Source organism: Dryobates pubescens, chromosome 14 (assembly GCF_014839835.1).
Source record: "Dryobates pubescens isolate bDryPub1 chromosome 14, bDryPub1.pri, whole genome shotgun sequence".
NCBI lineage: Eukaryota > Metazoa > Chordata > Aves > Piciformes > Picidae > Dryobates > Dryobates pubescens.
In genome coordinates this window covers 16,330,632-16,618,369 of record NC_071625.1, presented here as the reverse complement: position 1 = coordinate 16,618,369, position 287,738 = coordinate 16,330,632, and the positions used below count along the sequence as shown (strand labels likewise).

General features: G+C 43.4%; 3 protein-coding genes across 7 annotated transcripts; 1 reads left to right on the top strand and 2 right to left on the bottom strand.

Moving 5' to 3' along the window:
- The first annotated feature begins 45,899 nt into the window (after positions 1-45,899).
- Positions 45,900-83,010, top strand: DENND3 (DENN domain containing 3). Its single transcript, XM_009901283.2, has 23 exons — positions 45,900-46,023; positions 51,803-52,076; positions 52,801-52,916; positions 53,413-53,552; positions 58,130-58,241; positions 59,776-59,895; positions 61,263-61,481; positions 62,904-63,025; positions 63,476-63,631; positions 66,248-66,344; positions 68,401-68,504; positions 68,803-68,981; positions 69,733-70,254; positions 70,417-70,679; positions 71,145-71,315; positions 72,187-72,316; positions 72,775-72,882; positions 74,748-74,887; positions 76,018-76,178; positions 77,742-77,875; positions 78,859-78,974; positions 79,101-79,238; positions 81,787-83,010. The coding sequence occupies exons 1-23, from the start codon at positions 45,940-45,942 to the stop codon at positions 81,985-81,987; spliced, it is 3,807 nt and encodes a 1,268-aa protein (XP_009899585.2). The 5' UTR covers positions 45,900-45,939; the 3' UTR covers positions 81,988-83,010.
- Positions 83,011-92,755: 9,745 nt separating this feature from the next.
- On the bottom strand, positions 92,756-176,842 carry SLC45A4 (solute carrier family 45 member 4). 5 transcript variants are annotated; one of them, XM_054167136.1, is made up of 9 exons: positions 176,070-176,550; positions 154,926-155,186; positions 126,591-127,204; positions 101,870-102,058; positions 98,876-99,055; positions 97,690-98,765; positions 97,128-97,227; positions 95,952-96,163; positions 92,756-95,103 (listed from the first exon to the last, which is right to left on the bottom strand). In XM_054167136.1, exons 3-9 carry the CDS (start codon positions 126,832-126,834, stop codon positions 94,741-94,743), a joined length of 2,364 nt encoding a protein of 787 aa, XP_054023111.1. In that variant the 5' UTR covers positions 126,835-127,204; positions 154,926-155,186; positions 176,070-176,550; the 3' UTR covers positions 92,756-94,740. The 5 variants fall into 5 exon arrangements, with proteins under 5 accessions (XP_054023111.1, XP_054023110.1, XP_054023109.1 ...); XM_054167135.1 differs by lacking the exons at positions 154,926-155,186; positions 176,070-176,550 and adding an exon at positions 176,693-176,842; XM_054167134.1 differs by lacking the exon at positions 154,926-155,186 and having other exon boundaries at positions 176,043-176,550.
- Positions 176,843-225,356: 48,514 nt separating this feature from the next.
- Positions 225,357-235,303, bottom strand: GPR20 (G protein-coupled receptor 20). The gene is made up of 2 exons (XM_009901284.2): positions 235,232-235,303; positions 225,357-226,620 (listed from the first exon to the last, which is right to left on the bottom strand). Exon 2 carries the CDS (start codon positions 226,597-226,599, stop codon positions 225,538-225,540), a length of 1,062 nt encoding a protein of 353 aa, XP_009899586.1. The 5' UTR covers positions 226,600-226,620; positions 235,232-235,303; the 3' UTR covers positions 225,357-225,537.
- Positions 235,304-287,738: the final 52,435 nt, after the last annotated feature.

The following is a 287,738-nucleotide window of genomic DNA, read 5'->3' as shown; positions in this document are numbered from 1 at the left end:
AGGGCATGCCAAAGGGCAGCATGAGGGTGGGCTTGTGCCTTCGGGGGCTGAAATGCCGCATCCAGTTTGCATGCTCGGATATAGAAAGTGTTGAAGACTGCTGAGCTGGTGTTGGTGGGAGGGAGAAGCTAGAGACAGTCTGAGGCCCACTGAAAATGCTTCATAGCTAGAATTAGGAGCTCCATCTGTTTAGTTCATCCAAAAGAAGACCAAGGGATGAGTTGGCATCTATGCTTATGTACTTTGTAGGGGAAGCACCAGATAACTGGGGGCCTTTTAATCTTGAGCAAAAAGGCATGACAACAGTCAGTGCTGGGAGGTTAAAGCTGGACATATTGAAATGAGAAATAAGAGTGTCATTAAACACAGGAACACAATAGCTGGACAGTGATGAACTATCCATCTCTTGATAGCTATGGATTAACATGCAACACCATTCTGCACAGTGTAGTGATTATAGAGTAGATTCCTGGGCTGAGAACAGGGCTAGAAGAAGAGACTCTGCTGCATGCTCTTGGGAGGTGAGCCAATGGTTCTTCCTGCCTTTAAAAAACTCTGACTCTGTGGGAAGCTGGTGAGGACATTGGTGATATTGGTGATATTTTATTATACAAAGCCTATTCAGTGTTCCATGCAGCTTTCTGGGATGATGCAGCATTGTCTTTCACAGGCAACAGACTTGGTAGGGTGCTGGGAGAGACTGGTTCCAGCAAGATATGCTTGGAAAACATCATTTAAAAGCACTGTGCTTTTGTATTGAGCCTCGTGGTTTATCAAAACCCAGGTTGGAGCCAGTAGATGAAATTTGGAGTCCTGGAGGCCTGTCATGCTACTAGGGAAAGAAAACAGATGTAATGAGGATGTTGGGCAGAGAGAGCATTGCTTTGGTTCCTGTAGCTTCCTGATTGCTGGTTTCTAGATAGATGGGGACCACATGCTGACTGGCCCTAGCAGCTGTGTGTCCTTGCATTCCTCCTCTGCCTGGAGAGCACAAAAGCATCCTGGCAGGAAGAGAGAATACAGCCACTTGTGCCCAAGTTCACCAGACACCTGAGGACAAGGTGGAGCATGTTTAGCTCTACCCTAATATATGGCATAAAGTGGAAGTAAATTAGATGAAACTACTTGGTGAAGGAGTGACAGGGGAGGAAGATAGGAGGAAGGCCAGGAGAATGGGGAAAAAAATAAATTCAACATCAGAAATACTGTGAAATGACACAATATTGTGGAAAGGCTGGAGGTTCCACGTGAAGCTGACTCTAGCTATGTCACCACATCCCACTTGGGGGAACTTTATCCTTGTCTCTGCTCTTCAGAATGGCGGCAAGCAAGTCACTACTTTCCTAGGTCTCCATTGCCCTGGCTGTAAAACAGTATTTTGCAGAGCACATTGGTATTTTGTCTGAAGAATAGGTTTTTTAAGTGCTTGCTGCTATGTTTGTATTATTTTTGCAAAGCAGGAAAAGTATTTTCTTTCCCTTTGCACCAATAATTGAATTTACCCAAGAATGACACATTGATGGGCTCTGGAAAGGGAGCAGGAGTGATGTCTAAACTGGCCTGAAACTCAGCTGACAGCTTGTCACATCTCTGAGAAGCCTTCTAACTATTTATTACTGTGCCTTCTGTCTTTGAAATTCTGAAAGAAATCAAAGAGAGAAATCTGTGAAGTTTTTGCAAGTGGTCAAATGTATTTTTTAGGAGTTCTCAGGTAGCCAAAGTCTTCTTATCTTTCTTCCCCAGAAATGTATCCCTTTTCTTGATCTCACATATAATACTGGATAATCTGTCACTTATTATAGTGCTTCTCTGGGGAAGAAAGTGATAAAAATACATTTAGGATCTATCTAGCATTGCAGAAGGACCATTTCCAAATAGATTGATAGGTCTTTTTCAGTGGAAAATTGGAAGAAAGAAGTTTGATCTTGCTAAAACTCATCCATTTACATAGCTCTTTTTCTGTAGGTGTAGAAATGAGACCCAGGGTAAGACTTTGTGTGCTCGCAAATCCCTCCTGGACATCATGCAGAAGAGCCACTGCCGTGAGGAGCAGTGAAATTTCTTACAAGCTATTTTGCAGCTGCCCTGGACTTGAGAGAGAGAAGAGCCCCAAATGACTGAAAGCACCATGAAGTGCAGCATGGAAATAGCTCGCACAATAATCTTGGCTGTGGCTGTGTGAATTGGTTCATTTGAACTGCCAAACGTATCCAAGCTCACTTACTCTGGCCTCTCACCACTTGTTGTATTTCCAACATGGAAACAGCATGGGTGCTCTTTGTCTGTAGTAAGCATTACTACAGAAATCAAAATAAAAAGGGAAAGAAAAACCCCTCCAGCTCCCCGTAGCTAATCAGGTATTCACCTTGCACGAGTACTAATGAAACTAGCACCACATCAAAGGGGAAGCTGGCTCTAGCCAGGAAGGTTATTAAAAAATTTAACAGTACCAGACGGCTCCCAACCAGCATAAGTGACTGCATTTTACATTCTATTTGTAAAAAGAAATGAAGCCCTGTGCTTGCCCTCCCAGCTGCCACCTGCTTTGGGGCCATCACAATCAAAAAAAGGCATTGGGGGAGCCATCCTTGCAGGGAAAGATGAGTTTTCTGCTCACTGACTTAGTATTTCTCATCCACTCTCCAGACTCAAGTTACCAGTGTGCACTAATGAGGGCCAAACCCACCAGGTGCCTATGTGCTTTTTGACATAACAACAGTGAGCTACTTTCTGTCATCAGACTGAAAAACATGTTAAATATCCTGAATTAGGAAAGAAACAAAACATCCCACTTGCAAACACAGTGGAAATTAAATAAACATGGGGTTGTGGTGGCAATTCACTGGGAGCAGGATACATACAGCTTAGTCTCCAGCTGTATACAAGTGTAAGAGGCCAGGAGGGAGTCCTAAGCTGGGACAGAACCATTCCCACTTCTGTAGGTGGCTTCTGCTGCCTCACAATAAAAAATTATAGCAAATATTGCTGCAGGTGAGGAGCACAACCTGCCTTTTTGCCACGAGCAAAGACACAAGCATCTCCACATCCCTCCCAGCTTAAATTTCAGGAGGACGCTCCAGAGATGCTCTTTTCCACAACAAGTGTGCTTACATTTCTGGATGTATCGGCATGAAGGAGTCTTCTAATAAAGGGGGGAATTTTCACTGGGGAATTTTCCAGTGGACTTTCAGTGTGCTTGCACACATGGAGACTGGGGTAAAAATTATTCTCATATTAAAGTCTTAAAATCCTTAATTTTTCCCCCATTTTGGACTCCTGTTATCTGATATGGTTCCCTCTCAGTGTAAACTGAATGCAACCAGTGTTCTACAAATAATGGCATAGCACCCCCCACCTAAAATAATGTCTAATGTGGGGCCATTGTTTTAGCCAGAAACTCCTCTATAGGTCACCAACATCCAGATTTCAGAGTAAACTGGTGCCAAGTTAATGCACAAGAATCTGTTCCACATCTGAACCACATGCTCTTACAAAATGAGAGAACTGAAGTAGCCAGATACCTCTCAACTCCTAAACAAACTCTCTTCTGTTGCTGTTTTAAAGGTACAAATTGGTTGTAAAAGATGGGGAAGTGAAAACACTGTATTTTATCTCAACAAACACAACAACTCAACAGCAAAAAGCCAAATCCATTAAAAAGCCACCATTGTGGAAGATGCATGTTGCCATGTGAGTTCAAAAATTGTAATTTTACCAATATCAGGTCTTAGATCTAGAAATGTCCTAAGACTGTTTCAAGCAAGACTGTACCATGAATAAGCTGCAAATAGTGTTTGGGTGCAGTTTTTCTTGTAAGGGCTGTAGATATGCAAAAGGAGGGTGTAAAAAGATTGTGGAAAGAAAAAGTGGGAGCTCTGCTGTAAATACAGGAGCAAAGAGAAATGCCTGCAGCTCTTCACCTTTTCTACTGTATCACCTTATTGCCGTAAGTGCCTCAGAGTGCAGAACGGTGACTATGTAAACTGCAACTTCTTGTTCAGCGTCTCTGGTCCTGTGCCAGGTCTGGTGGCTTTTCTGAGTGAAAGCGTGTTTCACCACACAGCAGATACTGCCAGGTTCTTGGCTGCTGGCTGGTCCACAAGGCTGTCTGCAGAGTATTGACTTCAGGGGTTTTGCTGCTGGTGATGATGTGAGAAGCAGAAGAAACAGCTGGATCCCTTAGTTTTCAGGCTGTGTTTACATTACACACAGGGAAGAGAAACATCTTTTCATTTAGAAGTGTTTGAACATTCAAAGTGTTCAATGCCAGGTTGGACAGGGTTCTCAACTACCTGGTCTAGTGGAAGGTGTTCTTGCCCATGTCAGGGGGCTTGGAACTCGATGGTCTTTAAAGGTTCCTGCCAACTCAAATCATGACTTAATGCTCCGAAGAAAACAGATGTGCAAGTCAGTCCCACCATGTCAATTGTGCTGGGATTGAAAGAAAAGATCCTCTATAATTAACTCAAACCTAGATCCAAGGGAAGGCATCTCTCTTGGTTTGACAAATATGTATCACTGCTGAGGACAGGCAAAGCACACAGGATGGAAGCTGAGCAAATCAGCCTTGGGGGACAAGGTTTGCAAAAGGTTTGCACATACAAGTTAGATGGCAGAAGAAGTCTCTGCTTGAGGTGGCTATTTGAGGGTTTTGCTTCTTGCTATTTTATGAAAATGTCTGCACCTATGAAATGGAGGCAGAAAGGCTCCAGAGAAGCTCAAGGAGACAGCATGAAAGCACTGAGCACCACCTCTGGGGCAAACACCACAGTATTTCCAGCAAAAATAAGGCATTTTGTCACTGCACTGAGTGGCAGGGAGTGCGATAAAACCAGAAAGCAAAGAGAGTCCTTGCCGTTAGTGTCTTGCCTTGCCAGGGACCTTAGAGTCTAAATACACTGGGTTGTGCCACTTTTACCTGGCTCTCTTATCAACTCCTTTCCCATCTGAGTTTTGAACAACCATGTGTTTTGTATGACCTGAGCATTAGGTTAGCTCGGCCTCCCAATGGTGTTGTGGTTTACACGGTTGACTGGTTTCCCTCAGTTGAGCTGTGGTGCAGATATGTTGCTGCCCTGACTAGGAGAAAGCCAGGCCAATGTGCTTCAAAGTATTTAATGTATTAATCCAGTCAGCATCCTGCGAGGTAGACAAATGGATTTTCTGAGTTACAGAGGTGCATTGGGTTCAAAGGGCAAAAGAAAGAAAAAAGTGTTATTAAGTGGTATATAGCTGCACACAAAATGTATGTTTGTGGAACTCTCTGTGTGTGTTTTCCACAATGGATAGAGCAGATGTAGAAAATGTTGTTAGAAAACTCACAGAAAGAAAGTCTAAAGTTGTGGCTTAAAAATGACTACATCTGACCAAAAGAAAAAAAAAGAGGGAGCTAAGAGGGATGGAGGAATCGGCATCAGTACAGACCTTGGTGGAGACAGCCTCTCTGCAGCACAAGGAGATGAGCCCCAAAAGTCTAAGAGCACTGCAAACCCTGTCTTGCAGGACACCCTACATTTCTTTTACCTCCTGGGCCTGGCAAAGCAGCTCCCATGGGCTGCAGCGAGCCTCACCCAGGAAAGTGGGATCACCACAACCAATTTAACTGACCTTACTGAAGGTTAAGAAAGGAGCCCTGACCTCAAGCATCCCCTCTTCTCCAGCTGTATGACCAGCCTTTGTTTGAAATCGTTATTGTTCAAGTCCTGGAGAAGAATAGGCTGTCGCTGGGAGCAGATCTCAAGGAGAAAATTGCCACACAGGCAAAAACTGTCCTTATGTCCTGTTTCCAATAGAAACACATTTTTTTACTGCCTGGTTTCAATAAAAAGTCCAGAACGAACGGATTGAAGGGGGCTTTGCTTTTCATGGAGTGCCAGTAAGTAAATGCAAGAATTTATTTGTTTTTAAAGAATTGCATGACTAGGGACAACACAGGGTGCTTGGGGCTGCACAGACATGCCAGATTCTGCACCAGTTCTGAAATGAATTCTGCTTCTTGCTCTTCTTCTTGAAAACATCTGGCCTGGACATTTTATCTTCATCTTCTAAAGCCTCTCCTGATGCTGGCTACAGCAAAGACACGGTCAGTGGAAGCACTTACTGCAACTCAGCTGCTTGACAGGAGTGGTCAGTCGCAGCAGTATTTCTTTATGAAGATATTGATCCTGGCGCTTCACAGACTGCACAGAGGCACTGGGGCTGGTGCCACTTCCCTTTGGTCACTGCAAGGTGACAGGGTGGTTGGGGTGGAATTGCACCAGAAACTCTGTGTCTTCCACTTCAAATTTCACTGAACTTTGGCACACTCTGTGTCTTCTAATACCCTCAAAATAACCCTGAGACAAAACATTGCCAGAACATTATAGAAAGTCTTGTAGGATTTATGACTGTAAAAACACCAAGGGCATGGATCTATGATATATATATATAAATCATGGTGGTTTTTTTTTTAAACTCATCTATTAGCCTTTTTTCCAGTGCATGCTGTTTGCTTTGCATTTAACTGCTGAATTTGTAAAGCACTTCTGGGTTTTGTACTCGCTACCACAGTGAGTCCCCCAAACATTTCTGCTTTGCACCTTGTAGGAGCTCCTACCAAATTCCCCTTCCACGTCTGTTCATGCCACAGAAAGTATCACACCTGCTGGCATTGTGAAGTCAAGGAGCACAGACTCCACAATTTAGGAGATTTTTGCATTTCAAATGCCACTCTTATTTGGAGCTTTTATCCCAGACTATACAAGCTGCTGACAATGTGTTGACCAGAAGCATAGGTGGGGAGATGTTTTGCCTCTGTTGGGGAGACAGGAGGCTCTTCTGGCAGACAAAAAGTCCCTGCTGGTTTCCTTCATGTCTCAGCAGGTCCCACAGACATAGACAGTGTCCCCAGTGACATAGACAGCAAGCCAGGCTACTGGACCCCACATCCCACAGTATGTCCTACAGGATGCTTTTCCTCCATATAAAGATACAATAAAACTTTGGAGGAAATTTTCATCAAATCTCACAGTTTCATCCTAGAGCAGCTGTATTTTGGTGCTGTTCTGACAGTTTGTTACAGAGGAATGCATGTGGAGTAATCATCAGAACAGTCTTCTGCATGACAAGCACAGGACAACACAATTTTTTGTCTATGAGATGGGTGGGAGGCTTCTGAGGGCAATTCTAGGAGAGGCTATAAATACTGCAGACATTTGCCTCAGCTTGGGGCCAGATAGAGTAATGCAGCCCCCTCAGTGCCAGAGTGGCTCTTGTCCCTTCAAGTGAAAATTTTGCATAAAGCCCTGGAAAAACTTTGCAGAAGCAGAAGATCAGAGAGCAGAGAGATTGCTGCTGGGGACCCTTTAAAACCACTGGTCCCACTTGGTGGGTAATTGCAACAAAACACACCAAAGTTGTTTGGAGAAATCTGTAGCCATACGTGCCTCCCAGTCTTTTAGCTCCCTTGGCTTGTGGTTTCCCATCCTCCACAGCCCATCTTGAACAATGTAAAACATTCCCCCTCTCTAGTGCGTTGAACAGCATGAATGGAGTGTGAGGAAGACTCCTGCAGCGTACTCTGGACCACAGCTGAATACAAAGATAACAAAAGTGATAAAGAGTGGTAACAATAATAGTAAATGGCAAAGAAATATGGGCATGGGTAGGTGGGAACAGGCAGCAGAAGATAACTGTGCTTTTTTTCCCTCAGTTCAGGTTACAGAGCGATGTGGAGACCCTCAGAGGCAGTTAACATGGTGCCTCTGGATGTTTTTATCCTCTCTGGTCATGAAGAGGAGGGCAGAGTATGGGAATTCAGGCCAAACTGTATTGGAATGACTTGTCTGGGGAGGTGGTGGAGTCCCCATCCCTGGAGGTATTTGAGTCATGTAAATGTAATGCTTAGGAACAGGGTTTAGTCAAGGACTTGTCAGTGTCAGGCTAACGATTGGACTATAGGATCCTAAAGGTGTTTTCCAATCTAGGCAATTCTGTGATTCTCTGAAATATTCAGGATGGCAAATTGCCAAACTTGTTAAAGGCAATCACAATCCTTAGGGATAGTGAGGCTCTTAGAAAAAGAGAAGATGCATGAGGGAGGTCTTGATTGGCTGGACTTCATCTTGCCATGCTCACAAAAATTCTGACTTCAGGGAGTGGCGTGGGAAGGTGTCCTGCCACAATGGGAGAAATAAGACAGCTCTGCCTTGAGATGTCTGGGCAAAGATTACATGCTACTTGCTGAGAAAAAGAATGCTGTGATATTGTGCCAGCAGGCCACATAGCTGCTCTTGTTAAGATTAATTCTTCTCTCTGTAAGTGGTGCAGAGCCCTACGCCCACCAGTTAGCAAGTCTGGGGAATGCATCTCATGCTGCCTCTCCCGTCCTGCAGCCATGCAGGCGCTTGCTGTGCTGCTACCTCTCGTTGGGCCGGAGCATGTTCTTCTCAAGAGGCTGAGAACTCATTGCTCCAGCTTTTTAAATGTGATTTTATTAGTTCAAAGCAAGCAATGCTTTTTTAAATTAATGAATATATTTCTCTCTTTTTTTTGCTTCTTGGCTTACTGCCTTGTACTGCTGTTTCATGTCATGTGAATAAAATGTCTCATTCAAAACAAAATTGTCTTTGTCTCTTTATGTGGCTGCTGCTTGGAGAGGTGAGAGAGCTGGGGAGGCAGCAGCAGACTTGATTTTGGGTTGGAAGAGGAAAAGGCAAGTTTTGCAGCACTCATTGCACTTAATCCTTCCAATAGTCCAGGATCCTAAATCCTATTTATGCAAATCCTCACCTCAGCGTCTTTTGAATATTCTCAGAGCCACCGGTGTGAACAGAAGCGGAAATTGGCAGGTATACAATCCTAGTCAAATGCCCCTGCCCATGGCAGAGGGGTTGGAACTAGATGATCCTTGTGGTCCCTTCTAACCCTGACTGATTCTACGATTCTACATACCTATGGAGCTCACTGCAAATGTTTTGAGTGATGCTGTGGCACATTTAACTTGTTTGCTGACCACTGCCCCCCAGCATCAGCTGGTTTTCACAGTTCTTACTTAGCTTATCAGCCCTCCTCAATATTTGGCTACATTCCAAATAAAGCAGGGAAATCAGCTGGCAATTCATTTGATGTGATATGTTATTTTTTTCCCTCCACAGTTAATTGAGCATTCCACTTCAAATAATCCTCAGCGTTAGATTAAATCTCTATTGATCTCATTTTAATGAGCTCACCACAGTGACCAACAGCCCTTTCTCCTGTAGCAGATGGAGATGTGACCATCCAAACGTGTGGCCAAAACACTTTTGTTTCAGCGGACTGACACCTCCTCTGTATGACTGTCCTTGGCACCCCATTACCTCTGAGCCTCAAAGCCAGCAGGTATGTCCCATTCTTTGTGAGGTGCTGTTGTCAGATTGCTATCACAGTGAATTTCTGTTTAAACCACTGCCAGTAACTTCCTGCTTGGAGATTTATTTCTGAGCAGGTAGTGTCCGTGTTCATCAGTGTGAAGGCAGATAGGTGAAGGTTGTATGTGAGGTCTCTCCTGTGCTGCAGGGAAAGCAGGTGTGCTGGAGTGCTTGCAGTTCCTGACTGCCTGCTTAAGGGGATATATTACAAATTCAGGTCTGGGGCAAATCAATTTTGTGAGCTACTGAATTGATTCCACTCTTGCATTTCACCTTCTGACACCACATTTAAATTTCCACTTGAGATTAAAACATACAAATGGAGGAAGTCTTCCTTTCCCTCTTTATAAGGGAAAAAAAAAAGTGATTAATGAGAGTTTTAATCCTAATGACAAATGAATCCTTATGACCCAGCACTTCTGAGGTCAAATAATATGCTATGCGATAGCATTTTGTAGACTTCATGGACCAAAGGATCTTCAGGGTCAGTTAATCACACCTTCTACCTAACAAAGGTCATGGCCATTCTTAGTGATTTTTGCATACAGCCCAAGAGCAGCAGGCATTCCAACTGAACAGCCTAACTCTGTTTGAAAAGGCCTCGATGTAAAGATAGCAGCCTGGGAGTGTTCTTGGTTGAGGGGGAGCAGTGTAGTGCTATGGAAGAGATAATTAGTTTAATTAGATCTCATTTCCACATGGTTAAGAGCTTATATTATCAAAAGATGTCATATTGTATTATCAAAAGATGTCATATACTAATTAATACATTAAAGCTGTATGCCCAGTTTGGTGATGTGTGGGTTTGTGACACGTGGCATTGCTTAAACACAACTGATACGCAGCTACTGAGACTAACTTCTAGCATAAAGTTTGCAGTGTGAATTTGCAGATGCTGCCCATCATAATTTTCAGGTTAGGTGATTGCCTGCTTGCTTTTTCCCTCTTTCTTATCTATGAAAGACGACATATCTTGCATCAGCAGATTATGACTAATAGTCATAATAGACATTAATTAGCAATAGCTGTTGCTAATGATTAATAACAGCAGCTAAGTGAAACCTCTTCTGCAGGTTCACTTCTGATTTATTTCAGTACTTTTATTGAGCTGTGCATCTGATAGTATTGTGGTGCTCTAAGATCTTCAGGGAGGAATGTCTGTGTGGGGAAGTGAGGACCTGAGGAATGCTTTGAGTGAAGCAGGTGTGTGGACTTGCCCTTCCTTATTGGTGCCTGCAGTGACCTACTGGAAAATCTGTTTGCTTCAGTGAGATGCAAGCTGGGAGGTCATCACATAATGTGTCCACTATTGACTGTGAGCTTCAGAGGGGTTTGAGAAGGTAGCTGTAATGACTTACGTGGGAATGAGACATGGGATCTCCTCCTGTGAGGTGTCATAAGGTTCATACCACATAGAAAACCTCTCTGGAGCACAGGAGCTTTTGTCATAGTGTGTCTACCTGGAGAGGAATTGCTCTTTCCATCCATAGGACATTGAGAACTCACTTCAGAAATGGTGAACTGAAGCTATGTTTAGATGACCAGTGAAGCCCTGTCTTAGAGGTGAAAACCTAAGTTGTGTTATGTAGGTTTTATATAGCTCCTTCACAAGGAAACATGGGTTTAATGTCTGCAATGTGTTTTGACATCAGATGGGAGACAAGCCAGAAGCATGAAGCAATAATCTCCAACGTTGCTAGGAAGGACCTGAAACAAATTTTAGCTCTGAACATCCCTGCATTTTGGTAAAACTCATCTCAGATAGGAAATGAGGACTTGCAATATGGGCACATAATTGTTGTTCATTACCCAGCTGAACGGAACGGAAAGGGACCCTCTTTATCATGGCCTTAGTGCTGGTTCCACCTTCTGGGAGAACTGAACTTGCATATAGATTAAAGTACAATTATTCCTTTTTCCTTCTGCTTCCTATTAATTATATGCAATTTACTCTGAAAAGATCTGTTACTGTGCTAATCTTAGCAATCACCACACTGCAGCAAAACCACCGCAAAACACTCTGTGTCTGTAAACGCTTGCAGAGATGACATTTCAAATTAAAAAGCAGCAACAAAAATGTCCTGGACTAGTTTTACAGTTTCCTTCTGTGGAACAAAGGTTTCTAAGAGAAACATTTTCCTTTCCTTATTTATAGTCACTTCTCCTACCACTGCAGTTGTTCTTGTGGTCTATTCTTTCTAATTTAAGTTGCAGGCAGCATGAGGCAGTACCCAGTTATTTGATTTGTCTTGAATGAGCCAAGCAAACGAATGATGCAGGCTGTGTAATAATAGTCAACTTGTTCTGGGCAGGGACTTGCAGTCTGGTTTATACGGAAATGTCCAACTAGTTTTAGGGAAGCTTTGGACAACAGAAAGCTGACTGGATGGAAACCTTTCAGTTAGAGCAGGTAGTTGGAGTGCAGCTCCAGGTAATTGTGATGGAAAGACCTAAGTGTTGGGAGATCCTGTAGTGTTTTAAATGGTACAGATGAGAAAATTAGTATATAAGGAGATGTGAAAAGATGAAAACCACAGAGAGCACCACTGCCAAAGTTTGGCTGACATGAGTCAGAAGTCTCTCCAGCACCACAGGCTCTTTCTCTGCAGGCTTTGTAGAAGCTCGCAGGAGAGGTTACGAAAAGGAGCTCTCACCTCCTGTAGACAACATCATAGATTTTGGAGGGGTTATTTGGATGATAGCAGTCAGTAACAGCCAACAATCGTAAAGGACCAAAATGATATCCAAGGAGCAAAAGCCTCAGAGTGTCTTACTTGACCAGTAACTTGCAAACCAATTCAATCAACTGTTACAACAAGGCACTGTCTCTTCAGTGATCTTCGTCAAGTGCTTTGAAGACCAGTGCAAGAACCATCCATTTTTATTGTCTTCACAGATGGTGATAGTCTGTGGACTGAAAGGGCCAAAGGATAGAGCCAACAAATTCTTCTTGGTTAAAGAATTGATCCTGCTCCAGTTGCAGTCCAGCCAACTCTGCCTAAGCAGCTACCACATCCTGTAAACTCCCAGGCACAGGATTTATTTGGCAATACAAGGATCTACATCATGGGTCCTGAGAACTCTCTCAGGTCACCTTTGTAATCGGTAGGATAACAGACATCAGTCAGAAGGACTTCAGCATCCCTCACTGGGCCTTTGAATCCACAGTGGGACCAATTTTGCTGAAAGTTCTGTGAGTCTTTGCTCTGATACATACAAATAATCGTTTTGTGCCTGCAACATAGCTACAACTACAAAGTGAGAATTTGTGAGGCTGTGCATTCTCTGATCTGAGCTTGATGATAAATGAGTACATTAGACTCTGCACTGAATTTCCATACAGCAATCTGGCTGGTTGACTTGCAAAAGTAATTTTTGCTTTTGCTGCAGTCTGGTGTACAATTTTTCAGTGGTACCACTGAGCTAGGAAGACTTAACAAGAGTTAAGGGCCTTATGAATTAAAGGGAGTCATGCTTGGTCAGGTTATTTTTATCCCTGTTCAATCCCTGATTTATTGGACAGCACACAAAAAGTTGTACTGGGACAACTAAGTGGGCAGCATGAGATGTGTGGATTGCTTGAACTGTCATAGTAGCTAGATAAAGTGTTTGCTGGCCTATGGCATAAAGGGAAAGTATTCCTTTAAAGTGAAACCCAGTGGAGTGACTTATTACACACTGTGTGTAGATATCTACACATCTACTACTGACTTATCCACCCAGCACACCATCCCCAGTGCAGACAAAAAGACAAAAGATAGCAGAAGGTCAGGGCTTTTGTATGTTCTGTTAAAAAGAACCTGATACACAGAGAAGATGTTCATGGAAATGTGTTCAAGATGTTTTGGTAGATAGTATGGCTAACTATTAGGAAACTCCTCAGAATAATTCAAGTGCATAGAGTCAGAAATGAAAGTGAGGAGAAGTAAGACAAAACTCAATGCCTTAATGATTAGCAAAGCTTCAGTACCAGAAAGACTATTGTAGCCTTAAAGCTAGTGACTAATATAGTAACTTTCACCTGAATGTCCAAAAATGCCCACAGATTTTGTATGTGTGGATTGTTAGATTCTCACTCTAAGATCACTACATGAGCTTGATCTTTAGAGAGAGCCTAAGACTCGACTTCTTAGTACTGAGTCCTTTCCTATCATCTGAAGGGGGTGATCTCTTATCACTGGGAACTTAGGAGTTCATGGCTGTGACTCTCAGGTGAACTAAGGTACCCTGCCATCTCCTTTTCCACTGTGCAAAGCACTGAGCTCCACTAGCTGCCTTTGAAATCTCAGCCTGTGTTTCTTATTACCACTATATGTGGAGTCTAGCCCCAGTTTAAGTGTAATACGTTGAGCTTATTATCCTCATTTTCCAGCATGGCAGAACTGAATGCAATTACAAAGCCTCTTAGAGGTGATTTAACTATGCAGACACTCTACAGCCTGCTGATTTTTCAGCAACATTTAGCGCCTGCTGAAGAACAGAAATCCTTCTAGGCTGATACTGGAGCCATCTGGTGATGTCTTTTTCAGTCCAGTAAACACTTCTGGGTTCAGTTTAGAGGATGTCAGCATATAACAGCTTGTTTAAGAGCCCAAATGGATGAACATAGATGGGGTGACTACGAGAAACACATAGATACTGGGAAAGCTGTCTGAGTGGAGAGATGCGAGTGTGAAGCAATGATCATTCCTAACACTGATCTCTAACAGTAGGCAGGGGAAACCTGAATAGTTTCTCTTTGAACACAGGTTGGGTGGTTTCATGGAATTTCAGTGTCATCTCTAGAAATGATAGCAAGCCTTCTATCTGTGGGATGACTTAGAGGTAAAAGTGTACCTGCATCGAGTGGTGTCCTGCTGCACCCCTTGGAGCGGCATAACACCACTGATCTACCAGGCTGCAGAGGGAGATGCAGCATTTAAAGGATGTGGAATATCCGTTCCATACACAATCAGGCCACATTGCTCCCTCAGGGGTGTTCTTTATCACAATGAAAAGCCCCTGGCTCAGCACTGTGTCTGATGGAAGCAGGTTACCCACATACCTCCTTCCCACACCCTGGCTTTTCTTTAGACCTCTCCCATCTATGATGGGACCAGCCTAACTCCATGGGATTGGCAACCTTCCATGAGCTTGTACCCATGGCTGGATTTGCCATTGGCAGCTCCTGAACTTTCTGTTTCAGGTCCAGCTAATTTACATGAACAATATGACTTGGTGTGGGCAGCAATTTAGAAACAACCATCTCCTGCCAGTTTCTTTAAAGAACAGAAAGATCTTTTTGCTACTGCTTCCTTTTTTTTTTTTTCCTCAACTGAAGTCCCCCTTATAACTTGTATTGACACCACATACAACTGTGACAGTTTTAGGAGCCTGTTTAGTGATTGATATGATACATGCTTACAGGTCCAGCAATTCATACCTCTCCCTGTCCCTCCAGGTCAGTTTTTCAGGCAGCAGATGTGTCCCTGCCACCCCATACTTCCACAGTAGTTCGGTACACTTTCTTTCTGCATCAGTGCCTGCAGCAGTGCAAGAACATGCTGAGAGCAGCGAAAGTGCTGCAGCCTCTTTTCTGTCAGATTCCCCCCAAACAACTGCCCCTTTCCTAACATACACCATGGGGTGAATCGATAGGAAAATGTCCAGGAAACTTTACAATAGCATGTCAGATATTCCCCCAGTCGCTTCACTGCCAGACACTGGAGGCTCTCCATCCTTCCTGTCTAGTAAATCACTACATTGTGCCCATGACTAAGCCATGTGCTGGTACTTGTTGCAGTCAGGAGCTTCACCTAGTGCCCTTCCATTTCTCTTTTATCTATGGTGGCCCCTGTGCTGTCAAGCATTAATTAGATTGCAAGTTCCCCAGGTCTGCAGCCCTGTCTGTCACTCTGTGCTGCGAGGCATTCATGTACTTTCAGGTCATGTTAAGCCATAACTAATACTTTTAAAATTAACTGCTAGAGGACAAGGTTTCAAGATGCTTCTCAGAAATGTCATATTATGAGCCATATTTTATGGCAGAAATTAATTCTCATGGCCATTCATGACTGCATGTTTCTTCCCCTTACAGCACTTTGCTTCTTCCCTGGCAGCCACCGTTGCTCTTTGCATGGCATGGTGCTATTAGGAGGCTGAGAATGGGATTTTTTTTTTTCTGTATTTTTGATCCTAATGAATGTGTAGCTGTTGTTGGAAAAGATGGTCAGGCTCACCAGGCTGCACATCTCCACTGCATCCATTGTGCTTATCCTGCTGCACGCTGGCACTGGGAACTACACCAGCAAAAAAAACCCACTCCAGTGGCATAATGTCTGGAGGGCTTCATGCTAGTTAAGATCCCTGGACTGGCAGTGTAGGTCAGGGATGTAGTATTGCGGTGAAATGGAAGCTGAAGGCATGCTGGGGTCAAGGACAGCATCAGGGAGCCGGACATCCTTCTTGGCAGTGTTTAAAGGTAGATTGGCTCTGGTGTTTAATAAAATCACAGTTACCCAGACCCCTGTGGAGCTGTGTATCCTGTAACAGCTGCCCTTCAGTACCAGTGTGAGAAGGGATGTACTGAAATTTGTTCAACAAATGCAATCTCTTTCCTTCTTCAGGAGCTAACAGCAGGTGGTTGTTGTTGTTATTATTATTATTACATTTATTTCATGTTTATCACAAAATATTTTTTCAGTAAGTCATGGCTTATCAATTAGCCATTGGCAGTTCATGGCAGATACGTTAAATTGGACTGTGCTGTCAGTTTTGACTGGACACATGAATCACAGGTCAAGTTTATCTTCTTTGGCTGGAGAAGTTAATCCAGAACAAGCTCTTCTTTGCAGATATTCACAAATGACCTCCACATGGATTTCCATAGCAGGCAGCTACTCCCTAGACATTTCCTACAAATTTGTGTTTGTAAGAACATTCCTCACTGTGAGCTGAGCAAACAGCAAAAAAGTAGTGAACATGAGCTGGAAGCAAATGGAGGGGGTGTGATTTCAGCTCTGGTGTTCTTTATTGTGTACAGCTGTATGAGGTTTGGAGCTCAGTATACTCCAGATTTTCCTACAGCAAACCCGGTGTAACTGAGATGAATCACAGTTTGATTACACAGGGATGTAAGTGACAGCTCCAGGATTTTCCATCCATCCTCTGCTACTGTTGCTTGTTTTTATAGGGCTGCTTATTTTCATCTCTGCATTGCTCTCTTAGATGTGCAACAATCCCTGCAGCTGGACAGAAGATGGAATCTTAAAACAACACTGAGTTTTCCATAGGAGAACTTCCTTTGCAGCCTCTAGCTTTCAGGGTAGATTTCCATGCCTGAGTGAACAGGGACAGCTCTTTGCACTGCAAAGCAGAGAGACTGTTCTGCATACTGGAATTTATCTCATTAGATACCCAGAAGAACAGAGCAGGCTAGGCACAGGAGATCATTGTAGCAGCTGTATTTTAAATTCTCCTTTCTCCTTTGCTGTCAGCTATGGTGGTGTGTACAACATACACGTCCAGCAACTGAGGAACACAGGAGTAGAAAAGTCTAAAATGAGACACCAAATGAATCCAATACTCTCCTAAGTAGAGCAGTCCTGATTTACAAGACAATATCCTTGTCAAAAATACCTCAGTTTTAAAGTTCTTTTAGGACATTTTGGGGGAAGTTGTCCTGCATGGGCATCTTCTGGAAGAAATGGGCAAGGCAGCACTTTCTTTGAAGTGTCACTTATGTAACTGGTAGTTTTATATTTATATTTGGGATGATTGCTTGAGAAAAGTGCCTAGAAGAGACTAGAGACTTTGTACTGCTCCTACTTCTATGGAGGCAGAGTACAAATAAGCTAGCAAAGATATTTTGTTCTATTTTTTTCACTGCAGGTACAATTTTGTTTACAACTCACATTTCAGATTTCATGAACATTCATTGTGGCATTTTCATAGCAGTTGTTCTGTGGCTGTACTGGTATTTTAGACTGTAGTCCATACTGTTTTAATGGTTCTTCCATTTATAAAATAAAATGGATGGCAATTACTTATTTTATTCTCATCATTGTTTACCTACAGTCAAAGGTGGATTTGGATCTTGGTCTTCTGAATTCGTAAGGCTTGAATTTTTGGTGAAGATTTTCCTAAGCCCTTTTTATTTACCTTGTCAGTTGGTTACTTGATGTATTGGGAAGGGGTTGAATCAAAACGAGTCAGAACTTTGTGATTTGAACATCAAAGGATATGGATACCCCTTACTGAAGGTAACAGGAGTGAAATGTATGAAGTCCTGGTAAATCAGATGGGATTTAGACTACCTCTGCCCTCCCTAAGGGAATGAGATAAGCAGCAGAGTAAACCGAATCCTGAGGTTTGCCAGCCTTACAGATTCCATCTTCACTCACATCAAGTGATCTCAGGAACCTTCTAAACAAAACCATAGGCTTCTTTATTTGGTAATCTGAGAGCATGGGAGGGGTGCAGGGAGCATGCTATGCTTCCCTTGGGCAGGCAAGTGGAAGCTCATCTCCATGACAGGGGACAGTGTGGTTCATGTTCAAACTATACTATAGACCTCTGAAGGTCATCTATATAAGGACACACTGGGTTACACAACCTTATGCATCACGGCCAGCATGTACGTGCCTTCAGGTGTCACACTTGTGCTCACCTGAATTACTCAGTCTGATGAAGGTTTGTTTCCTGCACATCTGTGCTCCTTCCAGCAGCACTCAGCAACATGAGTCACTCTGCAGTGTGTCTGCTAAAATCTTTACAGCTCTTGGAGCTTCCCAGAGAGGTCAGCTTAGTGCTGTGAGTCCAGTGCAATATATGGGAATGGGTTTTGTGCAAAAAGTCATAGCAATGCATTCCTCGGGATAGCTCAGGGCTTCAGAAAGACCTCTGCAGTCCATGCAAGTCTCAAAAGTGCTTGTGATTTACTTCATCCAAAGGCTGTTGAAACCTATAAAGGGATGAAGCGTAGTCCTCATGAGAGGGAAGCATGCTTGTTTACCTTTTGGTGGTTTATTTTTGAGGAAATGACCACAAGGCCCTTCTTGATCTGTTTAGCAGCTGCTCTGTTTCCATCATTTATTTTGCTTTCAATATTTTCCAAGATTAAAGAAGAAGTCCTAACCCCACTACCCCAAGAAGAGCAGTATGAGACTGGTTAGATGATGTAGCTAGTCCTCTGCTTTCCCAGTCAGTGGATGGATGAATCTCAACCCCAAAAATAATCATTGAACCGATCAGGAAATAATTCATGTTGGCTTATTTGATGAACTTTCCACTTAAAAGGGAGGGGAAGTTTTGACTTACTTGAGTTATACAGGTGTTCCTGATTCACCACAAAGTATCATTTCAGCACACCCTAAATAACCGCTTTCCCTTGGGGTCTGACTGCAACTGGCAGCTGGCAGCAACTAACTTGTCTGGTGCTTCCTCTCCTCCTTTGGCAGGACTCCCAACCACTGTTTTTTAGGAGAAAGAGGCATTTCCTGCCCCTTGTTGGTGTAACTGAAGGGAGGTGAGTGCTCATCTTGCAGTTCTGACACCATAGAAAGGACTGACTGCAGCAAGGAATTTAGCTTGTAACATTTTGGGGTAGGTGGAGAAAACAATGCTGCTCCATGAATGTGTGCACTTGCTTGTATAGCTGATCCCAAACAACAATAAACACTAGGAGGAAATACTGGGAAAAATATCCTAGTTCCTGCTCTTCCGGCACCTGAGAGTTGCAATCTGCAAAATACAGATCCAATGGGAGCACCTTTGTCCCAGCCTTTCAGATTAATGTGAGGCCTCAGCTCTTCCAGCAGTGTAAGAAGCTAAGTACAGGTTGGTATTGTACTGCTGCTTCATAGGAACTAGCAAAAAGAAATTGAATTAGCAAACATGTGAGTAAATGTGATATGCTGTGGAAGAGTCAGCATGGCTTTTATAAAGGGAAGTCCTGCCATATGGTCCCAGTGGGCTTCTCTGAAGGTGTCAACAAGCCTTTGGATAGAGGATATCCTGTTGATATAACCATTTTTTTTTTCCTGAGAGCTGTGGACAGTATCTCTCACCAAAGGCTTTTAAGGAAAGTCAAGGCATAAGTGGGAAGGTCCCTGGATGAATAAAAAAGCAATGCATAAAAACCCCTAGGAAACAGAAAGTGGGAGCTCACGGTCAGGTCTTGTGGTGTCACCTGGCAATATGTGCTGTTTATCCAGCAAACTCATAGATGAGCTGGAAAGGAGTAAAGAGTGACGTGATGAAGTTTAGTCATGATACAAAACTACACTGAATATTAAAGATGAAAATAGCCTGTGAAGAATTGCAGAATCTGAGTGACTAGACAGTGAAATGATTCACAAGGGGAAAAGCAGCCCTCAGCTCACATGTGGCCCAGAGCTGGCCATTATTGGCCAGAAGTGAAAAATCTGGGCTGTAATAGTTTGTTCCATGAAAACCTCAGCTAAGCATTTAGTGGGAGTCAATAAAGCAAATAAAATATTAGGAATTGCCAGGAGAGGGGCAGAGAACAAAACAGAGAACATTACACATCTTCACAAATCTATGGCTCTTCCAGCTTGAATCTTGCGTGCAGCTCTGGTCCTCTCACTTAAAAATGAAACAACAGAACTAAAAAGATTCAGTTGAGAATGACAAGGTTAGCAGGAGTACAGAACCCTCAATATGAGGAAAATCTAAACAGGTTACTTATTCAGTCTAAGAGATGAGCATCATGAACATCATGGAGAAGGTAAGATTGATTTGTCTTGTCCTATGAGGAGCAGCTAAGGGAGGCTTATTGTTCAGTCTGGAGAAGATGAGGCTGAAGGGAGACCTCATTTCTCTCTACAAATACCTGTAAGGAGGTCATAGCAAGGCAGGGGCTGGCCTCTTCTCCCACCTAACAAGCAACAGGACAAGAAGAAATGGACTCAAGTTGCATAGGGGAGATTTAAATTGGATATTAGGAAAATTTTCTTCACTGAGAAGGTCATCAGGCACTGAAACAGGCTGCCCAGCGAAGTGCTGAAGTTACCATCCCTGGAGGTGTTCAAAAGATGAGGAGCTTAGGGACATGGTCTAACAGTTGTGTACAGGGAGATGCTAGGTTATGTTGGACTCAATGATCTAAAGGTCTTTTCCAAACAGGCAATTCTACGATTCCATGATTTTTTCATTGCATTTTCCAATAAAAGAATAAGGAAGCAGCAATTTTAAGTAGGAGAGGACAAAGCAAACAGAAGGAAATGACTCTTCACGCTTGTAGTTAAACTTTGGAGCTTCCTGCCACAGTGTACTGTGGAAACTAAAAGCTGATGTGGCTTCAAAAGCATCCCTTCAAGTAGCCTCTTCAAGGAAGAGAGAGAGCAAGGGTTATTAGTACACAGAGGCCACCTTTCCAGAAGGCAAATAACTGCAAAGTGGGAGTCTGTCTTGTACAATTTTTACCCTCTTCCTGAGGCATCTACTTTGACTGATGTCAGAGAATTCCCAGAGACATCAGAGATTGGTCCTTTGGCTGCACTAAATCAGGGAATAAGCTCATGCACTGGTCATCAACAAGTTCCCAGTGGTTAGAGCATCACACATTTTTCTAGCATTGCTGTGCATTTAAGACCTCAAGGATGTGGCCTAGAAAGCAGACAAAGCAATGATCTCAGACTTTCAGGTGCTTTTTTCCATTTTATCCTGTTTTCTCAAGCCTGTGCTTGCCTCATTGTCCTCCAGCCTGCTATCTCCAAATTTTTGTTCCTTCTCTTACATGAATGAGCAGTTTGAGGATTGTACTATTATCCTCTGCATAGGAAAGGTAGAATGACCACAAAAAATGTGAATTCTTAGTATATTATTTCAAGTGCTATATTTAACTAAATTAGCCTCTCTTTTGGAATTGTTTATTATTCCTTTGGTGATAGAACAGCATCCTGTTTGCCTGCACACATTGCAGCTGCAGTTTAGTGAAATCCTCATGGGTTTCTTGAAATAGCTTTATAACCGAAACCTCCAAAACACTGCACTGTGCTTCTAATTTATTTAACCAGATCCAGCATGAACCAAGACCGTTCCTCTCACGTTGCTGTTCTTCAGAACACACGACCATAGTATTTAGTGCAAGTGCATAAAAATACCCCATAATTATGCAGCTTTATCTTTACCAAACGATGTGACTCAGATTGCGCAAATTCCAGGAGGTGTGTGTTCCATAACCTTAATTAAATTATGTCGCACATCCTATGTGAATAACCCATTGTCAGACACAGGAAATGTGGACCTCCTTGAACTACCACAACCTGATTACAAACAACGATCCACAAACTGGTAATTCTGATTAATTTTAATCACTTTCCTGACCATGTGAGTTTAGATACATGGCTAGGTAATTAATTCAGCACGAATAAATCTGGAGAGTTTGTGAGTGTTAATTTGTGCTAGTGCCACGGCAAACAGCTACGTGTTCTACCAAAATTCCTCCTTTGCTATATTCTACGAGGATTTCTTTACCCCACCAGGAGACCCTGGGAGCTAGGACTGCTTCTTGCTTTTCAAAGAGGTCATCTTCACACACAGGTTTTATTTTGTAAACATGGAACAGGACTGGGTCTAACGTCAAGCAGACTTATGAATTAAGGATTCTGGTGTTAATTATACCTAATAATAATTGAGTAGCTTTGGAAAATATTCAGAAGCTGAACATCTGCTACTACACAGCAGCAGAAGGCAGAGCTGAAAAACTGGCTGGTAAAAAGTCCAGAGGAGCTAGCCCCAAACTAATACCTCGGAGGTGGGAAACAGATTGGACAGCCTGCCAGTGCTAGAGGTTTCACAGTGTTCCTAGGCTTCTATCCACCGTCCTCTCCTCTATCAAACAAGTTTCTGTCATCTCTAACTTTTGTGTTTCAGTTTAAACTCATTACACCTAGTCTACTCCCAGAAGACATGGAAAGCAATTTACATTCTCCCTTTTGGCAGCTACTTTGCCCACCGTCATATAAGGTTCTCTGAGGAACTCTGGGCATGAGAACTTGCCTTCCTTCCAAAAGAGAATTGAGGATGACAACTGCAATAGACGATTGTCCATCACGTTACACAGAAACACAGAGTGGGAGCTTTTTGCTCTTGAGTTAATGGTGTAAGCTTAAAATTAAAAGCATAGGTATTCAGGCTACTGTCCTCAACCACAATGATGTTTCTCAAGGCTATCTTCATGCAATTGTATAAAGAATAAAATTAATAAGATGCTGACATTATTTGTCTGCAGTTCAATGAAAAATGAGCAGGGGCATTGTAATTTTCAAAGTTACCAAAGAAGAACCCGTTCCACACTGACACCAACATGGCAAGTCAACATGCTAGGGTAAGTGACACTGTATTCCATCTAGGAGAGCATAAGGTCTTAGGGAGCTAACGATGATGCCTTCTGCATGACAGATGATCTCACATATGGAATCCATTTGGCCACAGGCAGAACCACCACCCATCGAGCTGATTACAATGAGCCTCAGCTTTGCGGCTCTGTGCAGCTCCAGCCGCTCTGTCAGGACAGATGGGCCTACACCAGCACTTAAATGTTCATTACCCTGTCCAGAAGATTGAAGAACAAAAAAGAAGTGCAAATTGTGGAGATACAAGACTCTCAAGTATGGCACAGCTGACATTAGGGAAGATGCTTAGGTTTGTTTGGTACATCTATTGCACGAGCACAGTGAGCAGCAGAAGGAGAAAAAGGAATCGCTTCCCAGATTATTAATTGTACTTTGGATTTCATTGTTTCAATGTACAAAGATGCAGGCCCCAGCACTCATCTGCATGAAAGCACAGGAAGCCACTGTGTCAGCATAAAGTTCTGGACCTGCACCAAGATCAATAAGAGCACAAACACTCAAAAACTGCCATCTTAAGGGACTGCTTGTGGATTGTAAACCAGAAATTAGATTGTGATACTTCATCAGAAGAGATCCTGACCAAGACTGGGGCAAGAACCTTGGAGATTCTTGAAGTACTGTAACAGTAGAAGAGAACACAGGCAAATACAATGCAGAAGTCTCTGACCATATGGACTGAGGAAAGCAGAGGTTATGGATAAAGAGATGCACTGCTGAGCCATAACTTTCCTAGAAATTCTGTGTTGAAGGACATTTCCCATGTGACAGTCTCAAATCCTGCATCTATTTCAGAGCATGTGGGAGCTTCCCCTATTCCTTCTGGTATCCTGTTGAGCCTCCTTGCAGTGCTTAAAGGTGCTGCTTGGGGAACAACAGAGGAAGCCAGAAAGGCTGGGTGTTAGGTTTCTGCTTGGAGTTTCACTGCATTGTATAAACAAATAGGACACTGTAACCCACATAGATGGGCTTCCCTGTGCTTTTAAGTAGAAGCCTCTTCCACTCTTCTTCCCCAGCCCAACTGTAGGATTAGGAGTGTGGTCTATGCTCTAAGAGAAGAGGGGCACAGTCTTAGACCTGCAGGCCCCCTGGCATTGAAAAATTCATGGATCAGAGAAGTAGAGCATTGGGAATCATCACCTTTGTTGAGTTAAATCCAGTTGGTGGCCCATCACAAGTGGTGACCTCCAGGGCTCAGTATTTGGCCCAGTTCTGTTTAACGTCTTTATCAGACATCTGGATGAGGGGATGGAGGGCACCATCAGCAAGTCTGCAGATGACACTAAACTGAGCAGGGGTGTTGATCTGCTTCAGGGTAGGAACACACTACAGAGAGATCTGGACAGATTAGATTGATGGGCTGAGGTCAACCGGATGAGGTTTAACAAGACCAAGTGCTGGATCTTGCACTTTGGTCACAACAACCCCAAGCAACCCTACAGGCTTGGGGAAAGGCAGCCCAGTGGAAAAGGATCTGGGGGTGATGGTGGATGGCCAGCTGAACATGAGCTAGCAATGTGCCCAGGTGGCCAAGGCGGCCAACAGCATCCTGGCCTGTATCAAGAACAGTGTGTTCAGCAGGAGTAGGGAAGTGACTGTGCCCCTGGTGAGGCAACAGCTTGAGTACTGTGTTGACTTCTGGGTGCCACAGTATCAGAAAGACATTGAGGTCCTGGAACGTGTCCAGAGAAGAGCAAAAAGGCTGGTGAGGGGTTTGGAGGGCATGTCATATGAGGAGCAGCTGAGAGAGCCAGGGTTGTTTAGTCTGGAGAAGAGAAGGGTAAGTGGAGATCGTATTGTTCTCTACAACTACCTGAAAGAAGATTGTAGTGAGGCTGGTATTGGTCTCTTCTACCAGGTAACTAGTGACAGAATGAGAGAAAATTGGCGTAAGTTGTATCAGAGGAGGTTTAAATTGAACATTAGGAAAAAATTCCTTACTGAGACAGTGGTGAGGTGTTGGCACAGGCTGCCCAGGGAGGTGGTGGAATCACCAAGTCTGGAGGTGTTCAACAAGCATATAGATGTGGCACATCAGGTTATAGTTTAGTGCTCATGGTAGTTTGATTATGGTTGGACTTCATGATCCTAAGGGTCTGTTCCAACCTTAGTGATTTTACAATCCCAATGCACCCTTGTCTTGTTCCTGCTTCATTTTATCCTGCCCTTTGTTTTTCTCAGTGATACAATTGTAACTTTGTGCTTTTCCTGCAGCTGTTACTTAGTGGGTTTCCCCATTTTGATGGTTTTCAACACTGACACTGGAATGGAAGAGAAAGAAAACCAGTGAGTGCTGGATGATTAGGATGAGGTGGCACCTATAAGTGGCTGGCAGAGACAAGGCTCAGATCAAACACATCTGCTCAACAATCTACCCTGCACATAAGTGCTGCCCTTGCCTCCAACTGAATTTCTAATGAACTGCAAATTGCAAAGAAGACCAGCAGCTTATCACTTGCTTAAATTGCTGAGGACAAAGAAAGGTTGCAAGGAGTTGCTAAACAATACAGGAAGAGGCAGAAAAAGTGTGGCATTACAACAAATTAAGGGCAAGGGGAGAGTGGTGGTTTTTAGGGTTTATACTAAAGGGCTTCAATGAATAGCAGCTCTCAAAGAATGGGCAAACTGGTTGCTGTGTCAGCATCAATGCACAGATAGTTTTTTGGGATGTCATCCTAATTCACAATCCTTCTCTCCTCTCTACCTCATTTCTCCCCTCCTCTCACCAGCATGAAGCTTTATTTACTTCCTCATCTTTTAACATGTGTATCTTTTCTGATCCTTCCCTCCCATAACCTCTGTATACGCTTACTCCTTCTAACCATCTTCCTCCTGTCCTTCTCTTTTTGTTGTGCTGTCCCTGGACTCCGTTCTCTATCAGCGACAAGATCATGGACAGCTATCCAAGATCACTTTGCAACTCTTCCAAGTCTTTAGTGCAGAATAAAGTAAGGTCCTGGTCTGAAAGGCAGAGAGCACACCTAACTCCCAGTGAAATCTGTAAATGCTGTAGTTTCTCAGCTTCATGTAGCACAGATGCTAGGCAGATGAGAAGATAGTTGAAAACTGGTAACGGAGCTGAAAAGAATAGTTAGTCTGCCTCCATCTCGCAATGAAACTAGAGAACAGCTGTGTGTTTGGTAGCGAACCGTCACACAGTGGCCAGACTTCTGTTCAATTTCTTCTAGGATACGTTTGAACTGCCTGAGCTCCCTCTGCCGCTTTGTCAGGGCAAATCACTGTCTGTACCCACACGGGGAATGAGTAACTCAAAGCCAAGAGCAGCTGCCATATGGCACAGATGTGCATTTGAATTAAGACAACTCAGCTCTAAAAGTTTAGGCTGGATGTGAAGCAATATTAATTCCAGGAAGGCGCAATCTGACCCACCCTGCAGTTGCTGAGTGAAATCGATGCTCTCATTGGTGTCTCTGCAAGTGCTGCAGCGGCTGAGGCACTGTGCAACCCCCTCAGACAAAGCTGCCCCAAGATGAGGTGTCGTCAGCATCACAGTGTCCCAGGGCAACCAGAACTGGAATTCAGATCTGATGAAAGTTCACCAAATCTGAGCTCTTTCAGACATAATATTTTTCACTAGCTGAACCGGCATTCAAAAAGTTGTTTCCAAACAGTGACTCCAATGTGTGCAGCCATGCTAAGCATCAGCAAGGGCACAACAGGCAGACGTTACACATTTCTGGAAATAAGAGGCAGCTCCTTTGCCATCAGTGCTGTTATTGTTCCACAGGAACACAGACATCACTGTCCTGTGGATGCATGGCCATTTGGTGGGATAGCTTGCTTCTGAGAGGGTTTACTAATGGAGCTATCAGCAGAGGGTGGAAACAAGCTCTGACATCTCTTTTTCCTTGATGGAGTAAAATCAATACCCTACATATAATAGGTACCAAAGCATTTATCTACCTTCGGGGTTTTTTTAGCTTTCAGTGTTGCAGCTGGGTATGTTCTTGTTACTACATCAAGAATTCTCACGTTTTGTGTTTTACATCAATTCCAGTTTGCAAATATGTTGGACAAGGGCTTCTGCTGGAAAATTGTAATTTGCTATTTCTTATCTCTTTCAGTGACACTTTGCTTTTTTATTATATGAAAGGGAAAACAAGCACTCTTAATCCACACACCCTAAATTGTTCATTATTTGATTCATCACATCTTATCTTTCCCAGATAAATGGCTCCAATCTTTAAGTTTTGCTAATTGCCATGAGAATGTTGCTTGTCCCTGAACTCCCCAGTCCTATTGTTTATTTTTGAAACAGTAACAAGCACTAAAGACAGTTTTCTGATGACAGCAATCACATACATTGTGTAACTGAGTTATATAACCCTTCATCCCATCCTTTATATAGCCTCATACGTGTTTGCCTTTTGGATGCAGCCACACAGTGGATGCAGCTCTTAACTGACCTTTCTCCAGTATTGGCCAAGGACTTTTCCCGAGTTAGTGCTTGTACCAATTTATTGTGGCACAAAGGCACAGTGAACTGTGACAGCTCACTGGTATAAGTCCCAGCCATGCACACGTATGCCACAGCAAGTCTTTCTACAGAGAGGAGTTATCTCAATATGCCTGGTAAAGTCTCCCATGTAGGTAAGTCCTAATTTAGGGCTACATTGCAGTCTCTAGAGTCAGTTTGGGAAGAATCATGGAGATGCATAAAAAGAAAAATAGACTTATGAGCCATGAAGGTTGCTATGGATAGTGGAGCAGGGAGTACCCAAGGCTGGTATGACTGGGTAGCTACATAAAGTGAAAGTGACACAAAGACCTTGAAACATACAGCACAAAATAAAATATTTCCCCAAAAGACAGATTGCTCAATTAAAAAGGAAAAAAGCCCCATTTCTAGGTAGAATGAGCTGTAAATCTCTGTAAGAATAGAGACAGAAACATTCTTCTCAAGTTATGTTGAAGGGCAATAAATCTGCAGGTAATTCTCAGAGCAACTGTTCAGCACGATGACAGACAAAGGTCTGCAGGGCTCCACAGCGTGGCTTGCAGCTTCTGCTTGAAGCACAGAGATGTAGCTTGGGGAAGTGTACACCAAGTCAGACTACTGAGATTGCTTTTAGGTACAGCACGTGAGAGGCTGCTGCAGGTGGGATCTGTGTACTGAAGATGCAGGTGATGACAAATGTATGTGGTCAATCAGTCCCAAAAGACTGCTCATGAGAAAATTTACAAACTGAAGGTTTCTGCTGAAACAGCTCTGGTGAGACCCAGCAGAGCCTTGACAGGCACTGTAGCTGCTCAAACAGTATGTTTAATTATGTGACATCATTCAAATGGCTGGGGAGCTGCAGCTGGAGGGGGAACCGCTGAATCTCAGGCAGACGAGGTGGTGTGATTTCCTTGGGAGCTGCTCAGGTCTGAGTTTTTCTTAGTAGTATTGCTAAACATGCCCAGGACTGTCTGTTACTATGGTCCTTTGTGCTGCTCTCAGACTGACAGCAGGACAATCCTTTCTTTCTGCTGCATTTGGGAACTTGTGTGGAACTCATTATTCCTCCAGGAAGGTGTGATTGGTGGGGTTACTCCCTTACAGTGCTGTAAACCAGTGATGGTCCCTGTAGCTGAGGAAACTCTGCTACCAATTCTGAGTCCAGAGGTGATGCCAAAGAGGGAGGAGAGAAACAGTTGTAGGGTTTCTTCATGTGATGTCTATCACCTTCCTTATTGAGAAGCTTTGAATACAACAGCATTTCCTTTACCAGATGGAGCAACCCTTTCCCAGCCTATATCTCCAGCACAATCTGCTCCTAAAATAGCCTGTTCTTGTGCACACAAGTAGGATATCTCATTTTTAAAGCATTTCCTCTGCTGGTAGTCTCCCAGCTTTTACTCACAGTGTTGGTATCCAGTACTGCTGCAGTGAATGGGCAGCAACACCCATGCAGAAGGAGAAAGGAAAGATACCTAAGGAAAGCAGAAAAAATTGTCCCCTGCCACAGTGCAGGAAGACATGGAGAGGCTGCACACCAATATGCCACCACACAAAAGGCTGCCTGAAGAAGGATGGCAGGTGAGGGCAGGTGGTCTGACAGGTAGCTTGGTACAGCCTGTATAGAGGGTGCTGCTGCATGTTGTTCATCAGTCCACAACCAGAAGCATCAAGTGCTGTGTCTTCCAGTGCCTGGCCAAAAGCCTTGTGAGAAGTGACACAGGGTGTTGCCAGCAGGGAAGTCTTCATGGTGAGCAGAAAGAAACACATCTGCAAAATAGAAATCAGCCACCATGCTTAGGGCAACAACTCAGATAGGAGACTGCCATCTCAGCTGTAAAGGATAGTTATGCTCAGCCATATATGGAGAGAGGCAATCTCTCAGGTATTGTCCTGTTCCAGTGTCTTTTCAGGATCTGTAGCTCAAATCCTTACTTTTCAGTCATCCTACTCAGACCCTTTGGTCCATTCATCCTTGTCCAGCCCATTTGCCTTACCTTGTATTTTCAATCTACTTCACAATAAAGTTTAAGCAACTTAAAGCTATTACAGGCATTGGTTGCCACCTCTCAAAAGTGTAAAACTTTGTGTATGTATGGCTGTAGATTCTCCTGGTTATAACCAGTTTATGATTTCAGCCCTGAATTTTGGGAGGACCGCACAAGACTCTGGTAGATGCTCCCCAAATGGGATCTATTTCAAACTTCTAAAGAACATGCACAGAGAAAGTAACATTAATTTCTAAATTAATATTCATGCTCTTCCTTTGTAGTGATTTATCTTCATAGAACTGATTTGGGCACTGTTTCTTTCACTCTCAGATCTGTATCTTGCTCTCCTCCTGATTAATGCGTTGATATGAGGCTTCAAGTAAATGGCCAAACTTTCATTTATCCATCCTTCAAACTAACTGTTTCTTCATGGCTAATCAGCTCTGGTTTCATTATGAAAATCTGGTGGTATTTTGTGTCGTTGGGACATTGCTGCTAGCTAAGTATTGCCTCTGTATACCATAACACCAAAGAACAAGCCATCTTCTTTCTGAGTCTGAACTGCTGTGTCCTGATCCATCAGGAGTTCACCTCCCCCATTCTCATCCACCTGCACTACATGAGACAGACAGTAATGGATTATTCACCATGGAGAAGACAACATGAAACTCTGAGTTTGCATTTTCTCTCACTTTCTCTGCTAAAAAAAGTCTACTTTCCTTTGTTTTGTTTTTGTTTGTTTGTTTGTTGTTGGTTTAAGCAGAAATTGCTCTGTAATAAAGCACATCTTTAAAATGATGTAAGGTTTTGCCAGGCTATTTAAATGCAGTCCAGCTGTCAGAGAACAAATTTCTACCTTTTCTAAAAAGAAAATTAATCCACCACCTTTTTTGTCTTTCAGAGTCCCACTCTGGGCAACATATGGAAACAGTCTAATTACTGGTCCTGAACATAACTCAGCAAAATCTTTCCTTGGAAGAATATTTCAGCTGTACCATAAACCAAAGGCCCTACAGTCTCCTTGTGGTAGCCAGATCCTTGCTTATCTCAGAGGTGCGGCTGCCTGGGCAGGGCTGACACAGCTGCCCAGCACCTTTTGCTCTATCTCCATTTAAAACCCGAGAGCCGCATCAGCAGTGAGGTAGCAGCTGCTGATAGTGCAGGAGCAGGATGAGGAACTGCCTAGGAAGTTCACACCAGAGCCATCTGCATAGTAGGGGAAATCCCACTGGGGGTGAGGAGGTGATTTCCTTCCTGGAAAAATATCCTGCTCCAGCTGGACTGTGCAGCACGGGTGGTGAAAGGTGGACAAGTCTGGCCCTTGTGTGTGTCCTTTTGACCTCATCTGTATTTTGGCTCACACGGCCTCCCCACAACCTGCACAAGGGACATCTCCCTTTAGGTTTCCTTCTCTATTATACTTCAGAAGGTAAGAGCTTCACAGCAAGGATTTGCTGCCCACCCACACAGCAGGAAAACATTTGTGGTGATACAAAAATAGACTGATGCAAAAAGAACATACTTCAGATTCTGGGAGCTTCTCTACATTAAAGGTAGATTTGGGCTTGAATTAAATTTTACAGAAGATAAGGGATTAGAGCAAAAATCATGGGAAACAATAGATGTGTGATGCGATCAAAAGGTCCAGGTTGAAGGGAATATCCAGCAACTGTGGTTTTCAAAATGTAAATAGGAAACAGTCACAAAATCTTATCTGCATTTTGCAGCTAATGAAAACACTAGTCTCTCCTGGGAGACAAGTCTTTGCTCTAATTTTAATGCCTTCTTAGCTTTTTCCTTAGCTGTGACTAATGTGCACTGTCAGGTGTTCCTTTTTTGAAGTTAAAAAAGCATAGCTGAAGTGCTACAACCTCTAGCCAGATTATTTGAATTAGTGAGTACCCACTGAAACCACCCCTCACAACACCTGTCAAGTGAGGGGATGGCACTCACATAACCTCATGATCCACTGAGTGATGAGTACAGGCAACCTCTATTTCCATGGGAGCCTGAAGGTAATTCCTCCTGGATGAACTGTTTGTTGTGCTGGCTCCTTGCACTATTCGAGCTGTGCACTGTGACTATAAAGCACAAAACATTTCAAAGCCATACCTCAGCAGCCTGTTTTATAGTGTTTTGGGGTTTTTTTGGCTGGTGTTTGTTTTTTGTTGTTTTTTTTTTTTTAGGCTATATCCTGAAATAGGTCTAAATATATATAATGATATATATTTAACTGTAATTTACTTATATACTTTAAGGACTTCACCTACCTGTTTACTACATATGTGGTCACACCATGTACTGAATGTGGGCCTGCTGATCCCACTGTAAAACCTCTGTCCCCAGACCATGCTACCCTTTAGCCAAGGGCTGAAGACTTTAGGAGACCTTAGATAGAGAACTTTGCAGGGTGGGCTGGGATAGCATTAGGCTGCTCCTAGTTGCTGTTCAGCTGCTACTTCCTCTAGTTGAGCTGGAATCTGAGCTCAGCTCTGCTCAGTGATCCACGAGTCAGAGAATTGAGAAGGCTGGAGAAACTCACAAGCAGTTACCAATCTCAGCTGGGCAGCTAACCCTGTATGACAGGCTTAATGTATAGGGTGGACTTACCTTATGGGGCCTGTGGCAGATGAAATAACATGGCATACTGAGTTCATGAGAGCAATTCAGACCACCTGCTACCCAGAACTACTAGGCCAGAGAGCCAAGCTCTGCCAAGACTGGGTAGGAGGTTTCTGAACTGTCGTTAGAAGTCATTTAAGATGTTGTAGTAATGTAAAATGCTTGTGTCCTGCCTTCTGAATTTAATCTGGCACAGAGATGGTTGTTCCTACATGTGTGCTGGCAAAGACCAAAAGGAGCTGAGTTTGTTACTTCAACAAAACTAAGGAGAGTTTTTATTGCCAATTAATGTTGTGTATTCCCATATGCAAGGGCAAGCAGGGATTTGAACCCAGGCCAGAGATGAGTTTACACATGACTTACATTTAACATTAGGCATGTGACTTGCTGCCTACAAGGCAGGTGTTGTTTGCACATAACTGTCTCTGTATTGTCCATGCAGCTGAGCATAAACAAATGATTGTGCATTTGTTTGCAAACATTAACTCTACAGAGTAGGAAGGCTATTTCCATGAGAGCTGGGACCATGGCAGCAACTGCTAACTCCCTGAAAAGCACGAAACTTACAGATGTCTGTGACATAATTAACACCACAACAATGAATGTTTTTCTACTGACAACATAGCTAAAGCAGGTTTCTTGCTGTCTCTAGAAAGTTGTCAGTTCTTCTTTATGTGCCCCCTCAACAGAATTTATTTTCTCTGAGCTGGGAAATACAAAAACAGATTTTGCAAATTTACCTATCTGTTCTTGCTGTTTGCCATGGAGATCAGATACAGAACTTGGTGCTTCCTGACTACAGCAATGTGTACAAGCTGAGCAAAAAAATCCAGTCAGAGCTGGATTCCAGAGCAAAAGGTTGTTTGGATCTTCTGTGCTGCCTAGAAAGAGTGAAACAGTTGTTATTGTTTACTGTCAGAGCATTTGCTTTCTGTCTGATGAGACCTTCATCCTCTTGTCTTTCTCTGATGCTGGCTGAAGCTTAACTGCTTATTTTCTGACTGGTTTCCTACATGAACCTGCAGAACCATGGCACCTGATGGATTTCCCTAATCCTTTTTTTTCTTGCTAGTAACATTTAAATTTGTTTTCAGTCACATGTGACAGAAGAGTGAAGTGTTGAACAGAAATTCATGCTACCTTGGTGAAAACAGGCAGATGGGTAGAAAGTCTTCTCTGTGTAGCTATTTTAAAATAACACTGCTCCACAGCCATGGCTCTGCTTCCTTTTGGAAAAGGCTGTCAGTGTGTCCATGCCACATGCTGCAAATGCAGTTTGATCTTTCACATAATTAATTGTAATCCTTTACTGAGAAGTTCTCCAAGCACTTTGCATATGTTAAGAAGTGATCCCCATGGATGAGGGAAGCCTTCTCATTCTCATTTTACAGAGGATAAATGAGTGGCACAGGTAGAATGCTTGTTCAGTTACACTACAGCCTAGGAAAGACTCCAGCCTGAAGATGCACGAAGACCATCCAATAGACAGAGATGTTTGGCTAGTGTGTGTCCATTGAATTGCTGCCACACATGGTGGCCTGGTCACACCTATTCAGTTCTCATGGTTTGGTTGCTCAGCACAACAGTTCCAAGAGATATTTCAAGCACTGCAAGAACAAATATTTTAAACCCAATCAAACACCCAAAGGCATTAGGTTTTCAGGCAAACTTAAGGCAAAAGAGTGGATTAATGCTTTGCAATTAGCAATCCTAGCCAAACCACATTTTCCCCTTTTCCAGACCTTTGTGGAGACCAGAGCTTTGTGAAAACAGAATGAGTTATTAATGAGAACAGGCCCTTTAGCTGAAGTGATTTCCTGAGAAGTAGGAAATACAGCTGCAAACCCCCCTGGAAGCAAAAAAGCCTGCAACCCTCCCTGCAAATTTTGCCCAAAGTTTTTTTGTAAGATTCATTAGAGTCACTTCCCCTCCCTCCAGCTCTCTTAACGTTGTGCTGGGTGTGATGGGATCACACGGGGACAGTGAAGAAATCTAGACTGGAAGTAGGTGCCTCTTCATGACTTGGGTCTATAATGGAGGTTATGTTTCAGCTCAGGCTGGGGACATGTCGAGCATCTGTGGGAGGCTTGGAAGCCTGGCAATCCCAAACACAAGGATGGTTGAGGTGCAGCCCCGGATGCCGTAAGATTGTAACTATTCCCCGACTTAAATGCTAAAATTTGCCTGGCCCGTTATAGGCGGGAGATGGTCTGAATGCGGCTCCTAGTGGTTAAAAGCACCCATGACATGTTTCAGATGAGGTTTGCTAGACCTTTGAAGCTCTTGGAAAACTGGATGAGTAGGTCGTCCCTTTCCCTAGAATCACCCATTGTAATCTTCCTTCCTTTTTTAAATTGCTTTTTCATCCTTGCTAGAACTCTTGGATTTCCTGTGTAATGAGTAGGATGACAACTGTGAGAAAAAAAGATGCAAACACAGGAAGATGGATACTGCTGTGATTCCTGTCCATCACAGGATATTTTAGGCAAGTAATTTTCCTTTTCTTATGTGTTTTCCCATTTGTTCAGTATTGTGCATGTTGGAATTTCAGTCACAGAAAATGATCCCATTGTGACTGAAGCAATACAAATCTGAAATGAAAAGGTAATCCTGCCCCAAATTGCTTTTGAGGTTTAAGACAAGAAACAACAGATGGATACAGTCACGGAGGGGAATCTAAGACAACAGAGAAGCAATACTGATCAGTGTGAGAGGCAGCCAGCACAGGGTATAAGCTGTTGCCAAGGCTTCTGTACTGTGAATTTAAAAAAAAAAAAAGAAAAAAAAAGATGGATTTGAGACAAGCTAATGAGAGAGGTCAGTAAATATTTTTGTAAGCCCAAAGCACGAGAGATGGCATGAAATTGACTGTTTGAACATCTAACAGTAACTAATTTGTGTTGTAAGTATGATACCCGTGAATGGAGGTTATGAAGGTTAATTCATGAGCATGGCTAAGTGTGTTTAAATACCATTGAAGAGCAGGGTATTGTTAAATTAATCATTCTAGGGAAAAGTATTAGAGTAATTTTAAAGAAAGGCAGCATGATTTGATACAGGCAATGAGTGAAGAAATTGGAAGCCGCTAGGCCATAACCTTCTGATACGAGCAGAGGAAGTCATTAAGATGAAAGCTGCTGAAGGGATTTTTCAGCAATTGCCAACTCTGCCATATCAGATTGGTTTTTATTTTCATTTGAAGTGGCCAAAAATACTGGTTGTCATTGCTGAGTTCAATACTAGTGTGTGTGTGTTCTTTTCAGGAAGTAGAAGACATTTCACTGGGAGCAAGAGAACTAAAATACCCAGCAAGACTTCCAGCCAGCATGTTACTGTCAAAGCAGTTAGCCTATCTTGGCACAAGTGATCTAACTATAATGAAGGAAGCGTCATATATAAACCCAGTATTTGTCTTAAGTATGTCTCAGTGCCATATAAAATTCAAATTTTTAAACTATTATTTGGAACAAAAAATTACTCATGAAGGACTTCAACTCAAAGTCAATTCCTGACACAGCCCACTGATCCTGAATACTTTTGGTCTGCCGTCTGCTGTGAAGACAACTGGGAGGATCACTGTGAACAAGACTTTGTCTGAAGTTAGAGTTATTTGTGACATGCAACAGCAGCTAAAATGCATTTCCTGAAAAAATGGATGCTCCAGTTTTGTATCCTTTTGAATTACTGCAAAGATTTGTTTATTACTATTTTTTAAACTGACAATATTTGCTTTGCCCTAGTTTTAAGAGTGGAATTTGAGGTTGTCAAATCTGATCTTTTTCAAGATGCCTTTAGAAAGATCTTTCTAGTATGATTTGTGCAAGATGATTCAGACCCAAGCAAATGTGACCCCTCTGTGCCCTATTCCTGCCTAGACAAAAGCAGTTGCCTGCAGCTGTGTCCATCTTGCCCTCAAAGGATTTTTAAACTGCCACTTGATAACGCTGAATGTACTTGAATGAGTGTTTTCTGTCATTACCTATTTAAATAACTCCTCACCTTCTACTCATGACCTTCAGAGTGGGAGCCCCATAGGAGATCAGCATTTTTGCTCTTTCAGACAATTATAGGTCTGATCACCCCATACCAAAAAGGAAGTTTATGACATGGTAAGTATTTCCTTGTTCTTGAAGAGAGGTGGTGGATTAGAAGATCTGTGTAGACATCATAGGGAAAATTTAGCAAGTCCTAAGCTCCAGTTTCAGGTTAGTTTAGCTCAATCTCTGGCTGCAGGGGTATTTCATTAAGTTCAAATATTTCAAGCTCCTGTGAAATCTAAAACAGGATTGTTGAGTCTTGGCGAAAATCAAATAGATTATCCAGAGAATCTGCAGCTAGGTCTACTAAGAGTTAAGTGGTGGACAAAAGGAGCAGGGGTTTCCTCAGCTGGAAGATGCCACATACAAAAAGGAAGATTGTGGTGGGGGAAACCCTGATCTCAGTTCACTCCAAATAAACTTGTCCTTTTGGGGAAGACAAGGCTTTGATTTCAGTGTGTACAGATGCCGACAATGAACAAATAGTAGTATTTTTTCTCCTCTGTTATCAGCTGTACTAGGGAAGGGAAGTCCACAGTTCACCAGCATTTTATCTGACATCTGTTTTTCAGAGAAAGGGTAAGTAATTTTCCCCCAAACTTCCTCAGAGATGTCTTTGGCTGCCAAGAAGCCATGATAGCCATACATCCCCAGCTTATATATACATAACCAGTCAGGAGACAGCATACCTGAAAATTTCTTTTAAGCTACTTCAAACTCAACATATAAGAACACAGTCAAAATAAGTAACTACACTGGAAATTCTCTGAAAAGTCTCCGTTTAGGATGTGCTCGCAAAGAAAGAATGAATGAAGAAAGTACACTCTTCCTTTGTGCTAAGTCAGCTGGTGTTTTAACAGAGGGAAGGGGATTGGGTTTATCCTCAAGTTTCCTTTTCAAGTACTTATTTACTGCTAACCCGAGTTAGAAACCTCAGTTGCCAAATTCCTGACAGTTTTAGTTCCAGTTACCTAGCCCAAGTTAAGAACTCACATTTTTTCCCTCCAGAGCTGACATATTTTGAGTTGCCTTATTTGTGAAGTGGTTGCTTCTTACTTGTTCCTTCACACATATGTTTGTGAGTTAATGCTTGCACAGAGCTTGAAAGAAATCCTTGTTTACTAAATTTGAAGATCAGAAGTTGCGTAAAATAGAACAGAGGTAACCACCTCTTCTTATCTGCCCTGTGCACAGTACCTATTTGCTTTGAACAGATGGAGCAAGGTAAATAATCTGATTAAAAATAAATCTTGTGGAGCTACTGTACCTGTTTTCCTGCATAGAAGGTGAAACAAACAAGCAGACAGCTCAGGTTTTGAATGCTAAGGCATGGCAGCAACCAACACTGCCTGACAGGGAGGAAAGCAGTGAACTGATTTTCCCCATCTTTTGATTGTTTTTGGGGTTGCACTACATGATCTTTAAAGGTCCCTTCCATCCCAAAGCACTCTATGATCTTGGTCACTCAACGTTGATCACTCTGTGATCTTACAGAGGTGAATCATGGTAAAAAGAGGTGCAGATACTATTTTATTTGTAAACCAGAGTAAGCAAATCACAGCATTAATGTGTATCATATGGGAAATGCTGTCAGTACTACTCAACACAAAACGGCTGGCAGGGAAGGGAAACCCAATTTGTTATTTTTTGCCTGAAAAATTCATCCAAAGTTCAGATGACCAGAGTCATTTACTAGTTTTAGTAACTTGCTGTTAGCAGTTGAAAACATGTAAAAAAACCCTATATAATCTAGCATCTTTTTTACCATTCCAAAGAGAGTCTCAGCACTGAATGCATAGATGCCATCAAGTGTGGCATTTTTTTCCCTCCTCAATTGTAAGTGCACACAGATGTGCAAATGTTTCTTGAGAAACTTGTGACTTCCTACATGTATCTATTAGCTATACCCCTATCTCTATACTCTTATTAGAACAATTAAGCTGAGGTTTATCACACATGTCTTTAGGTACCAACTGAAGTACCTAAGCCAAAATCCACTCTAAGCTCCTTCTGTTCTTGGTAATGTCTTTATCCCACTGCCAGTTTGAACCCTGGCCTAAGTTGCTCCACAGCAGTTAGGTGCATGAAGTACGTTTTCAAAACCAACTGATCATCTTTATATCCTGCTGTGTATAAACAGCATCTACAAGCCTGAAGCACAATAGAGTAGAGGAACAGACTTGCTTTGGTCTGCTAACATAAAAAGTTAGTGGCAGCAATGCTCAGAAATTCAAATGCTTGCGGGGCATCCTAACTATCACCAGCTTTTGCAGAGCTGGTTACTTGTGCATGGTCTCAGGAGACAGGGAAATCCTGGTTACAGAGCTGCAATTATGTTCTCATGCCACATTTTCACACATCACTCATAGTCAAAAGCAGACCTTTCCACCTATGTTTACAGTTTCATGGTCTCATCCAGGATGTTTGCACACACTTACAAAGACAGGTTCCTCCCAGTAGAACCTCACATGTCTATGATGTGTCACAAGTGGGTGTCATATCTGATATATTAGCTACATCAATAATAACAGAGCATTTTCCTTCTCTTCCCCAGAAAAAGTCATGTTTCCATCCAAGCATTTTTATCTACTCACCTCCTGGGTTTTTTTCCTATCTTTCACGTGCAGCTAGTGCTGGTATGGTTTCAAGCAGGGTTGATTAAATTTGATGTTGTGAATCTGATGTGACATTCTTCATCTGGCATTGCTAATTCCTTAGCTATCATCTGGGCCTGTAACTCTGTTCTGCAGCTGCCAATTTTTCAGAGCTTTCCTTTAATATGATCTGCAGGTGCTCAGTTTTGAAACACTCACAGCAGGTTTCATCAACACACACAGGATAAATGCTACACAGTACTCAGTAGTAAAGGTGTGCAGCATTTTGTTGTATTTTCTCTCCCCTGTCCATCTGTGGACAGGGAGTGATAGAGCTGCAACTGGTGCCCAGCTCTTCCACTGCTGCAGTACTGGCTCCCTCCCATAGGATACAGTCGTCCATGCACTTCTACAGTGTAGGTCCTTCCTGCAGGCTGTAGTTCTCCATGAACTGCTCTATCATGGTTCTTTCCATGGGGCACAGTCTTTCAGGAACAGACTGTCACAGTCTCCATGGGCTGCAAGTCCTGCCAACAAGCCTGCTCCTGTGTGGGCTCCTCTCCATGACTCACAGGTCCTGTCAGGAGCCTGCTATAGTATGGGCTCTCTAGGGGCTATAGCTTCTTTCAGGGTACAACCACCTATTCTGATGCCTGGGCCACCTCATCCCCCTTCTTCTTCAGTGACCTTGGTGTTTACAGCATTGTTTCTTACATTTTTCTGACTCCTCTCAGCTGCTGTGCAGCCTTTTTGTCTTTTCTTAACTGTATTTTCCCAGAGGTGCCACCAGTGCTGCTGAAGGCAGCTGTATCCTGTGGTGGATCCATTTTGGAGCTGGCTGGAGCTGGCTGTCCTCCTCTCTCTGAGAACACCCCTGAACATGGACACCCAATACACCTGTTTTGATAAAACATAGAATCAGAGAAAAACACAAGTTAGAAAAGATCTCTGGAGGGCTCTAGCCCAACCCCCTACTCAAAGCAGGACTAATACAAATTACATTAGGCTGGGAAATTCACCACCTCTCTGTCAATTCAAGGAAGAAAAATTGGATGGGAAGATGATGGCAAAAGTGAAGAGAAATCAGTACTGGTACCCACACAGCTTGCGGTGGAAAGTGTTCAATTAACAGCAGTCACCATTACAGCTAACACTAACTGCTTCCTTTCTACACTGGGGCAGAATTTGTAATGAGGGTGAGGAAAGCGAGAATGAATGTTCCCTAGGGCAAAGACTACTGCATTTATATTGCATTTAGCAGTCTGGATTCTGATGGCTTTAGGTACCATTGGAGTACAAGTCCCAGTGACTTCTGTAGGAACCATTATAAGCTCCATTGCCAAAGGTAAGGGCCCCTCTGTAGTGTAAAAGCTGATGACCTCAGCTTCCTTCCTGACTCTCTTCTTTCAAAGAAACCTTGTATGCTACTTTTTGCAAATCAGAAAGTGTCTTGTAACATGACAAAGAGGAAAAAAAAAAAAAAAAGATTCATTGGGTATTTCCACGATGCTTTTGAGTGGGGCTGCAGCTAGAGGGTGAAAGCAACATTAATAAATGTTACGCACTGAAAGCAGTGCTTAACATGCACTGAAAACATCCCATTTTCCAGGTACAGATAGTTCAGGGTTGCCATCATTGCAGGCAATCTGAATATAGTCATCCTGAGGAGTGAGGACAGATGCCTGGCTCAGCATTTGCTTCCTTGCAAGGGAAATAGGTGAAGAGGTGAAGGTGAAGATCTGGGCTAGAAAATGTATGGGAAGACCATGAAGAATTGGGATTGCCCTTTCTGCCTTAAACAGAACAAGAAAGTAGAAAGCAGCAGCTGTTGCTTATGCACTGGCAACCTCTGAATCTTCTTGCACACCTTTTCCCTATTCGTTGATGGCAGCTGGAGGGGTAAGCAGAGCTTTTCAGAACTCTGTCATGGACTATGGATGTTTTTTTTCATTACAGAGGTGGCATGTGCCTGAAGCTGGTTTTGCTGCCTGAATAAGACCAGTAGTGAAAGATAAGGGAAAACATGGCCTGATGATGTAAATGAGATACTGTTAGAATTAATACAAAAGCAAAGCTGTGAACTCTGCATATTTATGCAACCACTTGTCTAGAGGATGTAGCTGTTATATGTAAGTTCTAATATGTATCAGAACTGAATGCCATGTATATACAGAGAATAAAGACAAAACAAGCCCATGCTGCTCAGCTGTTGGTACTGTAAGCTCTATGCCACAGGTCTGTATGGCGTCAAGCACCAATGGCGTTTCAGTCCCCACAGGGTATCTAGGTATTAGGAAAAACAGAGTGCAAAAATATTGTATGGGTGATCCAATAGCTGGTTCAGTGCTGAATTACAGATTCTGCTTAGTGCCAAAGCTTTTGCACTGTTTATGTTTAAGGCTTGCATTTTGTCCTCCTGAAAAACAGGAAGGGCTGGCTGTTGCTATTTCACAAGATTTAGCTAGGTCCAGATCAGTTGCCAACTCAATTTCTCCCAAACAAAATTTGTCTTTTAAAGATGTTAATTTTGAAGTGCAGCCTTTAAAATATAGTGTAAATATGTACTGCAGCACAGTGCCCTGTAACACTTTCCTTGGCACTGCTTCATTAATAGGCTCCTCAGTTCCTTCCTGGTTAATTCAGATTGGTCTTCTTGTAGTAACACTAAAGATTTCCATGCTGAGATTCTGCTCCTCATCAAGAGACTGAATGTTTCTGAATGGTATATAAATAAACTGCCTTCTCTCCTTCGAAATCTCTATTATAATTACATGATGTGCAGGGCTAATCATGTATGTCATTATGAAGAGGTGATCATATCTTGTTCAAGTCAGTCAGCCCCTACTGGTGCTGTAATATATTGGCAGCAAAAGGCTGTAAGAAAGCTTCTGTGAAAACTCTTGTTAAACCCAAGAGAAAACCCAGGGAAGTATGAACTAAAGAATACACTTGGCAGGAAAAATTCATTTATGAACTCCATTAATGTACTGTCTTAATTAAATGATGATGCTTTCTTCTAATTATATGCAAGGAAAGCCAGGAAAAACACTACAAATTTTCTTGTACCAGCTTCTCCTATAAGCACGTACACTGGTCATTAAAGACACATGCGTTCTAATGTACAACCAACTTTCTGACCTGTAAATAACTTGCAATGCTTGAATAAAGGCCTGAATGGGAATGTCTCACAAGGTTGTGCCAAAACACACATTCCTAGCATGCTTTAACAATCCCTTCACTTTTGGTGCAATATAGGATGGTGTAGAATTTATATTTATGTCGCCTCTAACCACATTGGGTGAAGGGGCCAAAACGCAATCTGCTGAAAGATGTAAAGCAGCTTTCCTTTAAAACAATGGTAGAACGAAGAAATACCAGAAAGCATTGAGTTATTGTTGCCATGCCGTTAGCCACGTGCCTTGGATCAGTGCCCTGCACTGTAAGGTAAGTGTTCTGCACTCAGAGAAATGCCTCCTACCCTCAGGGAGGTTGCAATGCAATCATGAGTTGTGTGGGTTTGATCCTGAAGGGAAAAAAAATTGAGGGTTGAAAGCTGAGATGCAGCAAGTGAACTCATCAATATAGTCCTCTGTGGAAGTACTAACAAATTTGTTTCCAACTGTAGTTTAGGCTATTATCTCATTTTAGTTTTCCATACAAATGTACTTATATAAAAACACAGAAAATTTTCAGAGTTTATATTGACATAATATCCCCTCAGCTTTGGTGAAAAGATTAGAGACTATGAGCAATACTTTCCGAGTCACTGCTTCTTTTAAAAGGAAGCTTTGCAAACTCTTTTGCCACTCCAGAATTGAGTAACTGCCTTTGCATTCACAACATCCCAATAAAATAACAAACTCTCACAATTGGTGTCAGTACTCCTGTAACACTGTAATAGTACTTGGCAACCAACCTAACTGGGGCCCTGATGTTGTGTATGATCTACAAACACAGAAAACTACGAGCCACCTTTCAGAAGGATCATCTTACACTAGGAAGTCCAGAGTGGTCATAAAGAGTTTGCTCTTTCTGACACTTAAAATTTTGGCATAAGGTCAATTTTTATGGAACATGAACCTACTTTCATAATTTTGACATATCCATTTATGTCAGCTTGTGTTAGTTCACCACTTTGAAATGTTGTATTTTGGTGGTTTTCTCTTATTAAAAGGTTTAAAGATTTGCTCTAAATAGCACGCTGATAAGTTCTCCAAACACAAAAGATACACTGAAATAAGGAAAGATGGCACAAGAAAGCCAGAAAAGAAAGCCAAAATTGCTCTAAAAATGATTTCTTATAATACCTTTGATGAGTAATTCACCTCTGTAGAGGAGATATTCCCAACCTCAAATTTATTTATTTACTCACCCCCCCCTTCCTCCCCTACCCCCGCAATATTAGGAGAAGTACAATGTGGAAAACAAGCACAGACTATTGGGTGATGTTTCTGCTACTGCAATTTGTCTTTATAAAAAGTCAGCTATGCTGAATCCTCCTTGGCCATGTGACAGCACAGCACGCCTGACTTGACAGCAGAAGTTGCAGCATGACACCCTCATGCAAATCAGCTCTTGAAGCAGTACCCAGGAGTTAATGGTTTACAAGAAGTTACATCCCGTCTAGCTTGTCATAGGTGACACAACGACATGTGCCTAACTGCTGTATTTGCCCTGTCAGGCTATATATAAATATACTCCCTTTTAGAGTGATACAGAACACCTTAAAATCTGTGATATCCTAATATTTTGAAACTCCCTATGTCACTTAGGAATTTTCCCTCTAGAAGCTCAAGGAGTGTAAAATGTAAAATGCCTTTCTCAGCTTTACTGCAGAGCTGTTGTTATCAGGTGGTTAACACTTAATAAAGGACCAAATTCTTAACCCTTAAGGGTACCAAAGATAAAAGAATGTAAGATGCTATCATGAAGACACGTTTAATAGCTTGATATCTACTACACTACCTTACTTATATCTATTCCAGTATCTTATCTTTATCTTACAATATAGTTTTTATCTTCTTAACAGAGGCAGTCTGCCTAAAACATAAAGATGGTATTTGGAAGCTGAATTAGATTTCCATCTCAACAGAATCTTTAATTATTCAGATATGACCCTCAGGTATGATAGGGCCTTACCCATGCTGAGGAAACATCAAAACAAACAGTTTTTTCTGCATATAGCTCTAAGCAGCTGAGTACCGCATGAGATAGTTAACACAAACATTTACTGTGTTTATGATCTTACAAAAATCAAACATAATAAATGTGGCATTCCTTCCTCTGATGACAATTTTTAGGAGAAAACTGATTTAACTACATAAATCTTTTCATAGCACGAAGATTCTTTACGTTATCCCATATAGCAGGTTTCCTATTTCCAGAGTTCTGGAGATTTCATCAGATTCACATGAATACCTTTCATCTTGTAGTTCTGTTGTGGTAACAACTTCACCATACCCTTGCTTTGAGGGATATGTTAATTATGAAAAAGATGCATCTAGTATTTATCATTTCAGATAGAGAATCAGAAGCTAATCATCATACAAATTAATTAACTACAGGGTGACCTGGATTGGGTAATAGCCTCAGCTCATTTGCTGTTTTCTTTTAATGTGGTCAAACACTAGGTCATAGCTATAGGTCAATGAATGCAAGACACAGGGTTGTCATGCTGGAAGTAACAACCTTAAGAAAACCATACAGGGTTACAGTGGATTACCAATTAACACTACAACCTTTCTGAATGATTCATACATCAGTCTTCCTCTGCTTTAACTAGGTGAGGTTAACAATTATAAATAGCAATGCGACTTACCACTGTATATTCAGCAACAGTAAAGGTTATTTTTGGTGTTGACAATTTAAAAAGAATATGGGGGAAAAAAAGTTGAGAAATGATGCACACAAGTGATTAGAAAAGAGCTAAAATGCATGAACTGTATAATAAGTTAAAATACACTAATAATCTTGAACTCTGCAAGGAGAAATCTTTTCATAGTGAAGATTCTGTTCAAACAGCAGGCAAACTGTAACATGATCCAGTGGCAAAAAAAGCAAGTTAAATGCTGAAGCGAAAAATGAGATGCCAAACTTCTAACAGTAACTGATAGTAATCCCTCTTGTAGGAACTCATGGTGCCAGCCAGAAGCTACAAATTTCATACAGGAATTGCTCTTATTCTGTGGCCTAGGCTACACAAGCTAAACAGGATGATTTAATAATTCCTTACGACCTTAAAAGTTAATTAACATAAATCTTCTCTCACTTTGAAGAAGCAATCTCTTAACTTCCAGATTTTCAGGAATTTCCTTCTTTCAGTCAATGCTATATAATTTCCTATATTCTGTGTTTGTGACTTCCTTTATATTTGAGAACACTGGAGGCCATGTGATCCTGAGCTTTAACACCACAAAAGTTCAGGTAATCCCCATGAAGACCACCACCTCTTGTGTTTCTAACGTTCATTGTACTTATTGAAGAAATCTGTTCACAACTCTAGACTGACAACAAAATCATGAGAGCCTGGAGCAATTTATTTTTGCTGTTTGAAGTACGTGAACACTAGCCCACAAAAAGTTCGTGGCTGTGTTGAAATGATTGCTCATCCTTTCAGTTTCAGAGAGACGGCTCTCTGCAGTTTCGCGTACTTCAGGCATCGGTCCCATAAGGAAACATTTCCCTCAGTGAAGATCTACACAGAGCCAATACATACAGAGTGACTCACAGTCAGTTTAAAAAGCTCAAAACCAAATCCCGGAGTCCCCTGTGTTGTTTCTGTGAAGGCAGCTCCACCGAGAGCTCTGCTGCTCCTGAGGCAAAGCACTACGCAGTCTGCAATCAGCTATGTGCTTGTAGGTCATTGAAACTATGACCCATAATAAATATAAGACTCTTAGTGGCATACCCCTACTGACTCACCTGGAGCAAACAGGCGCTAATGGCACCACTTGTCATAACACCAGGCCATGATTTCATCTACCTCTCCGACACGCCGGCGACGGGCAACCCTGAGGCACCTCAACCCCTCCGGCCCAACAGACCCGCTGGGAAACCAGCCAGGAGAAAACAGTGGCCTCCCCTTTGGGTGGGGAGTGTCTTCCGCGGGAACTCGCCTAGCAGGGAAAGGAGATGGAGATAGGGTAGACGAGGAGATGCGGCGAGGCGAGATGGGGCGGGGTGGGGACACACGCAGAGCGGGATTCGGCCAGCGGTACTACAGCCTCACGCCCGCCCCTATATCGGGCGGTAAGGGGCGACGTCCCGCCCCCATCCGGACTGCGAGGCCGCCGCAGGCAGGCTGTACTTTTCACACTGGTCATAGGTCCTCAGAGCGACGGGAGATATAACCAATCAAAACACGCATTTCCGGGAGGGGAGGTCAGCGGTGCAGTGCGACGCAGTCTGAGGGAGAGAGTGTTCCCGCCTCTGCCCGCCCCGCGGGAAGGAGTTCTCGCAGCCCGCCGTGCCCGCCGCCACTGCCCACTGTACCATGGAGGACGTGCTGCCCCCGGGCCTGCTGGAGATCTGCCTGCTGGTCGGCGTGCCCAGGGAGCGCGTCAGGGCACTGGTCCAGGTGAGCGGGGACTTGCTGAGGGGAGGGAGCGCAGGACGGGCAGGCTCGGCGGGACTCGGTGGTCCAGTGCCTCGGCTGGTCTGTGGAGCAGTGCAATTGGAGTCTAACCAAGAGTCTGAGCCGGGTCAGCTCCTCCTTAGCCGGGCCTCTCTTCCCAGTACGGACTTGAATAAGACTGGGGGGTTGTCTTGTTTTTGTTGTCATGGGATAAAGATGGAATACTTCAAAGAAAACTTATTTTGTCAGAGGATCATCAACGGAGTAGGACTAGGTTGGTAGTGTTGTTAAGTAATTACATTTTTTGGGTAGTCTGAGCTCAGATGAAGACTCCAGTGTAGCTTTATACGATCAGGAGCAGAAAGACACTTGAACAATAGTGGTAGTTTACTGGATGATATCCCATGTCCCGTTTTCCGGTGGAGATAAAAGCTAACGACAGGGGAATAAAGCCTGGTAACTTGCATCCTTAGGACAACGTGAGGTGTAACTGTCTCCCTGTGAGCTTAGTGCTCTGAACTTGGCACAACCCGAGCAATTCAGATACAGCAGGAGTTGATGGGTTGGTTTCCGCTTTGAGTATGTGGTTTTTAATTTGTTTATGACTGTAGGCACTTCACACACGAATTAACAATTAAAATCCTCTTCTTGATTGTGCTTTGTTGAAATGTGCTGATGGTTTTCTTAGGTGGGAGTGTCCGTGGTGCCAGTACGTGCTTCAGAGCCAAGCTGTTCTCAGGGGTCTCGAGTTGTCTTGCTTCAACTTGAATTTGATTGTGTGCTCTAATAGCATTAGATAGAGAAGTCTTTGTTAAACTTGTTGCTGCTTGCTGCTCAGGAGACAGCTTTTACTGATGTCAGCTTTTTAAGTGGTATCAGGTAAAGTAGAGGTTCAAATTCCAGGATCTCACTAATGTGTACATTCAAATTGGGAAAATAGTTGTGCCATAAATGTCAACACCAGGCTTTTGAAATGGATGTGCATATGTTATTCTGGCATCTGTGTGAGAAGTGTGACCCACCACAAGAAGTAAATCCAAAAGAAAGGGAATTGGTTTTTCATTCCAGTCTGCTTGTTTGATTGCATTGCTTCCAAAAAGCGTGTAGAACAACAAATAAGAGATAGGCTGCAAAAAGTGGGAGCCACATAGACTGCAAGTTTTGAATTACTTCTTTGCTCAAGTAGTGAAGTTGAGTGTCAGATAAAAAAGGAGTCTCTAGCCTTGTCAGTATTTAACTACAGTAATGTCCCTGCAAGCTGTTACACCACAGTTATTGTCTTAGGGCAAGTTTATAGATTTACTCCACATCCTTTTCCTTCTGCCGGAAGGAAATGGTGGGATAGGTTTTGTGTCTGATTTCAGTGAATGTAGAAAGGAAAGACTTCACTGACAGAAAATAAAAACATTTAAATGCAAAGTAATGGCCCACTGATTATATTTACAGATTAAACAGCAGGGGAAAATTTTTGCAGGTGCTTCAGATCTTGGTCCTGAAAGTATGCGTGTGCATTCTTAACTTTATTGTAATATGGGGTAGTAAAGTCAATGAGGTCAGCAGGAATGATATAACACACTTCCAAAGAAAAACATAATCTCATATGATTGACTTGTTTTCAGTGCAGATTCCAGGAAAAAAAAGATAACAGATTTGCACTGAAACTCATTAAACTGAAGTTTCTGGGCTGTCATCCATCAGTTGCCCTTATTACTAAGATAATTATTACTCTAAGATTTCAATTTGAAGAGATCAGAGGCTGCTATTTTCAGACAGAGATTGCTTCTTTAGTGTTGGAAATGTGTATTTTGTAAGAATGAGAAGTACAATAGTGAAGATCATATGGCCATCTTTAATAAGACTTCTTTCCCCAAAGTTTTCTTCAGCTATAAAGCTAGATTTTAATATGGCAAGGATGATGTACAAGCTGTCTGAGATGTCTCAGATCTTCCTATCAGCTCCATTGCTAGGTTCTGTACCTACTTACCACAGTTAGTGGTACAGATCTTGTTTCTTACAATATGTGTGTCATGTTTGGTTTGCTGGTTACATTTGCATCAGCAGGGCCAACATTTTTTTCATTCTTCTGTAATGCATCCTAGGTGTCAAGTTGTGCGAAAGATACGTGATCAAGTAGCAGCCTTCCAGCACCTACAAGAAAGCTGGAGAAGAACCTTTTACAAGGGCATGTAGTGATAGGACAGAAATAATGGCTTTAAACTGAAAGCTGTAGATTTAGATTAGATCTAAGGAAGAAATTCTTCCCTGTGAAGGTGTTGAGGCACTGGAACAAGCTGCCTAGAGAGGTTGTGGATAGTCCATCCCTGGAAGTGTTCACCACCACTTTGGACAGGATTCTGGGCAACCTGGTCTATCATGAGGTGTCCCCGCCCAAACTATTCTACAATTCTCTGAAGTTGAGCATTAATCAGCAGTGTGCAGCTGTAGCAGTGAAGAGTATCTGTGTAATGGCCTGCATCACTGGGACGGTAGCTCACAGGTGAAGGGAAGGGATTATTGCTGTTACTGTTATTACTCAGTGCTCTTGAGGTCACATCTGGAATACTGTCCCATTGGGATTATCTGCATGAGGGCTGGGGTACAAGGCAGGGAGAATCTCCTTCATAAGTGATTTCTGAAATTTGATGGGATAAGACCCAGAGCAACCTGATGGAAAGTAAAAGTTATCATTGCTTTGAGCAGAGGATTGCACTGGAACCTTCAAAGATCCCTTTCAACCTCATTTTTCTAAGACTTCATACTTTTCCCTGCCCAGTTATTCCTTAGAGAAGCCAGTTCTTCCATGACATTCAAAATTACATTAACTTTTTCAGTGATGGGAATAGGAGGCTGAGGTGAAGGAAACACCAGAGAGATGAGATCACACTTGAATCTGTGGTTTCAACACACTACTTCTTGTTTGTGTCTAAAATAGCTCAGTCATTGTAAATACCCTGTCTGTTATCTGTGTTGCATACAGTGCCACTATTACAGGAACATAAACATTTAATAGGGAGGGAATACACCCCCCTGGCTTCTGGAGTCTTGGAGAATTACAGGAAAGAAACTGGTGTTTATAAGAAGCTATGTTTCATGAAAGAACAATAACCTCCCATGTATCACTGTGGGTTGGGGGTTGACCTGCTGGAAAGCAGCGCTGCGAAGAAGGGCCTGGGAGTGCTGGTGAACAAGTTCACCATGAGCCAGCAATGTGCCCTTGTAGCCAAGAAAGTGTTCTGGGGTGTGTTAAGAGTGTGGCCAGCAGATCAAGAAAAGTTCTTTCCTCCCTCTACTCTGCCCTGGTGAGGCTGTACCTGGAGTGTTGTGTCCAGTTATCGGCTCTCCAGTTCAGGAGAGACAGGCAGCTACTGGAGAAAGTTCAGCGGTGGGCCATGAGGATTATTAGGAGGATAGAGCATCTCTTGTGAGGAGAGGCTGTTTAGCCTGGAGAAGGTATGATTGAAAGGGGATCCTCTCATTGCATATAAGTATCTAAAGGGTGGTCATGAGAGTCGAGCTGGGCTGGTCTTAGTGCGAGGGACAACAGGTACAATTTAGAACACAGGAGGTTTCACTTGAGCTTGAGAAGAAACTTCTTTCCTTTGGACATGACAGAGCACTGGAACAGCTGCCCAGAGAGGTTGTGGGGTCTCCCTCACTGGAGACTTTCAAAACCCACTTGGATGCATTCTAAAATAAAGAAGTAACAGTAGAAGCAGAGAATAAAAAATGTTCAAAGAATGGTAGAAACAAGTGAGTATTGTTCTGTTGCTGCCTATTCACTGCTGTTGAAATGAAAAGGTAAGAAAAGATGTCTTTGGCCATAGACGTTAGTAAGAGCAGATTTGAATGCTGACGACTGAGTCACTGGGTCAGTGACAGGGCCGACAGTGCTGTTCTGTGGGGAAAAGAGTGGTGTTTAGTGCCTTTCCTGTAGTTCAAGATGTCAAGGACCTGCTACACTGTGAGGCTGCTAAATTGCTGGCTGTTATCCAGCACTTTGTAGTGCAGAGATGCTTTCAGTGTAAGTCAGAATTGTCTTGTCAAAGCAACTTTGGTTGAAAACAACCTCTGCAGGGCAAATCTGCCAAGACTGCAACTGTTTGAGTAGGTCTGTGTTTTTCTTGCATAATAGCCTCGGGGATGAGCCTTAATTCTTAATTTCCTTCTGAAATGTTTAGCTGCATGTTATTTTGAAAATGGTCATGTTGGATTTATCTCCATTTCCAGTTTCGTCACTTGAAATGAATGTTAGCTGCCAGTTAAGGAAAATGACACTTGGAGATTTTAGCATGGCAGTATATGGCATTCTGTACCACATTTTTTCATGTGATTTTTGAAGTAATTGCTATTTTTTGGGTATCCCAGTGGATACTTACCTGAAATATTAATCTTTTCTCCTCTTCTTTCTAGTTCAGACTCTGTGTGTTCATTAAAAACAGTGTTTTTTCACTTCTTATTTTTATTGAAGTATTTTCAAGTATCTCATTTTAGAGTATGGTGGAGCTTAAGATGCAGTAACTCATATATCATTAATGTAGTATCTTGTCTTATTTTTCCTATGATGCTTAAAAGTGAAGAAGATTGCTGGTGGATTCATCTACCAGGACAAATAAGCTGAGATTTTCTGTTCCAAAACTAAAGTGGTCAAAGATTGGCTCCAGTGAATCAAGAGCTTTGTATATTGTAGGTATTTTTAAAAGTAGGGAAGTAATGAGAGAGGCCATCTTAAATGTGAGTTATACCCATGTCTCATGTCTGAAGGTAAAAGCAGCATCTTTCTTTCATCTGTCTTTGTACCACTTAGGAAAAGTTGAAAATGAAACAAATTTTAGCCACAGTGAGGCTTGCCTTTCCTGTTTCCAAATATCCATTGACTAAACAAAGCTTTTGCTTGCTGTTTTGGCCTTGCAGGAAGAATGAAGATCACAGTGAATGCAGCTACTTATCTCCTATTTATATGGTCAAGAGTACAAAAAATGCTCCCGAGTACAAGGAAATCTCTTGTCACTTCCACCACAGGTTTTCCATAACAGGGCAGCAAGGGCATTCAGTGCAGTAGTGCTTTGCATAGCTGCCTACTAAACCCCATAATTTCATACATGCTCTTGGGATGCCTGTTCCACTTACTCCTCAGTATATGGAGAAATTTTCATGGCTTCAGGTTGAACAGTGCCTTAAAATTGTGTTTATTGTAACAGTGATTGTCATTTTTAGTTGTACTTTCTTGATTGCTTTATAAAAGTGAAATGTTGTGAAAGCTTATGTAGTTTTTTGGGAAGTATTTTTGGTTTTTTCATTGATTTTGTTTGTTTGTCTTCATGTAGAGGCTATTCATAGTTAAAATGTGGCTTTTCCTAAAGCTGAAAAAAACCCATTTATCTAGGGAGTTCAGCTGGTTTTCTTTATTTTCATTCTTTTTTTGCCTGGTTTCTCTCACTGCCAGCGTTATTTTTAGTATAGCTTAAGTATATCCTAACACTTCAAATGAAGGAATAGCATATTTGATACTTGTTAGTTTTCTTATGCCAGCGGCACAACACTGATACTGTTCATTTTCAGTGGTGAAGAGAGATTATTTGCCTACTGAAAATGCCCAGATTATTTCCCTTGCATTAACATGTGTGAAGCAAGAAATCAGAAGGAAAAAATAATTAAGGAGAAGGAAAAATGTATTCTAAACCCACTATTTTAGGGGTAGACAGCAGACAGGGATAAAAATGGTCTAAAAGAAAATCTATCAAGATGTCTGTCAATTTAGTGGCTGTGTTTGGTTTTTTTATAGGGGACACAAAGGAAACTTAAAAGCCTCCCTCCCCTTGATCCAGAAGTTCTTTCTGTATTTGTGCCTCCATTTGTCAGCAGAGATGATGCTCAGATGATTAATGCTGGTAATAGCTTGAACAGAAATAAACGCCGGTCTTTCCGAAAGAAAAAAGAGAAACCAAAGACTGAAAATGTCAAGAGTCTCAATGGGGAGCAGAAAGCACCTGACACTGAAGATGTGACCGTTCCAAAGGACATTGATCTTATTGGTTTGCCACAGTTGTGCTTCCCAGGTATGGCGACTTCTCACTTCATGAGAATTTTGAATATCTATTTGTTGACCCATAGTACAGCCATATTTGTTTATTTATTAGAATTGTTATCTCTTTGTATTTCACAGTTTAAATAATGTGTCTGCTTGTGAGCAGGCAGTAATGAAAGCAGCTGTTACCCTGATGAGGGTACCCTTACTCTATATGTCTCTGTGGTGGGAAACAGATTTGTTAGCAGTAGTAACTGCACCACCTGCAAGGGAGGGAAGCTGAAAGAAAGTTCCTTTACCCTTATTGGTAAATCTTGGTCTGAGTGAGCTGCACACACTGCTAAAATTCCCTTTTTCCCCCCAAATGGCTGAGTAGTCTTTCACTTTTTATTTGGTATTAAGATATACCTGAAGTAGTGACCGCTTCCTCCAGGTTTAATTGCAGAAATACTCACATGCATGTCACTACTGCAGACCATATAAATGGCTTGAAAGGACAAAAAAAAAAGGGGAACTAACACCATCTATTGTATTTTACCACTTAAAATGCAGAATAGTAATATTTTTGCTTCTTTAGTAAGGTGCAGCTTACAGCTTTTGTAACAATCCTTAGGTTAAACTGACTGTATATATGCATTTTAACTCCTCAAAATGAGATGCTTCTCTTGAAATTAAGTGCAAATGTGAAGTATTTGTCATGAATTGGGTTTCAGGCAGCTGTAGTTAAAAAAAAAAATGTTCTGTCTTCATTGCAGGAGGACTTCATTTAACTTCTGAATCAAAAGACGACCACATTCATTTCCTGGTCTTCACAGATGTCTGTGGTAACAGAACATATGGTGTTGTAGCTCAGTACTACCAGCCTATGCAAGTATGTTATTTAAGTCATACTTTCATTAAAACAGAGTAAAAGATACAAATTAAAACACTTTGAGAATTATTTCAGGTTTAATTATTGAAATAAGTCAATAGGTTTTTATGTTAGTAGGAATACAGAACAAATCATACTTTATATTGCCATTGTAAATTAAATATATTGGAACAGCATTGCATTAGGAAAAACTGTTAGGAATTTCATCTGGGTGTTTTAAATATTTGGGAGCAGACTTTGTGCTTTGGACACTGGTTTTGGTAATAACTGTATCCTGTGTCCTTTCTTAATTCCTTTTGTGCAGAAATTCTCTTTAATACGTCTATCTAAGTCTTGTAGGCTGACATTTTTTTCTGAAGAACCTAAGGGACATCAATATCCAAATCTCTTTTAAATTTAGAAGGAATTGGGTATCGTATCTCTAGGCGTCTCAAAAAAATATCAGGTGTAAATTTATGTTTACCCATAAACACATTAATCTGTGGTTGTCTTGCAGGATGGCTGCATTTCCTCGAACAGGCAGGCCCACTGGGAATCCGTGCAGACTGGGAAGATGCCTGTCTGTTTTGTACCATTTGCTATTTGTGTTATATCCAGATATCCTTATTTCAATGCCCTCAAGGATTGTCTGTCTTGGTAAGACTTGATATCCTGTGTGTTTCTTCTGGAATAACAGTGTGCAGGTTTTAATACTTGAATTTGCATAATGTGCTCAGGATAGCTGCAGAATGCTAAAACAGGCATTAGTTTAAGTGACAGTAGTGGGAGATGGAAGTGTGTGGAAGAGGAAAAGAATAAATGTAATGTGAATATGAGCACAAGTTCTAAATATCACAGAAATTAGTTCTCATTTTGTCTTCATTGTCTTTGAGGTTTTTGGTAAGTCTAGAAATTACTCAATTGCAGGGAGCAGATTTCTAAGTTGTTGCTTATTTTTTCTCTTCTTCCCTTTTTTTTTCCTTTGAAGAGAGTTAACAATAATTGTGCTACACACTAGCTTTCCAGTGGGTGGGTGATAGCATAGATTCAGCTTTACAGTATTCTTGTTCATCAGTGGTTTGTATAGTATATTCATAGGCTTGTAGTGTGGTTTGGGTTAGAAAGGGCCTTTAAACGTCATCTAGTTCAATTCTCCTGCAGTGAGCAAGGACATTCTAAAGTAGATGAAGTTGCTCAGAGCACCATCCAGCCTGACCTTGAGTATTCATTAATGAGTCATTTCTTCTCTGAAGTGAGACATCTCTGAGCTAGCAGAAGTAACCAATTTATGAAGGAAGTTTTAAAGAGCCCACTAAGGTAGAAGTGAGATAATATTCAGGAAAACCATGGAAAATTCTAGAGGTTACAAAAAATGTGTCTATGTCTTGTATTTTTTTTAAAGTAGATGGGAACTGAGTGGAGTTCACTCTCTCTGGATTCAAACTTCTACTTCTGGGTGGCCATTTTAAACATTATAATTAAACATCTTGGCCTTGATTTGCACCTGTTTAAAGTGTTATTACCCAAAGTAGCTGCTGTGGATGCCTTTTCCCTTTAAGCTGAGTCTGCACTGGTTTCTAAGTAGAGTTCAGATTTGTCAGTAACCTACCATCTAAGCTCTACATGATTTGTAGACACTTGAATAACCTTCCATGCTAGTCTGTGTGTTGTCCCAGTCATTTAACAGAGGAATTAGTCATACAGTTGCAGAGCTCCTCTGTCCCCTTTTTGTTGCTGCATCTGGATCTAAGATGTCACTGTGTGTACCTGACAGGGGAATGGAAGTGACCAAGCTGCTTTTGGTGCTGACCTTTCTCAGTGTACTGGAAACTCAACTGATTAAGCTCCCATTATTTTTTTTAATTATTATTTTTTTTTTTAATAATCTCATAAATGTCTGCCTGACTCTATTTTGATTTTATAAAAGATACTTTACTGTGCCAGAGTGCACTTGAGTGGGAGGAAAGGAAGGGGTGGAGAGGTACCATTTGTCCTTATTTCAGTTGCGTTACGAAAATTTTTCCATATGGCATGAAACAGCTGCTGGGGTGTGTGGCTGTTCTGAATGGAATATAAAGTATTACAGTGATGAATTCTATGATATATTTTGAATGTTGTGTGCAGCAGGGGATTTTTTTCAGCTTTTTCTGACTTAGAAAACATTGACATTATTTTCCTGTAAATTAGAAAGGGAGTTATTCTCGGTTTGGATGCTGCAACTTTTATCAGGTGGCTAATGAGTTGAAAATGTAATTAAATGTTTCTAATTTAGCAAACGCACTCAACTAGCAGTGCCTTGTAGACTTGAAAAATAATAACACATTCAACAGTGCATTTGTATCCTTGGCATGTTTCAGTGGTGTTTTGCAGGATGCTTCAATTGATAAATCATTCTCTGAGTCTGGGGATTTGAAAACTCTTGCTGGTGGATCTCAACCCCCCTGTTTTTAGTGTGTAGTCCTTTCCTCATGAGAACTGGCAGAAAACTGTATTTGTTTTTATTAACAAAGGCTTGATCTTGAAAAGGCCTTCCAGTACCTGAAGGGGGCCTACAGGAAAGCTGGGGAGAAATTTTTTACTAGGGGTTGTAGTGATAGGATGAAGGGGAAGTGGCTTTGAGCTGGAAGAGGGAAGATTTAGACTGGATGTTAAGATGAAATTCTTTACTGTAAGATTGGTGAGGCACTAGAACAGGTTGCCCAGTGAGGTTGTAGATGCGCCTTCCCTAGAGGTGTTCAAGACCAGATGGGATGAGGCTTTGAGCACCCTGGTCTAGTGGAAGTTGCCCAAGCTCATGGCTGGTGGGGTTGAAACTAGATGATATTTAAGGTCCCTTCCCACGTAAACCATTCTGTGAACCTATAAAATAGCATCTTAACGGGTTCTGGTTCCATTCGGGACCTTTTTGCAGCAAAAGATTTTTCCTCAAGTTTCTGCTGTGTCTAGAACCTGTAGTGTACAGGGTTGCTAACAGGTGGGGTGGTGCTTGATTTAATTCAGAACTGTCCTCAAAAGTATTTTATCATCATAAGCATTCCCAGATAAACCATGGTTCTCTAACTTATTTATTTTTTCAAATAGCAAGAGTAGAAATCATGACTGAAAATTGTCACTAAACTGATGTACAAAGGCAATATCAAACAATAATATCTGTGTGGGTACTTCAAACCACAAGGGGAACTCACAGACTTTCATCATAGTAACAAAGGCCTTCATATTCTGTGCCATCAATTTTGTAAACGTTTCAGGGATTAAAAGTGCACAGTGCTTGGAAATCTGGAACAATTTGAATGGGGTGTGTCTGTCTCCCTCCAAAGCAAGCAGATGTTCACCTAGCCCATTTTACAGCACTGTGGCTGTTGGATTATTCTCCATCATTGTTTGAAAAGTTGCAGTTTTCAATTGAGAGGTTTTTGGCATTTTGCTCAGGTAGTTTTACCTCAGTCTGTTAGACTACATGAAAAGTTAAATATTCCTGGCAGGGATCTCCTTCTGGGTGAACTCCCATCCTGCATGGATGAATAGGCTCCATTCAAACTGCAAATCTTCCACCTTGTGTATTAGTCCTTTCAGCTGCTTTGAGAAAAGGTGGAAGTGTGCAAATAGCTCCCAGTGTTGCAGCAGCACAAAGGACCTATTCTTAGATGTTCTTGCTTTCTGAAACATCTGTCTGTGGACAGTTAATAGAGGTAATGGAAGATTCATAAACTCCTTAGCTCGCCACTTTAATGTTTCAGAGATGACTTCATTTATTTCATCAGACTTTTGCAGTGCAGAGCTGTCAGCTGCTATTATGTGGCATTAGTAGGCACAGTGTGCTGATTAAGGAGCTCTTACTGTCCTTTCAGTACATTTGCTGCTTTTTCAGTGTCAGGGTCAGGTTGTTTTTGTTGTAACATTTACAGGATGTGTTAGTATGTGCTTTTTATCTCAGGAAAAAAGACAAAGGCAGGTCTATTCCCTTAGGCCACATCTAAGGCACTACTAAGTTTGAGAGCATTTTTGTTTACATTGATGACTCTGGTTTTCTTTGATAATTCTTGAAATCCCCTCCCTCTGCCTCTGCACTCCTGAATAGCTCATGGGTTTTTTGGGAGCACATTCAGCAGCCTAGTACTCAGCCCAGGGCAGTTTCCAAATGCTAATTTAGTGAATTTATATGTCTTATTAATCCAATTAGAAGCTCTATATAACAGAATATTTTTCTTCAGGAATCTAAATGCCATACACAAATATGATGTCCTGGATTCTTATATATCGCTGGACTTAGCTGCTTTCTAGACCACTTTCTTCCTGAAGAGCAAGTAGTCTTCTGAAGGAAATCAGTAAAGCTGCAAAGGGAAATAAAACCTCAAGGGAGAATATAACCATATTAAGTTCCTAGTTCCTGTATATATAAATTTCAGGATTAAATTTCTGATTTTTGTAAAGGTTTGGATTTTTTCTTTTTCTTTTCCCCCCCACCCCCTTCTATAAACATGCAAATGAATCTTCTATGGAAGAAAATGCCCTTTTTGACTACAAATGCTGTTGGACTTTACAATTTGCAGTTTTAATAGTGTGTATGTTTAAATATTCATGAATTGATATGGCATGTAATAAAAGCCATGGGTAACAGAGTCATAAACCAGAAACATTTGGCAGGTGTGCCTAACTGTATTTGTTCTTTGTCTGTGCGAAGAAGGAACAAGAGCAAAGAGCAGTATTCATGTAGGCCTAGGCCTTAACCTAAGTATGGCTGTTGTTTCACATTTCTCTGCAGTTAAGCCCATGTCTACAACTTCTCTTGTCCTCTGATGCCGTTTTCCTTCCAAAGCTGATGTCTGATGTTTGGGGTAGAAGAAACATGATGCCACTATGTTGCAGCTGTGGGTGTTTTGTTCCTCATGCAGTCTCTAGTAGAAGACGCTTCTTTAGCTGCATCTCGCCCCTGGGTTTTCTTAGCATCACGAGAGCCAGTGTGCTATCTGCATCTTCTGATATATGTGATGCAGCAGTATTTTATGCATGGAAATTAAGAAATCCTGCTTCTTACACAGCAGCATCATTAGAATTAAATGGAGCTACTAAAGTATCTAATAAATTAGAATTTAATTAGCTGGGATAATAACTTCCTTGCTCCTAATAATTTTTATTATTTTTTTTTTTTTTTTAGTTCTAGGTTATCAGCAAAAAGCCTTCTTTTCTGTTTGCATGTAATTATTTATGAGTAATTTTCTATAATTTAATTACAGCTTACTGGTGCAACTGCGACCTTTCAGGGATTTAGATGTCGAGGAACATATAAAAGAGTTTGCAGCAAAGTTATTTTTAATACCCAGCCCGCCACCAGGACCACTCCACTTGGTAATTACCAACAGTGAATTTAATAATTGCTTTACCATTGTGTTTCATAAAGCACTAAGATACAGTTTTCTGTAAATTGGGGGATGCTCTTCACCGTCAGGTTAGAAATTGCACTTGCTGATATAAAACTGATGTCAATAGCTGTGCTTTGAAAAGAAGGCTCTACCTTATTAGTATGTAACAGTGTGACCAGGGCGCAGGCTGCAGCACTGGCATACCAGTTGGTCGTGCTATTTAATTTTTAATACTCTTCTGATAAGGATTTGGCTCATGTTGGCTATTACTCTCCAAGATGCCTGAGTAAGTATGGAAACAGCATAATCTACCTTTTGGTTTCCAGAGGGGCAGCCTAGTAGGCTAGTAGGAGTAATGGGAAACTCCGGTCTGTAACTGCTCTTTAAGAACAGAAGCTGAGCTTTTATCTGAATGCTACGGCATTGCCATCTCGTTGATTACACGTCTAAACACCAGTAAATCATGCAACTATCACTCAAAGAAAGTGGGGGAGTGTTCTATCTTGTGTCTGATACCTAGGCGTGCTGCCATATGTGGATGCTTATGGCTGTCATCCTGATTGTGTGATGACGTGCAGTGGTGTGACTGAGAAGTAGAGCAGTCCATGTGAAAGAAAGGAGGCCACAGAAATCTGTTGCTGGAACAACATGCACAGCTCTGGACTTGTTCTTTTCTTCTGTCTAAATGACTCTGCAGAAGCAGAACTGTGTGTAGTGGATTAAATGTCCTGGATTGGCTGCTGCCTCACTAAGACCTATCTGGGAGGAGAAACTCACATAAACGTTTGTATTCAGTGCAGAAGCTGAGAATTCTGAGCTCTGTTTTCTTCTTCATAACCCTTCCCAAATCAAGTTGGCTGTTAGCCGAGTTGGTAATTTGAGCACACTTTCTTTTGTCTATTGAAGTAGTGCTTCAGTCATGGGCCTCTCCTTAGCAGCTTTCTTTGACTCTGGGATGAGGGGTTAGGAGCAGAGGAGAAAAATAGCACAGCTGGAAAATTGTCTGAATGGTTGACTAACCCAGATGCTAAGTGCTGAAATATGCAGCACGTGCAGGGGCTGTCCTCCAGAGATTTGAGCTGGAGAATTTGAAAACACCAAAAGAGCACATTTGGTTTGGTTTGTTCTATCTTCTTCATGTGAGCACCTCTGCTCATATATATATAAATTTCCTGTATGAGTTTTATCAATATTTTTGAATTTGCTGTTGTATCTACAAAGTCCATTATTTCATTTTGCGTATAGTAAAATTCTGCTTTAAAAAAATAAATATATATTAAAAGTTTTATTGGCTAAACAACCTATGAAGATGAAAGGACACAAAGTCCATGATAATCTTTCAAACTAGCCTCTTAAGATTTCCCTCATGTTTCTGTTTCACTTTTCTGCAGTATGCAAATATCCGTCTTCTCGCTCTCAGTTAATGTTGGCATTTTTGTTGTTGCAACTAAAATGCTAAATTAAATGTGTTGTGGGAATGTTTTCATTAGGAGGTAAATGGGAAACATCTGTTATTGCAGGTATTTAATATGAAACCGCTTCAAATAATAATTCCTTCACGAGAGGATCCAGACAGCCCAATTATTGACTTGGATCTTCACCTTCCGTTGCTGTGTTTCAAGCCAGAGCAGGTGTTGCAGGTAAAGCTAACAGATTTTTTTTTAAACTGTATTAGAGATTGACAGTGAGAGTAATTTCTGGTTTGAAAAAACAAAACCAAACCAAAAAACACCCAAGATGTTTTAGTTCTCCAAAAAACCAGAACACTGTTAGTTCTGCGTAACAGAGAAAAGGCACAATAAAATCCACTAAGATACTTTGTTATTTTCAGAGTAGGTTAGATTATGGCATATTTGTTTTATTTCACCTGCTAAATTTCTTGAACACGTATTTGAAAATGTAAATGCCCAAGGTGATTGCCAGCTTTTAGTTTGAATTCTCATAAAAATAACTTTCCTGTGTAAGAGAGGGACCTGTAGGATGGATTGGTAGCACTGGTGGAAATGGTGTAGACAAGAAAATATCAAAAGCTATTTGCAAAATTCTTTTTGGTGTTTCATAGAATAGTACAATAATTTATTTTGTTTTGGAACATTCTTTGTAGGTTTCCTGATCCAATTCTCTGCTCAGATGCCACCTGTGAAGTTAAAATACTTTGCTGGCTGTCATAAGTATTACTGCTGCCTCCTCCTCTAAAAAGAGCAGATTGGAGGAGGCCACTGTCCATAGTTGCTTGTAAACTTCCTTGGTCCTGAAAGCAGGCAGTAGTGGGTTGTTTTTTGGATATACCAGCATGGGCTTCTGCCCCTGTCTACATGTTACAAATAAAACTATCTCAGATCCTAAATGGTCCTCTCAACTGGTGCATCTTGAGTATGGCATTTTATATGTTGGCACCTCTGCAAGATGTCTTACATGTGCCATTACTCTTCTTGGCTTGAATTCACCCTCCCCCTAACCTGAGGCATCTGAGTTTGGTGCTTAGATGCCCTGTGTGTCAGTGGAAAAAGATGGATATGCCCAGATAGCTTCCTGAAGTGCTCTGTGAAAGCACTACTATCCAGTGCCACTGTAAGAAATGTTACTAGTTAGTCTTGAACAGGTATTTGTTTGAGATACCTAAAAACCTAGATCATCTTTGTGTTCATCATCAAAGACAGGTTTGCTTACCCAGATGAAGTCTATGATTTCTACAACCAGCTTACAATCTACTACTGTGAGAGAAAGGTGACAGGTCTTCTCAGTAATTCCAGCTAAATCCTAGCCTTGTGATACTAGTGGCAAAACTCATTGACTCCCGTTGACAAATTATTTTCTTCTTTTCTGTTTTCTGTACTAGTTTGATGTCCTTAAGTGGATATTATGTCATGTTGGATATGTGTAAGGTAGCTATTGAAAAACACAACTTGGGAGGCTGAGTTTTGCAAGCAGACAAAGTATATGCTCATATCTTTTATGCTGTAAATATAACTTCTCATAAACATTCAGTTTTCTTGGTCTTTTCCAGGTTATGACGTGTATCTTGACTGAGCAGAGAATAGTTTTCTTCTCTTCTGATTGGGCTTTGCTGACACTCGTTGCTGAATGCTTTATGTTGTACCTTCATCCTCTTCAGTGGCAGCACACTTTTGTGCCCATTCTGTCTCGTCAAATGCTGGATTTTGTAATGGCCCCAACATCATTTCTAATGGGATGTCATATCGATCATTTTGAAGAAGTCAGCAAGGTATGGTTTTGACTGCTACCATTCTTATTATTCATTTTCAGTGCATTTGTTCCCTCAACTTCTTTCAGATGCATCTAGAAACTTGCTTTTGCTATTTGTAGGTGTGGGGAGTGAAGAAATTAAAAGTAATGGAGCTGTACTGATGTCACCAGTGCCGTATTGGAAAAAGCTTATAATTGTATCCCTTACTTTGCAGGATAATATGATTTTTTTGCGAGTTCAAGTTCCATTTGGGGAAAATATTCTACTTGCACATCTCTTGTATCTTATAAATAGTTTCTCTTCAGATCTGTGAGGTCATTTTTTGCTCAGAGTTGTGTGGGATTAAGTAGTTGAATTTCCCAGGAATCTGGGTGAAGAATTGAGCGCACATCTGAAAGTACTCTTAATGATGCTGCTGTTCCTTGTGGTGGGGTTATATACTTTATAAAAAAGAAAAAGCAATGTAAAGGATATAATCTCACAGTTTTCCTGAGGGCTGTTTTTGTTGTCTTTTTTTCCCCAGAATCTTAGTTAACTAAGCCTCTTTCAGGGGTTAACATTAATGTTGGTTACTCTTAGATTTAAGAAAAAACTCAGCTTCATAGGGCAGCACTGATGTGAATATACTTTTTGAGAATAGCACTTAGGTTTTCTGTGGGTGTTTGAAGCCAAACACAGAGGAAAAATGTGTAAGTTTGTATTAGATAAATCCATCTGATTATTAGACAAAGTGAAACTGGTCCATCTAGTCCAGTCTAAAATGAGCAAAGAATTAAGATTTTTAAAAAATAATTTAAAAACATTAAAGAAAAAGAAGATGATGTCACTATCAAAAACAGGTACAGATGAGAAACCACCCTTTGATACAATTGCAAAGCTTTTGTGTTTGTTAATATAGACTGTGTCACAGTCTGATCTTTGAGGTTATTAAGATTGCAGAGTGAGAGGTCAGCATGGGCCTTATCTCCATGTGAAGAGAGAAGGTGCTACTATTCGTCCGTAGCATATTTCTGTGTTTGAGTCTAATACCTAAACACTTCTCCCAGTCACCCCACAGGGTAAGGACAGGAGTAAATCTTGTAAATCAGCTTTTAGGGAGCTTCTTCTCCTACATACTTCCATGGTTTTGTGCATATGCTCCAACATACACCTTTTCAAGGATAAGCTTAGAGATCCAGTATTAATTTAATACTGTAGGAAAAGCATATCGGGTTACCAAACGTTTGTGTGCAAAGATCAATATCTGTTCATTTAATGACATTTTATTTTTCTTGAAAGTAATTTTCTAATTATCCATGAGATAATTCTGGTTGGGAGCGAAAAAAGTCAGTCATTTCCTGGGTTATCTTCTTGCTGAAATAATTCATTTCATGAGGACTATATAAAGAAGTAACTCTTTTTTAATGTACTTACTGTTACTCTATTTCCTTGTGTTAAAAGGAAACTGAAGACTTAATACTAATTAATATAGATAATGGAGATATTACACATTCAAAAACAGCTGAAGAGAAGCCTGAAATTCCAGATGTTCCAGCACAAGCAGCAGAAACATTCATCAAAAGGTGAAAAGACATTGAAGTTGTGTTTATTGTAGCACACAAACCGTGCTCAACCCTCTTTCTGAGTTTGTCTTTTGTATTACTTATTATATTATTTAATTTATATGAAGCCCACTATTTAACAAAGGCAAGCGGAAAACATCAGTTACTAAATGCACAGGTAATTTTAAGAAGTCATTAATGTATTATTTTGCAACACCTGGAATGCTTGTTTCTTCTTTTTATTACTGCTACGGATTATTCCCTGAACTTCACTGTTCTTTACAAAGTAGGCTGACAAAGTGCCCTCTGGGGTACTGGTAGGACTTTGAGGATTCCTCTTCGCTTGCTAGTGCTTGTGACTCAATCTTGCACTTTCCGTCTAAGACACATGGGGCCTAAATGACCTTTTCTTTCAAAGGTATGAAAAACTCTGCATTAGGATGTAACTTGTTAATTTTCTTCTTTGTGTAGAGTGGAGAGCCTTCAGCTGCATTATGACCTGGAGCTCTGCCATCTCCGAGCCGGCACAGATCTTGGTGAGCTCCAAATGCGTAGAAGGGCTTGGCAACAGAAACTGAATACGGAAGTTCAGCAAATGACTTTGCAGTTAATTGTTAATATCTTCAGGTGAGTAGTATTTTTATCTGCAGGATGTAGTTTGGCTTTTGGTTGTTTTTTTTTAATATGAGCATATGGCACTATCATTGAAACTACTCTTATTTTCCTTACTTTATAGATATTTTGTGAAGCTCTGAAGTCTTGTAAGGGAATTGGAAAAGGATGTCCTACTAGCTTGCTGAACTGTCAATAATTTATGTATTTGGGTACACATGCATTGCTATGACATTGTAGATAAAACTTCTAATTTGAATTTGTCTGTCTTTTGTCTGAAGATTCCAGGAATAGAAGTGCAGTCCTTGTATTTTGTAATTAGGAAAGGCTTAAGGCTCAGTAGAGATACCAGTTTGTAACTGGACACAGTCTTGGTCACTCTTCTTAGGGGAAAATGAATTAAAAACCAGTACAGGGTAGAAAAACTGAAAGCAGGCTCAGGAGTTAGAACACCTGGGCTTGTTTGGCTAACTGACCAAGTGCTGAGAATGGACCAAGGTATCTGGAGAGTGCAACCACATGAGAGTGAAGCAGGGAGAGAAGCTGTTTAAGCTCAAGCATACAGTGTTGGCCAAAGAAATGCTGGGTATTGAGTGTGGTTGGGATTGATGTTTTAAATAATGATGTGGAGTGGTAGTTGGTTGGGTTTTTTTCCCCCTTTTATGTTGTTTGGTTGGGTGTTTTTTTCTTTTCTCTAGAAGGTCCAGCTATGCTAAATTTCCTTGTTCTTATGTGAGATGTTTATACCTACAGTTGCTTTATCTTATCAAGCCAGCGTTCTGGCCATAAATACTGCTATTGTTTGCTTGTATTTGGGGAGAGGATGGAAATATGATAGGCAACTTGTACAAAACAGTGCAGCAAATGGGTGGCTGCTTTGCATATGCTTCATTTCTTTCTACATAGCTGTGAACATGAAACTGTGACTGTGAAAATGAAACTGCCTACCTGGCATTTCTAAAGAATCTGATTATATGGACAGAGGTCTGCAGATGGCTGTGGAGACAGACATCCCCAGCTAATTGTTGCAGCCTCTTGCTGGAGATTGTGCTTCTCTTTGGATCAGATGGATTAAATACCAGATCTCCCTTAACCAGCTCACTTTTGTTGGGTCCTCTTAGGAAGAGCCATACAGGTGACTGGACCCCCCAGGAGGACAGTCTTTACTGCTAGCTGGATGTGGAAACTGAAATGCATTTACAACCTGATGTGCTGCCACTGGGATTTGGGGAATTTCAGTGTTTGACAACAATATGTTCCAGATAAAGATGAGGAGAAATGCATTTTACAGCTAATAGCTTGAACTCCTTAATGCACTAAACACTTGGGTATAAAAAATGAGCAGATGCTCTGTACCAGATAATGTTTTGCAAAGACGTTGATTCTTCTCTTGCTTTCTTTCTCCTTTCCTTCAAACTTTTTTCCCCTCAGCCCTGTTTCTTCTGTCTTCTAGTGCTCTATCTACCAGTGTCAAGGAGTGAAGGAAAGTAAATCGCTGATACAGTTGAGCTGCCAGTTGTTACTGTCTTCAGTGAAGCACTGCAGTATTTGTACGTGTGTGGGAGGCTCCATGTTTAAGGCAAACAGTGCTAAGTTATGTTGAATTACTTCTGCTAACCATCTTTTTTTCTAAACTCAAAATGGCTTGATAAATTGTTAATGGGCTTTTATCACCATTCTGTGAAAGACAAGTGATGTATAGACCTGCCCTCTGTATGGGTATGAGACCATTTTTGTTCTTGCACTCAAGTTTTGCCTTACCAACTTCTTTTTCTTAATTTATTTTCATGGGAATTTTTTATTTGTCAATACCCAGTATGAGTAGATGAAGTAAGAGGTAATAATAAAAGAGCCCTGATCTAAGCCACTTGCACATATCTGTCCTAAATAATTTAGAATTTCCTACTCACAGGCTTCAGGTTACAGCTTTTTTTTCTCGAAAAACTCCCACTTTCTGCTTCTCCTTTAGGGCACAGGAATTTCTGGTGATGTCTGGTTTTCCAGGGGTAGTGCTTCTGCTGCCTGCTGTGACTATACATATACTAAAACATGCATCAGTTCTTTATCTTGCTTTCTCTTATATTTCTGTACTTCTGTCTCTTTAACACAGTTGTCAGGTTTTGCTGCTTTATGAGCAGAGTTTGAGAGTGCAGCAAAAAAATTGCATGTTACAGACATGGGACAATGTGAGGTCAGATCTCATCTTTGTATCTGCTTGTGTGGATAGGGATACTTACTTTTTAGTGCTCCAGGTGGGTTGTATGACATTCAGGAGCTGTGTATGTAAATGTAATTCCAGGATTGGAGCCAAAGTTATGATTTTAAACAGAGATTCTCATCAGTGAGTTACTAAAATTGTTCTCTCAGACTCTAGGTGAATTAGCTGATTTGAAGTGGCAATGGCAGCAGGTAGCTGTCTTCTTGTACGAGTCTGCATTCTTTTTCTGTGATTCAGTAACTCAGACTTGTTCATTAAAACTGAGTTTGTCTTCTGATACCGCAGCTTCTTTCTATTTTACCGTTTTATGCTGCAGCATTTTTTTAGTAATACCAGTGGACTGCTACTGCAAAAGTGCAACTTGCTTAGAAGTCTGCAAGCATATTTACCTATTTATTTATTTTTGTCTCCAGGGAGGTAAAAGACCATCTAAATTATGAACATAGAGTGTTTAACAGTGAAGAATTTCTGAAGACAAGGGCGATTGGAGACCAGCCATTTTACAAAAAGGTGAATTCTGTGTGAAATAGGTTGTGATTCTCTGTTGTTAATCTTAGCCTTGTACAGCGTTCTAGAAGAACTTGCTCTTGACACAGGAAGCTAAAAACCAAAGTTACAAACTCTTGTGTTTTGTTTTTGGTTTTGTTTTTTTTAAGTGTCATGATGATTAAGCAAATGGAACAGTATAGTTAAATGAGAAAACAATTGTTTGGGAAACAGTTTCCCTGGACTGGGAGTGTCTGTGGTCAAAACCTAGTTTCTGATGGAATGTGAGATATTTTCTCCTGCGCCCTACGATGCAATCTGTGTAGTTGTTTCTGACAGATACTTGGTTAGAATAATTAAGAAGCTACTTAATAAACCGTAGCATGTGCTGTTATTTAAGCTTTTCAAAAGCAAAATAGTATTGTGTCTTCGCTTCTTCTGGTGATGCTATAGCTTGTTTAGCAAACCTGCGGGTACAAACAAAGGTTGAACAGAGAAGAGAGAGTGCATCTGCTGTTTTACATTTGCTTTTAATTATGCTCCAGGGATCCATTTATAGGAAATGTTCAGATCAGGATTTCAAAAGAGCAGAATTAATTAAAAAAACCTTTCAGTAACCATTTCTAATACTGTAAATGAAACAGTGGCAATTTTATTAATTGAAATGTAAAAATAGTGTAAAATTTGGATGCGCACATTTAAGAGTTTTGAGCAGTTGACTCAAATACTAAACGACAATGAGAGGTTTGCTTTCAAGTAAATCTTATAAGGTAACACAATATGGAATAGTTACCAGTGGTAACTGGAATTACATGAAGAGGAGTCTAAAACCCCTTAGAAAGGACTGTCAGTTCCTGGAGCTTGTCATCCCCTGTGTACACAATTGTCAACTAAACGTGCCACCTACTGGTCAAATGTAATCAGAAATCTTAGTGCTTCTGTAGATGCCATTTTATGGGTTGTACTACAAATGGATTGCTAAGAGGCATCTTAAATGAGAATGACCTGTTTGTCGGTGAAATATTTCCATTAATTTGAAAGCTTAACTTAAATTAGTTATGAATCTTTCTCATTTGCCTTTAAAAAGTATCATAGAAATACACTGATGTCTGATCAGTGCCGTTTTGAGTTCTTGGGTTGTTGTTTGTGGTTTGTTTTTTTTTTTTCCTATTATAAACTCCAAGACTAACAACTCTGGGATAGATTATAAATCAAAGTAATTTTTCATAGTTACATTGAAAGATACCATTGCCTTTAAGTTTGTACAGGCTGGAAGTTGTATAAACATAAAGACAGGATTCCTGGTTATTACAATACTGTTTCTTGATGAAGTTTGCATTTGATTCAATGAACAGATTAGTTTCCTGAGTTATTTCAATGATTAGTTTTCTGAATGGTTTATTTTAAACAGTGCTAAAAGCTCTGTGCTAGAACTAACACTTTTATAGTACATATGTATTGCCTCAAATCCTGGTTTTCATCTTGTTTTAATCTGCAGTGGTGGGAGATGGTAGCTTTCCACTCTTTTTAGTTCACATGTGGCATTTTTTATGGAGTCCTTTGTCCTGAAAGTAGCATTTTGACCTTTTGGAAGTCATTTGATGACACCATGATAATGACACGAGCAGGAAACAATAGGGGGGGGTGTGTGTGTTTACCAGAAGATCACTCAGTTGCCTTTGCATTTTGATGGTATACTGTGAATTCGGAATGCCACAAACTTCTTACTGCAAGCCATAGACAATATTGTCAGCGCTTAGTTATAGGCAGAAAGCACACTGTTAAACTTGTAGCTACAGCTCTGTTTTGCTCAGTATTTCTGTTTTTCGGTTTGGTTTCCTCATTTGGAGGGTGGGCTGAGGTTACTGTTTGCCACTAAGCAGATACCATCAAAGTTCAGAAGGTGAAGGGAAATTGATTTGATTTTCTGCTGTTGAAGCTTTCAAGTATTTTTCCTTATATGATTGCTAAATTGGAAGTTCTCAGCTTTGCATGTATAAAGGTGATAAAAATGAGCAAATCTTGCTAATAAAAACGTAATTTGTAAGTGACCCACAGTTAACCAGTTTGTGTCTCACAGGTTTTAGAGACCTACATGTTTCACTCTTTTCTTAAAGCCCGTCTGAACAGAAAGATGGATGCCTTTGCTCGGCTTGAGCTGAGTACCCAGTCTGAAGAGGATAGGTAAAGTTTTGTCATTTCTTATTCTGATTTTGAGTCTTCTGTGATAAAAGCCCTTTTGACTCTGTTGCTATGAGATTAGGTCGACGTAAGTAAGATTAGGACTAACCGAGAAGCCACATTACTAAGGTTACTGCAGAAGGGTGATATGAACACATCCGGCCATGGCTGTTGAAATTGCAAGCGGGTTCTGTAATTGTGATTTAATACTACTGTATACAAAAAGATAAAACCAAGTGGTAATTTAGTGTGTGTGCAAACTGAATTTTAAAACTAGTTATATTATTTTTATTTTTCTCAGATTAAACTTGATGTTCCATACCCCAAGAAGACTGACCATAGAGAAAATGGCTTCTAAACGATTTAATCACCAGTACATTAACAGGAGGATGGTGATCAGCATGCCCAATCTGCAAGATATCAAACTGCCGGAGGGCCCAGTGAGGAATTCCTCCCTTCGAAGGACAGAAACAAGCATTGGTAAGGGAGAGGTGTACTGAGCAAATGCTGGGTCTTTTGGCTTTATGGCTGAAATCACTGAATGATTTTCACAGAAACAGTCAGATGCTGGAAAGAAATGATGAGCAGAGTCATTGTGAGCTCGGACCTGTCCGTGTTTCTCCGTGCATGTGAAATCAGTCTGAAGCCTGCTGCAAGTTTTGCTGTACCACAGAAGACTGATTAGTCATAATAGAATTGATACTGGAGAATTGCTTCCTTTACCATGTTGAGTCCTCACAGAATCATCTAGAATCATCTAGACCAGACAAGACCTCAGAATTCATCAAGTCCTGCCAAGTGTCACCCACCTTATGCCCAGTTCTCTGCAACCCTTAAACAGTGGCTTAGGCTTACCAGTCTTTAACAAAGACACTAAAGAAACTGCACATATGGTTTATTTTTTCCTTTGTTTGTTGTTGTTTTGGGTTTTGTTGTTTTATTTCAGCATTGGTTTGGGGGGTTTGTTGTTTGTTGTTCTTTCCTATAATTGATACTATCACGTTAGGGAGTATTCTGATAAAGATAATGGATACAGAAATACATTTATGTCTCTAGCACAGATGTAATCTCAGCTGAATTTCATGTGATACAATTATTTGTTTCTGTGATGGGAATTCTCTTTGGTTTGTGTAGTACAGTAGTGTTGTGTGTAGGCTGGAAAGGTACTTGCACTTTTTACTCACTGTTTATGCTAATCGATCTACTTTTCTTTTGTATTTATTATTTTTAGCTGTGAAAATGCCCTCCAAATCAATCAGTACATTCAAAATCCCAGAAATACACTTTCCTCTGATCTTCCAGTGTGTTCATTCCTACTATACAGACTTCTTCAACCATCTCAGCAAAGCTATAAATACTTTACCACCTGATAACTCAGCATTGCTGGCAAGGTACTTCTACCTCCGGGGACTTATTAGCTTGATGCAAGGGAAGCTCCTAAATGCACTTTCTGACTTTCAGAACCTAGATAAAACAGACTTAAGAATTTTCCCTACTGATCTTGTAAGAAAAATTGTGGAAACCATGCCTCCTTCTGAGCGTTTGCAAGCAGACCGCAAACCTGAGCTGAAGAAGTTGATAAGTCGAGTGATGGAAAAACAAAGAGAAGTCTTGAAAACAGATGACCATGTGAAGAATTTTGAATTGCCAAAAACACACATGCAGCTGGAAGATTTTGTGAAGAGAATCCAGGAATCTGGGATTGTCAGAGATATAGACACTATACATCGGTTGTTTGATGCCCTGACAGTAGGTGAGTATACGATATGTTTCAAGCCACCTTCTGCATTGTGCAATCACAATTGCAAACTGTTTTCTTTTAATGAACAAAAATGAAAATATTTGTCTCTGGTTTTGGTTTTTTTTTCCCCCCTTTCTTTTTTTTTTTTCCCTTCTTTTTTTTTTTCCTTTTTAGGACATCAGAAACAAATTGATCCTGAAACGTTCAGAGATTTCTACAACTACTGGAAAGAAACCGAAGCAGAAGCTCAAGAGGTGAATCTGCCTCCAGCAGTCATAGAGCATCTGGATAAAAATGAATGTGTCTACAAGTTATCCTGCTCAGTTAAAACTAATTATGGTGTGGGAAAAATAGCTCTGACCCAAAAACGCTTGTTCCTTTTGACTGAAGGAGGACGTCCTGGCTATGTCCAGATCGCTGCCTTCAGGGATATAGAGGTGAGCATCCAGGCTCTTCTTGTTCTCTTGCATACCTACAAGTATAGGCCCTGTTCCAGTTTGCAAAAAGATCTGTCTGTCAAAGTGTCAGTAGGGACATCAGGAAGCACCTCTGAAGTCAGCAATTTATGAGTGATTAGATAACATTCTGGGTCTTTGTCGAGAAATACGGGAAGTGCAGCACATGGGATATAGAGCTAGAGGAGTTTAATTATGTGAGTATTAAGTGGGCTTATTTGACTGTGGTGTCAGTAAGCCAGCTTGTATCCACTGTAGAGTGAAGTCTGTAGGATGTTATTTGGAACTTACATTTTCATAAACCAATCTCTGCTTAATGCTGTGTATGAACAACTGGAATAATTAGCAGTGGTTAGAGAATGTTGCCCTCTAGGGTGAGTGGTGCTGCACCTTATCTGTGATTACAGGGCACATCCTCCTTGTTTTCTTTTTTTCATACCTTTCCAGGATGTTAAGAGCACAACTGTAGCTTTCCTGCTTTTGAGAATACCTACTCTGAGGATTAAAACATTATCTAAAAAAGAAGTCTTTGAAGCTAACCTCAAAACTGAGTGTGATCTCTGGTACCTGATAGTGAAAGAAATGTGGGCTGGAAAGAAAATGGCTGATGATCACAAGGTATAAACATGGGAATTTCTGACCCAAAAAATGTATGAAATGCATGCTTTCTGTCTGTCCTGAATAATTTCATGCATCAGTCTTAGAATTTCTGTGTTTCAGCAAACAATGGCTAAGTAGTAATAAAGTAATAAACTTCTTTTGTTACTGTTATTTCTAAATGTAATACTTCTGGAATAATTAGCATGGAACTTTTAATTTAGTCACCAGTTCTGTGAAACAGTTTCTGAAGTTTACAACAGATGAGAATAGCAAGCCAGACTAACAGAAAATTTTCTCCACCTTGCTTCAAAAAATGTTGTGTAGAAAGAGTTTTGTTGTGCTGGAACCCCAGTGACTATAGATCCTTTCAAAGAATAGGAAAAATGTTTTCTGCCAGAGAAACCTTGAGGAAAAAGAATCATACAAGCAGAGTTTCATTTTTCATGACTGCTGAATGTAATAGAGCAGTAGCTTGATGATCCTTCATGTGGCATTTGAATTATTTTAGCCAAGATCAGGCACAATGTGTACTTTCCTCCTGTGAAGATGAAGCCAACCTGAAAATGGGTATCCATCCTGTGTCAGATGCAGGTTTTCTAGCAGTGCTGTTCATGTGGTTTCATTAGCACATCCTGTATCAACAAATCTGAAGTATTCTTTCAGTGTAATGAATTAACACTGGCTCCTGGCTCCCTGCTCCATGGCCTTGCTTGGGAGCGGAACGTATGATGTGGGAGTGGGGTCTGATTGCAGGAAGCATGAATTATGCTGCAGAGCAGTAGCTGACTACTGTGTGTGTGAAGCATGACATGTGCAGTGATTGTTGAACATGGGGACTTGTAAGAGTAATAAGCATTAGATAAAACTACAGTAAAACCTTTGTGTTTAGGATCCTCAGTATATTCAGCAAGCACTGACAAATGTTCTCCTGATGGATGCTGTGGTTGGCGCCCTGCAGTCCTCCAAAGCCATATATGCAGCCTCTAAACTGTCTTATTTTGACAGGATGAAAAATGAAGGTCAGTCACATAGCAAGGCTGCGAAGCCTGCTGTTCTTGTATCATCTGTCTTGGTTCTTTCTGTGTATCTTCTGATTTTCAAACTGATTATCTCTGGAAACAAAAAAGAGGTGGTAGACTGATTTCACTTTCACAGGCATAGTTTATTAAGCAGTATTAACAGAAAACTTTGGGTTGTGGGGTTTTTACTTCTGTGCACCAGAACCTTGGCTGGTGTGTCTGTCACCATGTTGGGTGCTGTGTTTTTGTTGTGCTTTTTTGACTTCTTGGCTGCTGTATGCATGCTTCTGCTACCAGAATTCATACAAATGGTGTTTGAGCTCTTGCATTCAGCTAAGGTTAAAGGGAAAGAAGTGAAAAATGTGAATTAATGGTGCAGAACAATTATTTCATAAGAAATATAGACCTAGTTTAGACTGATGTGTGCACTTCATGACCTTTTTCAAAATCTATCTTAGTGCCAATGATGGTCCCCAAAACAACTTCAGAAACATTAAAGCACAAGATCAACCCCTCAGCTGGTGAGACATTTCCACAGGCAGTAAATGTCTTGCTTTATACACCAGGTAAGGTGATGCATTGCTCTCTCTATATTAGCTCAGCCTTAATTAGCCCATAAAGCATGTTATCTCACAACACCTGGCGTTATGACTGCCTGATTTTCTTCACTTTCTGACATGCTTTTGTTGTGAGTTGAATGCTAAAATAGGAGATCATTAAAGCAGAACAGTAATATTGCCTATTAAGATACTCCAAGGCGTAGCTTTCACAGTCTTTATTTGTCTTCCTCTGTGTATGTGCTTTATAATAGACTTCAATTATATGTAAATGTGCTGACTTCCCATTAAGACTTCTACCTCGTTTATTGAGCAGAGTGGATGAATCATGCTCCACCATGAATCAACCTTCTTTTTTTTTCCTTTTTTTTTTTCTTTCTTTTTTTTTCTTCATTTTGTTTTTCAGTAGAGTCATACTGAGGTGTTTGAACCACAGTGCAGGGAAGGGTACCACCCCTTGAAATCCCAGCCAGACCTATATGCCTGTGGCTCTCACTGTATAGTATGTGATCTATTATACTACTCATCAGGTGTGATTTAAATCCGTCCCTGAAGAGAGCTTTTGTGAGCTTTTCTGTGGTACGTGGCACGCTTACACCTGATGAGTTTAAAAGCATTTGAGGGAGAGGAAAAAGGTTAAGAACTTTGTACAATAAGAGTGAATTTAGGTAGCAGATACGATAGTTCTGGAAGTTCCTAACTCAGCTGCATAGCCTTACTAGTCACAGAATGGTATCACAGAATGGTAGGAGTCAGAAGGGACCTCTGAACATCATCTGATATAAATTCATACAAGATTCCTACTGTTTGGACAGTTTGAGACAGAATTTGTGGAATTTGTGGAATTCTGAAGTTAAAGTGAGTGGGAGCAGCTCCATGGGTGGTGGTGGTGGTGGTGGGTTCAGTGGTGGTTTTCACAGATTCAAAGAATGATAGGAGCTGGAAGGGACTTATGGAGGTCATCTAAGTCCAACCTCCCCACCAGAGCAGGTTCACCTGCAGCAGGTTGCACAGGATGGTGTCTAGGTGGGTTTTGAATAACTCCAGAGACTGAGACTCTACCACCTGCCTGGCCAGCCTGTTCCAGTGTTCTACCACCCTCAAAGTAAAGAAGCTCCTCCTCATGCTTAGATGGAACTTTCTGTGTTCAATTTTGTGCCCTTTACTTCTTGTCCTGTCACTGGGCACTACTGAAAACAGACTGGCACTATCTCCTGACACCTGTTTATATAAGCATCAGTAAGGTCCCTGCTCAGTCTTCTCTTTTCCAGGCTAAAAAGCCCCAAGTCTCTCAGTCTTTCTTCAAAAGAGAGGTGTTCTAGTTCCCTAATCATCTGTATAGCCCTTTGCTGTACTCTCTCAAGCAGTTTCCCATCCTCCATGAAATGGGAAGCCCTGAACTGGAAACAGTGCTCAAGATGAGGCCTCACTAGGGGAGAATAGAAGGGAAGGAGAACCTCCCTCGACCTGCTTGCCACAGTCTTCTCTTCTTCTTTTATAGTATGAGGCTTGTGAGTGGAGCTCTAATGGAGCAAATACAATAAATGGATTTATTAGTTGTACTTTATAGGGCTTAAAAGCCTTCCTGCAATCCCAGTTAGCTAATTACTTAGCCATCAATGAAAAAGATTATCTATGCTCTGAATTACTTTGAAGTGTAAAATTAAGTCATCAGGTGAGCTCAACAAATAGATGAGACAGAGTTCAAATTTGTTGTGAAAACTGTGTCCTCCTTTAACTGGTGATGTAAGCTTCAGAACTGAGATGTTTTGTTGGAAAGCTGCTTTGCCTAATCATGGTTTTCCTACACATCTCCAAAAGTGATTTATTTTTTTCCCCTTTTATCTCTCTCATCTTCTGTTCTTCATTTCTAGGGCATCTTGACCCTTCAGAAAGACCTGGCAATGCTCATCCAAAACTGTGGTGTGCTTTAAATGAGGGGAGAGTAGTGGTCTTTGATGCTTCTACCTGGTCTATACAGCAACACTGCTTCAGAATAGGCTGCTCTAAACTGGTAAGACTGACACACACGTCACAAATGCTGCTTCAGTTTGGTGGTTTCGTTGCTACGGCCTCTATGACCCTGAATTAGTTGTTCCTCAAAAGTTGTAGTAAGACTCTTGAGTTATTTGGAGATTTTAGAGAAAGGGAAAGGAGTGAGAAGGATTCATAATGAAACAAGTAAAATCATGAGAGGTGGTGGAGTGGATATTGGGAGGGCCTGCTGGCCTAGGTTCTTGGGGCAGGAGGATAGGTTGGAAATAAGAGGATCAATATAAAGAGAAGTTGAGAAGGGAAGCTCTAAGAATAGGTGAAAAGTCATCTGTGCTGAAGAAAGGTGTGAGGAAACCAGGTGGATGATACTGAAGAGAAGTAATGCTTTAAAAGATCACTCAACCATCAGGGTAAAGAGAGTTGCTTGTGAAAGGCCACCAGAAAAGAGTAGGTCTCTCAGTGAAAGAGGCAGCTGAACTAGAGCTGCAGGCTGAGTGAGAAACTCACAGGAAAGGGGATTGGATGGGCTGCGTGTGTGAAAGCTGAGAAACACTGTTGTGGGTGAGTGTGGGAGAGAGTCAGAAAGGGAGGAGTAAAGCTGGTGGTGAAGAGCTGGATGGAGGGAAGATAGACATCCAGGAGAAGAGCTGGTTGTTGAACTGTTCGAAAGAGGAGAAAGAAAAGAGGAAGAAAGTTTGAAACTGATAGAACTCATGAGGGAAAGAATACTGGGTTTCTGATTGAGGGAAGGACTTTCCAGAGGTGGTAGAGGAGAAGGCAGTGTTTTCTGACTCTACCAACTGAAGCAGGAAGTGTGTTTTTATCAGACTGTTAGGGTGGTTTCCAATCCAGAAGAGATTTGCCCTGATGCCCTTGGTAACCTTTACATGTTTTGGGCCAGGAAGCACAAGTTAAAGTCCATTACCCAGATACATCATTAATCCTATTGACCGAAGAATGAACTTGGCAGAGAGATCTGGCCTCTCATTACTTCCAGAGCAGATCAAAGGACAGAATACTGTAGTGCTGAGTCTTGATCTCTTACTGGAATCACCAGAAAACCGGCATCTTCACAGAGCCTCTTTCCATGTTACATTGAAGAGTGGCTTTTTCTTCTAGATTTTAAGTAATCCTGCCTTTTCTCCCCAGATGTGTATGGTCATGGTAGAACTGAGTCAAGTGTGGATCGGTTCTCAAGACTCCATTATTTATATAATCAACACCCACAGTATGTCTTGTAATAAGCAACTGAATGATCATCGTTCTGAGGTTACAGACATCATTGTGGAGAAGAAGAATGGAATACCCAGGTATATTTAATTACAGTCTTTTGTTCTGGAAAATAAATAAGCCAATGTGAAGGATGTCTGTACTACCAGAAGAGTCATGTGGAGAATCTTCCTGTTCAATGTAAAGCCATTTTGTGTAGCTAAACCATCACCAGCCTGGAGACTTTGGGCTGCAGTGAACAGAGGACTAATTAAAGATCCAAATGATAGACCTCATTGTGCTTTAATTATTTGAATGAAACAAAAGAAAAGGTTAACTTGTGCTCATGTAAAGGAGCCCCTACAGGAAACCAGTGAGTGATTCTCCTAGATGTTGGAAAGAATGTGTTGTTTTAAACTGGGGTTGGGGCAGAGAAGGGGGGCCCTTTGTCTTGCTAACATAAGCCTTCATTTAGCCCATTTTTGTAGCTCTCGTATTGTATATGGTAACTAAGAATTTCCTTTTTAAGGAAAGAGCATTATGCTCTTTGGAACAAAGAGGCTAAAGGAATGCTTTTTTGGATGAGGATGAGAGCAGCCAGGAACTGGCAGCACCCAGTGATGAATCAGTACAGATGCAGTTTAAAGACCACTTCATTTTTGCTTTGAGCACATCATCAACTAGATCTTTACAGCACGCTTCTGGATGTGTCCTGCCTGTTTGTAAAAGAAAGAATACAGTTACTGTTTCGTTCAGGCAAAATTATTTTGATCTTTTGGTACCACTGGGAAGAGTGTTGACTGGAGACCCTAACCTGCTGTTTTCCCATGGGAGCTGTAACTCTCAGGCCAGTCCAGATATCAGCCATAGCTCTGCAGTGGTGCAGCAGGCTTAACTGAGTTTCAGGTAGAGTTTGTTTAGGTGGTGTTGGAACATTCTGAAAAAGATTTTTCTCATCTGAAGACAACAGATGTTAAAGATGGAAAAAAAAAATATCAAAGGAATAGTATAATTTGTTTTCTCAGGTGCAGTAGCAAAGAAAAACAAATTTGAGGCTTTTTGTCCTAACTTGAGAGAAAATCCAACAGGCAACAACGTTCAGGGAAAGTTGTGGTTCAGTTCTCAAGCATGATATAATGTAGTTCCTTGAGGTCTGAATTAGCCCTCAGTGCTTCCAGTGATGCAGAGCTTGTAAAGTATAAACTTAAGAAGATGACAAAATCTATACAAGGATGTTTGAAACTTAGCTCCCTGGCTGCAACCAGGAGCTGTTGGTTGCTTAAATGTGCTCACAGTAGTCTAGAGCCAGGGACCTAGAATATAATGAGGGGAAGAAAGGAAGTTTAGGTCATTCCCTAGGCATTGTGTTGGGCAGAGGATGGACATGCTCCTGTCCAGTGAAGACTCTGGTCACCTTGTTTAAAAGAATTGAACAAGTCTAGTTGTTTGCTGTTTAATAATGAGAGATGCCTTTTGGAATTCAGTCCATTTTCTATTGGAAATGGTTACTGTGCTTTACTCTTCCAGGCTTTAAAACAAAGAACGTTAACTTGGCTTACTGTAAAGTTGGTTATTTTGCAAGTAATTCTCTTCCTTTCAGAACAGAGTGCATACACAGACTGTAAACTCCCCTGTTGTTGTTTTTCACCAATCTGTACCAACAGCGAGGCGTACTCAAGCAGTTTAGATGGAACAGTGATTGCTTGGAACGTCAGCACTCTGAAAGTTAACCGGCTCTTCCAGCTGCCCTGCCAGAATCTCACCTCTATCAGACTTCATAATGACCAGCTGTGGTGCTGTAAGTTTATTCCTCAAATAATTAAAAAGAACACGATGTTTTATTGGACAGAACTGTACATCAATCTCATGTGTACGTGATGTCCTTCTGCCATTCTTCACTTAGTCTGCTTAAGCAGCCTTCTGTAGGTAATCTTCCAAAGCACTTACATAGATGGCTAGCTTGTGTCCCTCCTGGAGCTATGGGGCCTGCTGAAGGATGTGACTGATGGCTGCACTTTGTCTAACCTCCTGGGATGATGCCTGTAAATTGAAATGAAAAACTTCAAGAAAACTTTAGAAGTCTGTAGGGGCAATAGCAGTTAAAAATCACATGTGGTGTTTCAGCTAGACTTTTGATGGTATTGGTCTGACCTGGTAATCCCCAGACTTGCATTTTGGCTACTTACAGGAATTTGTCATCCCCACTGTAGAAGTTTATATGAGTAAAGTAAAGCTTCATGCTAGGGTAAAGGAGCATCTTGAAGTTATTTCATAAATGGTGACCAATTCAAGAATGTTGCAGTGATTCCCAGTGCTGCTGTATACAAGAGCCTGGATCCAAACATATCTTAACAAAATGGTAGCTAAAGCCTTAAAAATTCCTGGTCCAGCTGTTGGCAGTTGTGCTGCTGCCACTGCTGTGGTGGGGTAAGGATTCAGCCCTGTTAACTTGGTCTCAATTCTGCAGGTGCAAATATTTTGTACTTCAAAGCCTAAGCATGGCATGTCTTAATTTAAAGGAGTTTGTTTCTTCTGCTCTCATTTTTGGAGTCTAAACTATCAGGTATGTGCACTGCAGAATAGCAGCCAGTGTCTGGAGAAAGAGCAGATCTAGGAAATGGATACTGTGAGAAACAGGAAGAAGTGTCTCAAAAATTTAAGTGTTGAGAAACAAGAGAGTTGTTAAAAGCATCCATTTTATTTTGCCTTTTTTCTCCATGGCACGTAGAGGTGGAGGAAGTAGGCACTTCTGTTGCTAATCGCTTCTCTTTAATGCTGAAGGTACTGGAAGTTGCATACTTGTAGTGTCCACACATGAATTTCGACTGCAGACAAAAATTGAGCATCACCTGAAGGATGTGTCTTCTTATTTCCTCTGCTTCCAACTCTTTCCTGAGGTATTAAATTTAAACTGCTAATAGAGTTTAAAGGAAACACAACTGTGGCATTGCAAGCCATAGTTACTTAACTGTAGTATGCTTCCTGTCAACAGTGCTCATGTGAAACATCTTTCTGTGCTTTAGAGAGAGGAAGTGTGGGCATCCTACTCGGGGAGTAGTGACCTGTATGTTTGGAACACCAAAGACTTTTCAAGTACACCCCAAAAGATTCATCTTCAAGATTGCTCTCAGATTACTTGTATGATAAAAGTTAAAAACCAGGTGAGAGACATTTGAATTGTTTTTACCTGTTGTGGAGTTCTTTACTTAAGTTTTGTTTGTTTGCAGCTCTGGTGAGCCTGTCATTAGTTACTTTACTGGGTGTTTGCATAGGTATTGATTCCTCTTGGAAATCAGAGAAGCTCATGACCAGCACAGTGTTGCAGTCATACAGCAAAATGCATCTCAAACAAAAGCCTCTGCAGTAATTAAATGCATGGTGACTTTTATTAGCCACTGACATTTTCAGGAAACCATAGAAATTGAAAGTTTATGTCCCTTGGTATTTCATCTCAGGGCTGCTAAGACTAAGCCTTGAAAAAGGTTAATAGACAAACAATAAATGCCAATTAGCTGGCTTGGTTTTGTAGATGACCTTTTTCTTGTTTAGTTACCACATTCCTAACTTAGCAGAGATGAAAGGAGCCAACAGCTTCCTACCGTAGCATCTTGTGCCTCTGTCATTGCTGGCCTCAGGCTGTGTACCTGCTCTTTCTGCATGATACCAGAATGATTGTAGTTATGGTACCACATGGGCAGGCTCAGGGTTCATTTACAAATAAATAGCTAATAGATGTCCATTGGGAAGGCAGCTTCCTCAGTCTTGCTCAGATTTTCCCTCCTTTGTTCCTCAAAAATGACTTTTTCCATGAAATGCTTCATGAAATAGGGAAGCTTTCTATGTGTTCATCCCTTGGTTAGATTTGTGAACTAAGGTGGAAAACTCTTTTAAGACATCCTTCCCTGCAGTGGAGATGGATATATTTAACCTCTGCTCTAGGGGAGTTAGAAGGTTGTTTGGAAACCCCAAGGCATTAAACTCTCTTTTATCCTACTTAAGAACTTTGTTACTTTTCTCTTCCACTTATTCCTCATTCAACTTCACCTTAACTAACATGGTAGTCCAGCTCATTGATACAAAAGGAACAACTGCACAATATCCCTGTGTGAGCCATCTCCTGAACCTCAGTGTGGAGTCTGCCGTGTTTCAGCCTGCCAACAGCTCAGCAGCCTCAGTTGTCCAAGGTGGAGTCTGGAGCCTGCTGTAGTAGCTGCAGCACACATACTTCTGTTCTACACAGCATTACAGATACTGAGAATGAATTTGCAGCCCAGCACTGTTGAGAATGAATTTGCAGCCCAACACTGTTGTTGCAGGCTTGCTTTTAAGTGCTAGAATTAAAAATAAGCCATTGTTTGTCTTTAAGAAACCCGAGAGGCACATTGTGCAGTTGGTTTTATCTGAAATGGGATGCTTTCTGGCAAGCACTGCTAACATGCAACACTGAGTAGTTGCCCTCTGCTAAGCTATGCACTAGAAGACCACAGCTGTGTTCTGCTGTTCTGGACTATGTGTATCTGATCCCATGCCCTGCCTCTAATGGTGGTGATGGCAATGCTATTGTAGGGAGAGCCTGTGAAACTGGCCTGTAGCTGCAGTCCATTTCCCTTAAGCTCCTTGACTGTCCACGGTTCTTCTTTATGGGTAGTAAACTCTGCCTTTCATTATCTGTTTTTGGATCCAGTCTCTCTGGACCCTATTTAATTTTGAACTTACTGGTGCCATAGTTTCCTGTAGCAGCAGGTTCCAGAAGTTCACTACCAGCCATGTACAGAGAAGTACTTTCCTGTAAGTGAAACTGAACTCTTACTGGTTTCCACATGTCCCTTACTTCTCTAATTGTGGGATGTGTTGAATTCTGCTTTTACCTTCTGCTTCTCTGCACTCTTCTGATTTTGTCAGTTCCAATGTCATCTCTCCTTATCTGCCTTCTCTCCAGCCTTAGAAGGCCTGGCTTTTTCTATCTTTGCTCATATGACAGCTCTTCCTTTCTCCTGATAGTTTGAGTTTCTCTTCCCTGGATTTTCTCTGCTCTTGCAGTGCAGAGAGCAGGTACTCAAGGTATGGCCATGCTGTGGTTTAGACAGTGGTAAAGTGGCACCTTCTGTCTTATTTCTGCACTGGTCTGTAGGACCAAAGGCAAGTCATGTTGTTGAGGTGAGCAGCTGCAGTGCCAGCACTGGGTGCGCAGGGGAGTTTCCTGAACCAGGGGATCCCGCAGTGCCAGCACAGCCAGCACAATCCACACCAGTAAAAGAAACCCCTGGGGAGTGCTAGTGACCAGGGCAGGCGAACAGGGTGTTGTAACTCTGCCATCTTGACCAGGGAGTGATGGTATCCACCTGGCAGAAATTCATGTCCTCTCTGAACTCTGCACCCACCATGACTGAGGCAGTTCCCAGACAGCTGTGGTGGGAACATGCAGACGCCCTGCTGCAGGATGTGCTCTGCTCTGACATCAGTACCAGCCAGCAGCAGTGAGCACTCCTGTGGGAGGTGTTCCTCTGCTTAGTGACAGAGCTCCAGGAGGAGGCTGAGGACTGTCAAGGAGTCTGAGATAGACATGAACAGATACCCATATAGGACATGGTCAGTGCTTCCCTTTTCCAGCCTCACTGTCAGTGTGGTCTGTAAAGCTCTTCAACTGTGTCCGAATCTGAAACGTGAAGTAGTGAAAATGATTGTGGTGGTTGCTTTTTTTCACTCCAGCTGTGGGTTGGCAGCAGTGGAAGATCACAAGGCAAAAGCAGAGGGAAGATCTATGTGATCAGTACTGAGAAGAGGACTGTAGAGAAAGAGTTGGTTGGTCATGCCGATACCGTGAAGGCACTGTGCTCGGCAGAGGACAGGTACGTCCTCAGCGGCTCTGGAAAGGAAGAAGGGAAGATTGCCATTTGGAAAGCTGAATAGTTATGCTCTTCAAAATACTGTACCTGTGCCAGCAAAAACATGAAAGAGCCTCCACATACTTCAGCCACCTGTCAGTGTTACTCTTCTGTATTTATTGAGTCATTTTTGTCCCTTACATCGCAGCAGAAACGAATCTCCCCTCGCACCTCATGCTGCTCCTGCACCTTTGATGAAGAAACAGAAATGTGAATAGAGGGGTCACTGGCTTTTAAACTTGCCATGTATTGTTGGGAAGGGTAAGGGTGCTAGGCCACACTGTGTGATGCAGATGGCATTAAGAGAAGGGAAACCAGATCAGTAATTCCACCGGAGCCCTGAAAGTGGGATTCAATGCTGCCTCTACAGCCTGTAATCGCTGGACATGGGCACTGAAAAGAGAAAACCCAAGAGAAGTTTTGCATTTCTGGAGCTTCCATGAATGCTGAGTATCTTTCTGTACTAGCAGCTAGATGTAGCTAGGAGGACTGTCCTGTACCCCTGTATGTATATTTATGGTGCTGGATCATTTGAAATGTAGACACAGACAGGCTCTTCCTGATAGCACTGGAAGCTCCCTGCTGGTGAGACAAGATACTCGGATATTCTCAGTGACTGACTGACTTTTTAAACTTGTTTTTCCTTGAAATGGAATGCACAGCACTTGGCATTTGTAACAGTTCATGAAACTGGTTGAATTTTTTTTCGACCTGAAGCACTTTATTTCATTCCTGTGTCTGTTATACTTGCTTTTGGAAGCAACCTTTCAGCTACTGTGCAAACAAACCTCTACAACTCCTCCCATTTCTGTAGTCAGAACTGCTGTTACTAGGGTAGAAACTGCTGAATTTTTAAGTACTGCACAATTCAGGTTGGACTTGATGATCTTTGAGGTCTCTTCCAACCTTATTGATTCTATGATCATCAAACTGCTCCTTAATTCCTGAAGTGAGCATCACTGAGTCCAGAGGAGTCTCGAGCAGCATTCCCTAATCACTTCCTGGTGTACATTGGTTTTACTGCCATCAGTGGACAAATAGCTCCAAGTAGAACAGTAAGCCTATGCAGGGTAGTTTTATCTGAGTGCTGGGTAAAGCAGAATGCAATATTGAAAATACTGTAAATGGAAGTTCAAAACGGGCTGCTGCTTTTGTTAATAAAGCACTGTAGGCCTAATGGAAGAGTAAACTACTGTAAGTGTAATTCCTGTAGTAGTTCTCTCTCAGTGTGCTGATGAAAGGTTTTATCTGGTGATGGTAACTGAAATGTTACCTTTTTATTTGTTTTGTTTTGTTAGGGTTTTTTTCAATTTAAAAATATTAAACACTATATTGGCACCCTGGCCTCTCTTTGCACCTTGTTGCTGTGTGACTCAGTACAAGAATGATGATTTTTAGCAGTGCTTTGCATCCTGTCTGTGTTCTAAGGAGGATAATGGTCTGGGTTTTTTCTCTCTTGTATTATCCTTAAAATCAGCTTCTGCTGGGAATGTGTCCTCCCTTGAGTCCTTCATCTCTAACTTCCAGGTTCCTTCTTTCCTCCCCTGGCAGCTGGCTGGTGGTGGTAAGTGAAATGAATTATTTAGTGAATTGAAGATGTCTCTGTACAGAGGCACACAAGTGCTGCTAATGAAATTCCACTTGCTGCAGAGAGGAGCTCAGCTACACCAAGCTGCCACCTGCTTGTCATTGCCTTGATTTGCCTTTCTGGCAGACTTTTTAAACCTGGCTTTGCCTTCCCAGCATCTGAAAATACAAATTGACAAAACTGGCAAAGGGTGATTTTTGTGACTATGAATTCTTCTATTGATGAAAGGCTCCAAAGTAATGTACTGAATACAGACATAACTGATGGAATAGGTGCCTCCTTTTCCAAAGCACTGCTTTCTTTAACACCAGCCATTGAACACCACATACAGCAGGAAAGTTTGACTACATCAGACCAAACCATACAATACAAAGGTCCTTCCAGAACCTATCCCCAAGAGCAGGAGGAGCAGCAGTACCAATACAGCTGACTTGAGGAGCACAATGCTGGTTTGTCTCTTGGCAGTGTGAGGAGACAGCTCAGGTATGTGTTCACTTAACCATTTCATCTTCGCTCCAGTGTCACAGCTGTGGAAATGAACCTCCAGCAATGGCACTGTGCACTTTTGTTCAGTTTTCAGTGGATTTGCAGTTGCTTCCCATGGGCCCCTTGGTTGTGGGAAGGGATCTTCAGATCCCTAGTGGTCCTTAGAGCTGTTATGTGCCACGATGCCTACTAAGATGCAACCATGTCTAGTTGCCAGTGTGCATCCCACGCTGATCCTGCTGACTGATGCTGGCTCGTGACCTGTGTGCTGGGCTTTCTGTCCAGCTGTTGTTTCTCCTTGTGGCGAGCTGATTGAGGCAGAGACCCTCTTCTGGTTGTGCTCATTTACTGCTTACCATGATGATGTGTTGGTCCATAGCAAGGGCACCTGCAAGTTGTGACATTAAACCCCAGTGTTTGATGGCTTGGGTGTTGCAAACCATGTGTTGGGTGTTCAGTTAAACAGCAGATTGTCAGGTTTCAAAACAGGTGGATGGGGAGTTTTATGCTTTCCCTGAAATTGCTGCTCTTTGAAAGCAGTGTTTAGAGGTTGCTACCTGAATAGAAAACAGAAGGTTTACAACTACTTAAATTTATTACATTTATTACTGGGCTGAACAGAGCCCCTGCATCCTGTCAGTCTGTTCTCTTTTTCCCTTGCTCAAACTGGTTTTGGCTCCACTCTGCCTGTCTCCAAATAACCCCCTCTGAGAGACAGAACAAAGGAGGAGAGGCACTAAGTGGACATCTCAGCACTCTTGATCCTTCTCCTGTACCATTACTGAGTTGGTGCTGTTTGGGTTAGTCAGCTTCCACCTGAGCCTTGGGCCAGGTCCTCCTCTGAGTCCACCTTGTGCTGCTGTCCCTTTCTCCTCAGCCTCGGTGAAGTGTTACACATTTTTTGGATGCTAGCTGAAGTTCAAGGTTAATGTTTGTTCAGCTTCTCTTTGCTGTTGATTTTTTTTCTTTTCCCTGGTGTCCTGAACAGGGAGCCTCAAGGAGTGGAGAGACCTGCTGGGAGCCAGCAGTTCCCAGGCAGAGCTCCAGTGAGAACATGCAGCCACCCAAGTGCAGGCTGCAGGTTGTGCTCTGCTCTGACACCAGTATTGGACTGGCAGCAGGGAGTACAGCTGTGGAGGTGTGCTCAGGGAGAGGAACTTCCCTGCACAGTGACAGAGTTCCAGGAGGAGGTGAAGAGGTTGAGGAATATCAGGGACTGTGTGAGGGAGACAGATATCTGAGTAGAACTGCACCCAACCTCCCCTGGGGCAGACCTGTCAGGCAGACAAGGTGCATAGTACTGAGGATTCCCTGTCCTCTCCACCCAGCAGAGCATGGTGACTTCAGGTACAGGGCACAATGGTGACAAGTCCTTGCCAGGTACAGCAGGTGTGTCTCCTCTGAGACTTCCTCAGCACCCCAGGGAAATGGGCATGGCACCAGACCGTCAGAGTTCAAGAATCATCTGGATAAGACTTGTAATTATATGGCTTAGTTTTAGCTAGTCCTGCAAGGAACAGGGAGTTGGACTTGATCCTTCTGGGTCCCTGCCAACCCAAGATCCTCTGTGATTCAAACCAAGGGATGGCAGTGTTTGCTTATGGAAAGAGCACGGCTGCAGAGGCAGGAGCTGCTTGGAAGTTCAGGCTGCTTTTTGCTGGCTGTGATCAGCCACTGGGGCTATGCAGGGGGATACAAACAGCCCCTTCCTCTGCCTTCCAGCCTGCATTCAAGAGCTGCTGTGGGTCTAGACATAGGCCTAGGCCCTTTTCAGTCAGTGCTGAGAGAGTCTTACCTTTTGCTCTCAGCATTTCAGAGGGAGTAAAGCAAAGCCTCATCCTCACCTCCCTGCCATGAATTACCTGCCTCTGTTGCTCTGTCTGTATCCACTTCAGCTGCCATGTTCACAGCCATGTCCCCATGGCTGCCCAGGGATGCGGTGCACCCCAAGCTGGGCTTGGGGGGCTGTTTGCTGCATGGCATTGATGTGGGTCTCAGCTTGGTGGGGTCAGCTTTGTTTGGGAACTGAAGGTAGGCTGTAAATGTTGGGATCCCCTCTGGTGTCTGGCTTCCCCCTCCATGGTGCTTTACCCCCATGTCTTGGCAGTGGGGTGTCAGGACAGGGAGGATGCTGCACAAATGCTAGGTGGCACTGGTTCAGCCTCCTAGGTCCAGAAAAGGATGTAAATGCTGCCTGGTTGGTCTGATGTCCTTCTGCAAGCCTCTTTTCATCACTGTGGCTCTCTAGGGCTGGTTGCTTGCTGGGTGGCTGCCCCTCTGCCCCTTTTCAGAGGGGGAAGGGCTGCCCACTGCATAGGAGCACAGCTTGAGAGGGCATGTCAATGGTGACAACCCCTAGCCACATCCCATGTCCCCAGTGGGCTCTGTGCCCCCCAGTGTGTCACACAGCAAGGCTGGAGCTGCTGGGGGCTGGGCATGCAGGAGGTACATGTAGGAACAATCCCACAGCATGCACAGCAGGGTCTGGTTCAGGGCTCAGCTCAGCAGAGCCTGCAGCCAGCAGCAGCCCCATGGAAGCAGTGACAAGCAGCCCTTGGTTTTCCTCTGTAAATCCCTAAGGATAGCCCTTGGCAGCAGGTGGCATCACCTCCCTTTCCAGTGCTGAGGGCTGGCACAGACATGGGGAACATATACCACCTGTCCCCCACCAGGATGGGAGAGACCACCTTGGCTGCTGCAAAGCCAGAGAGGCAGGGACCCACCTCCCTTTGGCAGCTGGGGGCCTGGAGGAGGTTGCTGGCTGTTCCATCCTCACTCCAGACCAGAAAGCACAGGCAGCAGTAGGGCAGGCTTCTCTCCAGCTCTTCTCAGCCACTCCAAGGTCACTGCCTTCACTCAAACAGTAACTCGGGAGAGTGCCAGAGCAGCTCTGTCCTCACCCCTTCTTTGCCACACTCCAGCCAGCCCAGACCCAGCACCTTCTTCCCACCCCAAGAAGGAACCTGGTACCCCACTCCCAGGCTCCTGTCTCCTGAGCTGAGGAATGCACTTTCTCACCTCTCCTCCTTGCTGTGGATCATCCAGGGCGGTTTCTGCTCCCCCCTGTTCTCCCTTGGCCACAGCCTGGAAAGGAGGGAGAGGGCTGCTCTGTTCCCCTCCCCCATCTCAGCACAGGGCTGACATGCAGATACTTGGGAGAAGGATGATCTTGGTATCACAGGTGGCAAGACCCAGACAAGGGGGTGGGGAGTTCAGGTTTGATCACTGCTTTCACATCCCTTTGGCCTCTTCCCTTTTAACTTTGCCAGAAGACAAAGATGTTGAACAGTCCATGCCACTTAATCCCCACTTCATTGTGGGCTCTGCCAGCGGGTCAGAGCCTCCCAGGGTGAGGACAAATGCCCAGGACTCTGCTGAGCCAACTGGGGTGAGGAGGGGAGGCTCTTGTTTTTGTCCTGCTTTAACCCCAGCCAGCAGCTAAACACCACACAGCCACTTGCCAACTTCCCCATACTTCATAGTAGCCCCACACCAGCTGGTATGAAGAAAATCAACTTCACCCCAGCCAAAAGCAGCACAGTCCTGCTTTGGGTCATCTGCAGGTGTTTGGAGTGGCTCCTTGCCTGCTGATGCAGGACCTTTGGTTGTTCCCCCTTTGGTGCTGGTGAAAAAGCCAATGTCAGACTTCTTGCATGTTCTCACTTTTTAACCTCGGGCCCTGGGAGAAAAGAGTGCAGCTGAGCTGTGCATAGTCAAAAATGAACCAAACACTCTGTGGGCATCGACTGAGCTGTTGATCCTGCTTCTGAAGATATGCCTGCAGGAGAAGTCACAAATCCATCAGGTGAACTGCTGGGAATCAACACAGGACACCAGAGCTGCTCACACTGCAAGTCTAAGCTGGAGCATGCAGGCTGATGCAGAGGCCCCTTTGGCTTTCCCCCCCCGGGCACTTGAAATGGCCCAAGTGGTTAACCAGTTTGGAGGTGAATTGGTTTCTTTGGCCCTGCTTATGGTTAAGCACTCCCAGGCTCTCCTGTGCAGAGGAATCCCACAGTATGGTAAGGCAGATGTGGAAAAGGCTCATGTGCTGGTGAAGGAAGGATGAGACCCCTGCATGCTGCCATGGCAAGTGCAGGGCCCCCAGTCATCCATGCAGAGCGAAGCCTCTACAGCCCTCAGCTCTGGCAGTGCTCATCATGGTGGTGGCATGAGAGATTTTGCTGGCTTAGCAGGAGACAGCCACTCTGCCCTTTCTCCTGAATGGGTCAGAGCAACCAGGGCAGGAGGAGGAGACTGGACAGCCAGGGGCATCCACCCCTCCCAGGCTGTCACCAGTTTGCTCTTGCCTCTGTGCTCCCTCCTTCATTACACCTGAAGCCAGCAGGTGTCAGCTGAGTTTATCGAATGTCTGAATTGCAGGCTCCTTTCTCTGCCAGCCAACGTTTGGTCCTCGCAGTGTTAGAAACAAACTAAGCTTTGGGAAGCAGATGAATGGCGTTTGTCTTGCACAGCTCAGGGGCAAGGGGAAGCAGCAGCAGCGGGAGCCTGCTCACCTGCCTCTACCCACGACCCCTACAAACGGCACAGGAATGTGAGGCACCAGGTCTTACTGAAATGTTTATTAAGATTGAACTTGAGAACAACGGAACACAATGTCTTGTGGAGTAGAAGATTTCTAAATTGATTTTCCTCTTCTATGCATAAATGAAAAAAAATAAAATCGAGATTATACAAAAGGAACAGAAAGTGCAGAACACAACAAAACAGTTCTCATGCAACGACTCTCCTTGTTTTGAAACCTTACAACAGAAAATAAGCTCAAGAGTGGAGAAGTAAAACCCATACATACAACATTATGCTGTCTACCACTCAAACATTCACCTGTGACATTACTTTGCTTAATCCCTTTTTCCTCATAAAACAACATTATGTGTTTAACACATGCTTATAAACATTGCTAAACTCAGCAAGAGCTATTATAGTGCCCCAACTTAATAAGTTGATAAAAAAGTAGTTGTCATCTGGCCAGTTCACAAAGGAACCAAATATTCTCCTTTTATTTTTTAATTTTTTTTTTTTGTAATTTTATATATTTTTTTCCACTATGAGATGCCTATATGCAGCTTTCTAGTAAGAGGAGGCATTTAAAATAAGCTGGTCATTTGGCTACCAAAAGGGCTTAGTGTTCATGTTACATCAGAAAACAACAAAACCCACAGGGAGCTGCCAATTGGTTGAGAGGACAGTCTGGGGTTTTTTTGGGGGGGGCTGTTAACTACAATTTGGTTATCAGCAAGGACTGAATAGGTGCAGACAAGATGAGGAGTTTGGCTGAATGCTCCAAGAGCTTCTGCCCCAGCTTCAGAATTTAAGGAAGAAATGTATCAGAGAATGTGAAATGGAACTGTGTGCTGGGTTTTCACTAGGTCACAAGGGCACCCAAAGCCTTCCAATTTGAACAGATGTCCTCTTCTGGAGGGGGAATATCATTGTCCCTTCCCAGACATTCTCTGAGGTCTCCTGTGCTCCCTGGGGCAAGGGAAAGTGAGGTTGAAAGACAGGTGAGCTGCAGGGCTGCTTGGGTGGAGGAACCAAACAGAATTAGTTTTCTGGGAGATGATCTTAGTTGAAATTACAGGAAAAACTGGAGCCTCTGGCTGAGCAGACCTTGGCACTGCTTGTGCCAGGCTAGGAAAAGGCAGCCCAGCCTCTGTTGTTACTATCTCACAATTTCCTAACTGTCTGGGCTGCTCTGGGTCTCGAAATCAAAACAGCAGTTGATACTTGAGCTTCTGCAGCTCGCCTCTGCCAATGGCTCGTTCTGGATGCAACATGAGAAACAAAACTTTGGGTAGCTCCCCTTCTGAAAAATGACCATTTTCAACGCGCTTTACAAAGGTTCAGCTTTGTCGCTTAAGGAAGAACAAGAGCTAGAGGACTCTGTAACCATAACATTTCTGCAAAGGAAAATAAAGTTTGGTATTTCTTCTACACAGTCATTAATAACATTTCTGTGCAACATTTGGTGTTCGTTACATTTATTTGGCCTAGTAAAAGGAAATGAGGACAAAACAGCTGCAAATAAAACAAACTTCTCTTCCACAATAGATACTTCAGACGCCGAAGCTGCTGCATGTGCTTGGAGTATCATGCAGGAGTTTACTTACTCAGTTAAATAGGATACACATTTATAGCTGAGCTCATCTCCCAGGGGACTAGGATGAGGGAAACCTGGAAGAACTCAGCTGCAAACACTGCTGAGCACAGTGACAAGGAGCACACAACCACCAAGGCTATTTTGGCCCCAGCAGTGTGTATGTCAATGTCTATACACAGACACCCCGCCCCCCACCTGAAATAACCCAGCTCTCAGTGACTCACCTACAGCTCACGGCAGGGCCTGAGCAAGGGACTGGCGCACGCCCGAGCTACACAAAATTGCTGCAAATGTAAGTGACCTCCAGAAACAGCCCCTGCAATGCACCTGCAGGAAGAAGCCCACACCTGAACTCCTCTTCTGCCCAGGAACAAACTTTGACTTTCTACACCATTATTTGGAAAGGTGACCTCAACTCCACGGCTGAAAAACCCCACTGGTACCAAAGAAAATCCTGCCTTTAGCTGTTGACATCAGAGGGAGGCCAAGCTCACCACAAACTAAGGGCATTGCTAACAACAGAATTGAGTTTGTAAGGAGGTACCTGGCAATAATCACTGTTGTCACTGTCACTCCATGTGCTGAAAGGGTTCAGATCAGACCAGAGAGGAATGAATCTCAGCCTTGTTCCCTGCCTCTGTGGAAAACCTCACACAGGCTTGTTTCATCATGGGGTCCACACACCAGCATGAGCATTGGCAAGAAAAACAGGAGGCTAAATTTACAGCTGCCTCCTTTTCAGCCTGCTGTGCCAGAAATATTTCATAGTCCAGCAAAAGGCTCCAAGTGAAAGGGGAAAAGGACACTCTGTGTTTCAAGCAGCACTAGCCTCTGTTGGATTTACTGGCTTCCTCCCTTCTTACGATGAACAACCCCCACCTTCCCATAACTGCTCACTGCCAATGCTAACAAATGACCAGATTCATGTTATTAAAAGGCTATTTAGGTAATAAATCTCTATGAAAGTCATCTAACCAGCAGCAGGAGAAACATTCCTAAGAAATTATTGCTTCTGGAATCTGAAATTGCCATCCATAAACAGATGTGACTGGACTCTTGCAACAAGCAGTGCGAAATGCACGTTACGCCTTTCTGAGTGGTTGAAGTTTGAGCTTCTCTGCTCTCGTGAAACATTTCTAGATGTGCAGCTTCCCAACTTCAGCTCTCAGCAGCCTGAGCACAAATAGGGTCTTGTGTGCTTGGTGTTGCACCTCACCAGAAGGACTGCAGCAGAATATGTTGAAATCGTTTACAGTACAGAGCAACACAGAACAAAACCACTAAAGCTGAAGCTGTCTGCAGTAAAGGCCCAAAGAGATGGAGCACGTGGGACGAATCTGACTACAGTAATACCAACAAACAACAAACGATGCTTACTGTCACCAGCAATAAAATAAAGCCACTTGCACTCTCTTCCCACAACTTCTGCAATAAACACATAGAATTGTACTATTTTGCCTTTGAATTATGACCAAAACCCTGACTAATTTCTGTATCAAATATAGGGGACACACTAATTAAAAAAATCATTGCCCACAGTACCCTGAGAAATGGTAGGGCTAGAAAGAAAACTCTTGGATTCAGTATGCAGATTTACTATGAACGATCTTGGGAGCCCTCACCAGCACGCACAGTGGAAGCCAGCACGGTGGTTTCACCACTTGCCTGGCCAAGGTACAGGAGGAGATACTTTGGCAGGAGCTCCCCCGAGTTAATTCTTCTGGCAAGACTACAAATACTTCAGTGTGTTTACAATGGATAATGATTTCCTTCGTCTTTACCGGGGAGTGAAACAGAGCTTCCTGCTACACAGCAGCCTGCATGCTCACGTGGAACAAACAGCAATTAAACAGCCCCATAAACAACTCCAAATATGGATCTTAGCATCCAACTTGTAGAAACAAGGCTATGCCAAATGCTGTCTGTGAAAAAATTGGACCTTCCCTGCCTTTAATGAAAACCCTCCAGGCTCAAAACATCCTTCCTTCCTCCCTCCTCACCCTTGCCCTGACTGTGAAAGATAAATAAATGAGAGCTCGCCTCCCCAAAACAGTTTCACTCTGCTGAGTGTGAAGCAAGAGGGCGCTTCAACTTCACCTCCCTCTGCTGCTAGACCTTCATCAGCTTGACGGTGCTGTGAATGAAAGGCACAGGGTGGAGTAATGGTGATTTGAAACCACACTGACCCATGAAGCTCATGGGGGAAGGGGTAATTATGGCTGGCACTAGCCAAAAGATGCAGATTTCTAAACTACAGAAGAACCTCTCCACAAATAGAGATTAAAGTAGGGAATACTTGACAGCCAAGTAGAATCTTCAAGGAGCTCTAAAAGGAAAATATTCAAGCCACTTAAAAAAAAAAAGTTGATCTCGGTATGTATTTCACATGAATGCCAGTTACAGGGTGGAACACAACTCAGCTCTGCTCTGGATGAGCTTCACCAGCATATATTAACTGTAAATGAGATGATCAAATTCACGGCAGAAGTTCCTCACATCTGATTTCTTCAATAAGGTCTCATATTCTTCAGTAGTATCATTCCCCTGTCTGAACACAGTTCACAGTACGTGTTCTAAACTAAAAAAAACCCCAAGCAAACAAAAAACCCCCAAACACCAAAAATTACCTTAAAGAAAAAAAGACTTTCTAAGACACTTGGAAAAAAACCCAGCAAACCACAACCCACCCCTAAGTCCTGTGTGATCAGATGTACTTTAGTGCTCAGCGATTTCACCAGCCTGCAGACAACCCTGCCGCCCTTGAGAGCAGAGGGCAGTGGCACCGACAGAAAGCCTTCAGCTAAGAAACACACCTGTGCCACCAGGAAGTGGTCAGTGATGCTGGCCAAGACTGCGTCAGCTTCACACATCCCAAAACATACATTTCTTAAATACATTGACACTTCAAGTAATTGAGTAAAAACTGCTTCTCACTTTGAAATAGATTTTCTTCTGCTGAATGACTATATTGCAGCATGAGTTACACATGCACTTTAAAGTACTGTATAGCATGAGAAGTTTGAGGCAGCAGAAATCTTACAAGGAGCTGTGATTTGTCTGTGTAGCACACGGATCGACTGCAGCCCGGAGGTCCATGCGAGAATGAGTAAATTGCATCACAAACACTTCTTCTAAGACGACAAACAGAAGTTCAGTTTCTAAAGTTGCTTTAAATGGCTGCTGGATCTCTGAGCTATGGCTGCCCGTGGAGTGGGGCACGCTGCCAAGTACTATTCTAAATCAGATTAGCACACCTCTTTCAAGCTCTTCACAGAAAGTTGTCTTTGCACCGCAGCTATGTCCTGAATCAAGGAAGGGGACATGGAGGTCGCGCTGATGACACTGGTACAGCAGCTCGGAATAGCTCCAGCCTACAATTCCTCCAAAAAAGGGATTGGAACAGCAACACATGCTACTGGATTGAATTTTAAGGCCTAAAAACTGTTTCTGACAGATTTTCATACACCCAGACTATAACATAAAGTGACAGAGGTAGGCCTTCAGTTATCTTGTTGTACTGACGCTATGCCTTTACCTTGGCTGCTGCATTCCCAGCCAGCAAGATAAAGGATCATAAAAAGTGCAATTAATCAACGACTTTCTTTTCCCCATCAGACAGAATCCACATGCACCCTCCCACAAAGCTGACCCCAGAGACACTCTTTCTCCATGGCAGCTCCATCCACAGATGATCAGGTTTAAATGCCAAGAAAAGCCCCCAGTTCACCAGCACACAAACTCCCAGCTAAAAATTGTCACAGCATATTCCAACGACATTCACCAAATTCAGCACTTGTGATAAAAACCTGCCAGTGCCGGTCACCTCTTCCCAGTTGCTGCTCCTTTCATCTACACTTAGCTCACTCACCCAATGTCACCCTCTCCTGACATGCAGCAGACTTGGGAGTAGTTGTTGAACAGTATGACTAAAAGGATTCATGGCAGTTTCTCAGAAACTGCAGTAATTGCTTTTGTTTTTCTTGAAAGTAATTGCAAATAAAACGATTCTGTAGTAATTGCACTAACAAAAACATGAAGCCTAAAATGAACATTAAAGAACTGTAGCTGTCAGACTGATAATACCATGCTGATGAAAAAATTTGATCAAGATGTCTAAGCGTTTGATTCAGCTATTACACCAGTGAAACCTGAAATGTTCAGACAAAGAACCCAGCAAGAGACTAGAAGTCAAGATAGCTTCCATTTTCAGTTAGTTCGAAAACAGCCGCAAACGTAATTTCTCTACCTGCTAATTGTATACACTGTGAGTCTCATGCAGATTAATAAAACTTATTCCAAGTCTAAATGTATTCTTAATAAAAAAGTGTTCAGAAATGACATTTCTAAGTTGTAGAGAAAGCAATTAGCATCATAGCTACCTGTTGAAATCTATATTAAGGACTACAGAATTTCATTTACACTTTTGCATGAAACTGCCTTTCCTTCTGTAATTTTAGTTACAAGCAGTGAAGATCCTAATCTGTTTTCTTGGAGGGAAAAAAAAGAAAGAAAGAAAGAAAAAAAAGAGTTCTTGATCCTGCACCTGCACTCCCTGGAATGTGGGTGATCAGCAAGCCGTGTCCTCAAACGGCTGACTCGCTCTCCAGCTCCGACGCGGCAGGTCCCTTGCGCGTCAGCTTCAGCACAGTTGGCTTCTCTGCGCTCGTGCCGTTGCCCTCGGCTGTCTCTGGAGGACCTAGTCCTTTCTGTTCTTCCTTTGGCTCTTCATTGACTTCAGGATAAATCACCAAGAAAGTAGCTGTCAAAAAACCCAGGAAGGATCCCACTGAAGCCACCATGGGAATGACTCTGACCGTGCCAACTGCATCCACCACACCACCAAGCGCAGAGGCCACGAGGATCTGGGAGATGTAAACCTGGCAGGACAGGATAGCGCAGTCTATGCCAAATCCTCGCTTTGAGTTCCCGGGGCTATGGTGAATGTACTGGAAAAGGACAAGAAACATGTTAGGAGGTAAAACAATGGATGAAATAAAGGAGAAAAAATAGTTGAAAATAGATTTATACACTAGTGTCGTCCCCAAACTTCTCAGATGCGGTCAACTCAACTCCATCCCTGTGCATCACACAGGCTGTGAAAGCCCAGAGCAACAACCTCCTTACCTCCTATTTACCAATGGCCTCCTTGTCTTGCAACAACAGGCAGATATTTACTGGGGCATCCCCCAGTGTGAACTGGCTCCAAGATTAGGTTTTGAAAAAACAAAACTGACAGGAAACAGTGGCAATTATTTTTTATGATCATAAAAGGAGTCCTTCTCCCAGTCCCAGTGCAGAAATATGTTAAAATAAATTATCCTTTGTAATCCAAATGGAACAGTGCTACAAAGTGGAAAGGAAATTTGTGCTTGTTTCCAGCAGGATCTGTGTGCCCTAAGTATCCCCAGAATCACAGCTCCATTTCCAGACTCACCTCAATATCCAAGACTGTGAAGAACATGACTAATGCTAATGTAATACACCAAACCCAGCAGTAACAATGAGGTATATAACAAATACTCCAGTAATTACTTCATATGCACCCAAATCCTTTCATAGCTCAGCACAGGGTAAAGGAATCGTGACCCCACTGAGCCAACTTGATGCTAATACCATTTGATTTAAGTAGCAGCTCTTGCTATTTACCATCAAGGCTGAATTTGTGCTTTGGCTCACATCCCAGCAAAGAATGTATCTCAAATAATGGGATTTAATAAATCCATTTTGCCACTGTGATCTTCAGAGAAATGCAAATGCTCAGCCTTGGTCACAATACTGAAAATCTTCCACGTACCTCTTTAATGTCATGGTATTGTCCCAAAAGCGCGTAAGGGCAGTAGGAGATACTCATAGAGACTATTCCCATAGTGCTGATCATTATCATGGTGACATACACGTTGGGGAACATAGCCATCACTGCGGTGCCGAGAGAGAAACCCAGCGTGCCCAGGATGTAGATCACTTTGATACTAAGGTCATAGTTGTCCAAATATTTCTGCAACAAGGCTACAGAGATAAAGAATAAAACATAAAGATCAGTTTACTCGGTGAAGTTTTATGGTATTGATGTGGTCATGACAGATTGAGAGACTGTTCAGGACTCGGATGCTCACTGCATGTTTGGCTTATCTAAGCAGCATAGCTCAGCCCTTGTTGGGAAAAGGATGGATTGCTCCTTCAGAAACTGGAGAACAAACAAGCTCAGAGACTTGCCTAAACCATGCTAAGGGTTTGAGGCATTAAAAAACACTGTGAAGCTCAAATGTGGTCTGCTCAGTCCACTCGATAATTTAACCTCTTCACTGACTTTGTCAACGCAGGTACACGCTGAGCACGGAGGAGATGCTGGCACGAGCACATCTGCCGAACAAAGCGATCAGATGTTTATTGACACATTTCAGTCTGTGCTCAGAAACAAGCTGCCCACGTGAACTTCACTTTGGTGTGTCTCAACAAAGAGGCAGCCCCTACCACACTGATCTGTGCAGATGGACCTGTGCAAGTGCTGTAAAAGGCAGAATTTATGTATGGCAAACCCGCTCAATTTCAGTCTCTATTCCAAGGCCAAATCGTCTGTAGTTGGTCTGTCTGTCAGAGAGCATGAAAGACTTTCAGAAATACAAATTCATCATTTTGATTTAAAAAACAGCCCTTGCAAAACCCCTCTTACATATGCTTGGATCTACCAACAAACACATTTTTAATTTCCTGATGATTTGCTAAATGCCATTTGTTATCCTTTGATACCATTGTGTGCCTTATGCCACTTAACCCCTCTGCTCATACTTCCACCTCTGCATTTGGGGGGGATTTTTTAATGTTGACTCTTAAAGAAGCCTTTCCCCTTACGACCAACTGAAATGCTTTTCCAAAATACCTGTCACCCCAAACAGGGAAGGGGATGCTAACTGAAACAAAACTATTTTGAGCTTGCAAACACATGCATTCCACTGCCTCTGCAGTCTCTTACCTGAACAAACAGCAGCAGTAGCAGCATAAATAACCAGTCCCCAGCATCCCATCTGAACACCAGCATTATAGGCATGCAACTCAGTTGAGTTAGAAGGGGCCTGCAACAAATAAATGTAAAGTTGTTTTCTTGTAACGAGCATATCTCAGAAATAAGTAAATAAAAGCATAGAAACACATAATGGTTTGGGTTGGAAAGGACCTGAAAGATCATCTAGGTCCAACCCTTCCACCATGGGCAGGGACACCACTAAATCAGGTTGCTCAAGGCCTTATGGAAACTAGCCTTGAACACCTCCAGGGAGGGGGCATCCACAACCTCCCTAGGCAACCTGTTCTAGTGCCTTACTACCCTCACTGTAAAGAATTTCTTCCCTAATATCCATTGTAAATCTACCCTCCTCAAGCTTCAATCCATTCCCTCTCATCCTATCACTACAAGCCCTTGTAAAAATTCCCTCCCCAGCTTTCTTGTAGACCCCCTCCTGTTACTGAAAAGCAACTGTAAGGTCACCCCAGAGCCTTCTCTTCTCCAGGTCTGCCACTGGTAACTGTTCTCTTACCTTTGGATCACCCTGAAAGATGACCTGTCCCATGAAATCTGTATAGAACACAGCTTCAGCAATGATGGAGAACCAAGTTAAGAGGTGACAGACGCACAGCCTCAGCAGCTCCTTTGGCATCTTTAGCATCGACAACCACAGGAGTCTGACAGTGGTTTCAGTTTCCCCTTCTTCGCTCTCAGTGTCTCCACTTGAATTCGTGGTGCCACTCTGGTTCCTGTGCCTGTACCTCTGCCGCTGCCGCTTCTGCATGTCATAGATGTCATTCATGCTGCGTGAGGACTTGATCAAGACGATGGCATTGGCCCGGCGAAAGCGGTAGCGGTGAGAGCCTATTTTGCCATAGTAGGAGAAGGTGTACGAGGGCTGACGGTAGAACATGCGCCTCCGCCTCCGCATGGAGTTTGAAGTACTGGACTGTTTCATGCCTATTCTAGCGTGTCCATTCAGGAACTCTTTTGGCAGGGAGCCATTCAGGTTTGGGACTTTGTCTTCATTTAAGTGATTATCAAGCAACATTTCCTCCTCTTTCTCATTGTCCCTGAGGAAAGCAGACAGGTGATTGAGTTTGGACTTCATGATCTCTTGGCTTGTGTTGTGGGGAGTGTTTGGATATGAGGCATCCTGAAAAATGGAGGGTTCAATATCATGCAGAAAAAGCAGCTCCGATTCAATTTCCAATGTAGCATCGGGCATGTGCAGAACCGAGTCACTCTTACTTCTTACAATGTTCACCTCAAGGAACTCCATATTGAGATCATGCTCTGACTGAACATCGTCGTGGAACATAGAGGCTCCATACGGCTCTTCCTCACTAATTACATTCAGTCGATTCAGAGGAGGGAGACTACCGCTGAATTTGACACTAGAAAGCGTGTCTCCTTCGTCATCAGTCCTGTCCTGCTGAGGATTATATTGCTCTTCTTCAATGCTAAAAAGGTGGAGAGCAACGGAGACAGAGAAAATAATGGCTGCAAAGAAGAAAAGGACTTGCTCTTGAGATTTAAAAATACCACCCAAGAAGGTCTGTGTCCAGTCCAGCCCTCCTAACATATAACCGATTGCTCCTCCGAGACCTGTGGAAGAGGAAAAAAGGAGACATGAGTTCATGAAAGATCAATTCAGTCACAACTTGGGCATCAGAATGACTTGACAGCTGTCAAAAACGTAGTGACTAACTACATACCAGCTGAAAAGGCATGGATGTTAAGGGCCATGTCTTGCTCTTCACTGTCCACCACATCCAACAAGTAGGCCCGAATTGGCCCTTCTGTCGCATCAGCGCAGAAGTCCAACACCACTACACCAAGCACTGTGAGAACTATACCAATGGGCTGCTTGTCCGGGACATCGCCGATAGCCAGACCTGAGGAAAAAGGGAAGAGGAATCTCAGCTTGCCAGTTGAAATGGGAGAACTACAAAGAGCAACATGAAGCTTCTTACTGGAAACATTCCTTACAGAATAAAATGCCAATTTCAACTCTGGCACAGTTTCGTAAGTGATCTGGGCCAAGGATTCTGTTTATGCATTTGTAGGCTGATATTTGTTTTTTAATATGTTATTTTTAAAGTTGCTCTTAAACCTCTGAGAGCACTGGATATTATTTCATGTTTCTTGTATGTATTTTCCTTCAAACACTGAAGGCTGTTTTTAAAGGGATAGCCATGGTGGGAAAAATGAGCACCCAAAACCAAAATGCCATGCTTCATCTGTCAGTTACATAGGTAACTGAACTGCTGGCAGCATTCCTGACATGGAGCCTGACATGCAAGTACACCAGGATAAAGTAACCCCTTTACCTCTCTCTTTGCTTTTTTTAAACAGTCATATTTTCTAGGTCACTTTTATAAGCAAAACTTTTAAGGATGAAGCAACATGAAGGTATTTTGCACTGCAAAAACCTTCAGTCAGCTTCTGGTGATAGCATAGGATGAAATGCCTTTTGTCTACAGAGTAGAAAGGCAGCATTAGTTTAAAGCTGGAGAATTTGTCATGAAACAAATAATTGACAAAAGCATGAATTACTTCAATTAGAGATTTAGAAGTTACACATGCATGACAGACAAAACCATTAGTGTAACAGATGAAAAAGACTGTGGGAAGAGATGAACTGGCTAAGTCACCAAAACTCATCTAAACCTCGAGTGTGATGATTCCTGCATATTCAATCCTCATTTTTATCAGGCCCTCTAAAAGCTAAAGAAGTTTATTTATATGTGTGCCATGCTCAGCTGAACCTTGCAGCAGAAAGCATCAACGGTGTCAGTGCTTTAGATTTGTAAGAATCAACAGAACAGTACATGGAGTGAAGACAAGAAGAGCTGAATAGGATCCATACACTGCTGTTCTCCTGGGACACAGGTATATTACCATTAGGGTTAGCCAGCTTCTTTTTTAGTGTGCTCTGGAGCTCCTTATTCCCCTCCCCATGACTCTTACTGCCAGAGGCCAGGTTATGATAAAGGGTATGATACAATGACCACCTAATTTCTTCATCATCTCCTGTAGCCCCAAATTGAAATTAGGATTGCAAGTAACTGTTGACTAGCAGGAAAATGTGGCAATAAAATGGGAAGCAGACAGACAATGAGAGCACACAGGGTTCATCTAATAGAAAATTTGGATAGAAATGAGGCCTTTTCCAGCAAACTGCTTTGTGAGAGACTGGTAAGCATTGTCCTTTTTCTCTGAAAAGTGACACAAGCCACCATTTCAAAAATCTCAATTAAAGAAAGACTAATGCTGCTTTATGGTATTATGCATTTGCTTTAAGTGGCAGCTCAAGTGCTGTCTTAAATTGAACATTTGTGGCAAACCTCTATCATCTAGTATGGAACAGAAGATGATGAAACAGCTCTCACTTCAGTTCACTCCAGGCTCACTTTTGCAGTGTGCAGCAACAACCTCTGTGTTTTAAAGAAGGCTGATTGCACAGAGGTACCACTGGAGTATCTGGAAAGCACAGGTTTTCAGAAAGCAATGCTTATTAACTGTGCAAAAAAAAGAGTTAATGAAAAATCAAAGATGATATTTTGGGCTGATACATAAGAAGTTGAGACACTTCAAAGTAAATCTATAAACTGTGTATAAGGTTTGCTTGCCACTATCAGTGGCTACTGACCTAAACTGCTGTGTCAGTAAGAGCTTCCTAACTATTAAAATCTTGTAGGAGGACCAGAATCTAACATCTTGCATGCATCTGAACAAGGAGTAAGTCTTGAAGACAGGACAATAAAGTACAATTGATACCATATGATAGCAATTCAAGTAATATTTACTGCTTGGGTAAATTAAAAAAGCATAAGCTAAATGTCTTTCATCTGAAGACTGTTCAGGGCAGCTTACAGAAAACTGAAAACCATCATATGACATCGCAGTTGGGCTTTACAAAGCTAACATGCTGAGCCAAAGTAACCTTCCACTCATTTCCCTCCATCAGTAAAACTTGTTCACAATAGAGCTGCATCTAAATCTAAAAGGAGAGAGCCAAGAGGATATTACTAGGTGCTAAGTTCCTTTCATTTGCATCAGCCCAACCATGATGTAAACATTTCCCCAAACGTACTTGCTGTCACCTCTCCTACGCTAGATTTACAAAGAGATTGTAGATTAAGTCCTGTAGTAAACTATGTTCAAGGGAAACTATTTTTACCAGCTTTGATGGGGGCTAAGGAAAAATTATTTTCCCACATAGCTTTTGATAAACAAATATTAACTGTGTTCTGGACTTTTTCAATACTGGGTCTAAGAAAAGCACAAGAAAAAGTGAAAAGATAATTTTTGAAATAATGCTGGAAACAGGATGTGTTCCAGATATGCATTAAAGGGAAAATGGATCACAACAGGAAACATTTCCCTGTGAACAGGTTGCTACAGTTTTCCCATGTCAAGGATTGACCAAATTTGCCTCGGTGACTGCAAACATTATGCTGGCAACCATTGTATTAACAACACCGTGTGACCATTGCACAATACTCAGCACAGCACCGTAACTGTAGAGTAATAATGAAAGCGTGCAAGATGGACAGCGTGAGGGCAGTGCTGCAGAGATGCCTAGTGGTTTTAACACTAAACATACGCTAAAGCTACTGCCCAGCGTTACCTTTACTTCCTACAGACAAAGTTCAAAGCAGCTATGTTAGCAGAAGATACATGCAGGTGATTTCTTCATTATTTACCTATAACAGAACCATTAAGGAAAAGTGCAACTCCAAACAGGACACCAATGCAGAGAGCAAGAATAAAAGGCCGCCGGCGGCCCCAGCTCAGTGTGCAGCGGTCACTAGCTGAACCTATAAGCGGAGTGAAGATCAAGCCCAGGATGGGGCTAAGGAACCAAGTGAGGCTGTAGTATTGTTCAGGAAGACCTAAAACAAAGAGAAAAATCATTTAAAGGTTATGTGGTACACAGCAAATATATTTTGCTTTATAGGCAGAACTTTTTATACTTTTGAAAACTGTAAATTGATCAGTAATTTGCATACATCAAATCCCCTCCTTAATGAACAACCCAGTTAAGACTAATGGCTAGGAAACCAGCTACAGAAGTCACAGATCATTTATCTTTCAAATACCTGGGCTATATGAAGGCAACAATAGATATAATTAAGCCACTGAAATAAAAAGTGATAGTTTACAGCAAAATCATTAGTCTAAATTAGTTACTACTGTGAAAAAAAAAATTACACTTGAATATATTTGCTGAATTGATGAGTTTCCTAAGTGTCCTGATTTTTTTTTTGACAGAGGTATCAATGTGCATGGCCTGCATGAAGATGTAGCAGCCAAGGTCTGCTGTGTAAAAGCCAAATAGCTTTGTTGCAGCCTCTTATCTGCTTGTAGATGATAAAACCAAAGATCTTTGGGATGCCTGGAAAGCTGCCTGGTTGTTGTATACACAGGTCCCCTTCCCAGAAAAACTGGTAATCTAATACACAACTATAAAGAGTCACTAAAGCTTTAATGGACTGAGAATGATGGACAGAATTTGACTGTTGTATGAAAAATCCCATTTCTAAGCACAAAAATGTTTATCTATAAAATGGATCAACAGACAACAAAAGCAAAAGCTTCCCCAAACTGAGGTGTCTATTCATCAGATCACTGGATTTGTGTAATATTTACCTAGGAAAAAAGCTTGTTACAAGTAATAACTTCTGGAGAACAGAAACCCTCAAGCTGTGTGTTAGCCCTCTCAAGCATGGAGAGTAATGGCCTGCAGATGGCAGACTGGCCCAGAAGAGCAGCTACACTCAGGTCCTTGGAGGTTTGCTTCCCTCTCAGTTTATCAGCACAAGTCAGGTAACTGCTTTGACACATTTCTTAGTAAAGCAATAATAACAAAACAATCAATTTCTTGCAGTCCAACTGATGCCAAGACTTAAAAAAACCTCAATGTCTTTACCCCAGGAAGGAAAACCATTCATTATTCAAAACCATGTATCGTGTGAATAGTATTTGACCTTTGCTGGCAAGATCAACCTGTACCTTGTACTCCCTGTTCAGCACGTTGAGGCATCCATCACCAAGGAGGATTATACCAATCTCTGCTCAAAATAGCTTACGGTGCAAATTTGGAAGTCTAATCTCCTGCTGTTTAAAGGACCATCAATTCTTGATTAAAAATGCTGACTCCTTCCATGAGATAAATCAGATTTTCCCAAGACTCTTGCATGGTCTGTGGTGATGCTGAGATTCCATTACAGGAAAATAAGCTCCTTTTTGCCATAAGTAGCCAACTTCATCATCAGGATTCAAAATACAGTTCTGGGACCAAGGTTTATGTGATTTGAGAGAATGAACAAACTAACAGCCACAGCTGCCTTGATAAGTACAGAGCTACTCGAAGACACTTGCCTCTTTGAACCTGCTCAACCTGTTTTGTACTAAATATGCCCATGAACACCCTACACCCTGCCAGGGGATGGCACCATGGTTTAGCCATCTTTCCTTCATACAGGCAGCTGAAGCCCTCTGTCAGAGGCAAATACTCCACACTGGCTCTTACCCTCTAACTATTGACTCCTGCAGCAGGTTTCAGATCTCTAGGAAAGAGCTGTGTTTGTATAGTTGGCATCTTGTTCCAATCACAGTTCAAACCACTACCTCTTTGCTTTTCCAAGTGTTTGGTGAGGTCTGGGCTGACACAAAAGTTTTAGCTGAAATATACTTAGCAGGTAGAGGCAGTGCATATCAGGTTTAAGGGTCTTGTTCAAGAACCCATTGCTGTGGGCACCATTCCTTTAAATCCCAACATTTGTACCACCTGGCTTCTCTTCATGAAAACTATCATAATCATAGGTGCAAGTCAGCAAGCCAGTAATCCTAATAAAAGTGCAGGGAAATGCTCTATCTCCCTGTGATTTTAACATTCTCTTTAGCTTCACCATGTACAACAGCCTTCCCAAGCAGGTTCAGGCACTGTGTTGAACTGGTATCTCACCTGCTCCAGGATGCAAACATTTACTGACACCTGGGCTGGCATAGGTGTGTGTGTGGGGTGTCTGCTTAAAAATAAATTAGTTATGGGGAAAAGGAAACATCTAGCTCAAGGCAAACAAAACTGAATGGTAGGCAGGTTATGATCCTTTTAAGGTGAATGCGTAAATACTCATTCAATTTTGCCAACACAAAGCCATTGTGTTGAGCAGCAGTTATGCATCAAAGGCTGCTGCTGTGTGATGCCAAGTGACTGCAGTGAGTCTGTTTCAAAGTTAGAAGCTCTAGCTTCTCTAGTGTCACTGATCTTCATTGCAGTGATCACCAACATCTGAAATAATTTCATGTCATAGTGCTGCAAGAGGGCACTATGTTGAGAACAGAAGTTTCATTTCTGAATTATGTTGTGACTTGTGAATTATGAGCTGGGACATCACAGTGAAGCTCATCCATCAGTAAACACTTGAGAGATGTTGGGAAAGTTTTGCAGTAAATCACACAGTTGTTTTAAATAAACACAGGGGATGAAGGCTAGCCAGAGCTGTTACTAGTGTTACATGCATTATCCTATCTCATATGAATAAACAATCTTAAACAGACATAAGTAAAATAGACAGAATTAAGAGACTATTAATATTCCAACATCCACTGAGACAACCAACTCCTTTTAATGAGAACTGTTTAGCAGAAACAAGAAGGAAACACTAGCAGAGCAGGGACAAGCAGCAAGAGTGTATACCCAGGGACACAGTGAGCCTACACAGCTGATAGTCCTTTTGTCCTTAAGGCCACCACTTTGTCTCCAGTCTACAGAGACACTTCTCTCTGGTGTACACCGATTTTAAACAACAAACAAAGGTCCAGAAACAATCTGCTTGATTCCACAGGGAATGAAAAACCTGTTTATGAACATGTGTCCTTCAATACTAAACCTTGCCCATTTCTCCATTAGCAAGACAGGTATTTCTAATGCTTTATAGCCACAGCTGACCAATTGTCATAAAAATGTACTAAGGGTATTAAAACCCAGTGACTTTAACTGCCAACATTACTCTGTCTTCAGTGCTTTCAAGGTCAACTTTGCATGTAATAACTCAAAGTCAGATTAAGGCCTGCATTCTGGTTTGACTTTATAGGCCAGTAAAAGAAAGGAAAAAAGGCTTTTCACCCAACCTTTGCTACATGCCTACAAATAGGGAACCTTATCTTTGTGTGTGAGTCAGAGGAGAAATTGAAATGCTCTCTTGAGAAGGGTTATTCTCACTGATTGAAAATGGTGATCTTCCCAGCACCTAAGTATTACAAATAAAAGTCTAAATCCAAGTATTTACATTAAATATGGCTTACTTTGCAAAAGACATGAAACAAAATGATCTCAGAATGGAGCTAAGGATGCATCTCAGAATGGATAGGTAAAAAGGACACTTGAAAACCCAAGAGCATTACGTTTGGAAATCTTTCTTTAGACAAACCACTGATATTTTTATACAACTACTATTACTGACCAAAATGCCTTTCAAAGAAGGGATGATAATGTATACAAGAATTCACAGCCCTAGGACAAGGACAAATGGAATTTCTAAAAAGCTTTCAGTGCTCCTCCAAGTAAACAGGAAAGGGGGAGCTTTCAAGTGAAACGAGCAATTTGCAGAGGTTGCAGAATGGTAGAAGCATCACCATGAGCACTACCTGCTTCTTCTCTTACTGAAGTCATGCTATAGGACCACTTCCATAACCCTACAAATTGCATTCCATGTGTAAGCTAGCAGTTTGTAAAATCATCCCATTTTATGTACAGTTATGCAGAATTCACAACAGTTATCATTTATTAAGTGAAGCATATGACTTTTTACTCTCGGTATGCAAACTGCGATGCCATCACGTTACAATTTAGTTGTTTACTCAAGTGGAAAACTATCAAGTGGGGTTACAGAAGATTCATGGCAGAAAGCTGGTGCACATGCAAGTTAAAACAACACAGGAAAAGTTAATTTGCTGGTGGGAGAATCCTCACCTAAATTTCCCTGATGGACAGCAGACTCCTCACCTGAACAACATACAGGCAGGCAAACAGAACAATCACTTCAGTGATGGGTAGTAAAATTCATTGGTTACCTCAAGCTTCCCCAGTCATTTATGGTCTGTATCTTAAAGATGAGATGTCTTATTAATAAGCTGTGGTCTACCCAGCCAATCAAAACTCTGAGCCTGTTTTGGTGCCTACAAAAGGCTACTCTGTATAAATGTAGTTGTCACCTCTGATAACTTCACTCAGCATTCCTTCTGGAAAGGCAGACTTTTGTAAAGCTCAAAGGCAAGCTCTAGAATGGGTCTTCTGGGGAAGAGCTAAGGCACTGAACACTACCTGCACTGTCCCATGAAGCAAGACTTCATAAATTCATGCTTCATACTGGCAGAGTCCACAGGACCTTCATCATTTCAACAGTAGGTTTGCTTTAGTGCTAGTCATTTTCATACAAATGAGAAAGTTCCAGACAGACAAGGAGAACTCCAGCATGACAGTATTGTTTTTCCCCCCTTAGAAGTTATTCTGGTTTTGACATCTTGAATGTCTGCACACATGACATGTATGTTGAGGTTGGCGTGCATGATTTGCAGTGAAAGCAAAATAAGTAAGAGTGCAAACTGAAATAGACATGGTGTGTGTATACACTTGTGTTTATGCATAAATGCATGCAAACAACACAGCTGCCTCCAAGCCTTCCAGAGACTTGCTGCCTCACAAGAATGAGCTTTATAGACATTAATGAAACTGTATAGAAATTATGTCTGTGAAGGGCTCTAAGGCAGTTGAGAAAGGTAATGACATATCCCTAACAGTTCCTTTCTCTGTACATATATGCTGCTACAGCTACAGAACATCATCATTTTATACACTATTTTAAACTGAGAAGACAGTTCAGAAGGCAAGTCCAAGGCGGAAGAAGATGAACCGAAATGAAGAGAGAGAGGAAATATTTTGACACCAAGACGTTCCTTCTGATACCTCCATCTAGTGGCAAGGACTCTGATGCAGCACATTTTTTAAATGAGCTTGGCTACCGTGATGTGCCTGGCCAGCAGCCCTGCAACATCCAGTCTGATGTGCAGAACAGATGCTGGGATGCTGGTTTGGACTAGATTTCAAGGCAGTACTGCACAGCGAGCTTCTCATCCACATGACTGCCTTGCCACGACCCTCTTACAGCCAAGTGTAAAACACTCCAACTGCTGAGAGCTGCTATACCCACCTGGAACAGGCTATAACTAGGCTGGGACTGATTTTCTATGGCCAAGAGAAGTATCATGCAGCATATGCCTGTACCAAAGGCTGCTGAGCCTCCATGCAGACTCAAAAGCCAAAGCAGCTGTGTCCCATTACCAGTTCAATGCTGTTCCTTTCTTTTGTCTGTAACTTTCCACCTCTGTGTTTGCCTTGCAAGGTAGCGGCTCTAACAGTGGACCATCAGTTGCCAACTTAGAAAAGTAACCTGGTGGCCTCTTAAGGGAGGAATAATAACTGGAGGATTATTATTTAGCCTTTTACTGACAGCTAATCTGAGGAAACACTGAGGAGAAAAAAAAAAAGACAAAAAACCCATACTGAATAAACAAGGTTAGTACTTGTGCCATGAACTGAATCTGGAGCAGGTCACAAGGCAGACTCCAAAGTCTCATACAAATCAGTGAGAAAAAGCAAAACAACAACAGCTTCTGTTAGCAGCAACGACTGCCACTGAGACCCTTGTAATATGGCATTTCCCAGCCAGCTACAAACAAACAGGACACTGGCTTCTAGTAAATAAGGGTTTGTTTTTTCCCAGACAAAAAAAGTGCCCAACAATAGTGGGACCAGCACTGCTCACGGTTCACAGGAAATGCTCACTGTGTCACCATCAGTCTAAGGGCTGCGTGAGGTCACAAGTTACATGGAAGAAAGATTAAGTCACATGCAGCAGTTTCTATTCAAAACCTCTTTTTGATAAGTTCTATTGGGGAGAAAATAGTTATTTATAAGCTTAACAATAAGATCTGATATGGGAATAGGATGCTAAACTCCCATTTTCATTTGTCAGAAATCATCACCTAGAGACTTGTTTATACACTTAAAGTAAACACCATACAAACGTCTGAACTAACACAAGCAGCTGTCGTGCCCTGCAAACACTTTGTATTCCACAATTTCATCCCTCCATAAAATACTATGTGTGGCTGAAAATATTCCACACTGATCTGTTTAAAAATACATCATTTACACATGCTGCTTTGTTTAGACTGTTTTTCAAGAGGGTAGCAAGCACAACCAATGCTTGTCCAAAAGCTGTGAAACGGTTAGAACACCAGTGTCTGCTCCTCATCTTGCAACAGGATCGTAGGAACCACCAGAAAGTCAGGCATTTGAGCTTTGGAACATCAATATGAGGAACAGGGATTTCAGAATGTGGCTGTAATGGTTTTTAAAAATGCAGCCCAATATCCACTTCCTTGTATTTAAAATAAAAATACAGAGTTGCCACACATTTGGATCCCCTAGAAAAAACTCCTAACAAGCTGCATGCCTATTTTGACAACTTTAACACCATGAAACCTCAACCACAAATCTTTTTGCTTCTTGCTATCTCCCCTCAGATTTTAGGGTTTCCAGTGACTCAGAGCTCATGTAGGACTGAGCTGCCAAGAAAACTCTATCTGAGCCAATGTATGTTGAACTAATGTGCTGGAATGTGCTTGACTGGTGGTTTGAGCAGTACTGTGGGACAGTTCGTACTTGTATGCTGAGTTTATTGCACCCATGAAGAACCACCTTCTAACTTGTGGACTGAAATAAGAACTCTGACCAACAGAAAGTGGTAAGAAAAACACATTAATTTCTCCTGGTGTCCATTATTATGATGTGAGCAGCTTTCAAATATGGGGGTACAAACTTTTAAGAAGGAAAGAATTTTAAGCACTACTTGCAATCAGTCATATATGGGAAGAGACAGTCTCTAGCTTGTACCTTTAATGCTACAGTATCTTCTAGCTGCTGGTGTAAGAAACAAAGCCAAATACTAGACTTTATGTGAAAACCTTGCTCTTCATCAAATTACCCCTGCCCAGCCTTGAGCCTTCATTTCTTCACAAGTACTCAGTTTGAACATTCTGGAGAAATTTTATACTAATATATATGATCACAAGGCTCATTTTAGTTGCAAAAGAGCAGGTGGAAAACCTCAGAACAAAACTGGTACTGGGAGATTTCTAATAGCTGCTAGCTTTCTACAAAACCTGATGGCCTATCAAATTGTCAGGCATCTTTATTCACTCAGTGTCTCAGAAATGACCTGTTGTAATAAACACCACATAAAATAGGAGCAGTATCAAACCCGTGGCTTCAATCTTCCCACTGGTAAAATTCACATCCTGAAATTCTTCTTGTGCCTGTCAAGTAAGAGCTCTTCTGCTTAGCCTGCAACATTCACAGGCTGTCAACACATTATATACATCTCAGAGGCAGGATACGTGCACTCTGCAATCTGAACATACTTCTCTGGAGCACAAACTATCACCCACTTGCAAGAAGTCTTATCCTCTCCTTCCCCCTCCCATTCAGCTCCTTGTCAGCAGTGATGTCTGCACAATGGCTGGGAGCACTGGGCTTGCAGCCTCACTCAATCTGTTATTGCTATGAAGTGGGGATAGGGTGACCTCCTTGCTGCAAATGAGAAATCAGCTGTGGGACATGAGTGGAGGAACAAAGCACAATTTCTCCATTTTGATGGGGATATTAGCACTCAGGGAAGTGATAATCAAGAGCACAAATAATTAATAGGAACATTACAAGAATCTACTATAAGCACCCTCATTAAGTTTATAGATGACATCAGGATTGGCAAGAGTACTGATCTGCTTGAGGGTACGAAGGCTCTTCAAAGGGATCTAGCCAGGCTGGATCAATGGAGTAAGGCCAGTGGCATGAAGTTCAACAAGGCCAAGTGCCAGGTCCTGTACTTGGGTCACAACAACCCAATGAATGCTACAGGCTTGGGGAAGAAAGGCTAGAAACCTGCACAGCAGAAAAGGGCTGGGGGATGCTGGTTGACAGCCAGCTGAATGAGCCAGCAGTATGCCTAGGTGAGCAAGAACGCCAACAGCATCCTGGCTTTTACCACAAAAAGTGTGACCAGCAGGACCAGAGAAGTGATTGCTGGTGATGCTGCACCTACAGTATGGTGTTCACTTTTGCACCCTTCACTACAAGACAAACCTTGAGGTACTGGAGCATGTCCAAAGATGACAAATGAAGTTGGTGAAAAGTTTGGAGAACAAACCCTATGAGGAACAGTTGACAGAACTGGGGTTGTTCAGTGTGAAGAAGGCTCAGAGTGGGTCTTACAATGCTCCAGTAGTACCTGAAAGGAGGCTGTAACAAGGTGAGCGTTGGTGTCTTCTCCCAAATAACAAAGAATAGGGCAAGAAGAGATGGTGTCAACTTGCTCCAGGGGAGGTTTAGGTTGGAGATTAGGGAAAGTTTCTTCCCTGAAAGGGTTGTCAAGCCCTAGAACAAGCTGCCCAAAGAAGTAATTGAGTCACCATCCCTGGATGTATTTAAAAGACATGTAAATACGGTGCTGAGGGACATGGTTTAGTGGTGGATTTGGCAGTGCTGGGTTAGTGGTTGAACTTGATAATCTCAAGTGTTTTCAAACCTAAACAACTCTGACAGACATAAAAAGCAAGGTACTTCAGAGGACTGATATCCAATTCTTTCTAAAGTTACAAGTAAAAATCAGCCACAGCCCACTGTGAATAAATCAGGACAAATATAGAGGACCAAAGAGATGCTTTGCAGGGCAGAGGGCTGGAGCACTGCCTGTCTCCCTCTTCCAGGTCAGGAAGCCACTACCTGCATCACTGTAACATCCTAAACTTTCATAGCAGATCCATGCCTGTAAAGTACACCTGCTTTAGTTAGTCCCTGTCATGAGATTATAGATGGAAGTTTGATCTATGTATGTGAACAAATAATAAGAATGTTAAAAGGATTAAGTTAGGTCAGAGATGCTGTAAAAACTTCCCAACATTTCCTTTAATTTATTCAGAATTTTAAATTTCCTGACTGGCTGGATGCAAACAAGTCACACTGCCACAGCAGAAGCAACTCCCCCAAAGTTGGAAACCATTACATGCCATGCCTGTAAGTAGACTAGAGCCACCCATTTTGAAAGAATAACTCAGCTAGTTATAAAGCAATACTCTTGCTTGTCAACAGCTTCAGCACAGAAATATTAGTGGGGTGTTTCATGTAGAGTCCTGGAGGTGTTTTAAAGCCATAGGAGAGCAACATCCCCTTCTGGCAAAGCTGTTCTGCCTTCTGGTACCACAACAGCTTCTGAAATTACCCATGCAATAGCATGCTAACAGCAACCACATTAAGTAACACTTCTGGAAAATGGAGTTAAGGAAATAAGTGACAGGCTTCTTAAAGGATTTCGTTATCTAGTTTTCCTATTTTCTCTCTGCTCAGTTATTGCTCCTCAACCTCCTACAACTGTCCTCCCCTTCTCATATTTGGCAACTGTGGGAGTCAGCAGTGTTTCATTAAGCTGTGCTGCTATACTGCCATTCTGCAAAGTTATAGAAAAGTTTATGTGGCTTCACTGACAATTTCTATTTTCTAACCCAGTTTTATGGTGCTGTGTCAGGAAAGAGAAGCATATGTTAAGAGAAATGAGCCAAAGGTATGTGCGAACGGGGGAGAGGGGAAGCAAAAGCCTGAGAACAGCTGAGGTCTGAGACACTGAAGAGAGAACACATGCACTGATCCACAGGCAGGTAAATACATGTTTTCCCTTTTAGCATGATTGCTGTCCAGTAAAGCTTTTAAAGCTTTAATTATTTATTTTAAAATTTATAACCCTCCTAATGACCTACTGCCACAAGAGTAACCTGTAGTAATTCAGGCAGAAGAGAATTTCCAGCTTACTGCCCTTGTAACAACCCTTATCCAGTACAACAAGCAACTGCTGAAAGACACACGCGCCTATATTAGCTACTCCTGCTGCTGCTGAAGAGGAGGAATGAAAGGCAACGTGCATGACTCATGCCCTGCTCAGGGAAAGACCCCTCAAAAAAAGGAAGAAAAAAAAAATAATCAATTGCTGTCACAGAATTTTTCATTATAGTAAAACTGCTTAGCAATTCCTGCAGGTTGCACAGAATGATGTCCTTACCAAAAGAATGGTATTTATTTTTGCCAAGGGACATTTACACCAGTGAAAAGTGTAAGGTTTACTTGAACCCAAAGCCAAACCTTCTCTACTCAAATCACTGAGTGACAAACTTTCTCCATATTGAAGCAGATAATTAAGCTTCAGAGAGGGCAAGGAACTGCAACATTCCTAAGAGCTCTCATCAACTGATGAAACCGACCCACTGGAGTTTTCTGCACTACCTGTGCCATCCTTTTTGGCTCTTGGGAAACTTGTTTTTAACTTTGCTTCCCCTCTCCTTTCTTAACCAATATTCAGAAATATATCACTTTGACACTTACAAGAAATTTGCATCACAGTGCTTAACGAGCTGAATCTGAATACAGATTTAATCTGATGCAACACCCAGTGTGCTGAACTAGCAGTAATAAAAAAAGGGCCTTTTAACCTCCACTGCATTAGCAGCCTTAGGGATATAACAAAGGTGTTCACCTCAAATAAAAGCTGAAAACTTTCTTCACAGTCAGAAAAATGCAGGTTGTATCGAAGTATACCCATACAGGAACATATGCAGCAGATATCAACTTCACAATGTCAGTGTATTTATTATTCCCAGGCTGCAGAGGCTGTCTCCTGTTGCTGGCTAGTTAAACAAGCTGCAGATACAGAAGGATTTAAAGGTCACACGCAACTATGCTAGCGTCCATTTCCCATCACTCACAAGTGCCTAAATGTATGTAGACACGTCTATGAATGCAGCAATCGATAAATTGTTTTGCCACACTAATCCTTCCCCTTGCCTTTACGGGATGAAATTAAAATGCATCAGCGGTACGTGATGCCCCACTTCGACCGCATGCATTACGTAAGACTGCAGCACTTCACAGCGCGCTTTCGCTGCAAGATTAGACATCAATTACAGTGACATGTGTCGCCTGAAGATACGCAGCATCCCAGTTTATCCAAAGCTCAATAGGGTTTTTCGTCACCACTTCTAGAATATTGGCAAATTTATAAACAAAGGCACTTCGGCTCAAATGCACTTTAAAATCCCCGAACTCAAGAGACTCTTAAATATACAATAGAAAATCTTTCAGCACCAACTCGCAAGCCTGTTCTCTTAATCAACAGTAGAGCTTTTGTTGCAGCGATTACCACAACAATACCTCGGAACAGGACCATCTACTTAAACAGCTGAACCAAGTCCTAACCCAAACCTCATGTTAGCACCTATTTTTATCTCTAAGTAGAGCCAAGCCTGAACTGTTAATTCTGGTTGTTCAGCCCAGACTGAAGCGACACTCTCCTACGCCCTAACAATAAAAGATCTGGTTAACAAACAACTTTTCAGTTCTGCGTAAAACCAAATTTCCAACTAAAATTATACTTTTGTAACGAGGACCTATTCAATATGGGGCTCCTCAGAGATGGGAGGGAGTTGCCCAGCAGCAGTAGGGGCAACCTGAGTGCTCTGGTCCTGTGCTGCTCTACAGCACAAGAGTTGTGTCGAAAGGGTGCTTTGACTGCCCTTCTGCACTGCTCCAACCAGACCTCAAGGAGAGACAGAAGCATGATTAATGTATGCAAAGGCAAGCTGAAGAGCATGCCTAGAGCATACTAAATTTTATGAGGCTTGCTCAAAGTTAAGACATTTAAAACAGCATTCTAACAAACACTGGGCTAGACGCTATTACCTAGATTCCATTCACTATAGCAGAGGTTTACTCCTGATGTATCCATTCTACCTTACCAACCCCCAAGCCCTAGGAAACCATAGAGGATCTGGTTCACATTGCCAAACAAATGACTGGCATGTACCCATCCCAGCATGGCATCTGGTCAATGTATCCAGGAACAGAACTTGAAAACGGAAGGCAAACAGACTTGAAAGAAGCCCAAACCCATATTTTTTTGTCAAGCAAGCAGCCAGGCAGGGTATGGTCAGCACAACATTCACACCCTGGAACTGCAAGCAGCAACGAAAATAGTTCATTTCCACCTCAAGCTGCATGTGTTAAAAAAATACAGTAAGTGTATAGCAGAGAAAAATGAAAGGAGCTTATCTCTCTCATTGATAAAAGTCATCCTCCTCTTCCCAGTTTCTAGGCTTGCCTATACATTTGGAAGTGATGTGGAAACAGTGACATCAGAAGGTGGGTTTTGGCTTGTGTAACATACTGGCAGAGAACCTTCATCTTTCTGCAGATTACTGACCACTTATCTTTAAGTTTCAGTCAGGATCACATTTGCATGGTCCTTTTAAGGGTCAGTAAATAGCGGAGTCAGCTCCTTCTATAATTACCCTAGCTGACCCAATGCAAAAAAAAAAATCCCAAACAGTTGATAAGCATTATAGGTACCTTCATATAATCTTCATGTTCTAAAAGCTGGTGTTTTTTCACCATTAGAAATGCTAAAAAAAAAATAATAAAATTGAACTGATTATATCTATACTCCTTTGGCCATTCTTGTCATGCAGTGCTTTACCCCCTTTTTCAATACTCAGATTCCCAACAAGCCACCATTCCCATAACAGACTTACAAATACTGTATTGTTAATTGTTACTACACTGCAAAAACCAACCTCCTGTCTTTTCTAAAGCCTTTAGGACTACAGGCTTGTTTATGATAGGAATAAACACTCTGCCTGCAATAATTTTTGCCACAAGTGTGCTACTGGGAAGCCTCAGCAGCACAAAGTCAAAGAACATTAATGCTGCATTCACATTCAAATTGTTTGCTATTTTTAAAGTGTTGCTGAATTAACACACTGATTCTTCTAACTCATTATTCAGTTTATACTTAAAAAATACCAGAGGAATTGTGAAAATAACCCAAACTAAGCTCCTAAAGAGAAACTGCATTCCTCTACGTAGTTGCCTTTATTGAGGTTAATTCCTCATGTGGCTATATCAAGCAAAACATAAATCCTATTAGTGCTTTTGCTGTTTGCTTCAACAAATGAACTGCAGGTTGGAGTCTGCAGGCATGGTTTTCCATGTAGAACATTGCTCCAGGAAAAACACTGCAGTTCACCAGTTTTAACAATCTTCACACAGACAAATGCTGGTAACAGGAGTCTCATACAGGGAATTTTAATCACCTCAGGGTTCCCTATCCCCTAAGAAGTGGTCATCATCAATAGCTACTCATACCATCAACAGTCTGCCTTGGAGGTAAAGCATTATAGAAAACCATCCTCTCAGACATATGGAGGCTGATTAAAAAGTTGGTGCTGGTGTTTATGTAGCCTGCCTCAAACTTGCAAATTTTCTTACGTGCCTTCTATAAACTTGTATGCCTTGGCTTGAATGCTAACTTACAAGAAACATTCTACACACGTAACAGATTTAAAGGCAGAGCTGCTTTCACATTGGAGTCTTCCAGACTCTTAGCTATATAAAAAGTTGCAGACCCTGGAAATTTTGATAACTGAAATAGAACTTAACTCCCAAGTCTCAGGGAGCACTCCAAATAACACAGTTTATTGTGTCCAGGAAAAGTGGGCAGCCCTGAGTTGTTTAAAAATTATATGACTTGCATTTCTACATGAAGGATAATGAGATCCATGGCATCAGTTTCTACCAAATAACTGGGACTGATAGATTGAAGAAAAACAGAACCAGAAAAAATGGAAGAGACTCCTTACCACAGGCAATTCTATTTGCAATCTTTACTTGTGTTATGCCTCACAATCAGTGAGGTTATTCATGAAAGATAAATTTACCAATAAAACCTCAAGTTAAACAAGTGGAGCACACCAGCAAGTAAGACAGCAAACATTTCCCTTCTAAACATGCATGTTATGACAGTTAGACTCTAATGGGGACAAAGCAGAACAGAGCTCCTCTAAACAACCAGACAAATCATTTTATCATATTGTGAAAAGCAGTTTTACTTTTTTACTCTGCTGGTCTTTTGAACTTATAGAAGGATGGAATGAGCTTTATAGATATGAGTTACAGGTGTAGTCTGCAACATAACATCATTCAATCATCCAAAGGGCACAATTTTTGGGACTTAAGTAATTTTCAAGATTGAATGGGGCAGTCCTTTCATATCTGACAGAAGTAATATACAAATCCCTCCCCTAAAGGTTACAGCTTAAAAACATTTGAAAACTTAAACAGGTCACAATGGGGTAGGAATCCACAGTGCCAAAACATAACCTTCCCTTTATCTCTGTAACCTATAACACATGCTGACTGCTGCCCAAACTGATGGAATCCCTGGCACAGGATTTATGACCCATGACTTTGACTACCTCAGAGGAGGGAGCACTTGTTAAGCCTACTCCTTAATTAAATTACAGAGTAAAACCTGATTATATCCTCTTACTTTCTCATTCTGTTCCCAAACATCCTGAAAGCTTCCTTATACAGTTCTTTAGCTTCTCCACTGTTACAGTGTGCTTGTACCCAGCAAATCACTAGAGAAGGTGTATCCCATAGGTCACCAGCAATGAGCTCTAAGATGCTAGCCAGTCCAGGTGTGTAAACTGTGTTTCTCCCATACTGCTCCTTGTTGAACCAAAAAGGAAAGAAAAACCTTCAAGCTGTTTTCATTTCAGACAGATGACAGTTTCATTCTGCTTTCATTTAACATCAGTATAAAGTAACCACTTATGCTGCAAAGGCATTAATATTAGAAATATATCCAATAGTGAAAAACACTCAAGCCCTTTGAACAAGCAGTTTTCCTGCTCATTAAAAAAAACAAAAAACCAACATACATAGTGCAGAACCACCTCATAATAAACTGCAATCTATTTTTATAAAGTTTTAGAGAATAATGACTAAAGGGGAGAAAGAAGGAGCAGAGCACAGCGCATCTGTTCTTCATTTCTGTTATAGCTTGGAACAAAACACCCGATCAGATGTTTGAGGCTGTAGGGGCATCCCACCGCTATGGAAATTGTTTAATTTGCATCTGAATATGATAAACAATTATTTTAAAGTCACCTGATATAGTCCATGTAAGACAGCAGGTATGCCTGTAATGACTCCTGCTTGCCAGAAAATGCCTGGCTTGGTAAGACACTATGTTTGACTTTCCAAATCAGGCAAGGAAAATGCAGTGACTGCTGCCACCGTCTCCACTACAACAAATCTACAGTGGTAAACAATCACTTATCTGAACACCCAGGGCAGGCATTCTGAATTTAGGTTTGCAAAGATTTCTCCCAGAGTGTCAAACTTTAACCCCAATTTTAGAATATGTAATTTAGTATTAATTTTCCTGCCACCTACATGAACTGTGAAGTGTGTGAACTTGATCTCCATTCTCCAAAGAAATGCTACAATTTCCAGAAGTGTCTAGATAGAACATTTGTAAGAGGTATTAAAACACCTCCAGAACAAGAGCTCATTTAAAGCCTGCAGGATATTTTTGGAATTTGCAGATTATCCTCGGGGACCTCAGTTCTGGTAGACTGAATTATTGAAAGACCATTGTTTACAGAGCACTACAACTGATAAAAGGAGGAAATTCATGTTTTTAAACAGTCCACACATGAGAACATAGAAAATCATCCAGCTCAGTTTAGCACTTGAGACAAAGAACCTAAGTCGGGATCCAGATCAGGATAGAAATTCAAGGTTCAGATGACTAAGCAGAAGCTATACAACATTTATCGATGTATTAAAAGAGATTGCACTGCCTCATGGTGTGAGACACTTGAAAAGACAACACTGATACTGAGGACAGAACCAGGCCACTGTAGGGACTGATTCTTTATATTCACCCTTCTCTGTAATAGCACATCTATAAGTAAAAGTAATCTTATTCTGGAAGGGTGTTAAGAGTTTCTTGAGCTGACTGTGGAAGCTGCCTCTGAAGACTGTCTGTCACAGTAATATCTATGTTTTGACAGGACAGGCTGCAGTTCTTGCTTCCAGGTAGTAAGTTTATTTTACAAAGAAAAAAAAAACATTTTAATGAAGTAGGCTGAAGGCAGATGACCAGGTAGACCTATCTAGGTCTAACAGTACTTGCTGAGTACTTTAGTGCCCTTGCCAACCACTACCTGCCCATCACTGTCCCCAGCTAGAAGTCTTTCCTTTTCCTTTCACCACCTAATCAGCCCATTCATTGAAGACTTTAGGCCTTCAGTTCGTTCTGAGCATGGGCAGGTTATGTTGCTTGTCTGATGAGGCCCTTTTAAATCAAATTTCTTAGGTCATACTCAGTTTATATGGTCTGCATCTACCATAGAGAAAAATATCCACCATAGGGGTCCAACTGAACATCACCAAGTGTTAGTACAGTAGATTGCTGTCTTCATTTATGGGAAAAATGGTATCTGTACTGCTTTGTACCCACTGTTAACTCAAGACTTCAGAGAAGAACATGTATGGAGCGGCATGAGATGTTGGGAGATTTATCCAAACCAATGTAAACAAGATCTATGACCTGTTTCTCCCTGTTTAGTTAAATGGACTTGTATCAAATTTTATTGTCAAACTGAATCAGCAGCTCACAAATTTTCTAATAATTTCTTGCAAAATAGCCTGCAGGAAACATCTGAAAGCTGCTCAACTGTTGTTCAGTTAAAAAAGGATGATCGAAATGGAGTCCCAGAGGGTGCATCGCAACAGAAACACTGTTGCAACAAGCACGCAGGAGACTCAGAGGAGAACAGAGCTTAAGAGGCTGCAGCTTCGACAATCCTCTTGAAGCAAGCTTTATTAAAGCACTACGTGATTTGGCAACAGCCTGTTGACATTCTTTCATTTCAAAAGTGGCCTTAATTTTATTTCCTTGAAAAGTAAGACTCCTGTTCATTAAGGAGTTCTCAGCCATTCTCTTTTCATAACCTGTTTCACAATCCACATTGGACAGAAAACCATTGATTTGAGTCTTGGCATAGCAAATTTCAAGAGCTGGACACCCAAATCTTGGTTCTGCAAGTCTCAGCTACTAGTGACCCATCCAGAGAGCTGAAACTTTTTTCTTTTTTTTTTTAATTTTTAACAGTAAAGCACAGACAATTGCCTGCTGGAAAATTGCCCTGGTGGCAATTACTGCAGAAAAGAGCATGGAAGCACTATTGTGTTTCATCTGTTATCACTACGGCAAAACTACCTCTCAGTCAGAGCTGAGGGTCAAACTCAAATTCTGAACAGGAAATTGAAGCTCATGCAGCTGTTGTGTGCACACAATCAGAGGCTCATTTAAGGTCTTGCTCTCCTAGAAGGTGTTCAGACACAAGTATAAAAATGTGGACTCCGCAAATTTGGTGCACGTTTAAAACAACTCAATTTTAGCACAGCTACAGCAGGCCAAAGTCTGCTCCTACTTCTCCTTATCCTTTCCCCACTAGCTACAGGAAATCTTGGAAAGCAGTACACATAAAGGGATCCTACAGTTGCTCCAGTCCTACACATGCCCCTTTCTAATCCAGAGCTAGTCTTGAAAGCAGAACTACAGGCTTGGCTATAACAATAAGGTGGGTCCAATATGTGTGGGAGGGAAGAACTGCAAGATGATTCAGTGACTCAATGTTAAAAGAAGTAAAAAAACCATTTTCAATAGAGTGAAAAAATGTGAAAGTTATTTGCTTATATGCAAATTAAAATATAGGAATTCTGCTTATAGTTTACTATAGTTAATCATTTTGCCACTATTAGCTTGTAGGAGCATCATTAACTGGTCCTTATTTCTGCTGCTTTACTAAGTATCACTGAGGTGGGAGAGAAGGATTTGGGAAAGGAAGGGCATGCAAATGTCAAAGTACTCCTAAGTCATTCCCAAAAGTTTAGCTTCTTAAACCTTGACCATTCAAGGTAAAAAGGAGGCAGCATACAGGAAAGATTAACTGGCACAAAGAAACATCTACATAAGGGCAGAGATGTCCATTTCTTTCTTCAGGAAGGGTTAGTTTTTCAGGCTTCAAGCTCCTTCTACAAATCATATTCTACAATGTCTTTTGCTGCAGGAAGAAAAAGGATTTGAAGAACAGAGATGACAGAATTAAAATTGCTTTTAAATCTCCTCTCTCATATAAAAGCTGACAGTCTGCATTTCTATACAGTTTACTCGCTTTGTCTTGCAGTGTGCTTCTTCCATCAGTGCACAGTTCTCAGACATGTTAGAGTTTCTTGCATGTCACGTACAGTCAACTCACACTAACCTCAAAAGGGAGGGGAGGGTTGGAACTAGATGATCTTTATGGTCCCTTCCAACCCAAACTATTCTATGATTCAAAATGTTCTCACATGCAATTTTTTCTGTGAACACTTTATACCAGGGAAAAAAACACCACCATTCCCGTAATACACAGTTAAAAGATTAAAGACTCCTGTTAAATATTTGGGATGGGAGAAAACGATACCAGAGCAACTATGAGACTCATTTTAGAAGCAACTTCTTTGGCAGATGTTATTCAGCTGAAAAAAGGGGACAAAAAGTCACCTACTGCTAAGTAATAAGAAATGTGTTTCATGCTATGGGAGAAGCCTCTGAACTCCTCCACACAACTTCCCTTTCCTAGCAAGGCTATTCAACCAAAGTCGCACAGTCTGCACAATCCTCAGGCCACCACTAATCCTCATGTTACCCCAGCTGAAAATCTGCCATGTGTTATCAGTTGTGCCTATGGAGGCCACATTTGGTGTTACTTAAAGAAAAGCAGAACACTGATTTTGAAAAGAAAAGCTCTGTAACTTATTGCACAATTACCAGGCCATGTGGCATTTGCCTTGATAGGGAAATAAAGCAAGTGCTTCTACAGCCCTCAGGATTAAAAGTATTAATTGTTGCATAGCACCTTTCTTTCAAAGGTGCCTTAAATGCACCCTTAACCTAACTTTCCACTAAGGTGTGTTCAAAGACTGTACAGCTGTTGATTTGAGGTCAAAAGATACTTTATCTAAGACAACAGCAATACATGATACGGAAGCCTGACTTTACTGGTTAAAAAAAACAAGAGTACAGCAAAATTAGTCTTATACAACTGCTTACTGGGCATAAAATAAGTCAATATGTAAATAGAGATGGGTGGGGAGGTTTTATAGGGCAATTAACATGTGCCTCAGGCACAATATTTGCTGTTTTATACATTTTAGTGCTTGAGATCTGAATACAAATTTTACAGGATTTTAAAGACTAACTTCAAAGCTAACAATGCTGAAAAATTTAGTTGGAACAGTGGTTCCACTGTAAATTCTATTCTTGTCCTTACATTAGCTATGTTAGTCCCCTCTTGGGTCACACCAGCTCTCAAGCCATCAATTCTTCCAGGGAGGAATACAGGTCCTGCAATTCTCTCTATCAAATGCAGCTACACCTGGGAGTCCAGATGCAGCTAGATTGCACAGGAATTTAAAAGCAGATCAGGTCAAAGAGCAGGTTACAGCAACTCAAACAAACAGTTTCTGCCTGGTAAAACAAGGTAAGGGAAGGCACAGATCAAATGGTAAGATGCAGCTTTATAAAGACAGTTATAAATACATGTAACGAATGTGACCCCTGAAAGAGATGAGGAATAAATTTGACTACTTCAGCTGAGCTGAAATAACAAGTCAGTGCTGCTTTATGTTGAAGACCACCTTCCATCTGCAAGATTTTTTCCAGCATCAGCTTTTTTTACTTGAATTATAGGCAGCCTCTAAAAGCTCATCCAACCTCTTTGTTCCTTTTTCCCCTCACCAGATCTTTTAAGGTTTTTAGATTTCTTTTGATCTCTGGCTTAGCCTTAGGAGGACTATTCCTTTCCACACTGAACTGAGTCAGCAACTGATACCTTAATTCCTTTGAAGAAACATACCTAAAAGCTAACTTATCTGTAACATTTCATGCCTGGTTTCTAAACACCTCTCCATAATCTCCTCTTTACTTTCATGCATTCTTCTCAGACAGGTATCAACACTAAATTTGAATGGATAGATTCAGTACTTCATACTAAAAGTTCAATCCATAATATTAAATCTCCTCAGCATAATGACTGCTCAGCCACCACCACTTCAAGACTTCTCAGAATCAGCAGTTTGAATTATTGCTTAACACACTTTTATACTGTCAATTTCACATGAATTAGATTTCAAGACCCTTTAAGCATGGTCTGCTAAGCTTCAGGCTGGAAGACTTTGGAATATTAGATAATTGTCTCATATAACATGAGCTGATTCAAGAGCACAGCAAGAGAATTTTTACCAAACATAAAGAACTGGTGGTATTCTGCTCTGGTTAGCTCTGCCTGTCTTGTTGTTAAGATTTATTAACTAGCACTGAAAAATGCCATTTCCAGAAAGACTGCTCCTTAAGTGTTATTGCCCCAAAAGAATACCATGATCAGGGTTAAGCTTAAAACAGCCAATTTCAATATTTCACGATAGACTAAAATAACTCATTAAATCACAGCAAAACAAAGCAATGCCACCACAGATAGGCACTTGGATATGAAATGCACCAAAAAACCCAAGAATATTCCTGTATCATAGCAGTGAAATATCCTGAAATTTAAGTGACAAAAGCAAGCAGCACATTCAAACTGTGACTGGTTTTCTTTATGTAAATGTACAACTTCTTTTTAAAAGCACTAGTGTAATACATTTACCTTATGCAGGAGAATGGGGAACAGTTCTGGTGCTGACAGTCAATTCTGTGCCTATTAACTATTCATAAAACAATAGCATTGGGAAGAGCCTTTGAAGCAACAGAAAAAAGCTTGGCAAAGCTTTTATCATATTAAACAAAACATGAAACTTCATGTTTACAGCTACCACTACTCATTAGCCAGACAAAATTCTCATGCTGAGAGCAGCAGCCACCCTAAGTCACAATATGGATTTGTTTCCTTCCATATTCCATACTCTTAATGAAACAGGCATGTGGATCCCATCTTTCAGAACAACTGAAAATTTATTTGCTAGTTGGATCAGAAACCAAGCTGGTCTTCAGTTACAACTGAAAGTATCTGAAATTACCAAACTATGTCATTTATTAATGGTTCAAGCTGTTAACAAAAGCTATGTGTTGTGATTCCATTGAACAAATTAAAGGAAAAAAATCCCACCTTGTTTCCTAGGTTTGCACCACACCAGTCACCAGCTTTCCCTTGTTTTTAGTCACTTAATCCACTGCAAAACTTTTAAAATGTACTGAAATTTCCCATGAACTCTCATGAGCTGGAAGCAATTTTAGAGATTCAATCCTTGGAAACCAAGTTTAATGATGGAAGAAAATACACTGTCATTTCTACACAATAGCAGGGATTTTAATTCCCTCTCACAGATAAGCAGTGCTAAGTACCAGATGTTTCAGAATACAAATGCTTTGTCCTGTTCCTGTGTGGTTTATAGCATGTGGCTGAAATGTGACAGGGGAAACAAATGGTGTTAATGCACAGAACATACTCAAAAGTTACACAACAAAGCTGTTTCCCAAAAACCTTGGGCTGACGAACAAGTAACCTTAGAGTGCTAAAGGTGCCAACAGTTTATTTTCTAGGAGTTTTAACCTAGCTGGGAAGAAATGCTACTTGAAAGGGTCTCTAAAAAAGGTTGATAAAGATTTCAAAGGATGAAAACCGTGAAACTGAAAAGTAATACAATTTCACGTGGAGTCAGCCTGCCAATTGTCATATTTGGTATATATTCATACCCTCCAAATTCTTGGAAACAAGTTAGCTGCTTCAGTTTGAACTCTAAGTTGCAGACACTAAGAAATCAAAGAGTGAGAATAAAAAGTAGCGCAATATGTATTTGGCTTGTTCTTGTTGCTAAGCTACTAAAACCCAGTTATGACTACAAGGCTATTACAGATTTGTAGCTGCATTTCTGACAAGGCAATGTAACATCAATTTAAGCATAGAATTTATTTCAGTAGGGATACAGCAATTCAGGCACTTCCAGACCTTTAAAATTCACAGTATTCACTGACCCAAGCAGCTGTCACTGCTGCCTTTAGTTTTGTTGAAAATTCAAAGCTTCAGGAAATTTAAACACATCAGGAATTCAACCACTGGAATTTGAAAGGTACTATCCAAAGGACCATCTACCCAATCAAAACTAGACTAATGATCATGGGTACACAAACAGCTAGAAGAGTCAAATATCTGCAAGCAGAAAGTGTGCAACATCGTATTAATGTGCTTGAGGTTTTAATGGTGGTGTCTAGTAAGAATCTCAGATTATTTCAGTAATCAAAATTCTCCGAGGTGCAGAACAAGGCACACTATAAAGCTTATTCAACATCTTTTAGTAAGGAGGAGTCTTTTTTGCATACCCAAAAGGCTTCTGGTTTTTCCATTTATTATAAACAAATTTGGCCTCCACACTTCCCTAGGTGCCAAGTTTCAAACAGTTTCTCAATTTAATGTTACTGAAAAGAACTGAATGTTGCTTTTAACAGAGGAAAAAGCAAAGGGATTATTGCAGCAGCTCAACAGCTACATGCAACAGTGAAGAATAAATATAGCTCACATTAAAGCACACAGATGTTGAGGTTGATAAAGGTAAACAAAACCATGTAAGAGGTAATTACCAAACAGGCTAGATAAGTCACCTGGGAAAAACTTAACCCCTTCAGTGAATCCAACATCTTTTATTCTCCTGTTGAGGGAACATGACCATTAAATATTTCACTTAGCTCTAGTGTGTTAGTATTTGTAACCAGCTACCTCCATTTCTTATCTCTGTAGCATGGAACATCATCACTGCATCCCCACAACTTTTGCGTTGCTTTGCTGATTGCTTTTCTAGGAGAGCTCTTTTCTTCCCTTCCTCCAAATCCCAGTGTTATTCCGATCACTGGAGTTAGGGACGGAAGGGAAGAGATATTATTTATCTGGAGGAAACAGATCTACTAGAAGAGCTCACAAAAGACATACGAACTAGTAGACTGGTCAGTAATGGCAAGGTAAATCCAGTTTGGCCAGTTATGCATTTCAAACATCTGAGTGATGGCAAAACCAAGAAAGCTAATGAAAAAGTACAGGTCACTTAAAGAACTGGGGGTTTCTCCATGCAAAGCAGTATGTAATTTTCTGCATTCACAGTAGACGCTAATTAAACAAACACTGCTAGTACCAATTATTTGTTCCTCTAAATCTCAACTCACCCAAAAGACAAAACATGAAAACAGGTTATGGGCATTGTAAGTGTTCCTAGATGAAGCTGCACGTATTTTAGATCCAAAAATGACATTTGATGAACTCTGAAAAGTGAAATTTCAGGAACTCAGAAGCATAACTATCAGCATCTCTCATGGCACTAACTGCACTGATTACTGACCCTTATTGATTTAAAATAAGCTGACTGGCACTTTCATATGAAAACACATTTTTAACTGCAGGAAGCCTGAAAATTTTTACATTGCACACTTGGATAACAAATGTAAAAAACAGCTGTTTTGTTTGAGAGGTTAACCTTGACATTTTGAAACGAAGTTGTAAAGAGTATTCGGTGAACTATTTTGTTCAGAATTGGTTGAGTGTTTGTTTGGCCACAACTGAGCTTGCTGTAAGGCACAACTGCATGTACCTGCCAAAGCAAACGTCAAACGTGTTATATGCATTTATTATACACACTTAGACAATGCACACACAGTTGATTTATTCACTCCTGGAAGCGTGCTCAGTCTGGTACTTCCATTCGGTTTCATGTAATATTTTCTCATATCTGATAGAGAACATGATTTCCTGTGTTTGATAAAAGTAATATCAGATGCTGTTAATAGTGTAAGTATTTATTGGAAACCAAATTGCAGTACTCACCATGAAATCTGACACTGTCTATTCCTTCTCTAAAGCCCATTACCTTCACATTATTACCTGAGGCTGCTGGTATCATTCATATGCATTCACATGCTATAAACTAGACAGATCAAGTACATAAAACAAGACTCACTAGTGGATTGAAATAGATGCAGTATTTCACTAGTAGTCAGAAAAGCCAATTTATCTGTTTGTTCTGAAGTACTGTAATGTGAAGCATTTCTCCATAAATGAAAAAAATTCTTCATTGCGATCATTTACAGTCAAATGTTTCTAGCTTCCAGGACACCTACCTTTTAATAAAGAGCTTTAGACTTAAATGAGGTTCAATTGTTTTACAGAGACCATATCTATTATACAGAAGATAAATGCATATAGAAATCCTCCACACTTTAAACATGGTAAGAACTCAGTCTGTGGCACAGTCAAAAAAAACAACCCAAAACCTTTCTGCGTTGTGTAGCTTTAGGTATCAGATCCCACTTCCCTCTTCCTCTGACTTGAATCAATGCAAAAACATACCAGTTTTGATTAACAGAAGAGAGAATTACTTACCTATTTGTAACAATACAGGTGTTACCAAAGCTGTCTCCATGGCATAACAAAATTCCCTGCCAAACATTACTGCACCATGCATCACCCACAGGCGTATAGGTATCCGGTCTATCGATCCTTCACTAATAGTCTCCTCCCTACTTTCATTCTCCTTGTTTTCTGGTTTCTGAAGCTGTGCCACAGGTAGATCTTGAACTTGCATAGATTCCGAGTCAGCATTCTGGGGAGCCATTTTCATTACCATAAAAAAAATATATTTGTTATATCTATATAAATAATACTACCATAACTCCACAAACAAGTTAGGATGTCTTCTCTTTCAGCTTCTGGTCCTCAGGAAAGTAATGCTTATATTCCTCTTGTACAAACAGGTATCTTGCAACTTCTTGTATAGATATGAGACATCGAGAACAAAAAGCTATTTGGTAGGAATTTCAACATATGGCTTGCTGGTCTACTGTGAGTTAGAGTTAAAAATCCATAATTGCCATTCAGTTAATACCAGTTTCATAATTATTATTGAAGAAGTGCTGAAGTTGTTCTTGCTACAGAGAGGTGGAAAGGCGACACAAAGAGGTGCTCCACTGTTAATCCCCATCGAGTGGCTGATTAATCTGCAACAGAAAGCAAGCATTTAAAAATGTCAATAGCTTTTTCAGGATATTGTGCCCCCACCCTTGACCATATACCCCATTTCCTGCTTCATGCTTTCCATTGTCCTTGCCTACCTAGCGTAAGGTCTTTTATTCTACATTCCCTTCTACCTCTGAACTTGCCATTGAAACTCCTTGCATTTAAATGACGCTTAACTGTACTCCCAAGTTCCTCCTGTTTGTGATCCTGCATGAAGCCACAGAAGAATATACCAGTATACTTGTCTGAGATCCTTGGAACATTGAACACAAGACTAACAAATTCTGTGAACTTTAATGCAGGTTCCATTCCAGAAAAAGAATAGGACATTCCAGTACTATGCCAGGAAGATGATTCATCAATTACCATAGACTCGGATTCTCCATTTAGACTTTTGGAAGCTGCCAGTTACTTTGCAGCAACCATCACACCATGCTATAATGGAGATATTCCTCAAGCAAGCATGGTAAAAGATAAGCCATAAGGAATACACAACTTTAAGGACTTACAGTTGAATATCTAGACTTTTAATGAGGATATGTACAGCATATGCATCCATCTTCACTTTCTGCATACAAGACCAGAGCAGCTTGCTCCCACACGCTCTGTGGCTTCTGAAGTCCATGAAGATTAGAATGATACAAATATCTCCTACCACACATGAAAATTATGCAAATATATTCCAACCAGGCAAGGCAAGCTTCTCCTTTACTTCCCCCTTCTGTGTCACACACAGTCTATGTAGCAGTACATACTGTACCATCTCAAAATGTGTGTAAGCACTTAGAGGAATTTTTAAATAAATTCAGATTACATAATGTTTGTACTAGCAGGATGCATATTCACACCCATGCACTCAGTGTGACCAAACTCGTATCCTAGAACAAAACTCCTTAGGGTTATGGTTCCACAAGATGCTGGCTGTGGCAGCAAAGTGGGCCTAAAGTCCCCACACTGCAGTTTCCAGCCCTTCAGTTCTGGCAACGAAAAGAAGTATTAAAAAAATCTTTGTGGGCTACAGCATAAACCAGATCATCAAGCAGTGAACCTGAAAATGAGCCTTAAGAAAAACACCACGTTTGGAGTCTAAAGCCCATCAGAACAGCAATTCTGTTCTAGCAGAAGTGCAGCATGGGAACAGCATGTTGAGCACTCTCTGTTGCGGACACATGCTCTCCCTTAGAGCTGTGGCTCCATCAGGTTTATTGTGTATAGTTTGTTCTTCCATTCAAAAATGGTTTTTGTTCTGGGCTTTTTGTCCTCAGGCTCCCCTAGATTACCAGAGTTCTCTGATTTGATCACCTCAATAACTTAATACTGTAATTTGCTCTTGTCAAACCTTTAAATATCACTGGAAAGATGTTAAAACAGTGAGCATAGGTGTTACAAGCCAAGTCCAAAGTTTTAACTATAAGTGTTTTCTTATGCTTAATTTCCCCTTCTGTTGCTGTCTATGAAAGATTTAACTCAATTTCCCTAAACACCTCATTTAATAAGTAGTTACAGGGCAGCAGAATGAAGCATGGAGAGAAAGGCAGTTCATCACACCAGCATGTTTCATGATGCAGTGGGGCAGCCTACACATGCAAGCAGGATGCCACCAGGTTGGGAGGATTGGTCACTGGAAAGGATAAAGAGGCAGGACAAAAGAGGATATCTGAGGTTTAGCCCATTTGAGTGAGACTCTTAAGGGATGACTGAAAAAGTCATTCTTGAAGTGGAAGATGATGGGGAGCAATCAGATAATTTAAGAGACAGGAATAATAGATGATAGGTGGAGACTTTGAAGCTGTAATTGACGCAGATAAGAACAGCAGTACATTTTAAAAATGCCAGGAAAAGCAGTTACAGTATTCAAGTGCAATAGCAAGAGACACAATGCACAGGTTTTATCTGAAGGAACAGAGAATTACTGTTCCATTATGCCAATTTTGTGGTAAGCATAATGCTAGTCTTCCTGCACCACTTTCATCTGTCTCTAAGTGTGTCTAATACAAGAGCCAGAGAACAGCCTTTCAGAAAGGTCTTCCAGATCTTTCATAAATCCTGCTAGGTTGTGTTTATACTCATTTTAGACCAATCCAGATTCTGCTGCTGTTGCTTCTTCTAAGTTCATTTTGAATTTGGCATGTTTGAATGGTGACATTCTTCCTTACTGAAAAGGGACACAAATCCTTTTACCTGCTGGAAGTAAATATTACAGATGCTTTTATTTAAAAAGGCATAAAACTCCCAAATGGCATCTAAAGAGAAGCTGGATTAAAATAACAAATCCTAGAACAGTTGGGAGTGGAAAGGACCTTAGAGATCATCTAGTTGAAATGCTCCTGCCATGGGCAGGGACACCTTTTGCTAGAACAAGTTGCTTTAGAGGCCCACCCAACCTGGCCTTGAACACTCCCAGGAATGGGGCATCTACAATCTCTGTGCAACCTCTCTGACAAGAGCACATGCTCCCACATCAGCATCTACACAAGGCAAACCTTCACTGACAATAACTGTAAAAAATGTTGGTACTGAACACTCACAGCAATTTCCAATACAGTCCCTTTCCTCACATGGTTTGAAGGCTTTACTATGTGGAGTCCACCACCACTGTTTTTAAAGTGCTGAATTAGGCTCACATTTTATCTGGCAGCAGACTGGGTACTAATAGTGGGCATCCCTTCCTCAACCAGATATCAAGAGGCATGGTGGCAAAGAGTTCAAGTCAGCTTCCTTTTCATTTATACTTTTCTGACCATCCAGCCACATAGCAGGTAAACAATGATTTTAAAGTAAACAAGCATGAGAAAGCATTTATCTCAGGAATGCCTCTGCCATTCTGCCAGGCACTCACTATACTTTCCATAAAGTTTAAAAAAGCATTTTCATGACTAACAAAGAACAAGGAAGTAATAAGGAAGTAGAATGAAGAATTTCAGTCATAGAAAGAGGTTCATGTTGGGCATTGCACAGAGGTTGGTCATGAAGAGAAGTTTAGCTACAGAAATAATCCTGATCACCAGCTCTTCTTCAACCAAACCACACGTTATAGTTTGACCTTTGGCCATATTGCAACAATGACGAAACCTATAAAGCTGTTGTTAATATTTCAACAAAACAAGCAAGTAATATAGTCTGAAAACTATGCTGTAAGCAAAATGTTATACACGCGGCTTAAATTGCTTGTAATCTTCATTTATTTTTTACTACCTATCTTCCACCTATACCTAAGTCGTAACAAGACTGTGTGAAGCACGAAACATGTTGCAGGCTTGACAAGGCTGTATCACTACAATCCTGTGCCTGAAATATGTTGTGTTCAGACAAAGCATGTGAACCACTGAACCACAGGAAAATTACTGCCTGCCTTTATGCCTTTTCAAAGGGGAAGAGCTATACAGGTCACCTTCCTGGTCCACAAAACTCAATGGTTTTCCCTAGCAAGCTCTAAGATGCTAGAGATGCACAAAAAGCTCATGCCAGACAATTACACAACACAGTGCCTCAAGAAAATGCCTTCTATCACACTTCTCGGCATGCTTTTAGTTTGGAACTTCGAGGCTGACAAGAATGTTTTTGCACTTGATACCGTCACCTGGAGGTCAGAAGACTGGTAGCAAATCCATCGATACCAAAATAAATGGTGTTAACAGTAATCCTGCCTGAATCTTTTAAGACTGAACTATTTTTAATGCATGTTTCCAGATATCTCCTGCTAATAAGGCACGTACTGTTTGACAAGTAACTAGATTTTCTGAACCCTTGCTAAAGCTATGGAGTATGCAGCAAATTTCAGGTAATCACACATAGTTTATTAACCAGTAATAAAGCTTGGCAAGTAGAAAACAGTTAAATGGGCCCAACTGGACGCCGAGAGAGAATTTTTAACCTTTAGGAGGGCTTTCTTCTTCTGAAGCCATTAGGCAATTCCTAAGGCATTTATTGATGTAAGAAACTATTCTTGTCAACAGGGTTGGGGTGTACAAGTGACAAACCTCCAAATCCTGAAGGGAAAAATAAGCCCAGTCTAAGAAAAATTGGAACGAGCAAACTGAAAAGGATGAGGATGGTTCTGTACAAGGACTATTTAATACCTAAAGGAACAGGAGGGATTGAGCAGAGGCAAACTACCCCCTTCTCATCCTGGGCTTTCAAGTTTGTTGCATTGACTTCCAATCACTTATCTAGCCATCTCTTGTCTTCCAGATCTGCCTTTCATGTGATAATTACTTTTTTAATATACAACTATACAAATTTATCAAAGTCATCTCAAATCATGGTGAAGAGCAGCACTCAGTTTTGCTCCATAGGAATTGTGTAGCGATGCAAGAAATACTCTAGCTCAAACAGAGGTTCTATAGCTTAAAAGAATTCTGTCTTTTTGGCACTGGAAGGAAGGAAGGATGAAGAGACACCTTGAGCCATGACTGCATACAAATGTCTTTTCATTGCTTACCACTTCATAAGGCAAAAAAGCTAAGAACCAGTTCTTACAGAATTTAACTAGGCTTTAATGACAATGCTCAGCTGTCATTGGATGACTAATCCTAATCCTTGTGTATGACACACCAAGAAAAACATAGACAAAAAAAACAAGGTAGACATACTTCTACTTCATGAAATATTTGAATGCTTGACAGGAAAAGTGTAAGAGTCCAGAAGCTGTCAGTCTAATTCTTTCCAGAATTTTACACACCTTACCCTCCCTTCTTCAGTGAGTGCATCCCAGACATATGCCTGTTAGTAACCACACTGTTTCACCTGGGAATCATGTTCAGCTGGCAAACATGTAACTGCCCAGTCTTTCCGTTTATTTGTCAAACATTTAACTTTTCTGCCAAGCTCATTTATGCTACGGTCCTCAAGTAAGCTGGCCATCTCTTGAAGTTATCTCGACCAATTTAAGTATACCTTTAACATTAGCATTGGAAAGAAAGACATTCTGAGTTTATCTGGCCTTTTCTCAGATTAAATGAATGTTTGGCTGAACATTCCTACCCCTATGTTGCAGACAAACATTTATTAATTCTTCCACGATGAAATGCAAAATGGACACTGGGTTCTGCTTCAGCATCTGACTGGCTTGCAAAATGATACATGGTTTGGACTTGTGCCTTTTCAAGAGTAAAATGGCATTTGTCCAAGGATAATTACTAACATTGAGTTCAAATCCTCTGGTGCTCACCATGCCAGTAGACAAAAAGCATGTTGTTGTGAAAGAGCAGCTCTTAAAGGCAAGGCTGACCTTCATCTCTCTGCAGTATGGCTACACTACCTCAGAAAAACTTGACAATTCTCAAGCATAAGATGCTGATCCATCCTATTTTGTACAGATGACTCACCCACAATTGTGTTCTACAGATATGCAATAGGGCCAATAGATTCCACTACAGAGGCAGCAGCAGCTGAAACCAGATAAGATACTCCTTGCCATACCAAACTGATTGTAGCTTCAAATTTTAACAGCAAACTACACATTTGCTGGGACAGCCTGTTTTGCTAGCAAGGGTAGTTTTGTTTTAAAGTCAGTTGTTTGCATAGGAATATCACATAACACACATTACTGGCTTATTATACTGCTTACACTACAGGTTTCTCAATCACTTTAAGCTGGCATACACAAGTACTTCCTCTAAAAGCTGCAGTCTATTCTTCCTTTTCTTTGCCCCGGTTCCTCACTCCCACCCCTTCCTGCACAGCCACACAAGCATCTAAATAGTGAATCAGACAGTGTAAGTGATCTAGGTTGAAAAGTAAGCTGACAAAAACACATTCAAGAAGCTAAAAACACCCTTTATAAAGTCAGCTTGGTTTAATCTGATTGCACGACTGCATGTCTCCACACCAACATAAGGAAAGAAGGAAGGAGTGAGGGCAGCCCGAAGTATTACTTTGGGTAGCAATACCCAGAGCCAGTGTAAAATTGCAGCTAACAGAAATAAAGTTGTCAGTGGATCCCTGTGGCTACAAGGTCAAAAAGCAGACTCACCTGCCCAGCTCACGAGGTCTCATTTTCAGAAAGCAGAAGGCTCTTCAGTCATTCTGCTTCCTCATACTTGCCAGATGCAAGGCAGAACACAACTTGCTTAGCCAACAGGCAGCTATTTTCTCCCCAGTTGTTTTGTGGCTCTGTTGATAATTATTAGCAGCTGTTTATAGTAACAGAGCTGGCCACAGGGGAAGCTGCTTCAGCCCATGTCAAGACAAGTGTTCAGCCACTGCACTAGGAAGAAAACTATTTAGAAAACATACCTAAGCTTCTGGCCCAGCTGGAAAAATGTGCTCAACTAGTCTACCTGAAGTTCAAAGGGGTTACATCCTTCTGTGGTCTGATTAAGTTCTTCCTTCATAGAAGTTTAGACTCAAGAAACTCTATTACTTCTAGAAACACCAGCACACGGGTCATTAAGGCCCTTTGGTTCAAGAAGACAGCAAGTTGTTTAAATTCCCATTAGGATTTCTCACATAAATGCAAACAGAAAGACTTTTAGCTACTGCTTTCACAGAATAAAAAAATGTTTTGGGTTAGAAGAGACCTTTAAAGATTATCAGTCCTGCAGTGAGTAAGGACATCAACTACATCAGGTTGCTTAGAGCCCTGTCCAACCAGTCTTTGACTGTTTCCAGGGATGGGGAATCTACCACCTCTCTTGGCATCCTGTGCCAGTATTTCACCATCCTCACTACAAAATGTTTCCTCCTTCCTTATTTCTAGTCTCATCTATTATCTTTTAGTTTACAGGCTGGATGTTAGAAAAAAGTTCTATACAGAAAGAGTGATTGCACATTGGAATGGGCTGCCTGGGGAGGTGGTGGAGTCACCATCACTGGAGGTTTTTAGGAGAAGACTTGACGGGGTACTTGGTGCTGTGGGTTAGTTGCTTGGGCGGAGTTGGATTGGTTGATGGGTTGGACGCGATGATCTTGAAGGTCTCTTCCAACCTGGTTTATTCTATGTATTCTATGTATTCTAAAACCTAGTAAACATGTCTTTTTTTAGTAGAGGGGCAGAATCACCTCCCCTGTTGACCATGCTGCTTCTGATGCAGCCCCAGGTACAGTCAGCCTTCTGGGCTTTGAGTGCACACCCCTGGCTCATGTCCAAACCCAGAACTGTAATCCTATAAGAAGGTGAAAACCAAACTTGATCAGGAATAATTTTTTTTAAATGCAATTATACCTCATGACTTAACAGTTCCATATGCAAGCAACATTACTCCAGATCTTGAGAGGACAGTCAACCTCTGATTTTAAGAGAGTCTTACATTAAACTGGGCTAACCTGTTTTGAATCACTAAAAGCCTGCCAATGGAAAAAGTTAAGGCTAACTGAGTGCAATACAGAACCATGTTTGACGTGCCCTAACATTTAATTCATCATTCAGGTAATCAAAGCCATTGAAACAACAGCACAAATCATCTTGTTCTACAAGGATACCATGCCTAAGCAACCCTCTGACTGACATCAAATGAAGGCTTGGATAAGTTTTGCAAATTTACCTTGAAATCCAAGACCAGTTTTTAAAGACAAACCAAAGAACCAACCAACAAGCCCCAACAAAACAAAAAATTCAACCAAAACACCAATGGACCCAGCACAATGCTTTTGCATCACAACCTACTTCTCAGGCTACCACACAATTTAGACCACCAAAGGAAGGTCTAGGAGAGGGAGACATTCTGCAGCACATTGCTAATGAAAATATTATGGCGCAATCCACCTCACGCAGAATCAGCACTTTTTCCACTTCTTGCAATGCAAACTTTTGCCTGCCCTCAGTACTCTCCACACACTGTAACTGGTTGATGTCTTTTACTACCTCTGCCTTAATACTTTTTAAAAGAGTGTGCAACTTTTGAAAAATATACTCATCTACGAGAAGCAAATGATTCTGGCAGCTCTCCTACTAGTAAGAATGAACATGCAACATCTTCACCCCTCAACTCCCCCAACAAACCAATATAATATCCAAACAACACCCTCCCCAAATATAAGAGCAAGGGTGTGTGCTGCTTCATTTTAAAAGGGTTGATGAAAACTTGTTGCACCCTTTCCTTGATATGTATACAAAATTCCTGAAAATACTAAAACCTGGCATAAGCTATCTTACAATTCCAGCCTTGCTAGTAAAAGTCTTCTGCAGGGCTTCTTTTCATAAAACACAGCCTTGACTGGAAGCCCCCTTGCTTTCTTGGGACCCTCTTTCCAGCCCCTTCTAGCTGAGTTGGAAAATAACCAAGAGTAAGATTTTTCTGGCTCATGGATGGCAATCTGTCCATGACAAACTTCCCTTATGGCTTTTTCCTGCCCAGACATGCAAGGAGGAATAGAAAGCTTAAGACATAAGTTGAAGAAATGAAGGTCCTCATGACATCAGGGAGAACATCTTTGTAAGACAGCACAGTTTCATCATTCTTTGTAAGCTGGGGGGCCAATGTCATTTCCCCAGCTTGATTGTATTAATGGGAAAAAGATGTAGAAAACTATGGGTCTTTATGAAATTACTGAAACAATTCTGGGAAGCCATCTTTTTAAAAGGGATCCAGAATTTAATGTGAGACAGACCTTATTCAGTGGATTGGACACCACACTGATCCCTGAAGGCACAGGCTGTTACTAATATTAGATCAGATTACATTGTTAAATGACTCCTGCTCCTGTTTTCAGTAGGAAATACTTCATTGTCTTAAATCGGAGAGATAGTATTATCTGATTAAACTTCTTTGTTTTACTGCTGGGTAAAAAACTTCTTATATGCTCCTGTTCCCTTAACTTTTATTAATACAGACCCATTAAGCAAGTAAACAGCTAAGGCTATGGGTGTAAATAGCAATAGAGAAGCCTTCTCAGCTAGCTGAAAGTGTAACAGCTGGGACTATGATTCTGGTAAAAGAGGCTCTAAGGAACAGTTTTACACTACAAAGTCAAGCATGCCTTATTCATGACAGCTGGATCTCCAGGTAGCAGGTTGTACCCCCAAAATGAGATAAATGTTATGGTAAGGGCAAGACAGTGAGCACTAACAGTTAACTATTTTCAAAACAAAAACCCAACAATTTAGTCACAGAACCACCAAGGTTGGAAGAGACCTCAAATATCATAAAGTCCCATCTGTCACCACAACCCCATGATTAAACCAAAGTCACTTCACGAGAACAAAGAACTCAAAAACTCACAGGGATGGAAATCACTCAGGCTAGCATATAAATGTGCTATTATGGCCTGACACTGCTGCAAGTAACTGTCACTGAGAAAATCCACTAATTTGCTCAGACAAGCACAGCCAAACTTCAGACCAGCACAAGCTAAGGCCCATCTTAGGCATGGCCTAATAAACCCTAAAGTTTTCAAGCCATGTTGAACACAAGTGTCATCTCCTATCAGACTAAAATTTATTCATTCCCTCTGTCTCAATGAGGTAGGACACTAGAGGGGGGGAAAAAAAAAAAAAAGGCTATCATCAGAGAACATCTTAATACATTACAAAGCAGATTAACTTCAACACTCTTATCTTCCTGAGAAGGAAGGACAATGTCTAACCTGCCAGGGCTGGTGGGGCAAGAATAATCCTATCAGTGCATCACTACCACTAGCTTCTTTTTTTTTTAAAGTTCCCTCACCTAGGTTGTCCTCCTTATTGCACAGTGTGGGAAACAAAGTACTTTCTATAGTAGGTTGAGACTGCTGTTTTGCATGGATACTCATCCGTAAGAAACTGCCACGCCAGGACCAATTACTTAATATGCAAAGTCAGATATCCCTTGCAGATGCTACTGTACCTGCAAAGAAGAGTGCAATACTTCATTTTCATGTACTGGCATTTTGACTAATTATATTCACTGCTCCAAAAATTCTCAGGCTGTGTTTTTCAGGCTGTAAATGCTTAAGAAACCCAAATACTGCCAGAATATGTATTAGACAATTAAAGAAGCTATTCAATAGATCAAGACAAAAAGGGAGCACAGCACAGATCTTCACAAGCTGACTTCCTCTAGCATATCATTAATGTCTGCAAAGTCTAATTCCTTGGAATTATCTTCAATTACCAGTCACTAAACGCATTACCATCATTCAATCTCAGAAAATTGTTAAGCTAAGCTTTTGAAAGCTTCCACAGAATTTTGTTCACCCTTTGACAGAGATGGAGAAGTTAGATTTTGCCCAGATTCTACTAAGTCTGAGAAAATAATGACTCCCTCAGAAATACCAAAACAACACAGAAGAGAGCGTCTCACATTTCAGCTTCTCCAAAGGGTTTGTAAACAGCTATAACTGGTTATACCATCTTGCTCTAAATATGCTCATTTCCCTTCAAGTGGACGCACAGATCAAACCGGTATGCTATCACTATAACTTGGCATTAAGTAATCATTTACAGTCTAAAGAAAAGACATCCCTCCTCTTTCATCTCTTTCCCACTTCACATAGCTTCCCTCCATCTAGGCCAAGTAAAATACTCTCACCTCCCCAGATGAAATGTTAAACGGAGCTGACTGCTACAGTATTGAAAGAAAGGGATAAAGGTGTTCAGACATTTCTTTCTTACTTCCTCCCTGGCACTCAAGGTCTAATTCCTCTTGATGCAACTGTGCTGCAAAAGGGTGCAGCAAAACAGTTGCTGCTCAGTCATATGACCTCAAGCTTCAAATTGGTTGGTGCTAATAGAGAAAACAGCTACAGGTCAGAGCTGCAATTATGGTGCAGCACCTTTGGCAAACGTCTTCAGTGCCACCCTTTTGAAGCACAAGTGATTACAAACAAGTACTGAGAAAACACTCCATCAATGTACAGCTGGAACACTGAAGCAGATCCCTAGTCCAGTTCTTCGGGCTGCCCCAAATACCAGCATAAAACATGCTTATGTTCATTACCATGAAGTAGAGCTATTTGATTTAGTTCCTCAGTCATGTCAAGAAACATTTGAAATGACCTAGCACTGATGCACAGCCCATATATTTTGAGTATGGTACAAGGTAAAGAACTAAAATGAAGAATTCCCTCTTAACACCAATAATTAATAAAATAAACCTTAATAATACCAGAAAAATACTGTTTGGTCAGTAATACAGATAAATCGGTGCACTGATTTCAGAAGATATCTACAGCATTCAGGTACAATACACTAGTACACTCCCATAAAGAGTATTTCAAGCAAAGTATAGGAATTGTACCGTTTGATTTACACCTTCTAGGAGAAAGAAATACAAATAACGAAGGGACAGACAACACTGAGACCAACACAGTGTATTTATAAACCACCTGCCTTAGAAAAATTTAGTGCAAGTAACAGGATTTAGGCAGCCGGTTTATAAGCAGCCCTCTAAAAAGGAGGTGGTTGCATTTAAGGGCAGCTTGATCAGGACATAGTTTGATTGTGGACTACGAACAAATGCTATTTTAGTAATGTGTTTTGCTAAGCTGTAACCCTGTTAGAACTGGCAGGGTAAGATATTTACTGACATATGTGCTAAAATAATAAGAGGCTACAAGTGCTTGGCAGTTGAACTTGATACATGAAGACCTGCTAGCATGGAAATATTTAGACCTCCTTCCATTTTTGACTTTGGAGAACTATGAAACACTTGGCAAACGCTTGTCAGAATTTGTAATTTTCACCCAATTTGGGAACGGCCATCAGCCACTCTCCTCTTATAGGACACACAAGCTCCAGCATCCATGTCACCAGCAGCACACATCTGGATTGCTACAGGATGAGACCTGCAGCAGCTCTGTACCAAAGCTGAAGCACTTCAGTAGTCTGCTGTCTTGTCAGCACAGTCACTACAGCAGTTCTTACAGCTGACAGGTGAAAATTAAAGCAAACACATCTCACAGCCTAGGTTTAATCCTGTCGTGTTCTGACAATTTGTAGCAGGCTCTGCCAGTCCATCAACTTTTCCTGTATTCTTACTTTAAAGACAAAGCTGCACTGTGAGATAGGTGAAGATCTCACCCATGCAATTGTAAGCATTACTGTCTGATCTAGGGTACAGCACCTGTGCCCCTTTACATCCCCAGAGGCATTTTCCAGGAGTGGAGTGGTTAAGGAGAATCAGCATAATGGTTTTATCAGCTGCACTCTAACGATGTTACAAGCCAGCTAGAGATACCACAAGCAGGCCATGCAGGCAGTAAAGACACCAACCTACATTTACCTAGCTTCAAGACTGGTTGGCCTTACAAACATATTCTGTTGGAGGTTACTATCAGATATGCAGTGTTAAATTACCTAAAATACCCTTTTCTCCAATGTCCACAAGGACAAAAATTCTGTTGCAGTAATGTCTACTGGACTGGGCAGGCTGCTTCTAGTAGGAGAGTTTCTTTGCATAAAACTGCTATTTAAGGTCAAGAACTCACAGCCGCTATTAATTTAGTTCCAAGATTCAAAGTGATTGCATGTAACTCATTTTCTAGATGCTGCATTGCTGATGTAAACATAGTAGTGAGACGCTCACCCTATACAAGCTGATTGTTTAGAAAACAAAGCTGATCTAGTGGTCGTTTCTTTATGCACAGCTAATTGGATATGAGCTTGAGCACCTTTCCAGATGGTTCTCAGGGGCAGAATGAATTCGTGGTCAGATGCTATCACAGGTATTTCTGTAGGTAGGTAAAGATGCTTTGATACGTGCAAGCACTCAAAACAGCATGAGAAGGACAATGAGGGCAACACCAAAATTTCCAGAACAGCATGGTACTGACATGCAAGAGCTGAGTTAGCAGAGTGTCCTGCTAGACATCTAACAGCCTGAAAAGGCAGACCCTTTACCCAAGTACACTCAGTCACAGAACAAGCAATAATTTATTTTATTACTCTGGATAGATCCTGGAGTGGGAAATTTGGGAGACTGGGGATGTAGCAGCAACTGGACCACCTGATGAAAGAGGTTTGGTTTTGTGACTTTAAAGAAATAAAGGTAAATATTTTAGAAAAAAAAAAAAAGTTTGTGGTGGCACCACTGACTTTCCCTCACCTTGCCTCTCCCTCATTTAGTCTGTCTGCAGCTCTGCTCATATAGTAAAAGAAATACTGGTGCAAGATTTTTAGCCTCAACTCTTCACTCTGGTTTTGGATTTCAGCAGAAGCTGTTGAAAACTGCATACAGCAATCTAAGGCACTCAGATCTTTTCTTGACGTTTTCACTGTCTTCTTTTCTCCAATCCTAGAAGTACAATGGATACAGAGTTCCCTCACGGCTCCTCTAGAAAGCTGAGTCTAATCATACAGTATTCCAGATGTTATATACAGTTCCCTGATGTGGCTTACAGCGGGCTCCAAACCCCTTCCCCCACCTCCATCAGGGGAGGTTTGAATGGGGAAAGACAAAGGCACGAATTGCCTGGGAACAGGTAAGTAGCGCCCATTCTTGCCGCCTGGGTGGAGGTTCCTTCCCCGTGGGGCAAGTCCGCTGGGGTTGGGAGCTATGATTATGGGGGGGGGGGTGCTTCGCACCCATTATACATTGGCTTTGGACACATTGTCTAGAAATGCCTTAAGCAATGACCAGAAAGCAGCTGGGGCTCTCGCCATGATCCTGCTCTTGCCCTCATTCCCACATTCATCTTGCTTGCTCCACTCGGATCTAGCTTCTCCCCGGACCCTGTCTGAGGTCCTGCTGCCTGCCCTGGAGCGACCCTGCCTGCTATGAAACCTGCGGCTTTCTTGCAGTGCTGCTGCTCACAAGTTTTCCCTCACAGCAGCCGTGTCTGTGAACACTTTAATTCTGGTGGGTCCTTTTCCTTTGGATCGTGCTGCATTATCCACAAATTGGATTATAAAACCTGCAGTTGCTGGAGCCTGCCACTGATGAGACCTAGGGACCGACGCCAAATTCCTGCTCCATCCTTGTCAGTAGAACCTGGTGTTGTCATTGGCTTTCCCTAAGGTTCCTGGCTTGCCTCTGAAAATAAATGGGGTGAAGCCATTTTGTGGCTTAGCCTTTTCCATTTTCTGAATTCTCTAAGTTGTACTAAAGTTGCCCATAAGCATCCTGGTAGAATTCACGACCAAATAGAATCTGTAAATAATTCAATAAGTTTTTATACCTAATTTGGGGGAAAAATAAAGATAACTATTTTTATAATTCCCACCTCATTAATTTAGCCCCCTGTCACCCCAGATCGAGTCTTGGTAACTTCTACTTGCTGTAATACACCAATTCCCTCCATTTTCAAAACTGATTTGATGTCCAACTTCCAGGAGATGACAACTGCCCACAAGAGCAACCCAAGCAAGTAGCATCACTAGTTGCAGGCAGAGGTCAGAAAGTATGTCAGCACACATACACCAGGTTGAAGCTGTTTGGTACTTAACTACATGTATTTCAGAACTACATGCTTTGTGATGCAGAGGAAATCACAAGCTTTCATCTGTAGAGAGAAACAGGAGGACAGTCAGTTTCTACAACAATGGATGAGTTGAAGTTGCAAAACCAAAGACAGGTACTTGAACAAACACTGCACAATATTACCTTATCTCATATTTTCAGAAGCTTTAGGTCTACAGACTATTTTAAAAGCTGCTTTACTTTTAACTGAATACTTTCTCTTACCAGTTTATTCTGGTACAAGATAGTGGCTTGGCTTCCAACCCAGTTCCCATGAAGACAATTAACACAGGATTCCTTCCTCTAACATCAGAAGTAGCTAAATCCATAGAGGTGATAAGGAATAGCACGTTTAGTCTTGAATTATATCACTGCTTTTGGCTCATTCCTTCACTGCTTTCAAGGTGTTTATAGGCAACAGTTTGTTGGAATTTACAGACTTTTCATGTGAGTTAAGGAACAACTCTAGCGTGTACTTTGCTAAGTCCTTGAGGAACAGACAAAATTGTCACCTCTATATAGTGATGTACATGTTAGTCCAAATTACTTGGAGTATTATACCTGTTTACAGTATATGGCAGTCATGAGCAAGCAAAGCAAAAATATCAATTGAGTGAGGCTTTGAGCACAGTTATCCAGGTCAGACTGACATTAGTTTTGCCTAGAATTTGTAAAAAGCCTGTTGCAAACACTGGGCCATATTGGATGGTTTGTTATAAGCCTTCTCTGGTTTCAGTTAGACACCTTTAGAATCAATTCCAGATTGGAATTTGGTCACTCAAGATGTCTTCCAGAAAAAAGTCCTGCTTCAAAGCACATTAAAGTTTTAATAAATTAGCAGTTATGCAGGGTTTCACAAGTCTTATATGCTGTGATAGGTGCTACACATCCTTAAAGCTCTTTATGGTGTATATAGTAACATATTTTAATGTATATAGGGTAACAGATGAAACCATCACAGAAGCAGGTGGAACACATTCCTAAGTAGGGCTTCAGCAGCTTTCTAGTGGTGGTTCAGAGGATTCAGCTTGAACTAAAAGCAAAAATCAGCAAATATTTATTCAAGCACTACTCATGGTAGCAATTTTACTAGAAATGATTACACATTGTTCAGAAATATTTGTGGATTATAGCAGAGAAGTGGAACCCAAGTCAGGATCTTGTGTATTGCGAGTATTTTAACTTTTGTCCTAGTGTTACATTAGAAATAAGGAATCATTAGTCATGTGAGGTGATCCTTATCAAGCACAACAACATTTAGCCTGAACACTTCAGTGAGCAAAGCATGCGGTAGGTAAATAGACTGACCCAACTAGAAAAAGCTGGGAGGAGGAAACAAAGGACAACAGCCAGAAGACATGACTGTATCTGAAGGGCATGAAATTTAGTTAAAGGAATGCTTGACAATAGGTCTGAAGCATAAAAGCTGTTTAAAGAACAAAATGAAGTGATCCCTTCAAAGTAATAATGATTGGCCCAGGTAGTAACCAGAATTTTAGCACATTCTCTACATGCAGTCAGTCATAGAAGTGTTATTAGCCATCATGACTAAAGAAGGTTCACTCCTTCCTCACCACACTTACTGATAACTTTCTCATGGCTCTACAAGCTGAGCTTGCTCAATTCAATTGTGAGCACACACTCTGTCTTAGCTACCAAGTTCCACAAGCCCATTTACATAGGCTTCATGTGCAGTGGTGTGCTTTCAGCACTAACAGGAAGCTGAGAAGAAAACTATTTAGTTCTTGTGTAATATGAACAAAAAAGTACATTTAATATTTGACTAAGATCATAAAATTGATGCAAGTTACTGGACAGCACATAGAGGCACTTGACATTTTAGTGACTTGTCAGGGTGAGGAAGCCCTTAGGGTAAAAAGTTTCATGGTTGTTGAAGCTTATTATAATGAAAAGCATAGCTTGCTCTTCTGGGCTGTATTTTGGCAGCTTTACCTAGAACACTCTGCTTAGTCATTCTAGTTTTCCAATTACAGTACCAGCTTATGCAATAAACTGATGTGTTTATTGTCTGAACAATCACCTGCCAGATTTTTTGGGAGGAATAAGATTTGATTAAAGCAGTGCACAGTTAAGTATAATACATACTTCAATGTTGAAGGTTTTAAGAGCCTAAATAGACTTGAAGTTTCTTATTGTTGTTTCACGTAGCAGCCAAAATTTAACAGACAAAACCAGGGGCACCACAACTCTTCTCATTCAAGTAAGATGCCTTTGTAATTCTATAACAACTTTGACTTTTCTGTTCTTCCAGTAGCACATTTCTAAGTTGAATGTATTTCCTCTACTGTAAAAAGGTCAGACTTCTGACCCATGAACTTCTGAGAAGTACAGATCATATAGTTAAACAGATCAAAAGGTCATTTCCATTTCGTTTTAAGCCTTTATTTTTAAGCCAAAAGATACTTAGGTTTGTAGGCTGGAATTCCACATTACAACAGCCATGATGTGACACAATCTTAGTTTGCATTCTGGTTTTCAATCAAGAGGCAGTGAGTTTAAGATAACTTAACTGGGGTAGACAGGCTGGGGGAGGTGCTAGAAAGCATCTCTGTGGAAAAGGACTTGAGGGTGCTGGTGGACAAGAAGCTGGACATGAGCAGACAGCATGTCCTCGCAGCCCAGAAGGCCAACCATATCCTGGGCTGCATCAAAAGAAGCATGGCCAACAGATCGAGAGGTGACTCTGCCACTCTGCTCTGGTAAGACCTGGAGTACTGTGTCCAGCTCTGGAGCCCTCAATGGACCGGGGTCTGGAGGAGGGCCACAAAAATGATCGGGGGCTGAAGCACCTCTGCTACAAGGAAAGGCTGGGGACATTCAGCCTGGAGAAGAGAAGGCTCCACAGAGATCTAATCACCACCTTCCAGTACCGGAAGGAGGCCTGCAAGAAGGCTGGAGAGGGACCATTTATGAACACCTGCAATGACAGGACAAGGGCCAATAGTTTGAAATGAGAAAAGAGGACATTCAGATTAGATGTTAGGAGAAAGCTGTTCACAGTGAGGGTGGTTGAGCACTGGGACAGGTTGCCCAGAGAGGCAGTTGAGGCCCCATCCCTGGAGATATTCAAGGTGACGCTTGACCGGGCTCTGGGCCACCTGATGTAGTTGAGGATGTCCCTGCTCACTGCAGGTGGGTTGGACTAGATGATCTTTAGAGGTCCCTTCCAACCTGGATGATTCTGTGAAATTACTCATTTACTAGGAAAAAATGAATCCTGAAAGAAGAATTCAAAGCTCTTCCTACTTACACAGACAGAAGCAATTTGCACTGACTGCAGATAATCCAAGAAAGTTTTGACTGGGAAAACTCTCAGCTCACCTTCATGGACTTACCATGGTCACCACTCAGCACACACAAAGCCTGAAGAAACAGACAGCTATATCCTGCATTTTCCTTGATAAAAATTCTTGTCTTGTAAAAGCTAAGCTTCAACCAGGGTTAAACCTTCACTCATGTGAGAGAAAAACTCCGCAAATAAAGCATTATCAGCCTTCAGAACATGGAACCAAGATTAGCACAGACAACTTTTCCAGTTTCAGCATGAAATGCTAATTACCCCCAGATAAAATAGTTCACATCTCCAGTTTACTTTAGCACAGAAGTGGGGTTACTAACCCAGTCATCTGCACAGGATCTCAAGTGACCTGATCCCACATTTCTTCACTGTACAGAAGTAAACTGAACCCATGTACATACCTTTTCACATGCTTTCTACTGAACACTTCCTACCATTATGAGTAGGTGTGACCACAATTAACTGCAATTAAGCTGATTTCAGAAGTGTTGGCAGTCATAGGCTAAAGCATACACTGAATGCCACTAGATCATGAGCAGAGACACTTGTCTGTCACTTTGGATACAACCTCCCCTCATACACTGTGAGGGAAACTGCACTTAACTGATGAGAAAAGCTAGCCAGACTTGCAGGCTTTCCCTGCATAATCTGCAGTTTAAGATTGTGACCAACATTCTGAATAGAAGTCTTAGGAATGCAGATTAGCATTAAACTACAAACCAAGATTAAAAACACAAAACACCACAAACCCCAAAACAAACAAAAAATAGCTGTATCAGTCATCATGTAGGCCCTCTGTATTGCCAATCTTTCCTGCAAATTTTGAAGGGTGACAGAATTATTACAGGCCTAAAATATTTTCATATACAAAAAGGCAGACTTGCGTAGCTTTAAGTCTGAGCTGCTCACATCAAGCAACTTTGTGCAATGAGGTTACAAATTAATGAAGGAGAGTTCTGGGTTCTCACTTACTTTATCAGATATGATGGAGTCGAGAAGTTTCCAGCCTTGGCTTCCTGGTTTGCTTTCAGTCTGTCCAATATTTTAAAAGTTTAATGCAAGCCAAGAATTGGCCAGTATTCTTATTGTTATTTGAAAAGATGTCACTACTACTCAATTAAAAAGAAAGCAATCTAATCCCTATATCAGTAAGTGAGAAAATGGAAGCATACTAATGGCACTGACACAACTACACCAGGTAAAAATTATGACATATGCTGGACAGAGAAGCAAAAACAAGGAACCCATTTTTATTTAACATTTGTCACTAGGAGGTTTTCCATCTTCCTCATTCTCCAAGTTAAGGTAGATGCAATATTAATGAACTGAGTGCTGCCACTAGAGATAAACAAAGTGTTGCTTTCATTTGTACAGTGCTTCCACCCTGACCACACTAATTTAGATGCAAGATGGATATTACATGGTGGACATATAAGCACAAAACTGAAGTAAACATTAACATAAGACTGCCTTTATCAGTCAATATACCCTTAGTATTAAAGCTTGGGGAACTATTACCATGACGTCTCCAAGAACATCTCTGTAGTTCAGACTATTTTTGAAACATTAAGCAATTTTACTGAGAAGTCAATGCTTTAAGCACTGAGCTGCAGCAGCTTTTTTATCCTGTTTCCTAAAGGCAAGGTCTCCAAACCATTTGGACTGCAGCAATTTCTGCATGTAATGCTTAACTCTTTCCTAAACCTGTCTTTTGTAAGCTATAGTGTATTCAGTATTAATACAGTAACTGCTACGTAGGGACTTAAAGCTTTTTCTTGTAGGGAAATTTTACCACAGGCCACATACAAGCCTATTATCAGTGGGAAAGTCCCTAAAATTCTGAAGATCAGTGAAGGCTGTCAGGGACACAGTTACTAAATTCCCAGCAGAAGGAGGTTGTGCTCCACCATCAAGGCAAGTGAGATATTTAGAAATACGTACACAGACTACTTAGCCAACAGTGAGTCTGTGGACCAAAAGCTTCTGAAAGAGGCTTAAGGAACAGTGTAGCTATTATTATACCAGTGACAAATTTAGGCATTAATTATAATCAGTTATGTAGTAACCAGCCTTAACACCGAACTGGAACTGATCTCTTAAAGTGTTAGTTTAGAAGCATAGTTAATAAGGAAGAGACATTTAATTGCATCTTAGGGAGATACTGTGCAGCATTAGACTGCTGGAATGAGCTGAAATTTTGTAGTCTGATGAACACATATGTTTAGTTGTCTCCAGTTATTGAGCATTGGGAGGATGCAAGTGTAGCTTTCCATGAAGTGACTTGTGCATAGGAAAATGCAAAGAAATCTCTTCAAGGAGTACACAATCAGGTTTATATTAAACATCCCTGAGACACATTAGGCTTTAGGTAGACAAAGTGATATTCATAGAATCATAGAATGCTTTGGGTTGGAAAGGACCTTTAAAGGTCATCAAGTCAAACCCCGCCTGCAGTGAGCAGGGACATATTTAATTAGATCAGGTTGCTCAGAGCCCCATCCACCCTGACCTTGAAGAATGTTTTCAGGGATGAGGTTTCTACCACCTCTGGGCAACCTGTTTAAGTGTTTCACTACTCTGCTATTACTTAGATCTAGCCATGAACAGGCTAAAAATACCCTGAAAAAGTAGTGAAGCTCTGTCTGAAGTCATCATACCACAGACTATAACATGCCCAAATAAAAGAATTAATAACAATGTAGTATCAAGCCCACCAGATGAACAGGCACCTATGAAGATTCTAGCACACAATTCACTGGATGGGAACCCAAATCCATTTATATACAGCTTAACTGAGGATTATACACAGTTGAAAGCCACAGTAGATATGCTTTTATCTAGCACTTGAATCCAGATCATATCAGAGATCCCACTAGTATTATAGGGTGAAAAGGCATATTTTCAAATGGCATGCTGAATTATCACACAAACTATTCCAGCAACCATCTGGAAGAGAATGCATCTTATCTGGTTCAATAGTTTCTCCAGTAGACAAATCTAGTACTGTGCTACTGCATACTGGGTTTTGAAGAGATCGTACCCAGAAGATGACAAATTTGAAATGTGATTTGAAAGCAAAGGAGCAGAAAAAGCTCTAACTGTAAGGCCACCAATAATGGTAAGACCAGGAAGAGTAGAGATAACTGTTGAGACTCCTCTTTGCAGCCCACTGAATGCTGTGGCAACCAATGCAAAGGGCAGCTGGAGCTACAGAAGTGCTGTGATGTTGGAAACAATCATGGTAACTCCCACATTGAGAAGTGTTACCCTTTTCTCTCTATACCGAAGTCAGAAGCAGGACAAGAGCCAAGAAAAAGAACAAACCTACATTATGAGCTGATTCCCTCAGACGCTTTTCAGACAGCAAACAGGACATGCACTAGATGTGTTAAAGCAAGTTGTGCATTTGTTTTGGGTTATTTTTTGAACTCTTGGGAGTTGGCTGGCCAGCCACACTACTCTAAGGAGTAATAGTTCAGACTTTCAAATCGCTCCTCTGGGAGTACCCAAAGCCAGATTGCACAGGCCAGTATACTCACTCAGATCTTCCCCTCATAAAATGGGAGGAGTAATTTTGCCCTATATGTGCCTTCCCCCTCCCCACAAAAAACCCAACCAACCAAAAAAACCCAGACAAAACCCACACACAACCAAAGCACACCCCAAATAAAGCAAAACAAGCAACTGAAGCCACTAACCCTGAAGCTGTTATCTGGAAGCAAAGATCCAGCATCAAAACTATTTTATTTAGTTAATTCCTGTTCCTCCGGTTTGTACTCCCATTTGATTGATAATCAAGTCTGTAAGTTAAACAGTGCTCAGATTAAGTGTATTCTGGAAGATCATTTGCTGCATGTAAGTGATGATAGGAAATTAAGTGGCACAGAAATCTGACTGCTCTGTAGTCATTGCTTGTTGGGTTAAGCCACTGGTTTCTGGATGTGGTCCAGGAAGACTGATCATAATTCAAGGACAGAACGAATAAGATAAGTGTGATATGCAGTTGTGCTTTTGTAAAAGAGCACTTTGGGTTCAGCCCCCAGTTAGATCATTTATTTATCTGGCACTGAAGGGTGATAAAGGCTTGTTTTCAAGTCTCCAAAATAAATGAACTGTACTGCATGCAGAAGTAGCCCAGGCCAGCCAGCAGAGGATAGAAAATATGCAGGGTCAGCATAACACTGGTTTCAATTTCAGTTACAAAAACATTAGAGCTCTCATTTAAAACAAGATGAGGAAACTCAGTGCTCTGTTAAGAGCAACAGTCTTGCTTCCCCCACAGTACTGATAAAATCCACCTTGGATATAGTTTAGCAAAACAGTTCAGGGGTAATGCTTTCCCACCACTGTTTACACATTAAGGTTTTTGAAAGTGTTCTCAGTCTATTTGTTAGGGCTAAGTTTTGTTTGACTCCTACCTTTTTATGCCTTGATACTTATAAGTAGAAGCTATTGACTGACAGCTTCACTCTTGCAAGGAAAGTAGGTCTCAGTCCACTCCCTGAGCATCGCACACCCCCAGATCAGTCTTCATATAACACTGCAAAAGAGACTGCTAAGTCACACCTAAAACATCAAACCAGCCAGGTGTCCTCAAGCTAGAGGGACTACAGCTCAATAGCCTATATCCTTCATGGATGGGAGTACCAGAAAGCAAGTCTTCAACTCTAATGGGGTTTTAAGAGTTTTATTACGTGTCCATGTTAAGGAGACCAATTTCCTATCACCTCTGTATTGGAATTCATGTTCAAGCAGACTATGTGCCAGTAAGAGCCAAACCAAGGTCAGAAACAGCACCTAAGCCAAACCAAATCAAATCATTACCCAACAAAAGCCTTGTGTCCTGATGTTTGCCAGAGTCACTTGCCAAGAGCATGTTTGATGAGAAAACCTGGCTGCTTCTCCTGAGTTGTTACAATGCAGCATGCCACTTACAGTATAAATGACTTCACAGCACTTCTTGGAAACACCAGCAGTAACAGGCTTTAATTAAGCTACTGTGTGCCAGTCTCCCCAAGATGGCAGTTCACAGCACACCAACCACTCTGATTTACACCTTGCAGTGTTCTGAATCCATTGCTGAGGTGCCTGAAGTTCAGCTTTTAACTTGAGGCAAATTCAGTCTTCAGCAACTCTATCAGAGGTCTAGATTTAATAGCATGAACTCATCTCTTTTTTATGCAGGGTATCTTATTGCATTTGGAGAAACAAACTGTGATACAGAAGCATAGCAGAATAACCAGTTTATTCAGGATAGTAAGTACTTGGAGTCAAGAGATCCTCACAGTCCCAGTTGGAGGACATATCCTTTACTAGTGGAAGTTCTGGGTGGTTACTCCACATAGGGCTGGGACTCAAATGCAAGACATGTGGGTAACTGTGATAAGCTGCTGACCATAAAACAGTCACCTGACCAGCAGCAGCTTACCAACACCATGTAAAGTCTCTGGTTCATAGCACAGCTCCATAGCTTAACTGTGTCTGCTTCTAGGCTTCATTTCTGGTGTGTCCAAGATCTCCTTTCTGGAAGGTGACTCTCAAACTGAAACACCAGCTCTGTAAATTTACAGCATGGTGACACTCCTGCTTACAGCAGGCATTCTCCTTCAATTTTATAGCAACTGAATTTGCCAGAATCCTTTGTATTTTCTCTAGGGCAACTTAAATGCACAGGCCTGCTAGAAAGAATTGAACTCATTATAGCAGATAACAGGCAAGAGTAACGCTCTGCTTAGAAGTATTGCTTGAAACACTCACGCAAGTTTAGCATTAGTATATTATGCCAAGTGATAATCATTGCACTCTATTTCCCAAGATGGCCACACTGCTGAGTAGAAGCTGTTTAATAAGGCTGATAACATGCTGCATGTTGAAAGACCAGGAGCTCCAGCAGAATAGTTATCAAATCATTTAAGCCTTCTAATGGAAGCAGTACATCAGTGTAGTTTTGATGAACCTTATGCCAGCAGCTGGAATAAGTCACAGCCTGGGATTTTGGAGATATTGCAGGTAAAGGTCATGTGAGTGATCCTTGCAAAACTGAAATGAAGTACAAACAGTTCTTCATGTTACCAGTTACTCTGCGAGCTGCTAAAGCTTCCCCTTCCATCACATGACAGTCTCAGCCCTTCCACAGGAGCTCTTCTGGCAGATCAAGTGGAAAGCCCCTCTCAACTCACACAGCTTTGCCTCTGTTCAGCATGCTTTCACACTAACCATCAGATTAAAGTCAGTTTGAAGTGCAAGTGAAGATTGTTTATATTACAAGCATGACACAACCACATGTGCACTGCTGCTCAACACTGCTTCACTTGATGCATGTATTTTTAGGGTAACTTCTACTGTCAGGAGTCACAACAGGGGGTTAAACTCAAAAAGAACTACTATCCACAGCTTCTTGTGATGGACTTTGAGAAAGCATTTCTCTGTTTTTGCCTAACATGCAAGTAGAGATATTCACACACTGTGGGTAAAACAGGCTACCTACTCTAGAAAATTAAACTTGAAGTCGTGAGTATTCAGCTAACAATGACAGCAGCACATCACAGACAGAGTTTGCAGATTAAGCCAGACAAGATCAAATGCTACTGTGTAAAGGAACTGGAGTGAGTTTAAAGGTAATTAACCTCTGAGGTCACAGCCTTGTGAGATGGGTCCAAATTCAGCCTGCTTTCTCTAAGCTCTTCAGAGCATGTATTTCCACACAGCACAATAAAAGGGAGTTGCTTCAGAAAGCTCATCAAATAGTCCACACATTTGCCTCAGTGTGAAAAATTAAGGTCACATGTACTTAGATGTACAAGCATGTGTATTGTTTCAGTCCCAGCTACACCACACTTGGTTAGAAGCCTTGTAAATATTCTACTTGCTTCCCCACTGAAAAGGGCACATGAACAGAATTTGCACTTCATGAATTTTGTAGTAATATGACACAGAAGGAGCGATGTTTGTCCACTGTCAGTCTTCCAACCACTCTCACCACTAATGAAGGACACCTCCAGCAGAAGACATCCTTTGTCAGCTAAAGGCAGTACAGGCAAATTTAAAACAAACAGAATTGTGAAACATGTGAACTTTGAGGGAGAGGACTGCTTTCAACTGCAAGCAGCCCCTATAGCATCCAAACAATCATGCCAGCAGATACTGCTCTTTCTTTTCTCAGCAACAAACTCCCAGAGAGCAGCAGGTTCCAGCAGGAGTTAACAGGCATTACGCAAGAGGGTTATCTATAGAACCATACGTTTTCAATTTTGCTGAAGATGTCTCAGTCATTCATAATTGAGTGCAAGAACTGCTATCATTTACTTGCTCAGAGAGGCATGAGCCAACCCATGTAAACTGGCTTCTGATATTACAAATTGCTAACTGAAAGTTGTTCCACTGATCCCTTCTATTACATCATGGAAATTGTTATTTCCTTATGAAAGCTCCCTTAAATATCTAATTTAATCTCATTAATATTGGAATTCAGCTCTTACTTCCAAGACAGCAGCTGCCACTACCTTTGACAGATATGGGAGCTCATTTGGATGCCTCAGACTACTGGATGAAGTGTTAGGAGCTTAAGGTAGTGTGAGCATTTCAAACCTACAGTAAAAATAGTTCTGGAAGCCTTTACAGCCAGTGTCAATGAAATATCTTAATCTTTTGTCTGAAAAACCTTATTGAGTAAAGGAAAAATTAAGCCCATTGAACATTATCAATCCAGTATAGTCATTGAACCAAGGAAGACAATTTTGCAATACTGGTGTGGGGTAAGAAGGCATACACAAGCAAAGTCATTGCACTCACATCAGCAACTTCTGCCAGATACCATGAAAAAGCCCGACTTCTAGAGGGAAACAAAGCATTCACCAGCTCTTTATTTGAACTCAAGTTCCGGCCAAACCATATTTCATTAAGTATTTTTGTAGCACCGTCTGATCAAGGCAGTGGACCATGCTGCAGATCACACTGGAGCTGGTTATACAGAGCACTAAGGATATGTATGGTAACAATGCAGTTTCTTCTCAAGAATCCTCATAATATTGCAGTTCTCTGTCTGTGAGGCCTGACCATGGAGGTTCATTTCTTTAACATCTCTCCTGAAGAAATCTCCTCCATTCAACATTCAACATTCTGCAATACCTTTCCTATCCTTTCCCATTTGTAATTCTTTGCATTAGCCAAGCCCTAGCAACATTGATTCACTCACTCCACCAAGTGCCAAGTAAGAGCCTCGGCTAGATCTTTTCTTCTCCTTCCCCCCTCCTATTCACAGAGAATACTGCAGGCTGATCACTACCACGAAACTTCCCCAGAGGGAAAATATTTTTCAAGGTTAAACATTTTCTGCACCTGCCAAGGTGCTAAATTAGGGTAAATCACTGCTAACATGATCTGATAGAAAACTGCAGATTTAAGTGCTAAGTAGTTCCCCCAGAACTCTCTCACCATCACAGACTAAGTCAGGTGAGTCTCAATTGTTTTATGATAAAGATCAGGTTACAGGTTAAGCATGGAGTTATTCAAATGCAAAGCTGGTGAAGTTTAGTAGTCTGAAAGGCTACACTAATTTCCATCTTTGGTCCCTTTGTCAAATCCTTTTCCAGCATACTTACCACCCAACATAACCTCAAAGGGGCACACAGCCACCTCTTTCACCCCTCATGGGAGCTCATTACCCCAGAACACCCTGACCGAGCCCTTCCAATCCTAACATTAATTTCTCATCTTTTCCCAACCTCTGCAGCCCCACGTCTCCTTTGTACTTACCACTGAGCTCAACAATCTTGATTTTCCACCTCTGAAGCCCCATGTTTCCCTCACCTTATTTCTCACACCCTTCCCCTCACATTTAACTCAAGCTTTTCATACCCTTCCCACCTTTATATCCCCACATACCACATCCCCCAACCTTCTCATCCCTTTCTCATCTCTCCAGCCCCCTAACTCCTTCACCCAAGATTCTCAGCCCTTCCTCGCCTTCAGTCCCACAGTTCTTCAAATTCCCCTCGTCTCCTTCACCCCAAACCCTTCTTCCACACCTTCACCAACTCATCTTCCTCACCACAATCCCCTCATCACCTTGTCTTACCCCAAACCCTCTCACCTTCACCAGCCCCTTGTCTCACCCCGAACTCTCCTCAATACCTCACCTTCCTCACACCAAACTCTTTTCCTCATCAGGCCCCTATGTCACCTCAAACCCTCCCTCACCTTCGCCAGACCCTCACGATCCTTACCCCAAACCTTCTTCCACCAGCCCTTCATTCCCCCCGCCTCAGAGCTTCCCAACGGCTCCTTTAAGTTCATACACCCCTTCTCACTCCAGACACCACTCATAGCTTAGCCGCCCTTACTCCCAGGACCAACTGCCCGCTCCCTCTGTCCCAGACCCGTCACCCGCCGACCCCCTTACCTGCCCCCGGGTCTCCCCCTGCACCCGGGACCAGCTCCGTGCGGCGGGGGAGGCAGCGGTGCCGGGAGGTGGCCGCAGCGGCCGGCGGGGAGGGTGGGGGGAAGGAGGGAGGAGTGAGGTCACTCACGGCGGCGAGAACGCGGGCGACACCGGGCAGCAGCGGCCGCTTTATACCGGGCTCCTCGGAAACCGTCTCCCGCTTCCGCTTCCGCCCCCTCCCCGCTCCGGGGGTCATGAATATGCAGCGGAGAGGAGTGGCCCGGGGGGCGTTGCTAGGGTGACGGGCGGGCGGGCTACGGGCTCGATCAGGCATCCCCCCAGGGGCGTGGGGCGCCGGGCGGCGGTAGCGCCCGAGGGGAGCAGCGGCGGCGGGCGGTGTGCCGGGGCTGAGGCAGGTGTAGCGGCCGTTCCCACTGCTGGGGGCAAGGACGAGCACCTGTGCCGTGGCCGAAGAGGGGCTGCAGGCCGGAAAGAGCGCGCGCTGAGTCGCCGAGGCTGCCTGGAAGCTGCCGCCTGACCCGCGCGCGCCGGGGCGGCCGTGCTTGCCGCGCCGAGTCGACAGTGGCGCGGCGCGGAGCCCAGCCCGGCTTCTCCGTCCCAAAAAGTGGTGCCAAGGGCAGCTCCAAGTTGGCAACTCTGAAAGTGCAGGAGTGGACGTCCTTCCCTACCTGTATCAAGACTAGCGTGACCAACACGACGAGGGAAGTGATTGTCCTTTGTATTCAGAACTGGTGAGGCCACATCTTGAGTATTGGGTTCGATTTTGGGTCTCTCACTACAAGAAGGACGCTGAAGTGCTGGAGTGGGTCCAGAGACGGGCAACAAAGCTGGGCGAGGGTCTGGAGAACGGGTCCGGTGAGGAGCACCTGAGGGAACTGAAGTCTAAAGTCGGAAGAGAAGGAGGCTGAGGGAAGACCTTCTTGCTCTACCTGAAAGGAGGTTGGAGTGAGGTGGAGGTTGGTCTCTTTTCCCAAGTAACCAGGGATACAATGAGAGAAAAACGGCCTCAAGTTGCGCCAGGGGAGGTTTAGAAGAAACTTCCTCAATGAAAGGGTTTTCAAGCCCTGGAACGGGCTGCGCAGGGAGTGGTTGAAGCCCCGTTCTTGAATGTGTTTGCAAGATGCATAGGCGTGGTGCTGAAGGACATGGTTTAATGCCAGACTTGGTAGTTAGATAATGGTTGGACTTAATGATCTTAAAAGTTCTTTCCCAGTTAAAACCATGCTATACCTGAGATACTGCAAATAACAACTTAAAATTGTCAAAAGTTTCCATTGTTGTGAGGAAAAATGAGGAAAAATAACACCTGTTTCCTCAGGTTTGGCCACATGAAGGGGCTCCATCCTGCCTCCTTACCTCTGCTGCTCTACCTCCTCTCCACATGTCCAGCCTAGTGCTTCAACAGGGTGTGCCACACCGGGTCACTATCACCTGCTCCGTGCAAGAGGGCAATTAGCATTTGTCACATCCACAATATTGCTGCAATCCATATGCAGCTTGCAGCGATTGTACACTTTGGTCCTCACTGAAGCCATAATGCAGCGACATTATAAGCACCCCCTACAAACTTGCCATAAAAGACCACAATTTTTTTTAGCACAGGCATGTGGTATTTATTCCCAATTACTTAATGTCTCCTAGTTTTAATTGTGCTAACTATGTTGGACAGGGTAGTGTAATATTTAATTTTCATTACTTACATAAACTAGGGACGCATAAAGTAGTGTGTGAGTGGCATGTGAAAATGCACATTACATTGCACAAGTGTACTTTTGGGCTGTTTCTTGACATGCCATTAACTATATATTCCAAAACAGTTTTTTGGTTTTTTTTTTATTTTGAACTTTTTTTCTGTGCAGCCCATGAATAAACAAACCACAAAGCATACCAGACTTAAGAAAAAGGAAAACCACAGAAGGCAAAATGGAAGAACTGTACACATTTACACACCATTAAAATGCAGTATGAGTCTTGAGACTGACAAAAGCACTGAGACCGCAAAGCCATGAAGAAACAAACAAACAAAAGACATTAATCTATTGTTCTAGAATGCTGTTATCAATATGTGTCTATTTTTAGGCTAATTCAAACCAAGGATTGAAAAAACATGCATGACCACACTCATGCACAAGACACTAATCTGGTGAGGATTCCCAAGTCTATTCAAAGAATGATGGTTTTTTGGGACATACTACTGTTGTTTATAAATATTGTATTGACATTGTTAGCTTTTTGAAAAAATATGGCATAATGATTCTCTTAATTGCTCCAATGATAAAGATAAAACTACCATCGTGATGACAACCCCGTGTAACACCTACTCTTGACAGTAAAACAACATCCATCATATTACAACTGAATGTATGCAGTATAGCTTCATAAAACATTGAAGTTTATTCCACAGTAAAACCAAAATATATTTATAGTAGGAGAAAAGTCTAATGACTCATGGTAAGAGAATAGACTTTAGGGGAAATTAGATGAGACCCTAACACAACTGAAATCACCAAGTGGGGATCTCAAGAGAGGAGCATAGTTACAACTTTTAAAGTGTGCTTTGTGTTACCTGTAAATGTATGGAAGCCTGGGCTCCCTGACATGCGTCGTTTCCCTTTAAAAAAAACAATGAAAACACCATTTTTGGGGGGTGGGGGTCCTTTTGCTGCGTGCCATTGTTGCATTGCACAGTCCTTTCCTCACCCTGACATTTTAGACCTGTTTTGGCAACATCCAGACACGTCCAGATATTTCTCCATTGTGTTTCCTCGTGTGATTTTCACTTCAGAGATTTTAGCCCTTAGCTGAGCCTAGAGTCAGAAAGGGTAATTTTCTATAAAATATTTTAGTTTAAAAAAATCCAACTTTCCATAATGAGATTGAGGGGGTGGAAGAAAAATAATCCAAGGAAGCAGACCCACCTTTTCCCTCTGAGGTTCTTACTCAACTCCAAATATTTAACCCATAATAAATAAGTGTATCCTCAAGTCTTGGCATGGGAGACTAGAGTGTCAGTCAAGAGGCTGATGTGCTGTCCAGGCGTGTGCTGTGTTTGCCTGGGAGATGCACTGATGTTTGTGGGGCTCAGAGAAAATCACCTAAACTGTGGTTCAGTGCCAGGATGGAGACATGCTTTCCTTGCATTTGGAGGGTCTACTTTGAGCAGATCCCTCCTCAACAAGGTGGTGTTTGCAAGTCCTGTTCCTCTGTTTGATGTGCAGCATGTTGAGCCATTTCGATGAAAGCCCCAGGGTATCTTTCTCTAAAGAAAGCATCCAGAAGTGACCTTAAAATCTCTCTCTAGGACTCTTGATTACGTGTCTTTCTATTTTGTGAGTCATGTAGTTTGAGAAACCCCCAAGCTGCTGATCCCTTACCCTTGCTTCCACTGATTTGTTTGGTAATGACTTAAAAAATAAAAATCTATGGGACCTCTGAATACAACAGGGCAATATCCTTCTCTAAAAGCCTCTCCCTCTGTCTTGGCATAGCAGTCGAAGCAAGGGGTCTTCCCTGGTTAATGAGATACATTAATTAACCAGACTTGGGATCATCAACAAGCTGCCTGAGTTCTCTCTACTCCATTTCACAGGTACTTGGCTTACAAAATTGTTATGAAAATTTACTCCCCAGCCAAGCCAAACAAACAACACCCCCACTATTATTTTACATGCGTGTCAAAAGAAATAACTTGCCGCAGGCAAAGTGGGTGAAAGAATTTTATGAGGCTGTGTCTGATCCTCCCTCTCCCCTCCCTCAGACAGTTGAAGAAATGTTTGTATGATGAAAGGGGTAAGGGAGCAGAGGACAGCTGGTTAGGAATTAATGAAATGTTTGAGCATTATCATGCAATAATGGATTTAGCTGAGTGTTTGCCAGTGTTCAGATCTAGTGTGAATTGCTTTATATGAAACGCTGGGATTCCTAGATTATCCAAGCCTCATGAGACTGCTGGGGCTCCTAAACCCTTGAAAGCTGTAACTTCAAAACGAAAAAGGTAATTCTTCACCTCGGTGGACAAAAGTGCACAGTATTGTTTTGACTTGCTTTCAGGCTTAATGAAGTTTGACCTCTTAAAGGTTTCTCCTAATGGGGAGTGGCCATGGGTTTGGGAAGCCTGAGGCTAGACTTGAAGGAAATCTGAGCACCCAGAACTTTAGGTGAAGTCTTCTAGCCAGGACACTTGTAAACAAGATGAGAAAAATGGCTCTCAACTTTTACACATTTGGCCTGTATCTCTTACAAAGGGTGAGATATCTGGTGGGAAACTCATGATCTGGGCTTGAAACTGCTGTTTATCCTTCCCATCCTCCTCCAACATATGCTGTCATAAAGCTGGAACTTTAATGTCTGTGTAAAGTGGCCCATGTCCCTTGATGCTTTTTAATATTTTTTTTCTCTAGAAGCATTGGGATGCTTCTCTTTCTGCCTGTTGGATGAGGGCTGTAGGCTTGCAGCAAGCCAGCCAAAGATACTTCGGATGCAGACAAATCTTAAGAAGGTCTTATGGCAGTGAGATGCTGCCTATGAGTTTGTGACTGGAACCCACACAGGCAGAATTGCTGGTCAGCTTAGGTTGCCTGTGGTAACTAAAACTGACTTTAAATTCTGAGAGCCAAATGGCTTCAGACTGGACCTGTAGGTACAGAGTATGACCTAGCCCTTTGCCCTCTCTTGTGCTCAGAGTTTACCTTTCTGGAGCCAGCTGGCTCTTGTTACACTAGAGCAATGTCAACAGTCGTAAGCTAATAGGGTGGTGCATGTATAGGGTCTCTTTGCCTTTCTCCTGGGCTGAAACTTGGAGTAAAAGCAGTGGATGTATTCCCACACCATCCCCACATGGAAAATCAATGGCTTGTGGTGGAGGCTCAAGCCAACAGCACTTATGTTGACAAGATGCTAATACAGCCTGTGCGATGCATTTGCTGCTGCTGCCACCACTTGTGAGGTCTCGTCAGGAGCTGATGCCTTGAAAAATGAATGTTCCCTATCATTATTTTCCTGGTTTGCACAGCTAAAAAGTGGTATTACCAGTTGCAAAAATTATTCTGCCTCTTGAATTTATGTGGTCTATAATTATCTTCACAATGAAACTATGAAGACAAGCTCCAGTGGAGTTTGTAGTTGACATGGGATGATTTGACGGGCCTTCAAGAACTGTGGGTTTCAGACCTGACTTAAGTGTCAAGAGCAGGTAAAGTGCTGCTAGATAGCATTTCAGAACTGCAGGGCTCACTCATATCAGTCACTTCTGGCCTTGCAGTGGAGAGACCAGCATCTCTGGGGTTTTATGCAGTTTACTCTTTCTGTTTCTCACAGCCTGGGCAATGAGCTGAGATTAGTCAGTTTTCCTTCTGAGCAGTCTCATGCTAAACCAGGCTAAACCATGACTGTGATGTTTATGAGGTTTCCATTGCTGCACAGGAATATTTCTACTTTGATCTCTGTGTTTAGTAAAAGCCAGTTTGAAAAATGGGTACATTTTCATCCTATTGCCTTTGCAAAGAACCAAAGCCCTGAGCCAAAGCTTGAAGTACAAGAGGCTGTTAAGTCTGAAACTATTTTCAAGTGACATACTTGTTTGTTTTTTTTCAAGTGACTTTCATTAGCAGTACCCCGGTGAATACTTGCCAATATTATTGTCAGTTTACACTGGTGGATGCAGAAAAAGGACCACTTAGTTTTCTGGTTGCACAGGCTCCTGCTGGAAAGCCAATTCCACTCAAGTTTCATTTGAGAGGTCTTTGTTCTTTAATGCTTTCTTGTAATAACACAACTTTTCATGGGTTAGTTCACAAAATCACAATGTTTCAGGTTGAAAGGAACCTGTAGAGATCATCTAGTCCCACTGCCCTGGCAAAGCAGGATCACCTAGGGCAGGCCACACAGGAGCACATCCAAGCAGGTTTTGAAAGTTTCCAGGGAAGAACTCTCCACAACCACTAATTTATAGATAATAGCCAGTTGGGCTGGTCCAGTGCAGAATAAAATACCATATTTTATCTGGTCCCAACACAAGTGCTTGGTCTGTAGCTCTAGATACCGAAACATGACCTCTAGTTAACTGAATATTTAGCTCTGTTCATGTTGCCTTCTTGTTTTGCAGCCTTTTAGCTACAGCTGGATTCAAACTGTGCAGGTGTTAATGAGCACGTCTGTTTTGATCACCCGGGTGGGACCTGAAGCCTCTATAGCCTTCCTGGAGGACTTGCTTTAATCTTTGCTGTGCTAAGGCCTGTTACAACCATGGTTGTGATTTATCTCATCTCTCCCCTTGCCTAATCAGTCACGTACCTAATTGGCATTTGCAATATTCTGGGTCCCAACATAGACAGGATTTCAAATTGTTTAGCCCTGTGTCATCAGAACTGCATCTGGAAAACCATCAGTGTTCCTTCTAGTTTTGGAAAACCCTAGGAAACAACATAGAAGGACCTAAACCTAGGCTAGTGACTGCTGCAGCTGTGACTCGGCGTTAGCAGAGGGCCACAAGAGGCTGCCAAAAATAGATGCTGTTGTGCTGACTATACTGGGGGTTTTTCACATTCCCTTGAAAAAAATGAGTAACGCTCACCTGGGCGATGCAGAAGTGAGTTGGATTGGCACTGGTTGGCAATGGGATGGAAAATTAGTATGTAAAGAACCTAGTGATTAAGATAATAAAAACAATGTTAAGAGTCTTAGGTGAAGCCAAGTTTTATAGCCCTCAAGCCTTTAATTGTGAAATTGTTGGCTCTCATTTTGTTTCTGGAATAGAAATCTATTTAAATGACTTAAGCAACCCAAGTTTCAAGAATAACCCCGAGCAGACTGTTGTTGTAGTTGTGACTGAGACACTGAAATGAATTAGGTGAATACTTTTTAGTCTAATTGGTTCGATTTGCAAACATAACCAAACAACTTCAGATCCTAAAGTGTTTCATATGAAAGTAATTTCAAACTTTTAGGAAAAAATAAAATGCATATCTGAAGTCAGAAGTTAATGGGAGTGGAAATAAGCTCCCCAGCAACATACTGAGATTTTAAAATATTCTTTGAATTGCTTCTCCCCACTAAAGGTTGGGTGAAAAGTGATGGATTCATCATTTGGGGAATTACAGAATCACACAGAATATTAGGGGCTTGAAAGGACCTTGAAAGACCATCTAGTCCAACCCCCCTCAAAACAATTGTGCTCAACAGTTTTTCCCTTTTCCTAGAAGTGAATGTCACTCCAGTCATTAATTTTCATGTAGTGCTTGAAATCCCTCTACCTGAAGCACAGTGTGGATACTGCACACTGCTGTTCTTGGGGGCTAGTTTCACTTTACAGCTCAAAAGATGTAAAAGCTGGTTGGTCCCAAAAGGAGCAATTTTTCCTCTTCATCCAGTTATCATATGTTCTCAGGATGAGTTTGCTAAAAAAAAGAATAGTTTTATGCTGGGTAAATCATGCTGACTGACTCATGCAACAGTCCTAAGCCTTGTTTCAGCTTGTGAAGGCTGGCAGGTAATGGTCAGGCTCTTGCAAATAATATTGTCTCTTCCAGGGTCAGTCATCCTCCAGTTCTCACTTCTGACCCCTGTAAAACCAGCAGCACTTTCTAGTTTCTTAAGCATTTTTGTCATCTTCCTCCCACACTTCTCAGGTCTTCCCAATGCTGCAGCACAACCTGTTGGAGGGGGACCTGGAGGTGGCACTGGTCTTTTTTAGAGCTCTGTGTGTGACATATGCTTTCAACAGCACAGATGTACTTTCCTGCTGCTCCTCTTGGACAATCCTATCAGTTCAGCAGCTTCTTTCCTTATTTATAAAGGGAGCCTGGTGACTAAGCTCCTAACTTAAGTACCTCAAAGATTCAGGATTGCTTTGTTAGGACCAAAAATGTTGTACTCCTTTTTTTTTTTCCTTTCCTTTTTTTCCCTCTCCTGTCATGAGTGAATAAAATGCAGCAGGGAGTATTTTTGGGAATATGTCAGAATAGGGTTGAATTGAATGGGTGTCAGCCCATTTTTCTAGACTGGCAATGCATTTATGATGAGTGCAGATGGATACTCTCCATGAGGACATCTGAACTCTTACCTAGGCCAGAGCACATAAAGGCAACAGGAGCTCAGAATATAGTGATTTGAATGGAGATTATTTACAACCTTGAGAGCAGACTCAAGAAGTTATGGCTTAAGATAAAGAAATTAATAAAACCAGAAGGAGAGCAGGTTCCTAGCAATGAGGTTATTTGGGAGGTTTAACAAGCTCCCTAGGGAAGTGCTGTTGCTGTGGAGAACTTCAGGAAGAGACCAGAAATGTTTTTGAGGAGTTTGGATTTTTCCTGTCAAGTAATCAGTGGTGTTTCTGCCAGAAAAAGGTCCTCTCCAGTCCCAATTAAACAAGAACTGACCTGAATGGATTGCTCTGAATTTGAACAAAGTAATTTTTTTTTCCCCAACTGGCAAGTGTTTCATGTATTTTCCTTGCTATTCCTGCCCTCCCCCCTGCCTGCACACCCCCCCTGCCCCCCCATTATTAGTGGTTTGGGTCAGACCAGAAGCATATGTTGGAGAATCTGCCAGAAAAAATGTTTTCACAACTGATATTTTCTTAAAGGCCTTTCAAAAATTGCCAGTCAGTGCCCTTGGAGACAGAAATCCTCTCTTCACAATAGAACAGGTACAGAGCAGACACCAGACACCGGGTATTTTTCTTATCATCTATCAGACTGGAACTGAAGACCTGCTAGTGCTGGCTCCACACTTCACCTTGTCTTTCACCTTCCTTCTGTGATGCCCAACAAGCCCATGATGTTGCCTTTAGAGGTTTATTTTTTGACCCTTGAGGAGCAGCACTTCACCACCTCTCTGTGGTCTGGTGAGGCTGTGGCTGGAGTGTGGCTGGAGAAGTTCAGAGGAGAATTTGGGGACTATGGAGCTTTGAACTGAGCTGAAATGTATTTTGTCTTCTCCTAATAGACAGTCTTGGCAATCAGCTGTCAGATGGCCTTGTCCTTTTGTATTGATCTTCTATTATCCTGCTGCAGAAACTTCCTTTTTCAGAGGGACAAGTGTGGTTTTTAGGGGATGTTGGCTTTGTCATCCTTTCTGGCTTGTTTTGAACTTCACTTCCCAGAAATGAGAGACACTGCTTCTCTTTTCTCCCCCCTCCATCTGCTTACTGCTAATGAAGTATTCCACCAAACTATTTCTTCCTATGGATCTGTGCCTTGCTGTTGACTGCAAACTTAAACCAGAAGTTTTCTTGTGGTTTAAGGAGATACAAAGTCTCTTCACCAAGTGGATTTACTCACATCAAATATCACAAAACCCATATTCCAGATGAGCCACTTGCAAATCATCTCCTCTAAGCACTTATTTTAACAAACTTGCAGCATTTCATCCCCTCTGTGGTTTTGCTCTCCCTCTGAAATGCAGCTGAAGCCAGGAGGTTTAAAAATTGTCAGGAAAGGGGACATACTGTTGAACCAACTTCACGTTCTTGGAAAACACATAAAATTCAGGGACAGGGACAAGCCTATAAACTGGAGTCCTCAGTATTTCCAGGGCTTGTGTTTCCCTCAGCCCTCTGAGCTCTGTCTGAATTCTGTTCCTGAATCCAGCCCCCTGAAAATTTACAGCCATTGAGACCTTTGATTTCAATCTGTATGTGACAAAAAAATACAAAGCTGGTTGTAGCAGACCTCTGGCAACTGTGCTGTTAATGACAGGAAGAAAGTGAAGCTCTTCAGCTGATCCATGACCACTCAGCTCACAAATATTATTGGAGCCACAAAAAACTTTGAAAAGAATTCATACATTGCAGGGACAGATACTACTCTGCCATCTGCCTCAGTGGTGATCTGTGGGATTTACCTTTCTAAAATCATATGCAGATGCAGAAATTGCCATTATTTTGAGAGTACAGGATGGTTTCTTTATGTATGCATGTAGCATTCCTTGACTTTACTTTCTCTCTAATGACCTATGAGTATCTCTTGTCTCATGGAATTGAGTGTTGTTTGCTTGTTCACAGTTTCCTTTCCTTCCGTTATCCAGCAAAGAAAGTTTGTTTAAGTGGCTTTTGTGAACTCTTTCAAGATCCCCAGAAGGATGATACAGGAAACAGAGAGTTTCCTTTCTATACAAACTTCTAGGGTGTTCCCATAATAGCCTGAATTTTATCTGCACTGAACAGCCTGCAACTGGACAAAAAATTAATGAACTGTCAAGGCATCAGGCAGAACACAATTAACATATCAGAGAGAGGAGAGCTTGTAATGAAAAAGAATACTTCACTTCCATAGCACCTTTTATCCCGTGTTGCCAAACACTTTCTATGTTTCAAATTACTTTTCAAGCTGGGCATGCTTTAAGCATTCAAGCCTGAAATTTTCCATTAATTGCTCCCTGCCTCAAGTTGAATACATTTTTTGGAGAGAAGTGAAGTTACAAACAAGCCTCCAAACCCTCTTTAAAAGTTGCAGTCATATTTCAATGAGATTAAAGGTAAAGAATTAGTTTTATGAATGTTTAAGCTTTCTCCCTCTTTATTTTGAAGAGCGCTTTTGCACCACAGGAGGCTGGAACATGAATGAGATACTCAGCATAGAAGCACTGCTGGGAATGAGAGTCTGTTGCTGTCTCTGTGAAAACACATCTGGGTTTGTTCAAATAATAAGCCACAGACCAACCTCCACTTGAGAGTGCTAGAGGGAGGCTTGCACCTTGGTTTTGATGCCTGCTGACTGCCATGCCTGTAGTTTCTGCAGCCCCCTGCTAAAAGCAGCCCCTGTAAGCAGAACATCTGGACAGGGCAACGACAAAATGGATTCTCATCTTTCATGATTTCACCCTGGGTGACCTGGCACAGTGGGTGAGATCTAGGAGGATTGTACTACTGGGAGGGAGGGCAGGGCCTGTGTTGACAGCTGACAAGGTAGAAATGTGAGTCATTAAAAGGCAAAGACCAAACTGTAAAGAAACAATTACTTACATATTTTAAAAAAAGAAGAAATCAGATCTGGAAGGCAACTTCACCTCGTGGTTGACACTCCCTACAAAAGCACCATGTTATTCCAGAAGTCTCCCATGAAATGAATAAACCTTGCCAGGAATAATCAGAGATCTGGAATTGTATAATTGCTCAACTAAATGCAGGCAGAGAACAGATAGGGAACCTGTGCTTTGTTTTTCCTGCCCACTTCCTTGAGTTCGGGGCTGTGCGGTGCTCAGAGTGCTGGTGGCTTATATTGGCTAAAGCAGTCAGGACATCAGGGAAAAAAAAGAAAGAAAGAAAGAAAAAGCTTCTAAGCAACAGCTTCAGAGTATCTGTTGTTTTAAACTCCATTCATAAAAACAGTTAGCTGTACTGTGGCAAGGCAGGCTGGTACGCTCAGCATACTCACGTCTGTGAGCAGCAGAAAGCTCTTGACTTGCTCCAAGCTGAGTGCCGGCAGATTTCATACCCTCCCAGCAGTAATCCAGCAATAAAAAAAATGGCTTTAAGCCACTTCAGGCTCTAGTGCTCCCATTAGTATTCTCCAGTTACAGAGATCAAAAGGCTGCAAAGGGTAGTGCAAGTGAGGGGAAGGAGGAGATGCAGGCAAGAACTTTGCCTCCTCTCCTAGAGGGGTTTGGTCCATTTTCTCAAGCAGCAGAGACCAGGTTTGGGGGGCAGATGTCACAGCAGCATGGCTTGGATGGTTTGGCACTCCCATGTCATGGGAGTCCAGTCACTGTGTTGGGCAGTCTTAATGGTGGGGCTCTGGTGCCTTTATTTAGTGATAATTCACATCTGACCAAACTCCAGATACTTAAATCTGCTGGTGCCTGGAATGGCCAGTCCCAATGCAGAACTACCTAGCTCTGTATGGCCACAGGCAGGAGCTGATGTGAAAATTGTTTGAGTAGCAGCAATTAGCACAGCAGTATGCTTTATTAATTTCCTAAAAACAGCATGGGGAATTTTTTTTTTTATATATATATATATATATATGTATATGTATATGTGTGTATATATATATGTGTGTGTGTATGTGTGTATATATATTTTTTTTAATCAAGAAAAAATATTTGTTACTTTTAAAATCAAAAGTTTTGTGTTTTCTAAGAAAAGGGTGTCTTTAGCAACAAGAACCTTTATTTTATTCAAGTCAAAACTTCCTTGTGAAACAGTACTAATTAAAATAGGCTCTGAGGAAAAGTAAAGAGGTTCTGCTAGAAAAACCTCAAAACTAAGGATGGTTGATCACATACTTGGAAGGCTTGGAAACAAGAGTGTGGTGGAGCTCCAGTACATTTGTCTTCCAGAAGGGAAGTTTACTAGGGATTTAATCAGTCCTCAGAAATACCTGTGGCAGAAGAAGGTTCCAGGTGCCACCCGTGCCAAGAAGGTGTCACTGTCTAATCCAGCAAAGGACTACAAGAGCTATTTGCTGGAGATGGAATCAAGAGATGTGCCCACTGGAATTAAGGATCAGAGGTTAATTAGCTATATGAACATCCTACCGAGGAAGTCATCCTGTGGCTTCCTATATGACAGCTTGAGGACATTGTCATCAGATGTAGGTGACCGACTAAGCTGCTCACCACGTTGTTGTGGAGATAGCCTGCTTTTCTGCTGATAGCAGAGGGAGGCCAGGGCTCCTACCTCAGGTACCCAAACCTCACGGCTGTGAGTATGTCCCAGGTGCCTGCTGTAGGACTGTGCCCTACTTTTGTGTTTCTCAGTGAAAGAGCCACCTTAGTTCTCTGGAAAAAAAGCAAAACAAGGACAAATTTGTGCACTTATGCTAATCTGTTTTCATTTGCAGCCAAATTCTGCCAAACTTTGAGTGTCTATTTCTTCCCCACCGTCCTGTTTCTGTGCTGGGGCACATGTTCCTTTTTGTTTTATTGTTTTCTTTCTTTTAATAACAGTTATTGTGGTTGTTTCACAGTCCACCTGGTGATATACTCATCACTCTGGACACAATAGGACACTGAGCTGAGCAGTCTATGGTCAGACACTGTATGTGAGGTTTTGGAGCTTGCTGTGTGTTGAGGAGAGAGGGCAGAAGGCTGTGGCAGAAGCTCCTTGGCTTTCCTTGTCCCTTCTTCAGATGTCACCAGATCGCTGTCACATGAGCACACTGTGGGTGGGGAAATGCCCTGGCTGCTCTGAGCTCAGTGCTGTTGGCTGCCCAACCTGTTTTCTTGCACAGTAAATCTATGAATACAGCCTGACGATTACTCAAGGTGTAATCTAAACCCACACTTCAGAGACGTGGCTCCTGGCTGAACTCTCCCGGTCCCTTGCAAGGCTGAGCAAAGGAGTTTGATTAAACCAGCCACGAAAAGAGAGTTGCTTTGTGTAGCAGAGTTCAGGAAGGTGCATGATGCTGCATCTCTGTTGAGGGTACCAACTTCTTTGGCTGTGCTTCTGCATCTCTCTTGTGAGACCCCACCTGGAGTACTGCATTCAGCTCTGGGCCTTCCAGTGTAAGAAAGACATGGACCTGCTAGAGTGGGTCCAGAGGAGGGCCATGAAGATGATCCAGAGGCCTGGAACACCTGTCCTACAAGAACTTGACAGACTTGGGCTTGTTCATCCTGGAGAAGATGTTCATCCTGGAGAAGGCTCCAGGGAGCCCTTATAACAGTCTTCAAGTACTTAATGGAGGCCTTGGAGAAAGCTGGAGTTGGACTTTTTGAAGGGCATTTAGTGATAGGACAAGGGGCGATGGCTTTAAAATGAAAGAGGGCAGATTTTATTAGGTATCAGGAAGAAATTCTTCACTGTGAGGGTGGAGAGGCATTGGAATAGGTTGTCCAGAGAACTTAGGGGTGCCCCATCCCAGGAAATGTTCAAGGCTGGACTAGATGGGGCTTTGAGCAGCCTGATCTAGTTGAAGATTTCCCTGATAACTGCACGGGAGTTGGACTAGGTGTCCTTGAAGCTCCCTTCCAAACCAACTCATGCTGTGACTCTGTGTTTCTAGGATCTGCATGGTGGTCAGCACAGCTGAACAGAGACTGTATGGATGCACAAAATGAAATTTTCCCTGGCACAGAAGCCAGAGATGATTCTTTTAGGATATGGAGGACCTGAGCTTGGCCTACATTGAGCCCTGTCCCTGGGCAATTTAATCTTGTCAGCCAGAAACTTCTATGGATTTACTCTTCCATATGTAATTGTTTGATAATCACGTTGCCATGGCTACACTGGAAACTTGCAATAAATGTGTAATTTCACACATTTACATCAAAAGGAACTCTGGGACATACAACTGTGTTTTGAACACCATACTCACTGGGGTTTTTGGGGGATGGGGAGTGAGAGATATAGAGCAGGTTTAACAGCCTGGAGGTCAGGTTGTTGAAGTCTTGTCTGTAGTAGGTCTTACTCAGGATAGTTGCCCTGCTGGTGTCTAAGCAGCCATTTTCACAACAGCACTGGGTCAGTAGCCTCACCTGCTGCCAATGTACCTGGGAGCTGCAGGGTATTGAGACTTTTTGCAATTCAAAAAAGACAAAGTTGACACAAAGTTCTGGTGTGCCTGGAATTCAGGAGGAAGGACTGAGATAAGAGTGTAGCATGAGGCTCTGCTTAGGGATCTGATACTCTCTTCTATTCCCAGTTTGGTCTCTTCATTCCCTTTTCAGTTCTGTCCTCTTACATCTTTCTTGCTGGCTCCTTTTCTCCTCTGTTCCATCCTCTGTCATCAGGATTCCTCCCTATGTCACCAGCCACCTTGTCCTAGTCTCCTTGTCCCACCACCCCAGGCTACCATCCCATCTGCCCTCAGGTTCTTTTTCCCAAGTGCTCTCCTATTGCTGATGGATTCTTGTCCTACAGACAATTTCTCTTAATCCCATGGGTAGCTCTTGCCTTGGTCCATGCCTTCTTTTCTGCCTCTGGCAATAGTCAATGGCCAGGTAGGGGTTATTTAGAGAGGAGATAATGACAGGGGTAGCAGAGAAGAGGCTGTACCAACTTCAACCAGCAGCACCTGAATGCAGTGGTGGATGGCACAGATGCAGCCACTGAATGTCAGATCCAGAGAGGAATTTGCATCCGGACTCTATCCCTGCTGATTTAAACAGATTTTTCAGGAACTCAAGACTTGGACAGTTCTGCTGCCTTTATTTTTTTTTCCCTATAGCAACGGCATCTGGAACAGTGTCAGCACCGAGGCGGGGCTGCAGCTGCGCTCCTCCTCACTCAGAAGCACAGAGGTGCTGGAGGGTCTGTAGCAGTAGCAGAACATGGACAGAGCTAATGTTTCACTTCGTCCTGTGAATTTACGGTGTAGAGAGGAAATTTGACTGAGACAAGTGCCCAGTACTGACAGTTTCAGTGAGAAACTGGAAAATAGTAAAACATACTGGAAAAGCTTAAGAGATTTTTTTTTCCACAGTTGTTTATACAATTGGAAAAGTTAAGTAACCCTAATTATATAGGTTATTAGTGTTAATGAGTCACCACCTTACTGTTATTATTCCTGGTTTCTGTTGCCATAGGACAGGAAGCTGCAGCTGTGCTACTAAACAAATCCTTAAATTTGCTATTCCAAGATTGAGACACAGGAAAATAGGTGGACTCAGGTAAACAGGGGAACGCTAGGAAGGTGTCTTGTGTGGCAATCTGAGCGTTATACTGGGGGCAAAGACAAGTTTCTATCAGGGACTTGGGAGGTTTTTGTGGGGGTGATTTTTGGATGTGTCTGAGAAGCCTTTCCAAAGATGGGAATGGCTGTAGTTAGAGAAGTCACAGGGCTTTGAAAGTGAAGACCTGAGACTAATGGGAAGGGAGGAGTCAGTGGAGTGATACTGACTGGGGAGGAAGATAGCAGAGACAGGTTAGGAGAAAAATGTCTGTTGTAATACCCTGAATGGATAAGAACAAAGCATAATCAGGGCCCCTGCAAGGTTTAACTGCAGCCTGACTTCATGGACCCTGAAAGAGGCATGGGGTGGCATTGAGGGACCACATCTGCATGGCAGGTGACACATCATGTTGGCCACTATGGGTTTAGAAGATTTAAGGAGAAGGCTTGGGAGAAAGGGGATGTCAAAACTAGCTTTTTCCAGGCTGATCTTCAGATGATAATTAGACATCCACGAGACATCTTGTTATCTGTGATGATTACTTTGTGATGGCCTTTCCTTACTGAGGGGCAAAACAAGGCTGCAGGATAACCTGAGATCTCACTGGAGGAGAGTGTGTTTGCCTAGGTGTTAGAGTGTGTGCCAGCTCAGTTCTGCTGTTCAGTTCAGGCAGCAGCACGAGCCAGTGGGGAGGAGGCAGGAACGTGCTAACCCTCAGTGTTTCATTGATTAGTTTCAATTGATCAGTTGTGTAGAAACAAAACAAATGAAGTTTCCGGTCGCTTGAATGTTGCAAAGCTGATCCTGCACTTTTGGTTCCCTCTCTCAAAAAGGACTTTTTTGAGATGGACAGCTGACCTCAGAAACAAAAGGGAAGATCTACTAGAAAAATGGATTGTCAGGCAGATTTTCTTTCCCTCTCAAGTACATACAAGGGCATCTACTAAAACTGCCACAGGAGTAAGCACAAAGGAATATGCACAGAAGTGAGCTGCCCCAGGAGTGTGAAAGTCATCCTTGAGCTTTTGTATTTCCTCCAGTGCAGTCTCTCTCTTTTGGCACAGACTTTTGTCTTCCAGTCTGCCAACCTATGCACCTTGGTTTCCAAAGTCTGGGTGCAGAGGGAAGCCCTCACCTATCTCTCTCTGGCATGGGTAAAATGTGCCTCTCCTTTTCAGAGCTATTGGAGGCTGACCTTTCCTGCTCAGTTATCTGTTTCCCATTATTTCCCAGAGCTTGGGTGCTGAATTCCACCAAGGCTTCAGAGGGAGATTAGCATGGACTTGTCTTGGCCAAGCATGACCTTCGTTCATTGCTCCTAGAAGATCAAGGAGGAGAAGGAAGGAGGGGGGTGTGAGAGGGAGGGTGGTGGGGTGGTGTTGAGCTATAGCTAAATCCTGTTCTTGGTTCTCTCTTCAGCCAGTAAAGAAGGAGATGTGTGCCTAAATGAACCCAAAAGGCAATATGTTGTGAGGCACAGCACATCCAAGCAGGATGTGGTGGCCTCTTCCCAGGTGTCTGAGCTACCACACACTCCAGCCATGCTCCAGCAGAGAGCACAGTTGAGGGACCCTGGGGACAGTGGCAGGGCTGCTGCCAAGGGGCTGAGCTCCCCTCTGGATAAGTGGAAGACACCAAAAATACAGGTCATGAATGCTGTCTGGAATGAGTGACCTGGATGTGTCTGTCCAGACTTCAGACAAAGAAGCAACATGGTCCCAGCTCCGTTGCTCACAGGACTGTGTGCTGGAGGCCAAAGTGGAGAGCCACAGCTCTTGCCCAGCCGCAGAAGAGGCCACTGTTCTCCTTGGTCCCCAGTGCGGCTCTGTGAACCCATCTGCACAATAGGCTTGTCAAAATGGATGCCAAGAGCATCCTGCCTCTCTGCCATTAGTGCCAAAGCTTCCTCTGCAGACATAATGCAGCTCATTATGGGGGAAATTCAGATGCTTAGGATGTTCAGACAAGAACTGTGTAATGTGTTAGCAGTTGTAAGTATTCTTTCACTCTTGAGGCCACTTCATTTTTGGACATAAGCATGCCAAGCCCACCTTGTACAGCACTACTGCTGTGGTTTTCATAGATTGCTAAAGGAAAGTTGAGCTGTGTCTTTCTTGGTGTGTTTATCCTTGTTTTCTCTATTGGCTTGTGCATGTGGGAATTGTTATCCAGAACTCCTTCTCCTCCCTTCCAAAGCTTAACAAAACCTCTGGCAATGACAAAGTGAGAGGAAGCTGGCCCCTCCTCTCCCTCAGTTAACAGGTATTTGCTTGATGTTCATGACCAAGGGAATCAAGCACAGGAGTCTCCAGCTGATGACATATTCATGATCCCAGCCAGAAGCTGCTCTTGTGCATAACAATTAGCTAAGAATTATCTCAAATACCCTGAAATAGGTCTGATGGGACAAGTAAAGAAGACCTAGAAGGTTACTCATCCCCCAGCATTGCACAGCAACAGGGCTCAATCCACCTTTGCATGACTATAGGATTTGCTTCTTCTTTCCCTTGTAAAACTGTGTGATGAAACAGTTTTCTTCAGGCATGTGCTATTTCTGAGTAGTATTTAATGTGTCACATTGAAAATAAAGGAAAAGAATTTTTTTAGGAGGGCTGTGGATAAAGTTTTATATCCTCCCATCTTTGGGGTTTTTGATTGTTTTTTTCTGGGGTGGGGAGTGTTTGGGTTTTGGTGTTGTGAGTTAAAATAAACTGACTTTTCAGGGTGAACAAATTTGGTCAAGGAAGGACTAGAATATTTGTTTTCTACTGAATGAGACAACATGGGAAATTTTTGCTAGATTGTCTGGAATAAATACAAATTTTCCACTGCCTTTCAAATCAGAGCAGTGTACAGGGTACCAAGGGGCAGACTGCTGAGAAAGGCAGCTCTGAGTTTGCTTCCTTTTCCCTCCTGCATACAGAAATGAGAGACCTGATGAGACTGCAAGCTCAGATCAAAAAGGAGTGGCTGCCAAGGAGCAGAGCAGCTCCCGAAGACACATCCATCCAGCTCTTCTATGTGGGAAGGGAGAGAATGTGGCCATTTAATTCTCTTCGTTAGGAACAAATAACACAGATCCATCACTTACAACTAACCAAGAAGTACAATTAATGTATCTGATGATGCATCCTGGCTGCTCTGAGGACAGCAGAATTTGATAAATTAGGCCAAATAATGCCTTTAAAGCTGCCTATTGTCACAGTAGGTCAAACTGTCAGAGTGGGCACAGGCTACATTGGACCAGAAGTGTGTGGGATGTCATCCCTGACTTTACAGGTACTATCCATTTCCCCTTCTTATCTCTTTCTTATTACCAAGAATTTAAATAATATAGCAAAATTTCATGAACACCAATAGCTAGTGCCAGTGCTGAAGGATCAACACTGCTTCTGCAGTACAACCCACTGCATGCAGACTGGGAAGAGTCAACATGCCCCCTGGGAGGGCTGTTGTGGTGATGAGAAGAGGAAGGATATGTTATTAGACCTCCGATTTCTATAGGAAGATGAGATCTTGTCAGATTTCTGCAGAACTGGTCATGTGAAATGGTTTAGTGCTGGATTTTGTGTCCATGAGGATACACTGCTCAGACTCTGCTCACCAGCACAGACAGACATGAAGTGATAAGTCAGAGCACTCCCACCCCTTACAATTAGAAAAAGACCAAACAAGGTGGCATGAGATGGTAAATGCTGTTGTGTGGTGTTCAAGAAAAACTTGTTTGTGTGGGATGTACTGGAAAAATTGCTCAAGAATGGTTCATTCTCATAGAAAGATGATCTGGCTGCTGTTCAGGTCAGTGTTTTTGTGCTGGAGCTGCTGGCTATGTGGTTGCTTCAGCATACGCCTGCAGTTGCTGTCAAAGTGTTTGCTTTGTGTGTCATCTAATGCCCCTTGCTCTGGGGTGTTGGAAGTCTTTACCCTCACCTAGATTAGGGTCTGGATCCATCTTCTCAACAGCATCTTGCACTGACACACAACTAAATGGCAGAGAAATCCTGTGGATGTCAGTACAGGGAAGCATCTCGGTTTGCTAATGGTGCTTAGTCCCTTAACAGAGGGAAGGTGGGAGGGCTAAAATGCCACACCAACTTCAACAGCAGATTGTAACTAGGTTTCCAATCCCTGCCAAGCAAAGTAGTGACCATACCTCAGAGATGGATAAAGAGATTCCTGGAAATCTAGATTATGAGTCAGCATTAGGTGCTGGAGGAAGTAAACAAGAGGAATGTTCAGTTGTTGTGTGAAGCCTATCAACAAGCCATGAAAGGACAGGCTTCACTCTATCCCCTTAGGTGAAGGCTGGAGGTAGAAGACAGCTGGAAGGTCTCCTTAAAGCCAGAGAGCCATAAGCCTTCCTTCCTACATCCTTCTTGCTCTCCTACCACCAGATCTCCAGATTTTCTGACAAAAGCAATGTTGTTCTATGCTTGGTTCCTGTAATCTTCAAGACTAGAAACAACAACACAACTGCCACCATAGCCTTCAGCACTCAGTCCTTGTGGTTTCACAGGGGAGGTTTAATAGGCATGTTTTAATGTGGTTGCTCAATAGAGGGCCCTTTGTCCTCACAGCATTAAACAAAATCACACGGACCATAAATTTAGTGCAAAAACTGTAGTGAAATAAAATGAAGTAGCAATCCATGGCAGATTTCTGCTTCTACAGAGGAAGAGGCATCCTTATACTGCCGAGTAGGTTGGTTTACAATTGTTCCTGAAGCAGCCACTGGGAATTAGAGCAGAGTAAAGTTATGCAGCAGGAAGGTTGTACTCAGTGTTCCTTGAGCTACTGCTTTTTAAAAAACAGTTTTCACAGCGGCTGCTCCCTTCCTTATGGAAGGAGAGATGCAATAGAGTTTGCAATGGGAAGTTTAATAGAGACGTGGAGAACCAAAGGTCCCTTTTCCTGCAAGCACACAAAATGTGTTGTCTGTGGCTTTGTGCACTGGTAAGCATGGAGAGTGATGAGTTAGTGCCATCACATGTATAGATCCTTACATACCCTCACCTCCACCGTGCCCCGGGAACTGTCCCAGCACACACCAACACCATCTCTCCCTTTTGATTCCCAGGTGCCTCCTCTCTGGGAGTATTTGCTGCTATTTGCCATCCTTTCCGATCTCCATCCTGTCCAAATCAGCTCTGCCAGGTCTTTCTCCTTGGCATTTTCACTACATCAACCCAGCTGGAGTTGCACATTGCATCACGCCTTGCATCCTCGCTGCATCCAAGCAGGAGGTCCCCTGGTAGCACTGGGCATTTGACATCAGCTTTTGAGAAACAGACACCAGATTTAGGTATGAGATGCCAAGCCCATGAGCACTGAAAGCTTCAGGATCATCAGGTAAATCCAGCCAGGGCTCTCCTTTTAAAGCACAGCGCTGCATAACACTCATCAGCCTACCTACCCTAATACAATGGCTGCAAAGTCAGACTTGTGGTACAAGGAGGAGTTCACACCTTTTCCCCTCAAGTACAGACACACACACAAAACCAGGGCATTAAAAACCTCCCCTGTGACTGAGCCATTTTGCTTGCACAAATAGTGTTTCTGGAAAGCCCTGGCACTCAGATGGCAGGCAAAGCCAGCTGGTTTCAGCAGTGCCCATCACCGTGGTGTCTGGGCTTTGCAAAACAGGCCCTGTCTATGAAAAGATTTTTGGTATTATTATTATTTTTTTCTTAAGACAAGACAAGCCTTGTAAGCTAAGGTCTCTTCTCTCCTGACTGTCTCAGAAGGTAAAATGTAGCAAACTGTGTTCCCCTGTCCTGAGATTATGCTACCGTTTCAAAACACCAGCTTGGTCTAGTAATTCTGCATCTTAACCAGACTCCCCGGCTGCCTCTTTTAGCTGACAGCCAACATCCTCATCCCAAATTAACCTGACCAAAATGAGCTGCAGCAGAATCCACGTAAGTGTTCTTCTTACTCCAAACAGCACAGTTTACAAAGGGGACGTTTCCTGCAGTAGCCAGACCTGCAATATTTGTAATTCTTAAGATAGGGGTTGCTGCAGTATCTTTATTCTCATATCCTTTAATCTCATATCCTGCCTTTAGCAGCACCCACTGGCTGCAGCCATCCTGCAAAATGCCCTCTTTCCGTCTTTTCCCAGGCAAGCAAGGCAAGAGGCTCCAGTAAGAGCCAGCAGAGCAGGGTTTTTTTTTAAACAGCCACCCGGCAAGAGCCGCATCCCCCCTTGGAGACAGACATGCAACTTCTACCTGCACTGGCAGGCGTGGAGCACTCACGTTGGCGGCAGCGCGGATCCCTTTGAACAGCTTAGCTGCGATTCATTTTTAACCCCGGCCGGCGGATCTAAGCTGCTGTCCCCAGGGATGGAACTGGAACGGAGGTGCCTGCGTGACACCTAGGCATCCAGACGCCGGCTTGCCAGCTGACATGTCAAATCAACGTCGTAGTTAGCAAATATATCAAGAAACCAAGCTACCGAGCGAGCAGCCCACACACCAGTGGGACCAGCTCGCTCTGCAGCTTGTGGGGTCTCTGCTACCCGGGCAGGCAGCTCATGCCCCTGTGGCTGCTCTTGGCTTTGTGCAGCCCCGTCCAATTCAGTGTTGCTAGCCGGCGTTTTCTGCCCGTGTTTAAAATAGCATCAGGAACGTTCCCTGTTGATTTCCCCAGCAGTGCTTGCTGAGCCGTGCCGGGTATCACAGCTCCTGCAACCTGCCTCCATGCAGCATGTTAAAAACATTTCCTTGCTTTCTTCCTCCAAAGGAGGTAGGTGGAGGGGGGGAAAAATGCCCTGCAGACGCTTCTCACCCAGCTACCAGCAAATCCCAACCTGAGCTAATTCTGCCATGGCTGAAAGCAGAGGATGTTTGCAGTACATGAAGCTGATTTGCTGACTTACCCTCCATCTCTCTCAAGAATGCCAGGTGAAGAAGCCGGCCTCTCACTCAGGAAATAACCCACAAGAAGCCCAGCAGCAGCCACTGCAGAGCTTGCTCAGAAGTTCGCTCTCTCTGTCACAGTGTATGCAGCTTGCCAGGTATAGCCTGGATGAGAACACCCCGTGCTTTTCCCAAGATGAATGAGATCAGCACATATTCAAGCAAGCAAAAAAAATAATTAAAAAAAAAAAAAAATCCCTCCTAATATATGTGATGGTTTTGGACCCAGAGGTAAAGTGTGGATCTACAAGTTCCTCTGCTTTACAGCTCAGGATTTTCTGGGACAAATTTCACAGAGAGAAGTTTCTCCTCTGCCTTTGGTGGCATTAGATGTGTGTTAAAAAGCAAGCAAATGGTATATCCACGGGGTAGGCAGGAATCCTGTCCTCAGCACCGTGAGATGGAGGGCACATGAAGGGTACCATTACAAGCATCAGAGATGCCATGATAAGATGCATGCTGATGCCTTCTGACTCAGGCCAGTACCTTGCTGTTAGAGACTCTGCATGGTCCGAGCAGATCCTGATTCTGCTGGTCCTGGCTTTTCTGAGCAAGGTTGTTCAGATTAAGCTCTCTTCCAGCTGGCTGCTTCATGACTCCCCAGGTAGACAAAGTGCCTTTCTGCTGCCAGGTCCTTCTCATCAGGCATTTCTCAAGCCTCATCACCTGCCTGTCAGGGAGGGGGACTGTCACTGTGCTGAAGCGCTGAGGTGACAGGAGGTGCAGGGAAAGGACATAAGCTGCTTGGGGGACTCAGATGGGCTGAAATCTTTTAGTGGCAGAGAGTCAAACAACATCACCTACCTCTGGAGTATCTGTCCTTGTGCTGAGGGGATCTTGTACTCTATAGTGTAAGAGAACCATGGCATAACCAAGAGTTTTAATACCTGCCTTGGCCTTAGCTAGTGGTTGGGAATCTGTGTGGCACACGGACATGGCATTTTCCTTTAGTCTTGGCTAGGTTAAAAGCTGCTGCATTGGAGGAAAAAGGGGAAAAAAGTTAGATGATTTGCTCATGATTTGGCCCTCAGCTTGTGGGGCTCAGAAACCAGCTCAGCTCTCTGAATCTCTGCTCATAGCTTTAGATATGGCAAACCTCCTCCCTTTCTCTCTTCTGAAGCTGAGGGCTAGAAGTCACCTAGGTCCTGACTTCTGCTATGGACTCTCTGTGTAACCTTGGGTGTGTTTCTGCATCTCCCCCGCCTGCTGATCTGTACAAGGCTCCTGTGCAGCTCATCCACACAGGTTCCCTGCCTCCCACACCTGTCCTCGTTCCCCACTGGCAGCTGAGACTGGAACTTGGGTTGATATGTGGCTGAGACAGCCATGTGAATAGGCTTGATACAGCGGCCTGGGGGGAAAGCCTGATTCACTCTGTGTGGCATGTCAGTGGGATGCAGTGTGGCATTGTGCTGTGCTCTCCTGTAACCCTCCTGAAGGCCAGGTTTGTTCTTCTGGAGCAGCAGGGCTCACAGCTGGCTGCCAGCAGGACCCCAGGGGAAGGTTTTTGCCACCTGCACTCAAGGTCTGACAGAGCCTCAGGCAGCCTGTTGCTTGTTGGAGCAAGCTGGCTTCAGCTGTTGGATGTGCAGGATCCCCCACTGGTGGTGAGAGAGCCAGGGAATGAAGCAACCGTGTAAGGCCAGAGAAGCTGCAGGAGAAAAGCCCATTCAAGGGCAAGAATTGTAGGAGTCCTGGGCTGGTCCCCTGGTTCCCTGGTCCCAGTGACCTCTGAAGTCACAGCAGATCCTATGATGCAGAGAAGCAGTGCTGCACTTGGAGGTGTGGGCAACGGGAATGGTGGGTCTATCACCTGACTCTGCCTTAGACCCACAAGGCAGCCATGGACATGTTTGGAAGCTACACACAAGACTGAACTAACCTACCTCAGATAGGCACTTGGATTAATTAGTCAATACATGTTAAGTGCTGCATAGATTTAAAGCTCTGTTTAACTGTTAAATAACTCAATCATCAGTGGCTGCGTGGGTTGCCTGAGGCAGGTAGTGGATGAATCAGCCAGTCTCTGGCAAGTGCAAGGTAAGGAAAGAGAAATCTTTCCAAGGCTGTGTGACAGGATGATGGGTTGATTAGGGGACATCAGCAATAAGTGAGGTTGCTGGGACTGGCAGCATTTAGAAAATTCTACAGGAGAGATCAGATCCTGTGCAGAGCAGCCTGCTCTGAGGGAAGCAGGGCTCTCTTACACTATGGAATGGAAGGAAGTGAATTCATAGCAGAATGAGCTTGAAAAACCACAAGGAACTTCTTTGAGTTCTTCAGGCTTGTAATGGCTAAGCCACTCTTAAAGAGGTGGGTTTGGGGCTGAACTGAAATGTTTTAGGGGATGTGAGACTGATTTAGGTATAATAGGAAGCACTTACAGGCCATGGACTCACCTGTCCTCCCTGTAGGGACCAGCCCTGTGTTATAGGTTTGTCTGGGCCATGTAGCTACTGCTGAGGGACCAACTTGCATTTTTCAGCTCAGTTCTCTATGTAGCAATACAAGCTGAGAGGCCAAGGTATCCCAGTGGGAACAGTCCATCTACCAGACTGAGACATCTCTTTCCCTACTACCACACAACATGTCCCATCATTCAGGGGTGGATTTCAGATCCATACCCATCTCCTTGTTTCTGAGCTAGCAAATTCCAGGTTTCACAATCTCTCCATTTGCCCCTAACCCCTCTGCTGTTTCTCCATGTGGGAGCTACCTATGTATGTCATTGATTCTGCTTCCAGAGGCCTCAAGAATGCACAGGGACCTTGAGACCTTGTAGATGTGGTGCCTAGAGACATGATTTAGTGGTGGATTTGGCAGTTCTAGGTTAACAGTTAGACTTAATGGTCCTTTCCAATCTATGACCTCTGCACAGGGAAGGAGTGGCCTCAGAGTCAGCTAGGGCCTTATAATGAAGAAATATCCTCCCTGAAGGTGAAATTCACTGATACTGAGGCTTAATCCCAGGGTTAATCTGTTTGCAGAGATGACTTCCAGCCATCTATGACCATGGCACCTCAAACCGGGTAAGACAGGGAACGCACTGGCACTGTGCCTCATCCACAGACATGCTCTCGGGGCTCTCTGTGAGGCTGGATCTGGGCAGAACCTATGTGCTTGGCACCTGTCTGGCAGGAAAAAAGCCTCTGAGCTCTGCTCTGGTGAAATATCCATATTTTGGGAACAAGGAGCGGGCTGGAACGGCCTGTATGTTGTGACAGAGCTGCTTGCCTGGGCCAAACCTCACTGCCAGAGCTGGGAAGGTTGCACGTAGCTTTTTCGGGATAAAGGTGTGAGCTGTGGAAGGAGACACAGCCAAACAAGCCCTGAGAATGGCCAGAGGGATAGTCTGGAGGCCTTAGAGGAGTAGCATAACCTTTGTTTGCTCTCTTACCAGCAGCATAATTGTTTCCCTGCAGGCTCCTATACCTCTGATTCCATCCTTGCCCTGCAGCTGTCCTCACAGGGCAGTATTGTGAGGGCCAAGCAGGCTGGATAAGTTGCCTGGGTCTCAGATTAGACCTGCCTTAGTCCTGAAGAAGCTGGCATCACAAGAAGAGAGCCCACTGTCCCAGCACCAGCTGTGGGGCTTGGCGTAGGTTTGCAAGGTACCCCCTGACCTCAGCCATCGCCCACGTCCTACAGCCTGCTTTAATCCTTTTTTAATTAAATGCAGAGGGGTGTGATGGTATCAGGAAGGTGGGAGGGGGGTGGCCTGCGGTGTTTTGGGCTTGATGTGTGTGCCAGCCAGCTGGGTTTGTTATGAGCCTGTCAGATCTCACACATTAGCTTTCCACTCTTGCTGCTTTCTAGATCCGGCTGCAGCTCAGGCATTACGTGGATCACCCCCGTGGCTCTTCCATTGCTCAGGGATCCTGTGGTGTCCCACCTCTCAGGAGCTGGCATGTGAAAGGTGTCCACAAAATTCAGCAGCTAAAAGGTAAAGTGGCTTCTCTGATGGCACTGAATGCTGGGGATGAGGTTCATCTTAAATTAGAAGACAGCACTGGTGAAATAACCAGAGCAGAGATGAAATGGACACGGAGATGTGAGTCAAACTGGGAGTAAGGTCTCCAGCTGGTAGGTCGCTGAGGTCATGCCAGAGGCCTTAATGGGGTTTGGATTTATTTGTGCTTGTAGGGGGTTATCACAGCGGTTTAACAACCCACTTGCCTGAAGTTTGGATTTGAGGACAAAGCAGATCCAGGCCTTGCCTCCCTCCATACACAGTATCACAGTATCCTCCAGCATGGGGAGCTGCAGATGCTCAGAGTGTCTCCATAGATCTGATACTCCTGGGGAGAGCAAGCTGCATGCTGGACTTGAATGCAACGAAAATATCTGTCTCCAGACTGAAAGCAGTCTCTTGCTGGAAGGATGAGTTGCTCTGAGGACATACTATCTGCCTTTTTCCAATTGCCAGTAAGAAGGCAGGATGACTGGAGCTGAGGTCTTAGGCTTCTGGCACTACCAAGATCACCAAAAATGTGTGTGTCGGGGGTCACTGGAGACTCTGACAGTATGTGTTGTTGAGTTGTGATAAAATTAACACCCAGATATTAGCAGCCACAAGGACTGTGTGTCCATCCTGCACCCCCCACTATGATTTCTTTTAGAGAAACCTTCCTGGCAGAGGCAGGATGCTGGACTGTCCTCTTCCAGGCCTGGAGTGACTCTTCTGTTGTTTGAATGTTTGAGAAGATCTTGTGTACCATGAGGCACTGAGGGAAATTAGGAACATCAGAGCAGGGAACATAGCATGGCTCTTCTCAGCCACTGGGGATGACCAGGCACAGCTGTGCCCAAAGCAGTGGTGAAGTGCAGAAGCAAAGGAGCAGACCTGAGTGATCTAGAGCATCCAGTGATCTAGGGCATCGGCCAAATACAGTCAGACTCAGTCAGATGCCTTCCTGTTTGGAGGCCGTGAACCACTGTGATCAAACACCTGGAGTAGCTGCTGGACAGCAGGTTCTCTGTTGCTGGACACCTCCAAATCAGCCCAGCAAAATTATTGCTCAAAGGGAAATTGTGGGCTTGGTAGAGGCAGTCAGTTTTGCAAGAGAGCAGATTGCTTAGCACTGTAAACCACATGTACCTTAAACCCTGTGACTCTGAAACAGCAGCTGGTCACCGGTCCCTCTTAGTCAGAGTCATTTGAGAAGCTTTGTGGGTCTATTACACGGAGAACAAGGCTCCTTGCAGCATTGCTTTCAACATCTCTGATTTCCATGCAAATAAATGCAGAGAGAATTTGATATGGAGATGAAGGCTCCATCCTTATGCTTTGACCACAAACTGCTGAGCAAAAGGGATGCTTGAAAGGAGGGAGACCTGTAGATGTACAACATCTCTATCTGAAACACACCTGTTTCCCTGCAAGAAAAGCCTGCAAGGGTCCCACACTTAGTCCACATTCTTGTTTCCTAGACACCTTACTGAGCTACTCCCTTGGCACTTGGATCTGCACAAACAAAGCAAAGCAGGACTTGGCAGAAACACCAGAGAGGTGCTTGGTGAGGGAAGCCTGGTCTTTGGGAAACCAATGCTTAATCCTGCTCAGCCCAGAAATGTTCCTACTTTGCAGTGCCATGGCAACCACTCCCATGCTAACTAGCAGCCCTTCATTGCAGAAACTCTTTTCCTGTTAAAAGCAGAAGCCAAGTTTACTGCTGTACTGAGTGCTGTACTCAGTGGTGTGACCAGGGTGTGCTGCTGGGCCTGATATGCTTGGGCCCCTGCACTGTGAGGCAGCCCTCTGATTGTGAGAAGTGAATGCATTTTGTGTTAATTCTCCTTGTTGCCTCACATTGCTGTCCTCAATGCTGGAAAGTTTGGCAACAGCAGAAGCCTTGCCTCAGCAGGGGCTCTGGGATCAAGTGAAGCTGCTCACAGCTGGGTCATCTGAGCATCTACCTCAGGTTTCAGGACTGTTTGAAAGCTTAGTTGGATGAAGGTCCCTTCAACTGCTGTGATTCCTATCTCCTGTCTGTCCTTTTTGGTTATGTTAAAGGGTATGGTTAAAAAAGATCCTGTGGGTCAAGGCCTCATGAAACTTCCCCCTGCAGCTATGGGAATGCTTCACTTTGGGCTTTTGTTGTTGGGTGTCATTTTTTAACTCAATGTCTGCTGGTTCTGGGATTGGCATCAAGTTAAAAACCCTTCACTGAAGACAACCTTTAGCTGGAATCAAGTACATTTATTCATCACTTTTCCTCTGGTGCAGCCAGGTGTGTGTTGCTCCCCTGAAGTGATGCTGCTGGTTTTGTATCCCTGCTGCCCCTCTGCTCTTGCAGCACCCCTGCCCCACAGCTGTGTGGGTCTGTGACCCAGAACAGCCTCAGAGATGGGCTTTTAGCATCAGCTGGTTCAATGTGGATCTTTGCAGACATCTGGCTGTGTGAGCAGGGCTGGTTCATAGTTAACCTGCTTCTTGTTCCTGGGGACAAATTCATCACATTTACACTCCAGGCAGCACAGAGGGAATGGGGCAGGGCAAATGCAGAGTCATAATAAAAGGGATTTCTTTCTTCATTCTTCAAGTATTAGTTCAGCTGTGCAAACCCATGATGCTGCTTGGCTGCTGCTTTTCTGCATTCATGGTGGCAATTGCCCATGGGGCTCATTAAAACCACAATGTTTGCCACTGTGGTTGGCTTGGAAAAATGGCCACATCCCTCTTGAGAGGCAGCATGGAGAAAAGCAGTGTGCGCTCGCTTTAGGCTGTGGCTAGAGAAAGCCCTAGAGCAAAGTGAGAAATGAAGGGATGTCAGCTGCAGAGAAGATCAGGACATGGAGGCAAGAAGTGAAGGTCTGCTTAGAATAGGACATGGCCAGAGCTTTTGGCATACCCAGACTCACAGGGTTGCAGGAGTGGCCAGCTTGGTCACACTTGGTTTATCTGGTGCTTCTTACAAGCTGTATGTATCTTATACACTGATCTGTGCCCAGACAGCAAAAGGGACCTATGAGATACAGCAGCCCAGCTGCAGACTATCAGCTTGGTCTGGACTTTGAGTCATCAGAAGGTGTTCAATGAATGCAGACTGTCCTCAGCATGAAGAATGAAAATCCCAGCGAAACCATAGCTGAGTGGGTGTCCCTGCCAGAGACAGGTCCTGGCTTGGCTGCATGCTTTTGCACTAGAGTAGCTCTTGGCTGGCCACCCACAGAAGAAAGGCTGCTGCATTGCAGCGTGCACAGAGCGAGTGGCAGTAAGGCTGAACTGCACCCTGTTGTGGTGGCACTGTGGTGTATGACACCTCTGTCGTGGTATGTCTCCACTTTCAGTTTCCCCCCAACTGTCTTAGGCATTGTGCTCTAGCCCAAGAAGGCTTGTCTGAGGAAGGCATTGAGAACTGGGAGAAAGGGAGGCACTTTTTTTGCCCTTGGGCTGATGGACAAGTCAGATTCAGCGACAACGTTTCTCAGCTTGTCCAGAGTGGATCTCAGGGTGTAAGAAGGAAGGCCTTTATAAGAGCCCCAATTTTCCCCATTATAAGGGTCCTACTGTGCTGTGTGGAGAGGCTGTGCTCTAGGAGCTTGGTCTGCAAGGGCCACCAAAGTGGGAGGAGGCAAAAGCGAGTACAGGAGTCCTGGCAGGGCTTGAAAACATCATGAGAGAGAATTACATTTGCTCAGTGAGAAGGAAGAGCTGGCAGGGAATTTTTCTTCTCTCCTTGCATCTGTCCAGTGCTGAGCAAACATCAACTAATCTTCCTGACACTTCCATAAGACAAGGAGGCGTTACAGTGCCATCATGGTGAGTGCAGTAGAAACCACTGCTGTAAAGCATGCTGCATAAAAACACTACTCAGGCAGACTCAGCCTCGACGACTGCAAGTATGGCCCGTCAGGAGCTGGGCTGAGCTCTGTTTTCCACAGCAGATTGGGGACAGACTTCAGAAGGGAACCCAGACATCCTGTTTTGCAGCCTCTCACTCTCACTTCTGGACCACAACAAGCACAATCAGCCAGGGGAGTAATTTGCCAATGGAAGCTGTAGGGATGGAGAAATAATTCAGAAGCTGATCTGGGCTCCTGCTTTGGAACAGGAAAACGACAACAGCAAACCCCATAATATTTTCTTAATGATTTAAAAGCACCTTTCCATTTCCAAACCATCAGGATCATTCTCTTGGCTCATTTTTCTTAGGTTCACTTCTAATCAGTTTTTGCTCAGCAGACATGAAAATGTGGAAGCCAGTTTATCAGGCAGAGCAGACACACAAAGTGGAGTGGAGAATATTCGTTCACATCAGCAAATACTTAAAGGTTTGCTGCCAAAGGTGCAAGAGCTTGTTCTTGCTGCTCATGCAGCTAGATTATTTAGTAAGTACCAAGAGTCATCTGTCAGCTCATTCTCAGATGAGATCTGTGGTGCAGGGAGGAAGAGCAGGTCTGTCAGACTCTTCTGAGGTTACTTTGATTCACTCATTGCTGAATTTAGTAGGAGCTGGTGTCCCCCTGTATATGCCTTGCAGGTTTCTTGTAGGTTCCTTGCACTGCCAGAAGGTTAAAGAAAGTGATGATTCCCCTCTGTTTGGAGCACTGTGATCAATTTTAGGTCCCCTGTACAAGAGAGAAACCAATAAAATCGATCAAGTCCAGTGGAGAGCTCAAGATATAAGAAAAGGCCAAGGGAAATGAGTTTGACCAGCCTTGGAAAGAAGTTGCTCATGGGAATGTAATTGCTGTCTTCTGCTATATAAGGGGAATTATAGAAATGAGAGTCAGTCTCTTCTTCAAGGTGCACTGTGAAAACATGAGACAACAAACAGAAGTTGTGGTGGTAGGAAATGACATTGGGGCAACTTAGTAATGTATGTTGTGAGACATTTTAGGGAGGGAACTGAGTAAATTTTAAACCTAAACCTAACCAAAACCTGTTGTCACTGATTGCATTGAGACCTACATGCCCACAAGCTGCTGCTGTACTTGCCAGTTTGGCCCCAGGCAGTTATATTCAAGTTGTCTGCCCAGGGTTCCCTGCAAAGCCATGCATGACAAAAGATTCCACCTGTTGAATCTCTTCATCCTATTCCATGCCCATGAGTCACCAGGATTTACTCACTCGCTTTTGCGTCCTGTCCCAGGTGTCCTGATATAATGCATGGAGATGTGCTGGGATCTTACTTGTTCTGCTAGGCGCCATTAGCAAGTGCTGTTTCTGTAGCCCTTCTCCTGCCATTTGTCCCTTCTTGTATGCCCACACAAAACATCCCCATTCCCACCAGTCCAAATGTTCCTGTTATGGTGCCATGCACAGCAAAGGAAACATTTTTGTTCTGAGAACAGGAAAATACTGGGACAGGTGCACGGGGATGATGTGCTGTCTCCACAGCTGGAGATACTCAGAAGTCATCAGGGTAAGATCCTGATCAAACTTTGAAGATAACCCTTTTTAGAGCAGGACAGTGGACTGGAGGTGCCCAGAAGTCCTTTCAGAGCTAAGTTATTCTGTGGTTGTCAGCACAGGAAGAAGATATTTGTTTTGACAAGAGAGGAAAGGAAAGACAAGGGGGAAGCAATGACTTCAGTCCTTCATTAACCCTACTGACATACTTGGAGTCATCATCAGCTGTTTTATGTGGCACTACTAACTGCTGGCTGCAGGAGAAACTGTACATTTTTCCTTTTCAAGGGCCACAAGAATAGGTTTGTGGTGCTTAACACACATATCCTGCCTCCTTCAGAGGATTTCGGAGGCCAACATGGAGACAGATCTGTATTCTAGTTTTTGCCAGAACTGGAGGCGTAAGAGAACAGGCAGCTTGCCCAGCTCTTCAATGAAGCACTGGCAGAAGCCAGACTCTGGTCTCCCTGCCCTCTGCATCTCCAGCCTTGTTATTTGCTATGATAGTCCTGTGCCAGACTGCAGATGTGGTCCTCTCCAGGTCCTTCTTCTGCTCACAGCCTCACTGTGTTCATCAGGGTCTCAGAGCAGGTCCAGCTGTAGCTGCAAGTGGGCAGAGATAGTCCCCACATGGGGTGGGAATGCTCTCTATCTCCCATCCTTTTGTCTGATGTGTGTTTGAGGGCGAGAATCCTCCAGCTTTTCTAGAGACTGGTCCTCTCCCTTGGTGTTTGGGGGTGGGGTGTCAGAGGGACTGTGGTCCCATGACACTTTGCTCATACCTTATGATCTCAAACACCTTGCTCTGCTCACGCATTCCTTTTCACAGCACGTCTAGGACAGATATTTCTTTGGGCTTCTGAAAGCCCTGGGTTGGTAGGGTAAAAAAGGTTGGGCAGGGGTAGTTACACACATGTGTAGTGACGGCATAAAGGGATTTCCTAGCCACTTAGGAGACCTGTTTGAAAGCCAAACTCAAGCAAAAAAGCATTACTTGAATTCAGCTTCCTCAAAGAGATTGGAGATATGGTAGCTGGGCAGGATGGACCCTGCCCCAGCTCAGGCACCCAGATTTGTTCAGACACCCTCCCAGCCTGTCCCACAGCCCCAGCTGAGTTTTCAGTTTGCAGCAGTGATTTATCTCCCACCTGCCTCAGAAAGTTTTAGTCATCACCAGCTGCTGAATAACCCTGTTGTCTGAATTCCCCTGAAGGCCCAAAAAGCCTCTCTGCTTATCTAACGTTCATTTGACCGGATAATTTGAAGGCAGGTTGCAAGCTCTGTGGAAGTGACCTGCTTTAAGTCAGTTCAGCTTTTCAATCCCCTTTGCTGCAACATCAGCAGTTTCCCTTGTATTTTTCCTTCTGCCCGGTGCAGGCCCTGACATTTTCACTGTCCCAACATCATGTTTACCCTGCTCAGACTCAAGAGGATGGAGAGGTGCCCCTAGTTCTCATCACAACTTGTGTGTTACCTTCCTAGACACATGGATACATAACCACAGGGGATCATTTGCAAAGTCTAATTGATTTGAAAAGGTTGTTGTTGTTTTTTTCTTTCTTTTGATGTCTCATCCTGGGCTCTTTGAAAGTGACTTCCTAGAGCAGGTCTGTCCTTTGAGAACATTACTAGCAGCTTGTTCCTCCACTTTCTCTTCTTTGAGCATATTGACAAACCCAGCTGCTGTTTTCTGTTTTGCTGGTGGGGTTAGGTTGCTTTCTCGCCTGCTGAGGAGATAAGCTGCAGCCTTCCCATGGGCAAAGCACAACAGGTATTTAGTTCCAGTGCTAATGCTTTCCAACAAAAACTTTATTTTCTGCAACCAAGCTCGTGGCTGGCTTTGAAATACGCTTTCAATGAGTCTATTCACCACGCAACCACCCCCACGAACGTATGTAAAAAATTAGTCAGATGATTGCCTTGTGTTTACTCTCCTCCTCTCAGCGTGTGCCCAGCTTCCCCTGAAAGTACTGACTGAAAGTGGCAACATCGTCTTGAGCTTCTAAAATGACTGTCTGGGCTTTCTGGATATTTTCAAGGCCAGATCCTGCATTAGCTGATGAATATCACAGTCAATAGCTAAGGATATTGATTTCTGATATAGTAGAGAGAAAAAGCTGATACTGCCTTGCTTTCTCTTGATGTGTTTTTCTCCCTTCACTGTTCCATACTGTGGAATCTCTTACACATTTCAGTCAAGTCTGGTGAAGCACCAGAGGTTGTAGATATTGAAATTCCTACCACTTTTACAAATATTGATTGCTGTATAGAGAAATAGGGCTTTACAAGGGTTTGCTAGGTCCCCAAGTGTTTTAGGTCTTCTACCATGTTGTCTTTGGCCTGTAGTTCTCCACTCTGTAAGTCCTGGATTGGGTGAACTCATGTAGCACCAAAACTGTGCTATTGCAGGAGGATGGCTTTGTGGCCTGGGTCATGTTGGTGATAGGAGATAGAACCAGAGCAATATCCTCCTGCTTTGGTACAATTCTCTCTCCTGGTTGTATCAAGTCCTTTTGCTACTCATGAGAGCCACCTGCAGCTTCAGAGGCAAGGATTTAGGAAATTTTCTGGTGGAAAGCATTGAAGTTTGATGGGTTTTGATAGTAGAATATTGCATTGTTTTACCCTTGAAACCTAAGAGACCTGAATTGAAGCCAGAGAAATGGCAGTGAAGGAAGACATGTGACTTTTAGATCACAAGTGGATCAGCCTGAATGTAAGGTGAGGCCTTCTGAGAGATAAAGATTTGAGCAAAATCCATCTGGTTTCATGTTTTTTCTCCACAGGGAAGATGGTCCCTTTAGGAAGCCCAGACACATGAGCAAATCACAGCTGTGTTGTGTGTCAGGAGTCTTCCGTTTCTGCCCCTGGTGGGAACTCTTTAGGGATACTCACCTCCTGCCCCTCTTTCCCTGTCCCATTTCTTCCTTTCTCCATCTCTTCCTCCTTGTGCTTGCTTCCCTTCCCTTCCCAGCTCACAACTCTGTCCCAAGCTGTCTTGCAGACTCTGACCACCTCTCTAGTGACATTGTTGTCATGGCCTCCTCCTCTTTGCTTCCCATTTTCCTTCATCCATTATCATGTTACCTTCTGCTCTCCTAGAGGAACTCTGCCAAAAACCCCCTCTCTGTGCTGTTTGCTTGCCAGGTCTGAGCAGGAAAATACTGTTTCCTGCTATTTCATTAGCAGCAGTCAGGAAGGTCTCTCCTGCTGAGGAGAGGCACTTCAGTGAATTACATCTCTCACTCAGCTGCCTTAGAGGAGATTGCATGTGCTAAATCCAGTCCTTTCTCTCCCTTATTTTCCTCCTGCAGATGCATTATGAGAGGCAGTAAGAACAGAGATGTAAGGCCTGTCCCAAACTTGGATGGGTATCATCAGGGCCTCTACAAAGCTTGGCCTTATCTCTCCTGAGGACAGTATATGTGTGCTAATCTGAACCACAAACTCAAGGGGAAGCTCCAGGTGAGGGCAAGAGGTCTTTCCTGTGAGGCAATAAATTGGGTTGGAGCCCAGGCTTTCCCAGGGGCTCTTGTTAGCAGCACAGCAGAGATCTTTTGTAACAGGTTAGTTAACATACTTGACAGGTTTATAACTGGATATGCTCTTTGGGACATGTATGTCCTCTTGATATTGTTGTTGCTCAGACAGCTGCTATCTGTACCTCTTGACTGATCAGGAGGTGTTGGCACTGGTGCCCATTGCCGTATCTGTTCACAGAACTGAGGCAGAGAAGTAGCTGGAGTGTTGCAGGTTGTGGCAGATTCACCCTTCATAGTTGAGAGAAACAGGCATGACTAGGATGTCTGATCCTAGGTGTGGTCTCCCCATGGATGCCACAGAATCTAGATGACAAGCTCATGCACACTTGCTCCTGTCTGTAGTGACCTTAAGATTCATGCAGCAATTGCCCTAATTTGCAGATCTCATCGCGGCTTGGGATAAACTAGGACCTAAGGGACTCTCTGTCAGCAGAAGCAGCAGAACTATTAGTCCCTAGGGGAGCTTGGCTGAGCCAGGCAATCATAGAATCATTTGGTTTGGAAAAGACCTCTAAGGTCAGTGAACCCAACCATCAACCTAAGACCACCATGACCGTTAAACCATGTCTGGAAGCGTCGTGTCTGTATGTTTCTCGAACACCTCCAGGGACAGCGACTCTACTGTCTCCCTAGGCAGCCTGCTCCGATGCCTGACCACTCTATCAGTAAAGAAATTTTTCCCAATATCCAATCTAAACTTTCCCAGTACAGTTGCAGTCCATTGTCCTGTCACCTGATTCTGGGGAGAAGAGACTGACCCCACCTCACTCCAACCTCCTTTGTAATAGTTATAGAGAGCAATGAGGTTTCCTCTCATCCTCCTCCAGACTAAACAATCCCATTTCCATCAAATGCTTCTCATAAGACTTGTTCTCTAGATCCTACATCAGCTTTGTTGCCCTTCTCTGGGGCAATGTCTTAGTTCTTCAAAGTTTGGCAAGCCTTAGGTGCGGTGTCTTTGGGAGTTCTGCACTTGCAGGTCTTTCAGCCAGAGTCTTGCTCTGATCCTTTGCACATACAATCCTTGTACTTTATAAGGAAGGATGGGGCCTGTGTGACTTCATAAGCACAATGCCTCACATGCTGGGGACCATGACTCATGAGCTGAAGAGCCTTGGTGCACTCCTTCAAACACTCAGAGATGAAGTTAGAAATAAACAAAAGAAAATGGCAAGAAGGGAAGGGTCATTTGATGGCTAAAATTCTATTTCCAAGTCAGTCAGGAGATGCAGTCCAGCTACCTTCCCTCTTTCCCACTTGATGTGTGCTCATGCACTGACACCAGAGCATTTTGTTTAATGGAAAGGATTGCTTTTGCTAGATGAATGTTTCAGATTATGTAATTGCCCTTGTAAGGAAGCACAGAGGAGAATTTTTGTGATATTGCTGGCTCTTATGCAAGACTACTGCCAGTGTTTACTCTGCAGAGATGCGATTCTCCTCTGTCATTTGGGCAGAAAATGATGCCTTAATCTTTTAAGACATTTATGAAACATTGGATTATATCAGGATCAGCGTGCTATCATCTGTAAGAAATTTACTGGCTGATTGGTTTGCACAGAACTTTTCAAGGCAGGTTTTGTATTTAAACTTTGCATTTCTGTGCTGGAAAACCAACAGATACCAAGCTCTAAGAGTCTTGGATAAAGTATGAGGTCCTAGTTTTCAGTAATTACTATCAGTGAAAAGTTGGGCTTGTGCATCTGTCAAGAATAGAAGCTGTATGGATGAGCACTGGTCTCCTAGATACGTTTTCATCATATTTCTCAGCTAGCAGGAATTAAGCAGAGCTGAATTGCACAGTGATGCTGAGGGGTCATCCTGAGTCTTAACTGTTCCCTGGAGGGCTGTGAGATGATTTAATGACACAAGTTGAGTGTTCTGAGTAGTGACTGGAGCAATGACTTAAGAGCTAAATTAGGAACATAACAAGGTATAGGACACCAACCCAATTCCAGCTAAGCTTGCTGTGCTCTTCTGGCAGGTGCCAAAAGTATTGTTCAGAATTGAGAAAATTATCCTACTTGTCTTTGCTTTTTTCTTTCACTCCCTAGACAACCTGGAGTCACAGAAGGTTTCTGGGATATACCTTTGAATTCTTAGTACAGTGCAGGAGAGCAGCTGGGTTGAAAAGCCTGGTTTTCAGCCTCACTTTGTTTGTGGCTTCCCACATTTTCCAGTGTTGGTGCAGCCCATCAGACAGTGATGTCAGCCAGCTGAAACAGGCTTGTGCCTCTGCATGAGCCCCAGCATGCAAATGACTCTATGAACCACAGCCTTCACCACTTCCTGACTCCAAACAGGCTCTCTTATTGCTTTCAGTTACATCTAACACAGTCATTGAGGCACTGGCTCAAGCTGACAGGTTCTGCTGGAGAGCGGTGTCCATTTGGCTGTTTTTTACATGGCTGGGTAGAAAATGGTCACTGTGGGAAGTAAAGTAAATGCATGCTTGCACAGGGATGAGTAGAATTCAAAACTTGAGGGTATCACAATAATACCATAAAATTGCTGCTCTCTTTGAGTGTACTTGCAATTATGTGCTCACAAGTGTCAGATATATGCAGTATTGGACACAAATAATAATCTTCTTGCCATTTCCCTTATTGAAGCAGAATGTTGGCCCAATCTACCAAACACTGACCTTTTTAGGAAGTCCAGCCCTGAGATTCCCATACTTTTTCAGCCCTACAGAATAAGACAGCAAAGCTTGCTACAAACTGGAGTTAAAAGGCAATACCTGGTATACCTCATAAATCTGATTATAGTCCCTGCACTGAGAACTCCTCTGCAAAGCAAATGCCCATTTTATGCTGGGAGGAACATGAGAAGAACCAAATATGCATGTGTGCACAGCTGGACTATCCTTTATAAGACACTGACAACACTTTGTAGCTGTATCAATCTCTACCTACACAAAACTCCATATTTATTTCTTGCTTTTCACCAGATGTTTGCAAATCATCAACCAGCAACTAAAGGTTCCCCTCTCCACTTCTTTGCACTCCAATAACCCAGCAATGGATCCACTCGTTCTAGTTCTTTCTTTTACAGGCAGAGACTTGGCAGACCTGGGGCCAAACAAAGTTGTGGACCTGGATGTTCTCAAAGACAGTTTAAACTGAGAGTTCTCAGGACTGGTTCAGGCATGATTGGTCTTGTCTTGGGGCAGAAGGAAGGACGAGGTCACCTCTTCATGTCCTTTCCAATCCTGCTCTCAGCGGTTTGGAGATCCACCCAGTTACTTTGGAAACAAGGCCCTCCCATCTGTGACACACAGCTCTTAGTCTTCCTGTTTATCTCTTACCCATGCCCCTTTTCCCACAGTGTTTACAGTGCCTGGGGCTCTGGGGCTGTGAGCAGATGATTTAGTGAGTTACACGCACAGAGCTACTTTAACTGCATCCGTGGCACATGTTGAGAAGAGATCCCTAGACCAAGCCCTGCTGCTGGTTCTTGCTTCTGCACAATATGTGGACAGGTTAATGTTGTATCAGCTCTCTGACACATCAACTCTTTGTTCTACCAGTTACTATCTCTCCTGCAAAGCTCTCCTAAGAACACAAGCCCAGAGGCTGACCCACCAGAAATGTGAATACCCCATATGCACTGAGGATGCACAGGGGTCCTGCTGACCCCAGGTGAGGTACCAGAATGCCCACTGCCACCCTTGGAGGCTCAGAGAGAGTATCAGCATTGAGACACAGAGATTGTGTTTGTTAGCTGGTCACCAGGTAACAGCCAGGGCTCCCTGGGTGTGACATGGAGTCTTGCCATAGGTGGGAAGGAGTTAATTTCCCCTTGGGTGGGGAAGGCAGGGAACAGGGTGTGGGTCAATTAGGCACATAGTGTGATGCACAGGAATGGCATTACCTGGGAGATTCATTGCTGGACGTGGACTCAACAGCAGTTTGAAACCCCCTCCAAGTGACCCAGCCTTCCAGTATGACACCACCACAGCATGGGACAAGTCCCCAGGTCAGCCTGCGTTTGGTTGCAGAAGAACTAGGGGCAGGCTGATGTCCTGGAGTGTGACACCTTCCCAGGCACTGAATTCCTGGGAACAGAGTGTCTCTCCCACCTTGACTTTACCCCAGTGTAAATGATTAAACAGGGCGCTGAATGTAAGAGTCCTTTGGGTCACAGGGAGGAAGTCAGGGATTCCACGTAACAAGTGTCTCCAATGTTAACAGGGAGCAGCTTTGTTTTTCATACCCTCCTGTACCACTCATGGTCCCATGGAAAGATGTATCTATCCATGGTATGGGCAGAACAGCTGGGGAGAGGTGGGCTGCCCTGTGAGATGCAGCGAATGGAGGACCTGGATGCAGAAAAAAGTCAAGGCATGCTGGGTTGAGGAGCCAGATTGGTTGTGTAGCCATAAGCCAGGGCTCAAAGTCGTCATCATCAGAAAGCCCATAAGGGAAGGTGACTGTAGTAGCAGTGAGTTACCTGTTGTTATCTGAATGACTCATGAATAAGTACTGATCATGTGTTTTCTTGGCAAAAGCCTTGTTCAGAAGCAGGAAGGTCAGTCACCTGCTGGAGAGGGGCCAAAGACAATGCTCTGGCTCTGCTGTACTGTTACTTAGAGCTGGACTGAGGACCCTGGGCAGGCTTTCCAGAGCCAGGTCTGCACAGGCCAGTCTGGACTTTGCTGTAAGGGTAGACTCCCCCAGGCTTCCTGGCACAGAAGAGATGTGAACAAAAAAGAAATGGCACAAATGCTGTTATTCTGTAATGAACTGCTCCTTAAAGTGCCCATCCTGATGTGGGGCCACACTGGTGGACACAATGTTCTTATAGGGGCATCCATGCTTTCTTACAAGAATCTACGATCAGAGGTAAGAGCAGACTATGATTCAGGTTGGAGCAGACTCTGGAAGATCTCTAGTACAACCTGCTACTTACCTGAGATAAGGACGAGTCCCTTTTCTCATCTGTCATTCCTGGGGAGCAGAGAGTGGCCTGCACAACCAGCACTGGTTTCTGCAAAGTTCCTGGCTGGTAGGTGGTGAGTTATTGTTGGCATATGCAGCTGGACTGTCTTCTCATCCACAGAGGCTGCAGGCTTCCAGGATGGGTTGAAGTCTGTAAATATACTCAAAATATATATGTAGTGTTTCCCTCATCTTGAGATCTTACATCCAAACATGAGATTCATATAGGAGCGCAGCACATTAAGTTGCATCAGGTGGTGAGCATTGTTGCTTTACCACAAAACAAAACTCTTATGGTATTAGTGCTATAAGTGATGTCCATCAGCCACGTGCAGAGCTCTGGAATCCTGTTATCATGGAAGATGGCATACGAAAGCACACAGTTGTAGAGAGTGAGCCATAACATCTCCATATAAGTGTTGGCGAGATTCTTGATGAAGAGATTCAGCAGATTTCAGTCAGAGGTTCTTCCAGGCATCTCAAATAACATGTGGTGCTGATGTTTAGGCAAGTGGGTTAGCTGTACATTCTGTCAGTTAATTGCTTATTAGTCTCCACTGACAGTGCTGATTAGCTCCTTGGTGGCTGTAATATGAGATCAGGTACCTAATGCCCATGGAGACACCTACAATTAAGCACTGTAGCCTGCAGCTGCCTCCTGTCCCCAGTGGCTTTCCAAATGCCTGCTTGAAGGTCATGTGGGAAGGTTGTGGTTGGGTAGGGAACGCCTCTGAATATCCTGACTCCCTGACTTGATCACTCATGCAAAGGTGCTGACACTGATGCCACATGTCACCACCTCCTTCATCTCCATTTCACCATCTCTCCAAGCTGCCTCTTCGCTTGCACTCCGAGGCTCAGGCCATCATGGTCCATTTGGCCCACAGAAAGCCTAGAACAGGGATGTCCTCACCCATGACCAGCTTTAGAGTTACAGATCAATGACAACAGCATATAACAAGATCAATAATGCTATTATTCTTTTAATGGCCAGAAGAATAGCAACTACTACTATTATTAATAACAATGGCAGTAAAAGTAGGCGTTAATATCTACTGGTAGTTACTGTTACCATGTGAACTTCTTGTAGTTCAAGACCAAATGCAAGGTTCTGCACATGGGTTAGGGCAAACCCAAGCACAAATACAGGCAGAACAATGAGTGGACTGAAAGCAAGCATGTGGAGAAGCACTTGGAGGTGCTGGTTAACAAGAAGTCCAACGTGACCCAGCAATGTGTGCTTGCAGACCAGAAAGCCAAACATATCCTGGGCTGCATCAAAAGAATTCTGTCCAGCAGGTTGATAGAAGTGATTTTCCTCCTCTGTTCTGCTCTTGTGAGACCCCATGTACAGTTTTACGTCCAGCTCTGTGGCCCCAACATAAGAAGGACATGGACCTCTTGGAGTGAGTCCAGAGGAGGGCCACAAAGATGATGAGAGGACTAGAGCATCTCTTTCATGAAGAGAGGTTGAGAGTGCTGGGGTTCTTCAGTCTGGAGAAAAGGGGGCTCAAGGGAGACATTATTGTTCTCCAAAATTACTTGAAAGGAGTGAGGTGGATGTTGGTCTCTTTTCCCAAGTAACAAGCAGTTGGGCAAGAGGAAATGGCCTCAAATTGCAGCAGGGGAGGTTTAGGTTGGACATTAGGAAAAAATTCTCTGCTGGAAGGATTGTTAAGCCCTGGAACAGGCTGCCCATGGAAGTAGTTGAGTCACTGTCCCTGGGGGTATTTAAAAGTCTTGTAGATGTGTGTGTTGGGTTGAAATTTCCCCCTCCCCCAGCCTAACTTGCCAGACCAACTCAGAAGCAAATGAAAGCTGTATTTACAAGCAAAACTACACCCTCCAATGGAAGGGAATGAATATGTACAAAATATGCAGTATTTACAATATTATACAGATATTTACAATTAGCAAACAACACAAAAATCCCCCTGGTCAGAGACAAGGGAAGCTGTTCCACTGCCCTCCCTCTCCCTGTCCCAAGAGAGAAAGGAGCAGAGAGAAAGCAGGAGTTAGACTTAACTAAAACAACACAGCCAAGGTCAGCCAAAAAGCAGGTTAATCTCTCCCGAGTGAGCAAGCAGAGAAAAGATCAGAAAAGAGAAAAAATTGTTTTGGTGCAGCCAATCTTACAGCAGATATTTCTCCAATGAATTTGTTTAGAATAATCTTTTGTTTTTCTTTTTACACCCAATAGTGATTTATTTATGTTTTTCTACTTTCCTGCTCAAAATCTGTGACTAAATTTTAAAGGCGTAGCCTAAACCCACCACAATGTGGTACTTAGGGACATGGTTTAGTGGTGGATTTGGCAGTGCTGGGTTAATGATTGGGCTCAATAATCTTAAAGGTCTTTTCCAACCTGAATGATTCTATGTGGAAGGCTATCAGGGATGTGGTAACACAGGCAACTTCACCCACAGGGGAGGTCAAGGGCTCTCTCTAAGTCTCCATTAGCAGGTGGGTCCTGCAGGTGTAGAGTAGTCAGTGCTGTGGCAGTATACCACCCTGCTTGATGTTCTGTCACCAGTAATTAATATCCCAGATGCTTTGGAAACTGAGCACTCAGGATTAAATTTTAATTGTTTGGGGATTATGCCAGCTCTGGGACTGTGTCATTGTAACGTCAGCGATGTTGCAGCCGGCAACCTACTCTGCTGACTTCTGCCACTTGCTGCTTTATTTCCTGATTGGGCTTTGGGTAATGCTGTGGGAAGGACTTGATGTGAAGGAGAATAGTCTCAATTCTGGTTACCCTGATGGAGCTTGAGCTCTTGTTATTGCCAGGTTGCTTGCTAGCTGTGGCTAATTCATCCTTACAGCCTAAGGATGCTTTTACCATGATCCTAATACACATGTGGCCTTGACAGCTTGTGCTAGCAGCATCATGGGCTGCAAAACTGGTGGACATGATATCTCCTCTGAAATGGCACACATGAGGCCAACAACTATCTCAGATGAAACATAGAAACTAGGTTTCAGAAGGAACAGAGGCTAGTTGGGCTATTGAGAAGTGGAAGAAATAGTACCATGTCAGGGCTGCGTGTGGCCTCAGGGCTGACAGGAGGCAGCACGTTACAGATCTCCCTAGAATGGGGCAGAGAGAACTTGTGCTCTGCTGAATGGTGCAGGAGAGGAGGAAGGAAGGCTTACTGTTGTCTTAACCCTCCCAGAGATAAGTTCACACCAATGCACTACCAGCAAAGACAAATGATGCCCTGGGGATGGCTTTGTGTGAACATATAACTCTGTCTCAAAGTATGTTTCTTGGCTGATTACACCGTAGTGGCTAAAACTTTACAGCTGTTTCTAGTGCAGGAATTTGAAGAGCAATAGCCTGAATTTGCTGATCCTGAGATATTTCCCACAGGATCTTGGGACTGTGTTTGAAATGTCTTGTATATACTTTGCTGCTCAGCACAGATGAACAAGCCTTCCATCAAGCAGTCAGCAAATGTTCTCCTGTCCAGATAACTGAGCAGCACTGCTCCATGGCAATGCCATTCTCTTGTGTTTTCCCATATTTTATTTGGTTAGTAGGAGGCACAAAATTGTGTGTGGATCCCAGATTTGCTGTCTGTAGGCCTGAAAAGACAAGGGAAAAGGTTCAGACCAGACTGGTTCAGCTGTGGTTTGTGTGTGCCGATTTCTGTGTAACAACATCTTTCTCCATCATGAAGGGATTGTTGTGAGTAAAGTGATTTTGCATGTGTTGGGGAGTTGTAATGGAAATGTTGAGACTGGCAAGAATGGAGATTGGATGAAAATTCATGTGGAAGCACAACAAGTGACAAACACCAGAAGGACTGCAAAAACGGCAGGTGTAAATGGCTCCTAGATGAGCAAATGGGCAAGATTCCAGCACAACTACGTGCACTGTTTCATGACATCCAAGCTGGGAGACAAAAGCCAGTAAGTAAACCCTGGTGACTCACAAAGGTAGGATGGGATGGAGAAATCCATCATGGCAGCTCCTCCAGGGGCAAAAAGGGTACATCCAAACCCAGCACACTGTCACAAACCTGGGAGAAATCCAAGAAATGTGCTGGTAGTCATTGTCCCTTGTTCCTGGAGCAGAAAAAAACTGTGGGGCAATGGAATGACCATGGCTTAAGATATGACATTCTGTAAGATCCCAAGAGGGTGCTGTGGCAGGAATAAGCCTCATTCGATCTTTCTGTATCCAGTGAAAAGCTGTCCTTGGATGTAAAATTGCATGTGAAATTGCCTTTGCCTCTGAGTCATTCCTGAAATCTCTCCCATTGCTATTTGTCAGATACAATCGCACCGCAAATAGCAAGCAGTGGCAGAAGCAGCAGCTGTGGCCCAGGGAATACACTGTAGACTTCAGGAAAATGGTGTCTGTAATGTGCCCAACTGATGCAGAATTAATCAGGTTTGAAAAAAGAACACGGTTCTTGCACCCTGGGGGACTGTAGCTAAAAATTCCTGCCTGTGCGGATCTTCCCGTTGTGCTCCTTGACGTAACTTCTAAGAGAAATAAATGAGTTTATCTCCCACATTGCCCGCAGACCTTTCACATGGAAATAGTGGGATTAAGGAGATTAAGATTTAGCTTCAACTTGGATAAAGAGCAACAAAGGAGAATGATTAACACTTGAAATGGTTCCCTGTCATTAGATCTGAAGTCCAGTCTCTGTGTATTGCCTCTAGTGAGAGCTTTTCTGTTGTGTTCGTTGCTGTCACATCTGACCCCACAAGAGAGCGGGAGTAAATCAAATGAGTCCTTACACTGAAGCGGGCTGGTTCTAAAACCCCCATGGTCTGGACCATAAGGGATGTAGATGGCATGAAAGAGAAAAATAAGGCTGGTGAGGTTTGTGGGATGGCTGTAGGGAAGGCTTCTGTTGAGGAGAGCAGGTAATCAGGGAGAACATAGTCAAGGAAGCAGAGAGCAGAGGCTAAGGGTAAAAAGTCTTGGTTTGAAGTGAGCAGGAAGGAGAAGAAGGTAGGAGGCCATAGGTTTGGAGAGGATCTGCCTTGGGATAGTAGGTCACAGGAGGAGTTTGGTGTGAAGCCAGCTGCATCTTGGTATTGGTGGGCAAAACACAGGGACGAGAAGTGTCTGCAGACCATGTGCCTGTTATGGGTCTGGTCCAGATAGCAGATGAGTTTGGACAAAGAGGCGAAGGGTATGTCTGCAGTGATACATGTGAGATGTATGTGTTAGGATACACATGGAAGACTCCAGAAGAATGTTTTCAGGAGAAGCAGCTGGAAGTCAAGTCTGAAATGTTCCTGTGTTTCCAAGCAGTTTAGTGGCTGTTTTGATTATAACTTGTTCTACCAAATCACGTTGTTAATTTTAAATTGGTTAATGATTAAGTGCTGCTAAAACTCAACTTTTAATCTACCTCTCACCATTGATAAATCTTAAATTGCTGCTAAATCATAATTGTGTCAGATATTTTTCCCTGTAGCATGTGTCAGCCTTCCTTGGTTGTGGAAGTGCTAGAAGCTCAGATCCAGTGCATATGTAGGCTCCATGTTAAACAGATCAGGGCTAGCCACAGCTTTATTACCTGACCTGATGTGAGTAAGGAGGTAGGGGCTTGCTCAGTGGGATGCCTGTTTCAGTTATTTGCCTGGATGCACAGGGCAGGGCAAGGTTGTCTGGTCTTTGTCTTTTGAGGTTTTCAAGACCAGGTTGAGTAAAGCTGATCTTACTCCCATAGCAGACCTCACTTTGAGTAGGAGCTTGAGCTAGATATGACATCAGAGGTAACATGCTGTTGACAATGCAGCAGAATACTTCTCGGCTTGGTTTTCCCAGCAGATGCCAGTCATTGACTCTGGTGACATGAATGTAGCTGTGCCTTTCGCCTGCTGCAAAGCCAAGCCCCTGACCAGAAGAACCCAAAGACTAAATAACCGCATTTAGCATGATATCACAGACTCCACAGTGGCTCAGCTGTCCCCCACTGTGGCATTTTGCAGTTAGCTGGGCCATAACTGAGTCTAGTTTCCAGGTTTGTTTCCAAAGCTGGTCTGCCTATAGCTGTATTGGAGGTTCATGGAGGTTCACTGGAGCTGGCGGTTTATGGCCAGCCTGAGACAACTGGATTGTGTACACAGTCCTACTGAATTGCCTTATAGTGTAATTGTTCAAACCATGTCCCAGGGTAGATAGAGTTGCCACTACCACCAATGGCTTTTTGAAGTCAGCCCTTCCCAGTGTGACCTACCGTGTTACTTAGCTCTAAGAACGTAGAGCAGGGTCTCAGTGGGCTAGGATAACTTGGCCTGCTCATACTGCTTTCTCCATCCGAGACGGTAAACACACAACTCTGCACACATCCAACATGCGTCACTGCTGTTTCTACTAGAAGAAGACATTCTTGCCAGCAGAATTGCAGGCTTGGTACAGTAATTGTTGGAATTTTACCTTTTAGAGGAGATCCTACTCCTTTCCTGCAGGATCAATTCTTCCTACTGAATCCAGGCTCACTTCCCAAGCAGCTGGCTGCTCAGAAGTTGTGGTGCTCGGTATCTCTAACTAGATGCAGCATATGGGGTCAGAAAATGGCATGTAATCACTGTTCCAGGTCTTTCATATCCTTGTACATTCTAATAGTACTCTAGAGACTGCAGAGCAGTGCAAACCAGCTTAAAGCCTTCCTCTTCTTGGCCTGATCTGCAGGTCATTGTTGGTTTCTTTACAGAATAACTCGGTCCCTTTTTGTGCTGCACCATATGGTAGATGAGAGACAGATGTGTACTCTGACAATGAGTCATTACCACAGCTGTAGCTGTCAAGAAAGCTGGTGCTCTTTGCAGCTGGATCAGGGGTAGTCAAAGCCTTTAGCATACTATGAAACACAGAACTTCACGTGCTTTTTTAGGACTCGGGGGTCAGCCAGACCAGTGAGTCCCAGTGAAGGAATCCTTCTCTGTGTCCAGTGCAATAATAAATTTATAGTCAAGGGTTTTTGAATTCCGTCTTCTCCTGCTCAAAAGGGCAACACTTTGCCTGTCCCTGCTCTGCCCTTTCTGCCCTGCCTGTTTATCCTGCCTGGGGTCAGGGACTTACCCTGTCTCTCCGTATGACAGCACAATGGAGCCTTTCTGGCTTCTGAGGTCTCCAGCTGTCACTGCAATAGCAATTCTAGCTTCACCCCTTGTGCGTGTGACTTGTATTTTCAAATACCTGAGGGGAAAGGGACTGGAATTCTCACTAGTAAAACAATTTGTACTAATGGTGGCTTATCTGCAGGACTTGACCTTCACAGAAGTCCCTAGATACCTATATTTTGCTTGCTTGCAATGTGGCTCAACCCGTTCCTATCTCCCCAGACATTCACTGCGGTTCTGGAGTTTCCAGCTGTATGTGAAAAACAAGTAACGTTTGCAGACCATCAAAGATAATTCATGAGCTTTTAAGCAGAGCAGACTCTGCCAGCACTGAGAGACAGTCTTTGCATTTACCACTCAGAGCCAGTCGAGCAAAGGCAGTGACAGACAGCAAGGGAAGAAATGGGAAAAGTGGTAGGAAGAAGCAAAACCACCTAGACTGCTTGAGCAGAAGTGATTTTCCTGACCCATTGCTGTCATGCTGTCTAGCAGTTGCAGATGTGGTTGCTCTTAGGGAATAAATGAAGCTCCTGGAGCACTTTCTGCACTTGCCCAATAAACAAGAAGGAAAGAGCCCCTGGGACTTTCAGGGGTTGTGTGCATTTCATTAAGAGGCAGAGGACACTAGCAATGTTACATCCAAGTATTGGGAGTCTCATAATAAGAAGATAAGGCTGAGGGTGTTAGGAAAAAGAAAGAAAGGGATAAATGTTGAGATAAAGATGTGTAAAGTGGGAGCTAAGGTAGTGAGGGAGAGTGATTTTCTGCTGTTGTAACACGGACATGGAGATCTCCAGGGTGAGAGCACTTCTGCAGAGCACCGAGGAAAATGGCACATGCTCCCAAGGGTATTTGTGTCCAGCTCTCTTGGAGAAATAGCCACCACAAACCTAAAGAAGGGAAGTTATCCATAACCTACAAAATCAAGGGAAATATTTTCCACGCTGTGCTGGGAGACCAGGAAGTTAGTTTTGGTTTCTGTAGCACAGTGAGTGTTGTTGGGAGCATGTGCAACAACAAGAGTTTTCAGCAGCTCCCATTGTATTTGCTCCCATTGACCTTATCGCTAATAAGTGCAGGATGTGAATTATAACGGCAAAGATGTAATCGGAGAGGCCTGGAGACAGCTCGTCTGCTAGGGACAAGCAGTTGCCATGACAGAAGCTCTCCCATTGCTCCTTCTCAAGTGGAACATCAGCTAAAACAAGGACTCTGACTCTTCTGTTGACTTCAGTATAATTTAGGGGATAAGTGACATCACTGTTTCCCTGGATGTAGGAGGTGAAGAAATTTTTATGATTGTGAAGGACAGAGAAATTCATGTTATTGCACTCCTGGTGAAATACTTCGATATTCTGTGCAGGCTGGGAGACTAAACGTTATTCTTAGCTCTTGCTTATTAAGTCACAACATAGGCAGGGATGCACCAGAGACACATGATCCAGATCTCTCCTGATTTACAGCAGCTTAAGCAACTTTGGTGGTGCTGTATCCCATTTATACCAGAGTCTGACCCCAAGTTTCCAGGAGGTGTAGCACCTAGGCTTTAAACCCTGCAGGTATTAATAAAGATCATGTTGGTCAAGAGGCCTATATGACTGATGGCAAAAACATGGCATCTTCTCTGTGCTGACCAGCCTGGCCAGGTGAGTGAGAACTGCCTGACACTGACATCCTTTCTTACAAACAGGCTGACACAAAAAGATCTGGTGCTCAGCAACGCGTGCTTTATGTCCATTACAGAACCAGTACATCAGTGCTGTCCCTCATGCCCAAGGTGCAATGGCATAGCTCAGCCAGAGCTGTTGTAGAGGGCTTATGAAAGGCTTGGAGATGCAGGTATCTTCGAGATATTTCTGCCTGACTGTTACACTAGTTGGAAGGGCTGTCATCTGAGAAGATGTTAGAGAAAGGAACTTCTGGAAGTGTTTATGAGTGTGCCCTTTTCTTCCATCCTCACATTTTGTCTCTGCTGTGAAATCATATTTGAAACATCAAGGACTGCTGCTGGCTGTGAGCCTGTACAGGGGACTAAGGGAATGGCTGTGGGTGGGTGGCAGTCTCTGGTCCCTAGAGAAAACTGAGGAAGATGGTCTGAAATTTAGCAGCAGTGATGGATGTAGAAATTGTTCCAGGTTATAATGGTTTGAAAGCAAAAGAAAAGCAGAAAATACACCTTGCAATGTTGCGAGTCATGGACAGACTGGAGAGCTGGGCAAAAAAGAACCTAATGAGGTTCAACAAGGATAAGTGCAGAGTCCTGCATCTGGGAAGGAATAATAAACTGCACCAGTACAGGTTAGCAGGTGATCTGCTAGAGAGCAGCCCTGTGGAGAAGCACCAGGGAGTCCTGGTGGACAGCAAGTTATCCATGGGACAGCAATGTGCCCTTGTGGCCAAGAAGGCAAATGGTATCCTGGGGTGCATTAAGCAGCGTGTGTCCAGCAGATCGAGGGAGGTTCTCCTTCCCCTGTACTCTGCCCTAGTGAGACCTCACCTGGAATATTGCATCCAGTTTTGGGCTCCCCAGTTCAAGAGGGACAGGGATCTACTCAGGAGAGTCCTACAGAAGGCTGTGAGAAAGATTAAGGGACAGGGGCACATGCCCTATGAGGAGAGGAACTTTTTAGTCTGGAGAAGAGAAGACTGAGAGGGGATTTAATAAATGTTTATAGATATCTGATGACTGGGTATAGAGAGGGAGGGAACAGGCCCTTCTCAGTTGCACCCTGTGATAGGACAAGGGGCGATGGATATAAACTGCAGCACAGGAGGTTCCACCTCAACATGAGGAGGAACTTCTTCATGGTGAGGGTCATGGAGCATTGCTGCAGGCTCCCCAGAGAGGTTGTGGAGTCTCCTTCTCTGGAGACTTTCAAGACCCATCTGGATGTGTTCCTGTGTGACCTGTGCTAGATTCTACAGTCCTGCTCTGGCAGCGGGGTTGGACTCAATGATCTCCAGAGGTCTCTTCCAACTCCTAACATCCTGTGATCCTGTGTGGGTAAGCAACTCTCTGCAGCAGGATTCATCAGAAGATGGGAAAAGAGCATTGTGATCTGGAAGTGTCTGTGTGTCCAGAAGGACAGTGGGAAAGAGGACAGATTGAAAGGGGATGACAGCAGCAGGCAGTACTACTGCTATTAACAAATGTATGAATACTAGTGACTCTTGTTTTAAAAGCAAGGCACCCACTGCCATTTTAATAGGACAGATTGTTATTGCATGACATGAGCTGATTCACATTGCAGCACCTGGATCTGAGAGTGAAGACTTTCAGATGGAAATGAGAATTAGCACAGATGAGGATTTTTCCAAAGTGCTGAAGAAACAGAAATAATAAAGGCAACTGGGGATTTCAGAATTTGTGCACTTGAGAAAAAACAACCCCTAGCTTCTCCTTCTGAACTGAGAAATGCAATTCAACTACCAGATGCATGGACCAGGTAAGCAAGTCCCACTGTGACTTTTGCCAGGACCCCCCCAGTACTTCACAATCATCACAAAATCTTGAGGTGGATCTGTTTTATAAAGAGAGAGGCAAAAGAAGATTTTTTCTGGCTGGCATCTAAGCAGACACTGCAACAATTCAGCCTGTGCTCTGCTTTCTGCCAGATTTCTGCCACCTCCTCCAGCCATCATTCAGTTTGTATTGCATTTATGGACTACTTGAATTTGCACAGTGGGTGTTATCCCCAAAAGATGAGAATGAAGGCTAGTATCTCTCAGCAGAACTTGTCCTCTGCGTAAACAAGCTTCCACTTCTGGCCTGTGTCTGAGGTCCTCTAGCCAGATCACAAGGACCCTTGTCACTTCTTGAAGTTTTGTAACGTGTCATGGTGATAGCAAGGCTGTCCTTCTGCAGAGCTTTGCGGGGTGAAGCACAGTGTGTTGTGCAGACCAACAGCCTGGAGATATGGGAAAGCTCAGGATGTGCATGCCTCTGGCTGCATTGAGGCTCTGTGATTTTCTCTCTGCGTTTTCTTACACGTGTATGTCTGCACATCTTCACGAAGTGTTGCTGCCAGTTTTTGGGCACCGTGGAAGAGATGTGGCCCTGATACACCCACAGCCATATTTTGCAAGGATAAAGAGTTGTTGACATTGCTATTTACACAACCCCCCTCGAACGTTAACCATTAATTTAGTTCTTTGCATGATCTGCCTTCCACAATGCATCCAATGCCAGAAACACTGTCAGGCCAGTCTTTGTGCTGCTGAATCAAGCTGTGTTATGGCTCATGACAACAGGATGGTTCATTTCCTTTGGAAGATAAAAAGGCTCATCATAGTCAAGTAATGAGTACAAGAATGGATGACCTACTGGATGGGTTCTCACTCCATTCTGCATTTCTCCTGAGAAGGGGTGCTCCTTCACAGCCAGAGTGACAACAATGGCAAAGATTTAATTCATGGTCTTAAGCACGGAAAACAGGCATTTAGAGGAGAATTCTTTTTGCTTTAATGGGGGCAAAGTCCACAGAGCAAACCCTAGTGACCTTGTAGAGCAAGAATTATCCTGTGCTTTGGCTAGTTTTAGCTCTCTCTTGACCTGATACTGGGTCAAGCAGTGTGACTTAGAGCAGAGTTTGCACCTGCTCATACAATGCTGTGCTCCTCATGGAGCCCAACTCACTCTGAAGTACCAAAAAATACCTAAAACTGCCTTGTGTTGATCTGCATAAAACTCAAGGCCTTTGAAAACTTCAGTGTTTGAGATCTCATACAGCACTCCACATGTTTTATGGAATCACAGTGTGGTAGGGGTTGGAAGGGACTTGCAGATATCATCTAGTCCAACCTTCCTGCTAAAGCAGGTTCACCTAGATCAGGTTGCACAGCAACACATCCAGGTGGATTTTGAAAGTCTCTAGAGAAGGAGACCCTACAAGCTCTCTGGGCAGGCTGTTGCAGTGCTCCATCACCCTCAAAGTAAGTATGTTTTTTCTTACATTTCTTACTTTCCTATGTCTTTTCTTTCTCCTGTGTTCTAGTCTATATCAGTTGCTCTTTGTCCTATCATTTGGCACCACCAAAAAAGTTTGCTCCATCCTCTTGACCTCTACCTTTTAGATGTTGATCAGCATTGATAAGATCCACTTTCAGTTTGTTCTTTTCCAGGCTAAACAACCCCAGGCCTCTCAGCCTCTCCTCATAAGAGAGACATACCTGTCCCTTAATCATTTTGTGTCCTTGTCTGTCTAGAACTGGAGAGTCCAGAACTGGACACAATAGTCCAGGTGCTGCCTGGCCAGGGCAGAGTGAAAGAGGAGGAGAACCTCTCTCAACCCACTGGTTACTATCTTCTTTACACCCCAGAACACAGCTGGCCTTCTTGGCCATGAGGGTGCATTGCTGGTTCATTGTGAACTTGTCTACCAGCGCTCCCAGGTCCTTCTCTACAGAGCTGCTTTCCAGAAGGTCAGCTCTACTGGTTCATGGGGATATTCTTTCCTGGGTGCAGGACTCTACACTTACCCTTGCTGAACTTCAGGAACTTCACATTTCCTCAGCTCTCTAGCTTGTTTAGGTCTCATCAAGTGGCAGCACAACCTTGTGGTGTGTCAGCCACTCCTCCAGGTTTTGCCTCATCAGCAAACTTGCTGAGAGTACACCCTGTCCCTTCATTCACAATGTTGATGAAGGTATTGAACAAGACCAGCTCTGGTACTGGCCCCTGGCCACTAGTTACAGGCTTCCAACTAAATCCTAGACCTCCCAACTAGACCTCTGACTAAGGGTCATCAGGCTCTCCTCAACACCGTAGTGCAACATGGGACAACCTCAGGAGCAAAGTTTGTGTAAACAAACTGCATTGCCAGCATCTGCTCTGCACCCACTTGCAATGAGCCAAACACCCATCACTGATTTTTCCACTGCCTGTTTCTTTGAGTGAGGAAAGCAATGGGACTCAGTAACTGAAGCTAGATCCAGTGACCTCTGTGCTTCAAAATATTGGGAAGGGCAAGGGTGAAGGGGATAATTTGCAAGTAACTCTCCACCAATAGTGACAAATGTGAACACAACCTCTGTGCACAGATAAGGAGATGTGCTGTGTGTGGAAGGGCTTGCAGACAGCATGATTTAATGTAGACTGAATCAGAGATTTGCAGCAAAGTAGCAGCCTCTTATTTTTATTCCTAAAGTGTTAGTAGTCTATAAATACCATACCTATATATTTTGACTGTACTTTAAAGGCTGTCAGAAAAACTCCTCAGGAGTTTGCTGTAGAAATAGGAAGAAGGAAGGGAAGCTGAATGTAAATTCTCAAACATTCCTGTTGTGTGGATAAACTATATATACAGTATGAACTAAAACTCAAATGCAAATTCATGGTGCTTGATCCAATGCCAAAGGAAATCTCGAGTTCAATTGCTTCAAGGTGTGTCTGTGTAGACATAGGCAATTTGAGGTTAACTGAGATGAAGCCACTGCTAATTTCATTTATTGGTTATAACCTTGGGCACACTTGAACCTTTGTCCAGAGCCAGAATGTCATCTGAACACAGTGACTGCCTGTACTGCAGCAGAAGGGTGAACTCTCCAAGCAAATTGCCCCATCTGGGGGGATTTTACAGAAGTAAATGTCTTGAGTGCACAAAGACTTCCTTCAAATGTGGAAGCATTTGCTTGATTTAATAAAGGCTTTTTTGGAGATACAGACCAGTTTGCATGTTCCTGAGAATTCAAAGTTTCTAATCCATGGGAAATCTGATCTATACATACAAGCAGATGCATAATTTGCACTTAAAAAATACAGCAGCTCATTCTATCTTATTGTGGGTTTCCTTTAACAGGCTTGATAGTCCTCTTGAAGACATTCATCATGCTCTCAGTTTTAGTTGTGATCTACATGCAACACAGCAAAGCTTTGCTGTACTGTTAGCAAGCAAGATTATATGGGATTCTTCTGGGTCTCTTTATGAAAGCCACCAGTGCCTTTTCCTCTTCCTTGTCTTTGTTTGGGATCATCCTCTGCTGATGAGATTGACTTGGGATTGATCATTATTTCTGTGTGTACAAATCATGGTCTAAAGTTCAAATAAAGTCTGAGCTATGTTGTCCTATGCTACTGGCATTCGAGCTATTCACACTCTCATTCTCTTTTTTAACCACCATGGCCAGAGACTTGGCAACATACATAATCATAGGCTCAGTGGGACACCCTGTCTATCTCTGTCTTATTCATTCTGCTCCTTCTAGCTTGTTTCAGCTCATTTTCCTGGATAACTGTAGCTAGTTTTGCCCTGTTCTGCACGTCTCTCATCTCTCATGCTATAGCTTCTGCATGTCTCTCAGCTCTCTCATGATGTAGCTTTGGTATCAGCTCAGATCTAAAGGGTTACACTCAGCTCACTAGATGGACATGACTGGAAAGAGGATTAGGCAGATGCTTTGTTAGTAAATGTATGAGAGAGAAGACACCATCAATGCTTGGGTTGAAATAATTTCCATCTAGGATGCAGATAGCAACCTACAAATACTAGCCAGGTTAATCCTTCCTATTGAGGTTTTCAGAGCTTCCCCTTCCAAAACCAGAACAAACTGTGGAGAAGCCTGTGTTTTAAAGAAGTAACATGAAACAGTTATGGGGGAGCTTATCTCTGCAGAGACATCTTGGGACCAGAGATTTTCCAGTGGTGACCAGTGACAGGACAAGGAGCAATGGGCACAAAGTGGATGTAGGAAGTTCCATCTGAACATAAGGAAATAATTGTTTACTTTGATAGCAACAGAGCACTGGAACAAGATGCCCAGAGAGGTTGTGGAGTCTCCTGGTCTGGTGAGATTCAAAATTTCTTCGGGTGCAGTCCTGTGCTACCTGATCTAGGTGACCATGCTTTAGCAGTGGGGATAGACTAGATGAACTCCAGGGGTCCATTCCACCCCCCAACATTCTGTGACTGTGATCTTTGCAAGTTAAACTGGACTGCCCAAAGGGGTATGCTGGTTAAATCAGGTCAAAGTGAATGAAGCTACACAGAAATAAAGTTGCTTTAATTCTCATGGTGTCAACACAGAAGCTTAGTGTGGTCTAAGCAAGAGATGACAGTACACTGAGAAAACTGTAAGATCTATAGGGATAGGATAATGTTGGTAAGAGACCCCAGGGCCCTGACGGACAACAGTGCCAAGGTGGTGTCATTTCTCCATATGGATATTTAGCCAGATAGTCACTCAGCTGTACTTCCTCCATGGAGTCTGCGTTTCATCTGCGAGGCCAGGGACTCCCCTGCTTCTGGAATAGCAACAACCTCTGTGAAGCAACACTGCTTTGCTAAAAGGCAAAAGGGGAAAGAGGGCAGTTTCTGGAGTTGCCTGGCTGCTGTGCACAACTGTTTCTGACTGTTATATATCACTACTTTTTTTGTTGTTGTTGTTTTTGCACTGCCTTGTCACTGAGTAGCAGATCAAGTCACCAGCTAGGCAAACTCCCTGCCTCTGTAGGTTCAGTTGTAAAAGAGGCCACTTATGTGGCTCTGAGCAACCTGATCTAGTGTGAGATGTCCCTGCCCATGGCAGGGAGGGTTGGAACTAGGTGATCCTTGAGGTCTCTTCCAACCCTGACAATCCTGTGATTCTATGTCAGAGCCTTGCTCTGTTTTGGGCTTGTGAGATTTGCTGTGTCACCATTTCATTGCGGCTCTGTGTTTTGAAAAAGGCTCTGCAGCTGCTGCTTCTTCTCCTGTTTTATTTGGAGCAAAGCAGCAGAGAATCATCGTGGGCCATTTTGGATGTTCTTCCTCTGTGGCAGTCTGCCGAGAACGAGATGAGTCACAGGCAGGTTACGTGCCATGTCCGAGTGAGCGTGAATTAGAGGGAAGGCTCCAGGATTACTGGTGATTGTCTCCTTGAGCAGCCCACTGAATTGTGCATTTCACAGGGCTGGAGGCTTCAATGACCTGCTAGTCCTTTGGGTCTTACTTAGAGGGGAATGAGCTCTTCTCTTCTGTTTTGCCAGCTGGTAGCAAAACCTGTTAGGTCTGCCTGACCTGTCAAATTGTTAGGGTTCAAATGGATTAGGAAAGGAACGTCAAAAAATATTCCCAGCATATGGATGCCTCATGGCCTTGCAGCCAGCTATGTGTCATGGAAAGAGGTATGTGCAGTCAGGGATAGAAGGGAGATAATAGAAATATTGGCTCCCTCACTGCATTTTGAGCCATGGAAGTTTCTCTGCCGAGGTGAATCCAAGAAGGAATTAAGCACTAGGTGTTACAAGTCCATCTGAAGAGAGTTGCTGAGAGTCTCAGGAAATTCAGACTGTTCTTTGAATGATCAGGGAAAGGAGGAATGTATTTTGTGAGAAGAACAAACAAGTAACTTAGTCAATCAAGGCTAAAAGATACTCTTTGTATTCAAAGCAAAAGCAGTTTGAAGGCAAAAGAAATGTTCATGGTAAATGTGTTGAGGCAAAAGAGGTATATATGTTAAAAGATAGTGCAAATGCACAACCAAATGAGGATCAATTGGGCATGGAACACCATTGGCTTGGGAAGGAGAATAGTATTTCTAAGCATTCGAGACCGTTTAGGAAACCTTTCCAAAGAATGACACCAAAACTCATTCAGTGTGCAACAAGTTGAGGAAGGGACTGCACAGGAAGGGAGCTGTCCTGTAAGCAGAGGTGAAAAGTGTGTGGATGAGGGTGTGGATATATTGATATCCTCTGGAAGGCCTTGGAAGGGGATGATCATTGGTGTTCTCACTCTGATACATGCCACTTTGACTGTACTGAATTATCCTCATGTTTCAGAGTTTCTGCCAGGAGGAAGGAAACCTTTCCTCCTTGATGAAGACTTGGCTTTGGATTTGATTTGTTCTGGGGGCTTTTTCTCTCCCTTCCTTGTTAGTATGGGACTGGTCCAAGTGAGAATGAGCTTGGGAACAGAAGCAAGCACTCCACTTGTGCTTTTAGGAGAAAGAAATGTTTTGAGTGAACATCTCATCCACACGCCCAAAACTTATCCTGAGTCAGACCTAACTAGTCAGAGAGGAACTGGGCTTGGTCTTTCCTTTTTTTGTAATGCAGATAGGTGACATCATTGGCATGGACCCATGACCTTGAAAACCCACTTGCTGTCTCTTGCCTTTTTGCCATGGCACATAGAGGCTTTTAAGTCCTTTTTTTTTGGAGCTCTTTTAACTCCTGTATTTCAAGTCTCTCACTGACTGTGATCTGCTTGGGATACACATGAAGGGTGGTGACCAAGCAAGACTAGAGGGCTTTTTGGGGGTTCTATCAGACATACAGCCTGGGAAAATGCATGAGGTGATCACAGTGGTCTGGTCTGGAGCTCTGCACTCCAAAGTAAGCAGTTCACAGGATTGATGTGTGGTGACTTATTTCCACCAGGACCTTTTCCTTCCGTAGTGACTTGGTAATCCAAAGGAAATTCCTGATGCAGGCATTGCCTAATGAGGAGCATTTAGTGTGTGCAAGTGGAAGGGATAAGTCATAGCTACTTTTTTCCCCTCTGATTTGCTAGCAATCTGAGAAGATGTCAAATAAATAGTTTCAGACAGGAAACTGTTAGAGTCTAGTGCAGCGTGTAACTGTGCAGGTTCGTACTGAGGCTATGCTGTCTGTCATGTGACTGGCCCAGGGCACTTCCAAGCCCTGGATCCAGTAGTGCACCCAGACCAGCTACTAATTAGTTAATTTGGAGGCTTTGGCTTCTAGCATTACAGCAGCTCTAGTGTGGTGTGTCTAGGACACTCAGTATAGCCTGGCAAAGAAGTCAAGATGCAGTGATGTACCCACAGGTGTTATTTAGACCAAACCAGGGCTACAGCAAGTACAAGGGAAGGACTTGTGGGACTATTCCAGGGTCATTTATGTAACAGTTTGCAAATACAAAAATAGAGAAATCCTCCTTGTAAAGATGCCAGCACCACCCAAAGATGAGCAGGATCTGTAGCAGGATAGCATCCCTTCCACCTTCTTAGAGGAGCTGCCCCTGCACAGCATCATTCACAGTCCCATGCCTGGCTGCTGCTGAGAGCATTTCAGCAGTTCAGTTCCCAGGGAAACTGAGTGGATGGGGCCAAAGCTTGGCTATGTTATGTGCTGGGATGAGAAAAAGAGAGAAGCATGTCTCCTTTTCTTGTCTCACGGACTGAAGGCGCTGCTTGGAGCAGTTTCTGGGCTCCTTCCATTGCTGAGCTGGGGTTTCTTGCTACAGTTACAGTCCTAGTGGTCATCCCTATGGCCACGGCAGACAATGCCTTGTCTGGTCATCGGCAGCTGGACTAGTGCCCAAAAAGTTCCAACACCTTAGGCTTTGTCACGGAGGGTATGTAGCCTCTGAGGGAATGAGGTGTGAATCGCACCACAGAGCAAGGAGTCCTGTCTCTGAGGCAACGAGGTCTGAGCTCCGGCACCGCGGAGCCGAGGCTTCTGTCACAGCGGACTCAGAGCCCCCCGGCCCCGAGCCGACCAGCGGCCGTGGCAGCCCTCGGCCTTTCCCGGACCGCCATCTAGCGGCGGCCCGTGGTGGCCACGGCAATGCATCCCCCCCCCCCCGCCTTTCTGTTCTCTCTCTCTCTCCTCTCTCCTGTATTCTCTCTCCTCTCTCTCCTCTCTCCTGTATCCTCTCCCTGCTCTGGTATGTCTCTGCTCTGCTCTTTCCTCTGTCCTATATCCCCTCTTCTCTCTCCCTTTCTCCTCAACCTCCCTCACAGCTACCCAGCATAAGGTGATCAGAAATCAAATTTGAGCTCACATCACTGGCAAGGGCTGAGCAGAATGACAAGGAACAATGTGTCTTGTGGCTTGTGTCTGGGAGCCTGACAGTGCTGCTGAGGAGCCCCAGGTGAGAACACTCCACTGCTCTTCCTCCCAGGCAGAAGTGAACTTCAATTCCCTCCCTAGCTGCTGCTCTAAGACACGTTTTCATAGGCTCTGACTTTTTTTTTTTTTCACTTGTCTTCAGATAAAAGCATCACAAGGGACCATCTCCAGCCATCTTGTGGGGGTGAAGCTTCATGTCCAGCTGCTGCCTTGTGGACGTTGTTACGTTGTTAACTGACTCTCAGAGATTTGGGGATAGGTGTATAAAAGGCTCTGAGTGGCAAAAGAAGTCATGGACTTAAAGAATTGTTTAGGTTGGAAAAAGACTTTTAATATCATCCAGTTCAGCTGTTAACCCAGCACCTCCAAGTTCACCACTAAACCATTTCCCTAAGCACTATGTCTACATGTCTTTTAAATACCTCCATGGATGGTCACTCAACCACTTCTCTGGACAGCACATTTCAATGTTTGAGAAGTGTTTTGGTGAAGAATGATTAGCACAAAATAGCAACCTTGCATAGCAATGCAGACTTTAATGTACTGCACAGATGCAACTGTATGGCAGGGATGCAATATGTAAGCCACAAAATAGGGGATTTTGGCATCTGACTTGAAGCAAAGATTCACAGTCTAAGATAGGGAAGAATATGAGTTTTCCCATTCTCCCAACAAAGCAGGATTTCAGTTTTAATTTCCAGAACCCCTAGGAGCTCTGTGGGGATTTCGGGCTGTGTTCAGCAGAGGGCAGTGGTTGATTTGGTCACTACTTGGCTGGCAGCATCAGACCTCAAACCACTGCCACAGACTTTGCTGAAATCATTCTGCTGCAGTGTATCTGGGAAAGCTGTAGAAAAGGAAGGTGCAAGCAGATTCTCCCTGGCTTGTATCAATGCAATGCAGAGGTAATGGTGGGTCAGCAAAGTCTGTTGGGGACATTTCAACAAACCTCCCTCTTCCCACTTCATACCATTTTACAAAACTAGAAAAGAGTTTTCAGGGAAAACAAAAACAAACCCGACAACTTTTCCTTGCCTTGGTTTAAGTCTGCCTATTTACTGGTGATTTTGGGGAAGTTTGGAATTTTGTTACCCACAAGTTCTTAATTCAAACAAACACACACACACCAAACAACTCCTTCCCCCCCAATAACAACCAAACCCTAAACCAAAACCCCAAACAACCCCAAAACCTTAGACTTGCTGTATATGTTTATAATTTTGTCCTAAACAGTATGTGTAACCAGTACTGATTATGTGAGCAAAAAGTATCACACAGCATAGAATAGAATACATAGAATACATAGAATAAACCAGGTTGGAAGAGACCTTCAAGATCATCGCGTCCAACCCATCAACCAATCCAACACCACCCAAACAACTAACCCATGGCACCAAGCACCCCATCAAGTCTTCTCCTGAAAACCTCCAGTGACGGTGACTCCACCACCTCCCCAGGCAGCCCATTCCAATGGGCAATCGCTCTTTCTGTATAGAACTTTTTCCTAACATCTAGCCTGAACCTCCCCTGGCACAGCCTGAGACTGTGTCCTCTTGTTCTGGTACTGGCCGCCTGGGAGAAGAGACCAACATCCGTCTGTCTACAACCTCCCTTCAGGTAGTTGTAGAGAGTAATAAGGTCACCCCTGAGTCTCCTCTTCTCCAGGCATCTCCTCAACTGGGCATCCTGTTCCTGCAGGAAGGGAAGAGATGCTGGAAAATGGAAATATTCCTGCAACACAAGGATATCAGCACCTGAACCAAACAGTGAGTTTTATATATTGTATGTGTTCCAGCTGGGAAGATCTGGGAAAGCCTGGAAAGATGGAGGGGCCCAGGGCAAACGGGAGGTGTGCTTTGGTGCAATGCTCAGAACAGGTGTACAGCCAATCCTGCCTGCAGTGGAGTGTCCTCTGTTCCCGCTGCAGGCAAAAGGGATGAGACACTTCCCCGGATGAGACTCAAGTCTAAAAAGAACCTGTAGGATATTTACGCCTGTGTTCCAGCAGCTTTGTCTTTTCTCCAGTTGTTGGAAATACCCCAGGCAGGCTGTTTCCTGTGATTTTATGCACCACTAGCTGGGCAAAGAGGCCCTCCTGGAGAGCCATTAAAATATATTTCATCTGTGAAGGATTTTTGCTGGTGGTGGGGGAAAACTCAAATTGCACCTTGCCATGTATGGGAAAGAAATTTTGTCCTTGAGGCAACTGGAGAGAGAATGAAGAAATCTCCTTCCCCTCTGAGCTTGCATTAAAAAGATAAACTACGTTCCCCCCTGTTGTCTTGCGGTTTGGATCTGCTCTTGTCATCTGGTAGTGCCCATGCTGCTGCAGCTCTTCCACCATAAACGTGGCTCATGGGAAGGCGAAGCTCCACAGACTCCTTAAGGTGACCCTTGGATGTGGTGTAGATGACCTCCTGACATCTTTCACTAGCATGCAGAGACTGTGCCTCAGTTTCCCTCTTGCTTTCACTCCACAGCTTCCTACTGCCCTTGTGGCCTCTCTCTCATCTCCTTATCTCCTTGGGAGGCTGTACCCTCATGACAGTGTTCTGCAGGTCCTCTCCCCAGCCACAGTACATGCACATGTGCATGAACACATCATTGCACAGACAGAATAATAGAATCATAGAATGGTAGGGGCTGGAAGGCACCTCTGGAAATCACTGAGTCCAATAGCCCCTGACAAAGCAGGGTAAGTCCAAAAGGACCTGTTCCTTTTGGATTTATTTTCAGTGCTTCTTAGGGTGTTTGCACTCTTGTGTGTTCAGCTGGATGTTCAGCTCTCTCAGTCCCCAGAGCAGGGGACCAAAAGTGTTTTTTCTTGTAAAGGTACCAAGTGCACCACACTGCTGGAGCTGCAAGTGAGAAGGACTTCCAGGCATATTCCAAAACAGACTCAAAAACAGACTCCACTGAAATCCTCCCTGGCTGATAATGGGTGCTGGAGTGGGATTTGGGGGATCTGATTTGTATCACATAGCAGATTTTGCTGGTGTATTAGGTAGCCCACAGGCTGCTACTGCCTGCCGCAGGTGAGAGGACTTCCCTGCCTTCCTCTGCCAGGTTCCCTCCCATTTCTTCCATCACAGTGTTATAACTGCAACTGCATACTCTGCATGGTCACCCACATGTGCTCTGTGTGGCTCTGCACACCTATACCTCTGTGCAGACATCCTACTCTGTTCTGTGCAGCTCTCCTGTTGGACTCTTCTTCTCCCTCATTGTCAGCATTGCTGACAAATGACCCTCTAGGATAGTCTTGGCAGAACTAAGTAATTTTTCTTGTTCCTCAGAAGCTTGCAGGACCAACAGCTGCTCTATTGATTGTGAGTGTTAAGTTGTGAGTAACACATCCACAACCCCTGTACTGGCAGCTGCTGCTGCTGGTATTAAACATGGCAGCTGCAGGGACAATGTGCAAAGAACACCCCTCTCTTCTCCAATTTTCAAGGGCTTGGAAGAGCTGCACACATGGCTGCCAAATGCAGAGTACTTGGGCTTTGCTAAGCAAGTCTTGCCAGATGCTGTAGGGGCTGAAAGGAAGCCAAAAATGTTAAGGATACATATTGATGCTGGCAGATCTGGAGCTCTGAGTGGTGTGTAGAGAAGCACCATGCTCCCATATTCCTTGCACATCACCTGTGTCCCTCAGTCCACCTGTATTATCCCTCATCTGCCCCACTGTAAAGAAGGAGTTTGACCATGTTAAATCAGCTGGTGGGCTAACACCTTTCTGTCACACGTCCTCATATTTCTCTGGTGCCCCTACTTAAAAAAGGCAGATGCAACATCTGAAGAAACTTAGCAAAACAAAACCAAAACCAAACCCAACCAACCAAAACCCACCAAAACCCAAACCAAACCCCCCACAACAGAAAACTAAACCAACAATAACAAAAATAACACAACCAAAAAATGCCAGAAAGGCATTGGCTGTGGAAGTGGCAGGAAGAGGCAGAGTAACTTCATTTTTTTGAGCTCAGGAATGGAGTGTTTACAAATACCTTCTCTGGAAGAAAAAACCCAATCTGACATAGTGGGGTGTAGTAATCTGTTAGACAAAGACGGAGGAAATATCTATGGTCTGGAAAACTGCAGGCTTTTTAAATGGCTTGATGCTAGGATGAGCATGTGAGGCTGTCTCATCTCTGTTAGGCATGCAGTAACCCTAAAAAGAAGTCCTGCCAGATTCCAAGTCCTTCCAGCCTTGGGAGGCAGCAGGGTTGTTGTGCCTCTTTGACATCGCATGGGTTAAAATACCCTGCAGCAGCTTGCTGAAACCTCTGCAGGCCAGGTAAAGCATTAGCAGTGGCAGAACTGTTGGGTTTGTATAGATAAACCATCCAATAGTTTGCTGCGATTATGACAATACAAATCTGTTTGCTTTATGCAGTGTTTGTCATAAGATGAAACATGGTTACCAAAATTATCATGTATACTAGTCTGTATATAATAGCAGGCCAAGAGGTTAGAAGAGGAAGGGTTTCCGGGTTGGATAGGAGGCACAAAGTAAAGCTACCAGATAAACAAGCCATAACTTCTGTCAAGAACCTATCAACACTTTCCCAGCACATGCTCTGCGAGTGGGCAGCTGTGCAGAGAACTCCGTCTGAGCCGGCGTCTTGAGCACCGACGTGTTTTCCAAACGATGCTGGCAGGGTGGCATTTCCATATCTAAATAATATCAATCAAGAGAGGCCTGCCCTGGGAAGTCAGGACTTGGGCAATCTCTGAGCTATCCAAAACATCAAGGGGTTGGATGCTGGGCTTTGCTCTAGGCTTCTGTCTAATGAGCTTCACAAAAGAATTTATAGGGGTCCTTCTCTGGCTGGAGAGATCAAAGTAAGGGTGAGCCAAAGGCTGGGCTCTAACCCAAGGCTTTCATGCTCTGCCCTACTCTGAAATGGAGTTCCCCTGGGCAAGTCTTGTGGGGGAATCTGTTTAACTAACCTGGAGCAGTCTCAAATTTTCCCTGTCTGTGGAGAAAAGCAAGTACTTCTAGGCCTGCTTTAGAAGCCTCTTTTGGACAAGATGAAAGTAGAGCTCGTCTGAGTAAAACCTTGACTGTTCTTTTGAGAGGTTTTTGCTTGGTTGCTTTAAGGTCACATCAAGAAAGTCCTGTTAGGGTCCACTGATGGATGAAAGAGAAGCCAAGGGGTCTTCTGTAAGGGAGAAAGGCTTCAGACCATCCCAAAGAATACCTGTTTTGGGGCTCATGCTCAGACTTGTGTGTGTTCTTTGGCTCTTCCTACTGAGAAGAGCAGAGATGACATGGTTGGGGGAGATATGTTTGTATCAGAGGTTTTGTTTGATGTTTTTGAAAAATAAAGCCTGTGCTGGCAGATCTACACATTCATGGAGCATTGGTCATCTCTTCATGTCTCTCTGAGATTGTGCTCAAATATACTTCCCTCAATGACCCTCAATGATAATCAAGCTCTGGATCACATTTGTCCACTGAGGCATGATGTGGCAGCCCATTCTGACCTCTATACACGTTTATCTTTCAATGAGCAGCTTCAAGACAGATCTTCAGAAAGCTCTCCAGAAGTTCTCCCTTTCCTTCCATACAGGAGGCCTACATGCTGTACCACACCTACTTAATCACATCTTACAGTCAAGAGCATAGTGCTTGAGGAAGATAAGGTCTTTGTGTACCATTCAGCCCTTTCACGACAGCTCACTTCGGATGCACTGTATGAGAGAACTGTACAGAGTGGGTGATAGGGCTAGAAGGAAGCAGGTAAAGAGATTGCTTTATCCAGCTAAAACTGAGTCAAAAGGATATAATGTCAGGAGTGGTGGGGACATGCTTGTCCACATTATTCCTTTGTTTCATCACTCCTTGTGGTCCTAATGATGTTTCATTTTTTTTGGTCGATGAAGACAACAGACCAGCAAGGGCTGCTATTAATGGAGCTTAAACTGAATGTCTGTGGTAGGTAGTTACTATTTCTGTTGCTGGTGTTGACAGGTGATGGACAGCAGTCTGCCCTTCCTGGTATGAAGACTTGGGTTTATTAATGCAAATATAATAAGGGGAGTGGAGCTGGGGGAGGACTACTTACCTTCTTATTGGGATGGGAGAAACTCTTCTGCACATTTTCACTGAGATTGCCATGCAGTGAACAAGGACTTACTCCTTCATATAAACACAGCTTTATTTCATCTGCCAGGCTCTTATCGCATGGGCAGCTGGAAAGGAGAACCTCAGTTGGGCTGTTAGCTCTACAGCCATGAAGGAAAAGCAAGATGACTTGTCTTAGAACTCAAACTCACACCTAAATGAATGTAATCTCAGACACTACAGCCAAGTGTCCTGAAGAAGGATAGCTTTGTGAGCTAAGACCTTGATATACTGCTAGTATTGGCACATTATAAAAACACTTTAAGAGAATCTCACATCCCTTCCAGGGAAGTTTTACTGCTTTTTGCAGCATCTGCTGGGTGTACAGGAAGGTTTGAGCCAGGTCTAAGAAAGCTAGTTCTTTGTCCAGGGTCCGATATACTCCTCTCTGCTGGGTATGAGACAATTGTGTAGATAATTATATAGACAGTCAGCCGTCATCAGAGGAAAAACATCATCCTGCACATCTCTGAGAGAAGCTGACTTGTGGTTACACACCCTGTGATGGAAAAAATCCCAGGGTGGCAGGACTTGGGACTTCTGATAAGGCCTGGAGACCTGGGAACATACAAATCTTGTGACAAAGGTGATAGGGATGAAGCAGAGTGGAGATATAAGGAAAAGAAAAAGGAAAGAAGGGATCAGAGAGACGGGAAGAGAATGAGTATTGTGGTGAATATTTCCCCTATATCCCTACTAGGTCCCAGTAGCTGAACAGTGCCCACCACAAAGTGCTAGTACCCCATGAGCACACACACCACACCAGATCTCATCCTGCACCCTCTTCCCAAGGGTGGTTGGATGAAGGCTTTTGTCTTTCCCAGGACACAGATCTTCCTGTCTTCTACCCCACAAGACCACAAAAGCTTAGTCTACTGTGGGGAAATCACTCTTGTCCCTTTCCTGGGCCTCACCATAGGAAGGGGATAAAGTTCTCTGTTTTTAGTATTTTTCTTCCTAAAATGGGAGTCTTCCAGCTTTAATCCACAGGAATCCTCCACAGGGTTCCTGCTTTGGGAATAATGATGCCTAGAAGAGGAAAAGCAAGCCAAGCCCTTACTTGTTTTCCTGTGTCATCCTTTGCTGGATATTAAGTCCCTGTGTTCACTGGCTGCTTTTCCCTGTATTAACTTTCTCATCTTTGTTCTCATTAGCCCTTCCCTCCACTTGTTGTTTAACCCATTGATTACTTTTCCTTTCTTTCTATGTTATTACCTTCTCTGGGGCTCTGGTTTCTCTGTAATGTCTTCCTTGTCTTCCTTTGCCCCAGAGAAACTGTGTTGATAGCCACTCAAATGAGTGCCACTTTCCTCAGTCTTTCTGCAAGTCCATCCTATACCTGCTAACAGTATTTATAAATGCTGATTAGGCTGACTAATGAGACTCTTGTGCACACATCTGAGGGACCACAAAACCCAGAGGGACAAGGAAGGAAAAAATTGCCTTTGCAATAGCTGTTATCTTTCTTCTTTGTAGTTATCAAGATGGATGTGGGGAAAGGCCATGTGGGGAAAGGCCCAGAGCCCATGAGTGAACTAGTCTGGCAGATAATTCCATGTGTGGAGTCAGGAGCTCCTTTTCTGTTGCAGAATCAAAGATTTTCAACTGTGCTGGGTCCAGATATGTCTGTAGTAGAATTTAGGGCTGGCATTTCTGTACCTCTGCCTTGCTACAGGTTTCTGGGCTGTAGTAGGCAATGCCTTGCAAAGACAGAAGTACTCTGAAGCAAGGGCTGTGTTGGATGCAATGTAGGTGAGAAACACAGCAGGGAGAGAAAGAGGTGAAACTTTATTCCTGTATACCCAGCCCATGGCATGCCAAAAAACTACAGACATCTGTGTGTTTGACTCAGTCAGGCGAGCTCATGGTTAGCAGAGATCTCTTGTCACAGGAGTGGCTGAGATCCCCAAAAATACATGTGAGATTTTTCATTTCTCACAACCTTTTTGTTTTGTTTTTTTTTTTTTTTTTTTTTGCTGGCCTCTGAGTCTCTGAGTGGCTGGTAGAGGAGGATGTTTCTAATTCACTTTGTGGGATTTTAGATGCATGAGAGAACCGCAGTACATCAAAGAGGCACGAATGCTGTAATTCCCCTGAAAGGTCAAGGCTTTTAACAGAGCTCTTTATTGCTGTTAAGCTCTTTAGGGAGTGCTGTATTCTTTCTACCACAGACTTCATGGTGGTAGTATGATAGGCAATGGCCATCCATCCCTATTACTATTTCAGCCTCTGGGGAATGAGCTGGATGCTCAAAAGCTATTAAGTGCCTGATTTAGTTTGAAATCATTGGGAATTTGCCATCTAAATCTTTAAATACTCTGCATAAAAGACTGCCCTGCAAAAGCTGACTTATATGTGCCTTATCTTAGCCATCTCTGCATGTATTTAATGGTACCCTGAGAAGAGGGATAGTGCAGGTTGAGGGGTAAGAGACCTTTTCACAAGCTCCAGAAACACAGAGGTGAGGCTTCAGCAGCAATGGAAACTGATAATTGGAAGATAGACACCAAAACTCTGTCATTTGGGTATTTCTAATGATAACTGAATTTTCGGTTCTGATTTTCACCTTTATGCCCTGGCCATAAGTGAGTGACTTTAGATAGGAGAGAAGTTTAGGCAGTGATGTGTAATCAATATGGATTAAACAGAGAGCACAAAATGTCACTTTAAAAATAGGCTACTTCATGAATGTTTTAGCCTCTTACCAGTTTTTGTAGACTGTGCCCTTGGTGAGGGAACAAAGCTTGCTTTGGACCTGGTATGAAATAAAGAAGGACCCCTTAAAGCACTGGGTGAGGCAGTAGGCATTACCAAATAAAGATAATTATCCTGTCTCAGGTGGCTTTTATAATACACTGGCAGTAGAAAGAATTCAGACTACTATGATTTAAGTTTATAGCAGCAAGACAGCTCCAACTGGGACCTTGTTTAGGAGCTTAAAAATGCAAGCTAATAATTTTAGAGGTTTTTATACTGACCTCAAATGAGCAACTCCACTGAAAAAGATGTGAAGACATTTCTGTATATGGCAAAAATACTGTTGATAGCAAAAGGAAGGGAAGTGTGAAGCTATAGCTTGTTGGAACAAAGAACCTAAAATAAGCTATGCACTGAGCCTGCACTTCTGTTTCTCTGAAATAATCTTGGCAAAAGACAGTGCTGTTAACAGTTCTGTAGATGTGACATGAATTTTCATTGCAAATGGCCTAGTGGCATGGAAAGGTCTGCAAGTGTGGTGTAGGTTGATGGGAATGAGGTTTTGGGGTTTGCAGGGAAGTGCAGATCTCTGAGGAGTAAAATATTTTCTCCAAATGAGGTGCCGGTGGGAAACAATGGCAGAAATGTGAAGTGGCCATCCTTGGCCAAGAAGTCAGAAGCTAATCTGTGTGTGCCAATACATCGTTTACCAGAGACCTGCCAAGAATGTGGCATCAGCTGTGAGGTGCCTATGTCAGTGATTTACAGATAAACAAGGAAACAGATGAGGCAGAAGGAAAACCCAGTATAACTGGGCCCCAGGAAGGCTCACCATGTTTATGGCCATGTCCAGAGTGCAAAACAGTGACTAGCAAGGCACTGGAATAGGTTGCCTAGGGAGGTGGGGGAGCCACTGTCCCTGGAGGTGTTCAAGAAATGTGAGGCCATGGCACTTTGGGACATGTTTTAATGGCCGTGGTGGTGTTAGGCTGATGGGTGGACTTAATGATCTTTTTGCAACCAAAACGATTCTATGGTTCTATGACAATGATTTTACAACCCATGGAATACTGCCACGGTGTCCGTGGCTCTCATCACAACCTCTCGGAAGGAAAATCCCCTTTGAGGGAAGAGAATTCCCAGGGAAAGGGCACTGAGTCAGCTGTATTGCTTAGGAAAGCCTTAAAGAAGTTACAGACCTTGCTATGCCCAAGGATGATCACGAGCTTGAGTTAAGAGATCAGCGGCAGATGACAGTGTTACGCCGGTGATCTGAGTGAGATCTGCAGGTCCCTGCACTAGCTGGCCAAACACTGCCCATTTGTAGATTGCAAATACATTATTTTGTTTCAGGCACATGACTCAGTTGCCCAAGCAGAAGTGAACATTGTGTGGTATCTGAGGGTAGGGCCATTGGGACAGTGTAGGACTTGCAGGAGAACTACAGTGTTGTGCAGCAGGAGCTAGAGGTGTGGTGACACTTCATCATGCCTATCATGTCACTAGACACTGAGCTATTGGCAGCTGAGTGCTAGAGGACTTTGAGGCCTGGTGAAGATGCATGTACTAAAAGTGTGTCTCTGTGTGTAGGTAGTGTCTGGGCTCCTGTTACCTCCCTGGAGATCTAGACAACATGGAAGCTAGGGTCACTCAGCTGTTAGGTCTCTGCTTCCACAACAAGAATCACCCACCTTGGACTCCACTGCCTGGAGCAGGAACTGGGACACCCAGTGTTCCTAGGGACAGCTTTACTCATCACAAGATAGATGCCTGTATTGTTGTGATGTTGACTTCAATTTTTACTACCATTGGATTGGGCAAGGTTAGGGGGAATACAGATGTGCTCCAAGAGGCAAACTTTCAAACTCGGTTGCAAGGGGCAGTTTGAAGTGCTGGTTGTGTTGTGTTCCTGTATAATGGTGAGGGCTGCCCCATGGTCAGACCCCAGAAGCAGAGTACTCTTGGATGGCCTAGCTTGGACCAGCCATAAATCCTGACAATAGAAATGGTCACTAGACTTGATGAATTCATAGTAGCCTTCCAGCTGGAGGGGCAACAGGCATGTGAGTGAGGAGACATGGAGCAGTAGCAACAGCTGCTGCTTTTCATGATGCAGGGCTTGCTGTTTTCCTAGGATAATCTTTTGTATTTCCATTGCTTAATGTCATCTGAAATATTAACCTATGCTGTGGTATCATCCTTAGCCTCACACAACTTCTAAAAATGACTCCTAAATCATCCTGGTGAATTTGTAGTGGGGTGAATTTCAATCTTGATGCCTGAGATGGATTCTTTTTCTTTCCTTAGAGGCATCAGCTTTTAAGTAGTCGAGTGGATGGACTGATGATGGGAATAAAAACAGCAAGCCCTGATTTTTCAACATGCCAGGAAGAAAAAGTCAAGAGTAGCATAGCCTCATAGTCTGGTTCTGCTTTCCATCCTAGCTGTTCTTCAGGGAGAGAGAGCAGAACAGCAGAGTGTGCTGGAAAGCACATTCATTTTCACAGCTTTTTTTTGTAAGCTCATCTGCAGTTTAGTGGATTTAGTGATCCAAATAAAGGTGGTATATAACTATAACCTCTCCCCAAGCCCAGACAATGTGGATGAAAGCCTATACAGCCACTTTTTGTTTCTTTGTGTTTGTGTTTGGTTTTGTTTTTGCTTTTGGTTTGTTTGTTTGTTTGTTTGTTATAGCTGAAATAGTGAGACTACTGCTTGGGTTTATACTTTCTTTACTGAGAAGGCTCAGATGTTTTCAGAAACACATGAGTAGTTACTGGAGACAGCTGGGTTAGAATACTTTCTTTCCCACTCCACTGACATCTGAAATCTTTGTAGTGGGTAGCTCTGGAAGCATCTTTCTTACCCTTTACTCTTAAGCACATGCTTGAGGCTCAAAAGCTTTCAGAGAAAACAGAGATTTCCTGCTTTCTAAGTAATCCTGGGGATGTTGCACTGTGATGCCAAACATGAAAATAAAACCACAGTGAAGAATTTGTCTGTATTAAAACACGAAGAAAACTTTCCTGTTTGGAACAGTAATGAATAGACGCTCTTTTGTCTTGCTACTAACAGCACTGCAAGTTCCATTTTCCAAACAGATCACAATGTTCTTGAGGAACAAATTCCATCACTGTCATTCTGAACCTCAGCCTAAAAAAAGAAGAGGTCAAAGACAATAGTACTGTACATCCTAACAATATTCCAGAATGATTACACTGGCTTAATGCAATATGTCCTGTTAGATGTGGGTTATATCTGAACACTGCTTGGTGATGGCAAGTTCATAGGGCTTCCTATTGTGTTTGAGAAGGCGATGATTGCATTGGAGCCCTTGGAGTTCTTGTTCATACCCAGGATGTCCACACTGGTTTGCTCTGGCTCAGTTTTCCTGAAGATGTTTTTCATGGTTGACTGAAAGTTATTTGTGACAAAGCAGTAGACAATGGGGTCCATGCAGCTGTTGAGGCTACTCAGAGTCACTGTCACATGGTAGACAAGGAGGCTGACATCATGGGACATGTCTGGGTTGACGGAGATTGCTACCTGTCGCACATGAAAAGGAGTGAAGCAGATCATGAAGATGATAAGAACAGTGATAAGGAGCTGTACAGCCCTCATTCTTCTCTCCCGACTCTGGTGCATGAGGCTGGGCTTGGACAGAGCACACATAATCCTGGTTGTGAAGAAGATAATTATGATGAGGGGGAAGAAGTACTCACAGACCATCAGAACCAGAATCTTGGAAAGGCAGCATGCAGCAAATTGTATTGCCATGGTCAGGATGGAAAAAGTCACCACGGTAGCAAAGATCCAAATGAAGATGCAGATCCCCTTGGCACAGGTGGGGTTCCTCCATTTACGTGAGGCCTCCACCTGCACAATTGCCAGGTAGCGGTCAACACAGATACAGGTCAAGAAAAGGATGCTGCAGTACATGTTGACAAAGTAGCCAAAAATATGAACCAAGGAACAATTCAGGCAGTTCCCTGCACTGTAGAACATGATGATCCGGACAGGCAAGGAGAAGCCCACCAAGAGATCAGTAACAATCAAGTTGATGGTGTAAATAACAGAGGTGGTTTTTGTCTTGGTACGGAAGCAGAAGACATACAGTGCCAAGCTGTTCAACACAACACCCACCAGGAAAATGATGGCATTGACTATCATCAGGGCAATCCACAGGCTGTAAAATTCTATGTACAGTTCTTTGTCAGAGTGGATGAACTTAGAGAACAAGTAGATGCTGGAGTTGGGTTGCTGGGTGGAGTTGGTGGAGTCAAGGGCTGGCAGCTGGGTGGAGGAGGCCGACATGGTCACTGACTTCCCAGCAATCTGGAAGACACAAATATATTGATGTGACCTAGGAATATATTGTGACCTAGGAAGATTTTAATCAACATATTTGTATACCCTCAGTAGCTGTTATGTGCTGCTGTGCTCCCCGACAGTCTTGTCTGCCAATATGGGATTACCAACAACCACTAGAAGAATACCTGCATTTATAATTACTGTCTTCCAGTGGTTCCAGATACATGTTTTGGAGCACACCATCCCCAAGTTTCTCTTCCTCTGTCCTGTGCAAAAGTGGTTTTAAGGCCTGAGCAAGAAAAAGATGTGAACTATGCTGAGAGAGCAAAGCAGAAGGGCAAGTCAGGGGACCTAAACATGGTTATTCTTGAGCCCACCACACGGCAAATGGCCCAGAGAAATAGATGAGGTTGCTGAGTCCAAGCAAGATGCATGGATGTTCATGGAAGGCACACACCATTTTCTACTGTAAGAGGGAAACTCAGGCCAACATGAGACTACTACCAAGTCTTGTTTACTACACATGACATAATTTTTGAGTCCTTCCTCAACTGGAGCATCTTCTTCCTGACTGTAAGCTCTCCCTCCCATTGGGAGCAGGATAGTAGCGGCAGCCAGAAGACATTTTCCCAATCTGTTGGCATAACCATAGCCTCCGACTCCTAAGATACGATATTCCTTCCCTTGGCCAGGTGATCCCCTTAGAAAGCTACACTTAGCAGCATTTTCAGAAACTAAGATTTTTGTGAAATTAAAGGGTGGCTGGGTTTTCCAGCCAAGTACAAGAAGGTTGTGTGGCATCTTCTAGAGATCTGTACTTGCAGCAACAGCAGCCGGGAGATTTCAAACCAAGGGTGTCAGCCACTACTCCTGCCAGGGTTTGACAGTTTAATTTGCAAATCATTCCTGACTTATACACTATTTTAAACTGATTTGTGTATTAAAGAGATAAAAAAAAGCCCAATATATACAGAGACTTGGCTGGCTTCAATAAAAATAAATGGTTGAAAAATGTCTGGAATATCTCAAAGTAGCTAAGCGGGGCTTTGAGGATAAAAAAATCAGCTTGAATCAGCAGAGAATGATGTTGAAAGGTTTGAATTATGAGGGTTTGAAATCCCTGCTAACAAAGAGCCAAGTGCAGAAGGGCTAGGACACAAGGAGCTGGAAACACATCTTCCAGCATTCACAAGAACCACAGTGTGTCTAGGCTGAGTGTCTCAATGAGAGAGCTTGAACTGCTAAAACAGTCTGGATATCCAGCTGCCCCAAGCATGCCCCACCCTCTATCAGCTGGCTTTTTGCCTGCTCTAATCCTTTTTTGCTGCTTATAGAGATCAGAAAGAGGGACTGAAGGTGTCACAGTGCCTATGAGATGCTTCAAGACGTTGGTGGCCATGTACGAAGTGAAGGAGGAAGCTACCTAGGTCAGAAGTGTTCCAGTGGATCCTAAGAATTCCTGTTGGTCAAAACCAAATGTTTTACAGGGAGAGTCTTAACTGGGTCCATAGATCATCACTGCAGCTCTGAGGCTGCATGACAAGTGCCAAAACTTTTTCCTGCCACCAAAAGCTTGCTTATTGGGCTACTGAACTACAAATCCCTGCTGACTGTAACTGAACATTCAAAATTAAGGGTCCTCAGGAGATACTACAGCCTAGTCGTGGTTATTCTGTATGGTGAGTATGAAGCAGAACATCTGCTGAGCAAAAGAACAGATTAGGACTGAGAATTTAGAAGACCAGGTGTGGTGTTCCCTCTGGAAAATATTAGAGAAGTGACATCTGCCATCATGAGAAATCTTAGGTCTGTTTGCCTGGCGTCTAGTGATTGCTGTAGTTTTTTCTTATCTCTTATCTAGTCTGTGGAACTGGTGTGAAACAAAAAGCTGAGTTTTAATGTTGTTGAACTTTGAAAGATATCATAATCAAATGACAATTCATTCTGTTTAGGTAGCCACTCAAGCCCAGGTAGTTGAATTGTCCATTGGAATGGCTGATGCTCAAACATAAAGACCTCCTGAGGTCAAACCCAGTGCCAAGCTATTCTGCAAGACTGCAATCCTGAAGCCTGGGGTCAAAGTAGCTGTAATGCTTCAAAGAGCTGCTGGGCAAAGAGGAGCAATCCTAACTTTTGTCCACATTTACAGTTGCGCCTTCTCCATCAGCAACTGGGAGTTGGAATGTCTTGTGTTTCAGGGGTGACCATATTACCTCATCCTGCATTGGATTCTGGTGGCAGCCAAAGTAGAACACATGCTCATGACATTTTGTCTGGGTCTGACTGAGCCTCACAACTCCTGGAGGAGCGTCTTATCTCTTCACATTTTGTGTCAAGCACGCTGTCAGCAAATAACAGCAAAACTGGACCCAAGACTGGCTGAAGGTGGTGGAGCTGCAAAGTCTGGCACCTGGGAAGGATGCATGGGGAGGATGCATAATGCTGTCCCATTTTCTAATGATTTTGTAACATTCTCATCATCTGATCTTCTGCTTGTTTTACGCTTTAATTACAAAAACAAACTGAAATGAACAGATGCCTGGATCTGCTCCCAGATTTCTCTTTGCAGGTGCTGTCAAGAGGAGCACTGCAAAATCCACTGCACCAATGCAAACCAAGGATTCAAGACTTTGTTTCCCCTTGAGTGCAGCGTAAGCTTGTATATCTGCATTCATACAGAGAGTTGAGCAACAGCAGAAGACAAAACCATCATTCCATCCCTTAGCATGTCCTACAGTGTATTAAGTGGTACATGCATTTTCCTTCTTATTGTAATTCTGAGATGACGGCCATTTGCTCTGATTTTACATCTTGTTAATAGGTTGTCTCCACTGAGAGATTTTTCTTCAGGCTCAGGTCATTTATCATGAACAGCTGATATTCATCTTAATGTTCTTCCTTCCTGTCTCAATGAAATTGGTAACTCAAAACCCATTCAGTCTTTCCTCATCCTCACAATCCTATTGAGCTGTGTAGGGTACTTTGCAGACCAATAGAAAAATACCCTGCTTGAGTACTGTCCATACACTGAAATTAAAATCATCAGCATGTGTGGTGTGATGGCTTCACATAGTCAGCTCTTCAGTGAGCCCCATGTGGAGTGAAATAAACTCCAGATAAACAGCTAAAAACCAGGTAGCATCTTCTTTGCGAAATTGACTATCCAAGGAAGTAGCTGAATTAGTGTTTATGTCTTGTTCCAGTCTATTGGTGCTGTCTCTGAACTCAAAATCCAAGCAACTACATGAAATTCCCAACATATTTAATTAATTCTGAAGATTTTCTCACTGATAAACTGTGGAAAAGCTTCCTCTTGGGCTGCAGTGGGAAAAGTCTTCCTCTAATCAAATTATTATTGATAGATGTTTGGGTGAATGGCCTTTTCCTTTCTTCATGGGACTGCTCTCATCTCATGGCTCTCAAACAGAAGAGAGATGGACTGGCAAAGCAGCAGCATTCCTGAGTACTTTTAATGAGAGGGAGCTGGACCAACCCCCTGGTTAGCAGCTACTAAGTGTTTTTCCATTATGGGTCTCCAAGCACTTGACAAAGGTACTTTGCCCCTTTTTGCAGGAGGCTGAACAAAGCACAGAATGGCAGTGTGACCTTGTGTCTAAGGAAAAGCAAACATTTCAACAGATTTCCAGTTCTACCCCTGTCCAATCAAAAAATTACACCACCCAGGTCTCTTTTCTCTGCCATCAGAAACACTCACGCAGGTGTCATAGTGAGTCAGTTCTGCTGCCCATCACCATGGAGCGGTGGCATATAGCATCCAGTAGAGTCATGGCTAAATACATGAGAAACTTTGCAGCCTCTGTAAACCTTTATTTTGCTATTTTTCATGCTACTTATTGCTTGCAGCTCTGGCATGATCTCATAGGGAGCTACAACAACCACAATTACCTTTGCTTGCTGAGTAAACAGCCCTTGTGCTAACTCCCTTTCTAAAATCTTCAGGGAATTTGGAACTCAACCTTTTTCATGCCTGTTTTGGCTCTCAGCCCCTGAGATTACCATGCAATCCCTGGTTTTGGGAGCTGCCAGTCTGCAAAGCCCAAGATGGGTAAACATGCATCCTTCCAAGGACTGTCTGACCACACCAGTTTGGCCCACACCATTATATTATACCTCTCAGGCTGGATTTTGTCTGTCTGTTTGTGAGTCTGTGGGTAACATTTCCTTAAAAGTACAGCAGGCATCTGGGTAGAAATGGGATAAGCGAAGGGATGAGCCTGGAAGCTGACCTGGTTTCCCTTGTTCTGATAACGGTCCCTGCTCAGCACTGGGAGAAGAGGACTAGCTCTGAAATACTTTCTCACTGTGGAGTGACACAATCAGTTCCATAATTTTGAGGCCAAATAGGAAACAGATGGTCACTGTGCTGAAACCAGGTCCTGCAGCCTCTTCCCTCACTCGCTTGCTGCTTGGCATCACACTTGTTCCTTTAGCATAGGCAGCTCAGAGCTACTTCTGTTCCAGGATGATATCCTTGACCATCCTGTATGTCACTCCACACAGCTTTCTGCTTGGCGTCACTCTTAAGCCTTACCCTGTACTTAGTGAATTTACCAGGATTCACTGACTTGGCCCAGGTGACTTTTCTAGCTGGCTCAGAAATCCAAGCAATGGAATACAAAAGGCAGGTCAGGCATCTGAGCTTTGTCCTAACTGTTCTCCAAAAGAGTTAGTTATTGGTGCATGCAGATGGAATCTCTGCTTGAAGACCCAGAGTCAGAGAACAAGAAAGCCATGCAGTGGGATTGGAAAGCTGGAAAGGACATTAACAAGCATGAGCAAATGTTATTTAGTATAAACAATTTCAGCTTTTCTCATCTCCCTGTCTTGAATCAGAACATCTGATATAGCAACCTGGCTCCTCTTTCATCCCTCCTGTCCTCTTCACCCTGTCCTGCCTGCTAGTATTACTCTGCTGCTTGGGATGGCAGCAGCATGTGTTTAGTTTTGCAGCCTTTCCGTGTTTAAAGTTCTCTGGGTGCTTTATCATCATATTTATAAATGAAGGGTTAAACTCACTCTCTTTCAGTTTAAATTGTATGATTCTCTTTCTGGCAAGCTCTCACTCAACTCTGGCTCAAACTGGCCAAATATGGTGTTTTTGTGCATGTTGAGGACCTTGCCCTATACGTGGTAGATCTTGTTCTGTGTGCCTCATGCTCAGCCTGGGGAGGGGGAGTTTGCTGACAGTGGGAACTGAAGGAGAAAGAGAGAGAAAGGGAATAAATCTAGCTACTGAAAGGGGAAAGCTGGTGCCTATTTAGCCCTTCAGGCTATGAGAAGGGAGCTAGTGTTTGGGAGAGAAAGATCCCACCCTGAATCAGAAATAGGTCTGCTCCCAGGGTAAGTGTCCGATCTCTGTCAGACATGTCAGATTTCCATGTTTGCAGGTGTCAGATCTCTGCTGTCACTTGGTTCCTGGGAACTGGTGTGTCCTAGAAGCCTCTGGGCGTAAGGATGACTGGGTAGGGTATGTGAAACACCTTATTGCTAAGGAATTGCAGTTGGAGATGGTCAAACTCAGTCCAGTTGGATTATTTCTTCCCCTTCAGTGCTGTGGCAATAAAACGTGCTTAGGAGACACAGACCACACAGTTATGTGAGTGTCAGACTAAGTGTCACCTGCTTTCTTACAGTTTCTTGCCTTGCAGTGGCTCACAGGGCTGGATGAATGCTTTGCTCTGGTCGAGATGTTTATTGTAACTTTTTCCCATGTGGTCACTTGGCTGCTTTAATGAGCACTCACGTTCTTGGCTCTGACATTTGTTTGACTTTCTCCTCTCTTTGCTGCCTAATTTCCTGAAAATTGAGGTGATCTCTCTCTTCCTCTGAGAGTGAGTGACCCAAGTGCCTGACTCAGTTTGGGACAAGCAGTAGCCCGTGGGTGACCAAGCAATGATTTAGTCCAACAGGTCATCCTAGGCTGTGAGGAACCAGGGCTAGTTAGAAGAGGGAGAGCACAACCCTCCAAACTACATTCCTGTTCTTCATGGAGCAAAGTGACCCAGATGGGAGGGAGGCCCAGATTTCCACTCTCTGTATGTAGGCTTGAACCTGCTGCTCAAAACCTGGTGACAGATCACCAGACCTGGACACCCCCCAGACAATTTATTTAAAACTTGGACAGGTCTGCATGATTCTCCCCCAGCCCTCTCCTGAGCATGCATGAAAAATAGGGAATGAAGCTCCCAAAGATACACAGGGCAAGAAATATGCTAGCAGATTTCTTTTGAGCTTATAGCTCCTGTGTGCCCATTTGCAGCACTAATGCCTCAGCTTTTGAAAGAAGGAGCCCAGACATACATGTACAAATGAATACAGAAGTGGGATTGTAGATATATTGCCTCTCCAGACCTGCAAATGTGCACCAAGCAGTGGTGGACACTCAGAGGTCCTTCAGCCTGTCTCTGATGAGGCTTGCTAGTACTGGCACCTGAAAGTGTTAATAAAGAGCTTACCCCTCCACTTGCCTGTTTGTACCACACTGCACAGAAAAGTCCCTCCTGAAAAATCTACATATCTACAATGGCTTATTGACACCACTGCATTTTGCATGTTCCTCTTTCCTACACTATCAGATCTTGGCCTTGGAATGACAGAAATATTGAGCATCCTGGTGAATGCTCTGTAAATTGTGCTGTTAGCATTTAAAAGTCCAACACCTCATAGCCTGTCAGGGAAAGTACCGAGTGCCATCTGTCATGCAGGAGCATGGACTGACATCTCTGTGGTAGATGCTGTCTTTCCAGCTCTGATGTTTCAAGTGAAATCGAAGCATGACTTCCTGAGTATTTCCCTCCTTTTGTGAACCAGTATAATGTGAGGGGAAAGCACATATTTTGGGTAAAGTTCTTTTACAAGATAATTTAACATGATTTAAAAAAACCTAAATCTGGAAAGAAATGTGGATTTGGAGTTTTATAGCTCTAGCCAGTAGAGATGAATTTCTGCATGTCTTCTTGGGAGGTGGTAACACTACAAGAGAACTGTGTGTGACAATACTGGGATTACAGTAATCCATCTAGCATTTCCAGGTTGCCTCAGACAAAGTGCTAGAAATGTCAGTTTGGAATAACAGCTGCAGTGGCTGTGTATGAGGACAGCCTTGCAGTGAAAATTGCCATAGAGGCTCATACAGAAACTTCACAGGTAAGTGCAAAAACATTGTGGGAACTTAAATAGAGCATCATCTGGCCAGTGCATGGCTGCTTGCTTTTGAAAAGGAAATGTTTAATGGCAAATTTAGCAAGCTTTGAGCACTTTCCCCTCTTTCTGCCTTCAGATACCTACTCTTTCTCTCCCTTGGTAAAAAGCTTGAGAAGGACAGAAGGGGAAAAGATGCACCAGAATCTTCCAGGTGAGGAATACCTGGGGTCCTGCACGGCCCAGGAATGCAGGACAGAAGAGGCAATGCTCACACCCCAGGGAGCACAGGGAACAGAGGTGACAAAAATGAAGATAGGGATGAAGGGCTGATGCAGTGAGAAGTGGGATCAGGTGCACCACAAGCAGCAGATGAGCCCACCATGGATGCAACTCTACAGCCCAGCACTCACCTCAAGTTGTGCTGCTCTCTTGGCTGCAGGGAGAAGCTGAGGCAGTGTCTGGCACAGATTCCACAGGCTTGGCCCAGGGAATGCAGTGAGACAGGAGACCTGGCCAGGGAGCAGACATTTTTTTGAGGCGTCCTAGGATGTATAACCTGATCTTAACCCTTTGGGAAACTGTTTTCCATGGTTTCCTTTGCTAGGCACATATGACACTGCGCTATGCAGTCAGATCCCACAGTGTCTTTAGGGTTTTGTAAATTTTAGAATAACCAGATTAACTTGGAAAAACTTTGAGCTGTTGGTCAGTGAGTTGCTATGAAAGCAGGAAACATTTCTGAAGGGGTTTAGTGAAGGACCTTGGAAAAGATTTGCTTCTTCTTAGTGAAGCAAGTAGGTTCTCTCAGGAAGGGGATTCAGAGAAAGAAAAAAGCATCTTTCCTGGAGCTGAACTCCTACCCGCTGCAAGGCCAAACATCCTTAGTTGCAGCTGACTCTCACACCAGGCAGTGCACTGACTCCTCTTCCAAAACCTCCCCAAGTGCATTTCCTCAAAATTTCATTATACTTTAAAATAGAGGGATACAAACATGATACTACCCCACTCCTCACAGGAGCTGGCACAGCACTTTTTAATGAGAGAAATCCAGTAGCTATGCACACTTTTCATCACCCCCTCACCTCCTTGAGAGACAACCAACTACCACACTGCTGTCCAGAAACCCAAAAGCAGGAAGGTTCTCAGTGGAAGAAGCCCTCCACGGACCTTCAGAACTGCTGGCACAGCCTGGCTTTCCAGGTTGGGCACCTCCGGATGAACTTCCACGCCCGCCACACAAGCAGAGCCAAGGTCTTCCTGAGCTGCTCATCCATGTGGTCAGTGCAGGTTCCTCTCCACTGCCATCCCTGTCAGGACTCCCTGATGTAATAGCCACACTCACCACTCCAGACTTGGGGTCCAGTCTCCAGCAATTCCCTCATAGCCCCCATCTTTCACCTGCCCGGTCCCGTGCGCCCCTTTCCCTCTGACCAGTCCCTGCAGTGTATTCCTCCCCAGCGGTCTGACTTACCTCTGGCCCGATCTCCCTTCTACGTTAGAGGAGCTGCTGGTAAAATAATTTCCTTGTGGACCTGGATGTTATCAGCCCAGGAAAGAGACATCTGTTCCTACAAGCAGAACAACTGGAGTGACTACGGAATACGAAAAAATGCCTAATCCCTCTCGTGCGCTCTCTCCCCCCGCCCCTCTCTTCTAAATATAGCCTTGCAACTAATGGGAAAAAATACACACCACCAGAAAAAAAAAATTCCACTTGTCTTTAGTGTTCAGAATTTCTCCCCAAACATCTGGCTCCTAGCCATAAATCTCTCTCAAATTTATGAAGTGCTGGAAACGCAAAGAGAGCTCCAGCCTTCCTCGTGGTGCTAATGCCTGAACATCTCTAGTAAACAGAAAATGATGTTACTGACCCCACTCTTGTCCCCTCCTTGGGTCAATTTTCCTGTATGTCTGTGGGAACAAAATCTCCTTGCTGAGAACTCTCCAGCTCAAGGCCACCACAGTGCTATTGAATCACCACTGTGTGACCTGAGGAAAATACCTCTCTTGTAATCTTCCTGATATGGACTAGGATAAGTCAGAAGCATCCCTGTCAGTCACAGGACCAAATGACACAAAGCCCGTGACATGCTTTGAACCAACCCAAATGTCCAGACCTTGGCACGGGGAGACAAAAGGTGACCCTTCACACTTTGGTGATGCTTTGGCTGCAGTCATTTGGGAAAGGAGCTAATAATGTCTATCCAAGGACTGGGATGAATTGGCTGAGCATAGATAAATTGAAGGTGGAAATAGAGAGTCTGAGGTTCCACTGAGAAGCCCCCCAACATATTCCTCCATCCTCACACAGTCCTTCCCTGCTGGTCACTGTAGTTATCAGGTCTTTCTCAGCATTGGAATCATGGAATCATAGAATGCTTTGGAGTTCATAGAATCATAGAATGTCTTGAGTTGGAAAGGACCTTGAAGATCAGTTCCAACCTGCCTGCCATGGGCATGGTCAGCTCCCACTAGACCAAAGCCTCATCCATCCTGGTCTTAAACACTTTCAGGAATGAGGTGTCCACAACTTCACTGGGCTGCTCATTCCAGTGTCTCACTGTAAATAATTCTTCCTAATGTGGTTTAAAACTACTGTCCCTTGTCCTATCACCACAGGTCCTTACAAATAGTCCCTCTCCAGCTTTTCTTTCACAAGATCAGAGTAGAGGGGCAGAATGACCTCTGCTGGCCTGCTCATCATGCCTATTTTGATGCAGCCCAGGATATGTTTAAGTATGTCTTCACCCTTAGCTACATGAGAAGAAGTTGAGATAGGGCAAAGCATAACTAGGGTAGTGGAACACTGAAACAGGTTGTCTGGGGAGTTGGTTGAGGCCCTATCCCTGGAGATATTCAAAGTGAGGCTTGACAGGGCTCTTGGCAACCTGGTCCAGTTGAGAATGCCCCTACTTACTGCAGAGGAAGTTGGACTAGATGACCTTTGGAGGTCCCTTCCAACCCAGACCATTCTATGATTCTATGATCCAGTTGCTGAAATGGATGCTAAACACATGGCCAGATCAGCTTTCAAGATGTCTGTGCTGACCAATAATGTAAGCACCCAAATCTCCCAAATCCTCCAAAGTCCCACCTCATGATGGGATACTTCTTGCTCTAAACTGAGTACCACAATCTCCATCTTTTGAAGGGCTCGCAGGAGGATTTAAGATAGCCTTGGATGTCTCTTGGTGGGGGGAGGGAGGAGGTGGGGGGAAGAGGCAAACAAAACACCACAGCTAAAGTGAGGAGCTGCATCAATTTTTGTCATTTAGAAGGACAGGAAGAATGGATGCTGGATTTCAGTATCAGCCCTGGACTGTTCTTTTCTCTCACCCTTTAGATAAAGACAAAACTGGTGGAAATGCATTAAACATGCAGAATAGGGCCCATCACAACATGACAGGATCAACTGAGGGGCATTGAATTCTAGGTCAAGAGACCAAATCCATAAATAGAGGAGAGGTACACTCGACACATGCATGTCTCACTGGAGCAAAAACGGTAGCTATGGTTATTAGAGAAGGTTGACCTCATTTTCTGGAATTAGTTTTTCACCCTTGGATCATTCCCAGGAAGACTGAGCTGATCTTTTTTTTTGCTGGTTTTTTTGTTGATTTTCTATTTTGGGTTTCCTCACATTGAGGGGCAGATTCTTCCCCCATTTTCAGGAACATTCTCCTTGACTTTTATGTGCCTCCTGGTCCAGACATCCAGCCTTTCACAGCTGAAGTCCATCTCAGGCACGTGTCTGAGCTTTCATCTGCTTTTCACTTCCTTATGTCTTGGAAAGCAAATGTGATAGGAAGTCCTCCATAAGTCACGTCTGGGTAGTGACCTTGCCTTCACTTCCTTCCATCTTGGAAGCTGAACAAAGGGAAGAACGAAAGATAAGAAACCAACCTACAGTTCGGCATTGGACAGGTTGGATGAACTTGGACCCTATCATTCTAATTGTCTGTGGTTGCAAATGCTTATGTTCCCCTCAGCCTGCCAACAAAACTTTTGTTCTTGAAGAATGGCCCCTGGAGTTACAAAGACAAGACTGAAAGAAAGAAGGGACTTTTCTGTAGGATGAGATATTGATAACTACACTCTGTTCACATGCCGAGGGACTGCCTGACTCTCCTATGTAAGGACTGGCTTGGTTTTGTGCTACTGGGTGATACATGAGAGCTTTGTTCCCATCTCTGTGCAGAAGATAATGAATGCCCTGCACTCCCTCACTGTCTTGGCCTCTCCCTCCTTGCTGGATTTAGAGCTAGACTTGGAGTGGCAACAGCTGCAAAGTTTCAAGTTGTTCCTGAGACAGTGCAGAGCATGCCATATTGGGAAGCAGATGCTGCTATTAAGGTGGAGAAGGCACATCCGGGCTCAGGGCCATGCTTTGTCCCTGATGTGGTTCCCACACTTAACTTCAGGAGAAGTTTCAACCATAGCTGATGAATGAAGAGCTTCTATCATCTCCTGATTTGCAGTCATTTATCACCCTCCCAGAGGGAGGGGGAAAGGAAGAACAAAAAGTTAAGCTTTAGTAAGTGGAAAATTTTTGAGCTTGTTTACTGAATACACAACAGTATCAAACACTGCAGTGCATGTCTTGAGATTGTAGGTGGAAGAAGGTATTGATTTAGGTGAAATCAGCATGTAGGAGAAGTATGGCACGAAATGGTGCTACTGGCCTATTCCCAGCAATCCCTAAATTGCACTGTGTAATACAGGGATGGGACAGAGCTGTTTAAAAGTCTCCCATGGCACAGAGCAGTAAAGCAGGAGGCCAGGAAGCTCTGAAGGAGGTTGTCAGAAGTCTGATACCACCCACTGCCCTGGGGAGATGTCTCCTCAGTTTTCATCAGGAGAAGAGTATACTTTTACTGTCCTTCAAAAATCATAGAATAGTTTGGGTTGGAAGGAACACTTAGAGGCCATCTAGTCCAGTCTCTGCAATGAGCAGGGACATCTTCCGCAACATCAGATTTCTCAAAGTCCTGTCACACCTGAACTTGAATGTTTCCAGGGATGGAACATCTGCCACCTCTCTGGGCAACCTGTGCCAGTGTTTTGCCATTCTCATCGTAAAAAATTTCTTCTTGATATTTAATCTAAATCTACTCTCCTTCAGTTTGAAACCATCACCCCTTGCCCTATTGCACCAGACTCTACTAAAAAGTCTGTCTGCATCTTTCTTAGAGGCCCCTTTAAGTACTGAAAGGCTGCAATAAGGTCTTCCCAGAAGAGGCTGCCCAGCTGTAGGGTTGTGGGAGAGGCAATAGTTGATGGGCTCTGTTTTCTGCCAGGTGAGTAAACCCTTTGGCATGGCAGGTAAAGTTAATGGAATGGAGGAGCGTCTACATCCATTTTACCCTTCTCAACTACTGTTCCTTAGAGAAAAATTCCCCAGAAGATTCTCAGGCCTTAGTAACTGCTGGAAAACACTTGTATAGGTCCCTGTGATGTGCACTGTCCACCACCTCTAAATTATTGATTCTTGGTAGTCTCCATGGGATGCTGTGAATCAGATGTGGAATTGACCCAGAGCTGGACTGGGTTTTACAAACTCTGTGCTGCAACCCCTTCCAGAATTCACCTTTTACAGAGAACAACTTCCAGAAAAGCACCACATGGCATTTGGTTTAGGGAGAAACCTGCAGACATTGAGACTATCACCTTGCAAAGGAGGTTGTGCTTCAATCCAATCACACTTGCTTATCATTAGTCAGTGGGATGTACGCTGTCTTGCCCTGGAAGGAAAGCATTGGACAGAAGTGTGGGAATGTTGTCAAAGTACAAGGAACATAACACTGGCTTCTGTCCCAGCCCTGATGCAACCCATAATGGAGCAGAGCAAGGATCTGGCAGGTGATGCCTGATGGTTGAAAACACCTGCCCTAACTTTTACAGTCTCTTGCCATCAGTGGGGAGAAGTGAGAGAAGCTGATGTTTTGTGGGAACAGCTTGTAGCTATTCTGATTTGGTGGAGCTGACCAGGGAAATCCAGCTTGGGTCCAGCTACATCCAGCTTGGGCTCTGCTCGTGGTGGAAGTGTCAGTCTCCTTGCCAGTGAGGCATAAGGGTGGAGGGCCTTGTGGACAGACATGGTAAGGGGCACCAGGACTGGATTTGACCCACCAAACTCCATTTACCCAAGCCAAGTCAAAATTGCCCCTTGCAGCAGTTCAGGTGCAACCCTGTGGCAGAGGGAGAGGCTTGGGTGGCCACAATGGGGTCTGCAGGCAAAATGGAGTTCTAGGGCAACAGGGCTGAGGGTTGCTTCTTGTCCCTCACTCAGTCCTGCTCCATCACCAACACAGGAAGTGGCTTCAGCTGCTGGGCTAATGAAAGGCCATTCTCTGCTGTTCTCATGGTGATCCAGGTGTGCCATGCTGGGATGTCTAGAAGATCAGAGATTCCCTTGGGATCCAAATCATGAAATACTCATGATGCTTCTGCCTAAGGTAATGATTGGAGGAGCTGTAAGGAAAGATCAGAGCTCTCTGCATTGGGCCCCAGACAGAATCTGTGTCCATCTCTTGCAGTGCTGAGGCAAAAACCCCAAAGAGGGAAAGAAACATGAGCTGCTGCTTCTCAGAGAAGTAGAGCTTGCACTGCTGCCTCTGGCCATGTTCAGCACCCTCAGACAGGATACTCTGACTCTCAGCATGGTCAACAGAGGCTGTGGCAAGCCATAAATGATGATCTGGCTGCCTCTGTAATGGCATCTCAGCAGGATCCACAAGTAGCTGCACCTACCTGACAAAAGAAGCTCAGCAGAGAGTGGTCAGTGCTCCCTGCCAACTGCTCAAGATCACAGGCACTTTCCAGCACACACTGCACTGTCATTTTCTGTCTTCAGAGGACTACAGAGGCCAGAGGCTACCATTAGTGTGTGGCTCTGCCTCTGAACAGGCTCCCCATCTGTGTGTTTGTACAAGGAGGGGGACTCTGCTGATGGAATCCAGCCGTGCTTTTTTCTGTTTGAAGAGGAACAGAGAAAGACAAGTGGTTCCCAAATGATGGTCATGGCTCCTCTTGGGTGAGTCAGGCATGGGGGAGAAAGTGTGTAGGAGAGAGTTTCCTGCTTGCCTGCCCGCCACATAATTGGGAATTGACTTTTCTGACCATTGCCTCCCCATCCATTTTTCTCTCCAGGCGATGGCATTTTGACTGACAGACCTGCTGAGCTGAAAGAAAACTGAAGACATATGCAAGGCACAAAGAATAAGCTCCTCCTCTGGGAAACCTGGAGGTTTTTAGATTTGTGACTGATTTGTAGTACCTCGGTCCTGCCTTCCTGCAATTCATGCATAACAAGGGGTATGGATGTGCCCTGTTCTGGGGGTGAGGTACATCGGGATCCTTCTCTCCATCTCAGTCTGCTCAGTTCATTGCAAGTTTCTGACAAGGTTCCTCAGTCAAAGTACCAACAAAATGATCCCCAGAGACTCTTTGGCCACCTAACAAGACGCGTTGTGTCTTGGCTAACTCTTGTGATCCAGCTTGTGTTGTGATCCCTTGCAGGGTGCTGCTTTGACCTTACTGTCCCCACCCAACCCAGCTCTGGCCAGCAGCCATCTAATTTTTAAAATATTTTTGAATTCAATATTTTAATTTTTTTCTTCAAAATTCCAGGATCTAATTGCCAAGAACACAAAGTCCAGAGCCACAACTTCAGTGCAGAACTCTCCCCATTCCTAGCAAAGTATTTCCTGTTTGTTTGTCACTGGGCACACAGGGACACTGGTATTTAGAGGGGAAAGCTGTGCAGGCAGCCAGGGCATTGGCATCACTTGGGCACATGTGCCCCAGAGAGGTCAGAGCTGGGTGGAGTGGCTCTTGTCATCTCTGGCTTCAGGGCTGCAAAATAGGAATTGGCAGGATGCTTGGCATGGCTGCACAGGGATGTAGCTCAAGGGTGGTTGAGAGATCCTTCAGGTAGCTCTTAGTGCTCTACTCTTGCATTTTGGGAGGTGGGAAGCACAGCATGGCAGGGCTGAGCGGGAAAACCTTGGATGCAAGGTGCCACTGTGCCCTGTGGGGCTGCAAAGGACAGAAGGGGCATTCACAAACACATGCCAAGGAAGTGATGGGGACCTTAGGGGACCAGTCTGGTATCTTTACCTGCTGTGATTTAGCAGCGTGCACAAAACTGGTATGGGGCAGCAGAGTGCTGCCAGGGCCATCTGTTCAATGGCCGGTGGCCTTTGCTGTGCAGGCAGCTGAGCCCAGGAGGAAGGATGCCTGCAACCCAGAAAATCTGGTCTTTGACCCAGGCTGCTCAAATGACTTTAGAAAAAGACATGCCTTCCCCTGCTCTCTCTGCAAACATGCTAATCCTCCTCTCCTGCTCCCTTGGTTAGCCTTCTTTGTGGAGGCTGTGAATGGGTGCAGGGCAGGGCTGTCTTTTGTTAGACATGCACAGAGCTCAGGATGCTCTTGCCTGGAACAGGGCAGATCAAATCTGATGGATTATAGTAGGAAATGCCATAGAGATGAAAACCCCTACGGGAACAGGAAGAAAAGAAAGGGCCTCGTTTCGGAGAGAAAGCCCCCAACAATCATCCTGTTGCTGCTGCCTGATTACAAGTGATTCCTAAAACTGCTGCCTCTGGAAGAGGCTGGTGCACTTGCTGACTTTTTTTCCTTGTAATTTTGGAGAAGATGTTTTTCTTTGTGTTTTCATCTGTTTGTAACTGCTGCTGCTGTTCCTGTCTTTGCTCGTGTGGTGAACTCTGTGTGGGGGACCTCATCAGGGACAAAGAATCACACAATTGTTTTGGTTGAAAGAGACCTTTCAGATTATCAAGTCCAACTGTCTTTCCTTGTCCTACAAAACAAAACAAAGCAAAACAACCAAACCAAACCAACAAAACACAAACACCCAAACAAAAACCCCAAACCACACCAAAACACTTTCTGGAGAGGTGCCTCAGTTTCTCTGTTCTTAAAATGACCTCTCTAATCACGAAGTGCAGCCATGCCCTTGGGAGTTTTGAGGAAGGGAAGAAAGGAATCATGCACATGATTTAAAAGTGTTTCTTACTGGAAATTGCAGTGACAGAATAATCACTCATCTCTTGAAGAAAAAAAGGTGGGCAGTTGAATACAGCAGGTGCTGTTTATGGTGTTGGTGAGTTTTGCTATAGGGTTGAGAACCTTTTCTTCTTTCACAAGAGTAATAAGGGACCTGCTGCAGGCCTGAGTCGACTTGAAATCCTAAAGATTATTTTTTCTGATTGGGATGAATTTATAGACAGGAGCAAATTGTCACTGCTGGTTATCAACAAGGCCTTGAACCCATTGAGGTGTGGACAATGCATGGCATAATGGAGGCAAGACCAAAGCCCTATGCCAGTTTATGTTTATGGTCTTGAAGCAACTTTTTTATCAGGCTCAGCCTGACACTGCTCCATCATTCCTTTCCATAACTTCATCTTGCACAAACCAAAGCAGAGGGAATGACCTGAGGCGCAGCAAGCATGATTCACCAGGACAGACCACCAGAACTGGGACTGTCTGATGTGGAGAAAAGATGACTAAAAGCAGTGCTGAGATGTCTGTGACACTTCCTGGGAATGGTTCAAGGCAGGTTCATCTCTTCATGCGTACAAGTTTGTACTAAATGATCAGCCCAGTTCCTAGTGGTCCCAGTGTAGAGACCTCCTTTGAGCAAGAGGATTCATATTGCATGTGTCTTCCAGGGCAGGGATGTGCAATCAGCATGTCTGCCCTCTGTAATGCAGAGTTAGAGCCACGGCAGCAGCCAAAGCAGCTGGAGGATCCCCGCAAGGTGCTAGAGCCACAGGTTAATCCCATGGATGTAACACAACCTAAGTGGCACTTTCTTTTGGGCAAATTCTGTTGGCTTCTTTAAAGCAAAAATCCAGCCTGCTGTGGTTGCTAAATTGAGCTCTGCTTCTTTGGGTGTCTTTCCATTTTCCAAGAAAAATAAACCGCAGGCTCTGTATTTTTAGACATGCCATCTGATCACAGCTAGTCATACATCAGTCCCAATACTGTGAGTCAAGATGCTGAGCTCCACTGCTGAACTCCCTTGGGCAAGAACTAGTGGCTTGAGCCATCCTGAGTGTATTAATAAATCAGTGTGTTTAAAATAATAATGCACTTTCTTAGGTAAGCTGATCATGAGGAATCATCCCATTGGGATTTATTGCTGCCAGTGTCTTAATAGCTCTGATTCTCTGGGTGAAATTAATATTGCTGTGAGTGGGAGAACAGCCCTGGTATGAGACAGACCTAATCTGGGTAAGGGCCAGAGTCAGCACGACTCTGCTTCCTTTCCCTCTCCTGCCAGTGACTCTGATTCCTGATGTCTGCCCCTTGCTATTTCATTCCTGGGTAATCTCTGAGGTGTCTGCTGGAGGGAGTGAGCTCTCTGGTGGCTCCATGCAACAGTGGGATGTGACAACAGTCTTTGTGCTGCTTACCTGAATCTGTGTTGCTGAGACATGGGTAGGAAGTGCATACACACTACTCCAAACATTGCCAAATCCCATTGAGGGTGGTGGGACAATGGGTAGCTGCTTGGGGTGGAGTGTTTCCCTGGGCCGTAGTTTGCGCAGCCCTGCTCCACAATGCTGCTCTTTGCCATCCAGAGGGATCTAGACAAGCTTGAAAAGTGGACCCGTGTGAACCTCATGAGGCTCAACACCTATGTAGGGTAATCTTTGGTATCAGTACTGGCTGGAGGATGATATAATTGAGAGCAGCCCTGCAGAAGAGGACTTGGGAGTATTGGTGGATGAAAAGATGGGCACTAGCCAGCAATGTGGTCTGGAAGCCCAGAAGGCCAACCATATCCTGGGGACTATCAAAAGAAGCATGGCCAACAGGTTGAGGGAGATGATTTTCCTCTCTGGTGAGACCCCACCTGTGTTCCACATTGGAGTCCTCAGCACAAGAAGGAGGTGGACCTGTTGGAGTGTATCCAGAAGAGGGCCACACAAATGATCAGAGGACTGGAATGCTTTTCCTGTGAGGAAACGCTGAGAGAGTTGGAGTTGTTCAACCTGGAGAAGGCTCTGGGAAAACCTTATTGCAGCCTTTGAATATTTAAAGGAGGCCTTTAAGAAAGATGAAGACTGTCTTTCTAGCAGGGCCTGTTGAGACAGGACAAGGGGGTTTAAGCTGAAAAAGGGTGGATTTAGGCTAATTATAGGAAATAATTTATTTTTAAGTGAGTGTGGTGAAAGACTGACACAAGTTGCCTAGAGAGGTGATAGATACCTTATACCTGGAAATGTTCAAGATCAGGCTGAATGGGGTTCTGAGTAACCTGATGTAGTTGAAGATGTCCTGGATCACTGCAGGGGGGTTGGACTAAGTGGCCTTTAAAGATCTCTTCCAATCCAAACTGTTCTATGGTTCTAGGATTCTACGAAGTCAGTCATGGACACTCTCAGAATGTATCTGCTCAACCCATCTTACACTGCAGTGCCCAAATGTGGAGTTATTGGTGTACTACAAACCCCTGTCCCTCACTGGCTTGCTCCAGCCTTCACAAGTCTGTGCCTTTAACACCAGTGCAGTTTGGAAACAGTTTTCTGTGAGTTTAATGAAAGCATTGGGAAGCCTGGAGGCTGGTATGTGAAAAATATGCTGCCTTGTTCTTGAAAGTTTATTTGTTGAGTTACTTCATCACTCTAATGACAATCAATTTAATTTCATAATTGGTAGCTGGAGACAGAAAAACAGGGCTTGGCAGACTGGAGTTTGCTCAAAGATGTATTGCTTGGCATATTCAGCCGAAGTAAAAGAAGCCAGCCTTGCTGCTGGGGAGCTGCAGCTCTCTGAGTGCCAAACAGGTGAAACCAAACATAACAACACAGATCTCGGTCTCCATCCTGCTAGAAAAAGACCCTTGGGATGAGGATGAAATTGCACCTCACTAAATGTCTGGCTAATATGCCTGCTAATGCCTTGGGCTCCCTGCTGAAATGTGCAATGACAAGTTGTAGGCAAGGATGTGCTCTGTGTCTGCAGTTTGCACTGTCCATCAGTCTATTCCTGGAGAGTGGGCAGACCAGCAGGATGGTGCTCATGCACCCCACCGAGAAGAGAGGCTGGTTGCACAGTAGTGGCTCTGTGTGGTGGGTATCTGTGCCCATTACTCTGCCACATAAATCATCCATCAGCAATCTCCTGTCCTTTACACTCAAATGCTAGAAACTCCCTTCATGTCATATAAGAAGCTCTGCTGAGCCTACCTTGGTGTCTTCTCCTTCTGTGTCCAGGTTCCTACTTTACTATGTCCTTCTACGTTTGTGACTCAGAGAGGACCCTGGTGAGTTACCAACACCTGCCATGGTCTCTTCATGGGTCCACATCCTCAGAGCTCAATGCTATTTCACATTGCTAATACCTACCAGCAGCAAAGGAGTTACTCTGGTGTGGCTCTTTGCAGCTACTTGTACCTCTAGATGACACAGAATTTCAGCAAACTTCCACAGCATCTCCAACCTCATCCATGAGGCCAAAGCCTACTTGTGATAGCTTCACTATGAGGCACCTCCTCAGTGTGACACAAATCCGTCTCTCCAGGTGTCACATAAAGAGGGCTGACAGCTGCAGTGCACACAAAGTTGGGAGGCTGTCTACTGGACCACCATACCAGGAGCAATACTCCACAACTGTAAGCCTTTGGGGCATTTCTGAGAGCCCTGTCATTTTGGCAGGTGTTTGTAGCGAAGGTGGCTGGTGCCATGAAGGGGTCAGGATATTTGACAGTAAATCTTTTTCACCAGTGTGGTAATGGCTGTAGTGGTGCTTTTGAGGCTGTGATAGATGAGATGCACATCTTTTATGGATTACACATCAGAGGTAATAATGAATTCAGTTCCTCTGTGTCTATACACTAATGGCATATTGATCCTAGTAAATATCACACTGAGATTGAACAGCAGGTCATGCTATCCTGGTTAGTGTCATCCTGACATGTGATGTCACTTCTTTGGGTGTCACAGCTGGCTCAGCCTGGTCCCATGTGACCCACACAGCTTTACTGCTCTGGCCCTGGGCTTCACTTTTTTATTCCTCTGATTCACCCTTTACCTCAGTACAACTCCTTCTGTGTCTGTCCTTTGTCATGCTTAGCTGGACTCTGCCGTGTCTCTGCAGGACTCACTGGGTGGGAAGTGTTTCTCTTTTAAGTCACCAATAGGATTGCTCAGTTAACCATACTCTTGTTGCTCTGAGCAGGAGCAAAGTCTACAGCCAAAAGCTACAAATTAAAATGCAAGCTTAAAAACTGGAGGAGAGGTAAGAGAGAGAGCAAGAAAGGATGGCAGGATCCTAACGATATTTACATCTGGGCTTGCTAAGGAGGAGCAGACATTCCTCAGAAGGGGTTGCAGACTTTTCTTTAGAGGTCACGGGAGGTTTGCTAAGGTGCACATTTAAGTAATACATTGTCTCACTTCCTTCTAAACCAAGCAACTAGGCATTTACAGAAATCTGCTGTAGCAGTCCATGGTATTTGTTAGATTTTTAGTCCCATTTTAAAGAGAGTTCATGAATTTGGATATCTCTGGTTTTAGATGTCAGGTCTCACATCTCCTTAAAGGGAGAGGTTTCCCTGAACGAGCTGAGAACCTGCCTCCTAAACATCCCTTTTATGTGTCCCCAGCCTGGTAAGATATAAACAGCCAAAATCTCACACCACTTCTGACATAGTAAATTGGAGCACAAAGTTTGATCTTCTCTCCTGAAAGGGGATGTAGGGACAGGACAATTCATATACCTGCAGGAACCACATCATGCCCAGGGTATGATGCTTGTAAGGGGAAGCAGAGGTGCAGCGGTGTTGTACGTGCACATGGTGGGATTTATTGCTCTGTTCAGCAGCCTCCCCTGCTCTGCTTGCTCTGCCTTTGGGAGAACGTGCTGTGAGAGATATTTCATGTACAATTTCTTCCTTGGCCTTTGCCTCCCTCTTCAAAATGGGAGGAGAAAATCTTGTAGGTTGTTTTTGGCACCTTTATGCTGTGTAGGGAGGGAAAAATGGCTCCCTCTCTGTGTTTTATTTCAGTGCACCAGTGCGATGGGGAAGGAGGCTCAGGCAGAGTGAAGCGAAATACATTGAAAATGGTTGAGTAATAAAGTAACTGCTCAGTTGCGTTGCATTGCTAAATTGCCATGAGTCTTTGTAAGAAAGGAAGGGGAAAGACAGGGAGTTTCTTTCCCATTGTGGGTTGGCAGAGATTCCTGTGCACAAAGGAGATAGAAAAGTTTCTTAGGAAAGAGGTTCCAACCAAAGGCAGGCTTTTGCCCTCAACTGTGCCTGTAGATGCTATAAAATTGATGTGGGCAGAATTTCTTATACTTTTTTTTTTTTTTTTTTTCTGTTTCTGCCCAGCTTTCTCCCACTCATGGAGAGATTTACAGAGTGAGCTGGGATGCAGCATTGCATGTAATCATGGGCGACAGAGGCAGTCACCCCAGTGCTTTTGAATTGGGACTGTCACGTGCATGTAATAGGGATTAAATTTGCATGCCCACTGTCTTTTATTTCTGAATGGGAGAGTTTTAGCTTTGCTGAAGGAGCTGCCATTTCAGAACATGGGCTGACTTTTTTTCTGAAGAAGAGAAATTTGCCCTGGCCTGTGAGAAATAGTAGAAGAAAAGGTGCCTCATGTTACCAAAACACAGCTGAAACGATCCTGAAGAGCTGTGTTGCAAATTCATCATACTGCCACTGGATATAGTTTGTGTAAATGCTGGGAAATGCTCTCTGTATGATGGACTACAGCCAGACATGTCCCACTTGCCAGTGGAGCTAGTGAGGCTGTTAGAATAGAATAGAATAGAATAGAATAGAATAGAATAGAATAGAATAGAATAGACCAGGTTGGAAGAGACCTTCAAGATCATTGCATCCAACATATCAGCTAATCCAACCCACCTAATCAACTAAACCATGGCACCAAGCACCCTATCAAGTCTCCTCCTGAACACCTCCAGTGATGGTGACTCCACCACCTCCCCAAGCAGCCCATTCCAATGGGCAATCACTCTCTCTATTAATCCCTCTCACCCACCATAGCTCTGACCCAGCTTCTTCCCCTAGCCATCCAGCACCCAAACTAAAGACATTTCCGTATTTTTTCTCTGGGGAAAGTTTTCTGCTTCCTAGCCTAGTCCTGTAAAGTTCATTTTGAACCCTCTTGGATCACTTTTTTGTGGCCTCAGTCTGAAAGCCTTGTATCTAGCTCTGCATACACTTGCAGGATGTGTATACTGCAAAATTATAGAATAGTTTGGGTTGGAAGAGACCTTAAAGATCATCTAGTTCCAACCTGCCTGCCATGGGCAAGGACACCTTCCACTGGACCAGGTTGCTATATGTAGCTGGTCATAACAGAAGCAATCAGTATATGGAGGTATAACAGAAATACTCAAATTTTCATGCAGAATCTCTCAGTTGAATCTGCCTGCAGCCTGCTTTTTCCATGTTCACCTCTGTCTGCCCTCATATGCACATCACTGAATGAGATAATGGACCAACACAAATGCACTTGTTATCTGACTGGATCAGTTCAGTATCTAGAACCCCACACATTTCTGTTAATGAAAGGATCTCTTTCTTTGCACCAGCCCCAAATTTACTGACCCTCTTCTGCCCCTGCAGCACCCAGCAGAGAAGACTTTCCTCTGCAGCAATGTTACCACCCATGTCGAGCCAAACCACATCCAAACGCATGTGCTCTGCTCTCAACCTGACTTGCAAGGACTACCATCCCCATCCGCATGTGTCCCACTCAGCTCAGCCAGGACTGGAGCACACTGCCTTTCTGAGCTGCAGCTGGTGAATCTCCCTCCCTCTGCCCCCTCATTCCCAGCCCGAAACATGCCGCAGCCAGGACTTACACAGCCTGAATGAGAAAGCTCAGCTGCTGACTCCTGAGCCCGCTCCCAGACTCCTTGACTGAGTGACTGCGTGCTTGCTCCCCAATGCTCAGCCCGGCACAGTGATAATACAGGAACCAGACTTCTTTGGTTTACTTTTACGCTGACGTCTGTGTCTTTTCTAGCCTCCTCAGCTTGTTTTGGTCAAATGATGTCTTCAGGGTGAAGGGGAGGGGTCAGAAAGAGAGAAGAGTGAGGATGAGCTGGAGAAGAGCTTTTGTGACGCGGGCAACCAGTGGTGGAGGTTTTAGGGGATAATGCTGAAAGAAAGGGTGCTTCTGTAGCCCACTTGACCTTGGGTGTAGATAATCACCTGGACTTGGGGACATTGGAGGCCTGACCCTCACATCTGCACAGAGAGTTGCTTTCCAACCTGTACTCCAACCTGGAATGGGAGCATAAACCCTGCCTTTCCCCACTTTTGTCGACTGTTTGCACCTGTTCAAGAGGAGATGTAATGCTGAGGGACCGCGGGAGGTCTAGTGTCCCTACACAATGCCGCATGGACACAGCTGTGCAGTTGTGCTGCCTCTGTGCCTGGGCCAGGACCAATGTCTACCTTCAAGGGAATAGGAAGATGTTAATTTGAGTGGCTTTTGGCATCTCAAAGTATGGCCTTAAAGTTGTAGATAAGCATGCACCTGAACATGCCTGTCTGTGGATACAGACCAGCCTTCTACAGGCTTACAGGTCACAATATCTAGTATTTAGATTCCAGGACCTGAATAACTCACCTATCCCTAGACACCTGTAAGACTGAAGATTACTTGTCTCCTGTGGAGATCCTGCTCTGTCAGGTTAAGGCTCATAATTTTTTTTGCTGCTTGGCATGCACATCCATCTTCCAGCCCTGTGCACTTCCTGTGCAGTGGACATATGAATGGACACATTTTCAAGATATGTAAAGGGTTGATGATTGTGAGTTGTTTGGAAAACACCATCAGAAAGGAGAATCTGTGAGTGCAATTGTTAGTGCTGAGTTATTCACAGCAGATTAATCACACCTATGTTTAGGGCTTCTTGCTGGCTGGGAGCAAAGCCAGATTTCTTTACATGTCAAAATGATTTCCAGGAATTCTGAAGCAAGGCTTTCCTGCCCTAAATTCTGGTACTTTCCTATTAGATTTGTGAGTACTTATTCACTTGGGTAGTGTGATGCTGACATTTGAACACTTGGATCTAAGCATGAACAGGGAGCTTGCCCCAGTGCTATTGCACAAACCCAATGAAACCTGTGCTATCTCTGGGTATTGGATCACCTTTCTATACAGCTGTCTTAACAGAACTGGTCTGTCATCTGTTATTAGACCCTCTGTGCAACACCTCAACACAAACCATTCATTGCAAGGTCTTATAAGCAAATGTTGAGATTAGCTTGCATGAATCCAGGCACCAGCACTCAAGAACAGCCCCAACCAACTGCTGACATTGATGTGACTGGCTTGGTCTAGGCTTAGAAACTGTAGTACTAAAATCTTGCAGGGAGCAGGGATTATTAATGAAAAAGCATCACCTGATACCAACAGAATGCATGGGCTGCACTGGTTCATTTGAAAAACAGTAGTGAGAGAGAGTTTTTGACCCCAGTACTATCACTGCAGAGAAGAAAAGACACAGGAAGGGAAAATTCTTTGGTTGTTCAGCACACCCATGGCAGAGCCAAGTAATAAGTCCTGTTTCTTGGCCATTGGATCACACACTGTCCATCATAAATCATGCTAATATCTTGAAGATTCCGGGTGTCCTTGTCAAGACCAAGACATTGTTCATGGCTGAAGAAAGACAGAGTCTTATAAAAACCAGAAAAAGAGGTCCTCATAAATCACCATGTCTATACTTAGAAACGTGTTAAACCTTCTCAGTTCCATTGCAGAGCAACATAAAGTTGGTTTTTGTTTTTTTTTTTTTTTTTTAATACATTTTTCTGAGTTGAAAGATCCATCCAAAGGTCTGTCAGAAACAGGAATGAAGCTGCCTTTGAAACCTCAAGCTGCTGTAATAACATTTTTGGCAGTGAATGATAAACTTGAGCAGTTGAGGTTTACATGGCAGATAAAGTGAACATGCATTTGTCTATACATTAAATGACCCAGCAGTGGCCCCTTTTCAGTTCTTCTCCCAACCTATTGGACTATTTACAAATTTTTACTACAAATGGGCCTCCTGAACAGATGAAGGCAGGCCAACTAGTTCTGAAGAAATCATCACAGTGTAGCTGTGCCCACAAGCTAGCATTCCTGGACAGAAGTCCCGTTTCAGTGATAACCTCCCAGGTAGCAGGAATATTAACTCTTTGTTTACCTGGCAGGGATTTTTACAGTCTTTCATGGCTTTTGGAGGGTGTGAAGGGTTTTTCAAGGGCATCTTATGGTCATGAAGGTGTTGGATAGAAAGGGAATTGTGTCATATCCTAGACAGGGCTCTCAGAACTGTCTGGGGAATGAGATCTACTAGCCTCTACACAGACTACACATGGCTGAAGGTACTTGAAAGCCATGTATTCAGAGCTCTCAGTCTGAATGAAAAGCCTGGGTAGTCCTTGATGAGTGGATGGAAATAACAACCAAGGTGCCAAGATCTGGGGTCTCTTCTCTGTCATAGGAAGCTCTTGCTGGAGACCTATGTTGCAGTCCTTGCTCTGTTAACTCTGGAAGAGCATAGTCAGGGTCTGGTTCCTTGGAAACATCTGTGACATGTAGATACACAATAATGTGCCCAGTCTGTACAGGGAGTTCCAGTGGAAACCGAAAGGTCTTCTTACAAAGGTGAATAAAGGGACTTCATCTCTGGATATTTTAACTTGGTAACGACGTGGATTAGAACTGGACTTTAACTGGGAAATCTGCAGTGAGAAAAAGAGTTCTCTCCCCACTCAGAGTGAATTTCTGACCTGCTGGGTAAGAAAAAAATCTGAATAAGCAGGTCTTCATCCTTTGGTTGCTCTTATGTAGGGCTGGTTGTGCTGAGTTGCTTCCTTGGCTCAACTGCCACTGATCTCATTAAGGCTCAGCGGTGAGATAGGCTGGGTGAGCAGACTGGATCTGAAAACATAGGAACTTCTAGGCTCAGGCAAATTTCTTCAGGCTGCCAGTGAAAATATTGGCAGCCCCCCCCGCCCAAGATGCATCAGGGACTTCAGACTCCAGTGTAGCTAGTGGAGGAGAGGTTTAGGACCACATTTTTAGAGGTTTGTGCTTGAGGCAAGAACTAGGGAGACTATAGGCTTTCAACCTCCCCATAAGGATGGGGTTCCATGGGTCCTCTGCTGGGTGACTGCAGCCTGCAGGATGTTTTGTTCTTCAAAGCTGAATGGCAGCTCTCCAGGCCATGCAGGGTAGACTTGTCTGCTCCTTGCCTTTAGGATGTCCTGGTGCATATTCAGCCACTCATGGCTCCAGGCGGGAAGCTGATTTCCCCAGCTTTCCCCTTCTCCAGGGCAGGATCCCAGGCAGTGCCAGGCCTGTAATGCTTCAAGCTGCTGGGGAGTCTTATTAGGTACTCAGATGAGTGGATGCACTAGCCCACACTGTATAGTGGAGCACAGAGCAGCCAGGATGGTGTACATTTTAGCTTTGCACACTTGCACACAGCTGAGGAGCTTTCTAGTGCAGAAGGAAATATTCCCTCCAGTTCGCAGTGCAGGGAGCAAAAGTGGTGCTTGAAGATGACAGGAGCATGTCTTCATTCTTTGAAGACACAAGCATCCTGGAGAGACCAAGAGCAGAGTGGGACCTCTGCTCCAACAGCTGCTTCCAAACCACCACTGCAGGTGGGCAAAACTGCATCACTTCAGAAACAGCAGAGGACTCTATGGAAGTGATCATGCAGACATAGATTCTAACAAGGTTTCAGCACTTCAGGCTGCCAAAAAAATCCTTCTCACTCTGAGCAGGAGGACATGCCACTCTTAGACCCCTTAAGCACAGTGGGAGCTCTTTTTAACAATAGCATTTGCAAAAGGCATCTCTTTTGCACCCAACCTGCTGTGTGCTTCTGCAGAGCCAGGATGGGATACAAGAGGCAATGACATCAGAGCCAACTGTGGCACACAGGACCATGTTGCCATGTCCCCATGGCCAGTCCCCCTTGCTGCATGCCTGCAGCTAGCCTGGCACAATGAGCATAAGTGTGTTTTGTGACACAGATCTGCATGATTTGTCGTGGAGGAGGAAACCAAAGAAAAGTTTGAGGCCGGACTCAGGCTGCCCATATGAGGGCATCTGGTCCCACTTGAGATGCTGAAGTATAGCCACTGAGCTCACAGGTCTGCAGTAGGACCTGTAGGTTTTACTAAAACATCTCAGACATCACTAAACATCTGACAGCTACATTTAGTCTGATGTAAAGGCTCATTTACATGCTCAAAAGCATGTAAAGTGCTTTTCTCTCCTCTAGGTGTTTAGATTCCTGCTTCAGTCACTGGACATCTAGTCAGTATAGATGGGTAGTCTAAACAGAGCCTGTCACAAGCCAGAAGGGTCCCAAGTCTGTTGCCTACAAGCAGATATAATTTTAGAAGTGATAACTTGGATTCTGCTTGCCATTCTTTAATTGCATGGGATCCCATGTGCCTTAAGCGGGTGCCAAAGGACAATTTCAATAGTTCAAGGTGCCACCAAGTTCACAAGCAAATTGAGTCCTAGAATCATCTCCCAAACTGGATGGTCATTGGTCTTGTCACTTAGCCAACTGATCAATGTAAGGATGAAAGAGGTAAAATTTCCACCTCTTTTGCCTTCATTTAATGCCTTGTCTGTGTGTTTGGTGGGGTGTGTGTTGCCAGGAGAGAAAGCAAAAGGAACTACTAGAGGTCCTTCAGCTGCAGTGTTGCCCCAAATATCAACCCTGAAGGGAAAACTCCACAATAAAGTTTACAGGCATAAGAGACCAAAGCAGACAGCAAACGGATTTGTCCATGAAGACATTTTGACGCTGTCCATGCAGTTGTCCAGAGTAACAGCTGGCTTCTCACAATGCTCCTGTGCTGCCTTAACTACAGGAGGCCTCACTTCTGTGTTTTCAAATGTGTTTCTTCCTCTTGCATTGCAAAAGCAGCTCTTTGTGAGTGAGAGCTGGTCCATCAGCAATGGCTCATAAAGACATAATGGTTCATTTGGGAGCCTGCCAGGGGTTATTATTTCTCCCAGTGTGCTGTGCTTGTGCCTGAGCTGAAGGTTGCATTCAGAGGCTGTTTTCACAGAATCCTACAGTAGCTTGAGTGGGAAAGAACCTTAAAGATCATGAAGTTCCAACTCCCCTGCCATGGGCAGGGACACTTTCCACTAGACCAGGTTGCTCCTCATCCAGTCTGGTCTTGAACACTGCCTTGCTTTGCTGCTCACAGACCTCTGTGAAATGGGCTTGAGGGTAAGGATGGTGGGAACTTGGGCTGAGCTCACCTTATTAAGAGCTTTTCCTTTCCCTCCTTTCCCATATGGCTGAAAGTTAGATTTCAGACCAGACTCAGAGACATGTGAAACCACACCCAAGGAGTTGACTTACAAAACTGTCATGTTGCAGCAGTTGCCTGGATATATTTTTCGCTTTCTCAGTGACCAAGTGAAGAAGATTGAAACTGATCCACAGCTTCACTCATTCTCTCCTCAAAGCAATAAGCCTGTGACCTGAGCAAACCTTCAGGAATCTTTGTATCTACAAAAGCATTTTGGACTGGACTGCAATGCAATACCACAAGTGTATATGGTGGAGCAGCCTGGTCTCATGTGCTGCCTCGCTCTGTATTGGCACGTCTCCTGCTTTCAGTTCTGTAGGAACAGGCATCCCTCCCTTCTAGGCTTGCCACAGTAAACAGAGCCCTGAGAAATCACCCTTCTAACACCAATAAAATCTGTTATTTGAATAATTTTTTTTTTAAAGCAATCTGTTTTGGAGCTATTTCTGGGAGCTCTGTCCCGTGTAAAATTCCATGCCCATTTCAAATACCCTTACTGCATTTCTTCCATCGTCCTGCTCTTCCATGCTGGCTAAAATTAATAGTAAATATAAAAATAAAATCCCAACAACAATGTCCTGTACTGCTCAAAGAGTCTCGGACAAACTGGTAAAGCACAGCAATTTAAAGCCCAGTGGCACAACCTTTGGAGCCCCTAAGGCTAAACTTTCCATTAGTGAACAGGACAGCTCATATAGGTCCTAGTTCAACTGGTCAGGGAAGGCCCCTAAGTGCCCAACTGGCAAATGGTAGATCATCTGCTACTTGGGAATTTTTCATGGTTTAACCTTTGACCGAGGAGATTGAGTTCTTGAGGGAACTACCTCCTCCCATCCTCTCATGCAACAGGGTGGGTGCCCTGCAGCATAATAGCTGTGCCAATACCAGTTGGATTGGTGTGCAGAGCCATTCCCAACTTTGACAGGAGTTAGTAGAAGCTGTATATCATGGCAGATCTAGTTCAGTACAAAGCTGGCCCTTTGTGCACTCGCACCTTGGCTACTTAAAGTGTGTTTGACAGGTAAAATACATTTCATATGTGGTTATTTAATCAGTGCTGAGCATCTCTGGTAAGGTTTGACCTTTGAGATTAGAGGGATTTATCTCAGAGCAGAAAATGGAGGAGAAAAATAGCCCTCCACTTTCATTTCCAGCTTCACTGACACGAGCTCTGCCTGCGCTGCTCTCATTGTGTCCTCACTGTCTCTCAGCCAGTTTGCTCTAAGGGTGCAGTGAACTCAAAGATTTGTGTCTGGAATGAGCTGAGATGTTTGGAAAGAAAATATCATGAATGTTTTATACAAAGTAGGACAGCCAGTGGAGGAATAGTCAAAGTCGCCTGCTAATGTTAGGTAGTTTCCTAGGCAATCTCACCTTGTTGTTGAGTAGCAATGCAAACAATCTGCACATTAATGCTGCAATCAAAGGGCTTAATCTTTTGTAGCCTATTTATCCATATTGAAATTGGTGGGAGTATTGTCTTTGGCCTTGGCTTCTAATCAGGAACTTCAATGCAAATTATGGTAGGCAATGTGTCATGCACTGTGACATGAATACAGGACCTGTCACAAGACTTTGTGTGTCTTTACATAAGATGCAGTAGCTTTTCCTTGGCTTCACTAGAACAGTCGTTTTGGGTATAAGCATTTCCCAAAACAATTTGTCAAAAAAGCAACCAAGCAAAACCTGAGCTGGAGCTCAGATGATTTTCATTCATCTTCTGCATAACCATCAGGATGCTCATATCCAAGTGTTCCTCCTCCCATGAGCAGGGATATGTGTATCTACTGAATGGCCTTGTCTACTCCTACAACTGGGGATTCCAGCAGCCTGCCTTGGAAAGGACTGTTCCTGAGTTGCAATTTAAAATGGTCTGCCAAGCTCTTATATGAATATCATAGAATCATAGGATTGTTTCATTTGGAAAAGACCTCTAAGATCATCAGATCCAACCAATATGCCAACCAATATGTGCAAGTGATCTGCTGCTAGAGACAATCTCGGTTTTGAGCTTAATTCTGAATCAGGCAAAATTTCCTATGTTGATGCAAAGGAGCCGAAAAGAGAATATAGATGTAGGGTTTTATTTCATGTCTGATTGAGTATGGAGTAAATAAAGATATGAACAGAGAAGGTCAAATGGATTTGGTAGTAGTGGCAAAATTACTGCTCCCAGGTGGCAGTTTTCCAGCAGTTTTGGATGCCACATCCTCCAGAGAGTCAGATCTCACTTTTGCTGGCTCTTGAACTGAGCCAGCCCTTACACTGAAATGAATGGAACAGGCTGCTATGAGAGGCTGCTGTGTGGGAGCACTTTGTAGAAGATGATGACAAGCATCCATCCACTCTGAAATTGCTTGTTGTCTATGGGTGAGCAGGAGTCATGCTTGAGGCATTGCTGTTTTCCTCTGCTTTGGTCAGAGCTCTACAGTCACCACACTTTCCCCTCCTACCCAGCTGCATATTCCCTTGTCCTGTCTGCACTGGGCAAATGCTGGCCTTGTGTTCTCTGAAATGACTCAGGGAAGTGATGTGAAAGGGTCTTGGAAAAATGAAACATTGCTTAGTCCCATGCTGGACCAGTTCCCTGGCCAGTCTTTCTGAACAAAATGAGCATGGGAACTCATGTATGCTAGGAAGGACTGGTCTTTCCATACACTTGGTGTTGTCTGGAGATGACCACAATGCTGCACTCTGTTGTTGGTAGGGACACGGTCTCATCAGTCATGACCCTTCTGAGCTTGGAAAATGCTCCTTTTCTGATGTGCGCTTGGCCTCTAGCACCATCATCTGTGCTTGATGGAGGGGCTGTGCGTGCTATAAGCTTGGCTGATGTGTACTGAGAATGTACCAAGCTCCATCCATCTCTTACAAAATTGGTGGTATCCATCAAACTTATTTCACCCTCAAGCCCATCGAGAAGATATATTAACACAAAAGGAGGCAGTAAAGTGCTCAAGAAATAGCTTATCCATTGGTATATTTTATAGCTTGTTGATTTGCACTCTGAAGACTTTCTGTGAGCTGGAGCTCTGAGCCTGAGGTCCTTCCCTCAGCAGTTTACTAGAACCAGACACACATTTAATTCCTGGAAATGATTACAGGCCTGCAATTGATTTCTTCCTATTGATGGCTTTAGGAGCTTTTGGCAAAAGATGGTAGATGTAAAAATGGGGGGAAAAAGTAGAGCTTAGCAACATACTATTTTGCTCTCATGCACCCAGTGGCTGTGTAGGCTACTGATAACTGTAAAGGGATGTTAATTATCCTTGGCTGCTGGCACATCTCTGAGGCAGAATGGTATCAATCACTGATGAGCAAACATGGGTTGTGTGGCTGCTGTGTGCTGTTATTGGAAATGGCCTCTGGTTGTGAGGTCTTCCAAGCTTGCTTCTGCCTGCTTTTGTTGGGGCACCATGATATGAGCATGCCCTCCCATTTAGATTTTGTTTGCTAATACCTACTTTGTATGTCTTTGATCTAATTAGGACTTTTCTGACACCCCTTTATTTGGAAAGAGTCTGTATTTGCAACTGATATTCTGATCTGCTTTGTTCTTAGTTTCAAACTCCATCAAAAGAACTTCTAAATCTCTTTCCAAAATATTCTTCATCTTAAAAGTGCTATCACTACACCTAGAATTCCTGGCTATGATAGTTTAGTAAATGCATCTGGCAAGAGAACTGATGGGTGCCCTTCAAGCAGCTCCTTGAGATGTGGCCACCTGAAGAGATGCATCTTCCATCCAAGAGTGGGCATATATGTGGGGATGTGGACAGACTACCATGTGAGCCATGTGTGCTCTATCTAAATTTACTTTCTCTCCCAAAGGGCAGAGACTACAGGCAATTTCATTTTGTTGTGCAACTTATGTTAGATAATTAGATAATTTCATTATCTAACTCTACCAGGGCTACTACTACACCTTGTCCTTGAGAACCATATCTAGATGGCTTTTAAATACATCCAAGGATGGCACCTATAGTTATTTACCAGGGCTAACATTAACAGAAGACACAGTGACATAGCTGCATGACAGGTGAGGGAGATCCCATCTGAGAATGTGCAGATGAGGAACCTGTTGCTCTGAGGGAGGACGGAAGGAAGCGGTGACTACCTGTGGCTTGACATTTGTCATCTCCTTTCTTGGCTTTGATGGCTCATCAGAAATAAGGACTTCTCATCCAGATTTCTCCAGAATCTAGAAACCAGCATAATCTTGGGAGCATCTGCAGAAAGAAATGTAATATTTCCATCTGTAGTCTGTGCTTGCACTGGACACACTGTTTCTTTGACTGGGTTTTGTGTTCTGGCCAATACATTTACTGCAGAATGCTGCTGCAAAGGCAGTATAGCAAGTGCTTGATCCACCACTTGCTTTGCTTTTTATGGGCTCCCCACTCAGTGGATTTGAGGTGCTTGACTAGCCTGAGGTCATCTCCTGAGGTCATCTCCTGAGGCAGTCAGATACTGCAAAGAAGTGCAAACTCCTTCATTTTGCCAGTAGAAAAAAGATTTATGTGGAAGGCAAGTGACTAGCCAGTCTTGAATCACACATCTCCATCTGTCTTCCACAGACAAAGTTTTCTTCTCTGAAGGAGGCCAAGTGTGGTGCCTTCCCCCTGCATCTATCAATCCTGCTCTGGCCTGAAGCAAGAGGGCTGATAACATTTTCCAAAGAACTAAAGGGAACAATCTGAATCACTTGATGACTCAGGTTTGGACAGTTTCCCCACAGACAGGCTTGACAGCTGGCCTAGCACCATCTCTATCTGATCACAGCTAGTGAGGGAAGAGCTCTTCTTAGAGAGGCTTGTATTTCCACACTGGTGCCAACCATGTTTTACAAAGCAGAAAGTATCTGGGGCAGGCGCATCAGTTGTCAAGTGCCATATTCCTGGCAGTTTTACTTGTGGATAATGGTCTACGTGCTTGATGATGAGATGAAGGGGGTCGTGGCAGTGTCTTGGGGGTTAGGAAGCCCTGTCTGTTTCTTGGCTCTGAACAACTGAGTTTTGCAAGCTGAATCTGCAATCGGATGGAGATGGTGGGTTTGGGTGTGTGAGAAACTAGCCAGGCATGGTAAGACACCAATTGCCCAGCGAGGGGTATTTAGTGGTATTTGAGATGCCTTGGAGATTTTTATGTCATCAATTGGTTCAAAAGGTGATGGCCCTCCTCTAGCTCCTGGGGGACCAAATCTTCCATCCCCAGATGGACCTCTCAGACATCATGGCATGAGACCCTTTTATATGGGCAGTGGTTAGACCCTGCAGAGGCTGTGGGATGGAGGGCAGTGACATCAGTAGAGAGAGACAGTAATTTTGACATGAAAATTAGATCTTGACCCTGATTGCAAAAACTGATCTAAGGCACAGACTCATCTTCTGAGATGGGTTGTCCTAATGTCTTAGCATGTTCCTCCTGGTCATTCCCTGTAGCTGTGTCAGGGAATCTAGGACAGGATACTCTAGCTTTCCATGGGTAGGGGAATGCCAGATGTATCTTTTCAGTATGTATTATCTTCCAGCTTATCATCACTCCTGATTGGAAAGCAAGTACAAGAACATGGGTCAGTACTTGCTCGTTGGACTCTTTTCTTGCTCAAATGGATTGAACCTTTGGGTTTAAGGATCAGCTTGCCAGGAATTACATATTATAGATATGCAGCAAACATAAGCCACAAAACCTGCTCTTTCCCATTCAATCCTTGCTATGTAATTTCCATGGTCCTCATATCCATGAAACCCTTTGGTCATGTGAGTGTGAATTCATCTCATCAGCTCCAGGGTGGCATTTAGATCTTGATGGAGACCAAGACATGTAGGAGTCTCCCTGTCTATGGATCCATGTGTGGTCGGTGTCTGAGGTCCCATTAGACCCTGTGGAGAGTTAGTTAACAGAGACCAGCCAGTAAGGTCTTGATTCAGTTGCAGATGTGCAGGCTCCTAGCACAGTGTGCGACACTCTTTACTACTCATTTGGCCTTCATCTGAGCACAGGAAATGCGTTTTCCAAGGCTCTGCACATGTTGTACTCAACTTTCCACCTCTATAAAACATTCCCATCCCCCAAAAGCAAGAAACCTCCCTCAAATAGGTCTCTCCAACTTTCCTCCAACTCCAAGAAGCAGAGACAGCACAGCCTGATCCCCTTGTCTCCCCCACCGCCTTTCTCCAGCTCTTCAAGGGAACGCCGTGGCCTGTCCTGCGGTGCTTCATGACACCAGTTTCTCCAAAGGCAGCACAACCGCAGGGCAGAGACGAGGAACATTCCTGATAGGACCAAGATAGCTTTTTCCCATAGCTCCCAGGCAGTGGGAACGGGGCACTTTTTCAAAGGATTGCTGTGCCTAAAGTTAAAATAACAGGAGGAACAGAGCAGGAGATCCAAGACGGATTACAGTACTTGGGGCTCGATTCCATCAAACGAAAAGAGAAAAGAGAAGACGACAAAAGGATGCACTTGGGGAGCTGCCAAAAGACTTTTGTGACCACTTTGATATCTCTCTGCTGTCACAGCATCTCGGGAATAAATTTGCCTGATTCCAGCTTGTACACACAATGTGAGCTGCAGCTTTGTTTTTATTAACAGGGATTATCCAGGCCTGTGGTTTTGTTGTTGTTTCCAAAAGATTTCTCCTGCTGTTGGGGGTAGATGGGTCCCTCTTCTTACCCACCCCTCCCCAACAGAAGAACAATATTGATATAAGGTCTAAAGCACTTAAAATGAGATGGACTGATTGTTGTTTTAGAGCTTCGAAGTCCCTAGCTGTCTTTGTCCCACTGATTTTTCCACAAGTTTACAAGCCATGGAAAATCTTGTCTGTTTTCAACTTATAAATCTCTATCGGCTACAGAAATGCCTCTCATGGGAAAACAAACAGATGGCTACTCCGGGGTCACTATGGTGTTGTAGGTGACAATCTTCGAAGCTTTCACAATGGAGCCTGTGCTGCCTTTGAGAGCAAGGAAAGGGGAAAATTACTCATTATTTTAAAGCTCTATCTTGAAAAACAGGAACTCGTGCCAGGACAGTTTATTTTGGTTAGAGCCAAGTTGTTCTGCAATTCCCCTGAGATGAGACTGAACTTGAAGGCACAGAGCAGGAGAGAAAAATACTCAAGGGGAGGCTTAATCAGTGCTGAGTGGTTGTTGATACTTGGGAGCATCAGTGACGGGCTTGGAACAGGATGAAAATTTTGTCTTCTCTGTGCATGTTCAGACAGCTATAGGCAATGGGGAACCCTGGGGACTTAAGTCACTACTGAATTCATCTTGTCCAGTACCTTCATGTCACTGGAGCTCAGCCTTGGGGCTGTTTTGGCTGATTGAGAGCAGTCCTGCTGAGAAAGACTTGGGTGCACCAGTGGATGAAAAGGTGGATATGAGTCAGCAATGTGTAGTTGCAACTCAGAAACCAGCCATACCCTCACCTGCATCAAAAGCAGGGTGGGCTCTTCTCAGTGGTGACCAGTGATAGGGCAAGGGGCAATGGCTAAAAACTAGAACACTTGAGGTTTCGCTTGAAGTTAAGGAGCAACTTTACTTGCATGTGACCGAGTCTTCTTCTCTGGCACCTTTCAAATCCCACCTGGGAATGTTCCTGAGCAGCCTGCTCTAGGCAAACCTGCTTTGCCAGGAGGGTTGGACTAGATGGTCTCCAGAGGTCCCTTTCAACCCTCACTATTCTACAATTCTATGTCTTCTGAGTTTTGGGTTAGTTTTACACATTTTTGTGTATGCCTCCATTACCTACTGTCCACTTGCCTGGTGCAATTTTTTGCACCCACAAAATCTTGTAGCAAGGATTTGCACAGTTTAACCATGCTACATAAGGAGCTGCCTTGCATTTGCTTTGAAGCTTCCTTGTATTAGTTCAATTAAAGCTCTCCATTTTGCATTAAAAGAGATCATGAATAATCAATCTCTGTATACTTTCTATACATTTCATAGTTTTAGAAATCACTCGGGTTTTATAAACCTCTCTCATCCCTTCTGTTACTCATCTTCTTTTCCAGCCTGAAAAATCCTGGCATGCAATTCATTCCCAACTTTCAGCTTGCTGAAACCTGAGAGGATGTTTTCATGGTGCTTCCAAATGAAGATCTTGTTCCAGCCCATCATTTTAATCTGCATTTTGAAACTCCACTAAAACCGTTTCCGATCATTCCCATATGGAACAGGAACACAGCTTGATATTTAGAGCAGCTAAATTTTTCATACAGAGAAATGTGATCATTTTATGAAGAAAAGGAAGTCTGAAATAAATGTCAATGGGAATATGTGGTTATTGAATGTGAGCAGCAAAAGCAATAATCACCCAAGCCCCGTGAGAATATGTGTCATCTGCTCCTCGTTCACCTGCCAGGAACATGGAAAGTGAGCAGCAGTGCAGGGAGGCAGCATGCACTGTCAGATTCAAAATCACATCCAGGGCTTCTGAGCCAAATCTCTGAAACTGTAAACTCCAGCCGTGCATGTGAGATTTGCAAACAGGAATCACCCTGGCTAAACCTCCTGGTTTCTTCCAGGAACATGACTGTGTAACCAGAGACCTGGGTACTTCTGCAGTATCTTCCATCCCTTTGCAGTCCCCTGGAGATTTGGACAAAATGGCTTCACATGGTGAGGGAGGAAGGCTTATCCCACTGGAAAGCAGGTGTGATGAATACAGCTCAAAGCTACCCTGAGACATGGTGGAAAGTGTTGGAGGTGCCAAAATGGGAAGGGGACAATAAGTTCTGAAAAACCTTAACTCATTTTACCTTTTGGATCAGGAACCAGCAGGGACCATTTTCTCCTCTTGCTCAGACTGCTCTTTCTCTGCAATGTTTGCAACAGTCCCCCTGACCTGGAGGAGCTGTGACTATGGTTGTTCCTGCCATCAGATGGGAGGAAAGCAAGTGGGGGGTGGGGGTGGGGTGGGGAACGACAACAATTCCCCATCCTACTGGGCTTGTGTGCCCACTTGCTGGATGCTATTCTGTCCAATCTGTTTGGAAAAGACTGTTTTCCTTTTTTTCTCTTCCTGAATTTCTGACTGGCTCAGTCCTAGCCCACTCTTGTTTGTCACTTCATGTTCCCTTGTTTTATTTTTACATTCAGGAGAATCAGTTGTTTGGAGACAGCTGGAGTGCCTGAAGCTCTGCATCATCTCATCTCTCCTCTACAAACTTTTCTGTCCTTAGAGAGTTTTCATTTCCATGATTTTTCAGACAGACAGAAAAGCTTTTCTGAGAATTGTCTGCCTGACACTGCCATTCCCTTCTTGCTGCATCTGCAGTGTCACTATCTCCCTGACTGCAAAAGGAGCATGTTCGAGCTGGCTACCATGGTCAGGACTGACATACCCTTGTCTGAAAATTGCTGGACAGGAAAGTACTGCTGAGAAGGCAGATTCTTGTTGCAGATAAAAATCTTCTTGTTAAGGACATAGGCAGTAAAAAGGATGTGGTTTATGGTTCTGAGAGTTAGCTACTGCACCCCTTCCCTTCCCTTCCCTTCCCTTCCCTTCCCTTCCCTTCCCTTCCCTTCCCTTCCCTTCCCTTCCCTTCCCTTCCCTTCCCTTCCCTTCCCTTCCCTTCCCTTCCCTTCCCTTCCCTTCCCTTCCCTTCCCTTCCCTTCCCTTCCCTTCCCTTCCCTTCCCTTCCCTTCCCTTCCCTTCCCTTCCCGTCCCTTCCCTTCCCTTCCCTTCCCTTCCCTTCCCTTCCCTTCCCTTCCCTTCCCTTCCCTTCCCTTCCCTTCCCTTCCCTCCCTTTATTTTTCTTTAATTACACTTTTGCTCCCTAAATAAATCCTCTGACCTTTTGTTTATTAAATAGAGACAGCCTCTCTTCCCCACATAACTGTAAAATTTCTGATTTTAGAATCATAGATTCTAGATTTAGAATCATAGAAATTTTTCTTGATAGAAATCTTTAGGATCATTAAGTTTAACCATGAACCCAACACTGCCAAGTCACCACTAAATTGTGTCCCTCAGCACTACATCTACATATCTTTTAAATCCTTTCAGGGCTACTGACTCCACCACTGCCCCAGGCAGCCTGTTTCAGGACTTAACAACCCTTTTGGTGAAGACATTTTTAATAATATTCAAGTTAAACCTTTGCTGGTGCAACTTGGAGCCATTTCCTCATCACTTGCTATTTGCTGCAGCTAGACACAATGAACATCTTAGCCAAGATTAAACATCCACAGGGGATGGCCGGTCCATAGGAGCAAAATGTGCTGAAGGAAATAAAATGGAGAAAGGCAAACTTTCTGACTCAAAACAGGAGGATAATTATGCTGAGGCAGCTCTCCTTGGACACTCCTGGCAAGGCAAGGGCTAGCTGAGAGGAGGATTTTAAAAAGAACAAAGGTGGCATTTCCAAGGATGTGGTCCCCTTGAAGGATGTGGCTTTGAGATAAGTGAAGAATCCTCATGTTTGGTCCATCTTACCCTGTATGACTGCTGGGTCCATTTCATGTTTAGCAACACAAGGAGGCTGCTGAAATCTGGGTCTATCTGGTGTTGAGGAGGGATGGGAGATTCAAGCAGATGGCTTTCTCTATGGGAAAGCATCTCTCAGGGAAATAGCTGGAAATTACAAAATGAGCCATGAAGTCAAGAGGCAGAAACTAGTCTTAAATAAATAGGTAGAATACATGAAAAAATTAGTCCCATTTTATTTGGTTAAAATGAAGGAGGTCATTGGTTTACTGGCTTATGTTGACTGAGTTGAGCTCAAATATCCTGGCTGTTATTGTCTGTGTGTCAGACACCCATTTGGAAACTGGGACAGAAAGAGGAGGGTGAGTACCACCATCTCTATGGATCTTGTGAATATAGATGCATAGTGACAGCCTCTGTATCCATGCAAATGGCTTCTGTGAAGGATCACTGATGGGAAGAGATGGGCACCCCTGTGGCATGCCCCTGGTGTGAGGAGGCAGTGTGATAGGGGTGAACAATTGAACAATTTAGGCTTGAGGTGAGGAGAAAGTTCTTCACAGAGAGTTGTTAGCTGTTGGAATGTGCTGCCCAGGGAGGTGGTGGAGTCACTGTCCCTGGAGGTGTTCAAGAGGGGATTGGATGTGGCACTTGGTGCCACTATTTAGTAGTCATGAGGTCTTGGGTGACAGGTTGGACTTGATGATCCTTGAGGTCTTTTCCAATCTTATTGATTCTGTGATTCTATGAGCAGCTTGCTCAGGGATGAGCTGGTGGGGGGCTAAAAATAATTTCTGTTGCAAATGGTTGTAAAAGTATTCCCACCTTGGCACAAAGGGATGGACTGGTGCCTTCTCAAGAGTCAGTACTTCCCTATTCTTAGCCTGATTTCATATGGAAATGGGTACCTGCCCAGCTTTCCCCATGCTGCCCCCTGGTCTAACTCTTCAGTCACCTGGAACTAAACATGACAATGGATTGGAGACCTCAAAGGGAAAATGTTCTGGCAAGTTTCTCAGCACTCAAGAGTGAATACCCATGTTGAGAGAGGATGCTACACCGTAGCTCCTTGCCCATTCTGTGGTCAGCAGGGATGTATTGCCTGGCTGATCTGCTCTGTGCCATCAGCTGGGGACATAGAACTGACCAGAGTTTGCCGCATAGTGTATACAGATGGCATTTATGAGGACTCAGTTGATGGAGGAGGGCAGGGGATGCAGCCATGGAGGAGCCATTCTTGCATGGGGAGAACCATGGGACATGGCAGGTCTGTGACATGCTCCTGGGCAGGGGGCTGGGGAAGAAAATGGGACTGGTGGCAGAGCATATTAAAGGACACTCTTCAGTGTTCTCTTTCCTGGTGCAGAAAGTGTGAGGAAATGCAGAGTTCCCATATAAGGAAGGGCAGGAGACAAGACATGAATCACCACAGGGCAGTGAGCTGAAGTATTGCAAGACACCCTTGCTGGAGAGATTGAACTGGGTGAAGCCACAGCCAGCCTGGAGCAGTGTGAGGTGCCTTTGGCCCTCTGTGGCCTTTGAGAGGCCACGAGATGGGGACTGAAGATATGGGAAGGAAAAAGCCCCTGGCACCCCTCCTTGGGTGGGATTATAAGCTTGCCTGCTCCCAGGGAGAGCAAAAGGAAGACTGCCAGGCTGTGTTCAGCTTCCATGGACTTGGCCCTGCTTCTTTGTGCATCCTCCATCTCTGTCACTTTGAATGGGGTGACTCCAACGTACTTGAACTTCTGTGTGGGTTCTCGTCTCAGTGTGGCCAAGGCGAATGATGAACAGGTGGCAACGCCAAAGAGACATCTCCCAGTCTCCATGCTAGGAGATGAGTCATCTGTCACCATGATATGAATATGTCCCAAGTCACTGCCAGACCAGGAGGAGGCTGCCTTGTGAGGCAGCGTGGCAGCATTAGGAATGGACCCAACCTGCCTTCACACTTCTGATTTCCATCCTGTCCTTTACATTTGCATTGCTTTTGAGATCGCAGATTGGCCAGCCCTAACCTTGTGGCACTGAATCCTTCAGTGGCCTGTGTTTACAATAGAGTCCCCACATCCACCACTGTAACAAATGACTGTTTTTCATTCTGTGCTGGCCAGAGATTGCCTCCCTTCCCTAGCCCTCTTTCCTGTTTGATCTCTTTCATCCTGTCAAGACTAAACCCAGGCTGCAAACCTCCAGAGTCATTGGCAGACCTTCTCCTGACTTCAGCAGCCTCAGGCTTTTTCATCATTGCTCAGTATATTGCCCAAAAATATTTTAGGAGGAATTATTAACAAAAAGGATCCTGTAGATGACTAGCTGTCAGCCATCACATGTAAGTCTCTGGAGACTCTTATTCATCATCTGTATTAACTCCAGATGTGCACAGATTGAACAATATGTTGAGAAGCACCTACTGACCTAGCAAATTGAAGAAATTTTCCCCACATTTCCCTTTTTGAGTGATTTGTTCCCATCTTTCTGGACATAGCTCTTTTTCCACAGATCTCTGGGACTGCAACTGGAGGTGAGAGAGCAGCTTGCTAGAATGGTATATGTTAACATTTTTTCCCTGTTCCTAGGTACAACTACTGACTGGAAAAACCACTCCTACTACTTGGAGGGGAGGAGCTCATGACAGAGCAGTGACACTTGGCAATTCCCATCAAGTGCAACAAAAGGTGTGCCAGAACTATGTGACATGTAAGGGTGGAGCATGCCCTATGCTACACCTAAACCCAGCTCTGAGTCCAGCTCTGTGCATGAAACTGTCCCATGATACTCAGCCCTGGGACTGTCCAAGGTCTCTGCCACCAGCAGAAGTTGTTTGGAGCCCAGTAGTTTTGACTTGGGAGTAGGGTGGGTCATCAGGGCAGGGACACTGCATGATCAAACAGCAGAAACCAGAGGGAATCAGCAGCTGCTGGTTCACATTGGTACACATCTTTGAGGGATGTAATAAGCACTGTTTTGGGAACATGGACTGTGCAAGGGCTTTGGATCTTTATGTTATGGCTTTGGATCTTATGGAGTCATGGATGGGTTCCCTTTAGTTGATGTCAGGATCAGTGTGAAGATGGATGCACACTGGCTGCAAACTATCTTTTCTGCTTGATAAGAAACCCAAATCTTACACTACAGTCACAGTTTTTAGTGAAATGTCACTTGCCATACATCATGTTTGGCTAGAAAAATCTTTGGTTTTGATATGAAGTTATCAAGAACTGGCAGATCTATCCCTTCCCATACTGACTTGTTTTAGTAGTTTATCATTCATATTGCTTAAAAATGCCCTTAATTTTTCTTCTCTATTTGTCTGGTTTCCTCAGTACAAGCTTGAGTCATGCTGTCACACATTAAATCTCTCCTGCAGACACTCCAAATGTCTGTGTTGACCTTATCTCACTTTGCCGGTAAGGAATCGCTGGGGCAGAACAGCAGATTCATCCTGATGTAAATCAAAGAACAAACATCTCTCTAACCTATTTTTATTTGGCCAAGAGAGATTACTGAATACAGCTGCTATTAAATGACCCTTGTGAAATCCAGGCTGCTAAGAGGCATGGATAATCCTGTGTGATTCTGCTATGGTTATCATGACCACAGCATGACCTATGTGGTGGGCACAAAGCCTGTGCAGGCACTTGAGAGGAGTAGGTGTATAAATACCCAGGAGTATGGGGAGCTCTGATATTCTCTGATAGCTTTCTCTGCTGAATCCAGAAAAGGTCTGGATGTGGAAATGTCACCACCCATGTTGACATGTCTCTGCCTCTGCCGTTTGGACTTGCAACCCTGTGGCTTGCACTTTCCCCAGGTTCACGTGGCTCAGTATTTCCCTCCAGCAAACCACACTGCATTTCTCAACCTCCTCCTTACTGGCCTGATGAGCCAGGGCACATCCTGACTAAAATCTGAGAGCATGACAGTGTGCCAGACAACTAGACAACTGCAATTTTTGCGTCAAGTAGGTGAGTGTGAGCCAAATTTGCCCCGTGTTAAAGTCTGACCTTTGTTATACATCCAGCACTTTCAACTAAGTCTGTGATTTTATTTTATCGTTTTATTTATTGCTGTTTTGAAAACCTGAGAATATCCATGGATCAGCTGTTGTTTTCTCCAACAACATCAGCCACAAAAGGAGCCAGCTGCCAAGAAAAACAAAAATCATAGTCTCTCAAAGCCTCTAGCAACGTTGGCTTTCAATACTTGCCCTGCTGAAGTGAGCACCTAACCCATCACAGAACAGAGGACATAGTCAAGAGGCAGAAGTCTCCTGTTCCCAGCTTTTGAGTAGTTCGTGTGGAGCACTCTGAAAGCTTACTCTGCACCCACTCTTATCTAAACATGCCTAAGCCCTAGCATGCGGCTTCAGCTGTGCTGGCTTTACACTTCAGGCTGTTTGGAAAATGAATTTGTAAAGTCATTAACATTATTTAAACAGTTTAGCCACAGAATTACCCGGTGGTGCAATCCAGCTGCCAGAAAGGAGACATAAGGCTCCTTTGCACTCTGGATCAAACAGAATTCGGCCAAAGCAAGTGAGCTCTGGAGGATGCCAGAGCCAGGGGTGTTGGGGGGAGTGAGAGCTTCTTGGCTTTCTGCTTTGTGGGAAATGTCATCAAGTGTGGGTTGTAATTTCTTATTTTATGAGCTGGTTTGGGTCCAAATCGGACCAGAATCAGAATTGTTTTTCTCCTGAATTTTCCTGAGGACTGGAAGGCATCAGGCCCCTGGATCTCCTGATGCTGTTGGCGTCCCAAGGAGACCATCTCAGCTGGTGAATCCTGGGCTCACATTAGGGATGCATGTGGAGCTTGCATGTAGAGCTTCTCTTGCCCTGGATCTCATGGCAGACTTCAACAACATCACCTCCTCTCAGGCAACATATTCCCAGCTCTGATTTACTCCATGCTGAGACACAGTTCTTTTACAGTGCAAAAAAAGTTGAGGAAAAACATGCTTTAGAATTTAAGGAAAGCCTGTGGAAATTGATTTTTTTTTCAGGCAGTTGCAGATGATTCATTACACCAAGCTAAACCTGCAATAAGGTTGATGTACAGTGGTAAATTCTGGGCTAGTGTGGGTCACATTAGCTAGGGCTTTCTCTAACTAGTACAGCAAGACAAGCTCCTTGCCCTATTGCAACTATAATAAAGATGAAGTGGAGAAACTGAGGCACAGAGATCTCATCTGATGTCTCTGAGGCTTACAGGGAGCTTCCAGCAAATGTCAAGCTATGCTCCTGCAGATATCCATGACACATGATATTCCAGGTAGGATCTTTCATGATTGATAATACAGGTGAGAGCCACTGTCTAAAAATATGCCATGGTCGAGGTGTTGACCTTGTAAAGGTGTTTGAATCAGGATTTTCTTTATTGCTTGTCTTTTGGCTGATGTCTTATGACGAGGCCTGAAATCTGACTTTGTTCAGAATCAAATCAAGTCCCAATATTCTTTCTTTTGAGTGCATTGCCTTAGCTGGCTATTAACTGGAACATTCAGACATGCAGCTGGGAGAAACAATAGGTATTGTTTTATATTTAGACTGAAATTTAAAAGCTAAAACAAGAAGAGACATAAGCTGCTGGAAGGGCTCAGACCATCAGCTCCCTCTGCTGACCTGCTCTGGAGAGAAGCAATGCTGCCAAATTTTAGGACTCCTCAGGCTGGAAAAGTGAGGACTGAAGTGACATGACAATATTATTCTAGCAGCACAGAGCAGGGGATGAGGGGATGACTCTTCACAATCCTTTCCAATGCAAGAACTAAAAGACACCAAAAGAGCTACTGAGGGACAAGTTCAAGAATAAAGAGGTGGTTTATCATATAGAGTATCATAAAACTGGAGTGGCTTGGTGCAGGAGGTTGTGTGTCTGGAAAGTTCATTTATGGTCAGAAAGAGTCTGGAAAAGCCTGGGGAACAAGTTCAGTGGAGACTCTTTTTCTTACCTTGGAAATTCCCAACCCACAGGTTGCTGAATGCTGGGAAGTGTTTTAAGGAAATATTGTTATATATTTGTTCTAAGCGCCTATGTTCTTCTTTGGGCGTCCACTCTTGGAAGCAGGATGCTGACTCACCCAGTTCATTCTCCCAGTAATCCCAGGGGATGGCTGAAGTGTCCAGAAAAGGTGATGTACACACATCTTGGTGCACTGGAGCTGAGGGAAGAAAGCATTTTGGATGGAGCTAAAGAATTCTTATTTTAGTGGGAAAATGGACATGGTTAGATTTTGTTATAGTCTGCCTCCATGCTGAGGTAGCTGCCAGTGTGGAGACATCTACATGAAATCAAGATGTTGCAATAGCACTGAGAATGTACTGACCTTGGGTTCAGACATGGCTAGGCAGCCTGATGACTCAAGATTCATTTTTTTGTGTGAAGCCTTCTTTTTGATCTACTGTGGACATAAGCTGATATGGCTGACCTTCAAATGTAGCCTTCCACACACAACCAAGAAAACTGTATCAAACGTGATTATCATGATTTGAATGGATGTTCTATCAACACTAGTGTAGTGAAGCCAGAGCAGGAATTAGATGGGCAATAGTGTCAAAATAGCAGGAAGACTAAAATGCAATGAACATTTGTAAACTCTGGAAAAGAAGGGGTTGTATTAGTATAGCATGGCATGAGGTGGAGAATGGTGATTCCTTTGAAGTGTCTCTTCAGAGAGTTAACAGACTATCCAAGCTGCTTCAAACAGAAAATCATAGAAACAAGACTATAGAGGGAACCTTTCCTGGCTAAATGATGACTCTTTTCTAATCTTCAATGTGAAGTGAGGTTTGTGGAGGTTTTCTCACTATGGTTTGGTATGTTCTGGAGGTCTCTGGATTGTCATATTTCTGCTAGGCAGATGGCTTGCAGAGTGGATAGCACAGAGGTCAGAGCAGAATGCATTGTTATGGAAGGGGACAATGGTGCTCAATTTGTCCAGACAAGGTGGCATTTTAGTCGGTAATACTTTTCTTTAGCATCAACAAGTAATTTAGGTAATTCTTGAAGTTTAGATGCTGAAGAGAGCATTCAGGAGAAACACTGGTCTGCCCTCATGAGCCAAAGGCATGGGTTTCTGTCAGATCCTTCAGAAAAGACAGCACAGTTGACTAACACTATTTCCAAAGTTTGTGGAATGACTTAAACAGAATATTTAGGTTTTCTGAGGACATATCTGGGTACCTGATTTTTTCAATGCCTTTGATCTCCATGGGGTAGCTGTGGATGGGATTCAGTTGTTGAAACACTCCTCGTTTGAAATGGATCCTGTGTTTTATCTACCAGTCTCCTGTGGATGTTGTAGATACCCTTAGGCATCTCAAATGTGTCTAGGTATCTCCTTTCGGACTAATGAATCCACCCCAAGCTTGGTATCTACTGTAGGTTGGAACGAATCGAGCCCTAGGCTTGTTGACTTCGACTCCAGTGACTGCAGGGAAATTCACACACCAGATTTCCATGGGAGCACCTAAACTCGGGTGTTCCAATGTGGAGGGAATCTCGATCAGCACTGCCTCCTAGGTAGGTTAATCAGGAGGGTGCCAATGCTAACATGACATGAATGCAAAATAGCTTATCCTCTTTTTCATTCTTAGACAATGTGTTCTCAGAAGAGAACACAACATTTGTTTGTTATTTAGAATATTGCCCCAACCTCTACTTGTGACCCTGTAGCCACAACTTCTAGATTTCTTTCATACCCTTACTTTGCAAAGTGGAGGGTGATAAATGATGAGTACAGTTGTCTTGGGGCTTTTCTTTTCCATTGAGGAAATGGTGCTACTCTTGTGACAATACAGGTCAGCACATTAGGTCTCCCTGGACTTTTCAAGGTCTGTTCCACTCTCCAAAGAGCCCTCTGGCTGGATGAGCAGAAGCTGTCTTTGCTCTCAACACAAAGCAAGGAAGAATTTGCCAGTTTTTTCATGGTTGCCCCAGAATTGCTTTGTTTACCCATGGTGACATCAACCTTGAGGATGGCTTAAAGAAAGTTATCCAGCTCTGGAACGACATTCTTTTCCTTTGAAGATCACTCAAGAAAAATGTTAAATTTGCTGGGAGATAAATCCTTTGCTTGAGGGCTTAGAATTCTGTTTATACAAGAGTTGGAGATGAATGTCTGAGAATCCAGTGCCCTAATACTTCTCCTGACTGCCACAGCTCAGTAAGATGAGAGCTCATGTTGCATGTGCCTTTGTCTTTCATCTTAAAAAGTATTTCTTCCTCTTTTCCCCAAAAGATTGTCAAGACTTCCTTCCCCCAAAATAACCCAACAAACCAACAACCAAAAATGAAACAAAAGAAAACCTAACAGTTTTATCTCCAAGGCTATCATGTCCTAATTTAAGATTTTCAGGAGAGAGGTTTTGCAAATAGACAAAATGAGAAGTAATTTCTGCCCCACCAGACTGCCTATGGGATAAAGCAGGTAAATGAAGAGTAATTACCCTTACAGTGGGAATATAATCCAGACCCTCTCATATCTTGGAGTATTGCATGATGCTAACATGTCAGCAGGTCTAGCTAGGCTGGTAAAGCTCCTAGCAAAACAGCCTGATTTTGAGCTGCCCAGAGCTAGAGAGATTCTAGGCTTCTTGTCATGCAAGCTGCCTTGGAGCCTGCACTCTATTCCTTTCCCTGAGCAATAAAGGCTCCAGTGTAAAGTTGTATTTGGAAATAATATCCAGATGCCACCTTCCCAGTACTTTCACTTTCCCCTGCACAGTGTCATGAGTGTGGCATAATGTTGACATGCATGGCCTCTGAAATCAACAGAGAATGAGCAACCACTGCAGGTTGGTGCTGTGTGGCAATGTTGTGAAGCTCCCAGCCCTACACCTGGCTTCCCTCATCCGTATCCTTCATCTGGCCTGATGGATCAGCTCAACCCATGTGTCTCCCAAGTTCTATCTAACATGGGGGATCTCAACACACAGGACCTCCCCACTGAGCACAGGAGAGCAGTGGTGCTCAGCAGCTCACCAATATACATCTGCCCTGCCGTGAACACTGCCCTGACCACCCACCCATGTGTAGGCTGACAGTTTGTGGTGGCACAGATGAGGTTAGGTCATACAAAGCCTTTGCAGGCAGAAAGCTGATGTACATGCACATTTATGGCAATCATGAATTTTCTTCTTCCCTTTTTGCTCTTTTTACCCCACAAGGCTTTCTTCTTCCCTCCCCCTCCCCCCCCCCCCCCCCCCCCCCCCCAAGCCCTTTGCTGTTGGCTAAACATGATCCTCCTTTGAAGAGAAGTAGTCTCCACTTGTGGCCAGAGGTTTTAAAGAAATCTACTAGGGACAGAGTAGCCCTAATTCCCCCTATCCTTACTGCCCACACACAATCATTAGTTCTTCTGAGGGCTCAGATAAATTGGTATCAGCTTCCCCACCTTGGAACCAGTCACTGTGGAAAGGGCAAAACATAGACAGGACTGAAGACAGGGCTCACATCATTGCTGTTGTAGACAGCAGGTATATGTCTTGACTTGGGTGGGCCAGGTAGGTTTGTGTGCTTCCTGTAACAGCTTTCTTAGGACCGTGTTGAGAAGCTTGTGCTGGGGCAGCTTTCTATAGCCAGCTCCTTTGGAGAGCTGCAGAGATGACAGCACTGTCATCTCCATGACTGGCAATGGATCCAGTTATCCCTGAATTCATTTCTACTTGGTGACCTGTGGGTCTGTCTGTATTCCAGCTTAGTGGGGGATGAAACCTATGAGAAGGAACATGCAGTTGTATCTTCCTTACATGGAGTTATTCCCCAGTTTGTCCCCAGCCTTTGCCACAAATGCATTTTTCATCACTAATTGTTACCTTATTATTACAAAAGGATTGTCAGCTCCTAAAGCCTACTTAGGCTGGGTGGAGGGCCTGGATATGGTCCAACTGTACGAGGCTGAGACCATGTGGATGTGTGAAGAGAATGTCTTGCTTTTCTACCAGAAGAATTGAGCACCTTCCAAGACATGGGCTTTGGGTGGAGGAGGTAGGCATGATGAATATAACCACACTGGGGCATGAAGAACATTTTCTTTGTTGCCTTGTCTTCAGATGAGAGATGTAGCTCTGTCTAAGATGAACACAAATCAATCCATATCTAAAAGCATTCAGGAATGTCCCCAGGTCTTTAACCAGTGTCAGGACACCAGGGCTATGTTTTCTTCATTCAGATCAGACCTTCACCTCCAATCCTCTTGCTGCTCTGTGGCTTTTCCAGCTAGCCATGCACTGGATTCATCCATCACCTCCACCATGGATGGTGGCCCTATGGAAAGTGAACAGGACTTGAGAAATGGAAGCCAGTGAATGGAACAGGAGAAAATCAGCCCATCTGTACACTGCAAGACTCCTTTGTATCTTGTACTGAGGTGACAAGGAGCTGTTGTCTGAACTGAAATTGGACAAGGAGCTGTGTTCTGGATTGAAAGTGGGCTGGATTGAGGTGTTCATTAATGACTCATGGAGGATTTAAAAAGTTACATAAGGCAACAGAAATACCATAACCCATTCCTACAGATGTAGGGAGTCCTGGCTAGGGCTCAGACCTCTGTGTGGATGGGAAAAAGCCTGGAAAAATCTTCCAGTCAATTTTGCTGAAGAAGTTATAACATGCATGTGTGCTGGTGAACATAATTTGGAGGTTCTTCTCATTGTCAGATGCCATCTTTTTTGTTCAGCACAATTTTTGCACATCTGACCCAGGGGGCATGAAGGAGAAGGAACCCAGGGCATTGACTGATGGCATATTCCGGTTGCTACTGGTCACAGGACACAGCAGGTGAACATCAACACTGCTGCTGATCTTAACAGTGCCAGAAGGTAGGGAGATATTTTGATGTGCTAGAAGCTTCAGCTTCCAGATGTGCATGTGAAAAAAGGCCATTTTCTGTAAACATAATGCAATTTTTAGCATATTTAAAGGTCCACTTCTTCCATGTTTGAAAGCTGAGTGCAAATAATTGTCAAATTCTCAGCAACTCATTCTGGACTTGATTGCTAACTTTCAGTAGACTGACTGAAATGTCTCTCTCAGGGCATTTTTACTGGCTAAAACTATTAGATGAAAAATGGCAGCTTGCTAGTCTGACAGAAGATGGTAGGTTTCATACAAATAAGTCTTTTCCCACCAAAATTTTGCAGATCTCTAAAATGTGGTTAAATTCTTTCCCCAGATTGGAAGGCACCCATGAAAAAAAATGAAATGAAGGCTGAGAACACAATTCAGTTAAATAACACATGCCAGGAATTTAGCCTCCTTTTCTGTTTTCAATTTGTCCCCTAGGGGATGAAGGTTTTCTTGATTGTACACGTTATTGGATGTTATTTTTCATCTAGTTATAGTAAATATTTCTCAGCTAGTGACAGTTTCATGTCTGGTTAACTTTTTGTAGGGCGCACAGATTTAACAGTAATGTTTTTGATCTTTGATGAGATTAATGACATTTAGGATGAGGACTGTGCAATGAAAATTAACCCTCCTGAAATATTTTTGAGTATTTATTTAATGTATGCTCTTTACACCAGCTTTCCTGCCAGAAAAGTAATCTGTTGGCATGCTCACTATAAACTCAGCAAGAGGGGTAGATATGGGAGTGGCAGATTCATTTCAGCTTCATTTTTTCCTTTGCACAAATATTTGCAAAATTAGGGTGTGTGATATTATTTTATATATATATATATATATCTTTGCCCATAACTGTAGAAATGGCACCCTGGATTTAAGCAAGTCAGCCCACATTTCTGAGTCAGACAGCTGGGAAAAACATGGAAGTGAAAGCAATCCATATATTCCTGGAAAAATCACATCGTTAAATGCCAAGAGGGTCTGACAGAGAGGACTGAGAAAGAGGCAAATGCCAGTAATTGGCCCCAACACAAACTTATTTATAGTAAGTCTAAGTAGGGTGAAGTCTAGCCCACTGGGTTCACCTCTCAGGATCAGGCCCTGGGTCTCCTGGGATTTAATTTCTCAGAGAAGCACAGGGATGGCAGATGGGAAAGACTTGTTAGGTCATCCTGTCCACATGCCCCGACAGGAGCAGAACGAGATTGTCTCTTTGCTTCATTCTCAAGTGCCTCATCTAGATTTAAACTGCTCCAGCAATACAACTGTTATTCCAAGAAAATTCCACTGCCTACATGTACTTTTGCAAAACTGCTGTTTTAAAAGCTCTTGACATCCATTTGTTAATTTTGCTTGAACTCCATCACAAACGAGAAAAGTAAAAGTATCAAATGTGGCCTTAAGCACCAAAACCTAGTATCTGATGACTTACACAGAGAATTAGAGCATTTATTGTAATGAGATGGATTTTGTGTGGACTTGCTAGAGGGCAGAGTTAATATTTTTTGCTATCCTAATGTTGCATTGCTTCACACTAATGCGCTTGAACTTCTTTGAATGTGAAGTGATTTTCCAGTGTTTGCAATGCTTTATTTCGGCACCTATATCCTGGAACTGGCTTACCTGAAAACTGCTGATAGGCATTTCAGCCTTCAACCTTGACTCCCTCTGGGCTGAAGCTATTTTAAATCTGTGGTTTTATCTCCTATTTCCAGCCCATCTCTGACATGAACTACTTTTAGTGGCTCTGTGGTTATATTACACACGCTTGGCTCTTGCTTGAGTAAGAGAGGTTGCATAGATGTCCATGTAAAATCAAGGATAGGCATAAGAAAGACCTAATGTAGCAAATGGAATAACTCCTTTTCTTTGCTAAAGTAAAAGGGTCATGGGAAAATACTAATTTAGCAAACGGAGAATTCTTTGTTTGAAAAAAAAGCTTGTGTTTAAAGTGGTTTTACTGAGTCCAAGGTTAGACGTCAGTGGAACCTGGCTAGGATTATTGGCCAGGATCTCTTGAACCTGCTGTTTTTTGAGCCCTGGGTGAGTTCGCTTAGTGATTAACCTCAGGAGCAGGGGAATGTGGATGCCACCAGCTGCAATGTAGCCCAATTGGGCTTTTTCTAATTTGCTTTTACTGGTTGTGGAACTCATAAAGTTCCAATTCTGTCGGGTGTGCACCATGTTTGGAAAGCTTCAGTTTCTAGGAAACTAAAAATTATACATATGCTGATTTGAAGCTAAATTGGAAAGGAATTATTTTTTCCTGTCAACCTGGAAATGGCTTTTCTGTCAGTCACAACTGTGTAATTTTGTCAGATACTCTCAGTCTAAAATTAATGAAAAAATCCTGTGCAATTTTGGCATTTTAGTTTAGTTGGTAATATAAATGAAAGTTGTATCTCTGGAGACGAACTGCTGCTTTATCCAGGTGTTTATAAGCTGCTGTAGAGCATTCCCTTGCATGCTTCTGAAAAAGCACTGAGAAATTATTTTTCAGTGTCCTAGTCTTATGAGGAGCAGCTGAGGTAACTGGGGTTGTTTAACCTGGAGAAAAGAAGGCTCAGAGAAGACCTTCTCACTCTTACAATTACCTGAAAGGAGGTTGTAGACAGGTGGGAGTCACTCTCAAGTAACAAGTGACAGGACAAGAGGAAATGGCTTCAATTTGTGCCAGGGGAAGTTTAGGTTGGATATTAGGAAAATTTTCTTCACAGAAGGGGAGGAACCCAAGGAAGTGGTGGAGTCACTGTCCCTGGAGGGATTTAAAAGATGTGTAGACGTGGTGCTGAGAAACAGTGGTGACCTGGCAGTGATGGGTTAATGATTGGACTTAGTGATCTTAAAGGTCTGTACCAAGTAAAATGTTTCTATGATTTTTGAGTTGTCAAAAGAAATATTTCATTTTGTAAATCAAGTCTTTCTTTTCCTGCAAGACACTGAGTTCTATGACGAATTCAGTCCTCACTTACTGTAACCCATGTTGTGTGGCAGCTATGGATTGACTTAAGGGAAAAATTTCCATCTTTATAGGAAGGTTTTTTAAGCAGAAACAGTTAACATCTGTAAAGACTCATGTACAATCTACATGTGATGGTCTGCTCAGGCACTAACAAGAGAAAAAGCTTAAGTAATGGCCTCAGATTTAATAAGTAATGGCCTCAGATTTAATGCCTAACTGTGGGATGCTTGCACAAAAGTAAAATTAATTTTGTGTCCTGTGTTCTTGGAGCAGGGGTGTCTGGGCTGTTTTCAGAGTCAGATTTTATTCTATCAGAAAACAGCAAACTACTGAAAGAGAAATTTTTCAGTAGAAATCTATGCCTCCACGACCATGGCAGACACTGAGATCTCGGCATGGCTAATGGGATGCTGCTGTCCCCTCTGTCATGCCAATGAGGCCAGGTTGCAGCTCACAGCTTTGTTCTGTGAAGAAGTGCCTGATTGTGCCCTCTCTTTGCTGTCTGAGATCCAGCTAAGGAAGGTCTTTTGTGGAAGGTTTAAAATGAAGATCTTTTGGGGAATACAAACAGCCAGAGGAGCAGAAGGTGGAATGCCCAGAAAGGCACAGGCTGAGATGTGTTTTGGAGCTCCTAACCCTGGGACTAAGGTTTTGGTCTTGGTTGTAGGTAGGAAGCCAGGAGAACAGGTTTGAGCAAGGAGGACAAGCAGTGGGTGACAGATGAAAAGAGAGCAGATCTTCTGGTTTACAGCAGGTGGAAACTGATGTGAAGGATGAGTTCCAGTAGCTTTTTTTGGTAAGTATACATGAACACTAGCAAAGTCTCTGTCTGTAACACTGACTTCTGGTCCCATAAGAAATAATCCTAGAAAGCTCTACAGCTTGAGTAATACTTAGGCCAGAAGGGCAGCAGATGCAATGCCAGCTCATCTGAACTTGCCACTTATGTCTACAATAGTAAATTCACCTGTGTCAGGGAATTTTCTACTACTTTGAGTGCAGTGAGGATGATCTAGGCACATCTGTACTGCTAAACACTCCACATATCTAACCTGAAGTGGCTGCATAAAGTTGCCTAATGGAAAAAGACCAGCACTAACTCCTGAATTTTGTGCTGTGGAATCATTTAGGAGTGTGCCAGTTGTCCCTGGTCGTGCCCAGGACTGTGCCAATGGTTTATTAGTATAAGAGATGGCATTACAGTGTGATCCCAGGGGCGTTTCCCTACACAACTATGTATGTTGATTTAGAAACAGCAATTGTTTGGCTTGAGATAAGAGTAAAAGCAGGATCAACTCTACTTGTTTGTGCTCTTGAGGGTTTTATGAACATCTGCAAAAGAGACCCCTTCCTAGTTATTCAGATGCTCCAAGTGTGTAATCAGGGATTATTCTGATTTCTTTGCTGCAAAGTTCACAGAGTGCAGCAAGGACTGACTGAGCTAAAGAGAACCAGCTGCCTTTTCTGTCCCTGGAGATTTTCCCGTTCCTAATGAAACCCTGCTGGTATAAGGCTGTGAGGCAAGACCTTCCTGCCCTGGATCTGTGAACTTCTCCAGGGAATGGATGAGTTTTCCTCTGGATTTAACTTCATGACATGATGCTTTTACATCAGCCGCCATGAATTGCCCGGGAGATGGGTTGGTGGGTCCCATGGTTTGGTGGAAGCAGGAGAGAGCACAGCTCTGATGGGAGCAGGGTCTCACTGGGGAATTCAGCAGGATCTGTTTGCTTCCAGCACTGGCTGAAGGGAACTGTGAGAGACTCTCTAATGAACAGCCAGTCACTCTTTGCTCAGAAGAAGAGAACCTCAAAGAAGAACAGAACAGCATTTGCCATGAGAGGAAATGGCCTTAGAATAAGAGAAAAGAGCCTCAAGTTGCACCAGGGGAGGTTTGGGTTAGATGTAAGAAGAAACTCCTTCACTGAAAGGGTTCTCAAACACTGGAAAAGGCTCCTCAGGGAGGTGGTTGTATCCCCATCCCTGGAGGAGTTAAGAAGATGCACAGATGTGGTGCTGAGTGACATAGTTTAGCACCAAACTTGGTAGAGATAGAGAATGGTTGGAGTCAATGATCTTAAAGTTCTTTTCCAACTGAAATTATTCTATGACTCTGATTAAATTTAATAGTAAATTACAATGCACCATGCTCTTCATCCTGAATACTATTAGCAGCTGCTTCTCCTGACAGGTAGGCTGGTCCTTCAATGTAATTTCCCCCCCTTTCTCTGCAGGTTCCCCCAAGCATGGAGAGCAGCTCATGAAACCTGGCTCTTGTTATTTTTATCCAGGAGCAGCTGACAGTAAAAATGACAAAAAAATTGATGGGGGAAGTGGGTCAGAGCGTGAAAAATCCGGTCGTAAAAGTCAGAATGTTTGCAATAAAATATCTATACATAAAGGGAGAGGAGGGAGGAGGAGCAAGGCTGGACAGAAAGCAGAGCAGTGAGCTGTGAAAAGTGATGTCTGGAACAGACAAAGAAAGTGTAAATCCAGCTGTCAATGCAATAATATCCCTTGGCACCTTTGTCTCCTTTCCCTTGAGGGAGATCATGGCCATGATGGTGGCAAACATTGGACACTGGTTGGACCCAGGAGGATGATAAAGTGCTGCAGGGTGAAGCGATGTGTTTGGAGTCTCCCAGGGTCATGGGAAGATCTGGCAAACCTCTCTGCTGATAGCTACAACTGCTACAAATGGTGTTTCTGCTTTGATGAGGAAGAACAGGGGTTGCGGTAGGGATTTGAGTTTGGGACGGTGGTCCAGGCTGCAACATGACTCATGGGCTACCAGGGCAGGGTAGCAAGCTGCATCACAAGGTCAGCACAGCAGGTCAGGATGAAAAGGCTAAGTTAGTTAAATACATTAAACAAGTGTGGTGTTAAACTGTTCCCAGCTTTCGGGAGCTGCTCTGAGCACTTTGTAGGGTGCAAGGCTGAGGAGAAACAACAATTTTCTCCAGTTCTGTTTGGGAACAGGGAGCAGAAGGAGATGGAGGAGATACCCAACAAAAGGAGGTGAAGTGGTTTTTTATATACATCAGAGAATAAAATGGATAGCATATAGAGCATTGTGCAACCTCCTGGTGATATTTCTCTTGGTGCAAGGAAGGAAATTGACGCTGAAAATAAAATGTGAGTGTCAGGACACCTGAGATCTGTCTCTAGGCTTGATCCAGAGCCCTCCTATCTGTGAGGTGGATGAGGGCTCCAAAGCAAGCCTGTCTGAACAGCAGGTACCTCTGCCATATAGCAAACTAATCCATGTTGTGCTGTAAACCCATGTCCGAAACTGTTTCATGTCTGTTTGAAGAATGAGCTCCAGGCCATGTCCTCTTCAGGAAAGGACTGGGACAACCATGAAAGTGGACAGCTTTGTTCCACTCCTAATCATCAAGCCTTTTCCAGTGAGAGATGTTTCTTCTGCATGGCACACTGCTGAGACAAATATTTGTCATAGGAACATGGCTGCGCAACATGTGCAACTATTGCAATATGACGGCAGGTCGGGCAGAAGAAACCTTGTCTGACCAGAACTGATGAACTGCAGTTCTACAGGCTGGGGAGACCAGAGGAACTGTCCATGCATTTCCAAACATTTTATTACCAAAGATCTGCAGACTTTATTAATGACAAAACATGGCTTTGTCTGCCATGTGAGAACATTTAATCTGAACTGGAGAAACTGAGAATTAGTTTCCTAAGAATCAAGGAATTTATGTGGAGTGTTGACAGGAGAAGGAGGTTTTAATGACTGAAGTTTTAAAGTCTTTACCAGTAACTTATGTTTATTTTAGCCTATCTTTATCCAATGAATAAATAACACTGGGAGGAAGGAAGTCTTTATTAAGGATTCAACCTTCTTTCCCTGCTCAGCTGAAGAATTTAGAGATTGCAGTAAATATGCTTTTGAATCCAGAAAAAGTTTTTCAGCAGAACTAAGGCAGGCCAACACTAACACTCCTTATGAAGTAAAGGCAGACATATGAAAATCATCAATCCAAACCCTTTCATGTCATGTTTCTGCAATGAAAAAAAATAAATTGGTAGGTATAACCTGAAAGCCCAGAGCCTTTCTAAACCATCTTGGTAGTGAAACAAAAGTCTGCAATGAGGATCTCTTTTGGGGTAGGTATTAGTAAATTTGTGTAGAAGTAGCAGGCATGTTTTCTGATGGTTTTTTTCCATCAAAAAGATTCTGATTTAATTGAAAGTGAAGCTTCCTATGGGAACATACCAACTTCAATGAAACGTCCAAATAAGGATTCTCAGGTTCCAGATTGGATTTGTGGTCAACCCCAGAGAGGAAGGGAGTTTGTGTGCCTTTTCGTCTGAGTCTGGTGGCTATGGAAATCCCATAGCACAGGCTTGACAGTGGCTTTTACAAAGTAGAGCAATTCAACACAGACGTGACAGCAACATGTCTGGGCACCTACTGGACTCCTTTCGCTTGACTGGGCAAGGTTTTGAGCAGCCCCTTGTGGCTCAGTCCAGCTTTGGGAAGGGTTGGTAGCCTTCTAGTCTGTATGGTTTTGCAATAACAGGGATAAATGTGGGCTCACTTTTGGTGGTAGTTGGAAGTTGAGCAGTTAAGTTGGACGAGGGTGAAACAGAGATGTGAAGTATGGTAGGCCGGTTAAGTGACCTGTTTATAGACTGGCCAAGCAAAAGTAACTACATCTACCCCAGTCTTTCTGATTTTCTGTGAAACACTTGGTTTTATTTCTTCTTCTTCTTTTTTTTTTTCTTTTCTTAGTCAAAAGTTCTTCAGGTGTTCTGAGAATAAAGAAACCATTTTATTACCTACTCCACCAAATAGAAGGGGAGAGACAATTCTGGGCAAGTACCCACTTCCAAGCTGCCTGCATCCTGCCCTCTGTGGCCCTTCTCTGAACTCTTCTCCTCAGATGGTGCTGGTCCTGTCGTGCAGAGGATTGGCACCACCTGCAAACACATCTGCCTGACTGGCTGGAGAGATGAGCAGGGTCACTAAGCACATCATGTCTACATTCCCTGAGGGTTTCCAGAAGAGAAAGGTGGACAAATTCCCAGAGTACTCTGTCATTGATTTATGTAGCTTGGATCCATAACTGCTAAACAATGAGTGATCAGGGTTTGTTTGACAGCTTGGTCTAAACCTTTGCACATGTTAATGTTAGGACATATTTTTGTACTGATGTAGAATTCCCTTTGGATCAGGCTGTACTTGCAGGGGCAAAGTGGGGATGGAAATTTCTGCTGGCTGTGACTAGGGCTTTCAAACCACCACAGCATAGAGCAGGTGATTATTATCACAGCAGGCAATGGCAAATGTCATGTCTGCCAGTGAGGTCACACTGGTTTCCTCAACCCAGCCACCTTCTAAACCTACTCTTCACCTGTGGGTGTGAGGGAGGCTGGGCTCCTATCTGACTAGGAGAATCATGTTTCCAGTCTTGTTTAGGTAAAAAAACCCAAACCTAAAATATTGAGCAGAGAAGGATCAGGCAGCAAAGTTGCATATTTCAACCACACTTTTCCATCTGTATATCCCCAGTGTGATAATAGGGACAACCCCAGCTTGCTGGCTGCTTTTCAAGCCAATACGTCAGAGGTTTGTGCAGAAAAAAAATTAGTTTTCTCAGCTAATGTCTTGAGAGGTCTGTTTTGTATCCAGTTCTGCTCATTATGCTGCCTGTGTCTGCACAGGAGGTGTTTCCATACGCAGTTGACAGCCCTGCTCGTGCTGTATCGCAACCCAAGCCAATGCATGGGCAGGACCTGAGTTACAGAGCTCACGGTGGGAAATCTTCCCACCCACTGCAGCAGGACAAGCCCTTTGGGTTGCATGGCTGTGATGCTGCATGGCCAGAAGTAAACTAGTACTTGCAGCCTGCCAGCAGAAACAGAACAAACTTTGTAAATCCAATTGTTGTTTACTGAGCAGCTCCATGACAGGTTTTGGGGGCACTGGGAACATACATCAGAGTGATGACAATGTTTACGGCCAGGCAGACTGTGGTGGATGCAGCCTGTCTCCCAGAGCTGGGCCCCCGGGAGCTCCTGCAGGGAAGGAAAAGGATCAGAGACAATAAAACTTGCTTAGCATCACTGCAAGGTCAGTGCCACAGCATGTAGGGGCAGAGACCAGTGACCAGAGACATGAGCATTCATCAGGGCTCTGTACAAGCTGCTTTTAACCCACTGGGATGGGGAATATCTATTAAGACTATTCCTTGATGGCTTGTGCCGTTCAGTCCTGATCTTGCACCTTCCATCCCCACTCTGTTCTGATGCTTTTTACTCAGCCATACTTTCATCTCTATCAATGGTTCTTTGTCCTGAACATAGTGATGACTGTTTTTGTCTCCTATCTATCACTCCACATTGTCACACAGTCATAGAAATTTTTTTGTTGGAAAAGACTTGAAGGCCATCAAGTGCAACCATTAACCCAGCACTGCCAGGTTACCACTAAATCATTATCTATCTATCTAGACAAAAGGAAACTGATAGGACAAGTGGAAATGGCTTCACTTTACATCAGGGGTGGTTTAGGTTGAATATTAGGAAAAAAAAAATTCTTCACAGGAAGTGTTGTGAGGCACTAGAACAGGCTGCCCAGGGCAGTGGGGGAATCACCAGCCCTGGAGGTTTCTAAAAGACATGTAGATGTGCTGCTTAGGCACGTGGTTTAATGCTGACCCTGCAGTGTTAATGGTTGGACCTGATGATCCTAAAGGTCTCTTCCAATCAAAATGATTCTACAATTTTATCTACCTATACTTCTCAGGATTTTGACCTAATACAGCAGAAAGTGCCTAACAAGGGACACTTCATAATGGATCATTGCACTGGGACACCTGCATGGCTCAGGCAGTCCAGCAGATACCAGCGATTAACATGAAAAAAACAAGCAACCAACACCCCCAAACCAAACCCCAAACAATTCAGAGATGCCTCGGAGCTTGCCTCTTCAGTTATTTAAGCGATGGAGCTGGAGATGGGCTGGCACCGCCATCTGGTGCAAGTTTCCAGGAATGAACTGTCTGTGAGCAGCTCCAGCATGAAAATACTCTCCTGGGATTTTATAGCTGGCCAGGCCAATGCTGGTATTGCCGGGCACAGCTGAGCATTGCTGGACTGAACGGTTCAAGGAAAGATGCCCTCATCCTTGGCATTTTCTAGCCTGATTCTCCCCTAAGAAATACTTGGGGCTTCAAAGAGTGAGTTTCTAAGTGCAGGGATGGAGAAAAGAAAGAAAAGCAATTGGTAACAGAGGTCCAAGCCCTGTTTTTCATCTGAGTCTATGGGTTTGCTAAAATTTGGCTAATTTTTGTCTTGGAGACAGATTAGATTTTAACTTTTGTATTTAAGATGTAGAGCTGAATGTCACCCAGGAACAAACAGTTTAGCTTTATGGGGACAAAAGACACTACACAAATCCTTATATAAAAGCCAATAACAAGTTTTTGTTTTCCTGAGTCTCAACACATTCATCTGCTTCTTATTTGGCTAAAGGGGTGGGCGAGCCACGTCCGCTGGAATCACCAGCACAGCTCAGCTGAAGCAAGGGGCTCCGGGTGTCATGGCACAAAGTGAGAAGCAAATCTCTGTCACTGAAATAATGCAAATGAAAGTATCTGATTTGAGTTTTCTGGGAAGAAAAACAAAGAAAGAAAATGGAATTACTTGAGCAAAACCAGAGCTGTTTCTCACAATGAAGTTTGAGTTTGCAAAACTTATCTTTCCTGCTGAGCAATTGTTCCTGCAAACAATTCCCACAGCCTTTTCAGAAAGGCAGGGGGCCACCAGCTGGCATCTTCTGGGCTGTATGGAGTCAATTAGTTCAAACCAATTAGTCAATTATTCAGTGTTACTAAACCAGAATTAATGTCAATAAATTGAAAACAGCTGAGTCATTTGGCATCAAAAAGTAAATCCAAAGGATATTCTCTTTCTGCACTTCCTTTCCCTGTGATGTTGGTCTTGACCTTGTGGTGATGAAAGAACCACATCACCTTCCCAGGCAGTGGTATACCTTCCATACAACAGCTAGAGTAATAAAAGCCAGAAATGAGACTTAGAAATGGGACTATCCCTGGCTTTACAGTGCAAGGCACAGGATGGGACTGTTTTCCCCCATGTTTCTAGGGAAGTTTGGAGAGTTGCAGTTGTCTAAACATTGGGTGATTTTTGGGATGTCTCTGGATACCTGAGAGACATACAGGGAAGGACAAATAGGTCATCCGTATCCTGCTGTTGGGACAATTGGTGGTCAGTGGGGATACCTCCTGTGGTATGAGAGACCTGTATTAGAACACTAGATTGCACCCCTAGCATGCAGTAAACACAGAATCATACACTGGTTTAGGTTGGA

Bases quoted from the DNA above. Each gene is read 5' to 3' on its own strand.
- DENND3 (XM_009901283.2), top strand. From the start codon at position 45,940: ATGGAGGACGTGCTGCCCCCGGGCCTGCTGGAGATCTGCCTGCTGGTC. The intron at 52,917-53,412 runs GTATGTTATTTA...GTTGTCTTGCAG, and splicing joins AGTACTACCAGCCTATGCAA to GATGGCTGCATTTCCTCGAA. The intron at 70,680-71,144 runs GTGAGCATCCAG...ATACCTTTCCAG, and splicing joins CTGCCTTCAGGGATATAGAG to GATGTTAAGAGCACAACTGT.
- SLC45A4 (XM_054167135.1), bottom strand. From the start codon at position 126,834: ATGGTAATGAAAATGGCTCCCCAGAATGCTGACTCGGAATCTATGCAA. The intron at 102,059-126,590 runs GTAAGTAATTCT...TCTTTGTTTTAG, and splicing joins ACCTGTATTGTTACAAATAG to GTCTTCCTGAACAATACTAC. The intron at 97,228-97,689 runs GTAAGAGAACAG...TATTTGTTGCAG, and splicing joins TCTTTCAGGGTGATCCAAAG to GCCCCTTCTAACTCAACTGA.
- GPR20 (XM_009901284.2), bottom strand. From the start codon at position 226,599: ATGTCGGCCTCCTCCACCCAGCTGCCAGCCCTTGACTCCACCAACTCC.